This window comes from Notechis scutatus, chromosome Z (genome assembly GCF_049901735.1).
Source record: "Notechis scutatus isolate UNSWTSFEM ecotype Mainland chromosome Z, rNotScu1.2, whole genome shotgun sequence".
In the NCBI taxonomy this organism is placed as follows: Eukaryota; Metazoa; Chordata; class Lepidosauria; order Squamata; family Elapidae; genus Notechis; species Notechis scutatus.
This window is the reverse complement of record NC_142025.1, coordinates 77,910,449-78,184,993: the sequence shown is the minus strand read 5'-3', so window position 1 is coordinate 78,184,993 and position 274,545 is coordinate 77,910,449. Positions and strand designations below refer to the sequence as shown.

At 38.3% G+C, this 274,545-nt stretch overlaps 2 protein-coding genes and 1 long non-coding RNA gene across 6 annotated transcripts; 2 read left to right on the top strand and 1 right to left on the bottom strand.

Moving 5' to 3' along the window:
* Positions 1-55,065: 55,065 nt before the first annotated feature.
* GRB10 (growth factor receptor bound protein 10) lies at positions 55,066-173,350 on the top strand. Of its 3 annotated transcripts, XM_087946464.1 has the most exons (18): positions 55,066-55,177; positions 97,820-97,886; positions 99,919-100,015; positions 113,530-113,626; positions 124,465-124,669; positions 128,832-128,973; positions 136,824-136,980; positions 149,787-149,902; positions 151,055-151,129; positions 153,232-153,369; positions 154,675-154,785; positions 155,217-155,315; positions 157,468-157,545; positions 158,419-158,535; positions 160,628-160,694; positions 163,196-163,283; positions 163,766-163,859; positions 166,903-173,350. In XM_087946464.1, the coding sequence occupies exons 3-18, from the start codon at positions 99,965-99,967 to the stop codon at positions 167,047-167,049; spliced, it is 1,782 nt and encodes a 593-aa protein (XP_087802590.1). In that variant the 5' UTR covers positions 55,066-55,177; positions 97,820-97,886; positions 99,919-99,964; the 3' UTR covers positions 167,050-173,350. The 3 variants fall into 3 exon arrangements, with proteins under 3 accessions (XP_087802590.1, XP_026534134.1, XP_087802589.1); XM_026678349.2 differs by lacking the exon at positions 97,820-97,886; XM_087946463.1 differs by lacking the exon at positions 97,820-97,886 and having other exon boundaries at positions 55,066-55,565.
* On the bottom strand, positions 111,403-115,104 carry LOC148128938 (uncharacterized). The gene is made up of 3 exons (XR_015745819.1): positions 114,770-115,104; positions 113,378-113,578; positions 111,403-112,265 (listed from the first exon to the last, which is right to left on the bottom strand). It is a non-coding gene; the product is annotated as an uncharacterized LOC148128938 (long non-coding RNA).
* A 3,918-nt stretch (positions 173,351-177,268) lies between the features above and the next one.
* On the top strand, positions 177,269-270,337 carry DDC (dopa decarboxylase). Of its 2 annotated transcripts, none has more exons than XM_087946457.1 (14): positions 177,269-177,385; positions 218,497-218,715; positions 224,303-224,416; positions 225,942-226,061; positions 228,207-228,341; positions 234,362-234,505; positions 238,244-238,310; positions 240,536-240,630; positions 248,018-248,085; positions 248,983-249,059; positions 254,750-254,769; positions 255,125-255,223; positions 264,830-264,931; positions 268,629-270,337. In XM_087946457.1, exons 2-14 carry the CDS (start codon positions 218,515-218,517, stop codon positions 268,836-268,838), a joined length of 1,452 nt encoding a protein of 483 aa, XP_087802583.1. In that variant the 5' UTR covers positions 177,269-177,385; positions 218,497-218,514; the 3' UTR covers positions 268,839-270,337. The 2 variants fall into 2 exon arrangements, with proteins under 2 accessions (XP_087802583.1, XP_087802584.1); XM_087946458.1 differs by lacking the exon at positions 177,269-177,385 and adding an exon at positions 211,470-211,590.
* Positions 270,338-274,545: the final 4,208 nt, after the last annotated feature.

The following is a 274,545-nucleotide window of genomic DNA, read 5'->3' as shown; positions in this document are numbered from 1 at the left end:
TGCATTTCCCCAACATGCAGGGGTGGGATTCAAATTTTTAACCAACCTGTTCTGTGGGCGTGGCTTGGTGGTCATGTTATTGGCTGGGCGTGGCCAACTCAATATCACTCACATTGAGGCACACATCTTGCCTGGCCTCTCATGACTGTGGGGATGCTGTAACAGTTGTAAGTGTGAAAGATGATCATAAGTCATTTTTTTCAGTGCCATTTTAACTTTGAATGGTCACTCCTCACAAGCAAAGTACCAGCAAAGGAGGGGAAAAAACTCCAGTTCCAGAGACAGGAAGTCTAGTCCTGCCAAGAATGTAATAAGGGTTAATGGAGAGGCAGTTTCTGTAAGCAACACGAAAATGTTTTCTTCCTGCCTTCCTTACAGGATTAGACCAGTAATTTCTTCTGACAACCAGTTCTCCAAACTGCTTAGAATGTTAACAACCTGTTCTAGCAAATAGGTGCGAACTTGTAGAACCCCACCCCTGCCAACATGTAATTAGCTGCCAAGATATAATTAAAAATAGGAATGCTAAGTTGTCATTTCATTGATTTGGCATGCCTCTGGCAATTACAAATTATTGGAAGATGGTAAATTAATAATTTTATAGTATGTAAATTCCAGTGAAGTCTGATGGTTTCTGGTTGCAATAGCTATAGTGCAAAAATATGTGATTTACTGAAAACATCCCTTATTAAAAAGAACACTGTTCTCTGCTAATGCCAATTGAGGGGAAGGTGTCTTAAGAGTGCCAGAATGAATGACTTTTGGCGAGATACTACTGAAATTTGGAACAAATATTTAGAGAGTCTGATGGAAGAGGTTTTTGATAAATATCTAGATTATTCTGTTTTAAGAATAGAATAGAATAGAATTCTTTATCAGCCAAGTATGATTGGACACACAAGGAATTTGTCTTTGTGCAAATGATCTCAGTATACATAAAAGAAAATATATATTTGTCAAGAGTCAAGAATCATAAAGTACAACACTTAATGATAGTCATAAGGTACAACAAGTTATCATATCATACTGGGAAACAGTCAGTAAAAATTGTTAGGATACAAGCAACAATATTACAGTCATACAGTTACAAGTGGGATGGGTGATAAGGAGCGATGAGAAGATTAGTAGTAATAGTAACACAGACTTAGTAAATAGTTGGACAGTGTTGAGGGAATTATTTGAGTGATGGCGTTCAGGAAAAAACTGTCCTTGTGTCTAGTTGTTCTGGTGTGCAGTGATCTACAGCGTCATTTTAAGGGTAGGAGTTGAAACAGTTTATATCCAGGATATGAGGGGTCTGTAATATTTTCACAGCCCTCTTTTTGACTCGTGCAGTATACAGGTCCTCAATGGAAGGCAGATTGGTAGTAATTGTTTTTTCTACAGTCCTAATTATCCTCTGAAGTCTGTGTCTGTCTTGTTGGGTTGCAGAACCAAACCAGACAGTTATAGAGGTGCAGATGACAGACTCAATAATTCCTATGTAGAACTGTATCAGCAGCTCCTTCGGCAGTTTGAGCTTTCTGAGTTGGCGCAGAAAGAACATTCTTTGTTGTGCTTTTTTGATGACGTTTTTGATGTTAGGTGTCCATTTTAGGTCTTGTGATATGATAGAACCTAGAAATTTGAAGGTCTCTACTGTTGATATTGTGTTGTCTAGTATTATAAGAGATGGTAGTATGGGAGGGTTTCTAATAAATTCTACCACCATTTCTACGGTTTTGAGTGTGTTAAGTTCCAGATTGTTCCAGTTACACAATGAAGCAACTTGTATAACCTCCTATCTGTATGTGGATTCATCGTTGTCTTGAATGAGATCAATCACTGTTACATCATCTGCAAACTTCAGTATTTTAACAGATGGATTGTTTGAGATGCAGTCATTAATATATAGGGAGAAGAGAAGTGGAAAAAGCACACAGTCTTTGGGGAGGCCTGTGCTAATTGTACAGGTATCAGATGTGATTCTGCCTAGTTTCACCTGCTGCTTCCTGTCTGTTAGGAAACTTATGAACCACTTACAAGTGTGTTCAGGTTTAGCTGGTTTAGTTTAGTAAGAAGAATGTCTGGAATGATGGTATTGAATGCTGAACTGAAGTCCACAAAGAGGACCCTTGCGTAGGTATTTGGAGATTCAAGGTGTTGGAGGATATAGTGCAGAGCCATATTAACAACAACATCTGTTGATCTATTTGCTCGGTATGCAAACTGCATGGGATCTAATAGTGGATCTGTGATGATCTTTAGGTGGGACAGCACAAGCCTTTCAAATATTTTCATAACTACAGATGTTAGAGCAACTGGTCTGTAGTCATTCATTTTCTTGATGGAGGGCTTCTTTGGCACTGGGATGATAGTAGAGCATTTGAAGCAGGAAGGAACATAGCACATCTCTAGTGATCTACTGAAGATTCAGGTGAAGATGGGGGCCAATTGGTCAGCACAGACTTTTAAGCAAGGAGTTATCTTCTCTGGCCCTGGTGCTTTTCCTGGCTTTTGCCTGTGAAATAGATCTTGCACTTCTTTTTCTGTGATCACCAGAGGTTGTGAACCCAATGGGTGGGGTCAGTTGCAGGAGGCTTGGCTGTTGTTGGTGTGTTTGAGATGGGGGTTGTGGAGATAAGTGGCTGTAGTTTGCTTTCAAACCTGCAGTAAAACACATTCACGTCATCTGCTAGTTGTTGGTTTCCTTCTGCCTAGGAAGGAGGTTTGCTGTAGCCAGTGATGTTTTTAAGAGTTTTCCACGTTTGTTGGTTCATTTGTTGAGAACTGATTCCTTAACTTTTCAGAGTAGCTTCTTTTTGCTGCTCTGATTTCTCTTGTTAATATATTTCTGGCCTTATTGTATAGCATTCTGTCACCTTTTCTGTAGGCTTCCTTTTTGGAATAACATAGCTGCTTAAATTTGGCTGTGAACCAAGGTTTATTGTTACTATATATTTGAAAACTTTAACCTTAGACTGTCTACTATTGACCTCACCCCTTTCCTAAGAGGTCTGTAGGGGGCGTGCATAAGCGCACCAACGTGCCTACCGTCCCTGTCCTATTGTTTCTCTTATTCTTCTTTTATTTTTCTTATATGTACCCATTTCATGTATTCACAACTATGTATACACTTATACTTATTATCTTGTAAACAATTGGCAAATCAAATAAATAAATAAAATAAAAATAAATTTGCAGGTTCCTTGTTGGTACACATAAGTCTTTGCAGAAGCTGACATATGATGTTACAGTATCTGTGAGCTCATTTAGGTCTGCAGAGATATCTTCAAAAAAAAAAAAGATTTGTTTTTTCTGTTTAATATGTTATTTGTCAATCACATCTGGTTCTTTTATCATATTCTATTGTATTCCTTATAAATATGAATTAACTTAATGAAAGTATTTTATTATAATTTCATTTCTAGATACTAAATTCAGTCACTCCTTGACTTCATTCTTATACCACCAATAAGCAGGAAAAGGGATGATTTAGAGATGATTGGAGAGAAAGGTTTTCAGAAAGAGACCAGAGAGCCATTTGGCTAGAATGATATAGATCTCCTAGCCAAACTGGAGGTTGGATGTTTTCTAGTCCTTTCTATATTTATTACTCTATGTTCTGTGTTCTATAGAACAGGTTATATATGCACTATAGTTTATTTCTATGGCTATTATGACTGTTTTAAAGATAGCACTATTTTCTCAAAGTTGACTATTTGTTCTGATTCCAATTAGAATCAGAAATTTTAAAGTGTAATACAGAGCCCTGTTAATTTAACAGGCAGCAGTTATGGTGCCAGGCTAGTTTGCTAGTTAATTATATAAACCTACTATACCAGCTGTCCCACAAAAAGCTCTATAAATAAAATTTGAGTTAAATGAAACTTTGAAAAGAACATGTTTAATATGTTTATCTTCTATCGGTGGCTCTCTACTCCTTCTTACCATTTTTGATGCAGAAATTATGTAAAGCTATGTACATATAGAGACTAATAGAATTTATCTCTTAAATATATGATTTTTGATACAGACTGCCCACATTAAAATATTTTATTTGATTTATTAAGGCTATATAATAGTTATGCTATAACTATATTTTATACACCCTTTGTCAGAACTTTGACCTAGTTTATAGTTTCAGTTTAGCTCTAGACTGGCAAAGCCTATTGAAATGAAAAGCTTATAATCAATATTTGTATACACCATAAATTTAGATTCAGAGGACACACGTTAAACCATGCTTTTTGTTTATTTATTTATTTCAATATTTGCAATGTCACTTGGCCTTGATAATTTAAGGAACTGTTCTTCACAGATTTTTTTTAAACATGCATCTGTATACATATAGAAATAGCACTTAGATTTATATACCGCGTCACAGTGCTTTACAGCTTTCTTTAAATGGTTTACAAAGTCAGCATATTTCCTCCATCAACTTGGGCCTTCATTTTACTGACCTTGGAAGGATGGAAGGCTGAGTCAACTTGAGCCTGTGAGACTCAAACTGCTGAACTGCTGGCAATTGGCAGTCAGCCAGCAATACAGCAGAATTAGCCTGCAATACTGCATTCTAACCATTGCACCATCACAACTCTATGTTCTAATGCTAAATGTACCAAATGCTATTGAATCTTCACTTATATCTATTGCTTGTTCTGCCGTGGATTCTTTTGGTGCAAATATGTATAGTGCATAAAAACATACAACATATTTTCTTATTATGCCTTGCCTGTCTCCTAAATAGCCTTAATGAAGCAAACAAAACAAAATGGTAATTTTCTGTCAGTATCCCCATCTATGCATAGTAATGCATACACAGAGCACTGGGTTGCTTGCTTGATTTTTCTTTTGAAGTTCTTCTTTTCCCTCCTCCCTTATATGTAAATTGAGTGGGGGGGTTGGGGGCTGGGTGGCAGGATGTGTGGCAACTTGAGGAGATACAATCATTGTTTTACTCTGTTTTCTGCACTTAGCAGCAAAGTGATTTTCTAATTGCTTTTGATGAATTGGAAATAACCTTCATTAACACAGTCAAGATCACATGAAAAACCCATAATAACATATGAAAGACCCATAATAATGTAAGATCTCAATCTGAGTATAAATAATAGAAATGATATATGTAACACTGATTTTTTAAATCAGGTTTTTATTTTATTTTAATCTGACTATATACATCAATACATAAACAGTATGGCATCTATGCATCATACATTTTAGTGCAAACAAAAATAATTACTCATATCTCATGATACACATATTTGCATTTAATTATAATCCTTCATTGTTTAATCATTCAATATTTCAATACTTTCTTCTAGTGCCAATCACCATATCATTTAAACATGTATGATAATTTTATTATTCAATTTCTTCCTTTATTTTTTAAGTAAAAAAAAATCCTCTCTTTTGGCAAGCAGTGTGGTTCCAGGTTTTTACATCTCAATACAAACATGACCATAGTTTACCAATTCATCTTACTTATTCAATTCCATATCTCATTATTACTTATTGTTATTAAATTCATTAAGCTTAGTTTATCCAATTTCAGTTCATATCTTATTTCATTTTTCTTAGGATATTCTCATATCTTACTTTACAATATTATCTAAAGTTCTTGTTTCATTTCTATATTATTTACCCATATTAACTTTATGTCACATTTGCAATTTTATCAATCCTTATTCTATTAGTTCTAAAAATTGTCCCCTTTAGTTGTTAATTCGAGCTTACCACCTTCATTCTACTTTAATAAAAATATTTTCCTATCTATTACATATCAGATATACACATATTTTAAATCAGATTCTGAATAGTATTTTCTCAATCACCTTATAGATCAGATTGCAAAAATATTAGTCTAATCATTTAATTATAGAAATTGATATTAATCTTTCCATAATGATTCTCATAGTTTTGTACATAGCTTTATCAATTAATATATAATATTCTTATTGTAAATTCCCATTTCCATATTTATTTCATTAAATTCCATATCTAATACAGCGATAATCCTTAAAAAGAAGAAGAAAAGAAAGAGAGGGGGAAAAAACTATCAGTTCCAATCTTATCTATTTTCAATATTTATTCTTATATATCACAACACATTACTTTGTGGAATCTCTTTCTCTATCCTTTTTTACCCATTATCTCTCATTCTCTTAACAATGTAATTTCTTTTCATTCTTGTTTGCTTCCTGTTCCTCTTTATTTTCTGGTCCTTTCTCTTAATTCCCTTTTTTCTCATTATTATTTCCCTCTATTTCTCATTCCAATTATTTATTTTACCCCCACTCCCTCTCTCGATCTTTCTTCTGTACTTCCCTCTTCTGCCTTTTCCCTTTTCTTTGTTTCATTTTCCGAACCATTCACCCTTTCATTGTCACATCAAATCACAAATTTTTAATTTTAAGTCTTTTTTTGCCTTGCTTAAATGATTGCTGCTCCGCTTGGTCTTCAAAACAGGTTTCCTCTTTGTTTAACTCCTCCCTCTCTGGTTATCTTTGTCCTTCTTCAAGCTGAATCGCCATTTCTAATTTCTGTAATATATTGCTGCACATTTCCAGACTCACTTTCATCATTTCCTTCATATCTTATAAATCCAGTCTTATTTCAACAAATAATTCCCCCATTGTGACTGCTCCTTTCCCCCCTCTTCCTTAATAAATGTATCCAATCCAAACATCCAGTATGTTATTTCAATCAGCGTATTTTGTATTTATTTTCAACAATCAATGTCCATAAATCTTTGTTTCCAGGTCTTATGTTAAGTCCTTTTCCAACTTTTTCCCAAAGTCACCGGGTGGTTCCAAAAATAGTTTTTTTCAAATATCTTACACCTTGTAATATTCTGATATCACTTTTCAGGTTTTTTTTATGATGGAGTTTCTCTTATTTTCTTTTAAATTCCAAAATCCAATTTTTTAAAAAAGACTAAGCACTTTTCAAAAAGTCACTGAAATTTTTCCTGTACCATTAGGTGGCGCTCTTAGTTCTATTTCCACATTCCACTCTTTCTTTCACTTTCCTTTGTTATTATATAACTTTTATTAAGTTCGCTAATTTCAATTATTTAATTCCAGCATTTACTTATGCCTATTTAGTGCCAAAGTCCAACAATTACCCAATTTAATTTCCAAGCCTTTTGTGGTCAAATATTTTCCTCTGAATTTTCTTCTCCAAGTTAATTCATTGCAATAATTCAACCAATTTTATAAATTCCAATTTCCTTCCCAACTTTCAGGTTGCCACCTCTACACACTTTCCTCCAAAATAGTTCTTTGTTTCTTAATTCCGGGGTACCTTAAAGTCCATGTGTTTCACTTAGTTCACACTCCGCTTGCTTCTTTACTGCTCCAGCACCGTTTTAATTTCCCAGACTGCTTCCTGTCTTCGTGATAGCCGTTTTAGACCACCACTGCAACTTGTATTAGAGGTTTTTCTTGTCAGGGAGGGGAGATGTGGCTCCCCTCAACCCTCCAAGAGATTCCCCCTTTCTTCACCACCCCTCCAGAGTGGTTCTGGTCTCAATTGGGATCCTTCAACAAGTGATCTTGGAGTGAAAGTGTTGAGGTAATTCCCCGTTAGGAGAATGAGTGCACACAGGGAGACGTAGTGAGAGTGATGTTGAATAACACACGACCAGCACACAGATACACTGAACAGTAAAATGTAGGTTTTACTTCCAGTAAACGGTTAAGCAAAGTCCAACAAGCAGTCCAAGTCATACACAGTTAAAGCAGTCAGTATTCAGTCCAGGGAAAATCAAAGTCCAGTATCATAAACAGTTCAGTAAATAGATTCACATCAAATCCAAGAATAACGACGATCAGCAACAGTCAATAGGGAAATGCAGGAACCAAAAACAGGGAACATCAGAACATCGACCAACTAGCAACGAGCAACACTCTTTGGGAAATCAGGTTTATGGCTCCATCTTATGGCCGTTTGAGGAACCACACCCAATTACAATTTTCGCATTCCCTTAAAGAGACAGTGTTAAAATGTCTATAATGGTTTATATATTTCCAACCCAACTGTTAGGTGACTTACATTCCTAACATTCTCCCCTTTGGGTAGGACGATATATACAACCTTACATTCTAAGTCCATAATCCTCACAGCAAGCCCTATGCTTTACAAGCAAGCCTTGGGCTTTTGTAAAATGATCTGCAATGTTATTTTCTGACATGCAGTACTCCAGTTTAATCATTTTACTTTGCACACATTGTCTCACATTTAAATATCTTTGATCTGTGTGTTTTGATCTTGTCTTAACAGCAAGATTGTAAGCCATCTGTATTGCTGATTGGTTATCTTCATAAACAACAATAGAATCTGTTACATCAATTCCCATGTCAATCAATAGTTGCTTATAACAAACTAAATCTGTACACAATAGAGACAAACATGAGAATTCAGCCTCCATTGTTCATAAATGTAAATGTTTCTGTCAAATAGAGCTCCATCCAATCAACACCTTTCCTAATAATACTACAGTACCTGATGTAGATTTATGTGCATTTACGTCTGTAGCAAAACTTGCATCAGCATATGCAGTTAAACTAAGTTCATCCTTAGGCTCCAAATATAATGCATAATGCATTGTTTGTTTCAGATATCTTAACACATGTTTAGCAGCTTGCCAGTGCCTTTCAGTTGGCTCAGCATTAAACCTAGCTAATTGGTTAACAGTCTATGCGATATCTGGCCTTGGCCAATTACTGAGATAAGATAAGCTACCAATCAAGGACTGATAAATATCTTTATCAAAAACAGGTCTTTGAACATCACTGTTTCTAAACTCCTGGCTCATTGGTGATTTAGCCGGTTTACAAAGTTCCATTTTAAAAGTCTTTAGTAACTGGTTAATTTTGTCTGCCTGTGAGATTTTGTATCCTCCCCTAGTTTTATCTATCTTTAAACCAAGATATTGTTTAATTTCACCTAACTGCTTTATCTTAAATTTCTTTTCTAACAGTGAAATTATTTCAGTAGCTTCTTGCTCAGTTTTGGTGATAAATGCTATGTCATCAGTAAACAATAGCAACAATGACACTATACCATTACTTTCCTTTTTAAATAAACATGGATCAGCCATGCCAGCTACAAAACCTATCTTAGTTAATTCCTTAACTATACACTGGTTTCACTCGTATCCTGATTGCTTCAAGCCATAAAGACTCTTTTTCAATCTCCAGCAATCAGCTATATTATCATTTTTGATACCTAAAGGTTTTTTTAAATAGTGTGTTGCAACGGTGCATGCAGATATGCCATTTCTACATCCAAATGATTTATAATGTATTTCTCCTTAGCTGCCCACATTAAGGCTGCTCGTAATGTAGCAGCCTTCAGACTAGGTGCAAACACCTCATCGTAGTCATTTGCTGTCTGATTGAACCCTTGTGCTACTAACCTGGCTTTATGGATAACAGTCCCATCCACACCTGTGTTCAGTTTATAAATCCATTTATATCCTATGGCATGTTTACCTGGTGGTAACCTGACATTTTCGTATATCCAACCTTTGTTAGGATTTCAGTTCCTTATCCATTGCTTCCTGCCAAGCAGCCTGATCCTTAGCAGGATACAGTTTCAGTTCAATTTAGCACTAGCGCTGCAGTAAATATTAGTTGTGCCTGGATCCCAAAATCTAAACGATCTATTGTTGGCCTCATAACTTACGAGAAATAATTTCCTAGCTCTATGCTGCCCTTTCAGTCTTACTTGTGAGGGAATATGCACCCATGCTGGAGCTCCAATGTGTGTAGATAACTTAAATTTGGTTTTCTGCCATGCCACCGAGTGAATGGCAATTCACCAGTTGTTGTGTTAACCACATTGTTTAACACATGGTTGCTACGCATTATGGCCTCACCCCACAGTGTTTCAGGCAAACCTGAATCAGATAACATAGTGCGAGCCATGGCTTGTAATGTTTGTCCTCTTCGTTCTACAAATGAGTTATGTTGTGGCCTGTAAGGTGCAGAACATTTATGCTCGACACCAGCCAATTTTAACATAGTTTGGAATCTATTGTTAATAAACTCAGTCTCATTATCAGTAACCAAAGTAATTACTCTACATCTCATTTTTTTTCTGCAAACCTTAGCCAATTAAAGAAATGTTGGAATGTTTCTGTTTTGTTTTTCATGAGACAGCAGAAACTGTACCGTGAGTAATGATCCATTATACTCAAAACAGGCACCTCCCAAACTGGGTTTCTTAGGACCAATTATGTCAGCAAACACAACCTCTAAAGGTTCTTTAGTCTTAAACCCATTAAGTCTGTTTGCTGGAGTAAACTTGCTTTTCTCCTGGTTACAAGCATTACAGTTTAAATATTTGCTACAGGGTTTTAATTTTACTCCCTCTGACAATTTAACAGTTTGTTTGAACATTTTGAAATTAATGTGCCCTAGATGTCTATGCACTAAATGTATACATTCATCATGTGGCTTTACATTGTTATAAACTGAGTTAGCCATCTTCAACTGGTCATCATGTATCACATATAAATCATTCTCTAAATTAGCAGTAACACTTTTACCCTCTTTCTCTATAATACAGTTATCTCCCCTAAAGGTTACTACATAACCAAGATTAACTAAAGCCCTTACTGACAACAAATTAAATTTCAGTTTAGGTACATATAACATAGTTAAATGCTCATTTACACAAGAACAATATGCAGTACCTTCACCAGATGCTTTCATCTTCCATCCGTTTGCCAATGATACATGTTGCTTACTCATGGATAGAAATAGAAACCTCTATTTCTAGTAATGCACTGCGATGCTCCACTATCAACAACCCACAAATCATGGTTTACAGTTGAATTGCTAGACATAGCTAAATTAACATTCTTCTTAGCCTTCTGGAGATTATAGTATTCTGTCATTTTCCTTTCTTACAGAATCTAGCTATATGTCCCCTAGCCCAGGGGTGGGCAAACTACGGCCCGCAGGCCACATCTGGCCTGTTGGTCTTTTTAATCCGGCCCGCCGAAGATTGGTACAGAATTAAGGTTTGATGTGAATGATTGAATGATTGCATTCATTTGATTTTGACTTGTAATGACAGGCATTTCGACACCAGGTGGCGGCCCGTCTGTCAAATTTTAAAAGTCAATGAGGCCCCCGAACCAAAAAGTTTGCCCACCCCTGCCCTAGCCCCACAAGAAAACATTTCCTAACAGTGTAGGTAGTTGACGACAAATTCTCTTCTTGTGTTTGTTTCTTACTCAGTTGGTCCCTTTCTAACCGTCTTCTCGCCTCTTCTAACAATCTTCCGGTTATGTCAGTTAATGTCAGTTTATCTCTGGTTAGGACTTCCAGTGAAGATACATAATCATCGTAAGTTTCATCCAGTGAGGAAAGAATGATGTAAACCTGATGCAGCTCTGAAAATATCAGTACCTTTTCATGTAGCTCTTGAAAAGTTCTTTTCATAAAGTTCAAATGAGCTAACATATCTCCATCTTTCAGAAGACGTGCTCTAAACAGGCTACGTGTAAGATGTGTGTGCCTACACTGTCACAAACATAAATCCTCTTCAAATTCTCCCAACACCTAGCAGCAGACTCTTCTCCACGAATATAGACTAGCTGCTGGTCACTCAGTGTTACTCCAATTATAAAAAGAGCTCATTCGTTGTTCCGTTTAAAGTCAGCAAGCTTCTTGGCATCGTCCTCATCATCTGGATCCCAAGCATTTACATCTGGTGGATCTTGAACTGCATTCCATAACCCTTCTCTACGCAAAAGTAGACTGCACTTCATAGACCAGGAAACATAGTTTGTTCCATCCAACTGGGTTATCAGTGATAGACTTGTTGAAGGGTCTTGTGCCATCTTTACCAGGACAGTAGCCCACAATTAAACAGTAAACAGCTGTCTGTATATGGTACTGTGTATTTACACTAACTCTCAGTTATCTGAGCCTGGTATGACCTGGGCCCATAACCAGTGTTGAGGTAATTCCCCGTTAGGAGAATGAGCAAACACAGGGAGACGTAGTGAGAGTGGTGAAGAATAACACACAACCAGCACACAGATACACTGTATAATAAAATGTAGGTTTTTACTTCCAGTAAACGGTTAAGCAAAGTCCAACAAACAGTCCAAGTCATACACGGTTATAGCAGTTTTCAGTCCAGGGATAATCCAATAACAAAGTCTAGTATCAAAAACTGTTCAGTAATAGACTCACATCAATCCAAGAATAACGATGATCAGCAACAGTCAACAAGGAAATGCAGGAACCAAAAACAGCAAACATCAGAACATTGACCAACTAGCAACTAACAACAGTCTCTGGGAAACCAGGTTTCTGGCTCCATCTTATGGCCATTTGAGGAACCACACCCAATTACAATTTTAGCATTCCCTTAAAGAGACAGTATTAAAATGTCTATCCTGGTTTATATATTTCCAACCCAACTGGTAGGTGACTACCATTTCCTAACAAATTCTTTTCATGAAGTTCAAATGAACTAACATATCTCCACCTTTCAGAAGACATGCTCTAAACAGTTTATGTGTAAGATGTATGTGTGCACCTACACTGTCACGAACATAAATCCTCTTCAAATTCTTCCAACACCTAGCAGCAGACTCTTCTCCACGAATATGGACTAGCTGCTGGTCACTCAGTGTTAGTCCAATTATACAAAGAGCTCATTCATTGATGTGTTTAAAGTCAGCAAGCTTCTTCGCATCGTCCTCATCATCTGGATTCCAAGCATTTACATCTGGTGGATTCTGAATTGCATTCTATAACCCTGACTTACGCAGAAGTAGATTGCACTTCATAGACCAGGAAACATAGTTTGTTCCATCTAACCGAGTTATCAGTAATGAGTCTTGTGCCATCTTTACCAGAACAGTAACCCACAATTAAACAGTAAACAGCTGTCTGTATATGGTACTGTGTATTCACACTAACCCTCAGTTATCTGAGCCTGGTATGGCCTGGGCCCATAACCAGTGTTGAGGTAATTCCCTGTTAGGAGAATGAGTGCACACAGGGAGACGTAGTGAGAGTGATGTTGAATAACACACGAACAGCACACAGATACACTGAATAGTAAAATGTAGGTTTTACTTCCAGTAAACAGTTAAGCAAAGTCCAACAAGTAGTCCAAGTCATACACAGTTAAAGCAGTCAGTATTCAGTCCAGGGATAATCCAAAATCAAAGTCCACTATCACAAACAGTTCAGTAGATAGACTCACATCAAATCCAAGAATAACGACGATCAGCAAGTCAATAGGGAAATGCAGGAAGCAAAAACAGCGAACATCAGAACATCGACCAACTAGCAACTCTCTGGGAAACCAGGTTTTTGGCTCCATCACCACACCCAATTACAATTTTACCATTCTCTTAAAGAGACAGTATTAAAATGTCTATCCTGGTTTATATACTGCATTTCCAACCCAACTGTTAGGTGACTTACATTCCTAACAGAAACCGCGCACGATTGCAGATTCTGCTCTGACAATGAGCAACTGGAAGTTCCTGTAACACTGATTCTGAATGAACTAAAATTAGCAAAGGATCCCCCAAAATCTTTTATTTTTTAGATGGCCAGAGTAAAAGAAAGCAAGAGAAAAGATACAATATGCTAATTCTTTGCTGAAAATATCAGAATGATGGCCTTGAAAAATAAAAATAGAACAATTTATTTCCTATTTTACTTTAATCTATAAGATGATAGATGAGCCAGTGGGTAATGGTGATGGCCAGGAGGAAGACAGTAGATTCTATCTTCAGAGTAAAATAGATTAAGAAATATCTGTTTACCTAAAATAAATTCATATCTTTAGAAATACATGAAATATATATATACATCTTAGGATCTGGAAGGTATTTGCTGATAAGCTGTTTTTCTGCATTTGATAAATCCTGCCAGATGACCAAAATAACAGGGTTTTTTTAAATTTTATTTTTGTATTATTTTTAAAAGAATGATAAGAAATTAAAAAGCAAAGATAAGAACACATGCATTATCAAAGAAAAAAAACCTTAAAAGAATGTTTTAAAGAAGTGAAGTAAGTTTAACAGTAAATAGTTGTAGTTGTAAATGCAGTTATCTATTGCAATTTTGATTCAATAAATATAAATTTTGAATATATTTATGTAACTGTCATGTTTTTAATCTAAGATGGTTTATATAAATGAGTTTCATATTTCATTATATGTATCCATATTATACATACAAACATACATGCATACATGCACACACATATACACACACATGCACATGCACATGCACATACACACACACACCCAAAGAAAGAAAGAAAAATATATAGAGAAGAATTAGACATAGCAGACCACTACATATATCTTGGCCAATGGAGCCATATAGAAGGTGATACAATAAAGGAAATCAAATGGCGTGTTAAATATGGCTGACAGGCATTCAGCTAAGCTTAATTTTCTAGAACTCCCTTATGCCTGAAGAGAAAGATTTTTGATCAGTGTGTGTTGCCCACTCTAACCTATGTCAATGTAACATGGACATAATGGACTAATCTCATAATTGATACAAAAGCTACAAATGGCACATAGAAAGATCATATAGAAAGACCTCCAAGGTCCATTCCAACTCTCTTATTCTGCTATTCCGTTATTCTGTTATGGCAGCACATCCCCAGAAGGCCTTTTATCACCAAGCTGGAGAATTGGGATTCTCAAGGTAGAAAATGCTACCTTTTCCTGAATGATAGGAGGGAAGATTTTGATCAACACCAACACCACCATCATCCCTGCTGATCTCCTAATAATAAGAGTAGGTCAAACCATTTATCCAAGGAAGAAATGAACTCCTTTTTTGCTGGATGTGTGCAAGCATCTGTTGGGAATGCTTTAATTTGGGTTTTGCACCGAGCAGGGGAAAGGGGTTTGCTGGTCTAAATGGTTTTTCCCAGCTCCTGACTATGAAGATACTCACATTGTGTTTTATACCAGGTGCCTCAAATTGGGTCACAACAAAGTTCTTTTCCTCCCAACTTTTTATCCACAGCTAATTTATTTATTTTATTTTATTTATTTGATTTGTCAATTGCTTGCAAGATAATAGATGTAAGTATAAATATGAATAAGAATACAGGAAATAGGTATGAATAAATGGGGACAATAGGACAGGGATGGAATTTCCTCAAGCAAGACTAGTTTTTCCTGGGAAAGTAGACAAAGCCTTTCTTACATGGAGTTTTTTTATCAGTTCTCACTATAGGAGGCACTCAGCAAAACATTCCTTATCTTCCGAGGCCTGAAAAAAGTCCTAAGCATTAAAATATTCTGACAACAGGATATCTAACTAGAGTTGTTGTAGAGTGGCGGAATAACCTGAGGCGAACACAGAGCAAACTTCAGCTTTACTTTATTGTAACAATAAAGGGTTGCCGCGGCTGCCGCGCTAACAAGGCAGCCAGCTGGCGGACAACAGCTGATGCAGTTTGACAGCTCCCTTTTATAGCCGGCTGTCAAACGGCATCAGCCAATAGGAACGGTGCGTGTTCCTGCTGGAAACACGGACCGGAGTGAAGACTTCAGCTCAGTCTCTTCTGAACGCCACACTCCTTTCCCCCAGAACGGAGCATGCGTAGTCCTTCAGATAACTCAGGCACTTGCGCAGGCAGCCATATCTTCTAGGTTCTGATGAAGCTGCTGCTGGAAGGAACTTTTCTGCTTGTTGGGCAACCTCTGGTGCCGACGAAACTGGTGTCTCAGCTTCAGGTGTCTCTGGGCGAGGGACAGATGGCTGCTCAGGTAGGCTTGCGTTCCTGTCAGATTTGCGGGAAGTTTCTTCGGGCGCCGGTGGTTTCTCTGTTGCAGGAACGTCTTGAGGGCCATCTGCAGACGAACTCCAACGCCTTCTAAGTCGATAGATATGGTGGCACCAGATGCACCTGTCTTGCAGTTGGACCCTGTAAGACTTAGGACCGGTTACCGCCACAATCTGCCCAGGCATCCACAAAGGGTGTCCCGCATAATTCCAGGCATAGACCTGGCCATTTTCAGCAAATTCCCTTGCCTGGCTATTTGATCCTAGGGGCGTGACTGGGGCATAATATGGATGGAGTCTGTCTAAAGTAGTCCTCAGACGTCTACCCATGAGAAGTTCAGCCAGGGACCTATTAGTGGTGGCACAGGGAGTCGTGTGCTGGTTTAGAAGATACTTAGCAAGCCTAGAGTGCCAATCTATGGGCCCAAGCCTTTCCAGGACCTCCTTAGCAGATCTGATTGCTCTTTCAGCCAGGCCATTACTGGCAGGATGGAAAGGAGCTGTAAGTGCATGCCTGATTCCCAGGTTAGCTAGGAAGACCTCACAGGAAGTAAACTGGGGGCCGTTATCAGACACAATAGTGTCAGGGAGGCCATGGGTAATGAATATCCTTGATACAGCCTGACGGCTTCTGAAGTTGTGGTGGTCATCAAGGTCAGCTCTACTCATTTAGAAAAAGAATCAACCATCACCAGGAATGTACGCCCGTGAAAGGGGCCAGCCAGATCAATATGCACCCGGGACCAAGGGGTCCCAGAATCTTCCCATCTGCCTGGAGTGGATGTGGGTGGAGCAGGTCTGGTAACTTGGCATGGCTGACAAGCATTCACCCAACTTGTAATCTGAGCATCCATGCCCGGCCACCATACATAACTGTGAGCTAGGGCTTTCATTCTGACAATGCTGGGATGCCCTTCATGTAGGACCTTTAAAACTGAGGCTTGCAACTTGGAAGGGATAACTACCCTAGTTTCCCAAAGTAAACAGCCTTGCAAAGAAGACAGTTCTTGCTGGCGAGTTTTGAAAGGCATGAATTCAGGGGCATAAGGAATTGCAGGCCACCCCTTTCCCACCCAGTCAAGGACTTGGGCGATTACCTTGTCCCAAGCAGAGTGGGCAGCGATATCAAGGGCAGTGATGGAAAGTTTGAGATCGTTGATCAGGAACACAGCATTAGTTGGTGCAGGATCCTTCACAGGAACAGGCAGGGGCAGCGACTAAGAGCATCAGCATGGCAGAGACTCTTGCCAGCTCGATGAACCAGTGTATAGGAATAGGCAGCCAGAAATAAAGTCCACCTGGTCATCCTTGGAGACAAAATCTGAGGAGTTTGTCTATCGCCTGACAGAAGGCCTAACAGAGGCTTGTGATCCGTAACCAACTCGAAATAGTGTCATGGAATTTTTTGACAGAAGCAACTGAAGCCAAAGCCTCCTTGTCAATTTGGCTGTAGTTGCGCTAAGCTGGGGAAAAAGTTCTGGAGAAAAAGGCAATGGGTGCCTTAGAACCACTAGGCAGTCTATGACTTAAAACGGCACCTATGCCAAAAGGAGAAGCATCTGCTACTAAAACTAAAGGTAAATGCTCATTAAATTGGATCAGAACAGCATCGGATGTGAGCAATGATTTGACTGCACGGAAAGCATGGGCTTCCTTAGGTCCCCAGTGCCAGGGAGATTGCTTATCCAAGAGTCTGTGCAACGGAAGCTTTATGTGGCAAAAATGAAGCGTAAAAGTTAAGAAGTCCTAAAAAGGCCTGGAGCTCAGTTTTGTTAGTTGGTGTGGGTGCCTCGTGAATAGCCCTTACTTTGGATTCGATTGGGTGAATACCAGAGGTGTCAATTCTGTATCCCAAAAATTCTACCTGTGGGGTGGCAATAGTGCACTTCTCTTTTTTTAGCTTAAGACCATGCTTCCTGAAACGATCGAGGACTCCTCTGACTCTCTGCAGTAATTGAGACTTGTCAGGGGCAGATATTAAAATGTCATCAAAATACGGAATTACACCTGGTAATCCTTGAAGAAGTCTTTCCATTAATGATTGGAAAATCCCTGGGGCCACACTTACGCCAAATTGGAGGCGCTTACATTTAAAAGTGCCCCTGTGCGTTACAATAGTTTGTAGTTCAGCGGCTGTGTCATCAACAGGGAACTGTTGATAGGCCTGTGACATGTCTAATTTTGTGAAAATGGTTCCTGGCTCAAAAGAATGTAGTAGGTGCTGGATAACAGGGACTGGATAAGCACTGATTTGTAAATGTTTATTCAGTGACATCTTGTAATCTGCGCAGATTCTTACGCTACCATCTTTCTTCAGGGGTGTCACTATTGGGGTTTCCCATTTTGCGAAGTCCACAGGCTCTAATACAACCTGTTTAATTAATTTGTCAAACTCCATGTCTAATTTGGGGCGGATTGCAAAAGGTACCCTTCGAGGCTTTAAACGGATTGGTACTGCCTGAGGGTCCAAGTTGAAAGATATTGGGGTTCCTGAATAACAGCCCAGCCCCTCGCTGAACACATCAGCATAGTCATTAAACAAGGTGTCCACTTCAGCATTTGTAATAGAGTGGATTCCGCTTATATGGAGGCCAAGGGCAGGGAACCAGTCTAACCCCAACAGGCTAGGGAGGGCACCATCCACTACCACTAAAGGCAAGTGACCTTTAAAATTTTGAAATTGAACAAAAAACTTGCCTTTTCCGATAACTGGGATGGTTCTGCCTTGGTAGTCACGTAGGGTTAACTGGCAGCCGTGAAGCTTTTTCTTAGCCATTCTGGGAAGTAGTTGTTTCAAGGTGCTCCATGAGATGATGGACAGTGCTGAGCCTGTGTCAACCTCCATCCTGCAAGGTTTCCCTTCTATAGAAAAAAAACCACTCATTTTGTTAGAGCCTTTGTTAGTCAGCTTGGCTTGATAGCAGGTAAAACAGTCTTCAACTTGTTTTTGGAAATGTTGGGTTGTCTGAGGCTTTTGGGCAAAAGTCTTTCCTGCTTGACAGATCCTGGCTAAATGATCCTTCCTCTGGCATTTTAGACAAATGGCATTCCTGAACTTGCAGGATGCCCTGAGGTGGTTTCCCCCACAGCTTAGACAAATGGGCTGAGGCCATGGAGGTAGATTGGGGTTTGGCCTGTTCTCCCTTTGACTGTTTTTTTTTTGCTGCCTGAGGTAATTTACATCATTAGCCTCTTCATAGCCTTCTTCTGTGGAGGCTTCATCGTAATGGATGGCTGAGCTGCTCTGGCTAACTGGATTTCCCTGAATTTCTGCTGCTGAAAGTGCTGATAGTTCAGCAGCTTGAGACTCTTCAATTTCTAATTTAAGGGTTAAATCCCCTTTAGCCAATAGACGCCTTTGTAGCCTTAAATCCCTGACTCCACAAACTAGTTGGTCTAATAACATGTCTTCCAGATAGTCTCTAAACCCACAATGCAAGGCAGCTGTTCGTAGGGTAGCCATGTACTCACTAATAGTCTCTCCCTCAGCCTGAATCCGTCTCCTAAAAGCATGACGCCTGGCAATTCGGGATGGCTTAGGGGAATAGTGGTTGGAAAGAATTTCCTGCAATTCTTCCCATGGAACAGTCTTAATTGAACGCAGAGCCAATAATGCCGTAGCAGTGTCAAACACTGTGGCTCCTTAAAAACTTTAAAAGTAGGACTTTTTCCTATGGTCGGAAATGTCAGTGGGGTCTATGGCATCTAGGAAACAGTCAAATCGGTTTCTGTAGGATTCCCATGTTTCTGCTGTCAGTCTGAAAGGCGGGAATGCAGGGTTCGAAGTCATCTCGAGTCAGCGGTGCCGGATCTTCCAAGGAAAGTTGAAATTCACGCTCACGAGTAGTGACAGTAAGCTCTTAAAGTGACATTCAGCTCGGTAGTGACTTCGGCTCTTTTTTATAGTGACTTCGCTTAGCGATTCTTTGCCCGGTTGCCTCTTATATGTATCCTGCCCTCATTACCAGTGTTGTAGAGCGGCGGAATAACCTGAGGTGAACATGGAGTGAACTTCAGCTTTACTTTATTGTAACAATAAAGGGTTGCCGCAGCTGCCGCGCTAACAAGGCAGCCAGCTGGCAGACAACACCTGATGCCGTTTGACAGCTCCCTTTTATAGCCGGCTGTCAAATGGCATCAGCCAATAGGAATAGTCCGTGTTCCTGCTGGAAACATGGACCAGAGTGAAGACTTCAGCTCAGTCTTTTCCGAATGCCACAAGAGTGACTGTGAGAGGGCAGTGGAGGCAATTCATTCTTTTCATCCAGCAAGATAACAAGCCTACTGTTCCCAATCATTTCACCCTTCCAACGTTTTTCTTCTTTTGGTTCAAAGCCAGACTTTCCAAGTAAAATTAGAGTAACTAGCAGGTTTAATCTTTCCTTTTCTACAGGATCAAATATGATAGAAAAACCAAATATTTTTAAGTTCTGTCTATTTTACAGCCTGGGAACCTAACCTAAAACTGGCCAGGGGTTGCCAGCTGCTGAGATAGTAGGAGTCTTTAGTACACTAAAATTCTAAAATCTCGAAACACATTTTTTATGCATTTTAATGTTGTACAAGAAAAGTGGCGAAAAATAAGACATGTAAAACTACATCTCTGTCTCTACTTGTTTGTTAGAAACATTTTAGAGCTATTATTAGAAATTGCTCCATCCTGCTGAGGTAGTAGCTCCTTCCTAGCAATTTTTGAAGTCTCTTTGGAAGAAATGTTGCAGGGTATACTCACTGTGCCACAGTACTAAATGCAGAAGTACATGTTTTCCACTTTCTTGAAAGTAATTTCACATGCCTTTCTTTATCTTTCCAAAGTAGATGCAGGCAGTTTATTGATGCTAAGAATAACTTTTCAAGTGGACAGCATGTTTACCTCTTTCAAAACCTACTTCCAAATTTAAATTATGATTAAGCTTCCTGGAAATGTAATTCTGAGCAATATCTAATTACTCAATGAGTCTGGCTAGGTCCCATTGGACAGCTGAGGCAGATCTTATAATCTGCACCATCATCATGGATATTAATGAATTCTACCATTTTTTCTTTGTCAGGATTTCAGGAATCAAAATATTCTGAGAATATTTCTTAGGTAATAAGTATTGAAGAATTCATGGGAACCATAGGAACCTTTCTATGGGCCAACTACAAATATAGTGGATCATACTAAAATGTTTTCTCATCTTCGGTAATGATAGAAACATTATAATGTTTTCATTTGGAATGCTGATATGAGAGAAAAACCCAGTTCAATGTATTTATAGCATTTATAGTTCATATCTTTAGTAATAATTGGCTACAGCTTGTTATTTGTTTAAATAATATTTGTTTATATACAATGAACGGTTGCAGGAAGTGGGCTTGGCTAGTCTAGTAAAGAGAAGGACCAGGGGAGGCATGATAGAGGTCTTCCAATATTTGAGGGGCTGCCACAGGGAGGGAGGGGTCAAGCTATTTTCTGAAGCGCCTGTAGGCCAGACAAGGAATAATGGATGGAAACTGAACAAGGAGAGATTTAACCTGGAAATAAGGAGAAACTTTCTGACAGTGAGAACAATCAACCCATGGAACAGCTTGCCCTCGGAAGTTGTGGGAGTGCCATCACTTGAGACTTTCAAGAAGAGATTGGACTGCCATTTGTCAGAAATGGTGTAGGGTCTCCCGCTTGGGCAGGGGGTTGGACTAGATGACCTACAAGGTCCCTTCCAACTCTGATTATCTGTTATCTGTTATCTGTTTATGTTGTATAGATATGCAAAATCTGTCTTTATAGTTAACAATGTCAGTAACAAATTCATTTTGCATGAATTTTTTGAAAATTGAAACAATAAATCTTTATCTTAGTAATTTATCTAATCCAAGTTACCTTGTGTTATCCAGATCTAAAATTTACTTTGACTGGTACAAAATTTATTTTCTTATGCTTTCAAAATAATAATAAAAAACAATATATTTACTCTTACCATTCATAGAACAGACAAATTTACAACCAGAACGAAAACAGAAAATAGAAACAAACTAGAAAAATACAAGAATCACCTTGTGGCGAGATGGGCAGCCAAACAAATCAATAATAATAATCAACCCATCAATAGCCATTATTTCTAGAAAATCAAAGCAATTATTTGAAAATATGCTAATTTTAATAACATTTAATTATTGGTTATTTCAATTAATGGCCAACATAAACTTTTGCTTCTATCATTTTAGACATTAAATTGTTTCTTAATTCATTTTAAGGACCATAGGAAACAATATTTTTTTAAAAAAATGGCTTTTGCTCAAATTAATGTTGTTAAAGAAGAGAACATTTACATGTTTAGTTTTACAGAAATGTAATTTTTTAAGAAAACTTTTTCCACTCTTCAAAAATATTCAACATTTTGAAAAACATGCAAGAAAATGTTGTTTTGTTATAAAAGTCTTACATTCTACATTTCATTCTGCATTTCTGAAATTTCATCACAAACTTCAGTTGTTTTCATCCCCACTTGGTAGATTCAGTTGCTTCTCTTTTGTGATGCCTGCTTTTTTCATCAAGCTTTTCAATATTTCTTTCATCCTGTATAAGATTGATCTTTTGCATTTCAGGCAGCCTTTTTTATCTTATTGAATAAGCAGTTGAAAAAGCACACAGATTACTTCTATTCGACAATTGGGGAAAAATCATGAAAGACATCATACTTAGACAGAAATAGATAAGGAAAAGGTTCAGAAGATCCTGAGTCAGTCTTCCTTCCTTCCATCCTCCCTCCCTCCCTCCGCCCTCTCTTTCCTGGCCTATTGTTAGTTAAATGAATATCCGGGTTTCAGAGATTATGGAATTTCCTGTCTCCTCTCTTCAAAATGTAATTTAGACAGAAATGAGTCTTTTCTATAATTTTTACCATATCTATTTTTACTTCATATATAATTAATTGTCTGTTAACATGGATAGAAATGTGGTCTAAGTCTATGCTCCATGCTAAGAAAACTGTATTATGAATTTTTGAAAGCAACCTGTGGTTACTTTGCATTCTTTTAGTATTATGCATATACTCATCCTTGAACAAAGGTTCTTACAAATCTCAAAAACATCATGAAACAGCATCAGATGAATGTAGCATCAGGCTTCAGATCAAAACTTTTTGCAAAATCTTTTTAAGAACCTTTAGTTTCTGAAGCACTGGTACATAATCAGAACTCTGCCTCTCCCCCAGAATTGTGAAATAAAAAAAGTTGTGATGTCAGATCGGCCCACCTGATCCTTTATGGAAGGAAAACTCTTGGTTCCATTTGGTTGAAATGAAAAGTACTTTTACTAAGAGATGCTGGTTGCAGTAAAGCCAGACAGAATCTAAGGTTCCTGTGCAACAATACAGAACTATGCCCCTTGGTTCCCCATTCCCCACCCCCATGACTAGTCCGTCTTTAGTCAATCTGACAACACCAAGATGTTGGGGAAATGCTAAGATGTTGAGTATGGTGAAATTCCACTCTCAGGGCAAATGGCCTTGAAGACGCCTGGCACAAACCGGATTCCAAAATGCTCTGCTCTTCTTCAACTGTTCCTCCCTCCCAAATTTCCACCATAGGCAGCTACAGATTTATTGCCCATGTGTTCCCCCTCCCTTTCCCAGTGCTTTGATGGTAGGACAGCAGTGAGGCACCAAGTCGAAGATAGTGGACCTGACATCTGATTAGTTTTTTACTATGCATTAAATAGGACTAATGATAGAGTGAAAATAATGCATGGCAAGATGAAATAAAAATGTTTTTACAGTTCAAAGTTAGACATAATGAAAGACCCATATAGAGTTAAAGAAAATTGTAAAAATTGCGAGAAAATTATAAAACTTTAAGAGCTAATAGTTAATAGCACTGAAGTAGAACAAGACAGTTTCTTGAACTCCGGTTTGAACTTCTTTGGCGACAGACCGAAATCTGCGATTATGCGCAGCTTCGATCTGTGCTCGCCGCTGGAGCATCCCGAGCCGGCTGGTTTCAGGGCTAAGCCACCCCATAGAGGTGGTGAAGAGGGGGGAGACCGCCAGCAGGGTCGAGGAGAGCCGCATCTCTCCTCCCCAGCTGGCCATTACTCCCTTTCCCAAAGGCAGTTGCAGCGGTGGTCAGAAATGGCCACCTCAAAGAAGAACTTGATCAGAAAAGATTGTTCAGGAGGAAGATAAGAAGAGAAAGTTTTTGGCTGATTGGGTCGAACTGGAAAAACAATACAAGGTGCCCTGGAATTTGAATTATAAAGAACAACATTGTTTCCAAAGAAGACTTTGAAGCTGCGAATGAGAGAGGGAAGGGAAAGGATTTGGTTTTTTTCTTTTCTTCCCTATATTGACAACTAAGAGATTTAAGCAAGAAATTGGCAAAATCCACTTTGACATTAACAGGTATTTAAGATGAAAATAAAATAAAAGGGAGAATAAAGATTTCTGGATTCTCAAAAACTTTTAAAAGAAGGAAAAAAACAAAAGGGTGGGATCTGGAAAAAGGGAGGAGACCACCTGGAAGTGAAAGGAATTAACAGTGAAACTTTAACAAGATTCCTAAAAGATATATTTTAATTGAAACTTTGTAACAAGAGAACCCCAGGAAGAGGAAGTAGAAAAAAAGAAGCAAGAAGAAACAGCTTTGGATTATTTGGATTACTTGGTGATTTTTGGATTTTTGGCTATTGGATCTAAAGGACTAAAATTAATCGGGTGGTTGTTTAAAAGTTTTTAAAATGGTATCATTCTTGGAAGAATTGAGAATGGAACTTAAAAAACAGAAAGAAGATGCACAAGAAGGAAGAGGTTCTTTTGGCTTTGTATTTCAATTTTTAGAAATGGAGATCCTGAATTATGAGAAACAGCAAGAAATGCCTGTAGGACAAGAAGGGCGGGACAAAGAAGAAGCCACCTTCAATGACTAAGTATTTCTATGTGGGGAAAAGAAAGGAAAGGGGGGAAAGAGAGTGAAAAATTTAAGATTTGAAAAAACAACCCCCCAAAAGAGTAGTTTGAAAAGTAATTACAACATTAGGAAGAAACAGAAGAGAGGATTACAGAAGAGAGAGTCAGAATTAGAGAGAGAAGGGGTCAAAAAGGGAAGGGAGAAGAAGAGGGGAAGAGGGAAAGGAAAAGAAATTATAAAGGACAGAAACAGGACATAGAGAAACAGGGAAAATGTACAAGGATTAAGGGTATAAGCCTATTTAGAAGAACACAGAGATAATGGGCGAAAAATTAATTGAAAGGGGGATTCTGCAAGGGTACATAAGATAGTATTGTTATACTAGAAATAGAAATGAACTTTGAAAATATGAAACAAGTGTGATTAAAATGATAGATAAAATACTCATTGTAATGGAATGGAATGTTTAATAAATAAATGAAATAAAGAGAATGAGAGAATGAAATTAGGAAAGGAGGGGAACATTTTAATTGTTATAAATGTGTTATAAAAATTTAAGTGAAGAGGAATATGAAAGAAACATGAAAAAAATTATGGAAATATTATAACTGTTCCTAGAAGCATGATATCCTATTGAAAAGGAATGTTAAAGATGTTAAAGATTATAACTAACATTAATGATAGAGCTGAATTGGAATAGAATAAGTATTTTATTTATTATTGTTATATGTATATTTTCTCTTTAAGAACTTAGTGCGTATTTTAAGAATGTACCAAGTAGAATTCGACTGGAAGTTATGTGTTATATTGAATGTTATAATTGTAAAGGCATAAATTGAAGTTTAAATAAGAGTTGAATGGATAAAAATTAAAAGATACAAAGGTGTCATACTCCAATTAGTAACTACAGGGGAAAATTTTGTTTAATGAGAAAAGAAAATATGAAATTGAAACAGGACAGACAAAAGTATAAATATGATGACTAGAAAGGTATTGAAACGTAGAAAAAGATATATATATATATATAATTGAATTTAGAAAGGAATGAGATAATTAAAAGTAAGATTAAGAAAACTAAGGGAAGGGAAAAAATATTGAGAAAATGTTAAAATAGTAATAAGATATGGAATAGAACACAAAGATGAATATGAAATTGAATTTGTGTCTGTATGGAGAAGTGATAACCCTGGACCATGCTATTCTCAAATAAAGAAATTTTACTTGTATTATGTTTTGTGAAAACCCAAATAATTTTTTTTTATATATATAAAAGACAGTTTCTGACAGCTGTAGCTATTGATAAAGAATTTGTTATTTTCTTAAGAGATTTCAGAAGACGGGTTACCCAGGAGAAAAATAACAGCTTCCTGGCCACAATAGCCATTGGAATGATTAACAATTAAAAGTATTAAATTTTATTGCCATTGAGTATACAACTGGCATTTTAACAACCCAGCTGAGACAGATTCTACCTCCAAGTCTGAACAAACAAGATCAGTTTTCATATAGGAAGTTTATATATCTACCAGTTATTGCTCTGATAGATAGTACCAATTCATGCCAAAGTAATTAGTTTTATATGTGGAGCATATATTGTTCAGAATTTTGCAGCATAAATTCAGCGCCAGAAAAATAAACACAGATGGCTGATGCTTCATTTAACATCTTTTTAAACATATTAAGTAAATTTTACAATACCAGTTGTAGATTTCTCCAACATGGAGGAAACTCAAACAGAAGCAGACATATTACAAGCAACTCAACTTCAGCAGACAAGCAAGCAAGTTAGTTTCTCTTTCATTTTAGAGCTGAACACAGAACAGAGATAAACCACGCCCAGATTCTCTCTTTAAGTTTCAACCCCCAACTCAGCTCTCATTGGCTGACCTTGTTACTAAGCTCTATTCCAGTTCAAGAATATACTCTGACATATATTATAGGAATATCTAGAATTAAGATCAGAAGGAGGAATAGTAGTATTATAGAGACGCTGGCAGTCTGTGGCTCTTATTTATATGTACTGTAGGCCCCAACTCCTCTCCTTTACTTCAGCTGGAGTTTTATCAAGTCCTAAAGTGGGTAGTGCAGATAAAATAAGACTTCAATAAGACAAATCCTCATTGAATCGCTTTCTTAGGTTGGAAGAGAACCTACCCAATAAGATGGTGAGACTTTATCATCTTAGATTCTGGCTGAGGCAAGTCTAATCAGTAATTTCCTTAATCCAACTCACTAGAGAAGCAAGTATTTTACTTTTTAAATGTAATTCCATTCTGATTAAAGCATTTATCTACTTTTTCCGGAAAATATTGTGTAAAAACTATTGCTGATATTTACAGTATTTGCTCTAAGTAGACAATTTATATTGTAACAAGGCCTATAAAACAATTTCTTCCATGATGGCATATCTTGATTTTAATAAGCTATCTGATTATTGTTGAGGGGATGGGTCTCTTCTGTCAGATTGCCCCACCTCCTCAAAATTATGCTTTATTTCCTGAACATTTCCTTGACCATATGAATAGATAGAGACTACTTTTAAGAATTAAATACTGCTGTTGCTTTCTTAAATGTATCTTTAGCTAACTTCTCTACCTTTTGCAGCTTATTCTGATGAATTATCATGGCCTAAAGCAGTCTGAAGCTTATGGCACCAAGCAAACAGTCATGGTGTCTACCTATGAAAAAAAATATTTTTTAAAAAAATTGTTTTCATTCATTTTTCTTTTTTACATATCTCAATCAATAATAAACAGTACTGTGACACATTTTTATACAACTACATTCCATATCAATATTATCTATACATTCTATTTCTATACTTTTTACAACTATATAATACATTTTCTTTTCTTATTTCTTTCCTTTATCCAGTCATACCATTTTCCCATATTGCATAGAATTCAGAATCTTCTTTTCCTTTTAATTCTATAGTCATCCTATCCATTTCCGCACACTCAATTTTTTTTTTTATTACTAGGCCTTCAGATGGTGTGTTCTTTCTTCCAACATTGAGCAAAGGCTATTCTGGCTGCTGTTGTTATATGTAGCATTAAATATTTTATCCTTTTATTATATTTACCTTTAAGGAGGAATAATTCTGGGGTAAATTCTATCTGATTTCCAATTAAATCCTGTATCCATTTTTGTATTTTCTTCCAGTATTTTTTCGCTTCAGGGTATAACCACCATGTGTGATAGGAGGTACCTTGTTTTTGTCCACATTTCTAACGTTTTGGATCTAACTTAGAGTAAATCTTAGCCAATCTTGTGGGTACCAAGTGCCAGCAATAAAACATTTTATATTGATTTTCTTTATAGGCCACCAATTTCGTTATCTTATAATTTATATTCCATATTTTTCCCACTCCTCTAGCTCAATGTTATGCCCAAAATTTTTGGCCCATGCTATTATCGACCCCTTAACTATCTCCTTTGCTCTGTCGAATTCTAGTAAGTGATTATATATTTTGGATAATAATTTCTCACCTGGGCCAGTTAACAGTTTGTCTAATTTTTGTGGCTCAATGTCAATTCCGTATTCCTCGCCATCTTTTTTATATCTCTTATATCTTGGCTGTAAGATCCTTTTCTTATCTTTTTGAAATTTTAGATAATACACTGGAGAATTCTATGTTGTTGTCCTTTCTTTTTGTACTTTTCTAGCTTATGGCAGAACAGTATTAGGACATGTAGACACACATTTTTTTTATAACAAGAAAAGAGAAGTGGTGACTACCCTGGTTTTTGTAAGTGTGTGTGTGTGTGTATCTCTCTCTGTGTGTGTATTACAAAATCTTCCTGTCTGCTTATCTTCCTTTTTTTGCTGAATGTTTTATGGAATTAACTTCTCTTGCACAAGCTTTTCCCAACTCCTTCACCTTCACAGTACCTTCATCTCCTGCTGACCTTGCAAATAAAATGTCCTAATTGCTACTCATTTAAAAAAGGCTAATTATATCAGTGGTTAAATATAGATCACTGCATTCTTATATAGGAAACCTTAGTATTATATGTTAACAGTTTACACCACAGGGAGGTTGTTCTCTTCATATAATGATTTTAGGATTTTCAGCAGCTACTAGTATATTTTGTTCTTCTGTGCCCATCTATATCTTTGCAGGCTAAGCATTTCTCTTTTTTTCTAGTGAAACCTTCTAAAATTCCATGGACATTGACTTATATTAATAGTAATTTTAACATGAGGGGAAACCTAGCACCTGCATTTTATGTGAAGCAGCAACATGGGCATTCCAAAAATTGAACATTTTTATGTTTTACCTCAAAATAAAAGTTAGTGAAAAAAAACAACTCTCAAAGTACCATAGCAATTAAGTTAAGGAACAAAATAAAAAGTGGATTTGCTGAGATTAACATCATAAAATAAGAGAGAAATAATTTATCTCCTTCTTTCATACACATACAAAAATAGCAAAACTGAGGGTTTGAAATTATTGGTTTTATGTGTTTGACTATAAATGGATAGTTGTCATTGTTGTGCTTACTACAAAAGCATAAAAGTACAAAGTACAAAAACAGTACAAAGTACAAAAATACCAAAAAATACCACATCTTGTCTCTGGTTTAAACTTCCATTTTCTGCTTCTCATCATATTACACTTAAAGAGCTAAAGAAAATATTACAAGAAGTTATTTTTAAAAAATCAAAGTTGCAAGTCTATTAACTTTTCATTTCAGCTATAATTCTTTTATTTATTTATTCCATTCAAGATCTTTGACTCGCTCACCCCACCCGCCTGATCCTAGCCCACCCAGTCACTCCTTAAGGTATTTCTTTTTTCCCCCTCCCGTCAATCAGCTGTTCCTACGATCAGCTGTGCCAGGATTCCCCTCGCTTACTTACTGCTTCACCCAAGCTAAAATAAGAATTTTAATAAGAAAAAGCTACTCAACAGTGGAAATAACCGTCTTAGGAGGTTGTAGTGTTTTCACTCACTGAAAATATTTAATATCAGACATCTGATTTTTGGGAATGTTGCAGCTGCATCCCACATTTTAGATTTTGCATTAAGTAGCATATTGGACTGGACAACTTCAAAGATCCCACTGATATCTATGATCCGACACATGGAATTAATAATTACATACTTAAATTAAATGTGACTTTCCATTCAATATCTACCTTCCATTGAAATACAATTTGATAGCATATCTTGGTAAGTTCGGTTTAAATATTTGGAACATTAAGAAAGCCCTAAGCATATATCAATAATTAGTACATTAAATTAAGCATGGAAATTAATAGGTAAACAAGGCAATTAACAGACTTTTTCTTATAAAGAGTGTAAGTTAAATGAAATCTGTTTTTTGTGTACCAATGTGATTATGCAAATGGAACAAATTTTATCATTTGCATCATTTGGATAAAAGCATCACAAATGGATGAAAATGATTAAAGTTTTGGACTAGTTCAGAAACAATAGACTTAATATATTAACTGAAAGTGCTATATGAAAAAATGATACAATGATCCACTGTATCAGAAGTCCACTAAACTCAGATCAATCATATAAATGGTTTAACCATGGAGTTCCACCTGAAGAAAGATTGTATCTTTGACTTTTGTTGCAAATCTTTTTTCATTCTGAGTTTTGCTTTCCTTTAATCTTTGAAGATTAGGGCAATCTGCTGATATTCTGCCTTAGTTATGTATCTTTTCCATTTTTTGTACTTATCCTTTTTATCTTTCAGTTTATCAGAGAGATCTTTGTGCAACCATGCTGGTTTCTTTTTGAATGTTTCTTTTTCAGTGTTATTGTGTTGGACTGGGCTTTTATGATCATATTGTTCAAAGTTTCCAATGCTTCTTGAGTTATTTTCCCCTTTAGGATTTTTAACCATGGAATTTTTCTTAGGTTGTCTCTGAGTTTGTTAAAATCAGCTTTTTAAAAGATTAAGACCTGGTTGGTATTGCTTGTGTTTGCATTATATTGAATTCCAATATGACATAGTCATTCTCGCCCAAGGTTCCAGCAATTTCCTCTATCATTTTTTCTCTATCAGTAAGAATTACCCCAGTAGAGCTTTTCCTCTAGTTCCCTCCCCTACCATTTGGATGACAAAGTTGTCATGTAGGTTGATTAGGATCTGTTCGATCTCACACTTTTGTGGAACTGTTTTTGTGAAACAGTCTGCACGTTCTGAAAGTCTTCAGCGTCTGATCTTGAAGTTGCAAGATTTTATCAGACTGCAAATGGTTCACATAAATTCCTTTTCTCCCTCCCTTCTCCAACACATTCCAATAATATCCATCCCCTCCTCCCATAGCTTCTTTGTCAAGTTGCAAGCAGAAAGAAATGCCTTGCAAATGAAGCTTAACACTCCCATTAGTACTGTGGTATGTTTCAGTGGTGGGATTCAAATTTTTTTAAATACCAGTTCTGTGGGCATGGCTTGGTGGGTGTGGCAGGGGAAGGATACCGTACCATTTCCAGTCAGAGGTGCTATTTGCCAGTTGTCTGAAATACTCAAAATTTCTGCTACTGATTCTCTGGAACTGGTTAGAACCTGCTGAATACCTCTGGTATGTTTCCTACATACATTTGTTAATTGATTAGCAAAGAGCTTGTTTATTTCTTCTGCTTGGTTGGGTAGCCTGTAGTATATGCCTATAGCAATGTCATTTACCCCCTTTTATATTGACCCATATGGAATCTAAGAGGTTTCCATCCTTGTTTTTTGTATTTCTGTAGAGATATAGTGATCTCTTATATATAATGCTGCAGCAATGTAATGGTCTTTTGTATATAACCTCTTCTTTTGGTATGTCTGGTTCTTTTGAACAGAATTGCCCTTTTGAAAATATGGATACTTTAAAAAATACTATTTATCATAAATAGTATCAGTAATGTTAATGTCTACTGATAAATAGTATTTTTAAAGTATAACTGTTTTCTAATATGCATATTTTCTTTTTAAAGACAACATATAGGCTGTTTGATAGTGATTCATATTATAAAAAACTTCAACAATACAACAATATTTAAATTATATCTAAAATGAGAGGAATATATACATCCATAAGTAAGGAAAATAATAAAAGGAGAGCCACATGAAATAAGAGCAGTAATTCAGATAATAATAATTACTTGTCTACAATATAGTTGTTTGCATTACTGAGATCTATAACATATCTATTCTAACACAAATGCATTACGTCTATTTATTCTATAGGAAATAGATCTCCAAATAAAATTTTGGTCCATTTCAGTGACATACTGCATTAGGAAATAGAAATACTCTATTTCTAGTGATCAGTCTGATTTGATTGGTCTGTATCCTCCCCTCTTCTTTTTTATGTCTGTCTGTCTAATCTAATCTAATGTGCTGTAAAATAAAATATACAAGAAAAATATTATTAATGCAGGTTTGTATTCTGATTGATGCAGGTTATATGGTCATATTGTCCATTGGCTGACACATGAATAATTTGAATGGCTACTTGCCTGTGAGTAAGTAACACTGAAATTAGTGGAATGAATGAACCCATGTTGAGTTATACTGAATATACTGTAGGCTACTGGCACATGTTGACAATTAAATCCATCTTTTTAAATCCATCTTTTAGAACTCCAAGGCAGCAAAACTTGCTCCAAGCGATCAAGTTTTCCTGAAGGACCAGCCATAAATCCAGAAGAGTTCATTCACCTCTAAGTATCCCACAGGAAACAGGCTTCTTTAGTCTTTGTTGTTGTTACTAGATATAACAAGGCAAAAATAGAAATTGCCTGAGATAAGCATTAAAGGAAAAAGAAACAAGCTTGATAACTGACAACGTTGCAAGCAAATAATACGATATTTCTGAAAACATCAGAATATATTACCATTTCTGTTTGTGCTGGGGTGAGATTTTAAAAATTATTTATTTGCAGTTTTTGTGGGTTATAATCTAAATTGTTTTCAGGCCCTGATTTGGTTTATAGCAGATTTTTGTGCAGATTTGTTTTCTTGTACCCTATTAGAACTGTATAAAATATATGTAGTATATTTATCATATACTGTGGCATAGTTTAATATAAAGGAAAAGAAGTGCTTCTGATTTTGATGAGAAAAAGAAGGCAGTAGCTTTTGTCTTAGCTGTTCAGAGGGACACAAGGTAGGCAGGAGGGAGAAAGGATGAAATATGTGCTGTGATATAAGTACAAAGGAACTTACAAATCTATCCACCTTCAATTCAGCATGTTTATTTGATGCTATAAAATTGATTGCGGTAACTGATGGCTGTGTGGACAAATGCTTGTCATTGTGATCATCTCTCAGGAGAGCTTGTAGTATATCCTCTTTACCAGGGGTGGGATTCTACAGGTTCGCACCTATTCGGTTGTTAACATTCTAAGCAGTTCGGAGAAATTACTGGCCTAATCCTGTAAGGAAGGCAGGCAGGAAACATTCTGGTGTTGCTTACAGAAACTGCCTCTCTGTTAACCCTTTATTACATTCTTGGCAGGACTAAACTTCCTGTCTCAGGAACTTCTCTGGAGTTTTTTTCCCTTCCTTTGCTGGTATTTTGCTTGTGTGGAGTGACCATTCAAAGTTACAATGGCACTGAAAAAAGTGACTTATGACAATTTTTCACACTTACGACTGTTGTCATGAGAGGCCAGGCGAGAAGATGCGTGCCTCGATGTGAGTGATATTGAGTTGGCCACACCCAGCCAATAACATGACCACCAAGCCATGTCCACCCAGTCACATGACCACCAAGCCACACCCACCACCTAAGCCATGCCCACAGAACCGGTTGTTAAAAATTTGAATCCCACCCCTGCCCTTTACCCACCTTAGACTTTTCTCACCTGCATCTAATGGCACTACAAACATATCTGGTAACATCTCTTCTCTAGCATGTCCCTATGATGTTGCTTTCATTTTATGCCTACCCTTTGTATGCATCGTTTTTTGTATGATGATGACCAGAACTAGATATAGTATTCAAAGTGTGGCTTTACTAGTCCAGTATGAAATGGTATTATTACTTTTTGTAATCTTGATGCTATCTCTCTATTGATGCAGACATGATTGCATTGGCTTTTCTTTATTTTTTTTCCTTTGGACAGTTGCAGCACATGGCTATCTCATGCATAAGTTATTGTCCACCAGGATACTTGGATCTCTCTCAATATTTTATCCTGATTCACCAGTGCAGAGTAAGAGAACGTGATATTTATAGTCCACCTTCACTGAACAGAAAGTCTATAGTGCAGTAAATGGTTTTTTTTCTGACCTGTAGCATCCCACAACACCTTTTCTGAGAAGAAGGAGAAGGGATCACTTTTTTGCCCACAACTAGTACCCATGTTATACTGATTAAAATCAAAGAAAAAAAACCTCACTACCGCTTTGTAGCGATGGAGAAAATACCAGATTGTTTGTGATAGGCCACAAGATACTTCCAGTACAGTAGCAGCAATAGTCCACTCAAGAAGCATAATTCCTAAATGATCAAGAAGTCTGCTCCCCTAGGAAAGAAAGACCCTTAACTCTGTTTGATTGAAATGATAGATTCTTTTGCTAAAAGATGCTGGCTGAAGTAAAATCAGGGTACAACTGAAAGTCAGGTGACCTATTCCTTGAAAGAGGGAGTTGATGAGGTGGTCTGGTGCAATTCAGGAATAGATACAAAGTCCTGCCCTGTGGATAATTTAAAAGGGGTGAAACCAGTTCTACTGCACTGAGTTGTAGGCAACTTCAGCGAAGGAAGTCTGGCCAATTGTCTTGCTGATAATTAATGTAACACCAAATGAGGACCCATTTATACATTCACAGGCATCATTCATTTCCAGATGATGCAAAGAGTTAAGCCCTTGAATGGTTTAAAAACTCTTGCCAAAACTGCAACTGAATTAAGTGTGATCTGTGATTATTCTCTCTGGGGATCCATGCAGCTGCACAAACAACTTGGCTAAAGTGTGAACAGAAGGATTTTTTTGGCAGGGTACAAGGTGCATTTGTTTTGAAAACAAATCAATTATTACCCAAATCACTGTATTGCCTGAGCTTTGGGGCAGTTCCACTGTGAAGTCCATTGAAATCTTCTTTGAGGGGGCGTTAAGCTCTGCCACCAGTTGCCCTGGGGGTTTTCCTTGTTGTCTTTTGACTGAAGCACAGAGTGGGCAGCTAGCTACATGGCTTTCTATGTTCTTCTTTAGCAACGGCCACCACAATTGCTGCTTAACTAAGTGCAGAGTTTTGATAAAGTCAAAGTGTCCCACCACTTTAGCATCATGGCTTTTTTGTAAAACTGTTAGGAATCTGTCTATCAATTAGTTGGGTTGGCCTGTATAAACCAACAATGTATGTTTGTAGCTTTAAGACAAAATCACTGTATTGATTTATACTATATTCCGATTGGTTGATTATATTGCAAATTACCATAAGAGGAAGCTAGAGATCATAGTTTGCTCTCTCTGACATTCTGGCTCTCTGACATTCTGTTCCTATCTAAGGTTCTCTGTTGTGTTTATACTGTGCTTATACTTTGATATCTTTATTAACTGTAAATGACAAAGGCAACCGGTAAGATGACTTTGTAATTGGATATTCTTTGGACTGTTAAGCGTATATAACCTGGACTGTTTATTGGACTGTGCTATTTCTTAAAGTAAACTTTAACTCAATTTAGTGTATCTGTGTGTGGCTGACTAATTATTCATAACTACTCTCATAAATATTTCCATGTGCAATCCTTGTTACTCAAGGGTTATTCTGTACATATCATAACAAAAACCATTAGCCATTGGCTTTCCAAGATGTACAATTTTGCTCCCACCCAAGCTAGACCATCCTGTATTCATCCTTATAAGCTTGGAACCACTTGTCCTCCTCCAATACTTCTTTCAGGGCTCAAGTCCTGGGCTATTGGGTTTTCAGTTTGGCTTGTGCCCTAGTGGTGCTAGGACTGCTAGCTGCTTGGAGAGGATCACTGATCTTATTATTTCCAGCTTTGAACTGTTGTATTGTAGCAGCTGGGACAAAGCATCAGCTGGGAAGTTTTTTCCTCTCTGGGAGATATTGCAGTATGAAGTTTAAATGGTTAAAGTTCTGAGCCCAACAAATTTGTTTGGGCAATAATCTCCAGGGGTTTTTCAGAGCCTCCAGGTTTTTATGGACAGTCCACACTTGGAAAGGGGTTTTACCCTCTTCTAAGAAATGTCTCCATGTTAGGAATGTGCAGTGAACCACATAGGCTTCCTTTTTCTAAACTGCCTAACTACACTTGGTAAGCTTTTTGGAAGTATAGGCACATGATTGCAGGGTCCCCTATTCATTTTTCAGTAGGAGCAGGGTTGTTTGCATTGCTACATCATTGGCATCTGCTTGAATGACAAAGTGGCCATTGGGGTCTGAGTGTTTCAGCATTGGCTCTTCCGTGAACAGGTGCTTAAGTTTCTTAAATGCCGCTTGACATGCGACTGTCCATTTCAGTGGCTGTCTGGGCTTGGTCTTCCCCTCCCCTTTCATCTTTAGCAGGATGGTAATGGGAGGCCTATTTGGGCAAATAATGGTAAAAGTTTATGAACCCAGGAAGCATTGCTGTTGCTTCCGAGTGCAGGGAGGAGCCCACTCTAGTATTGCCTGCAACTTTTCAGGGTCCATCTCTACCCCTTTGTGGGAAATGTGGTAGCCCAGATAGTCAGTTTTACAGCCCAATTTGGTATATAGTTGGGCTGCTTGATTTTTCTGAGCACAGCTCTGACCAGTTTTACATGTTCTGCTATAATCAGTATAGATTACAATGTCATCTAGATAAATTAATACTCCCTTACAGAGGTGCTCATGTTGCACTTCATTTATCAATTGCACAAACACATTGGGAGCCCTTGGAATTAAAAGTTGTTTTCCACTCATCACCTTCCTTGATCGTAACCCATAGTAAACCTCCTGCAAATCTAATTTGGTGAAAATTCTCATGTTGGCTAAATGGGCTAGCAGGTCCTTCATCAAGGGGAGGGGGTAGACATTCTCCATGCAGACAACATTAAACCCCCAATAGTACATGTATAGACAAAGGAACACACCCTTCTTTTCCCTGAACAGTACCAGAGCAGCTTCCCTAGGTCTGGCAGGCTGGATGAAGCCACATTTCAAGTTTTTGTCTATAAAAGTCCATCATTCCTCCAATTCCCTAGGGATCATGGAATACAACTTAGGTTTGGCTAGTTTGGTTCCCAGTAGGATTTATATGGAACAGTCAGTTGGCTGATGGGGTCTGACCTCTTTTCTCTAAAACGTCCCATAAGTCCCAATATTATTTGGGAATCTGATGATTGCCTTGGAGCCAATCTTTGGTAGCTGCTCCCACCTCCCTTCTTGGCTTCACCCATGGCAGCTTAGTGGTAGCTTCTTACAGTCCTTCTCACATCCCCTTTCACGGCTATCCCATTGGATCTTTAGCAATCTACTCCTCTAGTACAACTATGGGTTCCATTTCAAAAACCAACACATTCCTAACACCAATGGTCTCTCTATGACAGAACCCACAATAAAGCTCAGAGTCTCTGTTGCCATGGGACCCCCTGCTGCTGCAGTCACAGCTGCAGAGGTTGCCTCATTGCTCACAATAGCTGGAGTTGGCTAGTCAGTAGGCTGTGCCACCTGATTTAGGGCTTCTTGTGCTTTGAGTTTGCCAAAAGCCCCCTTCAGGAATGTTATGGCTTGGTCCAACATCCAGTCTTCTCAATCTATCTGCAATCAGTTCTTCCTCCAGCTCCTCCAGTTCCACTTGCATCTCCTGTCAGCAGCTGCTGCAGCTCCAATGAGTGAATATCATTCCCATGGCTTCTTCTCCCACTCTTTCTTTTTCCCAACCCTGAAGGACCATTGGGGTCTTGGTGGGTTATCTTCTCCCAGCCATTCAGATAGATCCACCCCTCCAGGGGATTTCGAGGACTCTTTCCCCCAGGCTTTGATCTCCTCCTGGTCCCTCCCTTGAGCCAACATTGTTTGCATGGTCCTCACGGTAGAGGTGACTTCCTCTCTGGGTTGATCACAACTGCAATTCTAGCCTAATGTCAGTCTCAGTCTAATCATTTAGGAAAGAAAGAATCTCGACTCCATTTGGTTGAAGTGATAGGTTCTTTTACTAAAAAATGCTGGCTACAGCAAAGTCAGGTTAGAACTAAATTTCCCACTACCAAAAGATACAGAAAGTTCCCCTCAAATCCCAACCCTCCCCCCATAACCAATCCTTCATCAGACAATAAGAAGAAGTTGTCTAGTTGTTTTGAGAACACTGAACTGTTTAGGGTGCATAGCCTTTGGTGCTGACACAAACTGGTTCTGATCTCTCCTATTCATTAAGCTGATATCTCCCCTCCCCGCTTTCCCATCATGTGTGCAAGTAGGTTGATTGCCTATTTGTCATCCCCCCATGTCCCCCTTCTCCTTCCTAGCCTTTAATGGCAGGATGCTAGTAAGGTGCCAAGCCGAAGATGGCAGGCCTGACACATTCGCTCAGTTGAACAATTTGATTTCTCTCTTTGTAGCAACAGCCCATCCACTGGGCATGTACTGCTTAAGTACTAGCTGTTTTGCTCAGTACTCTTCCTTCTAGTTCTCCCATTATAAAATAAGTAAACTGCAGAAGTGGCATTGTCAATGTTTACTGATCAGTGTTTACTTCTATAGAACTCTTGTAAAAGATAATTACTACAATTACCACTACTATAAGCCAGACCTTGCACAAACAATGGCCCCACAAACATCATGGAACACTCAAACAATGCTGTTTGAAGCAGCTGAGTTTTGTCCTTCAGGCAAAAGAGAACAACATGTTCAGTGCTTCACTGAAAGCAAAATTCCTGGAACATTTACTTCATGTCACACTTAGAATACGTACTCAAATCAAAATGGGCTTCATGAGCGCAAACAGGCTGACATATTGTGTATACTCATAGTCATTATGGGAAGAAGGAATACGGTGTTGCCTATGGCTTTATCAAGCAGGGGTTTCTTAGGTGACCTTCCATTTCTTACTGCTGCTCTGTCCACATTCCCAGGAGCAGCTGATTACTCCATACCACTACCCATTCATTTACAGATAAATTCCTCAGTGTACATTGAAAAAAACGTACACTGATATTGATTTTACCACTATTGCTGCCTCTTTTCAATAGCTGGTAAAATGGCCAAGTTGTGTTTGGGCCTAAATACCCTTTCAGAACAAAACTGATATCAGAAAAAAATGCAAGTTGTTCTTATTATTCAGTTGAGGGTTACAGATCATGAGAGAACCTTGCAGGCTTTAACTTTTAGCTAAACTTTGAGTTGGATTCATACCTAAACTCCCCTGGTGCCACTCTGTAAGTTGGGGTTTTGGGGTAGGAGGCAGGAGAGCCAAAAGAATAAAAACAAAATGGAGTTTGTTTCTTTTTAAAAGACCACCTTTCCAGAGAGAGAAATCATCCTGTTGATGACGATTTCCTAAAAGTTGTTTCCCAGGTTTTATTACTCTCTGTCTCCTTGTCAAATTGACAGGTTTATTTTGGATTGATCAGTTCTGTAGTATGATTTAACCTTTTGGAATTTGGATTTTTCCTTCTTTCTTATACCAGATAAGCGTATTCTGCCATTCTCAAGGAGTAAGAGAAATTATGGTCCCCAAAGTTCTCATCTCTTACATAAAAAAACATTAATCTCTTTGATGGCCTCACATTAATACAAAAGCTAAATAAAAATGTAAGGAAAAGGTTTCAGGAAATATATGTACTTCTCAAAATCCTTTAATTAATTTGACATATTGATATTTTTTATTATATCAGTCCAAGAGATAAGGTACAGCTTCCAAACCATTTGTAGGTTTATATATAGCAATATATTACCATTTATTTTAAGGTTTATACACTGGCTGGATTCTCATATTCAATTAAGAAAACTACAGGTTTAGGGTGACATGTAAACTCAGTCAACATTTTTAGGTTCAGGTCACATTCAACTGGATTGAAAGACTTATGACAATTTCTGTGAAAAGTACAGGCAAGATCAACAGCAATAGTTTTTAAACTCAGCATTTTCCATTGTCTGATTGACTTAATCATGTTCATTGAGTAAATGAGAGAGGATGCTCCAGCCAATGCCTTTACCACATCTAGACCTCCTGTTCAAAGACACTGTCTATTAGAAAACATTAAGTAGCTACAAGACAAACTTCAGTATCATGGAATTGGAGATTACTAGTATTTGTCTCTGTATGAAATCCAGTTTTTACTGCAACTGTGACTATTGGAAGTGTAAATAAAATTGAATTACAGCATCTGATCTGAAATATGTAGAACATGGTTGGCACCTCTAATATTTATCTGCTGGAGGAAAGGATTCAAGTATTTTGCAAATATCTAGCAAAGGATAAACTAGATTGAAAGTGTTAAGTCATATAGAGAGAGATCATTCTCATCAACCAAACATTTTTGGCCTGATCTGGTTTCAGCATTCATGATATCAGGACTTAAAATCATTAATGAAAGATGGAGATAGGTAAAGTGCAAAAGAGAATAACTGCAACTCTTTTCACCCTTGTTTGCATTTTATAGATTAGGACCCATCATTTATAAAGATGTAGAAGAGTACTAGTCTTAAGGATCTTGGTCCCCTACAACACAGTTTCACTTGTCTGCCCTACTCAGTGGCTCTGTGGTTGCGACTTCCACCACCAGTCCCCCTACCCTCCAGTCCTGGTGACAGATCTGCAAGGCCCTGAGCAGCAAGGTGCTTTTGTATTTTTTAAAGAAATATTTCATCGCACGCTGCCTGCCCACTTCACCTGCAATTGCCCATTGCCAATCAGACACTGCTTCTGTAGCACCATTGCTTCTGCCTGCCATCCAACTGGCTGGTGGCTATTTGTCTCATGTAGCCAAAGCCCAGGTCAAACAGTGTCTGGGCAAATGGGCAGGGACAAAGGGCTGGGGCAGAGGGCCAGGGGCCCATTGGCCATGGAAAATAACCGGGGCCAGCAGAGGAAGAAAGCTGGCTGTAAATGGGCTGAGGCAGACGACTAGGGGCAAAGGAGGCCAAAGGTCTGTGCAGAAACATCCTAGACCAGGTCCACAGCATTGGCTGGTCCACAAATTTAGTCACTGTGTCAAAGAATGCAGTAAGATTTGTTTGGCATGATCTGTTTTTGACAAATATTACTTCTAGTAATAGATTTGCTTATTTCCACATATTTACAGACCCATTGCTTTATTATATTTTCCAGGATGCTTCCAGGTATTAATGTCAGGCTAATTGGTCAAGATCTTTGAAAGATATGGTTCAGTGTTTTCAAAATCATGTCGGCCAGCTCCTTCAAAACTCTGGGATGTAGGCCTTCTGATCATTCAGGGTGGACAGGTATTGTCTTACCATTTTCTTATCTGCTTTAATTTATATTTCTAATCTGTCTTTTACAGTCCTACTTTTGGGAGATTGGACTATTTTATCCTTTTGCATGAAGATAGATTCAAAAAAATGAATTTTCTGCATTCTCCTTGGTGCCCTTCACTTCCTTACCAATGTTCTCTCATCAGTGGACCAACCAGTTTCTTGAACTTTTTTCTTGTCATGTTGAATGAAACTTTTTAAATTATTTGTTGCAAGTTATACTTTATTCTGAGCCTTAGTTTTCCTGACTTCTTTTTTGCAGAATCGAGCTGTATGCTGATATTCTGACTTAGTTAGGTGTCCATCTTTCCATTTTTTTATATTTGTCCCTGTTTTGTTTTTTAGTTTATCAGAAAGTTCTTTAGGGAACCATGCTGATTTCTTCTTTGATTTCTTCCCCCGCCCTTTTTCAGTGATTTTAAAATAACATGTTTTAGAGTTTCCAAAGCTTCTTGAGTTGTTTTTCCCTTTAAGATTTTCATCCATGGCATCCTTCTCAAACTCACTCTGTTGAAACCAGCTCTCTTAAAGTTAGGACACTAATTTGATTTTGTTCACTTACTTATCTGCATTATATTGAATTCCAACATGACATTGGTCAGTTTCTCCCAAAGTTTCCACAATTTTAACCCCCACTTTCATTTCATCTCTAACTTTTTTAGGGACAAAGTTATCAGCTAGGCCTGTCAGGAACCTGTTTGGTGCAGATTTTATCTCTCAACTGATGTCAGGATATTTAAAGTCACCCATTACCACTGTAATGTATTTCTTGCATACATTAGTTAACTAGTTAGCAACAACGTCACCTATTTCTTCTAGTGGTCTATAGCAATAGCACTTAGACTTATATATCATTTCATAGTGCTTTACAGCCACTTCTAAGCAGAGTCAACATACTCTCCACAACAATCTGGTTCCTCATTTAACTGGAAGATGAAAGGCTGATTAAAAATTGGTCAGTCAGGATTGAACTGCTGACAATCAGAGGATTAGCTTGCAATATTGCCTTCTAACCACTGCACCACCATAGCTCTTAATATAGTTACACCTATGGATTTATTTTTCTTTTTAAATTAATCCATATAAGCTAAGATGATAAAATGAGATGATGAGATGATATGGTACGAGATGAGATGAGATGATATAAAAGATAACCTTCATTATCATTTTTTTTTTCTGTGAATACACTGGCACACATTAAAAAAAATGAAATTCTGATACCCGCTCTCAAAAGAAAGAGCATCAGTACATACCCATACCCATACATGCACATACATATAAATGTGCTCTATGCACACACACGCACACACACACACACACACACACACACCACAACCCATTTTGAATACATAGCAGAAAAAGGAATCTTGAGAGTTAACAAGGTTGATACTATATGGTACAAAGCTATTACAGAATCTAATAGTTCTGCTTCAGATACTGTGAAACCTACTCTCAGAAGGCAATGAAGAAAACCAGTCATGGAGATGATATGTAGCATCCTTGACAATGATACCCTGGTCAAGCATCACTTATATGCTATGTCCTAGACAGAAGGAAGGGAACTTCCAATAATCTTTTCTGCTGTCCTCACCACTTCCTGTCCAAAATAGTAATACTTCCAAATTACACAATAATATAACACAACTGTCCCTCTATAGAAAGCTGGGGGATGGGGGGAAGGAAGATTTGCCCTTCTCATATGATTTCAAGGAGATTTTCATCCTTGGTTTTATGCATTTCTGTAGAAATTTAGTGATTTCTTATATTAATGCAACTCCACTTCCTCTTTTGTTAAGTATGTTTCTTTTGAATAGTTTATATCCTCCCAGCAGTATATTCCATTCATGAGTTTCATTCTAGCAAGTTTTGGTAAAGGCAACTATATCATACTTGCCCTTATATACTAGTACTTCAGGTTTGTTCCCCAAACTTTGAGCATTAGTATATAGGTATCTGAGACCTTTATAGTGGATTCTGGATTTGCTTCCCAAATTTCCTTATATCTTGGTTTTATATCTTGGTTTTTCATCCTTCTTATTAAATCCCTGTCTGCTTGTTTGATTGTTGCCTTGGGTAGGTCCTAAAGATGTTAAAGCTGGTTACCACCCCCACCCCAATTTTAGTTTAAAGTTCATCAGATATGCTTTGGCCAGGGGTGTCAAACTCAAGGCCCACGGGCCAGATCCGGCACACAAGGTACTTAGATCTGTCCCCGGGAGCCACCCTGGAAACAGAGAGTTGTACAGAATGTTTACAGTTATTTTACCCACAATATCAAACTCCAAAAATCAGTCTCCCTATATATGATATCTTAGGTCGAAACTAAGCCAGAGGCATATTATGCAACAAGATGTTCAATATGCCATGAGACCAGGAGTGGGATTTAAATTTTGTAACAACCGGTTCTGGGGGTGTGGCTAGGTGGGCATGGCCATGTGACTGGGTGGGTGTGGCTTTTTTCATCCCCCTCTGGTTTTTTAAATCTCCTGGGCCTCAGGAAAGCCTCCTGGGGGAAATTTTTGCTCTGAGGAAGCTTTCCTGGGGTCCAAGAAGGCAAAAAATGGAGCATGGGGGTGGGCAGCACCCCTTTGTGCCTCCTGGGCCTCAGGGAAGCCTCCTGGGTGAAGCAGTAAGACAGCGAGGGGGATCCTGGCAACAGCTGATCACTGGAATAGCTGATCTTCAGGAGGGAAAAAATACCTTAAGGAGTGGCTGGGTGGGGGAGAATACAGTCAGTGATGTCGGGCATGCACGCAATGTTGGGCATGCATGATAAGGACTGACTGGGTGGGGAAGGGAGTGGCGGGTGGAGAGGGCCAGGGCCAGCCAGGGGCATCATTTGCCAGTTCTCTGAAGTGCGCAGAATCTTAACAACCGGTTCTATAGAACCAGTCTGAATTGGTAGAATCTCCCACACCACTTGTTTCCATCTCATAAAGTGCTGGCTGAAGTCATTCTCTTGGGAAAGACAGAAGATAACAGAAATTAGAGTTTTGAAGTCCCAAATGAAGACATTGCAGTCTTGTAAAGGGCCACTCACAAAAATTTTGGATCATATCAACTACATTGCAGAAATTTTGTAGTCACCACAAACTGACTCTTGCAGGGCTTCCCCAGACTTCTCTCATTAATTTGAAAGATTTAAAGATTCAAAATCAGTAAGACATCACACTGAGTTTTGGAGATGATATAGGGAAGTTTACTGTGATCTCAACTGGGATTGTTAGTGACCAGGAGGATTTGTGGGTGATGTCCAGGGTGGTGTCTTTGCATGAATATCCTGGCAATAAGGCTACCCAGTGATCTTATGGCAGAGCTGACCTGTTTCTTTTTTTTTTTTAAACAAGTTTTATTGATTTTCAAAACACACAAGTCATCATTATCCATTACATGTTTAAACCTTTTTCCATTATAAATTTAACAAATCAGATAAACTATAATTCTGTTTTAAACCATTTCCATATAAACATACCAAAAACCTCTTATCCAATTTCCCTTTATTTCTCTTTACTCTTATTCAATTTTATTATTATTATTTCATCTACTTCTTTCTGACTTAGTTACCATTGTTCTCATTCTATATTTCTACAAGGTTTTATTAATTTCCCCCAAAAAAAAACAACATAATCACACAACACACAAAACATAAAAAAATCTTTTTGGAAAGTAACTTGGACCCAGGTATCTCTCTTTTCATGGACTTCAATTATATTCAGCTCATCTTACATATCATTACTTATTTTATTTACCATTCTAAGTCTTCTATATTAACTTCTCCACATATTTCACTCTTCTTAATTCTATCTTAATTAATCATCTTAATTTGAGTCATTATATTTATATCTTTTGTCCATTCTCTATTATACCTTTGTCTCATTCCTTTTAAAAAGAAAGAAATTTCTCCTGAAATCACTAATCAGAGTATGATGCCTTTCTATCTCCCCACTAAATTAATCAAATTAATCTTTAAAATACCCAATCCGATTTTGCTTGGTACATTCTAACTGAATAATACATCTAAAACAATTAAATACATAGTTAAGCAATAGATTTAAATATTAAAAACAAAATACTATAATGAAAGTTTTATAATAACATCAATACCATAATCTTAATAAACTCTTTAATTAAAGTTTAATATTCTAAATCTCCCTCATATTATATTTTCAAACCAATCATTATTAACATTCCAACATTTTAATCTTTTATCAACTCTCAAGCCATTTAAATTTTCTATTTCTGATACAATACTACAATATCATCTTATGTACCTTGCAAAATCTCTTTGAAGAAATTATACTTATCCTTTATCCCTAAAAAAAATTTCTTTTTTCTCATTTAATTTCAAAACTTTGTAGCTTTTCTCCACCTTTTCCCTTTCTTTCTTCCGCCAACAAACCTTTCTAGCCCCCCTTCTTCTAGCCTCTGCCTTACTGGCTTCCCTTCTCTGTCGCATTTCTCTTCCCTTTTGTTTACCATCCTTATATTGATTTTGCACCTTGTTTTTCCCTTTAAATGTTTTTTTAAATCTTAAGTCCTTTATTTCTCTTCTTTTTCCTCTTCCTTCCCTCTTGGTCGAGTTCTGAGATTTATTAAAGATGGCTTCCTCCCTTTGTTCTTCTTCTGCTGTCTTCATCTGTTGCAATGTTTGTTGATAATTAATAAGCGCCATTTCTAAAAAAAGGAAGGCTTCTTTCACACCAGCTTTACCATTTTGTTTTGCTTGCTCATAATCTTTTCTCAGTTCCTCGATAGAAGAAGCCATTATAAATCTTTTCTTTTCTTTTCTCTTACAACAGCCAGAATATTCCAAAGGAAAAATAAGACAATCCCAAAGTTCTCAGTCAGTCCAAACCAAGACAGAGTTCCCACTCTCTCCTCCTGGGGTAGTATCAATTAGAGAAAAAGAAAGTCCAAATCTGTTTCTTAAAGTCTTATTGCAATATATTTTAGTCTTTCAATCCTTAAGGCATCTCCTCCAACAAGGTCTTAGCATACAAATATTTTTTTAAGTCCTCTCTTTTCCCACTCACCGCTTAGAGCCAGTTTTCACCTAACAAAAATAAGTTTCTTAATGTTCACTTTTTATTCCGTGAAAAAGAGGGTAAGCTATCCTTTCAGCACCATTAAACTGCCGCTTTTTTTCCTCTTCTCGAAGGTATCATTCAGAAAGTCATACTTTTCAGGAATTTTATTAAATATGTCTTAGAGTCCTAGGAACCAAGAAAAACTTTCTCCTCTCAAGCACTTTCTCCACTTCCTCCTGCGCATTCTTACCCGGCTGCCAGCTTCTTTGTGGCGGCCATTACGGACCGCTGCTGCACCGTCCTGGGAAAAGGGGGTTCTGCCGGCCGGGAAGGGGGTCTGCAACACCCCCAAACCCTTCTCCGGATCCCCCCTACCTTCAACTGCCCCTACAGGGCAGCCTAGCTCCGTACCCGTCTGGGTCGGAGCCCCAAACAGCTAGCGGCAGGGATCGCGCAGCTCCGCAAATCCCTGCCGCTCGCGAAGCCGACAAACCGGAAACCCCAGAGCTGACCTGTTTCTTGTGCTGCTGCTTGATTGGTCACATGGAGAATTTGCCATTTTGGTGATCTCCATTGTCTTCTTTGCAGGACTCAGTACTTGGATGGTTTGTATTGTACATGGCAATTAGGACATTGAGGCAGACCTGGATATTTCTATTACATATTTGTGCAATGGAGCCTCTTGTAGATGACCTTGTCAGAAGAAGCTGTTTTGGGATTTGGGGCTTGGGAGAGCTTGGCTGGCCTGTTGCTTTTGGCTTACAGGTGGAATGGAGGGGTGACTCCTGCTTATCAAGCCTGGTGAACAAGGGCTTTTCCCCTGAAACCTGAATGGGATAGATTCAGTGTGTGACATTGAAGACATTGGAGAGAGAATAGTTACTGACATAGCCCAGGCAGTAATGCCAGGGATTTGGGTTTAGTATATCTTCCTGCATCGGGTAGCTAAGTATTTGAAACCTTGGAGCCTCTGGTCTCTGGCTATTATTACTGAAAGCTTACCTTATCAATTAGATCTAGATGAGAGAGCTGAGCTGATCTGTATCTCTGAAACTTTCTTGCGCACAGGAAGAGCCTCTGCTGGAAATATTCCCTGATTTTTTAATGTAGTACCAGCTGTGACTCCGAGGCAGGAATGGGGCTGTTGTTATTTGGAAGTCTGTAGTGATATTTAAGGCTGCTCTTAGCCCTAGAATTCTTTGTAGTTGCCCCCACTGCCTGGTCCAAATGACTGATGGATCCAGTAGCATTTCAGAGACATTTAGGGTTATTCCACTGATTATCTATCTTGAAATCATTCTTTCCACCCCCTTTTTTAGTGGGCTGGCTTCTCTCTCCATGCCAAACCTGGTCCTACTCTATCTAATTTTTAGAAACTTATCTTGCTGATGAATATGAAAACAAAATTTCAAGCTCTTTTATCCAATTTATTTTCAACACTGCTAGGGTGGGAAGAATGGCAAATGTGTTTCATGATTTGGCTGGCTGAACCATGGAAAATACCAGAGGGTCCAGCAATGAAGGGTCAAGCATAATGTATTTGTACGCTGACAGGAGAAATGGGAAGAGTCAGGCAAGTAATTTGGTATACGCCTGAATAGATTCACCAGCAGAAAGAGCAAGGAACAAAATGAGGACTGAAGAGTGAGGTTTGTGTGCTTGAGTTCTTCTGAAACTGTAAGAGAAAACATGAAGCACAGTCAGGAATTGGAATTTGAAGAGGGCAGTCTTCTTAATACTTGGAATTAAGCCAAAATAGCAGTCTGGAGCAAGCTGAGGTCAAGGAATGGAACAGAAACTGAACCCAGGAATACACAAGACAGCTGAATGCCAAAATTCCTTGTAGCAATTGCAGAATGACAGTTGGTTTTAAATGCTTTTCTGACTAGGGTAATATAACTGTGAAGCCTTTTCTTCAGCTATTGCTGTAAGTAAGGCTATGAATTGTGTCAAGTCCTTAAAATACTTAGCATGTACTCAGTTGGCCATATTGGCTTAATGTGGAATCTCTCAAGTATGGTTATATGACCAAATAATACCTTTCCCAGACCTGGAGAAAAAGTGGATACAATAATGTTCTGTGCGCCCAATCTGCTGGTGCCTCCTCCTGCCAAGATATAAAATATATTCGTTATATAAAATAAAAGGAATATTATATTATTATATTATATAATATATTCCTTATATTATTCCATTTATATCAAATTTTGCTGTTATCAAAGAAAAATTCACTAGACCTTCTGCTCAAAAGAAAAGGCCAAACAGCCACTATTACTTAATGGACACACTTGAATTCTTATATTCTTTACCTACCTACCAGTTTAAACTTTTTAAACTTGCTAGTTGATTCAGTAACATTTTATTCCCTCTACAATGGAGATCAATTTAGTTTAACTTCCTAGATTCAGACCATGGCATTTAAACAATCATTTAATTAATGCCTGGTTCTTGTATAAAGAAATCTACTTTAGATCTAGAAAGATAACTAGATTAATCTGCTATACTACCAAGGGACTTGGACTGTAAGGTTCACCTGTTGGCAAATCCTTCTTTCTCCTGACAGTATAGAGTAGAAGGACACAGTACACAATATACACTATATATGGAGAGTTTTTTAAAAACCCAGGTTGCCCCAAAGAGCAACAAAAATAGCTCTTTCCCCCCCAGCTCTACCTCTTTGTTCCACTGGGTGAGATGGGAAATGAGAAGATTAGAGATTAGAGAATAATGGAGTTCCTGATTAACATGTCCTTAAAAGGGGAGATATGAAAGAAATGGAGTTAGAACCATCTAGTAATAGCAGATCTGATGCTGGAGGCTTCTGCAGTGCTGGAGCCATCAACCCCATTTTAGTATGTAGAGAACCAGCAAACTGTCAGAATTCCTTGTCTCCAGCCATCTAGAGACTTTGGATTCTAGGAAAAAGTCAAAATTCAGAAGCAGAGTGCCGAATTTCATAGATCTGTGATATAGCTAAAAGGCCTGGAAGTACTAACTGGAAAAAATAGTCTGCAGGCCCATGAGTAATGTATTGCTCTCTCTCTCTCTGGGAAGAGAGCTAAGAACAACTACTCAAAACTCAGTTCCGACTTGCATGCTTTCTGCTTTGCTGTATCTTGAATCCTGAATTTTCTGCACCTTGTATCTTACCTTTCCTTTAGATTCACTCCTGGATTAAATTTTTTGAAGAACAATGAAGATTATAAAGGCTCCAGAGGCTAAATTGTATATGAAAAGTCGAGGAAGCTAGGTATAGCTAGCCTATCAAAGAGAGGGGGAGGGGCATGTTAACTTAACTTGAAGGGCAGTCACAAAAAAGAGACAATTTATTATCTAAGGCACCAGAGGACAGAACAAGAAATAATGGGTGCATTATAATTATACAAAGATCCAACCTAAAACTAAGGATAAATTTTCTGACAGCGTGCTACTAATCAATGGAATAGTTACTGTTAGGGATAACATTGTTTACCCTAACTGTTTTGGGTAAAGATAATAAAATGATGAATCATGGTTTGTCAGATAAAGTGTATGTGACTTTAAGCTAAAGGAATGTAATTAAGGGTGCAGCTGTAAAAGTACTATATAAGCAGCAAGGCACTCTCTGGCTCTTACTGGCTGACTTATTGGAGACTGCGTTCTTGCTGGATCGGGGAGGAGAAGAAGTGTTGGATTACTTTGAAGATATTTCTCAACGGAGAGAAGATAAGTTTTGGACAGATTTATTATATGTGTACTGACACTGGCTATTCGACACGGACTTTGCAATTAGAGTATCCTCGACAAGACTTGACTGAATTTGGTATTTGACTAATGGACTGTTTATAATGACTATGCTATAATTCTTAAATGGAATAAATTATAATTTTGATAGCACAAGCGTATCTGTATTTTTACTGCGTGTTAACGAGAAGGCTTATCTCACACATTTACCTGTCTTCCTATCTGACTTCGCTGCACGTTCTGTTTAGTTTGTTTTCCTTAACACCTGTTGGGGAATCCAGGCTTAACAGTTACTTCCTGGGTTGTGGTGCTCCATCATGGGAGATTTTCAAAAATAGACTGGACAACTATTTGACTGGGGTTGTATAAGGCTTCTGCCTTGAGCAGAGTTTTAGACTAAACCTCCTATGATTCTATGTTTATTTGTTTAATTGATCTGTCCCTGATCTTAAGCCCAGTTTAGCCTCGAGATTCTCTTTCATAAGGCTGCTTATTCTCTATTAACTGAGAACTGCCTGAGCAAACTTATATTTTACTGTGTCAGATTTATAACCTGCTAACTTGATTATAAATTTGAAGCCAACTGAGCCAGACAAAAAAAGTAGAGGCTAGGCATATCAGTGATTATCAGTTAAGGATTCTGAAAAGATAGCTAACTTCTCTGGTGTGAGCAATTCTGAGAGTAACATTACTCTAAGTAGAACATAAAAGGTTGGAAGGGTCCTTGAAGGACTTCTAGTCCAACCTCCTATCCATGGCAGGAGAGCCTATACCCGTGATGGCGAACCTATGGCACACGTGCCACAGGTGGCACGCAGAGCTATTTGTGCGGGCATGCGAGTCCCAGCCAAACTTACCTGCACTGCGCATGCATGCACTTCCCAGCTGATTTTTGGCCCATTCAAGGGAAGCCTCTACAGCCTTCGGAGGCCAAAAAACAGGCCCATTTTGGCACTTCTGGTATTTCCAGATTACCGGAAGTGACGAAACCGGCCCATTTTTTGGCCTCCAAAGGCTGCAGAGGCTTCCCTCGAGCCTCTGGGAGGCTGAAAATCAGCTGGGAGGCATGCACATGCACAGTGCAGGTAAGGAGACAGTGGAGGGGGAGAAATCATGCATTGCCTTCTGGGTGCTGGCACGCGAGTGCACATGCGAGAACAATTTTCAGCACAGGAGCCCAAAAAGGTTAGCCACCACTCTCATACCAGGCTTCTTTGGGTTTGATGGGATGGATACATATGATCATAGAAAGAATAACATAAAAGAATAATAGAGTTGGAAGAGACACCAGAAGTTCTCAATTTCAATCTTCTATTCAAGCTGGAGACCCTTATCATTTCAGAAAAATGGCTGTCCAATCTCTTCTTAAAAACCTCATGATGGAGCATCAACAACTTTTGGAGATAACCCGTTCCACTGGTTAATTGTTCTCAGTCGGAAGTTTCTCCTTAGTTCTAGGTATTTTTAAAAAACTATTAAACTACTAAATGTATTTTTAAAGGTTAATTAGCTGGCTGAATGCTGATTCATTTCAACCCCAGCTGGATTCTTTCTTTTTTCTTTTTTGCTTTCTTTATTTATCTGCTCTTATCAATTCTGTCTGCTCTTATCAATTTCTATCTTCCATCTGGAAACATGGCATGTGACTCTGGATTTGTCTTTTATTAACATACAAAAGCTTTTTTGATCAAAATAGTTAGAAATAATCTTCTCTGTCTACTTGCTCCTTGCTTTGAACAACAATCAGATTACAGAGAGGAGATGGCTGACATTCAAGGAGGAAAACGAGTCTGGCTAGCAACACGCATCTTTAGCTAACATTTTTTTTCTAAAAGGTTTAATGAACTTATAAAGATCATGGAAAACATTTTGAAAAAAATAGACACTAAATACTTAAAACCCACAATAAAATTTTGTTTTCAAAGTAGCAGATTTGTTGGGGAAAAATATAAACATAAAAACAACATAGATTGTGGAAAATATTGAGAAGAAATCTAAGTTTGTTGAAATCAGTTCTTTTAAAGTCTAGGGCAGTGGTCGCCAACCGGTGGTCCGTGGCACACTGGTGGTCCATGAGAAAATTTTGGTGGTCCGCAGAGAAATGTCACCCCCAGAGCACCCCCCCTCCAAAGCAATTAATCCAGGCTGCGTGGCAACACAAGGCTGCACCGTCGCCCACATGGCCTGCAGGAACTCTCCCTGCCCACTCACTCCTTACCTGGCAAACTTGCCTGCTAAGTTGCTATTTTTCCTCCCCCCAACCACCAGCTGTTCTGCTGTGCTGGGAGATTTAGATTAGCTAGAAAACAGGAAATCATTGGATTTCTTGCTTTCTAGCTAATCTTTAGATCTTTGGCTCTGCTTTAGTTCTTTTCTCTACTTTTGGATGACAAAGTTGTTAGCTAGCCTGATATAGAGTTTGTTTCCAAGTTGATGTAAGGGTGTTAAAGCCCTCCTTTACTACTTTGGTGTATTTCCTACGTACATGAGGTAACTGATTAGCAATAGCAATAGGACTTAGACTTGTATACCATTTCACAGTGCTTTAAAGCACTCTCTAAGTGATTTATAGAGTCAGCATATTGTCCTTAACAATTTGGGTCCTCATTTTATTGACTTAGGAAGGATGGAAAGCTGAGTCAACCTTGAGCTAGTGAGACTCGAACTGTCAAATTGCTGGCAGTCGGCAGTCAGCAGAAGTAGCCTAACCACTGCACTACCACAATTAGCAAAAAGTTCATCTATTTCTTCTGCTTGGTTGGGTGGCCTATAGTGTAGTATGCACCTATGGCAATGTCATTCTTTTTTCCTTTTATATTAGCTCATAAGCATTCAAGAAAGCTTTTATCTTTGACTTTATACATTTCTGTAGAGATAAAATGATGATTTTAAAAAAATATAATGCAACTCTACCTCCTCTTTTGGTGAGTCTGTTTATATCCTCCCATCAGTGCATTCCAGTTGTGAGTTTTATCCCACCAACTTTCAGCAATGGCAACAATACCTTCCCTGTTCACCCTAATTCACCTTCTTCGTTCACCATCTGAGCGCTTTATGGCTGATCCTGGGTATGCTTCCTACATCTCCTGCTTTACATTTGAGGGCTTTTTTCCCCCTTCCCAGCACTACCTCGTTTTATTGTCTTGGGATTTATGCTTTGGGTTAGATCCCAGTCACCCCCTCCCCACCTCAGTTTTAATGTAAAGCTCTTTGGATAAACTATGCTAGCCATTTTCTAAATATTTTCTTCTTGGTTCTTATGAGGTGCAGCCCATCCCTTGTCAGAAGTCCTTCATGTAGTGTAATGCAGATTGTGATCTAGGAATCTGAAGTAGTCTTGGTGGCATCATCCTTTAAGCAGTGGTTTATTTCTAAAACCCTTTGTTCTCTCATTGGATGCTGACTTTCATTGGAAGTACAGATGAAAACGCCACCTTTGCTCCTAACTCTTTAACTTTCTTGCCTAATTTCTCATAATCTCTTGATATTGACTATTTATTGGTATTATATATTGGCTATTTACTGGTCTGTCCCTGATGTCTGACAGCCTCTGATGAGTTCCAGAGTGAATTGGGGGATATCCCAGAGGTGTTGCTGCACAGTCCTGTTGAAGCTGTGGAGGCAGACTGCAATTTAAGGGTGGCCATGCTTTAGACAGGATTTCACCCATGCGGCCTCTCTTGACTCATCTTTTCCAACTGTGCCCATGCTTTACTGAGGAGAGCTGGCCAAGAATTCTGGGAGTGAAGTTTATAAGTCTTAAAGTTGCCAAGTTTGGGGACCCCTGCTCTAGAGTCTAGACAATGAAAACACTCTTTAAATGAATTTTGATTTATAGACTTATTTCAGTCTGGTTTATGCAAATTTTGTGAGAAAAACCATGAGGTGATCAAAGTACTTTCTAAGGTTTTGAACAGAGATAGAGGTCCATAGCCGCCTGAGATTTCATGTATGCCAGAAGCTTTTCAATACTACCAACTACTCTATCCTTCTAAATTGGATTTCGTAGTTGGCTTTGGTCATGAAACCAGTTCTGTTTCTATACAAATTGTTTCAAATAACTTCTCCTGACTGCAACTGCTTGAACATGCACAGGTCTTCTTCACTGCATTTTTGTTTTTTTTTCCTGAACTGAGCAGCTGCCTACAAAGGGGATTGTAGGATTTTTTTTTTTCAGTTGGGGAGTATGAATTATGAATGTGCTCTCTGGGAAGCCATGCCCAATATTTTATATGGTTGTCCTTTCTAACATAAGGATTAGACTTCCTTTTCTCAATGATTTGGTTTAGCTTGAATTTTCAGATTAGATGTAATAGATTCAGCAGGCAACATTAACCCCAAAAACTTTAACCTTAGACTGTCTACTGTGACCTCACCCCTTTCCTAAGAGGTCTGTAGGGGGCGTGCATAAGCGCACCAACGTGCCCACCGTCCCTGTCCTATTGTTTCTTTTATTTTTCTTATATGTACCCATTTCATGTATTCATAACTATGTATATACTTATATCTATTATCTCATAAGTGATTGACAAATCAAAATAAATAAAAAATAAATATTTTTTTATTCCTCCATGTTATCTGTTTCTGCTTTTGGGAGCACTTCTTAGCCCATCTAAAGATGCCAAAAGATAGAGAATGAATCCAGGCCCTGCGTTAAGTACCTTCCTTTATATATATGCCAACAACAAATGTGTGGGGGAAAGTATATATTGTATATATTGTATGTTGCAGGCTTTAGCTGTTCTGCTGCATCAAAAATTTGTTCAACGGAAAAATAATGCGACTTACAGTTAACTACTAGTTAAGTGTGATTAAACAAAAGACTTTTATATTTTGTTCCTACTAGAGTATTTGCTAGTAGCTAATCCACATACGCTTATTGGAAAACGATTTCCGCTTCGCACAAGGAGGTTTCACTCCCAGATTTGCCTGCAAAACATTCCAAATTTAACGAAATGAAGCTAAGCTCATATTCCACACCAAACCCAACCATTTTAAGGAAGCCTGTAATATCCTGCGTGCTCGGCTACACTTTCAGTCCCCAGGCGTGCGCGCGCGTCAGCACGCGCTCCTTGGCTACGTGGGGAAACGGCAATAGCTCTTCAGTCTCAGAAAAAGTTAAGAGGCTCTTAGAGTCCGCTGTGAGAACTCCCGAAGCATACATGGCCGAGGAACTATCGCTTGCGACTGCGTAAAGCAGACAGCGGGAGGTGCGGTGATGGGAGGGCTTAAGGCCCAGTTAAGGGGAGAGGGAGGGGAACGTCTGTGAGTTGGAAAGAGTCAGCTGAGCAACCAAGTAAGTGTTAGCGGGCGGCGGCGGCGGCTCGGGCAAAGAATCCTGAATCCAAGGACCCTGAGGAGGAAAGCCAATAAACAACGGTAAATATACGTCGAAAAAGAACAAGAAGACTATACTCTCAGACTCTTACTTCTCTTGTTACTCCTACCGGACTTGCTAGGTTATTTGTACGTGGGTTTTTGTGTACGTGTGGACGTCAGAAGTTTCTTTTTTTGTCTCCCCTCGCTTCCAAGAAAGTTCCGAGTGCTGATGCAAGAGGATCTCCTCCTTGCTTGCCCCGGTTCTTTTTCTTTTTGCAAGCCGTTCTTAGTCCGCCCTAAACTTGATCCGATCTGCACGGTCAAAAGAGTGTGTGGAAGGAGAGGGGGCGGGGGCGCCCAGCTCGCTCGAGTTCTCCGTCGCCCAGGAGGAAAGGGAGGCAACAGAATAAAAAGAGGGGCCATTGGAGGAGAGCTCGAAACCTGGCAGGTAAGTTTTGCCTGTAAAAGTGAGGAGTTGGGTCCTGCCTCGCTTTCCGTTTCTTTGCTGTGGTTGAGGCTAACAACTGAGTACAAGGCGCCTTCTCGAGCGGGGATTCTGTGAGAAAGGCGGGGGTCTTTTTGCAGTAATTCCCTTACAGCGGGAACGGGGAGGCCTTCGCTTGCGATTGGGTAGCTGGGCTGCTTGAGCTGTCTTTTGGGAAGTAAATTCCCTTGCGTTTAATAAGCACGCCTTCTCCTTTCTTCCTCTCTTTTTGGCACGCGCACCGCTGGTTTAGTGGGGAGGGATTAAAAGTTTATAGAACCCATTGGAAATACCCAAAACGTGCTGTGTTTCTTAACGGGTGACACAAATCTTCGCTCATTTCACTAAAAAAAAGAAGAAAAAAAAGAAAAAAAGCCGACAAGCTTTGGGGCTAGAAACGTTGTTTCTCAGGACTGGATCTCTGTCTTTTTCACATTGCATCATAAAATAAGGGTGGAGTTCATATTTCCCTTCCTATTCTCCTCCCCACCTAAGTAACTAGATTTGAGGGGCTTGTCCGGTTATGCCAATCACTTGTGGTTGGTAGTGCGGTCTATTGTTTGCCCCGCCCACTTTGGGGAGTCGGTCAATCCAGAGATTGGATCGGGGTGGGGGGTGGGGCTGGGAAGAGGGGATGCATCTGAAGATTTAAGAGGGAGGTGAAAGAATTGTGGAGCTAATCCAGCAACAACCTGCTAAAACAACGTCTTTGAACTGTAATTCAGAAAGATATAAATATGGGCCTTGCAGATGCCTTATTCTCTCTGTGATATAATTTTGATTTGCTAACTATTTACTTGTTCAAAATTGCAGAAGAGTGTTACACTTTCTAATTCTCTTTTCCCTAAATAAGAATCATAGCACCTGAACTAAAGGAATAGTTAATTCCTTTAGAACCACAGAAGGGGGGAGGGAATGGCAGAGAACATGTCTATTTAAATCCAGAGTTTTCTCAAGAATGAAGGCAAATATACCTGTCCCAGGATAATGTTGCAGGATCCAATCTGGGTCTGTTACTGGTACCAGAGGTTTTGTCTTCCAACCTTTTGGACTGATGCAGAACCTCGGGAAACTTCTCTGAAGTTGAACACGCCCTTCCCCCAAGCATTAGCAAAATGTTTGCAACACTGTATTGTGTTCTTTTCTGGTTTAGGGTGTCCTTAAAGTGTACCAGATACCACATAAAATTAATGCTACTTATTTATGAGTCATGAGATTTTATAAAAATAGTTATGCATAGCAATAGTTAAGGCATTCTTGGAATACATTCTTGTCACTTGCTGACTGCTTATTATTAGGTAAAGGAAAACTCTGGTTCCCTTTTCTTTTTGTAGTAAAGCTAAAGGGGTAACAAATTATTTTCATATAATAAGAGTTATCATTTCAGCAATATATTTTGTAATAGATGCAAGCCCTCCTTTATTTGATTCGTAAGCTTATTTGGAATTTTAGTCTAAATTCTACAATTTAAGATCTTGCAGATTCAACTATTAGACCACTGTTGTATGCATTTGGAATAGTTGGTCATTAATTATCTTGGCTGGAAAAAGTATGTGGTTGCCAAAAATGAATTAAAGCTAGTAGCATTCTTTCTAATATCAACTTGATAATGGCTTGGTAAGATCACACTTGAAATATTGTATCATGTTTTGGTTGCCACAATATAAAAAAGATATTGAGAACTCTGGAAAGAATGAAGAGAAAAGCAAAAAAAGATCATTAGGGGCTTGGAAGCCAAGACTTATGAAGAACGGTCGCAGGAACTGCTCTGGTGAAAATAAGGATTGGGGTGACATGATAGCAGTGAAGAGATGCCAAAAAAGATGTCAACCTATTCTCCAAGGCAACCGAAAGCAGGACAAGAAACGATGGAAGATAATCAAGGAGAGAAGCAACTTAGAACCATGGAGAAACTTCCTGACCCTGAGAACAATTAACCAGTGGTATGGCTTGTATCCATACACACATACACACACACACACACACACTCATATATACATACACATATCGTGTTTTTCATAAAATAAGGCCGGGGTGACATGATAGCAGTGAAGAGATGCCAAAAAAGATGTCAACCTATTCTCCAAGGCAACTGAAAGCAGGACAAGAAACGATGGAAGATAATCAAGGAGAGAAGCAACTTAGAACCATGGAGAAACTTCCTGACCCTGAGAACAATTAACTAGTGGTATGGCTTGTATCCAGAAGTTGTGGGTGTTTCATCACTGGAGGTTTTGAAGAAGACATTGGACAGCCGTTTGGCTGAAATGATATGGGATCCCCGGCTTGAATAGAGGATTGAAATGGAGGACCTCTGGCGTCCCTTCCAACTTTATTATTCTGTTTGGTTGTTCTGTTATTCTTTCTATGATTATGTGTATCTATCCCATCAAGCTAAAAGAAAGTCCAGAATGGTATAGTATCTCCTGCCATGGGTAGGGGGTTAGACTAGAAAACCTCCAAGGTAAACTAAGAGGTTTCATGTATATGAGAATTGGTCATAAGTAACTTTTTTCAAAATCATATATATGTAGTCGTCGACTTACAACAATTCATTTAATGGCCATTCAGGTTACAACACCAATGAAAAAAGTGATTTATGATCATTTTTCACACTTATGACTATTGCGGAATCCCAATGGTCGGTCACATGATCAAAAATTCGGATGCTTGGCAACTGATTCATATCTATGATGGTTGCAGTGTCCTGCAGTCATATGATAATCTTTTGTTCTGACAAAGTCAATGAGGAAGCCAGATTTACTTAACAGCCATGTTACTAATTTAGTAACTGCAGTGATTCACTTTACAAATGGGACAAGAAAAGTCATAAAAAAGGGCAAAACTCACTTAACAAATTTTTCACTTAGCAACATAAATTCAGGGCTCAATTGTGGTCGTTAATAGAGGACTACCAGTATATACATATACATGTATGTGCGTGTGAGCGTGTGTGTGTGTATATGTATATGTACATGTGTGTGTGTGTGTATGTATATATATATATATATATATATACATACACACACACATACACACACATACACACACATATATATATACACACTCATATACATACACATATCGTGTTTCTCATAAAATAAGGCTGGGTCTTTTTTTTTTTTTTTTTTGAGCCCTGAAAAAACGGCTAGGACGTCTTTTCGGGGGTGACTTAATTTCCTCCCCCACATGCACCCCAACCTAGAGTGCCCCATGTACACCCACCTCTACACAAGGCTGCTTCTATCGGCCGATGGGAGCTCCCCTAAGGCAGAGTCACCAGCTGCTTCTATCGGCCGGTAAAAGTGGTGTCGTGAAGAGGTGAGTGCGCATGGGGCGCTCTAGGTGGGGGTGTGCGTGGGGAAGGAAATCTATTGGCCGGTAGAAGTGCCCTCACGGAGAGCACCCACATGCACTCCCCTCTCCACGAAGCCATTTCTATCGGCCGATGGAAGCTCCTCAAAGGCAGAATCACCAGCCGCTTCTATCGGCTAGTAGAAGCGGCCTCAGGGCGAGCACCCATGCGCAGTCCCCTTGCCACGAAGCTGTTTCTATCAGCCGATGGAAGCTCCCTGAAGGCAGAGTCACCAGCCGCTTCAGGGCGAGGCATTGCTGCCCGCGGAGTGTTCCTGACAGGAGCTCCCCATGTGCACTCCCCTCACCATGAAGCTGTTTCTATTGGCTGATAGCTCCCCAAAGGCAGAGTCACCAGCTGCTTCTATCGGCTGGTAGAAGCAGCCTCAGGGCGAGCGCCCCTTGCACAGTCCCCTCGCTACGAAGCCACTTCTACTGGCCGATAGAAGCGGCTGGTGACTCTGCCTTTGGGGAGCTTCCATCGGCCGATAGAAACAGCTTCATGGCAAAGGGAGTGTGCTTGGGTGTTCACCCTGAGGCCGCTTCTAAAACTGATAGAAGCAGCTGGTGACTCTGCCTTTGGGGAGCTTCCATCGGCCGGTAGAAACAGCTTCATGGCAAGGGAGTGCGCTTGGGTGTTCACCCTGAGGCCGTTTCTAAAACTGATAGAAGCAGCTGGTGACTCTGCCTTTGGGAGCTTCCATCGGCCGATAGAAACAGCTTCATGGCAAAGGGAGTGCGCTTGGGTGTTCACCCTGAGGCCGCTTCTAAATCTGATAGAAGCAGCTGGTGACTCTGCCTTTGGGGAGCTTCCATCGGCCGATAGAAACAGCTTCATGGCAAGGGAGTGCGCTTGGGTGTTCACCCTGAGGCCGTTTCTAAAACTGATAGAAGCAGCTGGTGACTCTGCCTTTGGGAGCTTCCATCGGCCGATAGAAACAGCTTCATGGCAAGGGGAGTGCGCTTGGGTGTTCACCCTGAGGCTGTTTCTAAAACTGATAGAAGCAGCTGGTGACTCTGCCTTTGGGGAGCTTCCATCGGCCGATAGAAACAGCTTCATGGCAAAGGGAGTGCGCTTGGGTGTTCACCCTGAGGCCGCTTCTAAAACTGATAGAAGCAGCTGGTGACTCTGCCTTTGGGGAGCTTCCATCGGCCGATAGAAACAGCTTCATGGCAAGGGGAGTGCGCTTGGGTGTTCACCCTGAGGCCGCTTCTAAAACTGATAGAAGCAGCTGGTGACTCTGCCTTTGGGGAGCTTCCATCGGCCGATAGAAACAGCTTCATGGCAAGGGGTGCGCTTGGGTGTTCACCCTGAGGCCGCTTCTAAAACTGATAGAAGCAGCTGGTGACTCTGCCTTTGGGAGCTTCCATCGGCCGATAGAAACAGCTTCATGGCAAGGGGAGTGTGTGTGGGGCGCTCCTGTCAGGAGCACTCCGTGGGCAGCCACGCCTCGCGCCGAAGTGGCTTGTGACACTGTCTTTGGGGAGCTTCCATCGACCGATAGAAATGGCTTCGTGGTGAGGGGAGTGTGTGTGGGTGCTCACCCCGAGGCCGCTTTTACTGGCTGGTAGAAGTGGCTGGTGACTCTGCCTTCAGGGAGCGTCTATCAGCCGATGTTCTATTGGTAGTAGATTGGGGTATTCTAGCCTAGGCTACCTGCAGGGCGCTCCTAAAGGCAAGTTTTCTCCCTCCCCTTCCCCCCCATATCTCTTCACCTCATGTAGTTTTAACGACTGATGTGAGAAATGGCGGGGAAACGCATGGATTAAATAGGAATAAATTTGGGGGGCGGGGCTTAATTTCACCTCATGCCTAGAAATCATGCTGGGCCTTCCTATTGGTGGAGGCCGTATTGTTGGAGAAACATGGTATATACACACACACATATATATACAGACACATATACACACACATACACACATGCATACAGCTAGGTTTCCCTGAAAATAAGACTGGGCCTTATTTTCTTTTGGAGCCCACAATAAGCATTAAGGCTTATTTTTAGGGAGTGTCTTATTTTTTTTCCAGGTATGAGAGGCCCGCTTCTGCTTCCCGTGGCAGGGCAGAAAGCCACGTGATGAGCCAGCGCTGTCGCTGCGAGGTGGGGGATTGGAGTTGCCCCACGCACCCCACACCACAGTCATATCACCCATGCACTGACACCTCCGTCACCTGGTACAGTGCCTCTGGCAGCCCCATCCAGTAGAACCCGCTGTGGCTGCCAGCCCACTTCTTTTGCTTGCTCATGATGGTAATGGATCAGGAGACTGAGTGACGCACTGGTGCTGCAGCCATGAGGCAGGGGTGGTGCACCAACTTACCTCAGAACTGCTGCAGGCAGGCCATCCCATGCCCAACACCTGCCTCACCTTGTGGATGTGGCACCAGGATGCTGCTTAGCCTTCTGCTCCATTGCGGCTATGAGCAAGCAGAAGTAGGCTGGTGGCTAGTGGGCTATTGCTACACATGGCTGATTGTGGTGCCGCTGTGAGGCAGGTGTTGGGGCACACATGGTCTGGCTGCGGGGACCCTCAGGTAAGCTGGTGCAGGGTGCATGGGTCAGCTCCATCCCACCTTGCCTCATGGCTCCGACACCACAAGGAACCAGATGGAATGCCAGGTACAGGTTCTTAAGTAGGGTTTATTTTTTGGGGGGGAGGAATTATATTAGGGACACGTGTAAAAACATGCTAGGGCTTATTTTTGGGATAGGTCTTATTTTCAGGGAAACAGTATATATCGTCTGTCTCTCTGTCTGTCTGTCTGTCTGTCTCTCTCTCTCTCTCTCCATCTATAATATCTTTTAAAAAGTAACTTTGTAACTCCCAACTCCCAACAGTGGGTTACAGCAAAAATATGTGTACTGTACAGGTAATCTCGACTTAACAATTACTCATTTAGCAACCATTAGATATTACAATAGCATTGAAAAAAGTGATTTATGACCAGTTCTCACATGATTGTGACAGCATACCCATGTCACATGATCAAAATTCAGGTGCTTGACACCTGGCATATCTCTGATGGTTGTCATGTCCTGGGGGTCATGTGATTGCCATTTTCAGACTTCCCAGCTGGCATCCAACAAGCAAAGTCAACAGGGGAAACCAGGTTCACTTACAACTGAAACATTGTAAAATGAGGCACAACTCAATAACTGTCTTGCTTAGCAATTGAAATTTTGGACACAATTGTGGTCATAAGTCAAGGGCTACCTATATGAGAAGCACTTCCTCTGTTCCATTATTGTAAACCTGTAAAAAGTCTAGGTTAGATGCATGGATTCATTGTTATGAAAATTGTCTTTTTCATGCATTGCGTACTATCATTTAAGTTATTACATAAACTGAAGGGTTTCTGATATTCTCCTGGGCTACTTAATTGAAATTTTAAACGTATTAAGAATTACACCAAGGCTAATCTCAAGATTAGGGGAGGGATTAGCCAATGTGGTTGCAGTTAAGGAAGCAGAGATTTTGTGAATGAAAAGAGTGCAACGGCAACAAGCTACCATTAATAATTTGAACTATTTATTACTACTAAGCAAAGAATAATAGAAAAGTAAACTCCCAAAAGATATTAAGGAACATTCAGAGCTTTCACTTGAGGCACAAGTGGCTCAAATTATCCTACTTTCGATACATTCTGCAAAAGGTAACTTCCTGGAGAAAGCATTAGTGCTGGGAAAGGTGAAAGGAAGAGTAGAAGAGTAGCAAGGTGGGGGCATATTCAGTTACAGTGGCAATTAATCCACCATTGGAAGACCCCAAAGACCAAGTTAGGGATGGATCATGGTAGACTAACAAAATAACATGATGATGCATGATAAATCAATATAAGGCTAAGTTAGTGTCCCATAATAATTGTCAGGCTTCCTTATGAAGAGTTCATAAGAAAGATGGCAAAGGAAGTTATTTTAAAAAGTTTTTTAAAAATTAAAAATGGGAGTAAAGTAATCATGATTCTCTTTTTGCGGTTGTAATATAATACGAGAGAAGGTTGCAGATATTTTAATTAAGTTCCTTAAAATGACTTTATGAAGGAATAAAAAAGTGGTTGACTTTGTTATTTTCATGGCACACCTGTGTAATTAGGAAGTGAACTGCACAAGTGGCAGGTGATGGATGAGCATGTGAAACTGCATTTGTGCAAGCAGTGGATGTGAAACCAGTGCCTCTCCTGCTGCCATTGCTGGTCTACAGACCTGGAAAAATTGGGGGCCATTGCTCTGGAGGGTTATAGATTGTTTGCATAGAACAGAAAAAATGAAGTTATGGTTTATAGTTTTGATCATTAGATAGGGTGGGTTATAACAAGAAGAGAATCATGAAGAGATTATTCTTTCAGAGAAAGAATAAATTTATAATTGTACTTAAAACTATTGTAAAGAAAATTGAAAATTACTTTTTGTATTTTTTCTTCCCTAATTTTCTTTCTTGCATTTTAAACTCTCTTTGATTTTTTTTTCTTTTTTTACTCTATAATATATTTGTATTGTTATCCTCGTTTTTAAAACTTTTAATAAAACTATATGAAAGGTTGTTCCATATTATTCCTATTTTTTCAGGTAATAAAAGAAGCTTATTCAAGACATCATAATGTGGACAAAGTATTTAATTTCAGTTATTAGGTGGACACTGAATGTTTTTTCTCTGTTCTTCTCCCTCTCTCCCCCCCCCCTCTCTCTCTCACACACACACACAGAGACTTTTCATAGTATAGTCTATTAGGATAACATATACTATCTTCTAAGCATTTTATAAAATAGATTATGTTTGCATTTAACATTGAACCGAGATTTATTTTTATCATAGTTTGTTGAACAAGACTGAAATAATTTTAGAGATAGGGAAAAAAGTTCCCCTATTTCATACTTTTTGGTTATCCTTCCTCCATAGTAAATAACGAAGTTCTGGCAGCTATCCCAAATGCTGAAAGAATATTAAAGATTGCTGCCTACTTTCCTTAACTTCTTTTCCTTCACATCTTCTTTATTGCATACATGAAAAGGATTTTTGGCTCCTGAGCAGGTTAATATTTTGACATAACCAGAAAGTAAGTGTTTGAGATTCTGAGGTGCTCTTTAATTTTTGCTGGTCATTGAAAATGCTTTATGACACTTAAAACTATACTGTATTAGAAAGTCATGTACTTGCACCCTCATTCTTGATTGCAATTACTAACTCCTAGCTCTGAGCCCCAGAAACAATATTGGAGATTTTTAACCATTTGTTTCTGATGTACTTGATAACTGTAAGGCAGGGGTGTCAAACTCAAGGCCTAGACACTGGATCCGGCCCATGAGGCTGCCCTGGAAATAGCAAAGGACCAGTCCATGGTGCCCCTGCCAGTAAAAAGGGAGCTCATGAGGGCTGCACACGGCCCTCCCGAGCTCCCTTTTTGCTGGCAGAGGATTGCAGGAGGCTGTTGCAGCCAAAAACGGAGCTCGGGAGCCCATTTTTCCTGGCCGAGCAGTGAGGCCACCACAGGTGCCACCCAACACAAGTGATGTCATGCTGGCCTCCCTTGCCCTCCCAAAGTCAAACACAACCCTGATGTGGCCCTCAATGAAATTGAGTTTCATACCCCTGCTCTAAGGTGTATCATTTCTATTAAATTCCCTATCTGTGTGAAGTACATATTGTTAGCCTATCATAGGAAAAAAAGTGTATTATACACCTGAAAACTATTGAAATCAAAGCAGTGACAGGTACTTTGTGATGACCATTAAATTTCAAGGGAGATGGGGGCAGGGAAGCCATAAATTCTTTACTAAAGATAGGAATGTTTGACTTGTGTTTTGCTATTGTGTTATTCACTGATTGTTTCTGCCACCAGTTTTTTCCTCTTCGGGTTGGCAGTGACTAAGAAAGATGTTTTGTTTGTCCTTATGGAGATATGGGAAATATAAAAGATACTTAAACTACTTTTTGTAGTTTAACAAATCAGATTATAGTTTCAACCTTCCCTGTCAGCTTTCCCATTGACTTACTGAGGAGATTGTAAATGGCAATCAAATGGTGGAGTGCTCGACAACTAATTTAAGTGTGAACAAGTTGACAAGAACTCAGATTGCAATCACCTGATTAAATGGGGTGGGGTGGGGTTGTAAGATTTTGTGGTGACCAAAACATTAACTATTTGTAAAGCACCTTTTCCAAAGCTGTTGTCATTCCAGACTGCTGCTAAATCAGAGGTGGTATTCAGCAGGTTCTGACCAGTTCTGGAGAACCGGTAGCGGAAAATTTGAGTAGTTTGGAGAACCGGCAAATACCACCTCTGACCGGAGATTTTACAGTATCCTTCCTCTGTCACCAAGCCATGCCCACAGAACCAGTAGTAAAAAAAAATTGAATCCCACCACTGTGCTAAATGAATAGTTGTAAATCAAGCTTTACATCTACTGTGAAAATTTGAAGTTAACTGACACAGGAAGTCAGATATTTTGGAATTCTTGAATAGGAAATAAAAATTGCACATTATGTTTTCTGCATATTGCTGTGCCTTTAGGAATCTGAGAACATAGAAGGGCGAATGAAATTCATCCTTTCTTTGAATCCCAGACATCTTAAATGAACAACCACAATTGGGAATCTCAATTGGTGAGTGAAGTGAGAAGCCCATGTGACTACAATGGCTACAATTGCAACGCTTCTAGTTGCAGTGGTTAAGTGATCTCCCAGGTTGCTAAATGGATGGAAGGGTACTGTTCCAGAAGGCTGAAGTAACGGTGCTAGTATCGTTGGGATCTGTTCTGCTTTTCAGCAGCCATTTAGAGCAGGGTCCCCAACCACCGGTCCGCGGACTGGTACCGGTCCAGCGGAACAATTCCTACCGGGCCGCAGCTTGCTGGGCGCCGCCATCTTTTTCATGAAAAAGTGCTTCCGGTGAGCTTTTCCGGGTAGAAAGCTCACCGGAAGCGCGTTTCATCAAAAAAGATGGCGTATAACGCTCGTGAGCTTTTCTGGGTAGAAAGCCATTTCTACCGGAAAAGCTCACGAGCGCTAGCGCCATCTTTTTGATGAAAGCGCGTGCTTCGGTGAGGTCACCGGAAGCACTTTTTCATCAAAAAGATGGCGGTGCCCAGATGATGCCGTACCGGGCATGCGCCCAGCTGATGCTGGTACCGGGCCGCGGCGTCAAAAAGGTTGGGGATCACTGATTTAGAGTTCTTTTCCCCTTTGTTAATTGGGAGGAACTTTGTTGAAGGAGTGCAGAAATGCAACTCAGATCTTCAGGATCTGATCTTCATTTCTGCAGCCCACCAAAGAATGTCCAAATCTGGAAAAAAAAAATCCACTGCTTTAAGTTGGTTATGAAATTTCTTTGCAGGACTAAATATTCTTCATGTTTTGACACCGGGTGCATTTCCAATTTCCAATTGTCATTTTAAAAAAAGTTTTTTAAGTTGATATTTGCTTGTTTGATATAGTGTCCTTGGAGTTATAATAAGCAAACTTTATTTTTCTGAGGGACTGTGGCTTGATTCGTTGTTTTTCAATCATTCTATCCTATCAATTTCCTATTTTCCATATCTCGCATTATGGTAGAAACTATTAATTTTCAAGTTGTCAGTTTGTAGGATTTTTCATCTTTTTTCTTGTTGGTGTTTGCAGTATTAATAATAATTATATTAATACTATAACAAGAAGAAAAATATAATTATAACCAATTAATGAATGCATATAAGCCTACTCCATTTATTCCAAGCCTGCCTACTGCAGATTTCAATTTACTATAAGTATTTCTTGTGGCAATTTGCAGTAGCATGAAACAAGGGTTTGTAATCTTTTAAGCAGAATTATTATATGCATATTTTTAAAGGAACACAATTGCAATTTCATAGAAAATTTATATATTTGTTAAAAAGACACATTTGTTACAGAAAACATGGAGTGTCAGAACCACTCGTAACAGCGTGGCGCTTTGCTGGCATTCTATCATCAAAGGGAGAGGGAGGGGAAAAGAAACGGACAATTTGCTGGATACCTTTATGGCGGAAAGGTAGGTGGAGGGGATTGACAGTTGAAGAAGAACAGAGGTGGTTGGAATCCAGTTTGCACTGGCCCTGGCATCTTCAAAGCTGTTTGCCCTGAGTGTGGAATTTCACCCCCCAATACTACATAATTTTTCATAATATCTTGGCTAGATTGGCAACACATGGACGGATTTGGGGAAAGTGGACTTCATTCTGAAATGAACGTAAGTGTTCAGGAAATTTAGAAAGTTTTCAAAGTTCATGTTTGAAGCAAAAGTTAAATGAGATAATAATTGCTGTTTGATTGCAAGATTGGTGTTATAATTACTGAATCTATATAATTCAGAATAAGTACATAATTGTTTTCAAATCGGTATACTAAGAATAGATAATAGTTGGAGGGAATCTGAATCAAACCTTATACTGACAATGTGTACTATGTTTCTGAATTTGCAGCTGTTTCATCGTTACATGCACTGATGAATTTAATGAATATTTAGAAATATATTGATTATTCTGAAGAAGGAAGGAGGAACATATCTTCCTTTCTGTAATACATAAAAATATATTTTCTGTTGAACAGGTAGAATCAGAGATGGTATGACCCGGGACTTGGTTTCATCCCAAACTACTGTATGGTGGGGGTATTACAAATATTTATTTGATGTAATGCCAGTTCATATGCAGTTTATAAAAGGAGCAAAAAAGATTTAAAGTTGAATCCTTTGATGCAAAGTTTATGCAGAAGAAGAAACTGTATTGCTTTTGAGAAGTATAGATCTCTTCTAAAAATGAATGAATCATCATCTTTTTGTAACAATTTAATATAAGGCCCCAAAGTATTGGCAAAGGGGGAAAAATTCTGTCACTGGCTTTTATATTTAAATAATTTTAGCAATGTGGTACTATTTGATTTATATATAAAAATATAGATTCTAACTATATTAATGTATGCATTTTGAAAATTTGTGTTCTAAGCTGTAGTTTTGATTTCTTATTAACAGATGTGATCATGATTTCTTTCTTTAATTGTAACTGCAGTTAATCTAACGAAATTAGGGAAAGTTCTACCTATATGATTTTCTAGCTCACTGATTTTCTAGCTCACATAATAATGGTGTTCTTCTTTCTTTGTACTAGAAATTAATGATGAAACTATTTCAACTAAATTCCAACTGTCCCTGTCTGTACTCTTTAGCTTCATTGAGACAAATTGGTCAGGAATTCTGTGTGTTCCAATTATAGACCTACTTCCTTAATAAATGCGGATGCCAAGAATGTAAATTTCTTGGGCCTGCAGGTTACATTTTGTTCTTCCGACTATTGTGCATGCAATTTGGGCTGAATTTATACAAGACTGTCAAGGATCTGATGGTATCAGGTTTCCGATTGATGTACTTGCTTTAACTCAATACATAAAAAAACCGAACAGCCAAAGTTTTTAGATGCTGACGAAGCCGTTTGTATGTTCTTTAGGAAGTTTCTGAAAGGTTGTAGTTGATTTCAATTTTCTCCAAAAATTTTTTTAGAGTGAGCTATTTTCTTCAGCTTTTAATTATGATTTAGTTGTGCAATTACTAAAGTTGTTTGTTTTTCTTATTACAATCTATTTTCTTATTACAATCTAAAGCTTTCTTTCTCACTCTCTTTTTATCATTAAAATTTGTATTGAATATTTTACTAGTAACTAGAAAATATCAACCAAATTATGGCAGGTGGGCTAGATATAATGCTGCTCTGTTTCATTGTTCAGTTAAAATGCTCAATTTCTTGTCTTATTTTTAATACTTGAATTTGACATATTGTAGGTCTAAGAAAAGCTTCAAATGAGAGCTTCACTTTTAAAATAATTATATTGAAGTTTATTAAGTTGCTTAAAGATTACAAATACAAAGATAAAATACTAATGCAAACTAATAAAGATACAAAAAGCAAATAAATGAAATGTGCAAAAAAAAAAAACATATAAAAGATATATCACCCCACCTTCTTCTAGACAAGTATAAACAACTTCAGTAATATAACATCTTCTCTGGTATTTCAATAAAAAAGATATCACATCGCTTTTGAATAATCAAATTGTAAAAATACATAATTTATCCTTATCAGCAAAAATCTATTAAGAGCTATCTTTAATCCCAACAAATAATGTCCCACTAGTTGATTTATTATCATTTTCTCTTTGTCTCCAAAGGAACAATTTCAAGTTTAATACATCCCTTTTATAAAGCTAGGTTAAGCAGGATTTCCAGATCTTCTTTTTTTGACTTTTTATTTGTTCCCTTTAGTTGTTAAGACCTCAGCAATGTTCTCATGGAAATCCATTACTTTATCTTTTTCCATATCACATTTGTAATCTGGCATTTTAAAATCCATTTTCAGATTCATACCATTTTCCACATTTCTCTTATAATCTAGCTTCTTTTAAAAAACAAACATTTTCAAATCCACATTCAAATCAGCTTCAACCTATATGTTTTATTCAGTAAAATCTGTTCCTTTTTTGAAAACTCTAATAGGTCCATTTTTATAGTGTCAGCCAATCTTGAAAGTGATTTTTGAGTGCATTGTTCCTAAACTGCCTTATTCTCCTTTCTGTGGTTACGAGAGTCCAGTGAGTGGGGATGACTCCTGCCCTCGCTGATTGACTGTCTAAGCTGATTAAGCTTCGCCCTCTGTTGCTGGCCATGCCCCAGCTTTCAACTCAGTCTCAGCCAGGACGGACATGTGTTTCTGAGTCAGTTTTGCTGGGAATGGAGTTTTTTCTGTGTTCTATTGCGATTTCTGAGTTCTCAGCTAAAGGAGGTCAGGGCCACAGGCCATAGTTCTGTGGGGAATGGTCCAAGTGGCTTGGAAGAAAGGGTTTTTAACACCCTAGCCAAGCTCAGCAGAGCGCTGGGACTTCAGCCCTAGCCCGCTGGCTGTGATCGCGTGGTAGCAGTTTGCGCGATCAGCGAGCAGGATTGGCCTATGAAACAGTTGATTGTCACTAAATCAGCCACTAGTACCCGCACTGGGAGGAAAGACCCACCGCTGAGGCTGGAGATTGTGTGGCATGCCTGGGAGACCTCCTGTGGATCCAAGCCTCTTCCATTGAGTTTACTGAGGCTTCTTTGGGTGTGAAGTGGTAACACAAGCCCACCCAAAGCCTGAAAGAAGGGAACTGGCAGGGTGTGGTTGCAGCACAGCGTTAGGCCTTGCTAGGCCTGCTTCAAGCTGGCAGAGAGGTAAGAGAGATCTCCTGCAGGCGGGACTGCTGAGAAAGGGGGGGCATTAATAGCTACCCTTCCCCCCAACCCATTCTCTCCCTCTGGTGGCACAGATATCCCTATCTTTCAGGTCACAATGGCGGATGTGCAGGCTGCAGGCAAGCCTCAAAAGGAGGGTGGTCCAGTCCCTCCAGTTCCATAGGAATGTCCAGGAGCAGACAAGCAAAAAATGTCCCTGCGTCCAAAAAAGCCTCAAAGGCAGAGGAACAAGATGCCATGAGGCGACAAAAAGTTCCAGAGAAGCAGCTCGAAAAAAACCAAAGAGCTTCGGGTGCGCGGAGTCAAAGATATCCTCCCCAGGATGACTCAGCTTCAATCCACCAGGCCAGTGATCTGCAAGTAAAGCCTGGGCCTGCTACTGGATGTAGGCCTTGTGTTCAGGCCTGGTCCCCAGATGAGACCTTGGAACCTACAGAACCGCAGTTAATGGCAGTAGGCAGGGATTATGAGAGAGCTCCACAGGTAGCCTTTCAGGAAGAACCATGGGAGCAACCCCCAAAGAGGCCCAGGCCCGGTGTAGAGGCCACATTTATTCCTACAGCAGCAGGCATTTGTCATTCAGAATTATCTGAATCTGAAGTTCTTGCTCATGTGGAGGCCATCATATCCAAGGCTATTAGAAGAGGTATAGTTGAAAGTCTCTACTTGCTAAGGGGGGCTGAATCTGTGGCATCTGAACATTCCATTATTTCAGGGCCTGACCCATCTATTTACCACAGGAGCAGACAGATCTTACAGGATCCGGGTTCTCCTGGTCCATCAGTGCACAATCAGTCTTCTCTGGCAGCAGAAGAGGATTGGAGAGAGTCAGATCTCTCTGAGGATGAAGGATTAATTCCTGGTAAACCGGTCTTAACTGGTCTGTTCTGGCCTACCTTATTTTGATCTTTGTTATTTAAAGCAAAGAATACAGCTCAATTAGGGCCTGAGGCAGATGTTGGGGAACCAGTGGAAGATATTCCAGCTCCCCCAGACCAGCTTTTCTCTGAGCCAACTTTGCGCACAGAGGTAGTTCCATCTCCACGACTGTTCCTGAATGTAGTCACCAAGTAATTAGACTCCCCTGCGTTAGCATCCATGTTATCATCATATGAATGCCATTATTTTAACATGGGCCCTGAGCTTACCAGGACGCTTTAGGTAGATAGCCCTGTGGTGGCCTTGGTGTCTTCATCCTCAAACCCGATGGACCCGGAGGAGGTCCTAAAAGTGGAAGACAAGAGGGTTGAACAATCTCTTCAGAGAACCCATCAGGCAGCTGTGTGGATGGTCAAAGCCTCAACTGTAGCATCCTTTTTTACAAGAGCCTCCTTGCATTGGCTCAGGCAGCTGCAAGATAGAATTCCAATCACAGATGTCCAGGCCCACCAGGACATCAATAAATTGGTGGTGGCAGCAGAGTTCATGGTGGATGCCACTCTGATTCACCCCAAAACCCATAGCATCATCAATGGCTGCCTGCAGAATGTTCTGGCTAAAGAATTGGCAGGCAGATGGCCGGTGCAAGTGGACAGTAGTGTCTGCTCTGGTCCGTGGTGAGAAGTTATTTGGGGAATCCTTGGATCCTCATTTAGTGGAAACCAAGGAGAAGAGGAAGTTCCTCCCTTCCATGTCCAGATGTTCTGATTATTGCACTTCACCATATTTCCAGAGACCTTCTTTCAGGCCGGAATCCAGTCCAGGGCCACAAAGGTCACAGAGGCAAGCGTTCGCTTACCAAGAGCAACCAAAGGACTGGGCAAGCAGGGGCAGGATCCAGTATTCAGGCAAGCGGCCTTTTTGTGGAGGAGGAAGTCGCCCTTTCCAGTGTTCTCGTTAATTGCAATGCTAGTCCTCCCATTGGAGGCAAGTTATCCTTCTTTGCTGATCAATGGGAGGCGACCACATCTGACACTTGGGTGCTTAGTACAGTAAGATTTTTCTTGATTTTAGATCCTAACTCCCAGGTTTCTTGTGCCTTGTCCCATATCTAGGGAGGCATCACAGAGGAAACTTATGGAGACAGCTATCCAGCATTTGCTGGATATCAAAGCTATTCAGGAGATTCCTCAGAGTCAACAGGGAATGGGATTTTATTTCTGGCTTTTTGTTATTCCCAAAACTTCGGGATGGTGGTGGCATGTGATATTGGATCTAAATAAATAATAAACCCCTTTTGTACAAGTGTTTTAAAATGCAATCACTTCAGACAATCTTAGAGAGCATTTGGGAGGGTGACTTCCTCACATCAATTGATTTGACTGAAGCTTATCTTCATATTCGGATATGTCAGCCATATAGATGTTTCCTGCATTTCTGTATTCTGGGAGACATTATCAATACAGGGCCATGCCATTTGGGCTATCCTCTGTACCTAGGATTTTACTAAGGTGTAGCAGCCTAGCAGCACATTTATGTGCTATTCCAGTAAGGGTGCAATGTCACCTGGATGATATTTTAATTCAATCATCTTCGGAGCGACTTACAAGACCTTCAGATGACAGTCTCGCTATTACAGGCCCATGGCTTCTTCATCAATACTAAGAAAAGTCACTTCATCCCTACTATGTGTTTATTGCATTTGGGGGCTAATACTGATACTATCTCTTGCAAAGTTTTTCTCTCCCAGGATCGATGGCACAGTTTACAGACCCTGGCAGGCAGGATTCAGAGGGAAGAGACCGTTCCTCTGGTCCTTCTGTCTCAGCTTCTGGGGAAGATGGTGTCATGCATTTCCATCGTGCCTTGGGCACGTTTGCATTCAAGGACACTGCAGTGGTTCCTCTTGCCTTATCAAAAAAGTGGGCAGGAGTCACTCCTTGTTTAAAGTCAGGATCCCCAGATCGGTGATACAGTCATTCCAGTGGTGGCAATCCCAAATTATTTACAAAGGGCACCTTTACGGCTCATCATTAGAACCGATGCCACTCTCCTAGGATGGGGAGTGCATCTTCAATCCCAGCTGGCGCAAGGCCAATGGTCAGGGCCAGAACAGGGACGGAATATCAACTGGTTAGAGTTGAGAGCGGTCCACTTGGCTCTCAGAAGCTTCAGACTTTTAGTACAAAAGTCTCACATCCTGATTATGATGGACAATGTGGCCACCAAGGCCCACATAAACAAGCAAGGTGGGATACGGCCCAGGTCTCTGATGTTGGAAGCAGAATGCCTGGACTGCTGGGCAGAGAGGAATCTCTTGTCCATTTGGTCAGAGCACATTTCAGGTATAGACAGTGTGCAAGCAGACTGTCTCAGCAGAGCTAGGATAGATCATTCAGAGTGGAGCCTTCACCCCCTTTTATTTCAGGAGCTGATGAGCCAACCAGTACCCTGCCAGCCAAAATGGGGCATGGGGGGCCTTGCATGTCCCCCATTTTTGACCTGGATGGCCTGCAGGACCCTGCCCACCAAAATGTGGCATGGGGAGCCCTCTTGTGTGCTGGATTTATGAATTAAGTGATGATATGTCGCCCCTCCGAAAGGAAGATTCCCCTTAGTATGGTATTCGCGTATTCACAAGCTCCATTTGTTTGCATTCTCCCAGAGCTAGGACTCTGGGAGGAGACTAATAGATTGAGGAATTCACACCAAAACTTTGAAGTGAATTGTACCCCCTGATCTGTTATTATATGCTTAGGAGCACAATGCATCAGTGACCGGGTGGAGGGATCTTGGGAGAAGCAATAAAGTGGGCTTTTTTGGAGAAAAGGTCCATAACATTACAAATCAGAGTATTCACAGAATCTCCGACAATTCCACAATAATATCCATTGATATTTCTTTTAAGGGGCTTGAGGGGCTGGCCACAGTCTGTAGCAGCCCTGGTGGTCTTCTAGGTAGCATTTTTGCCAATGCACATATTGGGCAGCTGGCTACATAGGTCTCTATGTTTTTTCTTTTATGTGGCCACCAAAACTCATTTACTAGGTGGAAAGTTTTCACAAATGCAAAGTATCTCTTCACTTTCGTATCATGGTTGTGCTGTAATAGCAGGGTCCACTGGCTTGCTGGAGTATATAATTTGGCCCCCATCCATACCAACCCATCTTTCATCAGAGTTTGTCCCTATGTTGCTGGAGCCACTCATCTTCCACTAAAGCCTGTCTTAGAATTTGTGCTAGATCTTCAACTTCTGGTGTTAGTGAAGCTCGCTGCTGTCTCATGAGGGTTGGCATGGCTACTTGCTTAGAGGGGATGATGGAGTTGACAACTCCTCTGGCACTGTTGTACTGTGGCATCCTGGAGAGGGTGCCTGCGAGGAAGTTCTTCCCCTGGGTAGATAGTGAAGTGTGTAGTCAAATCAATTGAAATACCAAGCCCATCAAACTTGCTTGGCAGATAGCTTTTGGTGGGTTTTAGAGCTTCCAAATTGTGGAAAGCCCAGTGGACTGCATAGGCTTCCTTCTCCCAGGCAGTCTATTGCCTCACCATCTCAGAGAGTTTATGAGAAGTGTAGGAGCAAGGCTATATTTCCCCCTTTGCACCCTTCTACAAAACACTGCTCCAGCAGCCACGTTGCTGATATTCACTTGAATTATGAGCGGTTTGCCTGGATTGGGGTGCTTTAAAATTGGCTCATCAGTGAAGAGGCGTTTTAACTTCTTGAACACTGCTTGGTACTCCAGTGATCACTTTAAGGGTTGACTGGGTCTGGACTTGGTTAGCCATTTTATCCTTAGTAAGTTCATGATGGGCAAGGCAATCTGGGCAGTGAACTTCTGGTAAAAGTTGGCAAAGCCAAGGAAACTGCAGTTGCTTCCTCATCCAAGGAGTCCCTCACTATAAGATTGCCTGCATTTTCTCGAGGTCCATTTATACACTCTCTTGTGAAATCCAATATCTCAGGTAATCCAATCTGGTCCTTTGGAAACTTCGCTTCTTGAGCACCGCCCTGACCATTTTTATATGCTCCTCCATCATTTTGGTATAGATCAATATGTCGTCTAAGAATACAGAGGACTTCGTTATACAGATGTTCATGCAGAACCTCATTTATCAGTTGCATGAAGATGGCCGAGTCCCCATGCAGCCCAGACAGCATCATTCGGAACTGGTAACACCCATGGGCAGTTGAATACCCTCTTCCATTCATCACTCTTCCTGATCCTCACTTTTGATCCTCTCTCAATTTTGTAAATATCCTCTCCTTTGCAACGTGTCCCAACATGTCCTTTATCAAGGAGAGGGGCACACATTCTCTATGCAAATATTGTTTAGCGCCCTTGATGATCTATGCAAAATCATTCTTTTCTTTGAAGAATATTAGGACCATCATTTGTGACTTCACTGGTTGAATAAAGCCCTGGCTCAGGTTCTTATCCACAAATGCTCAGAGTTCCTCCATTTCCCTGGGCATCATTGAATACAACTTTGGCTGTGGCAGTTTGGTCCTGGGTACAATTTCAATAGCACAGTCTGTGGAGCAATGGGGCCTTGACCCTAGCAGTGATGGGGATGATGGGACTACTTGTCATTGGGTTCTCTTCTCCCTAACTGTTGCTCTTGTGCATGACAAGGCCTATCTTGGTAGGAGTTGGATTTCCCTTCTTGCTGGATGGAGGGGTGAACCCTACAACTTGTCCCATGCAGGTACACTCTTTTGCCTTTGGGAGATTCTTAGGCCTCTTTGGTTGTCTACAAGGCTGGGGGCAGACATTGGGCATGGCACAAGACACTCGGCTGCCTGGTGGCCCTTCTTGCCACAGTGCTAACATCCAGTAGAGCTTGGATGTGGCTTTCTCATTTTGATAGAGGACCCTTCCCCTCTCTGAGTTCCTTGCCTCTCAGCTGGGCAATGGCTGTGACTCTCCTGTCCTGTGTACTTGTTAAACTCCATTAAGTTGAGCTCCATCTCTGCCCCACAATATGATGCCTGCAGGGTTCATGCACCTCTTGGGACAGGTGGGTGTGGTATTAACTCTTTATTCAGTCCCTCTCTGAAGTGGGTGACCAATAGGTACTGAGGCCAGCCCTGAGGCAAGTCGACAGAAGTCTTAAATGTACTTTGTCACAAGTCGATCTCTTCTGCTAGAGGACTTCTGTGCAGCTATTAGTGAAGTATTGCATACATTTATTTAGTTTTTATTTGACTGGGTTGCACTTAAATGCAGGTGAACCTCCTGAAATTAGATGTTTCCTTCTAAATAATGAAAGGGAGGAATTTGTAAAATAAGTTTTATCTACAAAATATTCTGTAATTTCTAAACGTATATTCTCTGCTGAAAGAAAAAGCAATTTTGCTTTGTGAGTTAGCCTATTGTGTAATATGTAATGCACGGTCCCCTATCTTATGGGTGCCTGAAACCAGTTCCGTGGAGGACAGTTTTTCCACAGTGGGTGTGTTTTTGCATGTTGCCTGGGTCCTAAGCATGCGTGGATGGGGCTTCACTCACTTGTATGGCCCTGACAGGCTGTGGACCATTTATTCACGTGCCATTTCAAAAACAGGCTTAAAATGTTTCAGATGGGAAACTCTTCTTCTTTTAGACATCTGCATGAATCTTCTTAGATTGGAAGGAAGATTTTTGGCATTGGTGCTAAGTCAGTTATATACTCCATAACAATTATATTTCTCTTTTAATTTGTTTATACGTTGTTTCATTGTGATTCATTGATAATAAAGTCCAGTAGAGCTGGAATAATATATTTTTATTGAGATAATATAAGGTTAATATAAATATAAACTTTAGCAGTGGTCTTCCACAATCTACAATTCTCTTACAGTTTCATAAATTAATACGAGGCAATTTGGTGTGTTCAAAACTGCCCTGTAGGCTTATTCTGAAAGATCTTCAGTTAGGGGGTCAAATGAAGTGCCTAACCTGAAATCAAATTTGTGGACAAATACTGTTTTTTGTGCTAGCAGCTGCACTCCTGTAATTTGAGCACAGTTTGTTCACAGTCTTGCAGCATGAGATCTTGAACAGGAAATGCCAGGGATTGAACATGGGAATTGAGCCATAATCTTTCTCCTAACTATACAGAATTGATGGCTTTAATTTTTCTGCATTTTCTTTTTTCTCAGTTGAACATACTGGTTGCTTTTTCAAGAAATTTTACATTGCACTAACTGGAGATATATGTAGCTATTTTAATAATGTGTCCTCTTGCTTGGATCTGAGTCTCCAATAGCAGTAATCCTAATGTTAGTCTTCATTTAGTTGTCTTAATAAAAATGGAAACTTTTCAAGATTACATAATTTTGAAATTTGACAAAGTGTTTTATTAGAAAAAAAATTGACTATTATTGTACTTGTAAAGTTTACAAGTTTATTGTACTTGTAAACTTGTGAAGCCTTTAGCTTCAGCACTTCCATGACGACCATTTAAGACAAGTGATTTGGGGCTATTGGGTGGAGTCTTTAGTGTCAACTGTCCAATTGGTAAACACAGCAAAAGAAACTCCTGGGACATTATTTTACCAAGAGCATAGCTTTATTGGTAATTCCACATAGGCACATAAGTAGCAAAGCCAGTTCTAAAGTTGTCATGCGAAAAGCAGCATGGGTAACATTCACTCTTTCCCCTGGACTTCCCCCTGGTTCATTGTCCACTAATCAATTACATTCATTTTGTTTGGGAACATTCTGCCCAGCTCAGAGTTTTCCCAGCATTTGATCTTGGAATGTTTGGACTGTCCTGGGCTGTGTCAGCTCACTTGATTTCCTCAATTCCCTCCCAAGCCTCTATTTCATTCCAATACTTTCTCTCCCCGCTCCCTGTTTCTGTTGATTGGTTGCGAGCAGGGGTGAATGGCAAGTCAGCTGTGACATGTCGACTTTCAAGAAGAAAGACGATGCTTCAATGAAACAAATGTGGACAATGTTACATTACAACAACAAAAAATGTTTTTCTTTTTTTCTCCTATCGAGGCCGGTTTGGATACTTAACATGGAACCTGTGGATGAGTCTAGGTGCCCAAACATCCGCTACCAATGTCTACCAGAAGGAATCCCTTCCATAACACTAAAACTACAATTTTTTTTATAGTATCGGGAGTCAAGGATTTTCTTGATCTTGAAATGTTATTCTTCTACAATGAGAGGGGGAGGAAGTGGTTTAATAGCCAGAAAAGTGAAACACTGTGTGGATGCACCTGAGGTTTTTTTAGCTGTTCTAACTCCACTGTCACCAGATTCACAATTTGGATAATGGGGAAAGGAATGTATACTTAGGGCTCAACTTTCTGCAGGGGTGCCTCAGATTCAGGAAGTTAATGGATAGATACACATTGGCTCCTACTCTAAATTCTTTTTTGGGCCTTCTCTTCTTATCTGTTTATCTCTTTTGCACTTCCCTGCTTTCTCTAATGTCTTGTTCACTATGACCCAGGTAGGTTTCAAAATATCTACCTACTCAGCCAATGAGGATAATAAGGGGGTCTCTTGAGGGTGTTCTAGCATAGGCATAAATTCTACCCCAGTAGTCACCCAAAAGGGGGTAAACCTGTGCTACTATGTACAGAATTATAATATGCCACTTCAGCGAAAAGTAACGGTTCAGTCCTAGGGCAGTACCTTCAATGTTACACGATAGTTCCTGTAACATGGAATACCTGCTCTAGGACTGAATTTGTATATTCATAGAATCCATTTGGTTGAGGATTATGGTAGGAGCTAAGTTCCTGGGCAAAGCCTATCAGGCTCAGGAATTCACACCAAAACTTTGATGAGAATTGCACTCTCTGATCTGAAATGATGCACTTTGGGACACCATGGAGCCCGTATATATGCTGAATGAATAATTAGCTAGGGTTCAGTCCAAAGGAAACGTAGGGCATGCTACCAAGGGGGCTTGTTTGGAGAACAAGTCTGTGATAGTCCAGATCAGGGGTCACCAACCTTTTTGGACCTCAGGGACCACCAACCTCATAATTTTAAATCCCGCAGACCACTAATATGAATTTTGACTGACGGTTGCTTGCTGACATTGGTGGGAAAGTCGGTCCCATATTCCAGAGCTGCAGTAGTCACAGGACTGGCTGCTTGTCCACCCAGGTGCCGTGGAGTGGAGGAGTTGCTTCGGGATGACAAAAGGGCCAGTCTTGTGACTACTGCAGCTCTGGAATATGGGACTGGCCCATGGTGGGGTTGGAAATCTCTGCCATAGGGGGTGGCACGTATAATGTGCAAATTTATGGGTGGTGCAGTATGCAAAAAACAGTGCAGCCCTTACCGGCCAGTATGAGGTAATGGTGCTGTTGTGGCAAGAGGGAGTCGGCACAGGCAGGCTGAAGCGGTGTTGGAGATGGCTGGAAGGTGCGGGAGCGCCGTGCTACTTGCATTTGCATGGCATCAGCATTCCGCCTTCACTCGAGGATCCCAGCTGTAGTTTCCTGTGCCACTCGCACTTCAGCGCTTTGACTCCCAGGGACAGGAGTTCGGCCAAGCTATCTGCAAAACTGTCTCTCTCTCTCTCTCTCTCGAGAAGTGCTCATAGAAGCAGTGTGGGAAACTTGGCCGGGCTCTTGAGAGACGAGGGTGACTCCGGCTCCTTCTCTCCGCAAGCGATTTTGCAGGTAGACTGGCCGAACTCCTGTCCCTGGGAGTCAAAGTGCTGAAGTGCGAGTGGCACAGGAAACTACGGCTAGGCTCTCAAGACACAAGAGTGACTCCGGCTGCTTCTCTCTGCTAACAGGCTATCTGCAAAATTGTCTCGCAGAACAGTTTGTGACAATGTGTCTGGTCTCTGACTGTAGCCATATGCACTGGTATTGCTGGTCACAGAAGGAGAGGAGAAGGGGTAGCCAGTGGTTTCACACCTCCTGACCTTGTTACTGTGGCCGTAGTTCCCGTGTTGCAGTTGCATGAATCTCCATTCCCCTGAACTTCTCCCTCAATTGCTCTTATGAATTGGCTGTGGGCAGTGATCAGGAACTTCCACTCAGAAGGGTTGTTCCACTCAATACCTTGCTTTCCACTTCCATCTCCAGAGGGGTTCTTCCACCTCTGCTGCCTTGCCCACATTTATAGCCTAGCAGGTCTTTGGTCCCTGGTGGAATGTCTTTTGCCCCCTCTTTTGTGGCTACACATTGTTGGTTAGACCTCTCAGCCTTTAGTTTCATGCTCCAGTTTGGGGTGGCACCAAAGCTTCCTGGACTAGGACCTTTTCCCTGCTTCTTCTCCTCTGAATCTTTGTCTGCTGTCAACTTCTCAGGGTTGGGATCCAGGCAGTTTACTATTATGAGAACTGTCTTAATGTCAACTGTCCCTTTGATAAATGAAGCAAAAGAAACTCCTGGGACATTATTTTACCATTACCTTACAGATAATTAGACATAGAAGTATCAGAACCAATTCTAAAGTTTTTGTGTGAAAATCAGTGTAAGTAAAATTCCCTTTTTACCCTGGACCTCCACACAGTTCATTGTCCACCAAATCAGTTGTATTCATTTTGTTTTGGGAACATTCTGAGCAGCTTGGAGTTTTCCCAGCTTTTGATCTTGGGGTGTTTGGACTGTCCCAGACTGTGTTGGCTCACTTGAATTCTTCAACTCCCTCCCAAGTCTGTCTTGCATTACAATACTTTCCTTCCCCCATCCCTGTTTCTGTTGTCTGGTTGGAGTAGGGGTGCGTCAGCCATGACACCTCAGTGTATGACTTATTGCTGCTTTTGAGAAAGACCATGGGCCTTTCCCTCAGAGCCAAATGATCTTCACAGTAATCAAAGCATGTGCTTGAAAGTCATGAAATAATGGAATAAAGCTTTGGAATGGAGATGCCCTTCTTCCTCTCAGTTAACGGAGTTACAGGCAGAACATTTGAGTTTAGGGGAAGGAATTGCACAATTGAATAGACTTCTTTCTTCCTGCATCTTTTTCAGCCTGAACATATATTTGCCTGTAGTTTGATTTCCTGAGGTAGCCTGTGTAAGTAAGTAAAATAATATTTATCAAGAAACATTTATACAAGTACTTTTCTCTTTCCATTCTTAAAACTGTTTTCCTCAGATGGCCTACCATAATTGGATATGTAGGGAAAATGTCATGATGCAAATTAGATACACAATTATACTCCAGTCCCAGGAAATGGAAACGAAAATGTCATGCCTTGATGCATTATTAAAATTGCTAAGACTGTTGTCTCCTATTATCATCAGACTGGCAGAAGCTGCTTATTCCCTCTTCCTGAACCTCAAAAGATTAATGACACATGATGAAGCTAAACAGAACCCTGCTGTAAATGTTGAGTACATGTTTCAGATTCTCAAAGCCAGAAATAGTTCAATTTCCATTGACTGAAAAAGTTGGGATCAAAAAGTCTAGATTTAAAACCTGGAGCAGAATTTATACAGAATAACAGTGTTGGAAGAGACCTTGGAGGTCTTCTAGTACAGGGGTCCCCCAACCCTGGGCTATGGCCCACTGCTGAGCATGGTCCATTTGGAATCGGGCTGTGTCAGTGGCAGGTGAGTACATGTGTAGCTCCATTCAAGCGGAGGATATAGACTCTCGCAGCCCCACTTGCATGAACAGCGGGTGCTGGTATTCGCAGTGAACAGTGGGCCCTGGTGTCACTCATGTGAGCAGTGTGCACACCTGCTGCTCACATGAATAAAACTGCTCACACACCTGCCTGTTCCTTGCACAAAACCATCCTCTCTCCTGCTTGCACCAGGCTGGAAAGGCTGGGCAATGCTGTTCTAATCCAACCCTCTGTTCAAACAGGAGACCCTATGCCATTCCAAACAAGTGGCTGCCCAGTCTGTTCTTAAAAGCCTCCGGTGATGAAGCACCCACAACTTCTGGAGGCAAGCCAGTTCACTGTTTCTCTCTGTCAGGGTTGATCAAACATCTGGTAGAACCCAAATCCAAGAGGTCAACTAGATTTCCCTTATGCCCAGAAGAATGTACTATCATTTCTAAGTGGATGGTCACAGGGATTACAGGGCAACTTACCAAGAGGACATCATCCATGTCTGTTTTGGTCCCCAGTGGTTCTTGGATTAGAGTGGTCAGAGTTCTTGCACCATCATTGGGGGATTGAGTGAGCTTGGTGATTGCATTTCCTCCAGGACTGTTTCTCTAGTTCATGGTTTCTTAGTGGGTCCTGAGGTGAAATCTTGGATCAGGCATGCAGTTTGGTAGTCAGTGGGTTGGAGACCTTCCTTCCTGGACTTGAAACAGTCAGTGGAGTGTCTTTGTGGGCTAATTTCTTTTCTGAGCGGAACCTCTGCCATTCATGGGTTGGTTATAGGATTGGGTTAGATCGATCTCAACCTCACACAAGGCACTTCTGGAGATGCAGGTGTTGTAGACATCATTGTTCAGCCCATCCTAGAAGCACATGATCAGCATATTTTGTGGCCAGTCAGTTAGCCTAAAAGCCAGGTCTTGGAACTCTTGGATGTAAGCAGCCACAGGTCAAGACCCTGGTTTATGGTCGTGGTCCTTGTCCTGGCTTAGCCAAAGGGTTTTCAATTCATGAGCACTGTCATGAAGCAGTCAAAATTTGCAGCTCTGGGGAATCGTTGTTGAGAGTGATCATCCCTCTACGGCAGTTCCCTCCAACATCATGGGTATACATCACACTTTGACCAGTGGTGGGATTCAATTTTTTTTACTACCGGTTCTGTGGGCGTGGCTTGGTGGGCATGGTAGGGGAAGGATACTGTAAAATCTCCAGTCAGAGGTGGGATTTGCCGGTTCTCTGAAGTACTCAAAATTTCTGCTACTGGTTCTCCAGAACTGGTCAGAACCTGCTGAATACCACCTCTGACTTTGACCCTTCATAAGTAGGTTCAGACTTGGGCCAGTTGTTTAGTCACGATTTCTTCTCAATGCCATAGCCTAGACTGTGGTGCTGGTTGGATTGCTAGGGTATGTACTGGTTGTGGTGCTGGGGCCAGTGCTGTTGGCAAGGGAGCAGGCATGGCCATGGCAGTAGGCATGGCCAAGTCATTGCCAGCTGGAACCAGTGTTGATGGATAGCTGGCAGCACCATTCGAGCCAGGGCCTTGCCTGCCTTGAGGTTATCAAAGGCTCCTCTCAGGTACTCTATGGCTTGCTCCAATATCACGTTTTCACGATCCGCTTCCCTCAGAGTCACTTCCTTCTCAATTTCTACATGCAGTTTCCTCTTGGCTTCCATGTATGAAAGTCACCCTGGAGGGCTGCTCATCCCAATCTTCTTTCTTCCAGACCCCCAGGATCTTCACACCTCTGGCTTCCACCAAGCCTGACTCCCCCCTTTTTAGGTCATCTCTAACTTCTATATGCCAATTGCCTACCCCCCAACCCCCAATGATTGGTAACAGGATGCCAGCAAGGCATCAAACTGAAGATGGCAGATCTGACAGAAGGTGATGGTGGGAATTATTCCTTCATTGAGAACATTTCACATGTAATTTAGTAAGGTGTACTTAAGCTTTACTAAATAGTCCTTTTTATTCAAAACATGCCATACAAACAATATTGACTTCCTCTTACTTCTATAAATCATGAAATCATCATCCATGTGTGCAGTCTTTAATGGGGAACATAGCATTGTACATGTGAAAGATTCTGTCTTGTAGAAGTCACATTGTATTTTAATGACAAACAAGGTAACAATGTAAAATTGCTCATAATTGCTTACGTGGCCAGTTTCCTATGCAAATTTATTGCCCGAACTAGACATTAATAGTGGTAGAAATAACGTGCAATCATACTCTAGCCTTATCTCCTTCATTTGTTGTCATTCTCTATAAGAAAACACAAACCACAATTGTCATATATGAGCAACTCTTCACATATAGAATGCTTTTCCAGATGATAGAACATATATGCAGCTAGCCTCAGTTAGTGACAATGTGTGTGTGGAATGTGAGTGGCCTCACTTGGGTTTCAAACAATGGGTATCCTATATGAAAGTAACACGTGAAAAGGAGCTTTTGTGTACATTTCTATTTTTATCCTCTCCTAATTAAGAACATCTTCAGGCATGAATAGGAGAGAATCTAGGGATAAGAATTTAACTAGAAAAACATTTCCTTTGATCTGAATAAATCTTCTCTAAAACTTCAAATGGACCAAAGTCATAAAAGCTCAAGGGTAGGATCTACTACATAATTGAACTTCATGCTTCAGTTCTCTTTCATCTATTCATCCCATCCCTTGCCCCTTAACAGGAAGAATGAATTTAGCTGAAAACGTCCACTTCTAAATGCATTTCTGGAAGTGTGTTTCCTTGTACCATATAGCTGGATATTCGGAATAGTTTAAAGTCTCTGCTGACATATTGCATACTATTCTCTCAACTCAGCATTCAGATATTATTTTTGATTAAGGAAATAAAGCAAGTGGGACAGTGTCTGTAATTAGTGGAAGAAAAGATGTGCTCAATCCAATTAAAAGTTCTTGAAAAGCTTATTAGTGAAGCTTGAGGTCTTTTTCATGTTTCTACTAAATAAAGTTAGGACAAAGACTGCAAGGGAGAAGCTTTTCCCCCCCCAATTGCAAGGTCCTATGCAACAAAATATGCCTTCCTTTGGGACACACCTATAACATTATTTTACTTTTTTGGATCCATCCTGGACATTTATTCTTCTATCTTGGGCAAGGGTCTTCTGCCTTGGGCAGAGGAGATTAGGAGATCTTCAAAATCCCTTGCAGGCCTATGATTGTATAAGTTTTCTCCCAGGAATATCAGACTTATAATTTGTTGCTGTTTTATAAACAAGCAAGCAGCATTAAGGGAATTATCTAGCCTGTGGTCAAATCATCAAAAGCCTTCTAAATTATCGTTGCGTAAGCAAAACTAGGATTGCAGCAACCTTCTCGTAGCACTTCATAACAAAAATGAACTATCAAAACGACAGCTTTGTATTATAAAAGTTCTGTCCTACAATCTATACCTCCAATTTTATAATCTCTTTGTAAAAAAGAGACAAATGATGGATATCAGAGGGGAACTGTTTTGTGAATTGTTCACTGTGTGCCTGAAATAAGGTTCCTAATCATATCTATTCAGTGCCACTGAGTTCCAGGTAAACCACACTACAGTGGCATCATCCATCTCCTAATCTTGCATGACAAGAGTTGTCCAGTTTAGTTAGCGCTTTAGCTTTGTATTTAGGAGGAATATCTTTCTTGGTTAACATTCCACACTGGAACATTCTGAACATTTTTTATATACCACAAGTTTCCTGCTGCTTTCTCTATGTGGAGGGTCACAGTTTTAAGAAGTATGCTACAATCAAGGATTGGGCTTTCCTGTCTGCTAAATTTGAGCTAACTATATGTATTGACGCCCTCTTTACTCCAGAGATCTAGAAGAGTACAATATTTTTGTCTAGTTCTGCTTTTGGGCAGAGGGATGGGTTCCAGGAGGCAGGGAGGATTTTTAAAAATAACAGTAATATCCTTTGAGTGGCACAGAGAACACTGATGACTGCACAGATGACAATTAGAGGACTGCAGACTAAAGGATATGAAGAAGGGTTGCAGGAATTGGTTATGTCTAGTCTAATGAAAAGAAGGATTAGGGGTGGTATAAAAAGAGTCTTCCAATATTTCAGGGGCAGCCACAAAGAAGAGGGGGTTAGCATATTCTGCAAAGCGCCCTGACGACAGAACAAGAAGCAGTGGATAGAAACTAATCTAGGAGAAAATTAAACTACAAGTAGGGAAAAATTTCCTGACAGAACAACTAATCAGTTGAAGGGCTTCCCTCAAAAGTTGTGGGTGCTCCATAACTAGTAGTTGTTAAGAAGAGATTGGACAACCATTTTCTGAAATAGTATAGAGTCTCCTGTTGGAGTAAGGGGTTGGACTAGAAGACTCCAAGATCTTTTCCAACTCTGTTATTCTGTTAAGACAGCAGGGTTTAATAGAGAGCTTTACATGAACAGAACAGTGCTTAGAACTTTCTGTGGTTTGAATAATAATGACTCTTCGTTTAAGGCAAATCATTGTAGAGTCAAATTTAACAAATTGTATATATTTGTATTTTTGACATTAAAGTATTTTATATTGGCATATAAGATGCCTGCATCAGGCAGTGGTTTTAGTGGAATGAAGAAAGCCGTAAAACCTGTAAAAGTGGTTGGGATGAGTATGAGGCTATGGAGAAGTTTGAGTATATGTTATTCAGATATTCCAGTAAAACAAAGGAGCAAATATTTATATCTTTTTTAAAATAAACTTTTCAGAATTCATCAAAACTCCTTTTTGTTTGTGTAAGAAAGCTACCTGGAAGTAGCCATAACTGTTTTGATTTTTACATTTGAGGCTGAATGAAGACTATCAAGGCAATGTTTGGAAATTAAACTTATGGATATGATCAAAGCTATCATGAGTATAAAGCGTAGATAAATAGTTCAGTTGAAAAGTAATATTTGTTCTGAGTGACAGTTTGTGATGTAAACTCAGTGCTGGTGCAATATTGATGTAAAAAATTGCACTATACATCTTTTGATGTGCCCTTTAATTTATTTTTATCTTTTATCCACAAGCTCAACATTCTGATTTGCTTAATATCAACCCATCAACTTAGAGAAGGGATTCAACTGAGAAAGACCTTACCCCTGGCCAGACAGGAAACTTCATTCACAAATAAGGGTTATGAGCAATGTGTTGTCATATAATTGCTGAGTATCATCAGCATATACAGCTGAATATCATCAGCATATTGGTAATACCTCAGTCCATGGTGAAGGATGATCTCATCCCAGCAGCTTCATATAAATGTTGAACAGGAGCAGAGAGAGTACAGAGCCCTGCAGAACCCCGTAAAGCAGTGAGCGAGGGCTGGATCTCTCCCCTCCTATCAACACTGACTGAGAGAAGCTGCAGAGGAAGGAAGTGAACCAAGCCAGCACAAGGCCTCCCACTCCCATCCCCTGAAGCCACCCCAGGAGAATCCCATGGTCAAATTACTTACCTCTGCAAGTAAACTTTTTCATCTAAACTTGACTATTGCTGAACATATTAGAAACCTGCTACAGACTGCATCAAAGTGCTTGTTGTTGTGAAATAAATATTGAACAATACAACACATATTTTTGTCCAATAAAGATTTTGCTCTTAAGTTGATTATAGTTTTAACCTCATTAAGCTCTCTGCTGCATATAGTACTAATCAAGTTTTCAAGATGGCTGTGCATATGGATACTGCGGCTGGCCGTTCGTTCTTTCAGTGTATGGTGTGTGTGATTCTGTGTGTGTTTTGGATTCTTTCCTTGATTGAATCCTGTGGGGCAAGGGGCATCTACAGTCGGCAAGCCTTGTTACAAATTGGACTGAAGTGTGAAAAGGCTATTATGGACGATTTTATACATTCTCATAACATACCAAAGGAGGCAGCTAGGACCCTGGGGGAGCCACGGATCACTATTCCTGCAGGAAGGAGGAAGAGGTGGAGAAAGAGGAACAGGAAGAGGAAGAAAGGATGCCATGCTGGGGTTTTCTTTAGGCTGAGTAAGTTTCCATACAAGCCTTCAATTCCAAGTATATTTTTTTACCAGTGCAAGAACTCTGACTAACAAAATGGATGAATTAAGGGTACAGATTGCAAAGACTAAATTCATCAAGAACTGCTATGTTTTGCTAATCACAGAAACTTGGCTTCATTCACTCATTCCAGATGCAGCTGTTGAGCTAGAAGGCTACATAGCTCACCGGCAGGACAGGAGTAGAGATTCTGGCAAGAACAAAGGGGGAGGTTTAAGCCTTTATGTGAACAAAAGCTGGTGTATCAATACAAAGACTAGACAGCCTCTGCTCCCTGACTTTTAAATGTAGACCCATATATCTTCCACAGGAATTCAGCATGGTTTTGATTACTGCAGTCTATATCCCACCTGATGCCAACACTACCATAGCTTTGGGATTCTTGTATAATATTGTTTGTAATCAGCAGAATAAGTATCCTGATGTTGTGCATATCATAGTGCGGGACTTTAATCAAGCTGATTTAAACGCAGTGCTCCCTAAATTCTATCAGCATGTTAAATGTGCAAACAAATAGGAGCAAACATATTGGACAAAGTATATACCAACATCAAACATGGCTATAATGTCATACAATTATCACATTTGGGACAATCAGACTATTTCTCACTGCTTTTAGCACCAGCATACATCCCCCTTACGAGACGTGCTCTGCCTGTAATAAAGACAGTGAAATCTTGGCCAGAAGATGCTTCCCAACAACTTCAGGATTGTTTTGAGAACACAAATTGGGACAAGTTTTACCCTGACCTAGAGGAGCACACTGCAACTACTCTGTTCTATGTCAAACACTGTGCAGATACTATCACTGTGGATAAACCTATTAGGATCTATCCCAATCAGAAACCCTGGATGACCAAGGAAGTCCAGCGCCTCTTGAATGACAAGACCGAGGCCTTTAAGTCCGATGATGGGGCAAGATACAGTGTTGCTAGAGCTAATCTGAAGAAAGATATTCAGAAGGCCAAGACTGATTATAAGAGGAAGATTAAGGATAATTTTTATAGCAATAACATGAGGCAGGTATGGCAAGGTATTCAACAAATTACTAACCATCAACCAACCAACCAATGTCATCCCTGCTGAGGGGGATGCTTCATTGGCAGAGGAACTAAGTCATTTCTTTGCTCACTTTTAAGTGGAGACATCAGAGACAGCTAAATGCAACCACCAGCCAATTGTAGCCCCCACCTCATTGTGAATGAACAGGAGGTGAGGAGCATTCTGAGGACCCTAGAAAGGCTGCTGGTCCTAGCGGTATCTCTGGCCAAGTGCTTAAAGACTGTGCTGATCAGTTGGCTGGAGTCTTTACCAGGATCTTCAATCAGTCTTTATTCCAGTCCACTATTCTATCTTGTTTGAAGGCTTCCACCATTGTGCCACTGCCAAAGAAGTTCCCTATCAATAACCTCAACGATTACAGACCAGTGGCACTCACTCCTATCATCATGAAATGCTTTGAGAAATTGGTCTGCCGGCACATCATTTCTAGTCTGCTGCACACATTTGATAAACACCAGTTTGCATACAGGAGAAATAGATCTACAGAGGACGCTATAGCCATCACTCTTCACACTGCTCTGACTCATCTAGAACAGTGGGAGGGCTATGTGAGGATGCTTTTTGTGGATTTTAGTTCTGCGTTTAACACAATTCTTCCACACAGACTAGTGTCTAAACTTCTGGACTTTGGGCTTTCTAATTCAATATGCCTTTGGATTATGGATTTCCTGTCTGGCCACTCACAGAGAGTCAGATTAGGTAATCATACCTCTTCAGCCCTTATTCTTAACACTGGTACACCACAGGGTTGCATATTGAGTCCCTTACTCTATACTCTTTATGTGCATGACTGCACACCCACTCTTGCTAGTAATACTATTACTAAATTTGCAGATGATACAACAATGGTGGGACTCATCTTCGGGAAGAGGATGAGTCTGCCTACCGAGATGAGGTGGACTGGTTGCTTTTGTGGTGTGGAGACAATAACTTGGTCCTCAACACCATTAAGACCAAGGAGCTTATAGTGGAGTATAGAAGGAACAGATCAGACATCCAGCCCTTGCTTATCAGTGGAAACCAAGTGGAGCAAGTGGCCAGTTTTAAGTTTCTGGGTGTTAACATAAAAGAGGACTTGACCTGGGGTGCTCACATTGCAGCCCTGGTCAAAAGGGCCCAGCAGAGATTATACTACCTGAGACTTCTTAGAAAATAACAACTGAATGAAAAACTGCTGGTGACTTTCTACTGCTGCACCATAGAGAGTATCTTAACTTACTGCACCTCTGTATGGTTTGCCTATTGCACAGTGGCAGATAGGAAAGCACTCCAGGGGGTTAACATCATTGCCCAGAAGATCATTGGTTGCCCTCTCCCTTCTTTGGAAGAGCTTTATAGCTCCTGCTGCCTTAAGAAAGTTCAAAACATTCTCAAAGATCCATCTCATCCTGGGCACCCCTTTTTTGAACTATTACCATCTGGCCGACGGTACAGAATAATAAAAACAAGGACAAATAGGCTGAAAACAGCTTCTATCCCAGGGCAGTAGCTCTTTTGAATTCTGCTGTATAGTGCAGTGTTGGTGCTGTGTCGGGGGTTTTCAATTCAATGTGTGGAGTGTGAAGGATGTGTGTTTGTGTTTATTTTCATGGTCATGATATGCACTGAAGATGATGTTTGATTTCGTTGTATGAGGTGCAATGACAGTAAACTAAACTAAAGTAATCACTATAGAACCAGAAAAGGCAATAAAAGGGTAGATGAAAATAGTTAATAGTTTTGGAGAATTCTCTGAATATAAAATCAATCTTGAAAAAACAAAAATAATTCAATATATTTGACACAAGGAGAAATTAATCTTTGGGAGGAGTAATTTGCAGCCCAGATAACTCACTTTTTGAAATACTTTGATTTTCAGCTGACAGGCAACAGTCAAAAATATATTTAATAAATGTAAAATATTGTAAGGGCTCAAAAGGGACCTTCAAAGGGAAGGAATCTAGGACCAATTGTAGTTATCCAATGAATGTGTTGTCCAAACTATTCCACATGTGCCAATCAGAATTTCAGAGAGAACTTTACAGAAATGAAAAGAAACTATAACTGTATATTTATATAACCAGAATGGGAAAAGACCCGTAGTTAAATTAGAATATTTTAAACAAATTAAAAGAGCACTTCTATTGCCCTTCCCAACTTTACATTGCATCACAAAACAAGTTGCTTGTCTTGCATATGACTGAATAATTGAATGGCAATTCTGTAAAGAGCCAGCTCATAGATATTTAAGATGTTGAAATGTAAAAGTGGATAAAAATTTAAAAGTACATATTATTAGCCAAAGTTTGATAAACAAAGAGAATAATAAACTCAACAATTTCATCTCTAGCTTTTCCACAAATACTTTACATGTTGGAGGTTATTATAATTAGAAAAATATAGTTGCATATCCAGACATGGTTAATTCAGATTCTATCAATAGATCAATAGATCAATAACTACACAATGAAGGTTTTGTAGTATTTTGAGAAAATCTAGCTGGTCGTGGAAATATAGATTCTGCTTTGTCTTAATTCTGCTTGTTTCAATTCATTCATTAATGTGTTAATTTGTTTTAATATGGTTTTCTTTGTGGTTGATGCTAAATAAAGTCATCTTAAATATTTTGAATTCCATATTGCAAATAAAGGAAAATCAGGAATTAGATTGTTTAGAGGATAACCTACAATATTGCAGTAATAATAAACCATTAACCTCAATTTGAAGATTCTTTTGAGATGCAATTTTAACATATATAAATTTAATTAACATGCATCTGGAAATATAACATATATGGGGATTTCCGGTTTGTCGGCTTTGCGAGCGGTAGGGATTCGCGAAGCTGCGCGATCCCTGCCGCGCTAGCCGCTTTTGGGGCTCCGATCCAAAGGGTGCGGAGCAAGGCTGCCCTGCAGGGGCAGCTGAAGGTAGGGGGGATCCGGAAAAGGGTTTGGGGGTGCTGCAGACCCCCTCCCTGGCCGGCAGAACCCCCTTTTACCAAGACGGTGCAGCGGCGGTCCGTAATGGCCGCCACAAAGAAGCCGGCAGCTGGGCAAGTATGCGCAGGAGGAAGAGGAGAAAGTTTTTAAAAGTGAAAGTCTTCTTGGTCGATCCAGGACTCTAAGATATATTTAATTTAATTCCTGAAAATGATGGCTTTTTGCATGATTCTTTCCACAAGAGAAAATAAGCGGCAATTCTGAGGTGCTGAAAGGAAAGTTTACTCTCCCTCCCGACGGAATTAATAAATGGATATTGAGAAACCTGTTTTTTTTTTCAGGTAAAACTAGCTTTTTGGGATAAGTCGGAAGGGAGAGGACAAAAAATATATTTATCTGGTTGGATTTTGTTGGAGGAGATGCCTTAAGGATTTGAAAACAGAAATAAAATCTTAATAAGGCTTCAAAACACAGATTTGAATTTTCTTTTTTCCTTTGTCTGATACTACCCTGGAAGAGAAAGGGGAGTTTTGGCTTGGCTTGGATTGATTGAGGATTGTGGATTTTGGGATTGTCTTATTTTTCTTTTGGAATATTTTGGTTGGTGTGAGAAGAAAGAGGGAAAAAAGAAAAGAAAAGATCTATAATGGCTTTTTCCTTTGAGGAACTGAGGGATGAATATGAGCAAACAAAAGCAGCCTGTAAAGATGGTATGGAAAAAGCTTTTCTATTTTTAGAAATGGCGTTGGTTAACTATGAACAGACAATACAGATGGAAGTAGAAGAACAAGAAGAAGAAGATGAAGACGCCATCTTTAATGAATCCCAAGATTCATCTAAGAAAGAAGGAAGGAAGAAAGCGAGGAAAATGAAGGACTTAAGATCTAAAAAAACATTTAAGAAAGAGAAAAATATGATGCAAAATAAATACAATGATAGTAAACAAGAGAAAAAGGAATACAACAGAGAAGGGATGCCAGCAAGACAGAGGTTAGAAGAAGGGGGGTAGGAAGATTTGGTGGGGGGGAAGAAAAGAAAGGGGAAAGGCGGAGAAAAGCCACAAAGTTTTAAAATTAGATGGGAAAAGAGGAATCTTTTTTAGGGATAATGGGTAAAGCATAAATTTTCTTAAAAAAGATTTTGCAAGGTACATAAGATGGTATTGTAACATTTGTATTAAAAATAGAAAATTAGAATGGCTTAAGAGTTAATAAGAAATTAAAATGTTGAAATGTTTAATAATGATTGATTTTTAAAATGTAATAAAATATTGAAGGGAAAGGCAATGAGAATGCTATAAGATTTATTATTTAGATTTATTATTTAACTACGTATTTAGGAGGATACTATGTATTTAAACATTTTTGATTTTTTTACTCTGTTTTTATTGTTACTAAAAGTAAAAATTAGTAGATAGAATGTACCAAGCAGAATCAAATTGGGTATTAGGTGTTATTTTAAATGTTAATCTAATTACTTTAGGGAGAGGATAGAAAGGCATCATACTCTGATTAGTGATTTCAGGAGAAATTCTTTTTTTTTTTTCTTATAAGAAATGAGATAGAGGGATAATAAAGGATGGGCAAAAGATACAAATATAATGATTTAAATTAAGATGGATTGAATAAGATAGAATTATGAAGAATGAAATGTGTGGAGAAGTTTATATAGAAGATACAGAATGGTAAACAAAATAGGTAATGATCTGTAAGATGAGCATGAATATAATTAAAGCCCATATAAAGAGAGGTACCTGGGGCCAAGTTACTTTACTAAAAGATTTTTTATATGTATGTTTGTGTTTGTTTATGTCTTTGAGAGTATTGGTGAAACCTTGTAGAAACATAGAAAGAAAGTGCGATAATCAAGTCAGAAAGAAATAGATGAAATAATATAGAAATGTATTGTATAAGATAAGGTTTTATCTGACTTGTTAAATTTATAATGGAAAAAGGTTCAAATATGTAATGGTTGATGATGATTTGTTTGTTTTTGAAATTAATAAAACTTGCTTAAAAAAAAAAAGAAATATAACATATATGATAGATATCATTGAGCAAGTTTCATGAGTAGAAGGTTAATAAGAAGCTTTTTTCTTGTAAATTTATTTTTATTCAAAAAGTTTAAATATAAACTCCAAAATAGGAAAAGAAATTTTACAAAAACAGAACAAAACTAGACAAAAACATGGTTAAAATGTGGATTAAAAAGACAAACAACAAAAATACATATACTGTCCCCTTCATTTCTACTAATAGCTGTGTATGTTCCTCCATAAGCCAATTGCGAACTCTTGCTGATCAAATTTAAAGAAAGAGCTCCCAAAATATTTCCAGCATGTAAATTGTCTCACCAGAGCCAAAAATACTTTAGACTAATGCTACACAACAATAAAAGATGCTTATCGGTCTTTACCATGAGCAGCTGTGGGGCACTCTGACCACTGCCTGATTCACCTTGTACCTGCCAACAGACTAAGACTTAAAACCATGAAACCAAGAATTAAATCAGTGAGGACTTAGTCTGATGAGGCAAAGCTGAAGCTCCAGGCTTGCCTTGATTGCACAGATTGGAATGTTTTTGAAGATATCTCTGCAGACCTAGATGAGCTTACAGATACTGTAACATCATATGTCAGCTTCTGTGAAGACTTATATGTACCAACTAGGAACCTGCAAATATATAGTAACAGTAAACCTTGGTTCACAGCCAAACTTAAGCAGCTATGTTGTTCCAAAAAGGAAGCCTACAGAAAAGGTGACAGAATGCTATACAATCAGTCCAGAAATATATTAACAAGAGAGATCAGAGCAGCAAAAAGAAGCTACTCTGAAAAGTTAAGGAATCAGTTCTCAACAAATGAACCAGCAAACATGTGGGAAATTCTTAAAAACATCACTGGCTACAGCAAACTTCCTTCCCAGGCAGAAGGAAATCAACAACTAGCAAATGACCTGAATGTGTTTTACTGCAGGTTTGAAAGGAAAGTACAGCCATCTATCTCCACAATCACCATCTCAAACACACCAACAACAGTCAAGCCTCCTACAACTGGCCCCAACCCATTGGATTCACAACCTCTGGTGATCACAGAAAAAGAAGTGCAAGATCTATTTCACAGACAAAAGCCAGGAAAAGCATCAGGGCCAGACAACATAACTCTTTCTTGCTTAAAAGTCTGTTCTGACCAATTGGCCCCCATCTTCACCTGAATCTTCAGTAGATCACTAGAGATGTGCTATGTTCCTTCCTGCTTCAAATGCTCTACTATCATCCCAGTGCCAAAGAAGCCCTCCAAGAAAATGAATGACTACAGACCAGTTGCTCTAACATCTGTAGTTATGAAAATATTTGAAAGGCTTGTGCTGTCCCACCTAAAGATCATCACAGATCCACTATTAGATCCCATGCAGTTTGCATACCGAGCAAATAGATCAACAGATGCTGCTGTTAATATGGCTCTGCATTATATCCTACAACACCTTGAATCCCCAAATACCTACGCAAGGGTCCTCTTTGTAGACTTCAGTTCAGCATTCAATACCATCATTTCAGACATTTTTCTAACTAAACTAAACCAGATAAACCTGAACACACTTGTAAATGGATTATAAGCTTCCTAACAGACAGGAAGCAACAGGCGAAGCTAGGCAGAATCACATCTGATACCTATACAATTAGCGTAAGGGCCCCCCAAGGCTGTGTACTTTCTCCACTTCTCCCAGTATACCAATGACTGCATCTCAAATAATCCATCTGTTAAAATACTGAAGTTTGCTGATGACACAACTGTGATTGGTCTCATTCGAGACGACGAATCCGTATACAGACAGGAGGTTATACAACTTGCCTCGTGGTGTAACCGGAACACACTCAAACCATAGAAATGGTGGTAGACTTTAGAAGAAATCCTCCCTTGCTACCACCTCTTACAGTACTAAACAATACAGTATCAACAGTAGAGACCTTCACATTTCTAGGTTTTACTATATTACATGACCTAAAATGGACACCTAATATCAAAAATGTCATCAAAAAAGCACAACAAAGAATGTTCTTTCTGCGCCAACTCAGAAAGCTCAAACTGCCCAAGGAGCCGCTGATACAGTTCTACAGAGGAAGTATTTTTTTAAAAAAACAATTTTATTGGTTTTTAAAGACAAACAAAATAAACAAAACATAAAAACATCCAGCTTTCTTTCATAAATATACAAACAGTGTGTCGGTTGGTTTACCAATTTTTTGTGCATCCATTTCATAGTCTCAATTATAGTTACATTACATAATAACTCATATTATCAATCAGAAATTAAATACCCTAGTATCACTATTAAGCAATCATTTGAGTATAATTTTATTCATACATACTTTGCGAGATAACTATAATTTACTTAGTTTATTTTATAACAAATCATATAATCATACCAAATCCATCCTAAAAACATTTTATAGATATATATATATATAAAAAAAGAAATATATCTTTATATATTCATTATTTTCTAGAATTCTAGATATTCCATTATTGTATTTTATTATCTAACCATTGGTAGAGAAGGTCCCAAATTTTATAAAATTGTTTATCCTCTTGTTCTCTAATTTCAAATGTCAATCTACTCATTTCAGCACATTCCAATATTTTCTTAATGATTTCTTCCTGCGATGGTTATTTTCTCATTTTTCCAGTTTTTAGCAAATACAATCCTAGCCGCTGTTAATACATTTACAATCAGGTATTTCAAATCTTTACTATATGTATCAGGTAAAATTCCCAATAAAAAGATCTCTGGTTTCAAGTCTATGTGTTTCTTTGTCATTTTTCCAACCACATGCGAATTTTAGTCCAATATTTTCTAGCGTCCTCACAAGTCCACCACATATGGTAATATGAGCCAGGTATCTGATGACATTTCCAGCATTTTTCAGATTTATTCTTGAACATTCTTGCTATTCTTGTCGGGGGAAAGTGCCACCTGTAAAACATCTTATACAAATTTTCTTTATATGCTGTTGACATTGTCATTTTGTAATTTTGAGACCACAATTTTTGCCATTTCTCTAAATCAATCCCATATCCAAAATTCTTCCCCCAAGCAATCATAGTTTCTTTAACTTGTTCTTCCTCTAATTTAATTTCCAATAAATAACCATATAATTTTTTAATCACCTTTTCATCAGTACCTGTCAAAATCTTATCTAAGTCAGTCAATTTATGATAGAATCCTTCTGTTTTAAAATCTTCATCATACCTTGAATGTATTTGCGCATATGAAAACCAATTCATCTTTATACCTTGTTCCTCTAAATTTTGCATCGATTTAAGTTCTACAGAGGAAGTATTGAATCTATCATCTGCACCTCTATAACTGTCTGGTTTGGTTCTGCAACCCAGCAAGACAGCCACAGACTTCAGAGGATAATTAGGACTGCAGAAAAAACAATTACTACCAACCTGCCTTCAACCGAGGACCTGTATATTGCACGAGTCAAAAAAATGGCTGTGAAAATATTTACAGACCTCTCACATCCCAGACATAAACTGTTTCGACTCCTTCCCTCAAAACGACTCTATAGAGCACTGCACACCAAAACAACTAGACACAAGAACAGTTTCCCCCCCAAAGCCATCACTAGTTGAACAGTGTTGAAGGAAATAATTCCCTCAACACTGTTCAACTATTACAAAGTCTGCACTACTATTACTGTTAATCTTCTCATCACTCCTTATCACCCATCCCATTTGTGGCTATATGACTGTAACTTTGTCACTTGTATCCTTATGATTTATATTGACTGTTTCCTAGTATGATTTGATTGCTTGTTGTACCCTATGACTATAATTAAATGTTGTACCTTATGATTCTTGACTCTTGACAAATTTATCTTTTCTTTTATGTATGCTGAGAGTATTTGCATCAAGACAAATTCCTTGTGTGTCCAATAACACTTGGCCAATGAAGAATTCTATTCAATTGAATACATTATCAACAATGATAACTTTCTCCCCTTGTGAATCAGGCCCAATATTTATAAACTTATGAGGTTTTGTTTATAAGGTTTATGAAAAATTATAAATATCTATTTGAAACCAGTTTGACTTGCTACACACACACACACACACACACACACACACACACACACACACACACACACACACAAGAAAGTTCAGTCCACCACTCATCAATTTCATTATCTTTGAATTTCTTGTATTCATGCCCTTTTTGACCCAGCGGGAAACCATTTGATTTGCAGTCCATCAGCCTGCAATCAAGTCCAACTGTTATCTACTGCCTTTGAGTAAGTTCTGGGATTGATTCATAATCGTTGCCGACCAAATAAAATGTTTTATTAAAATTTTCAAATAAGGCTTGTAAATTCGAGGGCATTTCTTTTTAAAGATTTCCCAGAATGCTTTATTTCTTTTTATAGACATTTTAAAGACAAATATTTCTTTCTTTCAAGGACAATAGAATGTTTTAGAGCGAAAATGTCTAGAGCGAAAAGTTAAGATAAAATTTCCTAGGATGAAAAGTAATTATAAGAAAAGGAATTTTCCCATCAACAGTTTTAAAAAAGAATAAGACCTGAACTTTTGAAAAATGAACAAAAACAAAGTCCTTATAGTAGAATCAAGTACAGGTAGTCCTCAGATTATGACCACAACTGAGCCCGGAATTTCTGATGTTAAGTAAGGCATTTGTTAAGTGAGTTTTGCCCCATTTTACGACCTTTCTTGCCACAGTTTTTAAGTGAATCACCACAGTTGATAAATTAGTATCATGGTTGTTAAGTTAATCTGGCTTCTCCATTGATTTTGCTTGTCAAAAGGTTGCAAAAGGTGATCACATGACCTTGAAAGGAATGACAATGGTCATAAGTATGAACCAGTTGCCAAGCATCTGAATTTAGATCACATGATCATGGGGATGCTACAAAGGTCATAAGTGTGAAAAACGATCATAAGTCAATCCAGCAAGGGATTTTTAGGATACACTTGCCTTAAAGCAGTTGGTTCAAATGTAGATCAGAAATTAAGAAAAGCTTTATAAAGAATTGAATTAAAATCTAGTTGTGCTTAAAAAAACGAACAGCTGAAGGGAAGAGATAATTAACAAGCATCTGGAAATCTAACATATATCATTGAGCAAGTTTCATGAACAAAAGATTAATAAATTACTTTTTAAAAAGAGTTTCTATCTCTATGTGTCTGAGAGGGAGGGTAATGATTGTTCTATCCAGAACATATTTGGAAGTTTACTATAAATTCTTTTGGATAATCCAAATTTTAAATTTCTAGGTTCTATCATATCACAAGACCTAAAATGGACATCTAATATCAAAAATGTCACCAAAAAAGCACAACAAAGGATGTTCTCTCTGCACCAACTCAGAAAGCTTAAACTGCCCAAGGAGCTGCTGATAAAGTTCTACAGAGGAATTATTGAGTCTGTCATCTGCACTTCTATAACTGTTTGATAACAGAAATTAAACAGGGCAGCTATAGACTCCAACAGTTAGTTAAGACTGCAATAAAAACAATTACTACCAACCTGCCTTCCATTGAGGACCTGTATACCGCACGAGTCAAAAAGAGGGCTCTGAAAATATTTACAGATCCCTCACATCCTGGACATAAACTGTTTCAACTACCCTCAAAATGACGCTATAGAGCACTGCACACCAGAACATTAGACACAAGGACAGTTTTTCCCCGAATGCCATCACTCTACTAAACAAATAATTCCCTCAACACTGTCCAACTATGTACAAAGTACCTTATGATTCTTGATGAATGTATCTTTTCTTTTATGTACACTGAGAGCATTTGCACCAAGACAATTTCCTTGTGTATCCAATAACATTTGGCCAATAAAGAATTCTATTCTATTCTATCTACATTTGGGGAAATCCCTACTCATACCTCCCAAAGTTTGATATTTTATATTCATTTCAAGAAGTGGGCTTCATTAAAATATTTTTATTACATCTGGAACATAAATTGAAGCAATTGATTTCCCTTATTCAGTCTGAAATCTCTGAAATCTTAGGAAATGTTTTCCAAAGTCCAAAATAAATTTCTGACATTTTTCAATTGACAAATTATTCATGTAGTTGCCACGCTGAGTGATAAACAGTTTTTAATTTATTCTTGTAAATTAAGATATTTAGTATGCAGATGTTGTGATAATATGAATACCATTTCCAATTTTTATTAAATTAGCCCAATGTTCTGGATTAACACAAAATTCTGAATTACTAGCTTTAAAAATAAATAGGTAATAAATACCTCTAGGATGATTTTCTCATAGTCTTGTTTTTTTTATTGCAGGTACTGAGAAACAGTAGATGTAATTTTGAAGAGCACTGTCGGTAAAATGGCTTTAGCTGGCTGCCCAGATTCCTTTTTGCATCATCCTTATCGGATAGTAAGTTATAGCTTAATTAAATTCTGTATATTTCAATTGAATGTTCTCTTAGCAGACTGCTTTGTTTAGGGCAGTGTTTCTCAGTAAGGGCTAGTTTAAAATGTTTCAGCTTCAACTCCCAGAATATATACAAGAAGAAATTAAAATTAGCAATAATAAAATATAATAATAATATAAAATTTAAAATTGCAGTGTGAAATTCAAATACTGTACACATAAATATATATGTACATGTGCGCGCACACACATATGCATACATACACGTACAAAGGTTGTCTTTGATTTACAACCACAACTTAATCAAAATTTATGTTGTTAAGCGAGGCATTTTATTAAGTGAATTTTGCCCCATTTCGCGACCAAATACATGACAGTTGCCAAGCATCCAAATTTTGATCATAGTGATCATGGGGATATTGCAACAATGTTAATGTGAAAAATGGTCATGTTAATTTTTCCAGTGCTGTTGTAGTTGAATGGACACTGAACAAATGTAAGTCAAGGGAGGACTACCTATAGATGGCTTTCCGTACTAAGGTTCAATTACTCTTCCTCTCTTGCCTGATGCATTCCATCATAACAAACCTGGTAACCTTGTATGTTATTTCGGGGTTGCTATCACAAAGTAGGAATTTCGTCTGTCGTTTATTGTATCTTGTTTCCTAATGAAGTGTAAGATAGAGCTTTTCATTTTCTGTATAAAAATGGTAATACCAAAGAATATGTTTTATATTTTCTACCTGTCCTGAGTTGTAAGGACATGCTCATAGTGAGTATAGTTTATTTTTGTATCTTCCAGCTAGATGTGCTAAAGGGAGAGCATTGTATTGGGTTTAGGTAAAAGTCATTCTCTGATTTGGGAAGTTAAGTTGTATACACAGCTGGTGTATCTTCCGCTATCTGCTGAAGAAACCTGAGTTGTATCACCAACATCCAAGTGTCAGTCTGTGTCAAATAGACATTACTTAAATGTGACTCTTTTTGCTCATAATCCAAAAATAATAGGTGGGGGAAAATCCTAGTGAGAGAGCTTGTCGTAAAGTGCTTGTTTATATACACCCTGAAATATGTATTATAATATCAGTGGAGCTAAACATATACGGAAGTGTCAGCTTCAACCAGTAGTGTAACATAGCCTGCCATATTCTAGTGTCTACTCTCACACTTCCAGTTCCATGCATAGTGAAGCATTAGAAACACAGTCCTTGGTTTATATTTGTGATGAGGTTTAGAAGTAATTCTTTAAATATTTTTATTATCTTCATTTTTGTTTCTTTTTTCCTTCTTTCTCTTACATTTTCTATTCTGTCTTGCTTTATTCTTTTCCTTTCTGAGATTATTTTTCAGTCTTTTATTGTTTTATCATGAAAATGATAAATACATCACAAAAAACAAATAAAAGAATAAATGATAAACTGTTAGAGGAGAACAGCATTTTTGAGTTAATCTGTCAAACTGCTTTGCTTTATTGCAAAATTTGAAAGAGATGAATATTATAGACCAAAATGAACAAATAGTCAAAAACATCCTTGAATCTGCTACATGTATAGTATAGCCAGAAAAACACTTGGTACAGTCAAAAATCTTTTATGATAGTACTGATTTAATTAAAAAAGCAAAACAATGGACAATGAAAAATACCGGAAATTTTACTGATAAATTTGAGTAATGTTGAACTTTGCAAGACCATAAGAAAACATATCCAAGAAGAAATGTGTCAGTTTAATGTGAAGCTTGTGTAAAAAGCAATTGAAGAAAACAAAGGGATTGATAGAGCAAAATGCAAGCTTATAAATACAAAAAAGGTTTCTTCATTATTAAGATGGCTCTGTTTGTAGAACAAAACAGAAAATGTTAGAAATAATTGGAAAATTTTATTCAGAGCTATACAAAGATCAAGATCACTCAAAAGTAACAACACCGGGACTTCCAGTTTGAAGGGCTTCGGCGACAGACAGAAATCCGCGATCGTGCGCGGTTTCTGCCTGGGCTCGCCACTGGAGCGCCCCAAGCCGGCTGGTTTCAGGGCTAAGCTACCCCGTAGAGGTGGCGAAGACGGGGGAGACCGCCAACAGGGTCGAGGAGAGCCGCATCTCTCCTCCTCAGCTGGCCAAACTCCCTTTCCCGAAAGCGATTGCAGCGGTGATCAGAAATGGCCACCTCAAAGAAGAACTCAACCGGAAAAGAACATGCAGGAGGAAGATAAGAAGTGAAAGTTTTGGCTGACTGGGTTAAGTTGAAAAAGCAATAACTAAGGTACCCTGGAACTTAAATTTTACAAAAGATAACATTGCTCCCAGAGAAGAGTCGGAAGCAGCGAAAGAAAGTGAAAAGGGAAAGGTTTGGCTTTTTCTTCTTCTCTCTCCTTCCTTACACTGACTGCTAAGAGACCTAAATAAGAAATCGGAAAAATCCGCTTTGGCATCAATAGGCAATTAAGCTGAAAACACAATTAAATGCCAAAGGGACAATAAAGATTTCTGGACATTAAAACCTTTTTCTTCTATAAGCAGGAGGGGAGAGAAAAAGAATAAGGGCAGGATCTGGAAGAGGGAGGAGACTGCCTGGACTTCAAAAGAATCTAAAGTAAAATTTCAATAAGACTTCTAAAAGATACATTTTAACTGAAACTTTGCAACTAAATACTAACCCCAGGAAGAGAAAGTGAAAAAAAAAGAAAGTGTAAAAAGAAACAGCTTGTGTGTATTTGGATTGCTTGGTGACTTTTGGATTTTTGGTTATTATAGTTGAATGACTAAAACTAATTGGGTGGTTTAAATTTTTTACAATGGCATCACTTTTGGATGAATTGAAAATGGAACTTAAAAAATACAAAGAAGATGCACAAGAAGGGAAGGGCTCTTTTGGTTTCGTTTTCCAATTCTTAGAAATGGAGATCTGGAACTATGAGAAACAACAAGAAAAGACTGCAAAACAAGAAGACTGGGACAAAGAAGAAGCCATCTTTAATAAACAAGTAACTCTATGTGAGGAAGAAAAAGGAAAGGGGGGGAAGAGAATGGAGAACTTAAGACTTAAAAAAACAACCAAAGAAAAGAAAAATAATTTGAAAAATAAATATAATGTTGGAAAGCAACAGAAAAGGGGAATGCAGAAGAGGGAAATAGAGGTAGAGAGACAAAGGGGTAAAAAGGGGAGAGAGAAGAAGAGAGGGAAGAAGGTAAGGAAAAGAAGTTACAAAGGTCCGGAGCAAGATATAAAGAAACAGGACCTATTTAGAGATAATGGGTGAAAATTACGTAAAGGTACATAAGATTGTATTGTTATATTTGTAATAGAAATAACTTTAGAAAATTGGAAACAACATGATTAAAAAGAGGGATAAAATAGTTAGTGTAATTTAGTGAAATGTTTGTGAATAAAATAAATGAAATAAAATAAATGAGAAAATTGAATTAGGAAGGAACGTGAACATTTTAATCAGTCAATGTTTTATAAAATATAAGTGAAGAGTGGGGGGGAATTAACTATGGAAAGTTCATAATTGTTCCCATAGAAGTATGAGATCTATTTGTAAAGTAACGTGCAAAATGTTAAGATTTTAATGAATATTAATATTAATGATAGAATTGAATTGGAATGGATTGTTGTTTTAATTATATTATACATTTATATTTTTTTCTTTTTTCAAGAATACAGTGTGTAGTTTAAGAGTGTACCAAGCAGAATCCGAATGGAAGTTATGTATTATATTGAGTGTTATAATTTTAGGGGAAAGATATAAAGGCGTCATACTCCAATCAGTAACTACAGGAGAAATTTTGTTTAATGAGAAAAGATAATAGACAATTGAAACAGGACAGACAAAAAATATAAATATAATGATTTGAATTGAGATGGAATAAATAAAATAAAATTAAGAAAATTAAAAGAGGGGAGAAGCTATGTAGAAAATGTAAAATAGTAATAAGATATGGAATAGAATATAAATATGAGCATGAACCTGAATTTGCGTCTGCACGAAGAAATGTAACCCGGGATTATGCTGCTTTCAAAAAAGATGTTTTACTTGTATTTCTTTTCTTTTTGTGCAAACTCAAATAAAACTTATAAAAAAAAAAGTAACAACACCGACAAAAGAGGAAATGCCAGAGATCCTAGTGGAGGAAGTATCAAGTGCCATAAAATAAATGAAAAATGGAAATGACTGTGTTATGGTTGAAATGCTGAACGCTGGTAGTCACAGTTTATACAAGATAGTAGCAAAACTATACTCGAGATGCCTCAGAGAAGAAAAAATACCCAATGCATGGAAAAATCCTGAAGTGATTCTTATATACAAGAAAAGGACACAAGATGATTTAAAGGACTATTGCCCAGTAAGCCTTCTTTCAGTCATCTACAAGGTTTCACCAAGTAATAGCAAGAAAAATATGGAGAACATTAAATGATGCACAGCCAGAGGAGCATGCAGGGTTTAGAAGTAGCTACAGCACAATGGATCACACCCAAGTTGTTCAGCAAGTCATTGAAAGGCACAATGAGTACATCATGCCTCTGTGCATGCCTTTCATTGTCTGCAAAAAGAAATTGTGACTCAGTATTCCAGCAAGCAATAATTAATGCATTGCTCAACCAAGGCTTAAAAAAAACTTACTACAATCAATATATGAAAAAAACAGTGGTGACAATTTGCCTTAATAACAAAGAGCTTCAAAGCAAGGGAATCATTTGGATTAAAATAAACTAGAAAAAGAGATGAGTTAAATTTAATAAAGAAAGAAAATTATGTTTTTGAGAAAAACTAGACATAGCAGACCGCTATCTGTAGGCCACTATATATTGGCCAATAGATCTCAGTCGAAGATAATACAATAAAGGAAATTGAATGGCATGTTAAATGTGGCTGGCAGGCATTCAGCAAACTAAGTGTAATTTTCAAGAACAATCTCCCCCATGCCTAAAGAGAAAGGTCTTCAATCAGTGTGTGCTACCTGCTCTAACATATGCCGGTGAAACATGGACCTTAACCTCACAATTGATACAAAAGTTATGAGTGGTGCAAAGAGCCATGGAAAGATACATGCTTGGCATTACAGGACAAAATAGAAAGATCCACACATGGATTAGAGAACAAACAAAAATATACAATATCATCAAAAGAGTAAAAGAATTAAAATGGAAATAGGCTGGTCACATGGGAAGAAGAACTGATGGCAGGGGAACCAAAGATGTCATAGAATGGATCCCATTTAATAAAAAGTGTCCATGAAAGAGATCTAAAACAAGGTGGATCGACATTGATGACATCAGCAAGTATTGTGAACCCAACTGGCAAAAGAAAGATCTGGACCATGTTGGTTGAAGCATGCAGAAGGGATGTCATCCTGTAGTGGTTAAACAATGGCTAAAATAATGATGATGATTGTTGTTTTTAACATTTTTCAATAAAAATTATTAAGAAAAGAAAGTGTGACAATTCCTTAATATATAAGGATATATATGTGTGTGTGTACACACACACACACACACACACATATATATATATACATATCTCATTTGAATGTGTTCCACTCTGATATGATATTATCATATATATTGTATATAGTTGTGGAATAAGTGTTTGGATGAAGCAAAGATTTAATATTGATTTTAAATCATAGGGAAATATGTGTTAATCTACATATTAGAAATATTAATCTATATATTAGAACACATATAGAAGTTGCAGTACACTAGTGCTAGGTCTGAATGTTAATTCTTTCTCTTCATCAGGCTAAAACACACTTTTAGCAAAAGTCATGTATGTGGCACCTGTAAAAAAGATGGAATTGGATTTAGATGGCACTTAAGTTGTGACCGAATTCCCCCTCCCCCAAATTCCCTCCTTTTTGTAGAAAAACTAGGCCAGTAATATTTTATTTTTTGCTTCCTTAATGCATTTTCAGATTCCCTGTGGGAAATCATCCTAGAAATAATTTAATATCTTTTAAAAGGGGAGCATTATTTTAAGCTTGATAACAATACCCATGTAGTAAAATACAAAATTAAAAAAACCAAGTTTTTCATTTATTGTTGAATTGATTTGTGGAGGTGATCAAGACAAAGCAACTGATCCTCTGGGGTAATCTGGGATCCTCTGGATATCTGCAATAGCAGTCACTACTGGCACGATTGCAAAATTAACTCTTATGTTCATACAATACACATTAAACAAGGTTTTGGTTGTCCACTTTTTTGAAGCCAGCAATTGCCACTGTGGTCGTCCCTACTTTGGACAGTGATATGGTCAAATTGTTTTAGATTTCATGAAGCTCAATTTCATTTTGTGCTATATTTCAGGATCAAGAAAATGAAAAGATATTGCTAAAGAATATTTGCTTGTAAAATGTTTCTATATTTTTGTCACTTATGCTTCTCTATCCATTGCTCATTCCACATTCTGTAACTGTGGTATCAATTGAATACAACATAAGAGCTCTTAAATTAACTATAGATGTGTATATTGTGTATGCCATATTCTTTCCTTCAGGTGAAGGAATGCATTATCTCCTTTGTCCTGGAGCAAATCAGCAATGTCTATGCCTAGAAACATGGAATCATGCAGCTTGAAGGGACCTTGGGGTCTTCTAGTCCAGTCTCCAAGGCAGGACTTCTTATCCCATCCCAGACAAATGGTTATCCAATCTTTTCTTGAAAAACAACGATAAAGCATCCACAAGTGTGGGAGATAAGCTGTTCCATTGGTTAATTGTTCTCACTGTCAAGAAATTTCTCCTTAGTTCCTGGAAATCTCTCTGACTACCTCCCACCCATTGTTTGGAGAATAAATCAACCTCCCTGCCCTGTGATAGCTCTTCAAGTATTGGAAGAAGACTATCATGTCACCCCTAAATATAAGCTAAACATATCTTGTTTCCTTAGCCATGCATTATGTGATTTATCTCCAGTCCCCTTATCATCTTTGATGCTCTTCTCTGGATTCTTTCTAGGACTTCAGCATCTTTGTATTGTGGGGATGGATGCAGTATTCCAAGTATGGGCTTACTAGTGCAGTAGAGCAGTACTGTCACTTTTTGTGTTTTTGATGCTATCCCTCTCGATCAGGGGCGTCAAACTCAGTTTCTTTGAAGGCCACATCAGGGTTGTATTTGACCTTGGGTGCAGTGGTGTGTGCGTGGCCAGGGTGGTGTGGCCAGCATGAAGTCTGTTGTGTCCGGGGACGCCTGTGGTGGTCCGACTGCTCTGACAGTGAAAATGGGTTCCTGAACTCCATTTTTGGCTGTGACCCCCCCCCCCTGCAACTCTCTGTCAGTGGGGGGGCATGCACACCCTTCGCGAGCTCTTTTTCGGCTGGGATGGCCTTCTGTAACCCTCTGCCAGGGAAAACAGACCTCAGGAGGGCCACTTGTGGCCCTTCCAAGTTCTGTTTTCACTGGCAGAGGCACTGCGGGCTGGTCCTTCACTATTTCCAGGGTGGCCCCTAGGGCCAGATCTAAGAATCCTGTGGGAGCCTGGACCAGCCTCCAGGCCTCGAGTTTGACACCTCTGCTCTAGATTGCATTGGCTTCTTTTTGGCAGTTGCAGTAGACTGTTGGTTCATGCTTAAGCTGTGGTCCACTAGGACACCCAGATTCCTCTCACAGGTAACAATATCTGTTGAGCCAGATATTGTCTGTCCTTTACATGTGTATTTAGTTTTTCTTACCTAAGGGCCTTACTTTTCTCACTTTTGAATTGCATTTTGTTGGAGAGGGCCTAAATCAGCCTATCTAATTTAATATCTGCTGGTTGGATTCTAACTCTTAAATGATTGCCTAGTCCCTTTCATGTGTTGGTTCTTTGCATTCTTATAAGAAAGGATAAGATATAAGTGATAAACTGAAATGACTTGGAGTCTGGTTGTCTAGAATTGTATTTGAACTCGGTGTTTCTTTAGAGATACTCACAATCCCATAGTTCTCACTTTGCTATGTGTACTTTCATTGTAACTACTCTTGTAATAAACTTATGGGATAGATTATTCTGAGATAGAGAATGGCCCTGCGGATGTGCCTCTTTGAACTGATTGTTCATGGGCATTGTTCATGGCAGATTTCTGTATATCTTATATGATACCGTGTTTCTCATATAATAAGGCCGGGTCTTATTTTTTTTTGAGCCCCGAAAAAATGGCTAGGCCGTCTTTTTGGGGGTGACTTAATTCCCCTCCCCCTTGCATCTTCGGGTGGGCAGTGACGGCTTGGATGTTGACCTCAGCGTTGGTGGGGCACTTTGTATCGGGGTCAACGCAGGCAACACCATATCCGGGTGTGCAAGCCCCCCACCATTCCCCCCATTTCGCATGTTTTAATATAGGCCTTAATTTGGGGGGAGGGGCTTAATTTCATTTCATGCCTATAAAACATGCTGGGACTTCCTATTGGGGGAGGCCGTATTGTTGGAGAAACGGGGTATTATACCACAATCTTTGCATTATCCTAGTTCTCACACATTTTGGAAACTAGCAAAGTTGCCATTTCCAGTACTTGACTTAATTATCCTATTTCTATTATTTTGGTAATCAAAGGCTTCTTTCATTAGTTCTGATTTGTGCATATCTTTCTGCAGTTAAATTCTGTTTTTAATCTTCAGCATATCATGTAGATGTCAAAAGGTTGGTCCAATTTCTGCTTATTTTTTTGGGTTCACTGCCTAAATTTAAGGCCTATCCCATATCTGTATGAAATTTTTATTTTTTCATATTGAAGAATTATATCGTTCCCCAGAAAGCTTTAATTTCTTTGTCATTCTGTTTTACATTTAGTGTTAGAATTTTTTTTAACTTAGTTGGAACTTAGTTGGAATTTTAAATGTTGATGTTGAAAGAAGTAATAATATTTTAATGTCTCTAACATTCAAGTGCATCCCTTGGAAACTATCCCTAATCTTGTGATGCTAAAAGAGCCTTATACTACCAATGTTTCCAGGAAACTATTCTAAACTTCTGTTTTTCTCTGTTGTTTTTTTTTAAAAAAACACAACAGTGAGAATTGGCAGTGCTTACCTTATGTTCCTGGAAGTTCAGATTGTAGTTCCAAAATTTCTCAGAAAAATAGGATGACTAACTGCGTGCATTTCTATTCTTATGCAATAAGGAGTCACGGCAGTAATCAAGCACAGTCACTTGAACACTTTATTCTCTAGTGATATAGTCACTGATTTTTATTCCAATAGAACAATTAATCATGAAGAAACTGATAGAAACCTATATTAATAGTCCACTTGAATTGATCAAAATCGATTTTCTGCTGTCATTCTAATTATATAAATAACAAAATAAATGCACTAGATTCTCTCTTTTCTTAATGTTATAAAGAATACATATACTTGTGAACAATTAAAATATCTTGTGTAGATGGGAAATGCTTACAAAAACTAAACATGTGATATTAAAAAATTACTGCTTTTAAGACAAAAAAACCCAACCCTTTGCAAATGTTTACATCCCCATTCTATAACATATGTTGCAGAAATTGTACACTTTATGTACATACACTGTAATGACCATTTGGCAAGCTTCAATATTTATCAGGCGAACCCATTACCTACATTGTATCACTCTGCAACTACACAATCGGTAGTCCTTGAGATACAACAGACCTTTCAATGACTGTTCAAAGTTATATCCCCCCATCACTCAAAGCTACATATGAAACAGTTTCAAAGTTATGATGCTGCAGTGCCCCCATGGTCATTTGCCCTGACAACCAACCACAGAGAGTCTGCAACACACCCACCCACATTCCACCCACCTTCTTTCCCTGTCAGGTCCCCAGAGGCACTGGGCTTACTTTGCCATCCTAACAGCTTCTACACACTCTTCTCCACCCCCACCCCATCACGATTTGCTCACTTATCCTTTGAAGTATCCAGATAGTAATGCTCACTGATCAGCAATTAAGCTAACTAACATAAAACAAGGTGCTTTATCACCAATGGCTGATAGCTTTGGAAAGCTGAACAGTTCAATTGAGGCTCCCATTTACAGACTTTCAGAGAAGGTCTTAATTCTCTTTAACTTTCTTTTCCATGAGCAATGTCTGCTAAGTTGGTTTAGTATCAGCACTTATTCATACACTGTATGTAATATAGTGGTGTTGTGTTTTCTATTTGTTGAAAGCCACCAGAATTAATTTCATTTTTGTCATCAGAACATGTAGCTTTTAAATAATATTTTAATGGACAATTTCATTGTGCAATTATATAGAAAACAGGGCATCACAGGGTTCATCTTTATGAAGTATTGCTTTTGAATTTGTTTATAAATGGTCTGGTGTCAGTAATGAGGAAAGTTTGCTGCTGATATCATTGCATTTTATTATCCCAATGACAATAAACTGGCACTGGAAGGAGCTCCAGAACAATCTCCTTAAACTGTGTGAACAGGTCTTAGTAATCTCAGTGATGCACCTTCAAGCAAATATTCAAACTTCTCTTAGATGTGAATAGAGTTGTGCATAGAATAACAGTGTGGTTAGAATTATTCTGCCTTTCTCAAAATATAAAAGCGTTCATTTGCTCATTGAAACTAAACTCAAGATATTTAGGATAAAAGGAAATATTCACTGTCATCACATATGGTAGCTATTGATTTACATTTTTAAATCGAAGTAGACAAATTCATGGAAGACCAAGCTATTAATGGTTTAAGTATCTCATTCATTCTCTAAAGTGAACCTGAAAATACCGTATATGCCGGCGTATAAGGCGACCCGGCGTATAAGGCGATCCCCCAACATTTCCACTCAAAATATAGTTTGTTATATACTCGCCCCCTCTTCCGCACGCCTTCCACTTTTGCACTTTTTTTTTTTGAGGCACTTTTGTGCACCGTGGAAAGCAGATCCCGTGAAGCCGAAAGGAGCAGCCAGCCTTCTCCCAGCTCCCAGGAACAGGCTCGCCGCTGAGCTCCGCTGAGGTATCCGGCTGGGGCTGTCAGGAGACAGCCGCTGGCGCAGCTCCCGCTGCTCCAGTCCTGCGTTGCCTTGGGAAGGGAAAGGCAAAAAGGAAGAGCCGCGGCGCTTTGCAATGGCAGCAGCGGCTCCTGGTTTTGCCTTTCCTTCCCGAGGCAATGCGGGACTGGAGCTGCGCGGAGCCGCGCCAGCTGTAACAACTCCTGACAGCCCCAGCCGGATACCTCAGCGGAGCTCGGGCGGTGCGAGCCTCGCTTTCCTTGGGAGCTGGGAGAAGGCTGGCTGTCTTCGGCTTCACGGGATTCGCTTCCACGGTGCGCAAAAGTGCCTCAGCCGCGGGCAGCCGCAGTGCTTCCCAATTACTATTTGCCGGCGTATAAGATGACCCGGCGTATAAGGCACTCACCCCAATTGGAGGCATGTTTTTCAGGGCAAAAAAGTCGTCTTATACGCCGGCAAATACGGTATTAAAGGATTTATAGTAGACAGTGTTAGCAGATTATTATATTCCATGTATACACCACAAATTTCTATTGATGTTATATTTTGAATGTAAGATGTTTAGTTATTTCCTAAATTATGATAAATCAGGCTTGGTACCATTAGATCTGAATTATAATTTTATGTATTTATATCTTGAAATTTTAATTTATATCATTATTTTATTCTATTCATAGAACACAGTCTTAATTGATGAATTTATTTCCAATTTTGATAAATATCTTTTGAATTAATGTACTTTCTAATTGATCTCTGTTAATTAAACTTTAGAGTTTCACAATTTGGCTATTGTGTTGGTTCAGTTTCAAGAGTTATTATTTGATCCTGCTGAAATCCTGCTAAGTTTTAGGATCCTTATTTGTTTTAGAGATTTGACTACCTGAAGTATAGTAATAATAATTGAAACATAATATTAAATCTTATTTTGGATAATGAGCTAATTGGTCCTCTTGTCTAATATCACTTTTAACAATTTAGGTTTACAAAAATTAAAATTAAGCTTGATTCATATACAAATGTTTCCCTTCCAAACTTATTATAAACAAATACAATCAACCAAAATAGATATACCAAAATACTAAAAGAAGAAATATGCAATAAACAAACCAACATCCATTATCATAAAAAAGAAAATATATAACATTCTAAGACTACATAAAATTAATAACTATCCAATTAATATTATCAAACTGCTTATACATGAATACTGATCGGACTATTCCATAAATTATCATTGTCATTTATACTCAGCTTTGATTAGTGGCATGGCAGCCTGGAAATCTCCTCCCACTGGAAGGTTGAGAGTTCAAATCTAGGCAGAAGCAGATGTTTCTCTATAAGAGTGCAAGGAGAAAATATATGGTGCGAATTCTACATAGACATTAGGAAGACCCTCTGGCCAGTAAACACTCAACTCCATTCATTCTCCCAGACTCTACCCTGAATAAAGAGATTAAAGAGTCATTTTAAAAAAATTCTCAACTTTGCTATTAAAAGAAGTGTTTTTGACCATCTGTCTATGTGTAATAATATGTCTAACCTATCTTAAGTTTTTAAGTTTTTTATAGATGTACTGTACTTTTATGGGAAACACATTCTCTTTAAGAAATGCTTTAAGGTTAACTTCTCTAATTCAGTCAGAAATAAATTGCATAGTCAATATTTTATTATATATATTGTTGTCTTCCAATAATAGATCTTCCAATAACAAGCTCCCAAACATTCTTTAAACTCAGTAAATTCCTAGTTCCTGAATTTATGGATCACCTTTCACATGTTCTTACATTGTACCATACTTTATCCAGAATGGATAATCTATGTTTATTTCTGTTTTGATTCCGGGAATAGAAAAAAACTCTGTCTGATTCAACATTTAATTCAAGCTGCTGCAATATTGTTTAGGGATATTTGGTACTCTTCATGTAAACATTCTTCATATTAGAATGAATATTGCTATAGTTTTAGATACTTTACTATTTGTGCTACACTATAGTAATAAATAGTACAATAGAGAAGGGTATTTCCATAAGCCAGCTTGGTTTTGAATATGATTTATTCTGAGTCATTTTCATTCATGTTTTTCTGATATTGTTTATATTAAGTTTCTTTGAACTTTGAAAGGAGATAAATTGAAATATTTATATGTGCCATATATATTTATGACAGCAGATTAAATGTATCAATTATCTAGGCCAACAGAAAATGTTTTAGAAAATGTAAGCATCTTAACAACTTATATTAGAGGGAAAATTTATATTTGTTACACTTTTTAACAACTAGATTGTGAGTTATTTTGAGAGTCTATACTTGTGCAACAATTAATTAGGTTGAAGGGAGATGAAGCCTGTTGCATATTGGCTTTGCTTGGCTGGAATTTAGTTGCCAGGTTTCATAAGATAGCTTTTCTCTACTGAAAATGAATAAAAGGAAATTGAATTGTAGTTACCTTATCAAGGGTTAAACTTGTGACCTTGTTCCCCCCACCTTCAAAATAGAGGAATCTTAAATAAGAATTCACTTTCAACTTTTGAATACTGTGATAACCATGAATGGCAGTGATCAATAATATTTTTCTTCTTTTTTGATGTTTATTTCTAGGACTCTGTTGATCAGACATCGGCACATACAGGTCGAGATCTAGTGGAACCTGGATACCAAAAACAATCAAGTCGCACTTCATTAAATCACCAAGGAGGTAAGGGAAATAGGATACAGGCATCTTTATTAAGCATATAAGGAAAAGAAAAAACCAGTAACATAACAACAGCATACAATTTAAAACATCATAACATTTTCCAGTTGGCAAAGCATTGAGGAAAGTGGTAAACTAGAAGGGTTCAAAATATTTTGTAGTTGAAATGTCCTGTTATTCTAGTTCAGAACAGTTACTCTGTTTTTATTCAAAAGGTTTGCAGTTGGACATCCAGGTTTAAGCTTGAAACTTTTTTGGCCATGTTCAGAACAAATTAGTATCAAGCCTGAATTTGAAACATTTCATTCTGTATCCTTCCAGGATTGACTTTGGGTTTAACTCTTTCTTAGGCTATATGTTAAAAGGAAATTAATATGCACGAAGAGATGTAAGGATTTTTAAAGCTCACACAGTGCTGTATGGTTCAAATAAATGAAATAGAATTGAAGTAGTTTCATGAAATACAACAGAATATATTGACACATAGTGATAGCTGACTATGCCAATGGCACAATGTGATAATTATAGTATTTTTATTCTCCTTATTAAAATTTTGATTACTATTAGCAGAGAATAATTATCTTCCCAATATGTCAAATCAATTATTAGTTCTCTAATAATTTCTATACCTCTTTCACAATCCATTTAGAAAGCTTCAGTATTTGAAGCCTCCCTGAATCACTGATTATTATCATCATCACAGCAGTCATCATTTCCTTCCTTTGGCTGATGTTTTTAGATTCCAATTGGGAATAGCCATTTGTTGTAAAGCAACAAGATTTTTCTGACCAAGGCTTCCAAGATCATAATTAAGCACATACTTAGTTAAAACAACTCTTATTTTATTTCAACACTGGGAATTATTTTCATTCCCAGCCTGTAATAAGTCCCAAATAGTCCCTCAAGATACATACCCACCTTTCTCTTCTTTGAATTGCTACCAACAACAAAAGTGCCAAATGAACTATAAAAATCAAACCGAAGTACAAAGTACACACAGAGCTTCAGGGATTAATCTGAACAGAACGAATGACTTTGCTTCCTACCAAGGTTTCTTCACCTTTGCCTGTCCTTTATACTTTTGGGAGTGGCAATCACTTCCAAACCTTACTCCCGAGTCACCTCTTTTGTCTCAGCTGCTCTTACCTTCTAGCAGCTCTGCGCACACTTGCACTGGGAACAGGCTTCCCTTGTTCCTCTGCCTTGCTGCTGCCAGGCTCTGGAGGCTCTGGAGTCAGCACCCCACGCCCAGATGGTTCTGGCCCCATCTCTGAACCGGACGTAGGACCCTTGTCCGAATCCTCTCCAGACTTGAGGACTGGTCCCCGTTCTTCCCCACTGTCTGATTCCACTGCTGTCTGCACAGGCTGCCGGCGAACCACAACAAAAATAATAGCAGAATAGCATCAAAAGGAAAGGCAGGTCTCATGATTCCCAAAGTTAAGGGTCTACACTATTTGTCCCAGTTTGCCACATATAGATTACCTAGTCAGAAAAGAAAAAAATTAAAAAAACTTCTGAATTGCTTTTTGGTTAAAGTTTCTCTTCAACCTTTGACAAGGGCTAGTAGAAATGTAACTAGCTTTCAAAGTTTTAGAATCTGTTCTATAAATCAATATATGTGAGCATTAAAATGGCAGTTGAGATGCTGTTCCTTAGGTATGGGGTTACAGTAGCTGGCTATCTGGGTTGGTTTCTATTCCTCTTTCTTTTGCATCTTGTAGCACTTTATATTTACATCTTGTAGCACCTTAATTTAACTTGTGATTCCCCCCCCCTGCACATAAACTTAGATAAATGCTTCTGCTATTGTTTAAATGGTCGTCAAAACAGGTAAACAACATTTTGATTCCTAAAACTTTAAATTTTATCACAGTAATTCTCCTCACAATGGCAATTGTAATTTCTCCCATCTTAAAATATCTTTTAAAAAGTATCTTTTTAAATTTAATTCCTTATCTTATAACCTAATTATTATGAAATAACATACTATACATATCCATCAGTGATACCCAACTACTATACCTTCTTCTTAGTTTTAAAGCCTGTTTCATTCATCAGTTCTGTTAGATCTATTTTCATTTTTGGATAAGCATCTGTATCTTCTTGTTTATTAATCAATAACTGCAAATGGAACAAATTGTTTTAATTTTTCCATTAATATTCTAATTCCTTTAAAAGATCTTCTAGAATCAACAAGTCATCTGCAAAAGTCCTTGACTTCTAAATTTCTTTTTTTATTTTTAATCCCAAATCTTGTGTTATAACTCTAATTCAGTATTTTCAGAACCAAAATAAACAAAGAGAGTGGATAGTGGACATTCCTTAATTTTTGTATCTCACAGTTTTAAAGATCTCCCTTAACAATTATGTATGCTTTTTGTAAAGCAGATTGATCTTATTCATTTTATGATTTCTCCCCCCCCACCCACCAAATGTTATATTTTCCAGATCCTGAAATAAGAAAACCAAACATCAAAGGCATCTTCTATATCTATGAAGATCTCATTTCCTTTATATAAGGAAATATATAGTCTTTTACTGAATATTGCCCAGAGTCCGTATGTGAGGGAGATGGACAGTTTAAAATATGATAAATAAATAAATGAAATAAAGATTTAGAAATTGGTATTATTCATATTACTGAAGCAGAAAGGCCCTAGGGAGGAATCCAATAATTTTTGCATATCTTAAGAGCATTCTTTCCTAAAACTCAGTTGTTTATGTGTACTCAGTCATCTAATTAATATACAGCATATGATCCTTATATGAAAACATAATAAGAATCATGGGCTGTATGTTTAGTTTTTTATATTATTAATTTCTTTTTTTAAAAAAGACACTGATATTACATATTAGTTGCTTGTGTCTGCATAGAAAAGAAAATAGTATAAAACACTATCAGGGAGATGGGCATATGAATTTAATAAATAAATTAAAATACACAAATACTTTGCAGAATATTTTATTTCAGTTTTTTAAAAATGCATAATGTATTTGTGTACTTTGTTCTTTTTCTTCATTTATTTTCACCAGTGTTTTAAAAACAATAAAAGAATAGATTAAAAACAATATTTGTATACACCCACATATATATATGTAAGTTTATTGTAAATTTTATAAATAATAAAAATTTACAGTACTTTTTTATTGCAAAATTCCACATACAACATGATTTAATTATGCATCAAATATGTAATTATGTATTTGTATATTTATAATACACAAATATTTAAATATTTATTTAATTGCATTTGACTTCGCCACAATTATGTTCACAATCCTTTGGCACACAAACCTCAATATATAGTATAGTACTTTGTGAATGATTCAACATGTGCTGATTTCAACATTAATTCTCGTTAAACAGCCTCATAATCGCTAAACAGAATTCTCAAAAACTGGCCATCAAACAAAGGCCACTGAACTAAGGTTTCACTGATAAAAACATAGCTTTCAAGAATTATTTTAAAATTACTTCCTACCTGCAAACAGTGATTCTTAACTGTAGAAAAGAGAAGCAGACTAACCTGAAGTGAGCCTGGCATATGTAAAGTCACAGAGGGGGCAGAAGAGTTAATAATCAATCAACAATGAAAGCCTTGCCTATTATCAAGAAGACTGTTCTCTTCTTTTTTTGAGCTACATTGTCAACATAACTGGCCCATGTGATGTTGTCTGTTCTTCTCTGCATGTGCACATTTCCTCTTATTTCTTCCTTCCCCATTTCACATTCTATTTGAACTGGACAAGCCTTGAAGGAAGATGGTTGAGATGTAAATTTCAATGGTTGTATGTAGTATTAAGTTTGAATAGTCTGCTTTTAACAACTGGTTTGCAACATTGCTGAAAATTTAAAAATTGCTTCTTGTGAATCAAAAAGAGCTGACTCCAGGACATCAGTACTTTCTGATATTCTCTTCCCAAATACTCTCCACCATATAAGACCTTGCTCTGAACAGATTTAGATTAATTACACATCAGATGTTTTAATGGCACGTCTAAGGACAGAATTATTTATAATGGATTTTTGTATGGTATGATATCAGTCTACATTTAAACTGAAGAACCTAGAAACCCTTTTTGTGTAGTTTGTAGGAAATTTAGATGAGTGACAATCAGTTGACAGTACTTGAATTTCTTTTGCAGGCTATTTCTTCTAATGGTTACATTGGGTACATTTGAGTTAGCCATGCATTAATAATACAGGTAAAATAAAGGCAAAACATCCTAAAGATCACTTTTATAAATTTGTCAAAAATGCTCAGGTGCTTTATTTTTTTACTTACAGTATATAACTTTAGTTATCTTGCACAACTTAGGTTTGGTTAGTAAATTTTACTATATTGTCAGAGTTTCAATAATTTAGTTTCTCTTAATTTTTGGTAAATGCAAGGCAGATTAAGTAATGTTCAGTATAAATCAATTTGTAGTATTTATTGAAGATGAGTTTCAACATAACCTTAGCTAATTATGAAAAGTTAACTTAAAAATGCTTGGTTTTTTTTATTATAGATAGTATGGGGAGGGGCGTAGTCTTTGTTTTAAAGGAACCAGTGCCACCTGGTGGTTTTATGTTATGATCTAGCCAAATAGAGTCATGATAAAGATTAATTATTACAACATATATTTTAGTGTTGGATGAAATATACAGAATTGCAACTTTATATATCAATAATTTGAAAATTACAAGTGATGAGATCAGTGCAAAGGGAAAGTGCATATATTTATATTTACTTTACGTAAAGAAAAGGAGGTGAACCTATTTTCCAAAGCAAGGCAAGAAACTATGGAAGAAAACTGTGGGGCAGAATTGGTTTCTGTCTTCAGTCTAGTTCTTGTGTTTGTATCTAGTTGCTACTGAGTATCTGTTCTGGGTTTGAGGACCTATCTATTCCCCAGATCTTATTCAGGATGGGCTTTAAATTTTTGTAATTGGTAACGGAAAGCATCAAGGTTGGAGTGTGGAGTTTTCTAGACAATGGACAAAGGCAATTGAAACAACTAACAATGGTACGTGATTCCATATCCTGTAGATCAGCTATATATTAAAACTTTTGGCTTTCAGTTTGCCTACAGTTGAATCACAGTGTCCTTTGGCCAGCAGGAGTACTAAAAAAAATCCACTGTGGATGCTCTGATTGAAAAAAAGTATTAATAGTTAACTTTTTGCCCATTCTCTTTTCATCACAGTATTCTATTATGAGTTGATGGAATTCAAACAAAGAAGTCTGCTTGAGAAGAGCATTGAATTAAAGAAATAAATAAATCAAGTGGGAAAACTAGAGTTAATACTGAGAAAGCGAAAAGAACCTAAATGTCACTAGTGAGAAGTGACTGTCCCTGAAAAGGAAACAGATGTAGAGATCTGATTACAGAGCGTATCAGACATGACTGAAATAGCAACTCTTTCTTGGGATTTTTGTGGTTTTGAAGGGAATTCCTTTGTTTAAAAGTAATATTGATATTACTTATAAATTATGATATAGATTTTAAAACATTTTGGGATCTGCCACAATATACCTGTGAAGTTTGAACTAGTAAATGTCTATGTCAACCAGGAGTGTTAGGTTTTGTTTTTTTTAAACTGGAGTCTGTCCTGTAGCAGATTATTTTTAGATAGGTATCTAGTTCTGTTGACTTGAGTTTTCACTTGTTGATGGGCATTGTAGATTGAGAAATACCTCATATAAAATCTTTAAAATTGCTTATCATTGTCCTGATATGTGTTTTATACATATAGACATTATCATCACACAGCAGACAGTTTTATCCACCTATCTAGTCTTTTCCAAGAACCTGGGATAGGCAGATGTTGTTTGATGGTGTTTAAAGATGTTATTTGATTTTTCTGTTGTAGGCAGCCTATTTATGTTCTGGTTAGGCTAGAAGAGGATTTGCATATAAGGTAGTTTTTTTTCATATCCATTCCATATTTTTAAGAACGTACAGACAGCAAACTTGTTTCATGGATTCATCTAGCTGTAGTGATCACTGACCTGCAAGTTAATAAAAGGATATTTTTTATTTTATTTCTATTTGTGAATCCAGATTACAATAATGTTTTAAGAATCTCACATCAAGAACAGATACTAGAAAACATAAGTGTATTATATTAAAACAGCCATGACATTTATCGTAATATAAAGCAGACTTTGTGATAATAATACCCATGACAGTGTCATTGATTTGAAAATCCGTGTCTCCATTAATTACTTCTATTACAAGTTAAAGTTGTACTTTTATTACAGGTTAAAGTTCGGTAGATCAGTGTAGCATCATCATGGATAATATTCCTTTTTTCCATTTCTTTTTGTGGTTTCACGTTTCACATTTTTATTAATTTATCAAAATATATTTCTATAATATATCTAATTAGCAAAAAGAAAATAAACCAAATAAATGTTTCATTTTTTTTCATTGCAAGCACAAAATCCGGAAGCAATTTAATAGAAACAAGGTTAAATATGTTCTCTTCTCTGGATAAAAGAATCAATTTTAACATCTCTGCTTCTCCTTGCTATGGGGAATAATATATGCTTTTGTTTATTCATTAATATTTACCATAATTTATATGAAGAGAATCCCCTACATTATTTCAATTTTTTTAACCCTAAAGTGAGAAAACACTTTTTCTAGTTTTGATATTTTACTAACTTTAAAAAAATACTAAAATATTATATATAAAGGAAAAAAAACTTCATTTTAAATGCAGAACCAAAACTACATTAGAGCTTTCGAAAATTCAGTTATACATATCATACCAATATAAGTCCAATTAACTCCAATTAGCTCATTGGATTCAAATCTCTCCACCAAGTTTATCCTCATGGAGTAAATCATTTTCTTTTTTTTATTTTCAGATTTGATCAATAGTATTTTACAAACTTAATGATTTATTTAGTGTTACATAAAAGCACAGAAAAGGCCACAAAATGGCCACTGCTAATAATGTGGTTTATCACTGTCTTATCACTGCACACCAGAACAACTAGACACAAAGACAGTTTTTTTCCTGAATGCCATCACTCTCCTAAACAAATAATTCCCTCAATTATTATCCAACTATTTACTAAATCGGCATTACTATTAATCTTCTCATCACTCCTTATCATCCATCCCCTCCCACTTGTATGACTGTAACTTTGTTGCTTGTATTGTTACGATTTATATTGATTGTTTCCTAGTATGATTTGATTGCTTATTGTACCCTATGACTATTATTAAGTGTTGTACCTTATGATTCTTGACTCTTGACGAATGTATCTTTTCTTTTATGTACACTGAGAGCATATGCATCAAGTCAAATTCCTTGTGTGTCTAATCGCACTTGGCCAATAAAGTATTCTATTCTATTTTATTCTAAAATGGTAAATTATACATGGAAAAATGGAAATTATACACTGGTATTTCATTCTCTGTACATGCTCTTACAACTTGTCATCTTAAACTTGTATCTCTACCCATCCTGTTATATATGGCAGGAGGGGAATCTTCAGTTTTAAATTGAAGAATGTCATCTTGTAGGACCCAAGTAGTATGCTTTTATGGTAGCAGTAGCAAGATTAGATTGAGCCTAACTGGACTGGCTTTCTGAAAGCACTGAAGAATTAGTTGTTTGACTGGGAATGGGTCAGAAAGTGATCAGTGGTGAGTGATTAGACATTATTTTCTGTTCTTTGTATTCTTGGCTATTGTCATTTTTAGATTGCATGTTCTAAGTGTTTTATATATATGGTAGTTTTTATTTTTATACTTTATACAACGAGAGGCCAACACGGGTTTGTCAAAAACAGATCATGCCAGAAAAATCTTATTGCAATCTTTGACAATGTGACAAAATTAGCAGCGAAATGCTGTGGATATAATTTACTTGAACTTCAGTAAAGTATTTGATAAAGTAGACCACAACCTATTACTTAATAAGATAGAAAATGTGGGTTAGAGAGCATCACCACAAGATGGATTCATAACTGGCTGACCAATGACACTCAGTGTATGCTCATTAATGGAACTGCATCTACATTGTGGGAAGTATGCAGTGGCTCTGGCTCTGTTTTAGGTTCACTATCAGTATATTCATAAATAAGATAAACGAGACGATAGAAAGGGAATTCATCAAATTGTAGATGACACCAAGTTGGAAGCCAACACTCCAGAAGATAGGCTCAAGATCCAGATGGATCTCAAAAGACTTGAGCACTGGGTCTTATCTAACAAAAGCAAATCAGTGTTAAGAAAAATAAGATTCAACATTTAGATAAGAAAAACCAAATGCATGGTTATAGAATAGGTGGTTCCAGGTCCAATAGTACCGTGTTTCTCCAACAATACTTTGCATCTAGCCATTTTTTCAGGGGTCAAAAAAAATTAAGGCCCAGCCTTGTTTTATGAGAAACACAGTAGTAACTGTGAGAGGGATCTTGGAGTCCAGCAGTGTGCTGCAGCTATTAAAAAAGCCAACATAGTCCTAGACTGCATTAACAGAGGGATAGAATCAAGATCACATGAATATTAGTACTGCTTTATAATGCTAAGAGTGTGCTAAGAGCACACTTGGAATACTGCCTTTAGTTTTGGTTGCCATAATGTAAAACAGATGTTGAGACTCTAGAATAGGGGGGTCAAACTCAAGGCCTGGAAATTGCAAATGACTGGCCTGCAGTGACTCTAAGAGCCAAAATGTGCCACGGGGGGCATCGCATTGATTCGGCTGCCAGGGTAGTAGAGGAGGCCATTGATGTCCAAAATGGGGCATAGGCAGTGGTGGAATTCAAATGGTTTTACTACCTGTTCTGTGGGCCTGGCTTGGTGGGCATGGTTATGTGGTCATGTGACTGGGTGGGTTTGGCTATGTGGTTAAAAAACAAACAAAATAACTAAGATGATATAAGGTCTCCTGCTAGAGCAGGGGATTAGACTAGATAACCACTGACGTCCCTTCCAGCCCTGGATTGTTGTGCTGTTTCAAAGCATCCTCTGAAGCTGTGTCTAGTGCCAGTTTGTGGTCCTTCCTTCTCCTTTTTCTCTCCCTCCCTCCATATCTCATTCATTTTCCCTTCCCTTCCCTGTTTATCCCTTCCCTCCTTTTCTTTCTCCCTTTCTTTCTTTCTCTTTCTTTCGCCCTTCCCTCCCTCCCTCCCTCCAGTTTCTTTCTTCCCTTCCTTCCTCTTTCTTTCTTTCTTTCTTTCTTTCTTTCTTTCTTTCTTTCTTTCTTTCTTTCTTTCTTTCTTTCTTTCTTTCTTTCTTTCTTTCTTTCTTTCTTTCTTTCTTTCACTGCCCCTCTGTGCCACATTTTGGACCTAGAAGATCTCCCTGCAGCCCCAAGAAAGTCAAAACGGGGCACCGGGGGGCCGCGCCATACCCCTGACCCCACTTTGGGTCTAGGAGACCTCCCTGCACTTACCTGGGAGCCACAATATGGTGCATGAGGGGTCCTGGAAGGGGCAGGGCGGGGCAGGGCCAGCTGGTCATCGGAACTACCAGTTTGCCGAATTGGATATAAAATTAACATCCGGTTCACCAAACTGGCTGAATCCCACCCTGGGCATGGGGTGTGTGTGTGTGTGTGTTGCACAGTCCCCTGTCCCATTTTGGTTGCAAGGGTGGTGAGAGTGGACTGTCCACATCCAAAATTGGGCACTGGGGCATCATGCCCCACCGGTGCCCTGTTTTGGTTGCCAGGGTGGTGAGGAGGCTGTCCAGGCCCAAAATGGGGCACAGGGGTCATTGCCCCCACCCTATTTTGGCTGCCAGGGTGGTGGAAAAGAAATCCATGCCTGAAATGGTGCACGTGGGGAGGGGTGTCGCACAGCTCATTTCATACTGCCAGGGAGGACGTCCAGGCCCAAATGGGGCTACCTGTCTGAAATGATACAGAGTTCCTGCTTGAGCAGGGAGTTGGACTAGGACAGGGGTCGCCAATCTTGTTGATCTTAGAGACCACCAAAGTAGGAAAATGGGGTGGGGAATTTTCCTGTAGACTTTTTTGGGATTTTTCCAGGGTCTCTGCAGACAGAGACCTTGGGAAATCCCCCAAAAGTGTGCAGGAAAATCCCCTACCCTGTTTCCTACCGATTTATCATTCTTTATTTGGGATCGCAGGATACTGTCTCCAGCTCCGTTGGGGGGTGGGGGAGAGACTTTTGGCTTCAAAGAAAGCAGCAAAAGCAGCAGAAGTCTTTCTTTTTCTCCCCCTAACTCCACCAGAAATGAGTCTTTGCTGGCTCAGCCTCTTGAAGCAAAATGCCCTGCAGGGTCCCAAAGACTCATTTCTTGCGGAGTTTGGAGGAGAGAAAGAAAGACTTGCTGCTTTCCTTGTGTGGAGCCAAAAGCAGAAGAAGAAAGAAGCAGCCTGGTGCCCAGGCAAGGCGCATGGGGTGAATGGGGAAAGTTCCCCTCTCCCTTCACTACCTCGTGTTGTTCACAATGCAAGTGACGCAAGCCTTATGTTCCTTTGGGCCATGTGGACGGCACAGCCTTATGTTCCCACGCAGCCTGGAATAATTGCTTTGGGGGGGTGCATTTCTCTGCGGACCACCAAAATTTCTCACAGTCCACCAGTGGTCCACTGGACTAGGAGATCTCCAAGGTCCTTTTCAATTTTGTTATTCAGTTATTCTATTACTCATTATACTGATAAACCTCAAGTTTTTTTTTTAAGCAAGAAGGGAAGCTGCATTAATATAAACAAATAAATATTTTTATATCTCTGAACAAACTTGGGGAAATTAATGCCAAATGGTAGATAATTGTTATATTAGAACTGTCCAAATATGTGTGGCTCTTTAATGTATATTTTGCTTCTGATCTTCAGTGTTCATCTCTTTCTATTCTTTCAGATGATGATGTGGATTTGGAAGCTTTAGTTAACAATATGAACTCCTCATTTGAAAGTCTATGCTCCACCTTCTGCATGCATTCAGAAAGTACACCACTCCTTCAGAATGGCAGCCAGCTGTTAGCTTCAGGAACTAGTTCGCTGCATCCAGTGTCTCCACGACAGAAAATACAGAGGTCTCAACCAGTTCGCATTATGGCAGTCAGGTATATAACCAGTGCAACAAAGATCCAATTCAGAATGCAATTGTAACCATAAAATTTGGAGTCTGATTCACAGCAAGAACTTGGCAGGATGCATTATCTCTCAGCTTGAGAGACGCTTCTATAAATTGAAGGTGGTATCTCAGTGGTACTATTTGAATTATTCAGGGTGCTAGAATTCATCATATATAAACACATTTGTTTAATACAGCAGTTTCTTGAGTCTGTTGGTTACAGTATGCATTTTTTCCTGAAAACTTTTTAATGGTTTTTTTAATGTTGAGTTATTTTTAAAAAATGTTTAGCATTGACAACTTTAAAGGCATTCTTTTTTTTTTCCATATGAGTCAGTATTCTGAATGTGCTTTCTCTTTAAGACTGTGTTTATTTAGAATAAAGTACAACATTCTTTTACACTGACAAATAAGTTTTGGAAGTTCTGGAAGGAAAGAAGAAAGAAGACTGGGAATCTACTGAATAGCTCATGCATGTCCCTTCCTGAAACTCTGTACTGAGAGTTGAATGTCTCAAGCAAAGGCTGGAGAGGGTTATCTGCTCAAAGTGAAAGTTGAATGCAAAGCTAGGTCAACAAGCAGTTTCCTGTTTGCCTGTTTAATTAATTTATAGATCTTCTTAGTTGCCAGAACAACTCTAGGCTATATATAACAGCACTTTTCTTAAAACAACTATTTGCCCCAGCATTCTATTTAGACATGATTAAGTATAATTGGTAAGAAATAAATTTCATGGAACTCAGGCAGCCTTGTTCCGAAATAAATGTTAATATTGCCAGTGCTTCAGTATTTTAAAAAATTAATATCCACTGTATCCAATTAGAAATAGATTTGAGTCTAAGTAAATTAAATTCAAGGGCAAAACATAGGTAATTGAACAATAAAAGAATATTATAGTGTAAAATACCTTCATTATGAGCAAAGTCAAAGTAATAAGTAGAATATGAAAGGGAAAAAATAGCTGCTGAAGAAGTTTTTAAAGCAGAAATTTAGCTTTATTCTGTGAGAGACTAAACCAGTATTTGTAAATTTCTAGAAGTGCTATTTTTCCTACATGGATAAATGCTTAGAAATCATGAATTTTTAAAAATATTTTTCAACATTTCTTCCAAAATTGTATTTCATAAGCTTAAATACAGTTATTGAATCAGCTATCATTATGATGCTGCTAAACAGAATTAGCAAGATATTAGAAAATATGGTAGGCCTAATTAGATATTTAAAAATAAGAGTTAAGATATGTGATTTCTGTTATTTCTAGGTCACAGATAAATTCCTTTTGCTTTGGTAAACTTTACCATGTTTTTTGAATAATTTTTATTTTATTCAGAAAGTTAAGATAAAATACAGAGAAATTTTATAAGAACAAAAGAATATTAGATAAAACATAACCAATGGTAAAAAATATGTATTAAAAAGGATAAAAGACAGAAACACATATACAGTACATATATTACCTCTCTTGTTGAATACTGGTAAATATATTGCAACAATATTAGTCCCCACATCCGCCGTTGAGTAGTATAAATATAGTAGTATAAATAAGTATAAACTTCTACATCTATTTGCAACCAAATAGATTGACCTTTCATCTATCTACTATACATAAAAACAAAGTAGTTAACAAATGAATCAACAGCAAAGTTAAACTTCAAAGCCCTCTGCTAATAATCTATTATTGTATTTAACTCATAGAAAAATACCACAGCTGCTTATCTATCACAAATGATCACAAACATTATCTCTGATGTGTGCAGGATCAAATATCCTCCTTTACTTCTTAATAAACTTTTCTTTAAAATTTTAATTGAAAACTTTCCCAACAATTGTACCTGATTCCCCAGAATCATAAACCTGTGTGGTAAATCCATCTTCCCCAAAAAAGCCATTTGAAATTGTTTTCGAGATAGATATAGTAAGTCCATTCCCCGATTGCCATCGATCTTCTTAAGAAAATACATTTCATCACTCATCAATTCTGTTAATCTGTAGACTCCATCTCCCTTTCAGCCTTGTCAAGGACATTCACAACCAGACATAAATAGTTCCTTTCAAGAACAGGGGAGTTAGATAAAATTGCCACAGTTAATGTTGTGATAATATTTCTCAATATAGACAACAATAAAGAAGGATGAAAAAAAGAAAAAGAAAAAAAGAAAGAAAATCCATCAAAAATTACCACTCAGGATCTTAAGGAACAAGGAATATCCATAGATTGGTGGCCATATCTCCAACTGCAAAATAGATATAAAAAAGACATAGAAGAATATGGAATCTATACAGAACTGCAACATTTAGATAAAATTTGAACAGGCCCTGATGAGAAAAATATTGCAAAAATTTATAAATACTTATTAGAAGTTGATTTAGAAGAAGAAATTATAAAAGGCTGTATGATAGCATGGGTCAAAAATATAGGACACTATAAATCTAGCAGAATGGGAAAAAATTTGGAATTGGAATTATAAATTAACAAGATCATTGGCATACAAAGAAAATATATACAAGATGTTCTATCAATGGCACCTACCTCCAATGAGATTAGCCAAAATGTACCCAACATGAATCCGGCATGCTGGAAGAACACAAGAGCAAACAATAGATACAAACTTCAAGGTTAATTGCACCAAACTTGATTGCAGGAAATATGACTTCAGCAACAGAGTGGTCAATGTCTGGAATACTCTACCTGATTCTGTGGTTTTTTCCCCAAACCCCAAAAACTTTAACCTTAGACTGTCTACTATTGACCTCACCACTTTCCTAAGAGGTCTGTAGGGGGCGTACATAAGCGCACCAACGTGCCTACCGTCCCTGTCCTATTGTTTCTTTTATTTTTCTTATATGTATCCATGTATCATAACTATATTTTTACTTATACCTATTTTCTTGTAAGCAATTGACAAATAAAAAATAAAATAAAAAGTGTAGAAAGATACAAGCTACTTTCTACCACATGTAGTGGTCCTGCCCAAAAGCTCAAAGATATTGGACCAAAATAAGGCGATGGTTACAAGAAATTGTTAAAGAACAAATAGAATTTGAACCGGAGTTATTTATGCTAGGAATATTTAAAAAGAAACATAAGAAAAAGGTTAAATATATTGTATTACACATATTAATGGCAGCTAGAATATGGTACGCACAATGTTGGAAGCATAATAACATCCCTCCTGACGAATTGGTAATTCAAAAAATATTGGATTGTGCTGAAATGGACAAATTGATCCTAAAACTAAAAGAAGAGTCTGAATATCATAAAATTTGGGATATATGGTATAATTGTCTGGAAACTAGGTAAATAGAAAATAAAGATAAGCAAACTATAGACAAATGTATATAATCGTATAACTATGTTTATAAATGTAAATATGCATAAGAGATAAATATGTATAATACTGATGCTACAGTACTGTTAATGTTATGATTAATTTCTCTTTTTCAAAATGTAAAAGAACAATAAAGTTTATTAAAAAAATTACCATTCAGCATAGCATCTTGGGAAATGGCCCCAGAACCATGGTTTTTATTTTGTCCCACTTAAACTTATGCTAACTAGCCTAATCAGAGTACCATTTGAAAATATCTATATTTTCTATAAAACAGTTTAAATTCCTTTTACACTTTTATTTTATATGTACTTTTTATTTTGCATTTTTTAGCTTTTTATCATTACACTGATGTACAGTTAGTCCCCGATGACAACTGAACCCAAAATTTCTGTTGCTAAGGGAGACAGTTTTTAAGTGAATTTTGCCCCAATGTGCAACCTTTCTTGCCACTGCTGTTAAGTGAAGCACCACAGTTGTTAAGTTAATGACACATGTTATGTGTATTTTGACTTTGCTATCAAAAGGTCACAAAAGGTAATTTCATGACCCTGGGACACTGCAACTGTCATAAATATGAGTCAGTTGCCAAGCATCTGAATGTTGATCATGTGACTATGGGGATACTGCAGTGGTTGTAAGTGTGAGAAATGTTTTTTTCACACTTACAAGTTTTTTTTCAGGGCTGTTGTAACTTTGAATAGTTACTAAATCAACTTGTAAATCGAAGACTACCTGTATTTTTACTGCTTTTTAAATTGACTGTATTCCAATCTCCTTATGTTGGACTTTGATCATAATATGGGTTTGATTTGACTATAGACGTCTTCAGGAGGAAGAACAACAATTCAGAACATCCTCTTTGCCTGCTATTCCAAATCCTTTCCCTGAACTTTGCAGCCCCACAAATTCACCTGTATTGGCACCAGGATCTCTACCTCAGAGTCAACCTATGAATAAGCAAGTGAGTGAGACTTTCTTTGTGTTTTGGAAAACAACTGGTTTTAACATGGATATTTTTATTAAATTTCCTTACGATCACTGATCACAAGGAGGAATCATAATATGCTGTAGTTGATGAAAGGGCATCTTATTTTTAGCATAAGTATACCCACATGCAATAAAATTGCTATTGCTCAGGATTATGAAGTGAAGAAGTTTTTGCTTCTGAATTGGTTTATTCAGGAGTTTTGCAGCATTAATTCAGCACAGAAAAATAAACACAGATGGATGATGCTTCATTTAACATCTTTATAAACATAATAAGTAGATTTTAGAAACCAGTTGTAGATTTCTCCAACATGGAGCAAACTCAAACAGCAGCAAACATGTTACAAATTCAGAGCTTTAGCTGCAACGTCAGCAGCTCAGAAACAAACATTAGTTTCACTTTAGTTCAGCAGGCAAGCATTATCCACAGCAGAGGAGAGAAGCATTTTCATTTTCAATAGACAGACTCAGAACTCAACATAGCTGCAGAGCTTAACATGGCTGCCACGCCTTAGCTATTTTAGTTTCAGTTTCCAGCCTAGGCTACTTCTAGTTTCAGTTACCAAACTGTCCTCATTGGCTGATTTAGTTGCTATGCTTATTCATTGGCTGACCTTGTTACCAAGCTCTATTCCAGTTCATGAATATACTCTGACAGGTTTGTATCCCTAATGAACTGCCAAAATCAGAGTGCAACCAGAACTGGACTTTTCAGTCCAATGCTTTCAATTCTAAAGGGCAGTAGCATTTAAATGCCTAACAAAGAACTATCTTTTCAAAAATATGATTATTTTATGGAAATTATTCTTGTAAGTAAGTAGTATTAACATAGGAGTCATGCAAGCTTTTGCTTCCCCCAAATCCCTGTCTCCTATTAGATTAGCACCAGTGGAAGGAGTGGGCAGAGATTTTATTAAAAATGCTTTTCTTTCCTGCTGCAAGAATTGAAGAGCTATATATTTAGGCTAGCACTTGAAAGGGGCATGAATATTTGTCTTGCTTTTAGCATATGACAGTGGGATATTTGCGACCCAATTCCTTCTGAGAATTCTCCATCTATTGATAGGAAAAAATGTTTTGATAGCCTTAAAAATGCACCCTGGGAATGTTTCATATCATCCTGATTTTCTACTGGATTGGATAAATGCTTTCTAAAAATATAGCACAACTATAGAGAATTATCTTAAATTTCTTAAAGTTCCCAGGATTAAGAAAGATTGCCCTAAAATGTATACATTTCTAAGGAACAGATTTTTGCTGTCTTCTACTTTACCGCGGCCCATTTATTGTCTGCTGGCCCTCTGCTGGTGTTTTTCGCTGACACTGGTAGCTCATCATACTCTAATCCAGGCTAATTTTCAGAGAGACACTTGTCCCTGGCAAATAGGTGCAGGGCAAATAGCCACATATCTGCACCCTGTGGCATCTGCCACTGCCGCCTGTTGAGTTCCTACTTGGCTCTGCTCTGCACCCAGATTTGAGATGCTCCAGTATTGCAAGGAGGGCTGGGTGCAGACCGGGTCCAGGCAAGACACAACAGGGGTAGTGGCTGCTGCCTTCTGAAAAACATGGGCCATCCTTAGCTCCTCCAACCTGCACAGATTATTTTAAGGGGTCGGGGCAGCTGGCATCACAGCCAGCTTCCAGTCTGGCCAGCTTCAAGATTTTGACCTCACTTACTGAGCTAGAGCCCAATTTGTCAAACTGATGGGCTCGGTAGCCCCTGTACCAATGCTTCTGGGCCTGATACTTTTCTGACCTTGGATTTATGAAATAAACACTGAACATCTTCTTCATCTCCACCAGAGATGTGGGGGCCAAAGGGATGTAGGAGGTTTAGCTATCATTGGTGTACAGTAGAACCTCTGGTCATCAGTGCTTCTGACCACAACCAAATCGGGTTCCGACCAAAAAACTAACAATTTTTGTGTGTGGCCAATTTCTCCTTCCACACCATTTTTTTTGTAAGTGCCAACTTTCAAAAATTAGGTTCAAGTCACGACCAAATCGGGTTGTGACCAAATTTATGGAACGAATTATGGTCATGACCAGAGGTTGTACTGTATCTGAAATGGGGAGAGGTAGCGATACTTGACAAAGATCTCTCAAACCTACAGTAGAACACATTCATCTGCCAATTTCTGATAATTGATAAACCAAACCATTTGAAAAACGGTTATAAGATCTGGATATGTTTAGCTTACAGCAACACAATTGAAGAGACTTATTTGAAGAGTCTTTAAATATCTAAATATTTGTCATACAGACAGACTTACTTCTTATTACCCATCATCAGAACTTAAACATTAAAATTACAAGAAAGGAAGGGAAGGCTAGCTGTCACAAAGAACATCCCACCTGTATGAGCTGTCACACAGTGTAACAAGTGGTCATATGAACTTGTAAGTTCTCCTTTATTTCAGATCTTCAAATATAGGCTAGATATTTGATGACTTCTGTATTAAGTTGGACTAGATTATCCAGTTTCTTCCAATGTTATGATTATATGAAAACTAATAAGTACCCACTGAAATGCAGAAATATTTAAATTTATTAAGTTAAATTCCTGTCTGTAAAATTGTAAGATTATAATATAAACATAAGGATTATTGTAATTAAAAAAAGGATTTAATGTTTGGTTCAGGTCCAATTTATTTATTATGTGATATAATATAAACTCTCTCTCTGTCTCTCCCCCCCCCATGTGGATAAAATAGTATTTCTTTAAAAAACACAAACTATAAAATTAATTTATTTTTAAAGACTGATCTCCTGATATAGCTGAAAGTATTAAGAATAGCCACATTAATTGGACATTTCTTAATCAGCTTTGAAGATTACCAACTAAATTAGTACTATATTTGGAGTATGGTATTTTGGAGTATGGAGTTGTCAATTATATGTAAACATCCTTAACCAGCTTTTCTGCTAAAGCTTTTGATAGAACTCTTGCTTTCTATTAAAAAGAAAAAATAATTTTAGACCATACTTTCTTAACATAAACAGTATTTGTGTTAGCTTAATAGGAAATTTAATCCCTCGTAATTTTACTTTATTAAGATTATTACAATAGAGTGCAATAAGATGTATTGCACTCTATTAATAGATGTAAGATAGAAAATCAGATACCAAAAGATCCCATAAATCAACAACAAAAAAGCCAATTAAAATTAAATATAAATGGGAGGGAGAAAAGTCTGTATTTTCAGTAGTAAAATTTAATGCACACTATCCCTGTATTCTCAAATAACATTAATTTCTGCTTAATTCAGGTAAAAAAATTGAAAGAAGAAAAAGATGAATTGATATATCTGCTGTCACCAAGTAATTTGTAGTTTCAAGAATAATTTCAAGATGCAAATAATTATACACTCACAGAATTTGCCAGAGTGGAACTAAAACAAGCAAATAGAGTTAATCTGAGATTTCAATAGTTGAATTTAGGAAAGCAATGCACAAAAACAAAAGTTTATCTTTGCCTTCATTTAAAGAAAAATGTGACTAAAAATAATACAAATAAAATATGGAAAAATTTTACTCCCTGACCAGCTTGACTATACAGAAGCGTTTTATATTTCTGTCACTTTTATTTTTAGTATGCTTTGAAACTAATCTGATTTGAAAATGATCTTCATTCTATTTAATCACATCTTTATTTAATCACATCTTTATGTGCCACATTAGCTTTCCTTATCTTCCATTTATAGTGAATGGCTGAGGGCTTTTCATAGGATTGTTTTTAATGTGAATTCATCTTATAGTGGATAAAAATATCTCAGCATAATCTGTGCAGCCCTGATGTTCCAATTGCTTTAGTAAGAAGAGTTGTGAGTGGTACTGTCCTTATAATGTTATGGTGGACAATTTAAGGGTAATGATTGGTAGATTCTCCTGGTTTTTCCCCCCCTTCTGCCAAGCACACTTACTGATAGGAAAAGTTATCACCAAACATTCTTCCTGAAGTAGGATGGGGTAGACTTGGGTGAATTTGAGCAGGCGCCTGGAATAGAGACTTTAATTACCTTTCAAGTTGTCTGAGTACAGAATGCTTCAGTAGAAGTTTTGCACTGGTAATCTGTCATTTGAACTATTTCCAAAGGCTGACCTGAAGACTAACCTCTGTCCCCAAATAACCCAGATGCCAATTTGAGGAGGGAGGAGCAGAATGGGGTGAAGCAGGAGGCAGCTCATATGGTGCATTGAGAGAGCTCCTTACTTCATCCTGGTCCAGTGGTCTATCCTCTATTCCACTGATCCTTCTGATTTGAGATTCTAGAAGACTTACTGGCCTTCCTGTCACTTGGACCAGAAGACGAAACTGGCAGAACCCTTGTCAATTATATCCCACCTTCCAAATATCTCAGTAAGCACTCCATCATGACTATAATTTGCAGCCTCCAGAGCTATCTTGTGGATTATGCAAAATGGCATTGCCTATTTTCCAAAGAAATAAAATATTAGAAAACATGGCCATGATTTGTTAATGAGAGTCTCAGAAAACTACCCTCAGTGCACAGGACAGAATCCTGTGTGATTAATACATTCCTAGTTTAAAATGATCAGGAGCCTTAAAAAAAAAAAGACCTTTCAATGCAGAGAGATTGGCATACTAAAAGTGAGATTGTAGTCATTAATTAACTAACAAGAGCCCTGGTGGTGCAATGGTTAGAATGCAGTAGTGCAGGCTAATGAAAATATGCTCTGATGAGTTGTGGGTTTTCTGCTTCCATCCTGTATACCTGCAATATCCTGTATACCTGCAATAAAATAAACTGCAATTACTTGTGAAACAGATTGTATCTTTGTTTAAATGAATCTGGAATTAATAACCTATATGTTGCAAGAAACTCCAGGATTTTTTGAAATAAAATCTGGATGCTTTGCATTTCTTTCTTTTCCTCCAATAACCCAAGCTTTCCTATATTGAGAATTATGAATAGTCTGTTCACTTGTAAGTTACTAACACATAATACCTGCATTATATAAATAACAATGACATACAGCTATCTATCTTATATGAGAGGTGAAGAATGTTTTTAAGCCTCTGGAACCTATCTATTTGTTTTTATCCTGCCTTTATTATTTTTACAGATATGATTTTACAGGTAACTCAAAACAGTGATCATATCGAACACACCTTTCTCCAATTTTTCCCACAACAGCCAACCAATAGGGACTGACTTTCATGGTTAAGGCGAGATTTGAACTCATGGTTCCCTGCTTTGTAGCTTGGTGCTTTAACCACTATACTGAACTTCCACAAAATTGGGGGGTAAATGCCAAAGATGGGTACATCATATAAACAAAAAGAAGAAAAGTCAAGGCTACCCCCCCCCATTTTTTATGCATTTGTTTCTGCCACATATTCATATATAATCCCATAATGCTCACATTTACTCACATATACTTTATATCTGAACCTCATTCCTGTATAATAATTAGGAACTGGCAAGGAGGGAGGCTTTTACATTGCTTGGTGGGATGACAAATGGCATTGGAGGTTAACCTCTATTCCTGGTCCTCTCTGCCTTGTTATGATATAGTTTAGGATTGTGAACTCTTCATTGATGCTATTAAGCCTGAATGTGAGTTTCATGTACTGCCTACTTCCTGTGCAACAGATGAAGCAAAACCTGCAACCTGGGACAGAAGGGGACTTAAAAGGAGGCTACTGATCTTTGTTGTTGTTGCTGCTGCTGCTAATGAACAGATTTTTTTTCAGGAAACACATTTGTTCTTTAGCTGCCCACAGAAATGACATAATGCATGTATTTCATTGAAGCAGTTGAACCTGTATTACTGGGGTTGTAACCAGTTGAGTATGAAATATACTACCTTTAGACTGTGGAAAATAAAGTCCCCAAGATCCTGGTTTTAAAAAGAGGCTAAACCATAAAACTTTGAGGTCCACCTTTATTTGTAAGCTAAGAGGGGTGGGTGTTTTTTTTTTTTTTGGATATGTAGGAATTTTATGAAGCTAGATCACTTTTTACAGTTTCATTAATAAGGATTCCCTTTCCCCCCTTCTTCAGAAAGAAATGGCTCATCCTGCTTGTCAAAAGATGCTGTTTCCTGAATGCACAAGCTTTGAGTCTTGTTTTTTTCCTTCATATTTAAATTTTAACTCATCCTTAATCATGCCTTTCCATGCTCTGTGCTGCTGATTCCAAAGTGAATGGAGAATTGGTATTACAGTAATACGACACCGTGGAGTCCCTTTCTTAAATATTCAGCATAACACAAGAATGGACAGATGAAGCTTTTGAATTTATGATAGATCCTCAGCTCTCTTTAAAAGCCTTTCTTAAGCTTCAGAGAAGCAGAGAGGGAGGGAACGATCCTGCCTGGTGTGTGTGTGTGTGAGGAGGAGGGGGGAAGTGGTGGCATTAAACGCTTTGGAGAAGTTCAAGGGCTTAACTTGCAAACAGATGACATCAGGTGCTTCCACAAGGTGGAGAATGGAGAGGAATTTGGCAAACAGACCAGCAGTTGAAGGAGCCAGTCGGGTTTGGGCTGCAGAGTTTGGCTATTTAAAACTTTGGTGATCCTGGTGAATGATTTCTGGGCTGTGTGCTGTTCTTTTTTTAAATGCATGTGGGTGGCCATAAAGGAAGAAAATTCTTCCTGGGGTCATAATTTGGATGTCTGCGAGTTCTGTGGAAATGATTACATCAGTCACCAAAAGGGCTATGATTGGTCTGTACAGTGTGGTTTGATTCACTACCTAAAAGATTGTGTGTAACCCTTTGAGGGAAGTTCTGCTTCCTCCAGAAAATGGTGCACACACCACCAGGACTTACTGACACTGAAATAACCATTGAAATAACCTGAATTGCTTGAGCTTAGAATTTCAAAGGGCTGGAAGGGGCAGAGAACAATCTTTCTGAACAAGAAATCTATATTTTAAAATGCCATCTTGTTCTCCTGACTGCTGCTTTGTGCATACTGGTGAGGTAAAATGCTTTCTTTTCCTCTTCCCCAAATCAGAATATAAAGTTAACATAGGGTTAAATCTGTTCTAAATCTTAATGTAAGATTAAAGTTGTGAATGGGATACTTTTTGCAGGGTTAATGCTATTTGTTATTATTGATTAAAACGATATTAATTAGTAATGGAAATTACCTATTTTAATGAAGATTCACAGGTTGCCAGTAGACTACAGTCTCGTCTTAATTAATGATTAAATATAATACATTTATTTATTTTCTATTTTTATTCTTGTCATTATTAGTATATTTAGTTGCAAGAAAGGATGGGATTTTGTGATACGAGCATGGAAGAAGTGTAACTGGTGCTTGCAACTGTCTTAAATTCCATTCTAAATTAGACAAACTTAATACTAATCAAGAGAGATGTGTTTTAATTGATTTTTTAATTTCATGTTTTTGAGTGTTAAAACACTCCAGGGCAAAAAATCTTGAAGTGCAGAATATGTTATTAATCTTGCCCCCTCCCTACCTCTGCCAGTTGTTTGAATCCTCAGTATTAGGGATTCATATTAACATAGTTGTAGAACTCATTTTTCTGAGACGCCTAGCTTGTTGGTCTTCTAGAAAAGATGCAAAGATATATTGTATGTAATGTGTGTTGTTTATAGTTTTCTTTCCTATGACCCCAAAATTAGATAAATTATTCAAATAACTTAATCTGAACAGTGCCTAAGAGGCAGCTTTTTAGGGTACATATAGCTTCATTATCATAACCCCACATTGTGCCCAATATCAATTATGTATAGTATTTGGGGTTTTTTCTTCTTCTTTTAATGTTTTTTGGAATATAGTGCTGCTATCAATAAAGTGTGTCATTTTTTTTTTGTATTGCAGGATATAAAAGTTTTTAGTGAAGATGGGACTTGCAAGGTAGTTGAGATCTTAGCAGATACAACAGCCCGGGACCTCTGCCAGTTGCTCGTTTACAAAAGTCATTGTGTGGATGACAACAGCTGGGCCTTAGTGGAGCATCACCCTCTCATAGGATTAGGTATGAAGGAATACAGAAAGGAAATTATATTAAAAACCTGAATTTCCAATAATAATGAAATAGGTTAGCTTTGTTGGGGTAATCTGCTTATTTTATGAATTATCGTAATATGTATAATATCATTATACATGTTTATATTATATTATGCTTGTATATTATGATCATAAGACAGGAATTCCTACAGTAAAAATATAATAAACATATAAACATTTAACAGGCATTTAAGTAACTTAGGAGATGTGTGTTTCATAAATAACAAAACTGCTACAATATAATCATATTGATACATGCATGACAGTTCTAGTAGACATATTTTATGAACATATATATGCAGTTAAATATTTGGATTTGTGTGCTGCCAATCTTTTAAGTGGAAATAAGTATTGTATATCCAACTTCTTCCACGACATTAATGGAAATTTGATCATATATATATATATATACACACTTCTGCTTGATAACTTCTTTTTTTTTTTGGAGGGGGGCTTATTGCAGCAGTAGTGGACTTCTATTTCAATAGATAGCAGAGTCAGATTTCCATGTAAACCAATAACTAGTGGAAATAACTTGCTTGTTTGAACATCATTAAAGTCCACAAGATTAGTCTGACATTAGCTAGGATTTATTTTATGGAAGTGGAAATGGCAGTAGATTTCATGTTGCATTATATGGGAATCTTGCATAGATTTGAAATCTGCTTTTAAGCAGCTGTTCTTGCACGTAGTGAAATTAAGGTACCATGGTTACAGGAAAAAAAACAACATTTAAGAAGAATAATTTTAATGCCTTATACTTGGAAAATACCATGATCTCTTTCTCTTCCTTTTTTTGCATTCTTTCAAATACAGCAGTAGACTAGTATTATCCAACCAGCTTCTTAAATTGTACTTGATAAAAATGCTTAGTAAGACTTTTAGAAAAATCGTGTAAAATGGATGTACCCTGCACCAGATCCTGATAAAATGAACATGAGGATAATAGTTGCACTGATAGTATTTTTTTCTCTCATTATCTCTCAAATTAAAAATTAAAAATTCAAGATTTCTTTTACAAGTCTTTTGCTCATTCAAAATTACCAAGGCATTATTCACACTGAAGCTTTGATCCTTTGTATTCAATATTTTTCCACATTCATCCAGTGATGCCCTAATTCAATTTCTGTGACATCACAATAGTCTCCATGGTGATTAATAGTATCAGATTCTATTTGTGTGATATTTTGAATGAATCCTAGAAGAAGTTGATTAGAAAATCAAAAGCTTTTGTTTATTCAACAATAAGTTTGTATTTAGCAATGATTGATGTTTAAGTCACTGTCAACTGCATCCTCGATTTTTGTTGAAGTCTCTGATCATAGCAAAGCTGTACAAATTCAAGTTCCATTTTCTATTTAATCATAGTTTGGCATGATATTCAAACTGAATTATCATGGATTATTGAGTCAGGCTTCATAATCTCTGGTTTGAAATTGGATGCTTCAATAAACCATACTCTTGGTTTTTCAAAATTTGTGCATGCTACTAATTTTTAGTTAGCTAAACAATGTTCGTGAAAGCTTCTGATCTGCTGGGTCTCACTAAGAAAAGTAAAAGGTCAATTTGACAGCATGTTTGGTTGTAATGACAAACACCAATTTAGTACTGTATAAGTTAACATCCAAGCTGTTTGTTTTGAGTTGCCCTAAGACCATTTTGATAAGATTTGCATACATATATGTAAATAATTTAACATATTCAAAGAACATTATCTGGTAAAATCCTATAATATAACTGAACATTACTATTTTTGTGTTACAGATAGGAAGTCTAAGGCTAAAATACAGTTATTTGCTTGGGTCCATTTAATGAATTTACTAGGGTCAACTTTTGAAGTGGGGATTTCCTTAAATGCTATTCTGCATACCTTTAAAAAAGATATATAATTTGTGTTCCAGTGTAAAGGAATAAAACTCAAATTGTCCTTATTCTGGTATAAGAACCCAACAGTTCAAATTCCAGAGATGTCCAGGCAGCATGGCTATTTCTGTGAATTCTGGCAAACTTGATTCACTTCCCTAAGGGAAGCTGTGTGACATATTTAATCCACTTTCTTTTCCCACAACTAATTTATTTTGTTTTTAGACCCCACTTTACCAACCTGAGTTGTCCTCAGCTTCATATTATTGTAAATCTCATATTAGTTTTATTCAGCCTCTGGGAAGGAATGGGTTTAAAAAGTAGTTTTCAACCCCAAAGATACAGAAATTACTGCTCTCCTTTGAGTACTAACCTCACATATCTTTCATAATATGGCTGGAACTCTTCCATATGATATAGATAGAATATTTTGTGCAGTTCTGTTTGATGCAATTAAAAAAAACAGTGCTTGTTGAACAATCACTTGTTCAGTGGCTGTTCAAAGTTGTAATGATGCTGAATGATGGGCAACTAATGACCATTTAACAGATAATCAGAGTTGGAAGGGACCTTGTAGGTCATTTAGTCCAACCCCCCCCTGCCCAAGCGTGAGACTCTACACTAAGGGTCTTCAAACTTGGCAAGGTTAAGACTTGTGGACTTCAACTCCCAGAATTCCTGAGCAAACATGACTGGAGGAGGAATTCTGGGAGTTGAAGTCCACAAGTCTTAAAGTTGTCAAGTTTGAAGACCCCTGCTCTACACCATTTCTGACAAATAGCTGTCCAATCTCCTCTTGAAAGTCTCAAGTGATGACACTCCCACAAGCTGTTCCATTGGTTGATTGTTCTCACTGTCAGAAAGTTTCTCCTTATTTCCAGGTTAAATCTCTCCTTGTTCAGTTTCCATCCATTATTTCTTGTCTGGCCTTCGGGTACATAAATAGTCTGGCCTTCGGGTGCATAAACCTTTCTCTCTGCATGACCCCTTCCTCTCTGTGGCAGCCCTTCAGATATTGGAAGACTGCTATCATGTCTCCCCTGGTTCTTCTCTTCAGTAGACTAGCCAGGCCCAGTTCTTGTAACCGTTCTTCATATGTTTTAGTCTCCAGTCCCCTAATCATCCTGGTTGCTCTTCTCTGTACTTTTTCTAGAGTCTCAACATCTTTTTTTATAATGTGGTGACCAAAACTGGATGCAGTACTCTAGGTGTGGTCTTACTAAGGCTTTATAGAGTGGTGTTAGTACCTCACTTGATCTCAATTGTATCCCTCTGTTAATGCAACTTAGGATTGCATTAGCTTTTTTGGCTGCTGCTGCACACTGCTGGCTCATATTTAGCTGGTTGTCCACTAAGACTCCAAGATCCCTGTCACAGTTACTGCTATTGAGCCTGGTTTCACCCAGTCTATATGTGTACTTTTGGTTTTTCTTGCCTAAGTGTAGGACTTTACTTTTCTCTACATTGAATTTCATTTTGTTAGATATGACCCAGTGTTGTAGTCTGTCAAGATCCATCTGGATCTTGAGCCTATCTTCTTGGGTGTTAGCTATTCCTGCCAGCTTAGTATCATCGGCAAATTTGGTAAGTTCCCCTTCTATTCACTCATCTAAGTCATTAATGAAGATATTGAAGAGTACTGGGCCTAAGACAGAACCTTGTGGCACCTCACTCCTTACTTCCCTCCATGTAGACTTAGACCCATTAAGGACTACTCATTGAGTACTGTTTGTCAGCCAGTTGTGAGTCCCTCTAGTGATGGTGCTATCTATTCCACATTTTTCTAACTTGCCAAGAAGTAGGTTATGGTCTACTTTGTCGAACGCCTTGCTGAAATCTAAATATATTATGTCCACAGTATTTCACTGGTCTACTAATTTAGTCACTATGTTGAAGAATGAAATAAGATTGGTTTGGCATGATCTGTTTTTAACAAACCTGTGCCGACTGCTAGTTCTTACTTTACTTGTTTCTAGATGTTGGCAGATCTGTTTTTTATTATCTTTTCTAGTATCTTCCTGGGTATTGATATTAGGCTATACATCAGCTCTTTTCCAGTCCTCTGGTAGTTCCCCGGTGCTCCAGGATTTTTGAAAGATATGGTGCAGTGGTACTGAGATGACCTCTGCCAGCTCCTTTAAAACTCTGGGATGTAATCCATCAGGCCCCGGTGATTTGTTTTCATCAAGATCAGACAGGTGTTCTCTTACTATTTTTTTTTTTGCTTATTTTAACTTTTATTTCTGGTCTGTCTTTTACAGTTATGTTTTTGGTGGGTTGAGCTATAGTTTCTTTTTGCGTGAAGACAGAGGCAAAGAATGAATTAAGCAGTTCTGCTTTCTCTCTGTTGCCTGTTACTTCCTTGCCGTCTTCTCTCTTTAGTGGACAGACCCACAGTTGTAGTTGTTGAATCTTCTCTGCAGTGACATGTCTGCCATTTAGGAGTTTCGAAACCTGTTTTTAATTACATCATTCGCAAAATCCCACTGTCATTGGTTGTCATTTACAACCTTCACTGCCAGCTTCTGAAAAGCAAAGTCAATGGGAAAACTTGCAGGTTACAAATGGGGATCATATGACCATAGGATGTTGCAACTGTGCAAGATTCAAATAACATGGCCATTGTAAGTCAGTGTAGTCTCATGATATTATATTTTATGACCATACAACAGTTGCTGTTCCCAATTATCATCATTAATTATCATCATTATCATCACCTTACTCAAGATTACCCAACAACTTTAATTTCAGAGATACATTGCAATGTTTTTTTTGTTTTGGTGTTTAGACACAAATGGATTAACATAGGTTAGTATAATAGAAGTTTTGAGTCTATTTTTTGAATATTTTTTAAAATATGTAAGCCACATAGTAAGCTGCAGTCACATAATTATGATATTCAATGTTCTCTGCTAATTTTGAACATAGACCATAGCATAATAGTGTTGGAAGAGATCCTGGAGATCTTCTAGTCCAACTCACTGCTCAAGCAGGAGACCTGGTATTGTTTCAGACAAATAGTCGTCTAATCTCTTTCTGAAAGCCTCCAGTGATGGAGCACACACAACTTCTGGAGACAAGCTATTCCATTGGTTGATTACTTGGAAGATACATTGCTGGTGCGAGAGAAATGTTAAGTTGTATAAAATAGATAGCTAATGTATCTTATGCTGTCTGCCATAGAAACTTGAGTTGTATTACCAGCATCCAAGTGTCAGTCTGTGTCAAATAGACGTTGCTTAAGTGTGAGTCTTTTTGCTCATAATCCAAAAATAATAAGTGGGGGGAAATCCTAGTGGGAGAGCTTGTTGTAAAAAGCTTGTTTATATCCACTTTGAAATCTACCTTCTAATATCAATGAAGCTAAACTTATAGGAAGTGTTAGCTTCAACTAGTAGGGTAACATAGCCTGCAATATTTTAGTGTCTACTCTCACATTTCCATCATCCATGCAACCTGAAGCATTAGAAACACAGTTTGGAAGTAACTCTTTACTTTTTTTTTTTTTTGTTTATTTTTATTTTTTCTTGTTTCTAAAGGATTTCTGTTCCAAAGATTATGGTCCATGGAATGAACAAAGAGGAGCTCTTTTAATTTATGCATGCACTGAAACATGATTACTCTGGAGGAATTAGTTCAAAGAGGGAGGAAAGAAGAGAAGGAAAAAAGCAAGGATCTTGGCTTGACTGAATGTTGAGAGAGAAAGGGAAGGGCAAGTTTGGTATACATGACCTTTGTCTCAGTAAGATACATCTAACCATGCCTCCACTTTTCTTTTTTTTCTTACTGGGAATTGATTGTGGGAAAGGACCTGAAATAAAAAGGAATTATTAACAAACAACATTATACCAATTTTGGTATAATGGAGAAAAATACCCTATTCATCCAGGTTCAGAGGATGTGGTGATTTCTGCTAGTGGCAGCCATTTGTACATTAATGGTATGTGTTTATTGTAAACTTTTTGACATGACTGTTTTTTAACCTATTTGCATTTAGTTTGCTCTTCTATACATGTTGCTTAGATACCTGGTAAGGCATAATACTAGTTTAAATAAACGTAGGAATGTTAAATAGAATTCATTAAACCCTAGTCTTAGTTTTTTATTTACCACTATTCCTCAGACATCTCAATATTGCTGGATAATTATATGCTGCTGATTATTATATATATATATCTCACTGACAATATACAGGTAGTCTTCAAGTTACAAATGTAATGGAGCGTGCCAATTACATTTGTAACCTGAGGATTCATAGGAGTGAATCACATAACTTGACTGCGATTACTCCCTTCTTTCGCCCACGCATTCACTAATTGAATGTGCGGGTCGTTAAGTATATATGAGGTATCTCCAGGTGGGGAAGGTCATGGGGGGGAATTAGTGATGGAAGGGGTCACCTGCTTAAGACTACTTAAGGCCTTCCCTGACCCACTGAGATACCCCATGCTCTCCATAATTGCTTCCCCTCCACATCCTGCCACATTGGATCTCCATAGGCAGGCCTGTGGAGATTCATCTTTAGAAGATCTAGCAAGCTGTCTCCTCTCCAGCCTATCACTGCTGTTGCAGAGAATGGGTGGCTGAAGTCCCGCAAGATCAAACTCAGAAGCTTCCAATCTGCATGTGAAAATCGTTTGCACGCCAATGAGAGGCCTGAAGCAATACGATTTCGCTGCCCAAAATCTCCCATCAGCATGCAAATGCTTTTCTGTGCCGAGATTGGAAGCCTTTGGAGGAGACTCACCGAGGCTGCCAGCCACTCCAGAAGAGGTAGGCAACCTCACTGAGTCAGAGAAGCTGAGGAGGGCACACTGGTCCTACCCTCACTCTGCTCTTAATCGTTGGCCGCAGCAGGCAAAGAAACAGAGGGTGGAGCTTGCTAGATCTTCGAAAGGCAAGTGAGTCTCCACTGGCCTGCCTGTGGAGACCTGATGGGCTGGGTGGAAGGGAGGGAATAGGCAAGGTGAATGTTGCGGTCGTTTGTAAACGTGAACAACTGCCGTGGTGCTGCAACATTTGTAACCTTGGGACCATGTCTTAGGTACTTGGGGAGGAGTTACATTGTAACTTTGAATGGTCGCTAAGTGAACTGTTGTAACTCAGGGATCACTGTAATTGTCTTTAGCCAACCACACTGATTGGGCAAATTAATGTATTTAGTAGTCCTTGACTTATCACCACAATTGAACCCAAATTTTCTATTGCTAAATGAGTCATTTGGTAAGTGAGTTTTATCCCATCTCTTGTGGCAGTTGCTAAGTTAATAACATGGTTGTTAAGTGAATCTGGTTTCCCCATTGATCTTGCTTGTTAGAAGGTTGCAAAAGGTGATCACTTGACCTTGGAACACTGCAGCTATCATAAATATGAGCCAATTGCCAAGCATTTGAGTTTTGATCATGTGACCATGGGTTGCTGCTGGTTGTAAGTGTGAAAAATGTAAGTGTGAAAGTGTGTTGCTTGTTAGAAGGTCACAAAAGGTGATAAGTCGCTTTTTAATGCCATTGTAACTTTGAATGGTCACTAAATGAATGGTTGTAAATCGAGACTGCCTGTATAAACTTAGAGCAAACCTCACTGTCTTCTAGTGCTTCTAGCTCCAAGGACTCTACAATTCAACTTGAGCTTGTAAGTTTTGGAATATAAAGTCAGTTTGGTGCAGTATTAAGACACTTGGCTGGAAACTAGGAGACCATGAGTTCTGGTCCCAACTTAGGCACAAAGCCAACTAGGTGATCTTGGGCCAGTCATGTTTTCTGAGCCCTATGAAGAAGGTAATGGCAAACCATTTTTGAAGTCAAGAAAACTGCAGGGCCTAGTCTAGGCAGTAATCAGGACTTGAATGATACACACACATACTTGGAATATGTTATATGAGTGTTCTATCATATGAGTGAAGATGGTGGTAATGGAACCAGCACTCCATCACAGCAGATAAAAACAGCAGCCCACCATGGGAGAAAGAGGTGGAGAAGGAATAGAGTTAAAGTTCAAGCAAAGTTAAGTAAAATTTAAAAAGTAAATGAGGGAGAAGGAAGGAAAAGAAGTGGAGCTGGAAAAATGTTGCACAGTGGAAGAAAGCAGTGGCATAGTACAGTTCTTCAGAAGAGGAGAAGGAGAATAAGTAGAAGTAAACTTTAAAAAAATTAAAGAAGTAAAAGAAAGAGAAAAAAAAGAAGGAAGAGGGGAGAAGGAAAGGAAAAGGAAGATGGGTGCAAAGATGGCAGTAAGTGCAATCAGTAGTATCAGTGTTGGGCACAATCAGTGGCCACAGTTGGCAACAGTGGCAGCAGGCTCAACCAGTAATAGTATTGGCAACAACAGCCAACAGTGGCAGCAGCTGACCGGTAGCAGCAGTGCCAGTGCAGTGGTGCTATTCTACCAGTCGGCCCAGTTCTGGCTACTGGTAGCCCCGAAGATCAGCAAAGACCAGTTCTCTCTTACGAGCTGCTGTTGGGCTCGCCTGCCTGGACTCCCATACTGACCTTTATTCCCTGCTTTTGAAGCGTAAAGTGTGTGCGTGTGCGCAAAGCCACACCCACTGAACCGATGGTAAACTACTTTGAAACCCACCACTGTGCCAGTGGATGCAACAAAGCCCTTTAGAGTAGAGAAGAAGGTGAAGAAAGAGGAGGAAAAGTAGAATTAAAGTTAAAAAAGCAAAGGAAGAAGAAGGAATGGCATCAAGGATGGCAGTGGGATGTGAAACGCTATGGCTGAAAATGGCAGCAACCACATTGGTACGGTAAAAAGCACCATAATATAAACCCACAATGCGAAAGCTAAAATAAATTAGTGAAACAATTGAGAGAAGAAATTGAAAAGGAGGTTGGCAATGCAGGAAGGAGAATAGAAGGACAATTTATTATTTTTTTACGCTCTTACAGTAACTTTTTTCTTTGCATTTTTTTCTTTTGTGGCTTACAGGTTGTTTTATTTTAAGACTAGCCACAAGAGGGAGCAGAGGATTAATTTTTTTAAAAGTATTATTACATATTAGTCTCAAGAGAGAGCAAAAGATCAATTTCCAAAGGATGGAAGGAATTCAAATATTGTTAAAAATAAAACCCTTCATAAACCCAATTTTATAAATAAATAAATTTTAAATTACATTTCATTTTTTTAAAATAAGTTCTTTAATTTTTAGAATTATTAAACCTTTAAAAGACAAGAATCCAAAGACTAAAAAAATATTTAAAAATTTATTTTTTAAAAAAAATCTAAATCTTTCAGGTTTTTAAAATCTTTTTAAAAAGAAGCGATCCAAATCTAAATTAGACAATATTAAAAAATACTATTAAAACTAGATTCTGCTTTGGCACTTCTCAAAACAATCGAGAACTTACTATTTGTATATATCCTTTTACTATAACTATGAGCTGAGAGACTTTTTTTTCTTCAATTTCTTTTTAAAAAATTTCTAAATCTTTTTAAAATTTTAAAAGAAAGAAGGCACATAAAGACCACTAAATTAGAATTAGAAATACTGTTAAAAACAAGAAACTGCTTTGCAACGGCTCAAAGCAATTGAGAATGTACTTTTTTTTTAAATAGTTCCAGGAAAATACAATCAGTCTGATATCAATATCTGGGAAAATCCTGGAAAAGATAGCCAAGCAGTAGCTTTTCAGCTAGAAATAATCAAATTGATTACTTGAAGTAACATGGGTTTGTTAAAAACAGACCATGCCAAACAAACTTATTGCCCTCTTTGACAAAGTGACTAAAGCAGTGGATCAGGGAATGTGATCAGGGGGCGTGCATAAGCGCAAGGGGGCGTGCATAAGCGCACCAACGTGCCTACCGTCCCTGTCCTATTGTTTCTCTTATTCTTTTATTTTTCTTATATGTAACCATTTCATGTATTCACAACTATGTATACATTTATACTTATTATCTTGTAAACAATTGGCAAATCAAATAAATAAATAAATAAATAACAAACTTATTGCCCTCTTTGACAAAGTGACTAAAGCAGTGGATCAGGGAAATGCTGTAGGCATAATTTACTTAGACTCCAATAAGATGTTTAACAAAGTAGACCACAATATGGGATAGATAGCATTACCACAGATGGATTCAACTTGCTGATCAAGAGTTCAGACATCCAGCCTTGCTTATCAATGGAAACTGAGTGGAGCAAATGGCCAGTTTTAAGTTTCTGGGTGTTACCATAAAAGAAGATCTGACCTGGGTGCTCACACTGCAGCACTGGTCAAAAGGGCCCAGCAGAGATTATGCTACCTGAGACTTCTCAGAAAACAACTGAATGAAAAACTGCTGTTGACCTTCTACCGCTGCACCATAGAGAGTATCTTAACTTACTGTACCTCTGTATGGTTTGCCAGTTGCACAGTAGCAGATAGGATAGCACTCCAGTGGTTTAACATCATTGCCCAGAAGATCATTGGTTGCCCTCTCCCCTCTTTGGAATCGCTTTATAACTCCTGCTGCCTTAAGAAAGTTCAAAACATTCTCAAAGATCCAGCTCATCCTGGGCACCCTTTTTTTTGAACTACTACCATCTGGCAGATGGTACAGGATAATAAAAGCAATGACAAATAGGCTGAAAAACAGCTTCTATCCCAGGGCAGTAACTCTGTTGAATTCTACTGTATAGTGCAATATTAATGCAATATCAGGGATTTTCAATTCAATGGGTGGAGTATGGGGGATGTGTGTTTATGTTTATTTTCATAGTCATAAATTGTACACTGAAGATGGTATTTAATTTCGTTGTACGAAGTGCAATGACAAGAAAGTAAAGTAACTGTACTCAAGATGTAATTCTTCAATGGAACCACCTCTAAATGAAGGGAAGAATGCAACATGGTACCCCAGGGCTCTGTCTTAGGCCTAGTACTCTTTGACATCTTCATAAAAGATGTGAATGGAAGAAAGGGGATGGGTGGAAAATATATCAGATTTCCTGGCAACACGAAGCTGGGAGAGTTGCTAATGATGGATAGATAGATAGATAGATAGATAGATAGATAGATAGATAGATAGATAGATAGATAGATAGATAGATAGATAGATAGATAGATAGATAGATAGATAGACACACAGACAGACAGATAGGCAGACAGGCAGGCATAGATAGATAGATGGATGGATAGATAGATAGATAGATAGATAGATAGATAGATAGATAGATAGATAGATAGATAGATAGATAGATAGATAGGGAGATAGACTCAAGATACAAAAGGGTCTTGGTAGACTGGTACTCTGGGCCCTATCCAACAAAAATAAATCTGGTTCTTAGAAAAGTTGTTAGATTAAGGCAAGAAAAACCAAATGCAGTAGTATAGAATAGGTGGTACAGGACTCAGCAGAAATGACTGAGAAACTAGGTGTCCTAGCGGGGACTTATCCTTAAATATGAGCCAGCAGTGTGCTGCAGCTGTCAAAAAACCAATGCAGTTCTTAGCTGCATCGACAGAGGGATAGTGTCAAGATCATATGAAGTATTAATGCCACTTTATACTGTACTGGTGAAATCACACTTGGAATACTATGTCCAGTTCTGGTCAACACAATATGAAAAATTGCTGAGATTCTAGAAAGAGTACAGAGAACAGCAACAAAGCTGATAAGGGTCTAGAGTAGGGTTGCTGTAGGCTGGATGTATCACACACTGGCCACTCCCATGTCCAGTTTAGCAAAGGGGAAAAAAATCCCGATATGTCACGTGATACTGCTGTGACAACATGAGTTTGACACTCCTGGTTTAGAGGATAAACCATACAATGAATGGTTGTAGTATGGAGGTATGTCTGGTCTAACAAAGAGAAGGACTGGGGTAACTTGATAGTCTTCTAATATTTGGAAGCTGTCACAGAGAAAAGGGATCTATTCTCCAAAGCACCTGAGGGTAGGACAAGAAGTAACAGGTGGAAGATCATTAACAAGTGATCCAACCTAGAACTAAGGATAAATTTATTGACAATGAGAACAATTAATCAGTGGGATGGTTTACCTCTAGAAGTTCTGGATGCTTCATCATTGGAGGCTTAGAAAAAGAGATTGGATAACCATTTGTCCAGAATAGGAAAGGGTCTTTGTTTCAGTAGGAGGTTAGATTAGAAGACCTCCAAGGCCCTTTCTAACCCTGTTATCCTATATTCTATGTATTTATATATTCCAATATATATGGAATATATATTGCTGTATTTTTCAGACTATAAGACGCTCTGAACTATAAGGCTTTTAGGAAGGAAAACAAGAAAAAAAATCTGCCTCTGCCTCCCAGCAATTTGCCTTCTTGCACCAAACAGCAAACAGCCTGGTCAGCTTCAGCACAGCCTGATTTAACACTAGCAGCTGATTGGCGGTTGTATCTGCCTCTGTGCATATCAACAACCAGCTGTTCCAGACTGCAGGGATCACCATTGCCTATCGCCGCCTCCACGCACCCCATTTTCAGCCTCCACACATCCTGTTTTTAGCCCATTCCAGGTGGTGGGGATTGCTGGCACCGCCTAGCCCCACCGCCTGGAATAGGCTGAAAATGAGGAGTGTGGAGACCGAAAACAGGGCACGTGGAGGCTGAAAATGGGGTGTGTGGAGGCGGCAATAGTGATGGTGATCCCTGCAGCCTGGAACAACTGATCGTATTCTGGTAGGCCGATCCAACCACCAATCAGCTGCTCGTGCTAAATTAGGCAGTGCTGAAACTGACCAGGCTGTTTGTAGGAGGTAAATTGCTGGGAAACAGAGTTCGAAATCTGAGTGACGGTGGGTGAGTGGGGCTTCAGCAACATTAGCCCTATAAGATGCACAGACTTTCACCCACTTTTTTTCGGGGGCGGGGGAAGTGCATCTTATACACCAAAAAATATGGTATATCTGGAAAGGAATCTGTAGAAGATAATGAAAAATATCTGTTTTATCTTCTGTCTATAGAGAGATGTCTGGAAGATCATGAATCGATTGTTCAAGTTGAGTCTACCATGGGAAATGAAAGTAAATTTTTATTCAGGAAGAACTATGCAAAATATGAATTCTTTAAGAATCCTGTGGTAAGCATTCTATAATTTCCCTTTATGTAGTCGCAATTTGTTAACCTAAAAAAAGATTTGCTTTCCTTTTGTAAACTATGCAGTATCAACTCTTATAAATATCATGGCACTAATATGAAATAATCTTACTATTGGAATAATTCGCAGTAGACAACAATATAACAATTCTTTTTTACTGTATGGAAAGATAATTACTTCCCATTTTTTGCAGAAACCCTTTGCCTTCAGTTGATATATTAACTATAAGCCAGTCTTACCAACAAGTATCCATTTGGAGAAGAGATCATTACTATTTTATAGAGCTGTATACTCTTAGATTGTACATCTGGAAGTTTCTATTTGAGTTTAGTTAATAATGGCTAGGAACATTTAAAGAACCTTAGCAATTAGAATATACTGTATGAGACAGCTATGCAAGAAATTTAAATAGTTGCACCAGACATCTAAGAATATATGATTCACAGTGAATGAAGTGTCTGTTAAAAGATGCAATAAAATTTCCCTTAATAAAATGAAAAGAAATAGTATCTCATCCTTAAAAATTACCCAGTAACTTATTACTGTACTTCAAAAGTGGAAAGCAAATTGACTTAATCTGTATCTAAATCATCCCATTTGCATATGATTACAGTGTCTGTTGTAGATTCTCTCGTATTAAATGTGTACATCATGACTCAACCTATGTTATTGCTCTGGTGATGCGTTTCAAAACCATTTTCGTGATACCCAAGATATGGCTTGTTCAGTTTAGTTTCAACTAGACAGCTTATTTTTAGAAAGATATGTATTGCACTCTATATCAATAAATAGTTTTTCAAATGTGTTTGATGGAAAAGATGTAGTTGGAGGATCTAAAGCTAAGGCGGCAACCAGGAAGGTTTAACATATTTATTATTATCCCCAAAATAAATATGTGACTTGATACAATTAAAAATAAAAGTAAAAAGAAAGATATGTACAAATAGACCATGTTACTATGATTGAAAAGATACATCTGTATTAGCTGTTTCGAGTGCTTATTAGAACACAATGGCAAAGTATATATCAAACAATAAAAATAACTCAGAAAAAGTTAATATCTAGAATTATGTGCTAAATGTATGTTAACAGCAAATTATTGCCAACAGATATTTCTGTTTCTCTCCGCTCCAGAATTTTTTTCCAGAACAGATGATTGCTTGGTGTCAGCAATCAAATGGTTCTATTCCACAATCACAACTTTTACAGGTAAGCCTTTAAGGGAATGCACTTGTCTTCCAAGTGAGCAAAGGAGATAACAAATACATTAATAAGTACATGACAGAATAGATTGGATAAAAGGAGTATATTAAGACTATAGGCAAGCACTGAACTAGCATAGTGTTGAGTTTAAATTATTATAGCACAAGCTTTGAAATACCTTTCTGAATTTTGATTTAAAATACTTTGTGGCTTTTCAATGTACAATTTGTGGCCAAATATTATTTTTCTTATAGAAGATACAAAGAAAAACACTTTAATTTGACTGTACCAGTGGAAGAATTTGCCACTGGTAGTATTTCCAGTGTTAACTGCAGTATGGCTGACTACTGAAGGTTTCATTTTAATTGTACTTTTCAAGGAGACTCTTTTCATGTACCCAGTTAGGAACATATGACACTATATAGGTGTCAACTAGTTAGTATTATGTATCTGCATTTTTTTGTACCAGCTATAAATTCTAAATTGTCTTCAAGAGTAGCCTTGCATAAAACAAATTGCATTAATCTAGCTATGAAGTAATATGTGCAGGATTAATGGTTGGCTAGAAATGAAGGCAATTTGGTACACCAATAAATCAGGGTGAAACCTTTTCCTGGCAATGAAGCTTCTTCTTCAGAAACAGTGCCATCTCATTCAAAGTAAAGTTGTTAAAGCAGGACATATCCATTGGAAAAAAGAGTAAAAGGAAAATGTTGTTGAAAGCTACTTTTAATTGTGAGATGTTACTCTTTTCTCTAAGTCTAAGACTTTGCAAAGAAGAATAAACTACATGTCAGCTAATAAAATTTCAGTTAAAAAGATACAATTATCATATCTTTAATTCATTCCCAGAATGAATTCTAAAAGAAGGAGTTCTATAAGAAGAAATTATATAAATTATGTAAAATAATGTTTTCCTTGGGGAAAAATTGGTAAAAATATAAATAAAATGGGTATGTATGTATATATGAATGTATATGTACTTTTTTAAACAATTTACAAAATAATTAAATATTTGCTATATTATATATGTTTAATATTCTGTCCTCTGTATTTTTGGTGCCTCCTGGCATCCACTTTTAGTTCTAGTTTCAGAAGTGGTTTGCTATTGCCTCCCTTCCAAGGCTGTGAGAGAGAGTAAGTGGCACAAGGTTACCAGCTTATTTGGTGCCTAAGGCAGGATTAGAACTCACAGTTTCCCAATTTCTAGCCTCATGTCTTAAAAGTGGCTCACGTGTATGTGTGCATGCGCACATGTGCGCTCAATGGTGTCCAGTTTTCGGAGGTGGAGGGTTTTTTTCCAGGTCTGTTGGAAGTGATTTGCCATTTGAGAAAAGTAACTGGTCCAAGGTCACCCACTGTGGGTGCCCAAAGTGGGATTAGAACTCACGATATTTCAGATTCTAGTCAGATGCCTGATCACTACATCAAACTGGTTCTCAGTAACCCTGTGGAAATGTTAATATGAGACTGTTCAAAGTCTCATATACATGGTTTTTTTGTGAACCCTAGCAAAGTTTAGCTTTTTCAAGTCTGGTTCTGCCAAGGTATAGAACTCTCAGAATTTCTAGACAGTTTTATTTGTGTACTAGATATTTTGGAGATTAAATGTTAGTAATACTTGTAGACATAAGGCTGGGGAAGCTAATGATGTATGAACAGTACATGCCTTGTCAACATGTTTGTTGCTTTAAAAAAAGAAAATGAGGAAGAAATGGGATTAACATAGATTATATAGATTTGCTCATTATAGAATAACAACTTGCTACTATTGTTTCCATTCTAGGGAGTTATGTCATTGGCCATCTCTGGAATGGTATTATGCCCCTATACTTACAACCCAAGTAGCTTCTGATTATAATATGGTGATTTTATTATCAGTAGATTTTAGAATTATTTATTATATGATAGTATTTTGCTGGGGAAATAAATTGAAAAACCTCTTCTCTGTTGAAGTATCTGGTAGTCATGTTAAGTGGCATAATTTTTAAAAACATTTCAGCATGAATATTTGCACTCGTACAATAACCAATTAGTAAGTAATAGCTCTTGCATGTACCTATTTCTTTGTAATTGTAGAATTCAACATTTCCATTTATCTTCAACAGAAATTTTTAAATTCAAATAGTTGTCCAGAAATTCAGGGGTTTTTACATGTGAAAGAATTGGGAAGAAAATCATGGAAGAAGCTGTATGGTTGTCTGAGGAAATCTGGACTTTATTGCTCTACAAAAGGGTCTTCAAAGGTACTTGTTAGTTAGACTAGTTTAATAAAGATAACCAATAGACTTTGAAGGCACTGATATCATTGTCAGTAATATGTTAGAGTATAAATTTCAATTACTCTGTGCTCTGGATTTCATTGTAAGCTTAGTTTTGGAGCATAATTTAATGCCAGTAAAGGGGTTCTTGAGGTTTAGATTAGATCCTTCTAATGAGTTGTGATCTTTATAATTACAGTGTTGAGTACCATTATTGAGTTATAACTTCACATGAAAAATCCTGTGGCTGATCATCTGTATTGTCTTTCCCTTTGCACAAGAAAATAGCAGTGTCTCTTTGAGCATTCTCAGTTGCAAATTAAAAAAAAATACCTTCACAAAATGACCAATTCCAAATATTTAAAAACTTCATGTATGTTATACGATTCCAATCAGATAGCGTATGCTGGGCAATATGCAGCATATTTGTCTTTCATGTATAGGAGGTGTAGGTGAGATAATTCAGTCAATAATTGGTCTCTTCTCTAAGGTTTTTTTTTTTTTTTTTTTTCCTTCCCTACGGTGCAAACAAATTTGCTATGTCAGAAAGACTAGTTTAAAAGACAGTTAAGGTAGAATAAAGGTCAACATCAATTTGATTTCTGGAATTGAGGGTGCTCCATTATTGGAGGTCTTCAAGAAAAGATTGAACAGGCATTTGTCAGGATAGAATAAGAATTCCTGCTTTAGGATTAGAAGTCCTCCAGAGTCCTTTTCAACCATATGATTCTATGATTCAAAATAGGCTTGGAAGTTATTTAAAGAAATAGGTTTATAAGAGCAAAACAGCATGGAAATACAAAGTATCTGCAGAAATATGACAGAGCAAACCCATAAGAAAATCTGAAATATAATTAAACTGATTTTGCCATTGTCTTTTTATTAAAAGATGAGCATTTTGTAATGAAGCTTACCTTCCTCCCATTTGCCATCAGTTTGAAGTCATCCCTGAAACCTTGAACATGTAGAGGAGCATGATTGAATGTTCTAAAAAGTTAATCAGAAAAAAAGTGTTCCCAAATATAAATTGAAATTGTGTGGGATTAGTCAATTTTTAAAAGTATTTGATAGGAATTTTAACATTTGATATAGAAGAAATACTATGTCTTTAAGCACATACTAGGATTTTGAATATATGGAAGATAGTATTACTGACCAAATTTATTACTGCTAGAGGTAATAGTTAAGAAATTTTAGTGTGCTTTTATTGCCCTTTAGTGGTTCTTCCTTTTATTTTTAGATAATATAAAATAATGGTTTTGTTTAATTATTACAACTCTATTTCCCCAGGAACCAAGACACCTGCAATTGCTAGCTGATCTTGAAGACAGCAATATCTTTTCATTAATAGCATGCAAAAAAATGTACAGTGCACCGACTGACTATGGCTTTTGTATAAAGGTAACAGCTTTAAATCTTACAAGATTTGTGGTTTATGATATTAAATTTTACAGATTTTTATATCATATTTAAAATATTTGATTTTAATTTTATGCTAAATTCTATTACAGATAGAGAAAAACAATTCAAAATTGACTCCTGTCAAATGGGTGTGGCAGGCAGTTATTAGCTATTAAATTGACATAATTTTACATTTTTACCAAAGCAGTAAATTCATTAGACTACCTGTTGTTCTTTCAGATTTTGCCTGGATTTTTTTTAAAAAAAGGAGAGAATGCCTATATATGCCTATTCAGAAATTTTCAATTTATATGAGCAATCTGAAATGTTCTACAATATAACAAATGCTTAGGATTTGTATATCGCACTTAAACTATAAATTAATTTCTTGGATGAAAGACAGAATTAATATTTTGTTGTTTCTTCTTTAGCCCAACAGAATAAGGAATGAAATTAAAGAATTAAGATTGCTGTGTGCTGAGGATGAACAAAGCAGAACATGTTGGATGACTGCCTTTAGACTGCTCAAGGTACTGAATAACGATGAGGCTAGTTCATATTTATGGTAGCCTGTGTGTGAATTAAGGTTCTTTTTAAGAAACCATTTTATTTATTTATTTAGATTTAATAAATTATTATCTTTGCAATAAAGGGCCGGCAGGTAGGAAAAATCCAGGGGTTGGATCAAATGAAGTTCCCTTATTCTAAAATAAGGATGACAGAAGTGAAACTGGTATAATTATAAATAGTAGTTACAAAACAACTGGAACAAGAACGAACAATTTCCAGGATGCGTGCAGCAGTCTAGCCAAAGCTGTATATCATTGAAGAACCATCCTTGCTGTAGATCAAGCAGAGGGAGTTTATTCAATTAATTTAGGGGATGCAAGATGCTTCAGTGTAGAATGGCTTCAAAAGGTTAGTGTGGGTTCTAAAGATCTAGAGATAGTTCAGAGCAGATGCTCTATTATGCGTATTCCCATTTTGGTCAAAATATTTATGAAAGTAGTGGACAGCAAGTTTTGTGCATTGAAGCTTATTCTCCAGAACTGTTTCAATCAAATTTCAGAGTTTTAGCACTGAAATTGTCCTTGTTAATTGACAAATGGTCTGCTCAGGGGAAAAATTTAAAAATTTAAATTTAAATAATACATTAAAAGGCCTAACAGAGTGAAAAGAAAAATATTTGTCACAAAATGTCTGTGGAGATTCTCAGTTATCTAGGTCAGAGTTGTCTCAGATGTACTTTTTCAAAAAGCAATTGGACTGTATTTCCTTGATGAAGAAAAAGAAAATGTTTCTCTTTTCATCCAAGAAGTGTCTCGGGGCGGAGAGCAGGTTCCGTGTTGCCCCAAGCAACCGAAGTATGTCCAGTACTAACAAGGGCCGGAAGAAGCAAGAGTGAGGTGCTGGAGAATCAGCCCCGGCCACTTCTCCATCCCCCGCCATCGCCCTTACCTTGTGAGGCCAGGCGAGGGAGGGGAGTGTGAGGGGTGGGGCCAGCCATTTATGGGCCAGGGAGCCGTAGCAGAGGGCCCAAAGAGCTGCATGTGGCTCCGGAGCTGCGGGTTGCCGACACTTGCCCTATACCAATCCAGACAAATGGCTCTCCAGTCTCTTCTTAAAAGCCTCTGCTGACAGAGCGTCTATAACTTCTCATGGCAAGTCATTCAACTGATTGATTTAATTTTGGAACTGCAAATCTTTTAAACAAAAGACAAGAGCTAGAAACAAAATGTTAGAGTTTGCAGCAATCCAATCAGCACACATGTAACTAATTCAGCACGATTCATTTATATAAGAAACTTCTTTATATACAATACCACACAGCAGAAGCCAGAACCAGAACTCAGAACCCAGAAGTACAGAATCAATAATCACAGAAGCAATATAAACACAGAAGCAATATCATACAGAGGAGCAAAGATCCAAGGACAAACTAACTCTTATATACAGACCAGTAACCCTAAGCCACGCCCAATCTCCAAGCCGTTTGGCTCACAACAGGTGCTGTTTCTTAGTCACCAAACAGTTCCCATTGGCTGACCTGTTACCATGTCTATTCCAATTTATGAACTTTATACACTGACACAAAAGAGAATAATTGAGAATACTCAAGCATTTGGTTCTAACTGAATGGAGTCCTCTTTTGGTTGTTATTATGTTTGGTAGCCATGTTGTATTTTAGATAGTGGGTATTTTTAAAAAACTATATACTTGTTTTTGTTTGTTTGTAGTTATTTATTTTGTTATATGCCTCACTGTTTAAGTTCTATAAATCTAATAAATATAGTAGGGTGTTTTTTCTATGCTAGAATGATTTTCTATGTATTCAGTGTAAAATACTGCAGATTTCAGCATGAATGCTCTACTCTGCTACCTCTGTAGAAATAGAGGGGTTATTCTTTTACTGCAGTTGCCTTCCTCAGAAGAAAATGAAAGTGGAACAGAATTCTTAAGCCAAAGTCTGTTATTTAAGCCAACCCAACCCAAGATAATAATAATAATAATAATAATAATAATAATAATAATAATAATAATAATAATAATGATGATAATGATAATGATAATGATAATAATAATAATAATAATAATAATAATGATAGTAATGATAGTAATGATAGTAATGATAGTAATGATAATAATAATACAATTTGAATTTTTCTCTCTTCAACTTTTCAGTATGGGATGTTGCTGTACCAAAATTACAGAATTCCACAACAGAGGAACAATCTGCTTCCTCACTTTGCCACTCCTGCGGTAAGTTTATTCGTCTAATATATAACCAGGAGTTCAAGTAGCTCTAATATATAACCAGAAGTTGAAATAGCTCATTGAATGATAGAAACTAGCTTTTAACTACCCAGTCCCTACACCATTTTTTTCCTCAACCGTGGCAATATTAGGATGTGTGGATTTCAGAATGTCTGGATTTCAATTCCCAGTGTTCCCCAGCCAGCATGAAATTGAAATTCACTCATCATAACATTGCCAAGGTTGAGAAACATTCTCTTCATTCTTATAGAGTCAGAATGAAAATTGCACTCTCAGTAATTTTAATCATAAGGAAACCAAAAAAGTAAAAAAAGAATATCGCTAATTAGTTAAATGAAATAATATGCAAAATTCACTAAAGGATGGGGTTGTAATGTAAATCCTAACTACTACTCAGTTATATACCAATAAATGAGATCGCTAGAAGTTCTACTCTGCTATTTATTTCAGAATTTTATTGTGTCTTGTCAGAGAGTGATTAGGACAGGGTTTCATTTCAGTGTATTTGGCTAGAGAATTTTGAGAGTTAAAAGTCCATATAACTAAATTCTGAGATTGAGAAGCACTGTTCTATTTGTTGTCCTTTGAAATTTATTTTAAATTAAGTTGGACTCAATTCTGTTCTGAATTCAGGGACCCAACATACCTCACCATGACATGGTGTTGGGGCCATTGGAAACCATAGTTTCCATACCCATGGTTTAATATCTGCTTGAATTATTTCATCAAATTTTCCTTTAATTGAGTGATAGCAGCCATATCAGCAGTTATTTTATGTATTCTGCCCAGGTGTTATTTTTCTAGGATTTCAGTTTTGATTTTATTTTTAGTTTAATAATCCTTTCAAACATCTTTCAGAGAAGTGTTTCTGAAAATTCATTAGTAGCAATGGATTTTTCTGGACAAATAGGAAGAGTGATTGAAAATCCAGAAGAAGCACAGTGTGCAGCTTTGGAAGAAGGCCATGCATGGAGGGTAAGAGATTGCATTCTGCTTTGCCAATTGCCAAACCTTTCTCTGTAACCACAGGTTAGATGAGCACTTCATTGTTGTTTTTAATCTCTTATAACATCTCTTATATCTCAGATTATAAGCAGTCCCAAGTCATGGCACTGCAAAATAAGTGGAGAACAAATTTAATTTAAAAATGTAGTTATCGGCTATGGGACAGGTGCTGCTGTCATGTTTTTAAAGGAATTTGAAATTTGATTGAAAAAGACATTATTTGCTATGTCATTGTTAATGACAAATGTTCTTCAAATGTCCATTAGTAATGGGATGGTAATGACATTTCAGGATGTGATTCGTCTGATGTGGGAATGTTTATTAGGAAAATCATCACAGTCATTTGAGTGGCATTTTATACATGCCTTTCATTCAAAGTTTTCATGTTAAGAAGATATATGTAGGCTGAATCTGCTATCTAAGGAAGAGATGACATGCATTGAATGAAGGGGCAATAGATACAGATAGGTACAGATATTTTTATTCTGTTCTACGTTCATTGATTATATTATTGAGAGGCTTTTCTTTCAACGTACTTACCATATCTCCATTCTTAGTTAGTGAATGTCTAATGCTCTGCTCCTTGGTTTCTTAGTGAAACAATAGACAGTTTTTGGGTATGGGAGAAAATTATTGTATTGTCCTGACTTTTTATATATTTATTTTTGATCAACTCAATGCAGAAATATACCTTATACTCCTTTCTCCCATTTTCTCTACATCAATCATGTGAGTTGGGTTGAGAAAGTTTGCCTCAGGCAGGCCTAGAACAGGTTTCTGGGACAGCACTTTTATCATTAAACCAAATTGACTCTTAAATTATTAATTAATTAATGTATAATATAATCTTATATATCAACATACTTATATGTTATATACGAAATCCCTTGCACTGCCTGCCCCACCACATACATTGGACAAACTAACAGGAGAATAAGTGCACGCGTTGAAGAACATAAGAACTCAATCAAAAAAGAAGAACCGACCTCTTCCCTGGTCCAACACCTCAAAGCCACAGGACATGAGATTGACTTTAAAAATACCAGAACTATCGCCAAAACCGAACACTTCAACAACAGAATAATCAGAGAAGCCATAGAGATAGAAAACGCCACACAGCATGAATAAAAGAGATGACACCTCCCGCTTACCAGCCATTTGGAAACCCGCCCTCATGAACAGACGAGTACCTAACATGATGAATGACACCAGACCCACACCCACGAGGGCCACACAAGATGCCACCACCACACTTCCACGTAAAAAGCAGACTCACACCCACACAGAAGATGAGACACGACCACAGACCAGAAGCCGCACTGCAGCTGCATCACTACCCACTTCAAACCCCCCTGAGCCACACATGAAGCGAACTGACCCCCACCATGAAGATGCAGCACGACCACGAACTCGAAGCCAAACAGCAAGATCACAGCTCACCAGCTCAAATCCCCCAGTAACTAAGACCAACCTGAACACAACCAATCCCCACCTGAACAGAACACACCTCCAGCCAATCAGAACATGGCCAACCCCCAACCAATCAGAACACAGCCAAACCCCCAACCAATGAGAACACACCCCACCCAATCAGAACACAGCCAAGCCCCACCCAATCAAGTCACACCCCACTAGCAGTAAAAGGAAGAAGCAGCTGCAAGCTCACATCACTCTGAGAAGCACAGAGCTGAAGACAGAAGCCTGAAGATATGATGAATGAGACTTCATCGAAACGTTGCCTAGATACTTCCAATCTTACGCGGGAGAAAACCCGAATAACCAAAGATCCACATACAAATACCCGTATATATATATATATATATCAGATTGCCTCATACACTCACCATTTTCACAATTCATACAATGGATATTCAAAATAATATTATTGGTTTTATCCTGCCAGAGACCTCAAGATGATGTTTGTGGTCCACATCCCACTTCAGTGAGCTTCATAGGTTTGCACCTGGGTTTCTTTTTCCACTCAAGGGAACCAGGTCAGACTTTGTGCTTTTGTGCTCCGTACAGCTGCTAATACTTAATAATTGTATGCTTTGTTCTGCAGAAACGTAGCACAAGAATGAACATTTTGGGGAATCAAAGCCCACTTCATCCTTCCTTGCTGAGCACAAGTAAGAAGAATGGCAACTACTAAGTTTAAACTTTTTATTTTGATGTGAAAGTTGAGTCCCTGCATTTTGATTTCACATTTAACTTGACTCAAACCAATAATTGTGCTGTTAAAGTCAAATAGTTCATCTTTATTATTTGCCTCCCCCTCCCATTCAAAAAGAGGTAATTCCTAGCAGGCAATGTTTGAGCTTTAAGTTCTTTACATTGTAGACCTAATATTCACTTTTTAAAAATAGGGTATACCCACCAAAATCAACTGACTTTTAAGTAATTTAATGTAAATTACACTGCATGCACAATTATTAGGCAAGTTATATATTGGAGGATTAATTTTATTATTGAACAACTACAATGCTCTCGGTCAATCAAAAATGTTAATAAACCTCAAACCTGGATATTAAAGAAAGTAAAAGTGAAGTTTTGGCTTTCTTAGGAGAATATCTATGTGTGCTATCTATCTATCTATGTATTATTGGGCAATTATTAATGTGCAGAATTATGCAACTAAATGAAAAATGAAAATTTGCCTATCACACTCATCTGTTAAAGTGAGAATAATAAACAATTCAAAATTTACAAATAAACATTTCTGATATTTCAAAAAATGGTGACCAATATAGCCACCGTTCTTGTCAATAATAGTCATAAGCTTTCCATTCATAGAGTCTGTCAATTTCTTGATCTGTTGATGATCAACTTTTTGTGATAATATGATCCATATTCCTGAGTACATTTCCAGCAGTTGGGTGATATATTTTGATACATTTTGGCCAATTTTGCTGGCAGAGGTACATTTTATATAGGTTTTCCTTATACAATGTGGCCAATGTTATTTTTTTTATTTCTCTCCCATAAAGTTTGTCATTTATCCAGATTAACACCATGCCCAAAATTTTTAGCCCACACCAACATCGTTTCTTTTACCTATTCCTCATCCAATTTGTAGTCCAATAAAAATCTGTAATTTTTTCTTATCAATTTATCCTCTTATCCAAGTAATATTTCATCCAGTGTCATTGCCTGTCTACTGATCCCCCATTTTTTTCATGTCTTTTCCATATCTTGATTGGACTTGTAGATAGGTCCACCATTCCAGTTCCACCCCTTGTTCTTTTAGATCTTGTATTGATTTCAGTTCTCCTTTTAATGGTTCTTAAAATGCTAAGGTTATGGACAGAAAAAACACACGGAGTAATTCATCATGTTGGCTTATGGTTATGTACTAAGAAGAAAAATGTTACTTCTTTTTAAAAAATTATATAGAAACATTTATTTATAAGAGCCAGTTGCATTTGATATCCATAATTTACATAGTTATTTGTTCTGCTGAAACTTATACTTTCTGGCTTATGATTTTTACCTTGGTCAGATTCAACAGATCCAAATACAGAAACCTTCCTTATGTGGAAGTATTTCTGAATTATTTCATGTCATTTTAGAAAAAAATCTGTTATATTCCATCTTTATTACAGTGGTGAGACCAGCAGATTGACTAGATAAATAAATAAAACAAATAAATGAAGATGTGCAAAACTCCATTTATATTAAAGAAAATTAATGTAAATTAAAACAAAAATCAATTCAAAAATCAATTGAAATTGTTTGTTTTATTTTGTTTTTAGTCTGTGGCATGCCACCTGTATTTGCAAAGTTTGAATTGGTCAGTCATTTAAATTCCTTAAATACATACATTTTTGACAGTTAAAAAAAGATACATAGTACTTCTAAAAGTATAAAACAGGGTAGGCCAGAAGAACATAACAAGAACAGTGGTTAAGTGGGAGATAGGATTAAATATGTTATGTGATTCTCATACCTGTTCTATTTGTGTATCTATCTGTCAAATTTATATAATCACCATCTCACTGAAAGTAACTCTGCAAAGCTCATGTTAGCTAAAAATGTGTTATATAATAAAAAAATATAATCATTGTAATTAGGCCAAAGAAAAGGAGGACAACGTATGAGCACATTTAATATAAAGAAGAATTAAGGATATGTCATAATTATATATATATGCAAGTTAGAGATACATTTCAATGCAATTCATTCTAAATTACATTTTCACAAGTCATTTGTGGCTTGGCAGGCAAGGTAACTAGAGGACTACTTTTCCTATACAAAAAAGTTCCAAGAACTTATTGTCCACCATCATCGGCTAATGACATCTGAGCCAATGATGCCAGAGGTTCTAAAGTTCAAAAGGTTTGTTTCTGAGTTACAGTGCCTCACATTTGAGAATACTCTCCCTCTAAAGTTAAATGAACAGCTTCACTGTTCAGAAGCAATTTGGAACCTTGTATTACTGCATTGTGATATTTTTTAATTTTATTTTATTAATACTATGTTTTTGTCTTGTTCTGTTTTTGTAATATATACCATCAGAAATCATAGTTTGAATCTTGCAGTTAGGAACATAATAAATGAAGATAAAACCTATACTGGTTTTATGCACACATATTTTAATACATTAGCTGTAACCATTCATTTTTTTCATCAGTTATTCATAGGACACAACACTGGTTTCATGGCAGGATCTCAAGAGAAGAATCACACAGGATTATTAAGCAACAAGGTCTTGTGGATGGGTATGTATTTTTTAATCATGTACTATTTATTCTATGGCCTATAAATCCTGGTAGAAGCCCTGAAATGAGTGCGCTAATAAATTTATATAATGCTCATCTTGAGATGCCTATAGGATAGGTACTTGGAAAAACAAATAGTAATAACTGTCCTTTGCCAATTCAGATCTTTTATACCACAGCTTTCAAGACTGAAACTAAGCCCTTTGCATGAACCATGTGCTTGATTATTCAGTTGCAATACTCAAAAATCACTTTAATGCTCAGATCCCAAGAAATCAAATAGTTAATATTGTAACATTGACATACATAGAATATCAGCATCTTACATATAGTTATTCTTTATATTATTATTATCATCAATGAAATATTAGATTATTTATGTATAAACATGAAGTATGTTATGATATCATAAAACAGTAGAATTGTTTGTTTATCAGAAATATATAATCAATCTGGTAGTAACATACGATGTTATTTTATAGATTATTTCTTCTTCGGGACAGTCAGAGTAATCCAAAGGCATTTGTACTTACATTGTGTCATCATCAAAAAATTAAACATTTTCAGATTTTACCAGTAAGTATAATATTCCACCCAGGCAGTACTGGGTGGTGATATCTTTCAGAATGTGCATTTATTTCTGTTCCCTTAATTTTTCTAAAGTATTAAGTTGAAAATTGCCTACTTAAGTGTGGGATTGACAGTCTCAGATATATGATTTATTCTGTACAAAACATATATGAATATGTTTTAATTTTTTAACTTTGCTTTTTAATATCCACTGTATCAGGAATCTCCAACCTTGGCAACTTTAAGACTTGTGGACTTCAATTCCCAGCAAAGCTGGCTGAGGAATTCTGGGAATTGAAATCCACAAGTCTTAAAGTTGCTAAGGTTGGAGACCCCTGCACTGTATATGTGTCAGATCCGTGTATCTGTCATTTCTTCAGTGCAAGAAGAAAATGGGGGGGGAAGGCTGAAAAAGAAATCCTTTCTTGATGTAACCTGAATATATTTAATCTTATATCTAATTTGTATAACCCACACATGATACGATGGAGGGAGAAAAGCCAGATGGCCAGAACTATCACCTCTGAAAGGCACAACCAGGAGATGAGAAGGTCATAAAAATTCCACAGTGAGATTGTACTTTGGGAATCTCTTGAATAGTTCGTTCTAAAAAGGGGGTGGGGGGGAAATTAGGTATGTCCTGGGAAACTGAAAAGATCGTTCCTTACAAGAGGGGTGGGGAGGAATTAACATACTGGCTTTTGTTTCACTAAATACACATCGAGATAAGGGGAGGGGTTCTAAACTCCCTTATCTATCCCTGAATGCCTGAGAGACCTCAGACGCTGCTTTGAACTCCTACAGGAATTGTCTCATCTCCATAAAGGATTCCTTTGTGATACGTTTGGATATGTTTTCAGAAGTTCATTTTAGTTGAGTGAATGGGGAAAGTTCTGTAGCCTGACAATATGCTGATATAAGAAATTGTATAGCGGACAGGGACACACACACACACACACACACACACACACACGTGTGTGTGTATGCATATGTGTGTGTTCATATTTATGTGTGTGTGTGTATATATATATACATACACGTGTGTGTGTTTATGCTGTACAATTTCTTATATCAGTGTATACAATGGATATTGTAAAGCAAAGTTAAATGTTTAGTGAGGGATAAAACAAACTAGAATAATGTGGCTGCATAAGTGTTTCTACTCTCTTCTTATAAGTGGGGATGTGGTTGTGTTTAGAATTAACCAATCACATTCAAATGTATGGTGAATAGTAGTCTGTACATACTCGTCATTAATTAAATTGACTCTGATCAAGCCCACATGAAGTTCAGGTAGGATTTTTCTGGTTATTTACTTAGTTGCCTTTTACAACAAGAGCCATGGTCTGCAGAGAGCTTTCAGAGCATCAAAGGGATATCACTCTTGAAAAGTATCAGTCAGGAAAAGGATACAAAGCAATTTCCAAGCCATGGAACAAACTCATAAACAAGTGGAGAAAATATGTCACATACAGGTTGTGTACTATGTGTGACAATAATCTCCTGTATTGATCATATGTCAGGGCTATGACCAACACACACACCTCTAATTGAATACTGATTAATACATTACTGTGATATTAGTTCTCCCTCTCCCATGCGAAACACGCCCTCCCAAATTTTTTAAACTATAAATCTATTTGTAAATTATTGACCTGTCTTCAATATATTATACCCCATCCTGGCTTCATTTTGCAAAAATGTACATTAAATCTGACAAAGGCATGTGGGTAAATGTGGTCTGATGAGACTGAGCTTGAGCTTTTTCAACATAATTCCAAAAAGTATGTTTTGTGCAAAAACAATACTATGAACCCACTGTGAAGCATGTTGATGGCAGCATTATGCTTTAGGGCTGCATTTCTTCAGCTGGAAATGGAGCTTTAATTAAGCTGGAGCAAATTGTGATCACTTCCAAATATCAGTTAACTTTGGCCCAAAACCTTCAAGCCTCTGCTAAAGTGCTGAAGACAAAGAGGAATTTCACCTTTCAACACAACTTCACCAGACGATCAAAGTTCCAGAATGGCCCAGCAAGAGTCCAGGTCTCAGTCCAATGGAAAATCTGTGGGCTGACCTGAAGAAATCTGAGCACAGAAGGTGCCTTTGCAATCTGACAGTTTTGAAGCGCTTTTGCAAGGAAGCATGGGCTAAAATTCCTAAGGCAAGCTGTGCCATGCTGTGATAGGCTCCTTCTCACAAAGGCTGAATGTGTCATAAAATGAAAAGGTGCTTCAGCAAAGTATTAATGTAAGGGTATACACACTTATGCAACCTCATTATTGTAAGTTTTTATTGTTAATTTTTCCTTTCAGATCTTTCAGTTTGTTTTTCAAATGAATTGCACAGTTTATTTGGTATACTAAAGGTGGAAAGAATTCTGAAGTGATTTACCTTAATCTTTCTTACAGTTCAAAAACCTGGCATTTTATCAGGGGATGTCTTTTATTTCTTAACTTTAAATGCTACATTGATGGCCCTTTACTAGAACTTTTTAATCTTAAATTGCTTAATCTGTTAATACTTTGGAAATATATCATTTTAATTGATTTTGTGCCATCAACTTACTGTCAACTCTCAGTGTCCACACAGATGGATTTTCTCCATGATGATCTTTTCTTAAGTGTTCCAAGAAGGCACCCACTGTTGCTGTAACTGAATCCTTCTACCTGGCTGCTGTTCATCCTCTACTTCTCTTTCCTTCCACCTTTCCCAGCATAAGAGTCTTCTCTAGACAATTGTGCCGTGGGCTGATGAGATTGAGGTTGAACTTTTTCATCATAATTTTAAAAAAAAGGATTTGAAATTTCATAGATCTTTGCATAACGTGTTCAAAGTAGGTCAGTTTGAGTCTGGTCAATTGTGCCTTGATTGAGAACTCTGAGAATTGTGGAATTCATGTGCGTCAGGGCCTGCACTATGCAGGAGGTAAAGGTAATGAAATGAATAGGGGGATACACATACTGGATGAGATATTTTAACACTCCTTTTTGAATAATTTGTTTTCTGTCTTTAGTATTTTATTTTTGTTTCATTTTCATTTTTCAAGTGTGAAGATGACGGACAGATATTTTTCAGTCTAGATGATGGCAGCACCAAATTCACTGACCTAATACAACTTGTTGAATTCTATCAATTAAACAAGGGAGTTTTGCCTTGTAAACTCAAACATCACTGCATCCGGGTTGCCTTGTGACCTCTGTACCAGTCCATGCAGATGACTGGTTTGTTCCAAGACTGGAGATGGAAGAGAAATTTTGTTGAAGAAAGTTGACCCTGGGACATTAAGCCAACTTGTAGTTGTTTTTGAGGAACAAAATGTATCATTAAAATTAGGGGACTTGGAAAGGGATGCTTGAGCTGGTGCCAACAGTCCAAGATTTGGCTCTTTTGTCTAAATCCTATGCCTGATTCTGCTGAGTGTCCCAGCAACTGCCCCTCCCCAAAAACTGGGAAAAATTATGTAAAAACACTAAACAAAACTGGAAATTGTCCCTTGGCTTGCCATGTAACAGAGTCGGGTTTGTGAAGCAAAATTATTGAAATGAACTCTTGCCCTGGATAAATCTTGACAATTTAAAACTGAATATTTTCTTTTTTTATTGTTTGCTTTCTTTATATTTCTCTCTCTCCCTCCCTCCTCCCCCCTCTTTTTTTGCACTCGTTTTGAACATTATATTTATCCTATACTAGATGATATGGTTTTTAAATTGATACCTGATTTGGATGTTCTAAATCATATATTGAGTAATTTACTTCAGTCTTATTATAATCTAAAATCAAAAAATAGCTTCTCCCTTTTGAAATTAAGTGGTCCACCATTTGTTTTGAAGAAACAACATGGAGAACAATTCTGGGAAGGAAAAATATCCCACTAGTGTATGCTTTTTAATGTAATAACTGTGTGTCTGAAAGAGGATTCTCCTTCTATGCACAGATGGTTTGAATTGTTTTGATTATCCCTCTCCTTCCCAATCTGCTGGAGGTCCTCTTTCTGCACAGATGCCAGGGGAAAATCCACTGTCATTAGCCAGTTTTGCAATCGAATGATAATATATGTATTTGGAATCATCTGGCTTTTCTTCTTATTATGTTTTAATTGGGAGTGAATAGATTGTCATTTATGTAGTATATTTGGTATAAAACAAATCAGTGTTTGCTATTTTTAGCATTATTTCCTTCACTCTTCAGAATGTATGTTATAGCTCCATTGCACATATAACACTGCCTAGTCTTCTAACCATTAAGAGTGCTCTGTAAGTCTGCATTTTCCTTCCAATTTTTTTTTCTGGATGTGTATTTTCTAATAACCGAAGCACAATTCTGATTTTATGTTTCTTCGCTTAATGAAAATACTATTGTTGGGCTTACACAAATTATAAATAGAAAGAATCAAAAGTGAAAACAAAGAGAAGTGTTTGTGTAGCATTCTCGATCTTCTAATAACAGCTAGATATTGAGGAGTCCTTCAGCAGCATGAATAGACTTTTCCTAAATGATGACATGATAAATAAGATTTTCAGTAAAGTAAATGTGAGAAATGCAGTCTGATTACATGCTGCTGGTCTATGAACTTGGTCAAAACTGTGGAAATCGTCCCGAAGCATTGCTTCACATTCTCTCCATCTATTTCAGTCTAGCTGTAAAAGATAGCAATATATATGCAGCAGTGTAATAACTGGATAAATCATTTTTATTTGGAAATTATATGCTCAGCTGTCTCTGCCACCGAAAGACATGCCATTGACAGTTCAGACAATTGATTTAGTTGGGATTTGTGCACTAAAATTTGCATGCCAGTATCTGTAACAATTAGAGAAACCTTGCTTCAAGTCCTAGTTCATCATCGTACTATGAGTCCTGGTTTAGGCTTCCTAAAAGCAAAGACATAGAATGTTAATTTGTACATAGCTATGCAGAACAAATAATGTTTTATTTCTCTTGAAAGGCACAGCTTTCTAGCTGTCAATGTGGCAAATAAAATTATATGTCACAAAAGTGAGATATCTGTCAATGTAATGATACTGACTCATGTTTTCTAATTCTGCATAACTGTGTGCATGGAGATATACCATGTGGACAACTTAATAATAGTGGAATCAAGGCAATGCTTGTTAATATTTCAGCTTTTCATGTTTCCATAGCAACGTTTCTTTCATTGATAGCTTGCACTTAAATAAGGTCAATGATTAAGATTATCGAGTTTTGGGGATGATGGTTAAGTGCATATAGGAAGTGCTTTTTGCTTTATGTATCAAGAAGTATGTTCCAGCCTATGAATGTTCAGAATTACTTGCAAGTGAAATATTTTCTCACTCGCTCCGGGAATCTTGAACCTTTATATTGATACTAATTAATATTAATTATTGCATGTGACTAATAGCAATCTGAACAGTTGAAATTGAGTACAGTTATTTATTCACAAGGTAATCATATACTGTTGAGAATAGCTTAAATCAATATAACCAGCTTGAGTATCTATAGCAGATAAAAACACTGTATTTTAGTTTACAGAACAAATCTAATAGGGGTTTTTCCATGAAATTTCTATATATACAATGAAGAAACTTGATTTTTGTTAGACATATTTTGATTATTACATTTTACATATTTTGTAAACATCTATAGGTAAAGTAATATGAGTTTGCTTAGTATTGCATTTTCCTAAAATGGATTTAAACAGATTTCCCCGCCAAAATACTGATTTTCAAATTTAAGTGAAGTTGTTTGAGTTTATTAGAAATTAAGCTATTTTTCAGTATCTTGGCTCCAATCATTCAGTTTCTTAGTAATAGTTTCATGTTATAAAAATGCATTTAATTGAATTTGACAATATAAGTTCTTATTATAAATTTGAATGAAGAGGGCAGACTGTTTTGTACTATCTTCAGAATTACTTGAGCACATATTGCATTTCTTCCCTTTGTTAGAAATGTACAATCTAATCCATCTTAAAAGTACTAACAGATACAGCTATCTGACAATTTAGGAAATAAGGGTTGAAGGAAATTTGATTAAAAAAATATTTAAATGACATGAATGTAAAGAGGGATGCTCAGGGTTGTTTCTGGAGCCTGTTGATTTTATTTTATTTTTGCCTGTGATTGTTTTGTAAATAAAATATGTCATATAGCATCTTGTAATATGTTAAGAAGGAAAATGCCAAACCATTTGGTAATTTTTTAAAAAAAAAATAGATACATTATATTATTTGTGTTTTTTAAAAGTACAGCTTTTTATTTGTTGTATTAATCTTGAAGAAAAATGTGCCTCTATTTTTAGATTGTTTTGTCTTAACTTTTCTGCACTAAGTACCTGACTATTTTGACCAATCAATGCACCTTTCCAGTGGCAAGACTTGCTTAGCATAAACTATATTATCATACCACAAGACTTTATTGTGTCTGTAAAATGAAATAAAACTTATCAGGGAATGCAAAAATTATTAACTTAAGGGACACAACCTCTTATTCAATATGCATTGCTTCATATTGTAAATAGTTTTGTTTTGTTTTTTTTGACTAGTGAACTTAATTGTTATCTTTCAGGTATTTTTGTACAAAATGGGACTGGTTATATTTCTTATACATAAATGTTTAGAAATAAACATTCAAACAATGGTATTCATTTTATACTGTTGGTCAAGTTTCATTTTATTTTCTCAAAGGGGCAAATCTACCCAATACCAGAGTTGTAGGCAATTGTGCTGCCTGTGGACTATTTTTCCATTAACTGAAGCAAATTAGCAATTTACCTGAACATTATATACATGTATTCATTTTATTTATTTTTAATTAAAAGGGTTAAGCTACTTTCAGAGCAACTGCCACTAAAATATGTAGAATGTATAAGAAAACCATCAATTTAATATGCATATTACACAACTTTAAATGAACAATGCATTTTGATCAAGATGTAATAAACAAATGCTCATGCATTTCATGGAAATGCTTCATTATTAAGGCCTGCAGAGCCAAAGACAAATGTTTTATCATATGTGGAGAAATAAATAGGGAGTCTTCATTACAAGAAGAGAATCGGTATACTCTTGAGTATTCTTGCTATCATATTTGGATTGTTTGAAATTTAGAACAGAATAACAGAGTTGGAATAGACCTTGGAGGTCTTCTATTCCAATCCCTATACCATTTCAAATAATTGTCAAATGGTTGTCCAGTCTCTTCTTAAAAGCTTCCAGTGCTGGAGCATTCACAACTTCTGGAGGCAAGTTTGTTCTAACTACTAGGGAATTTCTTCTTAGTTCTACGTTGCTTCTCTCTTTGATTAGTTTCCATCCATTGCTTTTTGTCCTGCCCTCAGGTACTTTGGAGAATAGTTTAACTCCCTCTTCTTTGTGGCAAACCCTGAGATATTGTAACACTGCTATCATGTCACCTCCTAATCCTTATTTTCATTAAATTAGACATACCCAATTCCAGCAAATGTTCTTTATATGTTTTAGCCTCCAGTCCCCTAATTATCTTAAGGCAGTTTCATATTGAGTGTTTATAGCAATCTAGTTCAGATATAATCACTAGGTATATTTTTGTAATCCCAGTTACTGGTAGTTCTTCACTTACAACCATTTGTTTAGAGATCAACAAAATGATTGATGACCATTTTTCGCATGACCATTGCAGCATCCCTATAGTCACATGATCAAAATTTGGATACTTGGCAACTGGCATGTATTTATAACAGTTGCAGTGTTTCGATGTCATATGATAACCTCTTGTGACCTTCTGACAAAGTCAACGGTGGAGCCAGATTCACTTAACAATGTTACTAACTTAACAATTACAATGATTTACTTAAATAATTGTTGCAAGAAAGGTTGTAAAATGGGGCAGAATTCATTTAACAACTGTCTTGTGTAACACTGGAAATTTTGGACTCAGTTATGATTGTAAGTTGAAGAATACCTATATATAATCTTAAAAGTTATTGCTTTTTATATTTGTGATAGCACCTAGAATTTTAATTTTATTAATTCCTGTAATATGTAGATTAGATCATTGGCAAAAAGAATGATTTTAATTTTAACCTTGAATGTAACTTTGTTGGTAAGTGACCAAAAAAAAAAAAAGATGATGATGATGATGATATAGCTACCGAAGCAAGATGTGTTCTCCAGAGAAGATGAAAACTAGTGAGTCAATTAAAGATGGAAAAATGTATTCTTGGTCATCAATGATGCCTGCATTGTGGCCCAGGAAAACCCCTAACTCCTTTGTGAAAGATTAAGAAATGAATGTATTATTTGTCTCCATTGGGTTGAAGTTTTATCTTGTTAGCATTCACCAATTTCCAATAACCAGCCCAAAATTTATTCAGTAATATTAGCTAAAAGATAAGGGAACAACATCCTTTGCATACTGATACCTTGCAGTGTAAACTATCTGATAAAGTTTGCTAAATGTCAAAAGCAAAGTCATCTCCAGTATCATCTTCTGGAATTGTTACCACTTTCCTCTGAAAATAACAAAATAGCAATTTGGAGTAATAAAGCTAGATATTTTACAAGAAACAATTTAGATGCACACCATGATTAATCAATAAAAGAACTAGAAAAAAACAAATGAAACATTTTACCTTTTCTAAACTTCTATCTTGGCAGAATTTACAAGTTGGGAAACAGAAAAAGTTTGAAAATTTGTAGCAGTAGATTTCAGTGTGCCAAACATTTTGTCAGTCTTTTCAGATTTTAGAAGCTGAAAGTCCAATGTAATACTGGACGATACTATAGTGTTGTCTACCAGGGCTATGGAAGTCTTTGAAACGATATTTTGCTTCAACAAAAGTTTCATGCAAAGGGCTCCCTCCCTCATAGTTGCTTTGTTAGGCAACATGGCCATTCTGAAAGGCTGGTAATACTTTGCATGGTGGAGGGCATACTATTCACCAAAAATGAGTAGCTGAAAGCTGTAAAGGTGTTTGCTGTTTGCTTGTTGTGACAAGGCTCATCAAAATGTGACTCTGCTTTCTCCAGCATGCCCTTAAAAAAAAATCTGAAGAGAGTCCTACTGAATCAGAGACACTGCATAATAGCCTCATCTGACTTTTGACCAAAAACTGGAAGACCAGGAGAAGCTTCAAGGCAACGTAAAAGGTTTCTTCAAATATATTGTAGGGCCTATTTGGTTTTTATAAATTGCCATGCAAATTATATTCCCATCTTTCCCTAATATTACCAAATTATATGTTCAGGATAACACACACAAGAATGCTACTCCAAAACTCAAAAAAGTACTTTCTTCAGTGGGTCTCTCAATTTTTTCCATTTGTTAAAAAGAACATCTTGGCTACTCATGCTTTCCAGTATCTATGTATTGAACTGTGTCTTTATATGCACATTGAAGAAAATTTAGTTTCATGCCAATGTAATTGCACTGAGCAACTCTTGAGCTGTACCCAGAATTTCTCTATTTGCATTGAGGAGCTCATGTATGTATATTGATATGTGTAATATGAATAAATTTTCTTCAATATTCCTATAATCTATATTGGACTTTCTGTTTTAGCTGAAGTATTGTAAAATAAGTGAAACAATTTATTGGCATTATTCTTAACATGTTTTGAAATGGAAGAAATATAACTGTTTTCTCAATATTTATTTTAGGGCAGGAGGTTACATATGAAACATCCAAACTCTGAATAACTTCATTATAGTGTTCCCAAGGGAAGAGTCTATGTGAAATGATGTTGTAATCTTTCAATTTATTGCTATCAGAAGTGCCATAATTTAGCAGTGGAGATTACATTGTTCTACATGTGCATGTTGGAGAAAATCTGACCTGAATGGCTTGCACATACATGGGGGCGCGTGCGTGCACACACACACACACACACACACACACACACACACACACACACACCTACCTCTCCCTAGCACTGCTGAGGAATGAGTAAAGAATGTCTGTTAGGAGTGTATGCCAAGAATATAGGATCATTCAAGGATGAAATCATTATAGTTGTCCAGTTAAAACAAACAGACACCTAAGAAAATATATTTTGAGGAAAGACAAAACTTTGCATGCCTGGAAAAGGCAGAGGAAAGTGATCTTAGAATAGCACCCTCTTAATGAGCAGACAGAATGACAAATAGAAGCAGCAGAGGAATTCTTAATTTTACCTGTACCATTTTTTTGCAGTCTATAGATTATGAGGTGATGAAGGCTGTGTTTGGCCCATTTCCAATTATTCTGGAATTTAGCATCTTTCCCCCTCTCAATAATTGGATAGATGCTGACTTCTATGCAAATGCTTAATCCTAAATAACACACTCTTTTTAATAACTTTTTATTGACATTTGTTATAACATAAAATACAATAAAATGAAATAAACATTAAGAAGGGGGAGTGCAGGATTGAAAAAGGAACAAAAGCTGTTTATTTCCAAATCATATCTGTAAGTACACATTATTCAATATTTAACTAAATTCTACATTTCATTTCTTTATTTCTAGCATAAAAACGAGAAGCAATTTTCCAATAGAAACAAGACCAAATCTTTGTTTAAAACAAAGAAATATAAATAAAAAAGGAATAATAGGTTAAACAGGCTAAGAGAGCTCTTTCAGTTTAGTACAGATAACAAATATGGTATTTTAAGAAATGGAAGACCTGATTTAATGTCTGTTTGGAGGTGGGGGAGAAAACAAAATGGCTGCTTTTTCAACTGGAAAGTGGCTGTATCCCTGCCTCTCAATTGGATGCTTGAGGTTAATTTAGAGTTGCCTACCATTGCAGGTAGGCATTACCTGCCCTGTGAAGGGGTTGAAAGGTAAATGTAGTTTACAGACAGATGAGCATACCTCCCAAATTCCAACAGCAGATTGAAGGGAGGTATGTGTCGTGTATGGTGATTGGTTGATCTGATTTCCTGCTCTGCGTGTTGCTGTTCAAATGCCCCCTATGTTAACATTTGCAGAAATATAAATGGAACATCTATCTGTCCTTGAATAACAAGGTGCTTATGTTCCCTGACATGTGAGGCCAGAAAAGTCTGCTTAACCCATCACCCAGCAATATCAGGGAACTATTCCAGAGTCACCTTGTGAACTGCCACTGTCTGGAGGATCTTGTGGGGTGATTTCTATGATTCTAACCTAGGAGAGTCATACACACTTAGGTAATCTGTTTCCTGTTCACAAATTGGAAATGCTTCTAGCTGGAAGAAACATCTTGGACTGATCAGTTGGTCATATTCTGTTGGAAGCCCCCTAAATAACACTAAAAGTCATAATCTAGCATACTACATCCACCAACATTGGATTAAATAGCAATAGACTTACATAGTGCTTTACAGCCCTTTCCATTTTAGTTTAGTTTAGTTTTGTTACTTTATTGTCATTGCACCTCGTACAATGGAATTAAATGCCATATTCAGTGTGCATTATAAAAATAAAATATACATCCTTCACATTCTATACAATTGAATTGAAAACTTAAATGATTTGATATGGGACAAGTGTAAACCTCTAAGTCAACATATTGCCCCCAACAATTTGGGTCCTCATTTTACCCACTTTGGAAGGATGGAAGGCTCAGTCAATCTTGAGCTTGGTGAGATTTGAACTGCCAAATTACAGGCAGTCAGCAGTACTGCATTCCAATCACTGCGCCATTGTGGCTCAATAAATTTTCCTTATATGTTTTAAATATATTTTATTTGTAATTGTACCCATTTGTAAATGTAAACCTAAGAGTAGATCAGCTTCTTAAGCGCAGACCAGCAACAGATTCATAAAAATATTTTACATTGGGGCAAAATCCCTTTAAGAGCAAGTTAAACATTTTAAGATTAACAAAGAGTGCAAGATAAGAGTTCAGTGAGCTTTCACTTTTAGGAGGATGGTTGTGATCAATATTAGAAATTATTGTTGAAAGAGGATGCAAATCTGCATAGACTAGACTGAAAAAGGTCTGGGTATGCTGCTTATAGGATGGAGAATTGAAAGTTATTAAGAAAGGAGGGAAATCCTGAAATGTTCCTGAGAATCAATACTAGCCCTAAATTTTGTAGGCTGTTCCATGGGTGGGGAGAAGGGAATGGATGTTCTTATATTACTTTCTAGCCTTACAAGCAAATCACACTGATAAGTAGAGTAAAATAAATTTTGGAAATTTTTCACAAAATTGACAACAAATGCAGCTTTTTTGCTTTTTCTGTTCCTGTTAAGTAAATAAATCTGCTTTCAATAGGTTTCCCAGGTTAGTTCTAAGATAGACTCCTTATGTTTCCAAGCATGCCATTAATTTCCATCTCTAGACCCAGCAATGACATAAGCAGCTTCAGTACCTTTTTGTTGGTTGCCCTTCCCTTAGAGCAAGGGTGTCAAACTTGATTTCAATGAGGGCCGCATCAGGGTTGAGTTTGATTTCAGGGGGCAGGGTTGGGCAGGGTGGGCATGGACAGCTTGACGTCACTCACGTGGCCTGAGCGCTCTGCCAGTGAAAATGGGCTCCTGAGCTCCATTTTCAGCTGTGACAGCTTCCTGCAACCCTCTGCCAGTGAAAACACAGCTTGAGAGGGCCACCCGCAGCCCTCCCGAGCTCTGCTTTTGGTTGTGACGGTGTCCTGCAACTCTCTGTTAGCAAAAATGGAGCTTGGGAGCTCCATTTTTGCTGGCAGAGGCACTATGGGCTGGTCCTTTGCTGTTTCCAGGGTGATCCCATAGGCCAGATCTAAGCACCCCATGGGCCAGATCTGGCCCCTGGGCCATGAGTTTGACACCCCTGCCTTAGAGCATAAATACACTTCTGTTTGACTTGCTTAATTTTCATCTCTAGACTCAGCAATGACACAAGCAGCTTCAGTACCTTTTAATTTGCTTAAAAGTTGCTTAATTATGCAACTTTTAACATCTATATAATGTTCTCAAGCAAAGGAGGACACTATAAATTAAGCTGAGTTGAATAACAACACAAATATTTACAAATTGAGAATAACATCCCATGTCCCATATCAAATCATTTTGCATATTGTGATTGAAAGGCAGGATAAAAAAGAGAAATTGGTTGGTAGGATAGCAAAACTGAAGTAGGGTTCAAGTTAACTGGATGATTAGAATTTTGAAGGTGACATTTATGGACATTAATTCTGCATCTTCATCATCTTATTAATTGTAAATTGCTATAACTATTTTTCTAATATTTTATTGCCTTTCAATGTTAGCTGACCTCCAGGCAGGATGGTCGGCAAACAAGTCTAAAAAATAAATAAAATCAATCAATCCTGCAATGGAAGCTTATTTTTAAACTTATTTTTATTTAATTCCATTGTAGTTTGCACAAGAGAACTGATATTCAGTTATCCAAAGCTGACAATTCCGGATAATTTTAAAAAATGCATACAAAAAAAAACAGTTACAGAAAGTTAATGATTATTACGTTCAAATATGATTAGATGTTATAAAACAGAGTGGCCTTCCTCCTGATTGGACCTCTTGGAGTCTTCAAGTTTGTTATTGAAAAAAAATTATTTAGTTCCATCCACTTGAGCAAGAACACTTGAACATTATAGGAAAACAGTAAGTAAAAATTAAGTTTATTGCTGTACTGAGATCTGAGTGTTATCAATTAACCTTTGTAGTATTTTTTCTGAAAGTGTTAATACTATATTGAAATAGATATTGAATGTTGTACTCTGTTTTCAAAACTCTCATGGATGAAGTTTTATTATTTTTTCTTCACCATATGTTGTTTTTAAAATTGTAACTTTGCTTTATAATAATTACGAGTACCCATATTAATCGGTATTGCAGCTGCAACTATTATATAAAAACAGATTGTGTTTTACACAAGAGGGAGACATTCCAAATACCTTTGTTTCTGGAAGAGCATTTTACATTACTTTCATGCATTTTTTATATATTTTATTTATTTATTAGATTTTTGCACTGCCTATTTCACCTAAGAGATTCTGGGCAGTTTATAATAAAAATATAAAAAGAGGTATAAAAGCATAAATACAACAAAGATAATACAGTTAAGAACAAAATTAAAATTGAGAAATTGCAAGTTAAAACAGGCAAAGGGAGCACCCTTGCATCACCGTTTGCCTAGCACTCACCTAATACACTTCTACCTATGCCAATTGGTAAAGTCAGGTTTTAACACTCTTTCAGAAAGCTAGAAAAGTGTGGTTTCACCTCGTCTCTAGGAATAAGATGTTCTGAAGAGCAAGAGAGGTGGCAGAAAAGGATATATATATATCCTGTATAGGAAGCCTGATGATGGCAGATGAGATTCTGCTGAAACGTTGCTACAACTTTAAAAGCACAACTACAATGACGTGGGAAAATACCCGAACAAAGCTGAATGCCATACATACATACATACATACATACATACATACATACATACATATATTTACATTAATAAAATATAAGAAAAATAAAAAATATATAGTACATATTGTAATTATATATAAAGATATATATAGAGAAGTAGAATATAGGTTAAGTCTTTCTTTTTTATTATTATTCAGAACTCTGCATATTAGCCAAGGGAGCAAAATACTGGATTCATGTTTGAAATCTTCCAGGGCAATGTACGATGTTTGCTTATCTGCAAATGAATAACCAAGAATTAACATGGGCAGCAGAGAGAAGTAGCACTGATACTGCCTCAAGAAATGTGCAGAAACACATTTTTAAAAAAGTGTTGATAGTAGGGGGGAGAAAATGCGGAAAAAGGCTGACCAACCTGTTATCTAAGAAAGATGCTGCACTGTCAGATTGTAGATGATGAAAATTGAAGATACAAGGACCTGCTTCAGTATTTGACTTTCTGAATGACAATTTTTATTTTTCCAATCTAATGGAATGTTGGGAAGAAATTATGCAAGGGACTTGGAACTCTGTCCCTCTGTTTATCAGCAGGACAACACTACAAAAGTAGCGCAGCACAGTACGAAATGTGATATGGCAGAAAAGCTTGTAATATAAAGTTTGAGTTCTAAAAAGGAACTGGGAGTGGTATATGATTCACATACACTCACATACACCCACAGAAAGACAAACACAAGGAGGGGGAGCAATTGCCCATAAATCCCTATGTGTGAAGCAGTTAGCAGTTGGAATGCTGGCAACTCTTGAATTCTTAAGTCCCACCTCTCTTCTGTCACAGGACCCACCAGAGCTGAACTGCTATTATGAAGTTGGAATGAATTCTAGAACTGCATGCTTCTCTATATTCTTGTGGCACCAGAACCAATATTCTAAGTTACCAAGGCATTATAAAGTGTTACTAAAATGTCATGTGATCTGACCCTATGTTAATGCAGTCTAGGATTGCATTGGGTTTTTTGGTGGCTGCTGGCTCATATTTAACTGATTGTCCCAAAATCCCTCTTTACTTTATTTGTTCTCAGATTTTCATCCAATCTTTCCCGAGCTCTCTTTTAAGTTAGTTGAAATCCACTTTTTTAAAGTTTAGGCTGTCAACCACCTCCATGTATTTTTCTTGTAGTCCTATAGCCAAATCATCATTGTATCCAATTTTGCATTCTCTTGTTGTTGGCTGATATCTAATATGTATAAGTTGAATATTGTAGGTGCCATTACAGAGCCTTGTGAGAAGCCATTGTTTAATCGCCTAACCTTACTTACGTTGTTCCTCCATTATTATCTGAAAGGACCTATCACTCAGCACATTATTAATTTTAGTTGATAGACATTTTTGCAGGGGATAATATGGCACAATTTGTATAACAACTCTTCTTTCCAAACTTTGTCATATGCCAAAGTTAGGTCTACCAACATGGCTGTGATTTTGAGGTATTGTTGGAAACCTACTTGGCCTACACCACAGGTATCAAACTTGCAGTGTAACATTGCCATCATGTGATGTATCACAATGTTTTTTTCTTTTTGCCAAGCTGGGGTGGGCGTAGTCTCTATGTAATGCATTTGGCCTACGGGCCACCAGTTTAATATAGTTCTGGTCTTGCAGGAAGCCTGCTTGTTCCAATAGATGTTCATCTATTGTCCTGTTCTTAATCTTTCCAATAATTCATAGCAGAAGCTCAAAATTGGGTGATAGCTTTCATCTCTGTCTTATGGTTTGCAAGATTTTAGAAGTGATATTATTTTAGTTTTTTTGAATTCTGGCAGGAGGCAGCTGTTGGAAACTACATCTAAGAGGTATTTACCAATCCAATTCCATGCCACCTCCCAGAGTTTATCAGGAATTCTGAATGAATGCCAGTGCTTTAACACATTTCAGACAATGTGAATTTCCTTTATAGAGAAGAATTTGGCCTGATAGCCAAAAAGCTGAAAAGGCTTTCTTAAAGAGAGTTGAGTGTCTTTTTGTACTTGGAGCTTCGGAGACAGATACAACTTGAGAGGTTATTTGGTCAGGATAACCTGGGTATTTGTCGGGCGGGTTGTCTAGGTCCACCCAGTTTCCTTCAGAGGTTCCAAACTTTCCTGCTGGATTTGCTGAAATTTAGTGATTCTGTATATTGTTCCCACTTTTTTCATCAAGCTGAGTAAGAGATTGTCAGTGATTTCTGGATCACCACTCTGTGGGAAAGTTTGGTAGAGTCCTTCAAGCTCTTCATTCCATTCTGGTATGTATTCTCTGCTAAATCCTTGAGGTATATGTTTTTTAGCTGCAGAAATTATTGCTTTATGAATCTATGATAATGCTGGCTACTTGGTGGAACCATTCCATAGTTTTATGAATATAGTCAGAAAAGTTGGGTTTTTGAAAGTTTCATCAGGGTAGAGCAAATTAGGAGAATTTGGATTCCAATTTCTAGCAAAATAGAACAGTATTGGCTATGCAGGTATATATCATGATGTATTTGTGATGGCTATTGAAGTCACCTTTGTGGATTGTTGGGTGCAGTTTGCTGTTTGGGATATGTTGTGGGGCCATGCTGTCAGAGGTGGTTCACTCTGTTAGATTGCCTAGTATGGAAACTACTTCATGTATATTGTTTGTAGATGCAGACAATAAGGATACATTCTCTACATTCTTTCTAATCTATGTAGCTCAGACATGTCAAACTCAAGGCCCATGGAGATGGTGAGGGACTAGCCCAGAGGTGGTATTCAGCAGATTCTCACCAGTTCTGGAGAACTGGTAGCGGATATTTTGAGTAGTTTGGAGAACCAGCAAATACCATCTCTGACTGGAGATTTTACAATATCCTTCCTCTGCTGCACCCACCAACCCACGCCCACAGAACTGGTAGTAAAAATATTTGAATCCCACCACTGGACCAGCCCTTCTCACTTGGCCTTCCCCACCCCAGATTGGCACTCCCTTTCGGTGTGTGCAAAGGAAGTGATGAGTGTGTGGGGGCTGGCAGTGCCCAGCAGTAGCTGCAGCTCTTTGGCTCCTCAGCCCAGTGTGCAGTTGTCCTCCTCCACAAGGTGGCTGTCATGGTGCCTGGCACCTTACTATTCCAGGCCACAACTCTGCATCTGGCATGAGTGCCACATTTCCCTCTCTGACTGCCACACAATGGAGAGGGTGACCAGGAGACAGGCCCCACTGATGCTTGGCTCGTGGGGGTTGAAAATGCTTTGTTGGAAAAGCCTAGTTCAGGAGTCTGCAACCTTAGACACCCAAAGACCCATTTGGACCCATTTCCCATGAAAAAGAAAACACCAGGAGCCACAAAACCTGGGTGGATGTGGCTAACTTGACATCACTCACTCCCACCCAATCACATGACCCCTTAGCTACATTGGTCATTAAGTCAGAGAACCAGTTGTTAAAAAAACACCAGGAACCACAAAACCCTTTTGACGTCTCTCTCTCTCCCCCCTCTCTCTCCCCCTGTGTATGTATTTCTCTTTCTGTGTCTCTTTATGCCCCCCCCACCCCCTTCTCTATCTCTCCCCCTTCTCTCTGTGTCTCTCTCTCCCTCTCTATCTCCCCCTTTCTGTGTATCTCTGTCCATCTGTGTCTCTCTATGTTCTCTCTCTCTCTCTCTGTGTGTGTGTCTGTAGCTCTCTCGCCAACCTTTTCTTTCTTCTTGGCAACTTTTCGGAAATCTGGGCTGTCTGAGGAATGAGCACAAGCCGTGGCGCAGGCTTCCCCAAAGACAACCCTACTCCTCCCCCTCCTTCCCCTCTCTTGACCCCTTGATTGGCTCTAATGGGGCTGGGAGGGTGCACATGAGTCCGGAGACCCTCAAGTAAAATGGCTTGGCTTGGCCAAAGTGCAGCAAAGGTGCATGAGGCTGATAGGCAGGTTGACCGGCTGATGAGTGAGCATCTTTGGTGAGGGCGCTCCAGCTTTCTCTGAGCCTGACTCTCAAGGTGGCCAGGTGAGGTTTGGCATGGCCAGTCCCCTTTTCCCATGCTGTGAGCTTCTTACTTCTCCAGCAGAGCAGTGCTGCTGCTGGCTTTGATTGAAAAGCATCCTCCAGGTGGCAAAAGTCCTACATGCAAGATTTAAAACTGTAGCTGGGCACTGCAGGCCATCCCACTTTCTGTCATCCCATCCTCCCGGATCCCATTCCCAACCCGCCAGCCCTCGTGTTAGCGAGATCGCAGCTGGGTGGGCCAGAATAAATTACCTTTGCAATAAACAATATTTTGCACTAGATATTATAAGCACTACTGTGCTGACTATATTAAATGTAAGAACATTGGCTCATGTCCTAATATTCATGCTTCTGTTCACCAATGTTAGGTATGCATGCCCCCCATTTCCCTAAGGTCCACTTCTACAGATTTAATGTGTAAATTATGTAATACAAGAAGCCTTGCAAACAAAATGCCTGAATTCCTCTTGCTTTTGAATATGCCGCCTTTTGACCTTATTTGGTTGAATGTATCCTTCCTAGACACTTCTGTTACCACAAGTGATTATCATTTTTCGGCCCGGCCATGAAAATTGCAGAGGTGGTGGTGTTGCAGTTTTTTAGAAAAAGTCCCTAGGATTGAAAAAGATTACTGTAACTTCTGAGCTCGCTTTCTCAGAGTCCATTGTTTGTGATCTGACTTTAAATACTATAGTAATTTTTTGTTATGCTACAGAGCCCCCGATTGTGATTTTGGCCACATGAATAAGTTAATTGAACTATTAACTTGGATCAGAACACCATTACACCATTACCTTATGTTGTCAAATTAAAGATGAATGCATTAATTAATTTGGCAAATAGGAGGAAAAGCTGTTAAATTCTAACTCAACATGAGCCTTTTACAATTTTATTAACTCAAAGACTCACAAGAGATTCCACCCTTAAAAGGGCAAAACAGGGTTGACTATAATGATAACGTTGGGCAATCTTTTCAATACATTTTAATTCAGTTTTTGTTGACAGCAATGATTGCAGTCCTTCATTTGCAAGTTGTACCACAAATAATTGTAGCAAATTGCTAATATTACATTTACAGTAGATAATGTTGAACTAGCATATAATCTAAAGCCATCATTATCCACAGGCCCAGATGGTTTATGTGGGGTTTTTTTCTTTAAAATCCTATCTGAATCTTTGTGTACAATTGTTGAAGTATCAATTTGAATTAGTTCTCTGCCTGATTTGTGATTATTAGCTAGTTATACCAATTTTTAAAAAGGATGATCCTAGTTCAGTTAAAAATTATAGACCAATTTCTTTGTGTTATGTTACATGCAAAGTAATGGAATCAATCATAAACCAACCCATCATTTACTACTTAGAGACAAATAGCTTGTTATATGATAAACAGTTTGGTTTAGGAAAAACTCATCCTGTAACTTACAGCTTTTGCACTATAAAAGTATTTGTATTACATGTCTCAATCAAGGTAAAGCTGTAAGTGCAATTTACATAGAATTCTTGTAAGGCTTTTGACACAGTAGTACATGATAAACTGCTGTTGAAATTAAATTTTTGTAGCATTTCTGGTCTTTTGCACAAGTGGATTGCTGCTTTCTTGTCTAATAGACTGCATACAGTTAAAATAGGGAATTTGCTGTCTAATTCTGCATCAGTTAACAGTAGAGTTCCACAAGGCAGCGTTTTAGGACCCACACTATTCTTGCTCTATATCAATGATCTATGTGATCAGCTTAAAAGTAATTGTGTCCTTTTTCCCGAAGATGTAAAATTATTTAATACTACATGTAATTCTATTGTTTTGCAAAGGGATCTCGACTATGTGTCTAAATCGTCATCCACTTGGCAACTTCAAATTTTGTTTAATAAATGCTCTGTCTTAACTATTGGTAAATGTAATCAAAATATCAAGTATGTTAATTGTATTAATTTTATCAAAATATAAAATACAAACAAAAATGCAAACAGACAATAAGAGTGGTAAAAGCAAAAAAAAAAGAAGTGTAAAGAAGGGAAGCATTGACATTCTACTTTTTTCATCACAGTGGAATAAAATACTACAGCCTTAACTTTTTTTACTTTTACATATTTAATATACACTAGCCATTTCTATAACAAAAAGCGTATATAATTAACAAATCCCAAAGTCAGAGTTTCATTTTTTACTATCTCAAGCACAAAATCCAGAAGAGATTTTCAAATAGAAACAAAGTTAGATGTATTCTTTTCTTTGATTAAAGCAGTTAATTTACCCATATCTGCTAGTTCTATCTGTTTTTCCAGCAATTTTTCCATTATGGGAATCAAAGTACCTTTCCAGTTTTATGCATAAAGCATTTTTGCTGCCACCAACATATATAACAACAGGATTTTATTTCAAGTTCTTTCTCCATTAAGCCTAAAAGAAAAGTCTCTGCCTGCTTTGATTTTTAGATTCACTTTGAGAATCTTAGGTATTAAACTATGAATCTTACACCAGCAATTTCTTTATCACAAGTCCACCAAAGGTGGTAAAAAGTTCCTTCTTTATATTTACATTTCCAACATAAATCTGAAATCCCTCTGCATAATTTTGACAATTATCAGGTGTTAAATACCAAAGGTAAATCATTTTGTAAAAAATGTCTTTTAAATTACAATTTAATGTAAATTTTAAGCCCTTCTAATATAAAAATACCATTTCCCATCTGTCATCTTTTTGATACATTAGAATTGACCAAGATCATTATGATAGAATTATTTTAACACTGAACAAACAAACAAAAAGTTCATTATCCTTTAATATGAAGAATATTGTGATTATTGAACTATGAACACACAGTAGCTATAGAAACTATTCTTAAACCACAAAAACTGTTACAATGTTTGGAATTTTGTTTAGCACTCCAGTCATAAAACATAGAATAGTAGGATTGGAAGGAACCTTGGAGGTCTTCTAGTCAAAACTCTCGGCCCATGTCCTATACCAGGGGTGTCAAACTCATGACAATACATCATCACATGATGTATCACAACTTTTTCTACTTCACTAAATGGAGGGTGGGTGGGCTTCGCCAATGCATGATGCACCCGGGCTGTGGGCTGCAAGTTTGACACCCTGTCCTTTACCATTCCAGACAAATGGGTCTTCTTGAAAATCTCCAGTATTAGAGCACCTAAAATTTCTAGAGGTAAGCTGTTCCACTGATTAGCTTACCACTGCCAGGAAATTTCTCCATAGTTCTAAGCTGAATTTCTGTTTAATGAGATTTACCCATTATTTTTAAGTCCTGCCCTCAGGTGCTTTAGAGAATAAGTTGACTTCCTCTTTTATTTGACAGCCCCTCAAGTACTGGAATAGAACTATTACCAGTAGTGGGATTCAGTCAGTTTGCATAGGTTCGGCAGATCCAATACCTAATTTTTTGTTGAGTTTGGTGAACCAGTTATGATAAATCTGTGTGAAGGATGTGGATCAAAGAAATATTATTTTGAATTCTTTTAAATAATTTATATTATGTATAACAAGGGGGTTGGATTGGATGACCAGAAGAGTTCCTTCTTTGCTAAAATGCTTGCTCATAACAGTTATGTTTAAATACTTGTTTAAGCTGAAAAATATGTAACCACAAATATTTCCTACCCGGCTGCTTGCTGTAAGGTTTCCTGTTTCGATAGAATACTTGAGTTCAAAAGTTCAAAAGGACATTCACTATAAATTGTATTGAAAAAGGAAGTGCCTTTCTCTTCTGACTCCAACTCACCAAAGAGGGATTCAGAATTGCCTGCTTTTGCAAAAGTATAATAAAATTCTTGTTTGTTGACTTTATCTCGTTGTCCCGAAAATTTGTTAAGAATTTGGGGTCACCTAAATCTGACAAACTTGGGGCTCGAGAGTTCCCTTTTCCAGCTTTTCCTGGAACGGGAAGCACGCCAGCCACCTCATTGTTGACTACCTGTTCTGTTAAGTTGTGATTAGGTGGACTCCGACCCTTAAGGGACATGAGTGAACTCACAAACAGGAAGATTTTTTTTTGTATATGTGTGTGTCAAGAACTGCCAATCAAAGAGGAAGGCGCCAGCCACATAAGCCAATGCATTGATCCAGGTGAGTAAGTCGGGGACTTACAGAATCACTTGGATGGTCAGGGATTTGGTCAACCGGGTGGGGCCCTTTAGCCTGAGAAATGGTGTGTGAATGTGAGAGGCTGTGGTCAGGGACCACTAGTAAGCCTCAAGCGAGTGAGGAATTGACGACTGCGGTTCCTCTTTCTCAAGAGAGGTGAGGCCAGTCTGAAAGGAAGTGCAAAGAGATATAAGTGACCTTTAAACAGACAAAGAGGAGGGGCAGTTACACAGGTTGGGGAATCTTGACAAGAATGGGGAATTCTTGTAGTTGTTGCAGCCAACTTTCTTGCTGCAGGAGGTAGAGCAAACCCTTAGGGGTGACTCTAACATGTAAGGGCATGAAAATACCCTTTAGAGCAGTTATTGAGCCAGTGGAGTGAGGAAAACCTATTCCCCTGGACTAAAAGTTTAAGTAAGAACAGAATGATAAATTTGTGCATTGAAAAATGGCAAAATACATAATTGAGGAACTACTATACAGGTGGGATCATCTGGGGGAAACAAGCAAATGTTGGTTGGGTAAACAATACTTAATCAAGAGACCTACCTTAAAAATTGAAATAACGTATCTTAAACCCTGGTATTTCATAAATTGGGAAAAACCTGAGCCCCCAGCAGATAGTAAAATGCTTTTGGCTAAAGAAGAAGAAACATGAAACTCCTTAAGGACTGGGAAATAGATAAAGTTGGTGCTATATTTGCAAACAGGCATAGGAGTGTCTATCTGGAACTGGTAAGATTAGGGCCATGTTCTCCATGGAGCCCACGGGGACACGTTAAACAGTAAAAGTTGTCTTTAAAAAGAAAAGTGGAGTTCAAACTTGCCAGGTGCAAATGAGGTATGAAAGAAAGGTCTTTATAGATCTTGATCTTTAAAAATAAGCCAGCGCTGGTTGCGAGATCCAAACTAGAAAGATAAGGGACAGAACACCCAGGGCAGAGACAGGTAGTAAAAATCTAGTGCTTAACAATGAGTGTAACTTCAAGTAAAAGTGGCAAGTTCACTAAAGCAATAAGAAAGCAAGCCCAATTAGTGAAACCCCAAGTTAAATACTTAGGTTATACTATAAGTCAAGGCCACAGAGCTATAGGACATGAGAAAAAGGAAGCTGTGTGCCGAGTTGCAGAACCAACTGACAGGAGTTTTTTTAAGCAGCAGGCTATTGTAGAAATTTTGCCCTGCTAGCCAAACCACTCTTATGAGTCCACAAAGGGGGGGAGAAAGGTAACCCTTTGTTTGAACATGTAAACAAAAACAGGCTTGAGATTTTTTTTTTAAAAAATAGCATCTCAAGCTGCTGTTATGGGACCTCCCAATCTTGAGAAATCTTTCAATTTGTATGTGGACTCAAAGAATAATATGGCTCTTGGAGTCCTGACTCAAGAAAAAGGAAAGTGGCAACAACCCATTGCTAAAGAAAGAAAAAGTGGAGATTTAAAGGGACAAAACCTCCCCTGGTCTGGAAATGTGTGTGTGAATGTGTCTGTGTATAATCATTTCCAAACTCCAATCATTGGAGTTCATTGGCTTGTGAGAAAAAGCTCTCAGAAAAGAATGATTGATTTGCTTGGAGAAAGAATGAAAGAATGAAATGAAATTTTTGTGTGAGAAATTGGTTATGCAAGCAGTCTGTGTAGCGTTCGCAATGGACTAACCCGCAGACTTCACTCCGGTCCGTGTTTCTAGTGGGAACATGGACCGTTCCTATTGGCTGTTGCCGTTTGACAGCTGGCTATAAAAGGAGCTGTCAAACGGCATCAGCTGTTGCCGCCAGCTGACTGCCTTGTTAGCACGGCAGCCGCGGCAACCCTTTATTGTGGCAATAAAGTTACAGTTGAAGTTTGCTCTGAGTTTTGCCTCAGGTTATTACCGCCGCTCTACAACACTGGCGACGAGGGCGGGATACCAATAAGAGGCAGCCGGGCAAAGAATCGCTGAGTGAAGTCACTACAAAAAGAGCTGAAGTAACTATGAGCGGATTGTCATTTAAAGAGCTACTGTCGCTATTCACGAGCACGAAATTCAACTTTCCTGCGGAAAAGACGGCACCGCCAAAGCGAGATGACTTCAAACCCTGCATTCCCGCCTTTCAGACTGACAGCTGAGACATGGGAGTCCTACAGAAACCGATTTGACTGTTTTCTAGACACCATAGACCTTGCTGACACTACCGACCATAGGAAAAAGGCCTACTTTTTAAGTTTTTGCGGAGCCACAGTGTTTGACACTGCTACGGCATTATTGGCTCCACGTTCAGTCAAGATTGTTCCTTGGGAAGAATTGCAGGAAATTCTTTCCAACCACTATTCCCCTAAGCCATCCCAAATTGCCAGAAGACATGCTTTTAGGAGACGGATTCAAGCTGAGGGAGAAACTATTAGTGAATACATGGCTGCCCTAAGGACAGCCGCTTTGCATTGTGGGTTTAGAGACTATCTAGAGGACATGCTATTAGACCAAATAGTTTGTGGAGTCAGGGATTTAAGGCTACAAAGGCGTCTATTGGCTAAACGAGATTTAACCCTAAAAATAGCTATTGAAGAGTCTCAAGCTGCTGAACTATCTGCACTTTCAGCAGCGGAAATTTAGGGAAATCCAATTAGCCAGAGTAGCTCAGCCATCCATTACGACAAGGCATCCTTAGAAGAAGGCTCTGATGGGGCTAACTATGTAAATTGCCTCAGGCAGCAAAAAAACAGTCAAGGGGAAATCAGGCCAAACCCCATTCTACCTCCCAGCATCAGCCCATTTGTCTAAGCTGTGGGGGAAACCACCTCAGGGCATCCTGCAAGTTCAGGAATGCCATTTGTCTTAAATGCCAAAGGAAGGGTCACCCTGGGTCTGTCAAGCAGGAAAGACTTTTGCCCAAAAGCCTCAGACAACCCAGTATTTGCAAAGACAAGTTGAAGACTGTTTTACCTGCTATCACGCCAAGCAGACGAACAAAGGCTCTAACAAAATTAGTGTTTTTGTTTCCATAGAAGGTAAACCTTGCAGGATGGAAGTTGACACAGGCTCAGCACTGTCCATCATCTCCTGGGGCACCCTAAAAAAGCTACTTCCCAGAATGACCAAGAAGAAGCTTCTCGACTGCCAATTGACCCTACGCGACTACCAAGGCAGAACCATCCCAGTCCTCAGAAAAGGCAAGTTTTTTATACAATTCAAACATTTTAAAGGTCACTTGCCTTTAGTGGTAGTGGATGGTGCCCTCCCTACCCTGTTGGGATTAGACTGGTTCCCTGCCCTTGGCCTCCACGTAACCGGAATCCACTCTATTTCAAATGCTGAAGTGGATACCTTGTTTAAGGACTATGCTGATGTGTTCAGCGAGGGACTGGGTTATTATTCAGGAACCCCAATTTCATTCAACTTGAACCCTCAGGCAGTACCAATCCATTTAAAGCCTCGAAGGGTACAATTTGCAATCCACCCCAAATTAGACATTGAGCTGGACAAATTAATCAAACAAGGTGTATTGGAGCCTGTGGACTTCGCAAAATGGGAGACCCCAATAGTTACACCCCTAAAGAAAGACAGTAGTGTGAGAATCTGCACTGATTACAAGACATCATTGAACAGATATTTACAAATCAGCACCTATCCAGTCCCTGTTATCCAGCACCTCCTACATTTTTTTGAGCCAGGAACCATTTTTGCTAAATTAGACATGTCACAGGCCTATCAACAGTTCCCTGTTGATGATACAGCCGCTGAACTGCAGACTATAGTAACGCACAGGGGTGCTTTCAAATGCAGGCGCCTCCAATTTGGCGTAAGTGTAGCCCCTGGGATTTTCCAATCCTTAATGGAAAGACTTCTCCAAGGACTACCAGGCGTAGTTCCCTACTTCGATGACATTTTAATATCTGCCATTGACAAGCCTCAGTTACTGCAAAGAGTCAGAGCAGTCCTCAATCGTTTCAGACAGCATGGCCTTAAGTTAAAAAAAGACAAGTGCACTATTGCCACCACACAGGTAGAATTTTTGGGATACAGAATTGACGCCTCTGGTATACACCCAATTGAGTCCAAAGTGAGGGCTATCCACGAGGCACCCACGCCTACTAACAAGACTGAGCTCCAGGCCTTCTTAGGACTTCTTAAGTTTTATGCTTCATTCTTGCCTCACAAAGCTTCCGTTGCAGAGCCTCTGCACAGACTTTTGGACAAGCAATCCCCCTGGCACTGGGACCTAGGGAAGCCCATGCCTTCCACGCTGTCAAATCATTACTTACATCCAATGCTGTCCTGATACAATTTAATGAACAATTGCCTTTAGTTCTAGCTGCAGACGCTTCTCCTTTTGGCATAGGGGCTGTTTTAAGTCATAGACTGCCTAACGGTTCTGAGGCACCCATTGCCTTTTTCTCCAGGACCTTTTCCTCAGCCAAGCGCAATTACAGCCAAATTGACAAGGAGGCTTTGGCTGCAGTTGCTTCTGTCAAAAAATTCCATGAGTTTCTATATGGACACCATTTCGAGTTGGTTACGGATCACAAGCCTCTGTTAGGCCTCTTGTCTGGCGAAAAACAAACCCCCCAGATTTTGTCTCCAAGAATGACCAGGTGGACTTTATTTCTGGCTGCCTATTCCTATATGCTGGTTCATCATCCTGGCAAGAGTCTATGCCACGCTGATACTCTTAGTCGCTGCCCCCTGCCTGTTCCTGTGGAAGATCCTGCACCAACTAATGCTGTTTTCCAGATCAACGATCTCAAACTCCCCATCACTGCCCTTGACGTCGCTGCCCACTCTTCTAGGGACAAGGTAATCACCCAAGTTCTGGACTGGGTGGGAAGGGGGTGGCCAGCAATTTCTTATGCCCCCAAATTCCTGCCTTTCAAAATCCGCCAGCAAGAACTATCTTCTTTGCAAGGCTGTTTACTTTGGGGAACTAGGGTAGTTATCCCTTCCAAGTTGCAAGACTCAGTTTTAGAGGTCCTGCATGAAGGCCATTGGCATTGTCAGAATGAAGGCTCTGGCTCGCAGTTATGTATGGTGGCCAGGCATGGATGCTCAAATTACAAGTTGGGTGAACGCTTGTCAGCCATGCCAGGCTACCAGACCTGTTCCACCCACATCTACTCCAGGCAAGTAGGAAGATTCTGGGGCCCCTTGGTCCCGGTTGCATATTGATCTGGCTCGCCCCGTTCATGGGCGTACATTCCTGGTAATGGTGGATTCCTTTTCAAAATGGATAGACCTGGCCTTAATGACCACCACAATTTCACAAGCTGTCACTAAGGCTCTAACAAGGACATTCGCTACCCATGGCCTCCCTGACACCATTGTATCTGATAACGGCCCCCAGTTTACTTCCTGTGAGTTTGAGGTTTTCCTAGCCAACCTAGGGATAAGGCATGCCCTTACAGCTCCTTTTCATCCTGCCAGTAATGGCCTGGCTGAAAGGGCAGTCAGGTCAGTTAAGGAGGCCCTGGAAAGGTTTGGCCCTATAGAGTGGCACTCTAAGCTTGCTAGGTACCTCTTGACCCAACACACAACCCCCTGTGCCACCACTAATAAGTCTCCAGCTGAGCTCCTCATGGGCAGACGTCTGAGAACCACCCTATACAGGCTCCATCCTCATTATGCCCCAGTCACCCCCCTAGGGTCAGAAAGCCAGACAAGGGAGTTCACTCAACATGACCGGGTCTATGCCCGGAACTACGCGGGTCACCCCTTGTGGATGCCAGGGCGAATTGTGGCAGTAACTGGTCCTAAGTCTTACAGGGTCCTGCTGCAAGATGGACGTATCTGGCGCCGGCACATCGACCAACTTAGAAGACGTTGGAGTGTGGTTACAGATGGCCCTCGTTAGGTCCCGATAGAAAAAGAACTGCCCTGAGACCCGACAAGCACGCAAGCCTACTGGAATTGCCATCGGCCTCTCACCCAGAGTCGCCTGGGTCCGAGATACCAGTTTCTTCGGCTCCAGAAGTTGCCCAGCAAGCGGAGGACTTCCTTCCCGCAGCAGCTTTACCAGAACTGAGACAATCCAGCCGCCCATGCAAGCGCCCGGCCTACCTTAAAGACTACGCATGTTCCGTTCTGGGGGAAAGGAGTGTAGCATTCTCAATGGAGTAACCCGCAGTCTTCACTCTGGTCCATGTTTCTAGCGGGAACACGGACCGTTCCTATTGGCTGTTGCCATTTGGCAGCCAGCTATAAAAGGAGCTGTCAAACGGCATCAGCTGTTGCCACCAGCTGACTGCCTTGTTAGCACGGCAGCCGCGGCAACCCTTTATTGTGGCAATAAAGTTACAGTTGAAGTTTGCTCTGAATTTTGCCTCAGGTTATTACCGCCGCTCTACAACAGTCTGATTACAGTATAAATGTGTGAGTAGGTTGATGATGAAGAAAAAAAAACACATTGGTGTAAATGTCTGTGTGTTGACCCCCATCCCAGATTAAAAGGAGAGTACTTTCATATAAAGAAATTGCATGTACGAGGAAATGAGAATGCTCTCATGGAGAAATGTGTGTGATTTACTAAAGCTAGAGAGAGGGAAAAACAAAAAAAATTAGATGATAGAAGAATAGGGATGTCAGGAGTCATTGCATCTGAGGTTCCACCAAGAACACTGGATAAAATTGCAAGTGAGACCAAGAAATTGCGAATTTAAATTTTTAGTGGCTACTGGGGCATCCTGGACATCTTGAAGCACAATCCCTCTGGGATGCCACATTAGCCAGAATTCGAATTTCAAAATCAAGAAATAAAAATCAACCCATGCCACATCAAATTTAAAATTATAGTATGTAGAGAGAGAGATCAAATATCTTGGACACTTGATTAGTGAAGGGAGTAGGAAAAAAAACTCCTGCTAGAATTGAGGAACTAAGACAGACTTGAGAAAGTTTTAGGGACTGTTAGGCAATTGTCGAAAAATTGAAAACAGCACTTAAAACAGCTCCAGTTCTCTCACTACCTGATAGGGGGGAAAAAACCTTTCCACTTATTTGTAACAGTCTATGATGGAGTTACAAAAAGGGTTCTTAGCTCAAAAAATATGGGGAAGTCTCTTAAAACTAGTAGCCTTCCTATCCAAATTAATGGACCCTGTAATACTGGGGTGGCCAGTAGGTACTCAAACTATTGCTGCCACAGCTCTCAGTACCAGAAAAAAAGAGAAACCTCACATTTAGGGAGGGGGCTTTGGTGATTACATCAGATCAGGAACATCCTGCCTCAATGAGCTCAGAGATGGTTAACCAATTCTCGTATCCTAAAGTATGAGGGAAGACCTTAATTTGGTACTCACCATAAGCAATCATGTGAACCTTGCTCAATTCTTGATGAGAGAGGGTCTAAGTGAAGGAGACCAACATGATTGTGTAGTACTACTGTACAGACAGAAGTGCCAAAGTAGTGGAAGGAGAGATGAGATGTTGGGGATCCCATACTGTGGGAAGGAGGGTTTGCCTAGAACTGAGTTAACAGACAAAATTGTGAGAAAATATATTCTTGAATTGTCCCAATCTCTCTTTAAAGACAGAAAGGGGTCCTTGCACAAACACCACCTTGGACTTTGTTGTGCATAAATTTAAGGCAGGACAGTGGGTTTTGATAAAATCCTGGAAGGAAGAAACTGTACATTCCTTTTCTATTTAGGACTGAGTGGTTGCCGATGTTATTTCCCCAACATAAAATAACAACCACAGAACAAATCCCACTGCTATATTTACCTGATGTGCTGATCTTATAATTGTCTTGAGACTGGTGTAAATACTGAATGTTTGGATGGTGGGAGTTGGGAAATTACATTGAGTGAGGACTTTCAATAGAAAGGAAGGAGAGAAACTTCGTATCGAACTTTTATGGGACCAAAGTGGCCTAAGAACATGTGAACAATTTAGGAACCTTAAAAAAGCAACACGACCAAAACCAAGACCAACTGTGTGATTGCAACTAGCCCCTAATAAATGGGAAAAGCTAACTCCAGCATCAGTAGCCAGAGTTGGGAGATGAATATTAATTTGTAAAGCAAAAGATAAGAATTTAGGAAAAATGCTGAGCTTAAAATATAACTAGTAGAAATATAAGCTCTCTATGCAACTTATTACAGGAAATAGCATTTTTTGCAGATAGATATATATATGTGTGTGTGTGCTTAAGTTTTCGCGAGTATTTATATGTATGGTAGTCAGCTAAAAGTTTGGGTATTTTCCCACATTATTATAGCTGTGCTTTTAAAGTTGTAGTGACGTTTCAGCAGAATCTCATCTGCCATCATCCACAAGCCACTCGCCATCTTCAGGCTGGTGCTTTCGGCTTCGTGCTTGTGCAAGCAAAGCGTGATCTGAGCTGCCATCTCTCTTAAATACTAGTGGGGAGGTTGGCTGTGTTGTCATTTCTTGATTGGTTGATGGAGTTGATGTTTGCAGATTGGCTGGCTTTTTCGTAAGAACATGTGTGGGTCTATCAGCCTCCTGTGTTGTAATGACCTGGGTCATGGGCTGTGTGATGACCTTCTGAGTTCTATTGTTGTGACATTCTGGGTCTTGTGCTGTAATCTCCTGGGTTGTTGGCTGTATTGTAACAACCTGAGGTTTTGTAGTGTAATCTCCTGAGTTTCATGATGTGATATACTGAGCAGGTGGCTGTGATGTGAGTTCCGGGTTTTGGTTTGGCTCCGAGTTTGAGGCCTGGCTATGTGTTCATGGCATGTGACCGTTTGCTTGGTTTGGGGGTTGGGGTGTGTGGCAGCTGGTGATGCAGCCGTGGTCTGATTTCTGGATGGTGGTTGCCTTTCGTCTATAGGGTGGGTTTGGGTTTCATCTTTGGGGTGAAAACTGACATGTGTTTTCCTGGAACATGTCAATTTTTCTTCAACTTCCTTCCAGGTGGAGGAAAAAAACCCTTCCTGGTCAGAATTGGAATGCCACTTTGTTTAAGTGCCAGTAGATACTGCCTTTCTCTCCAGCTATCCTGAGCAGCTGCTGGAGAGAGACAAGCCCATTTCAGCACCTGGTGGCCAGATGACTTTGCTTCATCCAAGCATTTTTTTTTCCTAACCTGATTTCCAACTCCGTCGTGTTTCTCCATCACATTTCTTGCCATCATGTGCAGGGAAACAAAATTTTGTGGGACAAAAAAAAGTTCAATCAACCAATTCTTTTTCCCCCCCAAGAAGTTGGAATTGATTGATTGAACTTTTTGTTTTTGTTGGGCCCACAAACTCACAAACTTCTGTTTCCTGTGAGAAACCTATGGTGAGAAACACAATGGGAAAATGCAACAGAGCTGAAAATCAGGTTAGCAAAGAAATGCTTGTGGGAAGCAAGGACATCTGGGTGGTGGTGGGTGGAGCAAGCTCCGCAAAGTGGCACCACGGTGCAATGGAGGAACAGGAAATTGAGTGGCTGGCATGAGGGAAGGAGGAGGAGCAGGGAGAAGAAAGAGGGAAAGCGGCCTTCTTCCTTCACACAGGCCATTCCGTTTCCCATTTCTCCATTGCGGTGCAGCACTCGAGCTGAAAGTCGAGGTTTTCTCTTTGAATGAGAGGAATCCTTTTTAATCAGAGCTTCCTGAATACATTGTAATAAAATGACCTTCTTGTCTCAGCCTATTTAATTGGAAAATATGTATGGGGAGGCATGAGCCTAGGAAGCCATATTTTGGGCCTCAGCTACCAACCTATTCTATATCTGCATTTGTGTCTTCTTGCCTATGTATAAGACCTTTCTTTTCTCACCACTGAATTGCAATTTGTTGGAGAGGGCCCAGTGTCAAAAGTTCATTAGAATGGTGAAAACACATCATCTCAATATTTAGATCTGATGAACTGCATCGAGTTTTTCTCTTTGTAATATTGCACTGTAAGGGTGAGTGCCCTGAGAGAAATAAGGAAGAGGAGGGTGTTTTCAGAGGGCCCCCCGAAGACTCCTGGGAGGAAGTCGGGGAGGACAAGGCTACAGGAAAGGCCTTGGGAGAACCCCTCTAATAGGCCTGGCTGAGGTGGAGGAATGGGACTGAGGCCGACCGATTGCCTCCCAGAACCTATGGTCCGGCTAAATGTAGGATGTAAACCTGTTACCTTTCTGGTGGACACTGGAGCCACATGGTCGGTCTTAACCCAGCCCCTAGCCCAGGCCTCCCCCCACACCATTAGTATCCAAGGAGCAACAGGAAGTGTATTACAGCACCTCTTTTTAGAGCAGGGGTGGGCAAACTTTTTGGCTCGGGGGCCGCATTGACTTTTAAAATTTGACAGACGGGCCGGGTCAGCACAAGATTTTTTGGGAATCGCCCCCCACCCTTCCCCCTTCTCCTCCTTCCCTCCCCTCGGAGGCCCCCTGAGTCAGGAGTTGCTACCGCCGGCGCGGCTCCACGTGGCTCCAGTCCCGCGTTGCCTCGGGAAGGGAAAGGCAAAAAGGAAGAGCCGTGGCGGTGCTTTGCAACGGGAGCAGCAGCACCGGAGGCTCAGGCTCAGCGGCTCCTGGTTTTGCCTTTTTCTTCCCAAGGCAACGCGGGACTGAGCCGCACGAGCTGCGCCGGCGGTAGCAACTCCTGACAGCCCCAGCCGGACACCTGAGCGGAGCCGGGCGAAACTGCCTGTTGCTGCTGCCGGAGCACTGCCGGGTCGCCTCCTCCAAGCAGCCCGCCCACCCGCCGGGCTTCCCCGCCGCGCTCGGGGCCTGGCGCGGCGCCCGCGAGTTAAAAGGAAGCCGAAAGTTGCTGGGAAGTTGCTCGGGTGCTGGGAGCAGGCTTTTAAAGTGCCGCCCAAGCAAAGTTTAAGCAGCCCACCCGCCCGCTGGGCGGAACCCTTCCTGCTCCTCAGCAGGAAGATGCTCCAGCCTGCAAACTTTGCCTTTGCAAAGTTTAAGCCTGGAAGCCCCGGAAACCCAAGCAACTTCCCAGCAACTTTCGGCTTTCTTTTAACTTGCAGGCGCTCGTGCCTGGTGGAGGGAAGCCCGGAGCCTCCTCCAAGCAGTCCGCCCACCCGTCCACCAGGCTTCCCCTCCGCCGCGGCTTGGGGCCAGGCGCAGCGCCCGCGAGTTAAAGGAAGCCGAAAGTTGCTGGGAAGTTGCTCAGGTTTCGGGGCTTCCAGGGCTTCAAAGTTTGCAGGCGGGAGCGTCTTCCCGCCGAGGAGTGGGAAGGTTCCGCCCGGCGGGCGGGTGGGCTACTGGAGCGGGCTGCCGTGTGGCTCGGGCGGCGCAGCGCCCGCGAGTTAAAAGTTGCTGGGAAGTTGCTCGGGTGCTGGGAGCAGGCTTTTAAAGTGCCGCCCGAGCAAAGTTTAAGCCTGGAAGCCCGGAATCCGAGCAACTTCCCAGCAACTTTCGGCCGTTTTAACTCACGGGCGCCGTGCTCGCCCGAGCCGCACGGCAGCCCGCTCCAAGCAGCCCGCCCGCCCGCGGGTGGAACCCTTCCCGCTCCTCGGCGGGAAGACGCTCCAGCCTGCAAACTTTGCCTTTGCAAAGCCCTGGAAGCCCTGGAAAACCGAGCAACTTCCCAGCAACTTTCGGCCGTTTTAACTCGCTGGCGCTGCGCCTCGTCCCGAGCTGCATGGGGAGGGGAAGCCCGGAGCGCCGCCGGGTCGCCTCCTCCAAGCAGCCCGCCTGTCCGCCCCCTGCCGGGCTTCCCTCTGCCGCGCAGCTCGGGGCCAGGCGCGGCGCCCGCGAGTTAAAACGAAGCGGAAAGTTGCTGGGAAGTTGCTCGGGTGCTGGGAGCAGGCTTTTAAAGTGCCGCCCGAGCAGGACCGCCGAGCCGGGAAACGGGCACCAAGGCAGGGCAAGGCTCCACCAGCAGCGGCCTAGCTTTAGGTGGCTCCAAGCAGCCCGCCCGCCCACCGGGTGGAACCCTTCCCGCTCCTTGGCGGGAAGATGCTCCAGCCTGCAAGCTTTGCCTTTGCAAAGTTTAAGCCTGGAAGCGCCGGAAAAAAAAGGGGGATCGGCGGGAATCACCTTCGGAGAGGTCGCACTCGAAGGTGATTTCGAACTCCCAGCCGAGGCCTTTGCAAATTTCTTTTCTTTTCTACCCCTAGATCGCTCCGCACTGTTTTGCAGCTTTGGGGGCCACGCGGCACAGGGCAATACGCCACGCCCAGCGACTTTTTTTCAGGGGCGGGCCGGATTGGACAGACCAATGGCAGCGATTTTTTTGCAGGGGCGGGCCGCATTGGACAGACCAACGGGCCGGATGTGGCCCCCGGGCCGTAGTTTGCCCACCCCTGTTTTAGAGCCTCTCCTATGCACGGCAAAAGGACACACTATAACACATCAATTTGTATACGTGCCAGACTGCCCTATCCCACTATTGGGGAGAGATCTACTGTGCAAACTTTGAGTACACATCTCATTTGAGGAGGATGGCAAGATGACATTGGGGTATGGAAAAGTAAATTTGACAGTACCCCGAGAAGAGGAATGGAGGCTTATGGTGGCCAGGGATATGGAATAGGGGAATGAGGATAAGTGGAAACAGTTCAATGTTCCCCAGTTGTGGGCCAAAGATAACCCCCCAGGTTTTCCTAGCCACCACCCTCCTATCATAGTGGAAGAATTACCAATGAAGGTGCCCGTGAGAATTTGACAACGGGCTTACCCCGGACACATTATACAGGTCATCCAGGAAATCATTGATATATATTTGAAACACCATATTTTGGTGCCCACCGAATCACAATGGAATACCCCAATATTACCCAAAGGGGGAAGGCCAGTTTAGGCCAGTGCAAGACCTGAGGGTCGTCAATTTGGCCACTGTGACCATCCATCCGGTGGTCCCAAATCTGTATGTCATTCTAGGCCTAATCCCCCAAGCTGCCAAATGGTTCTCGGTTATAGACTTAAAGGATGCCTTCTTTATAATACCGATACATGAGAATAGTCAACACCTGTTTGCTTTCAAGTGGGAGAGCCCTCTCACTGGCCGAAAGCAACAATATACCTGGACCAGACTGGGGTTCAAGAATTCACCCACTCTCTTTGGGGCTGCCCTAGCTAAGGACTTAGAAGCATTGATTATACCACCCCCTGATGTGGTATTACAGTATGTGGATGACCTCTTGGTCACAGGACACACAGAGGAGTCTTGTTGGAACAACACACACGAGTTGTTGTTTCTCTTACAGGATTTGGGATATAAGGCTTCTAGGAAAAAGGAACAGTTAGTCAAGGAAAAGGTCTGATACTTGGGTTATGATATAGAGCAAGGAAAACGTACTCTGGGCCATGAGCGCAAAGAAGCCATATGCCAGCTTCCAACACCTAACAACAGGAGAGATTTGAGAGGGTTTTTGAGGGCTGCTGGTTTTTGTCGAATATGGATCCCTAACTTTAGCCTTATAGCAAAAGCCCTTTATGAAGCTACTAAAGGACATGATAAGGAGCCATTACAGTGGGGAAAACAGGAAGCAACTAGTTTCCGATTGCTCAAGCAGGCATTGTTGCAAGCCCCCAGTTTAGGCCTCCCGGATTTGGATAAGCCGTTTCAATTATTTGTAGATACTAAACAGAATGTGGCAATGGGTGTCCTCACCCAGACCATGGGGAAGTGGCATCGCCCAGTGGCATATCTAAACAGCTTGATAATGTTGCAAAGGGATGGCCTGCTTGCCTCAAGGCGGTGGCAGGGACGGCCATCTTAACACAGGAAGCAAGTAAGCTGACTTTTGGACAACAGTTGGACATTTATACACCTCATGCCCTTAAAGCAGTTTTGGAGACAAAAGGTCACCTATGGTTAACTAATCCCCGAATGTTGAAGTATCAAGGCCTGATCACTCATAACCCTATGATTAATATTATACAATCCACTGCATTGAACCCTGCTACGCTATTACCCGAACCCAACTCAGAAGCCATTCATGATTGTATCCAAACAATAGAAGAAACATATGCTAGCCGCCCTGACATGACTGATGTACCCCTCCCTTCCCCAGATTACACCCTATTTACAGACGGCACAAGCTTTATACAAGAAGGCATTAGAAGGGCAGGTTATGCAGTAGTAACTTTGGAGGATGTTTGGGAAGCAAAGCCTGGCATGGCAAATTCTGAAGCCCCAGCTCTTCCTGAGGCGTCACTTTTATACCTTGCATGACCTCAGCCTAGCCCGGGGCGTTACTTATATTAAGTTATACCATAAAAGGAGAATAACATATATAAAAATAAAAGAAGTACATTTTGATTACTCAGTTATCTTACACCATCTGTATTTTTCCATGCCCATCCTTGTTTACAGTAACATAGCTAGTTCCTTAGTTCAGCAACATTATTATGTTAAGCAAAACTTAGGGGAATTGGGGTCTCTTACTAAATATAAAAGTGCTTTATGTGTATATTTTCAACTGCTTCAATATAAAAAAGATGTTGAGACTTTGGAAAGAGTCAGAAAAGAGCAAAAAGGATGATTAGAGGGCTGGAGACTAGGACATATGAAGAACGGTTGCAGAAATTAGGTATGACTAGTATTAGGAGATATATGATAGTGGTGTTCCAATGTTTGAGAAGCTGTCACAAAGATGAGGGGGCAAAGTATTTTCCAAAGCACCAGAAGGCAAGACAAGAACCAATGGATGGAAACTAATCAAGGAGAGAAGCAATCTAGAATTAAGGAGAAATTTCTTATCAGTGAGAACAATCAACCAGCTTTGCCTTCAGAAGTTGTGGGTGCCCCATCACTGGAGGAGTTTGCCTGAAATGGTATAAACCAGGGGTGGGCAAACTACGGCCCGGGGGCCACATCCGGCCCGTTGGTCTGTCCAATGCGGCCCACCCCTGAAAAAAAATCACTGCCATTGGTCTGTCCAATCCGGCCCGCCCCTGAAAAAAATCGCTGGGTGTGGCGTATTGCCCTGTGCCGCGTGGCCCCCAAAGCTGCAAAACAGTGCGGAGCGCTCTTGGGGTAGGAAAGAAAAGAACTTTGCAAAGGCCTTGACTGGGAGTTCGAAATCACCTTCGAGTGCGACCTCTCCGAAGGTGAGTCCCCGCTGATCCCCCTTTTTTTTCCGGGGCTTCCAGGCTTAAACTTTGCAAAGGCAAAGCTTGCAGGCTGGAGCGTCTTCCCGCCGAGGAGCAGGAAAGGTTCCACCCGGCGGGCGGGGCGGGCTGCTTGGAGCCACCTAAAGCTAGGCCGCTGCTGGTGGAGCCTTGCCCTGCCTTGGTGCCCCGTTTCCCGGCTCGGCGGTCCTGCTCGGGCGGCACTTTAAAAGCCTGCTCCCAGCACCCGAGCAACTTCCCAGCAACTTTCGCTTCGTTTTAACTCGCGGGCGGCAGGCATGATATTCCGCTCTGAAAAAAATCGGGCCGGCCAAAAGAGACCCCCGCTGCGCGCCCGGGAGTGCCCGCTGCTTTCCCTCGCTGGGGCCGGGCGGTGGCGTGTTGCACGGAGGCTGGTCTGTGGCTGGCCCAGCTCCCTTTTCCTGCCACTCAGCGGCCTCCGCTCGCACCGCCCGGCTCCGCTCAGGTATCCGGCTGGGGCTGTCAGGAGTTGCTACCGCCGGCGCAGCTCCACGCGGCTCCAGTCCGCGTTGCCTCGGGAAGGAAAGGCAAAACCAGGAGCCGCTGCTGCCGTTGCAAAGCACCGCCGCGGCTCTTCCTTTTGCCTTCCCTTCCTGAGGCAACGCGGGACTGGAGCCGCGCGGAGCCGCGCCAGCAACTCCTGACTCGGGGCCTCCGAGGGAGGGGAAGGAGGAGAAGAAGGGGTGGGGGGAAAGGAGGGGGCGATTCCCAAAAAATCGAATTCGATTTTAATCGGAAGAATATCATGCCTGGGGCGCTGCGCCTGGCCCCGAGCCGTGCGGCGGAGGGGAAGCCCGGCGGGCAGGCGGGCAGGCGGGCTGCTTGGAGGAGGCGACCAGCGGCGCTCCGGGCTTCCCCTCTGCCGCGCGGCTCAGGGCGAGGCGCGAGCGCCCGAGTTAAAACGAAGCCGAAAGTTGCTGGGAAGTTGCTTGGATTTCCGGGCTTCCAGGCTTAAACTTTGCTCGGGCAGCACTTTAAAAGCCTGCTCCCAGCACCGAGCAACTTCCCAGCAACTTTCGGCTTCCTTTTAACTCGCTGGCGCGCCTGGCCCCGAGCCACGCGGCAGAGGCGAAGCCCGGCGGGCGGGCGGGCTGCTTGGAGGAGGCGACCGGCGGTGCTCCGGCAGCAGCAACAGGCAGTTTCGCCCGGGCTCCGCTCAGGTGTCTGGCTGGGGCTGTGAGGAGTTGCTACCGCCGGCGCAGCTCGTGCGGCTCCAGTCCCGCGTTGCCTTGGGAAGGAAAAGGCAAAACCAGGAGCCGCTGAGCCTGAGCCTCCCGGTGCCGCTGCTCCTGTTGCAAAGCACCGCCGCGGCTCTTCCTTTTTGCCTTTCCCTTCCCGAGGCAACGCGGGACTGGAGCTACGCGAGCTGCGCCGGCGGTAGCAACTCCTGACTCAGGGGCCTCCGAGGGGAGGGGAAGGAGGAAAAGGGGGGAAGGGTGGGGGGCGATTCCCAAAAATCTTGTGCTGACCCGGCCCGTCTGTCAAATTTTAAAAGTCAATGCGGCCCCCGAGCCAAAATGTTTGCCCACCCCTGGTATAAACTCTCCTGCTTGTGCAGGGAATTGGACTAGATGACTGCTAAGGTCCCTTCCAGTTGTGTTCTAGAAGAGCATTAACAGGAGCATGGTAAACATATGGGATGATATATGTTACACGGGAAACCAGTGGGCAGGTATAAAAATGTCGTTGATGTGTTAAATTATTGTAATGAATGAATAAACTTATTTTCTCAAGTAAAAACATAAAAATCCTGATGCCTGAAAGCAGAAAATTGCTCCTTTGTGCTGCAATTTATTTTTACTTGTAGCATATAAATAAAGAACCATTTTTAATGTCACCTTTCTGACTCAGTCTATTTGGGTGAATGCACACTGAGTGCAACAAACCACCAGCTCTTCTGGTTAACAAAATGTAATGCTTGATTTCAAAATAGTTCATTATTTTGACTTTGAAGGCTTATCATTTGAAAAGGTCACATTAATTAACTTACAAAGTAGATTTTATTGTTGCTTAAAGAATTTAAGCCGTCCTAATCTGATTTCTAAAGAAATGTTAAAATGTTATTTCTGGTTTAAAAAAAGAAAGGGTAAAAAATCTTGATCAAATGTATGTTTTTATAATGCAAAATACTTCCCATATGCTGTGGCTCAGAAATGTAGTTTATGCAATGTTTGCAGTTAACAGAATGGCCTACAGGAGGAGCAGCTGTTCTGCCATATCAAGGTAGTATAAGTCATAAACATTTTCAAGGGCTTGAGTGTTTATCAACTCTCTGATTTCTTCTCATAGCCATGTAAATAGTGCTATATTGCTTGTTTATTTTATTTTTAAAACAAAACTGTTGATATAATGGCAGAAAGCACAGTAGCAACATAGATAATGATTATGAGATTGTTTTAATCCAAATATAATGGCTCAATGAATATTGGGACATAATTAGATAGTAGAATGACTAGCTAGCCTTTTAAGTTTTTAGTCCTTTAAAACCTATGATGTTTAATTGTAAATCATAAAGCAAATGCCAATAGGTTGCAGATCAACAAAAGTTTAGTAGAAGTTTATTCTAGGTCTCTATTTTTCCCTAAAGGAAGTAACAGAAAGAAAGCAGAACTACTTAACTCATTCTTTGTACTGGTCTTTGTGCAAAAAGAAACTATAGCTCAACCTACCAAAAACATAACTGTAAAAGACAGACTAAAAATAAAATTTAAAATAAACAAGAAAATGGTAAGAGAACAACTGATCTTGAAGAATATAAATCACTGGGACCTGACAGATTACATCCCAGAGTTCTGAAGGAGCTGGCAGATATTATCCCAGTACCATTGTACCATATCTTTAATAAATCCCAGAGTACTGGGGAACTACCAGAGGATTGGAAATGAGCTGATTTTGTTCCCATCTTTTTATTAAAAAAAGGTGGTGGTGGTGGAACAGACCCTGGAAACTACAGAACAACCAGCCTAACATCAATACCTGTAAAGATACTGAAAAACAATCACATCTGTGAACAGCTAGAAATGAATAAAGTTATGACTGGAAATCAGCATATTATTTAACAGGTCATATTACAATTACACAAAACAATTTCTTTTGGCCAAATTCTTAAAATTGGGTTCAGTTCTGCTGTAAAAGATTCTGAGAGAGAACTAGCTGGAAAATAATCAGGTTGTTTAAAAGAGCATATCTGAAACATATTTAATCATCAGTTAAAATGAGACATGGTCACTCTCAACCAAGGTTTCTGTAATTTCAACTCCCTCTATTGTTTCTTCTCTGTTAGTAAGAATTAAGTCCAGTATGGCCATCCCACTAGTTCCCTCTTCTACCTTTTGGACAACAAAGTTGTCAGCTAAGTTGGTTAGGAACCTGTTCAAACTCTGACTTGATGTGGAATTAGTCTGTTAGGGTAATAAATAAAGGAAAGAAGAGAGTAGAGAGTTACTCTATAGGCATGTCTTATCTTGATATTAGGCAGTTGTTTTCCTATGTATATAGAAGTATTTATCTCTGTAGGCATTTCTTATCTTGCTGTTGTGGAAAATATTTCTTTAACCTTTGTGTTGTAAAACTAGCCTGCAATTAGTTACTTCTCTTTCATATGAAGATGCATGATTATCCCATCTAAATCAATCTGAATGGAATGTACTCCCTGGGAACGTAACTCCCTACATCAGGAGAAATATACACCTTTTGAAGTATGCTGTTAATAGCCCTCTTAAATGGTCAATTGTGATCGATTAACAGACAATAGGAGAAAGGATACTGAAAGATAAACAAGTGCCAGGAGGACATTTGTCTTTTTTCAGGAAAGATGTAAATCTAACTTAGACTGTTTTACAATGCAATTACTCTACTTCTAAAAGAATCTTAAGGTATAAGAAGAGTTACTTTCGCCTATATGCTTTGTAACTTTCCCCACATATCTATGTGTATGCAAGGAGAGGTTTTACCCTTTTATTGATCAATAAAAGTTAGATTTTGTTCTTCAAAGCCTCTGCTTAAGTTTATTTTTGGCACAGCATGATCTTAAGTAATAGCTGAACTTTACAGTCTTAATTATTAAGAATTAGCTAATGTTCCCATATTCAAAAAAAAAAAAGGGGGGGGGAACAGGCTCAGGAAACTACAGATCAATCAGCCCAACATGTTCACAGATTTGTATAACTATAAACAAATAAAGTTATAACTAGAAGCCAGCACAGGTTTGTTAAAAACAGACCATGCCAAACCAATCTTATTTCATTCTTTGATAAAGTGACTAAATTAGTATACCAGCGAAATGCTGTGGACATAGTATATTTAGATTTCAGCAAGGCATTTGACAAAGTAGAACAGAATCTACTTCTTGGCAAGCTAGAAAAATGTGGGATAGAGGGGCTTCCGGTTTGGGCTTCTTCAGCAATGGACCGAAATTGCGATCGTTCGCAGTTTTGATCCGTGCTCGCCGCTGGAGTGCCTCGAGCCACCCAGATTCAGGGCTGAAGCCACCCCATAAAGGTGGTGAAGAAGGGGGAGCCATCAGCGGGTTGAGGAGAGCCGCATCTCTCTTCCTCGGCTGGCCATTACTCCCTTTCCCAAAGGCGGTTGCAGCGGTGGTCAGAAATGACCACCTCAAAGAAGAACCCGACCGGACAAGATTGTGCAGGAGTAAGTTTAAAGGAGAAAGTTTGACTGACTGGGTTGAATGGAGAACATCTATTTAAGATACCTGGAATCTGAATTTTAAAGACTAATACTATTCCTAAAAAAGATTTTAAGCTGCGAAAGAGAAAGGGAAAGGAAATGGAATTGGGATTTTTTTTCCTCTAACATTGACAGTTTTAACTGACTTGGAACATTAAGAAGAGATTCAAATAAGAAATTGATACTAATCCACTTTGACATTAATAGGCTATTTCTAGCTGAAAATAAAGTGTCAAAGGGATAAAGATTCTTGGATAATTTAAAAACTTTCTTTAAAAAAAAGAAAGAAAGCAGCAGAGGGAAAAAGGAAAAAAAGAGGGTGGAATCTGGAAAATGGAGGAGACCACATGGAACTTAAAAAAAATTGATAGTGGAATTTTAACAAGGCTTGCAAAAGATACATTGTAGCTGAAACTTTGTTATAAGATAACAAAGCCCCTGGAAAGAGAAAATGAGAAAAGAAGCAAGAAACAGTTTTGGATTATTGGATGATTCCTGGAACTTTGGATGGAGGATCCTAATGAAATAAAGTCAATTGGGGGTTGTTTAAATTTTTTTAAAATGGCACCACTCCTTGAAGAGTTAAAAATGAGACTTAAAGAACAAAAAGAAGAAGCACAAGATGGAAGAGGATCTTTTGGCTTCGTAGTTCAATTTTTAGAGATAAAGATCTTGAACTGTGAAAAACAACAAGAAACGCTGGCAGAACAAGAAGGGCGGGACAATGAAGAAGTCATCTTTAATGACCAAGCAATTTTAAGCAGGGTAAAAAAGGGAAAGGGGGGAAAGGGAGTTAAAAACTTAAGCACTGAAGCAACAACCAAAAAAAAAAGAGTAATTTGAAAAGTAATCATAATATCAGGAAGAAGCAGAAGGGAGGATCACAGAAGGGAGAATCAGATAGAAAAGGGAATTAAAAAGGGGAGGGAGAAGAAGAAAGTGAAGAGAGAAAGGAAAAGAAGCTACAAAAGACAGAAACAAGCTATAGAGATACAGGAAAATAAGTAAAATATGAAATATAGATGATTAAAGTGAAAGACAACTGATTACTAGGTAATGTTTATTAAAATAAATAGAAATATAAAAGATTGTTATTAATATTAATGGCAGAGCTGTACTTGAATAGAATAATTATTCCATTTACTATTGTTATATACACAGATATATATACATATATACTTTTTTCTTTTAAGAATTTAGTGTGTATTTTAAGGGAATGTACCAAGCAGAATTCGATTGAAAATAGATATGTGTTATAAAATAGAGGTTAGAAAATGAATGTTATAACTGTAAAGATGTACCGTATATACTCGAGTATAAGCCGAGTTTTTCAGACCATTTTTTGTGCTGAAAAAATCCCCCTCGGCTTATACTCGAGTCAGATTCCCTCTGAAAAAAATGGGCTCAGAAAACAACGCGAGCTGAGGTCGCGCTGCCCGCTTCGGCTTCTCCAACATCCGGCACTGCCCTGTTCTATGTGCCGGGCCCGGCAAGTCCGAGCAGCCAGCGCGTGGAGCAGGACGGTGCCGGAGATCGTTGGCTGCCTCTTTCGCAGCACGGGAGGCCTCCCCCGGCTGGCCAGCTGCTCTCCTCCTTCTTTGCCTGTTTGTTCTGTGTGACCGAGGAGGAGGAGACCGGCCGGCTGGTTGGGGGAGGCTTTCTGCGCTGAGGGAGGCGGCTGCTGGTGTCCGGCTTTGCTCCGCTTCTCTGATGGTCCGGCGCGGCCCTGTTCTTTACTTGGGCAGCCGGGCGCTCGCAATGGCGCCCACGGCGGCAACAGGCAGTTCCGCCCGGGCTCCGCTCAGGTGTCTGGCTGGGGCTGTTGGGAGTTGCTGCCGCCGGTGCGGCCCCAGTCCCGCATCGCCTCGGGAACGGAAAGAGGAGCAGCCGCTGCTACGGGAACAGTTTACTGCCATCGCCCTCAAAAGGGGGCAACCGGACAGGGAATCCGAGGGCAGCGCTGCGTTGCGTGCCGGAGGCGACAAGCCCGCTCGGGTGGACGTGTTTGCCCAGAGACCCCGGACAAAGCAGCGGCAAAGCTCCGCTGACATCCGCGGGCAGACAGGCGAATGCGGACCTTCTCCTCCAAGGGCGCCCGGCGCCTTTCTACCCACCCCGGCCCGTCTCTTTCAAGCGGCGGTGACTGTGGGGCGGGGTCATCCTGCGGGGACACCGGTGGGCGCGGAAAGAGGGGCGGGCGGGAGAAGCTCTCTCCCTGCCCCGCCCGGGGTGTCTTCCCTTCTCCCGGTACAGGAGCTCCGCGGTGCTGGGCGGGCGCCAAAGATGACGCTCGGGGCTTGGTCGGAACCGTCCGGCGCGTCCGATCCGATGGTAGCGCAGCGGCTGCACGCAGCTTCGCTCCAGCGGCAGCCTTCAAGCCATGGCCTTTCCCTTCCCGAGGCGACGCGGGACTGGGGCCGCACCGGCGGCAGCAACTCCCAACAGCCCCAGCCGAGAAGGGAAAGGCAAAAAGCGCTTTGCCTTTCCGTTCCCGAGGTGACGCGGGACTGGGGCCGCACCGGCGGCAGCAACTCCCAACAGCCCCAGCCGGGAAGGGAAAGGCAAAAGCGCTTTGCCTTTCCATTCCCGAGGCGACGCGGGACTGGGGCCGCACCGGCGGCAGCAACTCCCAACAGCCCCAGCCGGGAAGGGAAAGGCAAAAGCGCTTTGCCTTTCCGTTCCCGAGGCGACGGGACTGGGGCTGCACCGGCGGCAGCAACTGCCAACAGCCCCAGCCGGGAAGGGAAAGGCAAAAGCGCTTTGCCTTTCCGTTCCCGAGGCGACGGGACTGGGGCCGCACCGGCGGCAGCAACTCCCAACAGCCCCAGCCGAGAAGGGAAAGGCAAAAAGCGCTTTGCCTTTCCGTTCCCGAGGTGATGCGGGACTGGGGCCGCACCGGCGGCAGCAACTCCCAACAGCCCCAGCCGGGAAGGGAAAGGCAAAAGCGCTTTGCCTTTCCGCTCCCGAGGCGACGCGGGACTGGGGCCGCACCGGCGGCAGCAACTCCCAACAGCCCCTGCCGGGAAGGGAAAGGCAAAAGCGCTTTGCCTTTCCGTTCCCGAGGCGACGTGGGACTGGGGCTGCACCGGCGGCAGCAACTGCCAACAGCCCCAGCCGGGAAGGGAAAGGCAAAAAGCGCTTTGCCTTTCCGTTCCCGAGGCGACGCGGGACTGGGGCCGCACCGGCGGCAGCAACTCCCAACAGCCCCAGCCGGGAAGGGAAAGGCAAAAAGCGCTTTGCCTTTCCCACCCTCGGCTTATACTCGAGTCAATAAGTTTTCCCAGTTTTTTTGTGTAAAATTAGGTGCCTCGGCTTATATTCGGGTCGACTTATACTCGAGTATATAGGGTAACTTAAATTTTTAAACAAGATTTGAAAAAAGATACAAAGGTGTTACACTCCAGTCTAGTAATTACAGGGGAAAATTTGTTTTATGTGAAAAGATAATATGAATTTGTAAACAGGACAGACAAAAGTTTAAAAACATTGATTAGAAAGATTTTAAAAATTAGAAAAAGATATGTAATTGAATTAAGAAAGGAATGAGATAATTTAAAATAAGGCTATAGGAAGTAAAGAAAGGGAAAAGCTATTGAAAAAATTGCGAAAATAGTTATAACATATTACTTAGAATGTATAAGATAAATATGTATTAAGTTTATGTTTGCATGGAGAAGTGATAACCCGGGGCCACGCTGTTCTCAAAAAAAGATATTTTATTTGTATTTGTATGTTTTGTGAAAACTTAAATAAAACTTTTATTTTAAAAAAATGTGGGATAGACAGCATCACTACTAGGAGGATTTGTAACTGGAGGGAAGTAAGAAGTGCAGTACCACAAGTTTCTGTCTTAGGCACAGTAGTCTTCAATATTTTCATAAATGACTTAGATGAAGGAATAGAAGGGGAACTCATCAAATTCGCAGATGACACTAAGCTGGCAGAAATAGGCAACACTGAAGACAAGCTCAGGATCCAAAAAGATCTTGACAGACTTGAACAATGAGCCCTGTCCAACAAAATTAAATTTAATGTGGAGAAAAGCAAGGTTGGCCTCTCCTCTCCTCTGAGTTTAGTATTTGGTGTGTTATTTGAAGCCAGCCAGTATGTGATTTTTTTTTTTAGGATTGCCCTAAGATCAGAAAGGAAGCATTTGGTTCAGCAAACACATACAGTATATAGAGTAAAGTAGAGCAAAGAAGACAACAGACAAAATTGAGCTTTCTACAGTAAAATACAGTATATTTTAAAGAAATACCTACATATTGGATGAAGCTCCCTGGTCTTTATAATAATACAGTGCGGGAAGAAAAAATAGTCTATTAATCTATCAGTTTCAATAAGGCCTTTGGATGATAGCAGATCCCAGAATAAAAGAAACATGAACCAAAGTTTTAGATAGGATGATTTCAAAATGTACCAGAACTATTTGTAATCCTGCTGAGCTGTTTTTGTGGAATATGATTTTGCAAAGTACATAATTTTGAAAACCATGAGAAACAGGGAACAGAAAGTAGCCGATAGATAGAAGTTTGAGATGTACACAGGTATATGTGGAGACTGTCTATCAGTAAAAATGAACAGAGAAGTAAGTTGTGAAATTCATGCAGAAAAGTATAAAAATAATGTCTTGGGATGTGTTCAAGGCCACTGGTCATGGCTACTCCTTGCCGGACTTCGCCATGTCGGTGGACCTCATTGCAATGAGTTATTGATATAAAATTGTGTTATGATGGCTGTTCATGTTCCAAATTGCTCATGAAATAAACCTCTGATCTCAAAGTAGGATTTATTGCTTGTGGTTTTTCTGTGTTCCTCTTTTAGTGAATTATTTTTACAACAGTAAACTACATAGTCTGGCTAATGGATTATTTCCAAATTAGTTTGCTTAATGTCATTATTATTTTCACTGAAATAGTGATCTAAGTGAAAATACATCAATAGTGATGAATGAAAACTCATAAGCCTCCTTAAACAATCCATATGATTTTTCTTCTAAGACTGTTTCTCAGAGATAACTGGAATGTAAAATCACATAATAAGAAAAAATAATAATTTGCAATGCACATCTGCAATGTTTGAAGAAAAATTGCATGATCTAACATCTGTTTTGGGTTTGATTCTGTTTTGCTTCCTTTTCATTTACAGTTTTTCCATGTGTGTTTGATAGATTTATAAATGAAAAACAGTTTTCGGAAAAGCTTTCAATAGAGTCTATATTAATCCTGTGTCTACAGATAGGCCTTTGATTGATGTGTGCCCAGCATGATGCTTAGAAAGCTATTCTCCACACGCTCAAATATAACAGTGTGGGACACTAATTGTGCTCATATATTTTCTCAAATGAATGTCTGTGTGCCCATTTAAAACATTACATTTAGAACCTTCTGCAATAATGAAAGACAATTGATCAACCATAAATGAATACTGTGTTGAATTTCCCAGCAAATATGAAGGTATATTTGTTTGCTTTGGGTTTGGCATAGTGTTTGTGTTGAGTACAAATGAATGGACGAAGAACAGGAGAGAAAGTGTGATGCTCAGAATATTAAACTGCAAAGCACTCTCTGATTGGTTCATGGAAACTACTTACTCTCAATATAAATGGACAAGAGCATCTTCTTTTTATAACTCACAAAGAAAGCAGCTGGGGAAACAGAGAAAACAAAATCTCTCAAACAGTAAGTAAAAGTCGTTACCATTTAAACTTAGTTATTGATATCATCTTAATGTAATCATCCCTGGCTTGGATCTTGATAAAAAAAATATCTCCCTGCTAGTAGTATTCCAGTGAGGATTTAGTTAGTCAGTATATGAATGTTAGCATTTATTGTTCTGCTTGGGCTTTATGATATCTTGTAAGATATTTGTATTTGAGGAAGAAATATGTTAGTATTTCAAAATATACTGCTTTTCTGTATATTACAGAAAAATGGTGTAGTAACTGTATAGTACATAAAAAAATAAGCTTTACTATAGTAAAATACATATAGCGCACCAACTTTACACATAGTAATAACAAATATACTTTTAATCATGCTTTAGCTATACTGGAAATTTATATAAAGGTAAAATAACTGCTTAATTATTTGCTTTATGCTCACAATAATTAAAGCAGATCTTAAGCTTAACCTAAATATTTCAACCTAAAGGAACATAAGCAGAAAACATTCTCAGATAAATTTAAAACTTTAAAATGAAAGAAAAAAAATTAAAATTTACTAGTATTAGTAGCACTACTAGCATTATTTAAGGCACACACAAACGTGCAAATTGTTTTCTTAAATGAATGTAAATTATTACAAAAATGAGAGTAATATTCATTATTTTGACATTTCTATTAAAATCAGTTTTAATATGTTTTTTCTCTTGTTCTATCCTAATATATCAGTTGAATCTGTTTTATTCCTGTTGAGGCTGGTTTAATTACTGAACTATTAAATGTGGTTATGCTGTAGATTTCCAATTTTTTTAAAAACCTTTCTTCCCCTTCCTTCTTCTGCAAGTAAGGAGCTTATTAGTGTTTTAAGTACTACAGTAGTAGTAATAATAGTAATATTGGAAAGCCATATTATCTCATCCTTTTAATTATTTTTATAAGACATTTTCCAAAATATCTTATAAAAATAATTAAAAGGATGAGGTAATATGGCTTTCCAATATTACTATTGTTGTAAATATCTAATGCATATTTAGATGCATATGAAAAATGTGTTAGATATTTATAAGATTGGAAACATATCAGAAAGTGGTTGATGAGGTCCCCCAACAGGGGCTGTACTGTTGTATTCACTGTAGAATAATGAAACAATGAAATTGAAATTTGTTTAATATGAACATCAATCAGATTACTAGTCATAATTTCATTAGCATCTGCTCTTTCAAAACATTTAATTTATAAGAGTTGATTGCTTTAATCAATTAGAATGCTAGTCTATTTACTTCAGTTATGCCTATGGATAATCCTCTCTCTATCTAATTTCAGTAGAAATGCTATTTTTCTAAGAAGAACTTTCAGTCTGTAAGTCAAGTTAGTTACTTTTTCTTTCTCTCCTATTAACTCATTAATTCAGTGATTTGTATAGTTCTTAAAATAATGAAAATAAATCAACAAATAATGCTACACAGAAAAAACTATTTTAGACATCTTCACAAAAAGTGAGGAAGATATCAATAATTATAATATTTTTTGGATAGTTAGCCTATCCGTATCTATGAAACCTGCATATCTTGGGTATGTGTGCATGTCGGGTGGTGGTGGTGGTGGTGGTAGTGAGATGTAACAAAACTTCTGGCCATTTCAGTGCACTATTGACTTCATTACTTGTTGACTGAGTCTTATGTCCGTAATCAAAATAAATGATTTTACATATTATATAATAAGAAAAAGTCTTGGCTTGAGTTTTAGCCTAAATAACAATTGTCCATGTAATTTTCTTGGTAACAGTGTAGAAGTAGTTTGTCTGTTTCTAAGATGGCTTTTTTTTGTATCCTATTTTAATCTACAGCAGGGACTTTTTGTGTTATAGTCCTTTCATCCATGATAATCCATTACAGAATAGAGAAATTTTTAATTTCAGAGTTCTGCATTGTTATTACAGGTGCCGAGGACCATGGTGGCTCACGTGGTAAGACACTAGGCATGTGCACCTTTGAAACACCTTTGACAAAATCATACATTGCAATGTCCTACCTGTCAATAAATACTTCAGCTTCAACCATCTCCAATACAAGAGCACACAATAGATACAAACTCATGGTTAACCACACCAAACTTGATTGCAAGAAATACGACTTCAGCAACAGAGTGGTCAATGTCTGGAATACTCTACTTCAGTGATCCCCAACCTTTTTTATGCCGCGGGCCGGTATCCCCAACCTTTTTTATGGCGCGGCCCGGTACCGGTATCAGCTGGGCACCGCCATCTTGTTTTGATGAAAAAGTGCTTCCGGTGAGGTTTCTACCCGGAAAAGCTCACCGGAAGCACTTTTTCATCAAAACAAGATGGCGGCGCCCAGCAAACCAGCGGCCCGGTAGGACTTGTTCCACGGACCGGTCCCGGTCCACGGACCGGTGGTTGGGGACCCCTGCTCTACTTGACTCTGTGGTTTCTTCCCCAAACCCCAAAAACTTTAACCTTAGACTGTCTACTATTGACCTCACCCCTTTCCTAAGTGGTCTGTAGGGGGCGTGCATAAGCACACCAACATGCCTACCGTCCCTGTCCTATTGTTTCTTTTTATTTTTCTCATATGTATCCATTTCATATATTCATAACCAGGGGTAGGATTCTACCAGTTTGGACCAGTTCTATAGAACCGGTTGTTATGATTCTGGACAGTTCGGAGAACCGGCAAATCGCACCACTGGGCTGAGCAGAGCTGAACTTTCCTTAGGACTGAAGCTTCTATTTTTCAGTGCAGACTCAGGTAGCAGATGGCAGAAAGATAGATCTCTAAGTGAATCTGTGATTCTGTGAGCAACTCAATCTGCCTGCCTGCTTTGCCTCATTTGGGGTAAAAGTTGCTCTTTTTTAAATAAAAAATTCAATATTTACATACAAACCATGCCCACCCAGTCACATGCCCACCAAGCCACACCCACAAATTAGGGCATGCCCACAGAATCGGTTGTCAAGAAATTTGAATCCCACCCAAGTTCATAACTATGTTTACACTTGTACCTATTATCTTGTAAGCGATTGACAAATCAAATAAATAAATAAAATAAAATAAAAGTTGGCAGCTTAGTGGCTCAATTCCCGTGAGTGAATAAGCCGCATAGGGACAAGAAAGGAGCCTCCCCTGATTGCCTTCCAACATTCAAAAGTCCTGCAGGTAAAAATAACACTGCCTGAAAAAATTCCTTTCACAGAGCCACCTTGGTGACCCCTGGTTAGCATGTGTCATACGCTAAGTAAATAAATAAATTACATGTGCCTTATGAGTGTATTTATATACATATACATTAGAAGCTCTGATCACGAATGCTTCTGACCATGATCAAATCAGGTTCCAACCAAAAAATTCACATTTTTTTTTCTGCAGCCAGTTTCCCATTCTGTGCCATTCTTTTTGTAAGAGCCAAATTTCCAAAATTAGGTTTGGGTTACGACCAAATTGGATTTCAACCAAAGTTATGGAACGAAGTATGGTTGTGACCAGAGATTCTACTGTACATATACGTACAATACACCTACACATACACACATACATACATGTGTGTGTGTGTTTGTATGTGTGTGTGTGTGTGTACACACACACACACACACACACACACACACACACACAAATAGCACCACATAATGGAGTGAGCTCCCATTACTTGTCCCAGCCAACCTAGCAGTTTGAAAGCATGTAAAAATGCAAGTAGAAAAATAGGGAGGTAGCAGTGTTCCGTGCACCTTTAGTCATACCAGCACATGACCACATTTAGTCATACCAGCGCATGACCACAGAGACGTCTTCAGACAGTGCTGGCTCTTTGGCTTTGTAATGGAGATGAGCACCACCCCTTAGAAACGGAAACAACAAGCATGTATGTGTGAGGGGAACCTTTACTTTCTATAAATATAGATATTCATATAGCTCTGAATACAGATCATTTGTTAATTGCAGTTATTTTGGTTTTTTAAAAAAAGCCTGGTTCACTATATTTGTGAGGAATTAATTCACTGGAAAAAACTAAGGTTCACAAGCCGGTGTGTGTCTTAAGGAACTGAAGGAACCCAACTATACCCCAGGCCTATATTGTGTCACACTTTACAGTAAATACATTGTTTCTAGAGGTGCTTATCTTGTAGGAAAATAAGAATGGCAAGAAATAGATATATAGCAACACCAGAATTATTTAAAGGCAAATATCTATCTTTTTCATTTACACAACATCTATATTACACTACTTGAACTGCTACAATGTCTCCCCGAAATATCTCAGAATTTGTAGAAAGCTATGGTGCTGATGATTTTTATCCTTATTTTAAGAGAAATATCTGTATCAGGAACAATTATACACTAAATGACAATTATGATAGTATTCTAAATAATACCTCCAGCTCTTGTTAACACTGCTGTTTTCTGTAGTCATTACATATTTAGTGCAGTGAACATGCAGTGCTTGAAGAGAGAAAAATAAAAATAAATGCAATTTGCATTATCATGATCCTAACTTATATGGAAGTCTAATAATGTACACTTTATTGTGTGCATTTAGGTTTCCAAATTTGCTAAATGCCTCCAGGAGGGCATTGTCACCTGAGTGACATTAAGAGTCAACATGTAATCTGCATTTTTGCTATACTGTAATTACTTTTAATTTTTTCAACTATTGCATTTTATTTTAAGGAACTTTTCATCCATCATAGTTAAAAAGTATAGATAAATAAAGCTTATATGGCTATTGTAGGAGATGACCAGGCTGAGTTCAAAGATAGGGTCAAATCAGAGGTAGTATTCAGTAAGTTCTGACCAGTTCTGGAGAACAGGTAGTGGAAATTTTGAGTAGTTTGGAGAACTGGCAAATACCACCTCTGACTGGCCCTGCCCACATCTATTATCTGCCTCCCGAGTCCCAGCTGATTGGCTGGGTCTTTTTTTGTTGCCTTCACAGGAGAACAGAGTTGGGGTGGGAAAAGAATGGGGATTTTGCATTAACCTTCTCCCAGGAGTGGAGTGGGAATGGAGATTTTATAGTATCCTTCCCTTGGAGTGGGGTGGGAATGGAAATTTTACAGTATCCTTCTCCTGAAATGCCCACCAAGCCATGCTCACCAAGCCATGCCCACAGAACCAGTAGTAAAAATTTTTGAATCTCACCATGGGGTCAAATGCATCTTCAGTTTGCAGTCATTTACTCCCACAAGAGACCTAAATCCAGATCCCCTATGAATTCCATCGACTCTTATCTAGCACCAATTTCCCTTGACCGTTAAGCAAACCAGATTTTGTGTATAGGTAGCATGTAATAAACTTTTGGTGCTTTGAACTGAACTCCAGTTCCTGGTTGGTTGTGCCTAATATTTATATTGCATTAAATGTCCTTAATTTCCTCCTCTTTGTTTCCCATTGTTTTCTATTATGTAGTGGTGGGATTTCTATATTGGCGAGAAAGAGATTTGTATTGCTATGGCTCTTTCCATAGATTAATAAAATTCTATATTTTCATATAATATTTGGAAAAAGAAATATATTTGACTGTTTAGCAGACTCAATCAATTGACTTGTCTAGCCCTTAATATGAATCACTTGGGTAGGTAGGTATGTCCCTTCCATCTTTGGCTAGAGCCACCTGGGATAAACTCCTTGTTCTTTGCCTGGCCTTGTCTTAGGGTAGATAAGCAAAGCCTATTAAGGTTAAGATATGATGAACTTCTTGCTCTTTGCAAGAGCAAGCAGATATATAGAGGTCAGAGGTAGTATTCAGCAGGTTCTGACCACTTCTGGAGAACTGGTAGCAGAAACGTTGAGTAGTTTGGAGAACTAGCAAATAGCACCTCTAATTGGCCCAGCCCCCATCTATTCTTTGTCTCCCAAGTCCCAGCTGATTAGCTGCGTCTTCTTTTGTTGCCCTGCACAGGAGAACGGAGCTGGAAAGCAGGTTGGTGGGATGGGGAGGGAATGGGATTTTGCAGTAACCTTCCCCCAGGAATGGGGAGGGAATGGAGATTTTACAGTATCTTTCCTCTGCCATACCCACCAAGCCATGCCCAGGCCATGCCCACCAAGCCACACCCACAGAACTGGTAGTAAATTTTTTGAATCCTACCGGTGTGCATATTTTTTGAATCCTACAGGTGTGCATATTGTACATGATCAGGATGAGTCAGCAACTCTGGTAGAATAAACCTCAATGCAGCCCTAACCTGGGAAGTGCTATATGTTGCTGGCTTAGGAAAAAGATCTGCTTGTTAACATGTTCAGATTTCCTGAGCAAAAAGTTTATTTGATATTATAAGAGTTGCAAAGGCACAGTGATTAGAATGTAGTACTGCAGGCTACTTCTGCTGATCACTGGCTGCCAGCAGTTGGGATCTCACCTGCTCAAGGTTGACTCAGCCTTCCATCCTTCTGAGGTTGGTAAAATGAGGGCCCAGATTATTGGGGGGCAATATGCTGACTCTATCTGACTCTATGCTTAGAGAGGGCTGTAAAGCACTGTGAAGCAGTATATAAATCTAAGTGCTATTTCTATTTCTATACTGTCTATAAACTGTATTGTGCAGTTTTCCTTGCTTCTCATGGCTAGAGATTTTTGGAGTTCAATGTCTATAACAAATCTAAATAATAACAATAACAATAACAACTTATAACCTACATATTTAAAAGTACTTGTAGCCCAAACAGCACATGCTATCATATATCTGGCTCTCCATTTTTAATGATCATTACTTGTCTGCTTTTGTTTTATTTTATTTTTTTAAGAGATGGAAAACATTGGATACCATCCTGTAAATTTCAATCTTTGGGATAATGTAAAAGAGATAATCCTATCTGAACATTGGCTTTGGTTTGCAATTAGTTTTATATATAAAGAAGATAAGACAGATATACATGTTCATTTTTCCAAATTGTCCATGTGCTTCTTTTAGGTTGCTTGAAATACTGAAATGGATGCCACAGAATTTCGGAAAAGAGGAAAAGAGATGGTGGATTACATTGCAGATTACATCGAGAAGATAGAGGAGCGACAGGTCTATCCTGATGTAGAGCCAGGTTATTTAAGAGCCCTTATTCCAGAGTTTCCTCCTGAAACACCTGAGAGATTTGAAGACATCCTTAAAGATGTTGAAAGGATAATTATGCCTGGGGTAAAATTAATTAAGCAGTTTTTTTTAAATATAATAATTCCATCTTCAATTGAACAGTGTGTTGTCTGGGTACAAATATGTTAAACAATAATCAAAATTGCAACATCATTCATTACATTAATATTAATTCTACGATATTTAAAATAGTAATATTCCGCATATTAATTCTACAATATTAAAATAATAATATTCAACATACTAGTCATAATATTTACTTATCCCTTTAACATATCTTCTTTATTTTGTTTCTAATTTCCATTTTTATTATTTAACCATTGATAAAATAAATCCCAAACCATATAGTATTCAGTTTCCTTTTTCTCCTTAATTGCTAACATTAACATATTCATTTCTGCACATTCTAATATTTTCCTAATCACATTCTCACCTGTAAGTATCTCTTTACTCTTCCAATTTTGTACAAATATGATTCTAGCAGCAGTTAATATATGAATAATTAAATATGTATTTTCCTTACTGTATTTTTCAGATAGAATCCCCAATAGAAATATTTCTGGTTTTAAATCAATATGCTGTATGAATTTTTGTATGTATGTATGTATTTTTGTCCAGTATTTTTTTGCTTTTGGGCAAGTCCACCACATATGATAATATGACCGGGTATTTGGTGATACTTCCAGCATTTAGCCGATTTGTCTTTAAACATCCTTGCAAACCACACTGGTGTAAAATGCCATCTATAAAACATCTTATACAAGTTTTCGTTATATGCAGTTGACATTGTTAATTTATAGTTCCTGTCCCCAATTTTTGCCATTTATCTAATTCAATTGTATAATCAATTTTTTTGCCCATGCTATCATTGTTTCCTTTACTTGTTTATCCTCCAATTTAATGTATAGTAAGTAACTATATTTTTAAATCAATTTTTCTTCTGCCCCTGTTAATATCTTGTCTAATTCTGTTGGTTCCTTATAAAAACCATATAGTTTTGCATTTTTCTGGTATCTGCACTTGTGAATACTGTGTCATATCAATCCCTTGATCACTCAATTCTTGTTTATTTTTGAGTTCCTCCTTCTCATTCAAAATATCTTTATATCTAACAATATTTTCTATATTAGAAATATTTGGATGAACAAGTGCTTCCATTGTCGAAAGCCAAACTGGTATCCTCAAATAGGCTGTTCTCTGACTTTCTCCCATACTAGCAATAATGCATTCCTAATATAATGCCTTTGAAAGTAACTATGTATTTTATTTTTTCTATACCACATGAAGGCGTGCCAGCCCAATTGCAAATTATGTCCCTCCAAAGTCAATAACCTTTTGTTCCTCAATACAACCCATTCTTTCACCCAAGTGAGTACTGCGGTCTGGTAATATAATTCCCAATTTGGTAACCGAAAGCCTCCTCTATTTCTCAAATCTTATAATATTTTTAGACTTATTCTTGTTTTTTTCCCTTGCCAAATAAATCTTAATATTACTTTATTGAGTTCCTCAAAGTATTTTTTTCCAGTTTTATTGGAATTGTTTGAAAGAGATATAATAATCTTGGCAATATATTCATTTTTATAGTAGCTATCCTACCTATCAGTGATAATTGCAGGTTTTTCCATTTCTCTAGATCTATTTTAATTTGTTGCATCAATTTATAGTAATTATCTTCCTTAATAGTTACACATCTTGCAGTTAAATTAATCCCTAAGTATTTTACTTTCTTTGTAATCTGAATACCTATTTTCTTCATTAACTTTTTTTTCCTGCATTTCTATGAGATTTTTAACTATCTTAGTTTTCTCTTTATTTATTTTAAATCCTGCCATTTCACCATATTCCTCTTTTTTTAAAATTAATTTAGGCCCTGTTTTTTGTGGCTCTTCCAAAATAAAAACTAAATCATCCGCAAATGGCTGTAATTGATACTTTTCTTTTTTATTTCCATACATTTTATCTCTATATTTTGTCTAATATTTAATACTTCCAATGTCAATATGAATAATATGGGGGACAAGGAACATCCTTGTCTTGTACCTATTTTAATAACAACCTTCTCTGTCATATCTTCATTTACCATCACTTTTACTGTTCGCTTATAATATATTACCTTAATCATATTAATAAATCTCTCCCCAAAATCTGTATCTTTCAACTGTCCTAACATAATTTGCCAATTCAAATTATCAGATACTTTCTGTGCGTCTAGGAAGATCAATGCCATTTTCTTCCCTGGATGTGCTTCGTAGTACTCCAACGTATTTACAATTATTCTCATATTATCTTTAATTTGTCTCTTAGGTAGGAATCCATTTTGGTCTGATTTACAAATTGATTAAAAAACCTTTTAAGTCTTTCTGCAATTATTGAGGTGTATATTTTGTAATCCGCCTAACGATAATTTTTTATCCATGTAAGTCTGAATCCTCTTTTGGTATGAGTGTAATATATGCCCATGAGTTTGGTACTTTTGCATCTAACAGTACTTCATTGAACACTTCCAGCATTGGTATACTTAATGTCAGCTTTCCAACTAATAAACTTCAAACCAATAAACTCCAAGGCAAGCATTTTCTCAAAGTTCCATTTTATTAGAATTGTCATATTGGCACATCTGGGAAAAGCTGAATCTGAGAATTCCAGGTTTTCCCTTCCCAATATAAATTCAAAGATTCATCCCCTGCACCTAACAGTCCATCACATGGTCCAATCAAACATTGTCCCAACTAGAGACCTTCCTCCAAATATTCCTCTCCAGGTAAAGCATAACATATCCTTGACTTTCTAAGAAAGAATGTTGTTGAGCCTAATCTTCCATCTCTCTATGAAATCCCACCTCCCAAATTCCCAGGCACTAAATGTGGCAGCCCTGAAGGTTCTAAGTGAAATATGGCTTCCAAGGCTGACACTTAGGATATTTTGCAAAGTTCCTCTGGTAGACTATCTGGGCCCAGTGTTTTTCCATTTCTTTGTCTCTTAATTGCTTCTATTAGTTCCATCATTATGATATGTTCATCTAACATGGCTTTTATTATTTCAGGTATTTTAGGTAATTCTGCTTTTTAAAAATATTGTTTTATTTTGTCTTCTGATATTGTCTCCTGGTCATATAGTTTTCCATAATAATTTTGAATTACTTTCTTTTTGTCCTCATTTTGATGATAAAGATTTCCTTCCTCATCCATTAATTAATGTATCAGTTTTTTTTTCTTTCTCTTTTTTCAATTTTTGCCATTTTCCTGGTTTGTTTGCATTTTCAAATAAATTTTGTTTAGCATTTTTAATTTTTTGAGCTAATTCTTCTTTATCTGTTATATTTAACTTGTGTTTTATTAATTCCATTTCACTTTTTAGATTAGTTTCTAGACTCTTATATACTTCTTCTAATATCTTTTGGTTTTGTTTCTTCTTCTTGTTTTTCTTTCCCATATAAGTTATAACTAAACTTCTAACATATGCTTTGGCTGTATCCCATACATTTTGTAGTGAGGTCTCTTCTTTTCTATTTTCTTTGAAGAAAAAGATCTAATTCTTTTTCCATGAATTGAATAAATTCCTTATCTTTTAATATTTATTGATTCAACATCCATCTTAGTTTCTTTGTTTATCCTTTCCATATAACTTTTATATTTATATATATAATTGGGTTATGGTCTGCCCAATTACTTGTTTCTGTATTCAGTTCTTGTACATTAGATTTCAGTTCAGCTGACATCAATATCATATCTATTCTTGACCAAGACATTTGCCTATTTGAATAAAACGAGTATTGATTTTCCTTAGGATATGTCTCTTGCCATACATCTTGGAAACTTATTCTTCAACCATTTTAAAAAAAAGCCTTTGGAAGTGTTTTCCTCACTTTTGTGCTCACTTTCCTGGTTTTATAGTCTAGTTCCTCATCTACAATTGCATTGAAATCTCCCACTAGACAAATATTTTCGTGCTCCAATTCTACTATTTTCTTATGAAGTTTACTACGTATAAAAGTCCTCATTTATTATTTGGTGCATAAATTTCTACCAGGAGTATCTGTTTCCAATTCTTTGTTATCTCCACCATCAAAATCCTCCCTTCTTCATCCATAAATATTTGCTTAGCATTTATTGTTTCTTTTATATAAAGAACTACTACTTTCTTCTTATGTTGTGATAAGAAGATATATAGTTTCCAATTTTGGGGTATTCCAATAATTTATTGTGTTGGTTTTTTTTACTGTAATATGAATCTCTTGTAAACAACTTAAAGTCCAACTTTAAGTTTTCTAATTTACTATAAAACCTTTTCCTTTTTATATCCGAATTCAGTCTAGTTATATTAATTGACAACAATTTTATTTCTTCTTCCATAATTTTACTTATAAATAGTTTTTGTTATTCCAGTCACTCTTATCTCTCTCTGTTCCTTTGCCCTTGCCCATTCTCTCTTTGCTATTTCCTCTGATTCTCTTTTATCTCTCCTCCCCCCCATATATCTCTCTCTCCTGTAGCTTCCTCTTGTTGTCTATTCTCTTTCCCCCCACTTATTACCATTCCCTCTTGTGGTCCAAAACAGTGATTGTAAAATTATTCTGCTTTTTCTATGGAGTCTAATCTATGTCTTTGCTCCATCAAGTCACCAATATTCCCTCCGGTATCAGCCATCTGAAGTTTACTCCATTCTGAATAAGCTGTTTAGTAAAACAAAAAACTGATATTCCCTTCTTATCTCTCTTACTCTTCTAGGAATCTGTTTTATAACTACTATTTTTTTCTCTTTATATTTTATGGGTTCATCCCTTGCTCTTTGTAATATCTGTTTTTATTGCTTTTTTGGTGAATCTCACATGTACCTATCTGGGAAGTCTATTTCTTGTCACATATCTAGTATGAACTCTAAATATTTCATCCATTTTGGCAAACACCTTTTCTTTGGCTATCTCTAAAGCATTTGCTAGCAGCTCTGCTATTATCCCTGCCAAATTTTCTCCCTTTTCTTCTTCAGTGTTCTGAAAATGTAAGTAATAATTGGTCCTCTCTATCTCTAATAATATTATTGTTCTCTCTTGATTTTTATCTGCCAATATAAGATTGTGATCGACCTCTTCCACTCTTTTCTTTGTTCAGCTTTCTCTTCCATTTTCTGGATGAGTTGTTCATTTTTAGCCATTGTTTGTTGAAAGTCTTCTGTTTTGTCCTATACTTTCCCTATCCTTTCCTTGAGGTCTTCATGCATAACTCGAAGGAGAACTTTCATCTCTGTCTGCATTGTGTTCATCTTTACTTGCTGCAACATCACATCCAACAATCTTTGACTTGCTGAACTAGATGTTGCTGCTGCTGAGGATGGCACAGAAGTAGTTCTTCATTTTGTGGTGCATTAATTGTAATTGTGGTTTAGTTGTAATCCCAGAGACATGTGATTATAAGCCACAAAGACAAGGTGATGAAACTATTATTTATTATCCAAGGGGAAGATGAAAGTGAAAGTAAAATTGTAATTCAAGAGTTATTAAATTGGGCAATATCAACACTTTTGTTTTACATGCTTGTTAAAGCAAGGCCTTGTGTAACACATGACCTTTTGATGCTTTCATAATCAAAAGGCTTTCATTTTGATAAATCTTTGTTTGTATTCTTTTTCACAGGTGACTCATTGGCACAGTCCTTACTTCTTTGCCTATTTTCCTACTGCCAACTCTTTCCCAGCTCTTTTGGGTGATATGTTATCTGGGGGCATAGGGTGCATTGGATTTTCATGGGTAAGTTACATGTAGGCATGAAAGAACTAATTCCTAGCAGGTACAATTACTACATGTGCCTTTATATTTCAAAAGTATTAGATATTATGGATTTTTGAAGATATTTTCTTCACCCAGAAGCCACATAGCAGCTACATGGCTTTCAACAGTTTAGTTTTCACTGAAATTATTAGATTATGAGAAAGCTCTACAACTTCAATACAGCACTTCAATTTATGAACACAACTGAGCCCAACATTTATACTGCTAAGTAAAATATTTGTTAGCTGAGTTTTGCTCCATTTTATGACTTTTCTTCCCCATTTGTCACTGTAATTCTTAAATTAGTAGTACAGTTGATAAATGAATCTAGTTTCTCCAATGACTTTGCTTGTCAGAAGGTTGCAAAAAATGATCACATGATCCTGGGACACTGCAACCTTTATAAATGTGAGTCAGTTATCAAACATACAAATGTAAGTCATGTGACCATGGGGATGCAGCAATCATCATAAGTGTGAAAAATGGTCATAAGTCACTTTTTTCAGTGCCATTGTAACTCTGAACAATCACTAAATGAACTGTTGCAAATTGATGATTACCTGTATAAAGATAGGGTTTAACATAAAGATATAAAGATTACCAGTAGAGAAGTTGTGGCATACTCAGAAGCAGGGGTGGGATTCTACCAGTTCGCACCTATTCGCTAGAACCAGTTGTTAACATTCTAAGCAGTTCAGAGAACTGGTTGTTAGAAGAAATTACTGGACTAATCCTATAAGGAAGGCAGGAAGGAAACATTCTGGTCTTGCTTATAGAAACTGCCTCTCCGCTAACCCTTATTACATTCTTGGCAGGACTAGACTTCCTGACTCAGGAACTTCTCTGGAGTTTTCCCCCCTCCTTTGCTGGTACTTTGCTTGTGTGAAGTGAACATTCAAAGTTACAATGGCACTGAAAAAAGTGACTTGTGACCATTTTTCATAGTTATGCCTGTTGCAGCATCCCCACAGTCATGAGAGGCCAGGCGAGGAGATTTGTGCCTTGATGTGAGTGATATTGAGTTGGCCACACCCAGCCAATAATATGACCACCAAGCTATGTCCACCCAGTCACATGACCACCAAGCCACGCCCACCACCTAAGCCACAGCCACAGAACCAGTTGTTAAAAAATTTGAATCCTACCCCTGCTCAGAAGGACATATTTCCCTCTCTCCACCCACCCGCCCTTTCTCTCTGTGTGTGTGTTTGTGTGAACATATACATAGGTACTAAGGCGTGATTTCAAATTTTGGCCCGCTTTTATCTACAGTTTAAAATTTTATGAGGAGAATGAGTTAATATACCTGTTATACATAGTAGTTACTCAAATGGATCATTAATTATCTCTTTTTTCACTCACAAATTATGCAACATTCTGAATTACACTTGCAGCTCCCATGCTATATTGCTTTTCTATTCTGTGCACTCTTCTGAAATGTGTAAATATCTAAAGAAACCACTAGAGACTTTTCTTTCCTTTTTACCATGTTTTCCCATTCTAGGCATCAAGCCCAGCTTGCACCGAATTGGAAACAGTCATGCTGGATTGGCTAGGAAAGATGATCAATTTGCCTCCACAATTTCTGGCTGAGAAGGATGGAGAAGGAGGAGGGGTAATCCAGGTAATTTAGAATATTTGCTACTGAATTTGATCTGTATTGTATCTAAAGTGGATAAAATACTACGGTATATTGTATACATTGTCATATTATTTCTTTTTGAAGATAATAGTGTCATTTTTTTTTCTATTTCTAATTCAATTACCCGAATATTTCAGAATTCTGTCCAAAACAAAATGATTACACAAAGTGAAGAAAAAAAAAGATCTAAAGATATTTGGGGTAAATCCAAATTTTGCAGTGATGGAGAAAAAATTATCCAGAAAAAATATATTAAAGGGAATGCCAGAAGTCCAGTGGCTATTTGGGAGGAAATGAAATCCAAGTCAGATAGAAAATGGAATAAAGTATGTAGAAAAGGAAAATAAAAGACATATCTGGGAGCACAAATAGGAATATTTTAAGGATAAGTCTACATCAACATTATTTCAGATATCAACTTTATTTCATATAGTTCTCTGGATTGCAGGTATACCTGAGTGTGTGTAAATTAGGAATGGGGAAACAATGGCTGAGCCATGGTTTTTAAGTTCCCTCATCAGTTGTTATTCTGGCTTGATTGACAAGAGGTGTAATTTGTCAACATATGGAGGGCCTTAAGTTCTATACTACTAACTCAGTGTTAAATGCACTTCGGTTTATTGAAATCAGTGGGATAAAATTCTGTGTTAGATTATGACTTAAATTCTTAAATCCTTCTAAATTTAGCAATTCAGTTCAACAGTCTGCTAACTTATCATGAAGGAAGTAGATTGGTATCCACTGTTTAAAATGAATTTGTGGAAGTTTGCATTATGATTTTTTCTTCTTCTGTTTAATCCTGTCTGGTTATTGGAGTTTGCCTGGAGGAGTTGCAATCTTGGCAATATTTTTCAAAAATGGTTTGTCATTGCTTCCTTCCTAGTGCCCAATAGAAAAATAGCAACCTCACACTGGAGCCTCTTATAGATTCCTACATTGTGAATCTGATAAATAAGTGTGTGCTTCTTTATATTTTTTTCATGCCAACTGAAGTTTTAGAATGTTGTATTTTAAAAAAGTTATAAATGAGCCTTACCAGACCTTGAATCTTCTACCCAAATATTCACGAATATTTCCTTTAGCTTTACATTATAGTGCCATGTATTCATACGTTATATTTATAAAATCTTGCAAAAGTGTGTTTTGTGCTGATGACATGGGACATTTATATCTGTTTATTAACTCATTTTTAGTGACAACACATGATTGCCAGTGATTGTGGATGCTGTTTTCATTGATTATCTTTAGGACAGAAGGAAAATTGTTTAAGGCCTCTCCTGCTATTACCAGGAAGGAAGCAATTTGTGCAGATGGTTTTCTTTTTGCACAGTGATAATAACAGTGATAGAAACAGGAAAGGACATGTGAAACATAGGTTTTATATTAAAACTGCCAATCTTTCCTATATTTAAAACCAAATGATTATTTGCAGTATCTGCTTATGAAAATTGGTGCTTAATTACAGCTGAAAGGACAAATCAATATGAAATCATTGTATGCTACTTCAAATGCGCCTCTTGAAACAATTAAAGATGAAAGAAAATGTCTTATTCGGCAATATATATATGTCGGCTCTTGAGTCTGTTCACCATAGTAACCTCTGTTTGTACAGAAAAATGAAATCAACTGTGCTGTTAGCATTTATGTCATTTTAAAAAGCAGTTTCTCATCAGAGCCTTCAACTGATTTATTTTTGTTCTGTCATTTTATTAGGGGTACATCCATCCATATTTAGAATGCAAACCCTGTTAATTTTAGTTAGAATGATTTAGAAAGGTGAAATCAGATGGATTCTGCCATTAATTTAAACAAGATTACTCTAAAATATTGCTTCTGCCTCTTTGCTGTTGTTTTTTTCTGGACTGTCTAGGAGCACTTTCACATAAATGCATTTACAGCCTGTTGAAATCTAAAGCAAGCATGGATGACGCAATGTATTGTATACATTTGTGTAAGAAAGAAGGAATTCTTACCCTGATTAGACCAGCAAGATTGTCTGGCATTGTGTCATTCTCAGTACCATCAATTGTATTGTATAAGCAATATCAATGCAGTGGATGCTCCTTATTAATTTAGGACAATTGTTACTGGATTCTCTTGTCCAACATGTCCAATTTTCCATCACAGGGAACTGCCAGTGAAGCTACCTTGGTTGCCATGCTGGCAGCTCGAACCAAAGCGATTCGTCGTATTCAGTTAGACAATGAAAATTTGACTCAAGGAGAAATCATTAGTCGACTGGTAGCTTATACTTCTGATCAAGTGAGTACATTATTCCCTGCATTACTGTAGGTATGGAAATAAAATTATATGTAGTACTCATGCAGCATAGATTAATATTTCATAAAGATGTTATGTCTTTTATTTTCAGGTTGATTTTTGATCCTTCTCAATAATGCAGATAGCTGACAGACTAGCAATAAATGTTGACAAGCAATAAATTTTGATAAAAATACATTTTGATAAATACACATTTTGATAAAAAAAAAAAAAAGAAGCAGCAGCACCACAAACTGAATCATGTCCTGAATCAATACTGGAGAACTGTGGCATGTACAGTTGACCCTTGGTGAGCTTTGGAGGCAAAAAGCAGCAAGAAACAAACATCTTTCTGCTTTGAAAACACTTATTTGGTCTGATTTGGATTCTGGAGCTGTTTCTGTCTTTTCCATCCCACAAATACTAATTTTCTTTAATGCCACAGACTATCTGTGTCATACCATCTATGACATTTTTATAAGATGACTAACTTGCTTAAATAATCCTCCTGCTCCTGCTCTTCCTCCTCCTGAACTTGAACTTGAGAGTATAGATATATATTTTGCATTTAACTGTAATTTTGGATTTGACATAATAAATTGACATTGCAGAAGTAGTATTCATGCAATTATTTTTCTTCGTGACAGTTCTAACACCTGGTGAGTACAACAATAAATCCACACTAGATCTAATTCTTAGCCAAATATAGCTTTCTTCCACCCGAGACACTGCAATTATCAGAATACCTCAGCTATCAGGTCTCAGTTAAGCAATCTTATTTATCTTCTGACATTTTATTGGGACTGATTCATCTATATAGGTGCTAGGACTTGTGAACTCCAATAAGAATAGTTTCAGTAAGTGAAATCAATGTAAATGATGTAAACTAAAGTTCACTTTAGTTGAATTGTGTCTTCAATTCTTTAAAAGATTTATGGACTGAAATGGCATCAATTCCTCTGGGGATGACCACTGAGACCTGAATTAAGGAAATGTCTTGGGCATTATCAACCATGATATGCTGAGTAGCTTGCAATTGTGGACAGAGAAAGCACCATTTTACTTTCTGTTACTTCCTGATAGGGAACTTTCAATAACTAGTTATGGGTAGCAATCAAACTTATGTCCAGAATTACATGGGGTACTTTAAAGTTCACTTTTCTGCCCCATATTATTTACTATGTTCATAAAAGATTATGTTTGAGTTCATGGGAAAGTAGCATATGTTTATGTTAACCATCTGTGCATACAATAAAGATGCGTTGAATATCTTCACTCGGGGTCTCAGAGCTGTTAAAGAGTTGATGGGATGGAACAAGTTCAGACTGAATCTCAGCAGGACAAACGTACCCACTCATTCAGAAATTATTTGGTTCATTGCTTGCTCTAATATGTGCTCTAGACAAGGTCACCTTCTCTTTGAGGAACAGATTCACTTATGATCTGGGGCTTCATTTGCTTATTCAACATATGGATTCAGTGACTATGGCAATCTTTCCCCATCTTTGGCTAATGCAGCCACAATGAATAGACAGCGCTGACCATGATTATTCTGCTTAATTCTAGATTGGATTATCATGATGTGCTGTACTTGGATGTGCCTTTGAAGATAATCTAATTCAGCATGACTATTGATGGGGAAAACTACGACTGCCCTCAATGATACCTGTGCTTTGAATGCTGGATTGGCTTGCCCTCAGAAGCTGTGGGTGCTCCATCATTGGAGGGTTTTAAAAAGAGACTGGACAGCCATTTGTCTGAAATGGTGTAGGATCTCCTGTTTGAGCAGGGAGTTGGGCTAGAAGGCCCCTTCCAACTCTATTATTATACTAAAATGCAAACAGATTATGTAAAATAAAATCTGAAATTTCAGAGGGAGAAAACATTTTGCGCACGCTTATTAAAATCCAGTAGTCACTAATAATAAAATATCAGTTGGAAGGGACCTTGGTGGTCTTCTAGTCCAACTGCCTGCTTGAGCAAGAGGCCCTCTATCATATGCCCATATTCAGGATATGTTGAAGATTCAACTTCAGATGAAAAGCATTTGAGTCTAGCTAATACTGTGGTATAGCTGGCACAATAATGGGATTTCAAATCTATAGAGTTGCTCTTTATCGAGAATACATGGCTGACCATATTTTAAATGAAGAAGGAATGCTTTACCCTCCTGCCTCTTGGAAGTTCGAGGAGAAAGCATGAGAAAGGCCTTTTCTAGGGCTGCCCTGTTCTAAAGAACAATGTGCCAGACAAGATTTTGGATTGCTTTTTTTCTACTTTGCTTATGGGAGTGGAACCATTTTCATCATTTTTCTTACTCTTTTCTTCCCTCTTTCCAGAGTGCCAACATCTTTTTTATATTGTGATGAGCAAAACTGGAGGCAGTATTCTATGTGTGGTCTTACCAAGGCCTTATAAACAGAGGTGGTATTCAACCGGTTCGCACCTATTCGGATGAACCGGTAGTGGTTATTTGGCGTGGGTCACCGAACCGGTGGCAATCCCTGGCTGGCCAGGCACCCAACCCAGTCGCCCGGTCAGTCACTTGCCCCAATTGCTCTCTTAGCTTTCTGTTCCCCATGTCCTCTTTCTCCCTGGGGGAGGGGAAGGAAGAAAGGCATGGATACTGCAAGTATTGCTTTCCCTGTGTGAGTTAAAGTGCCTGGAGTGAGAAGGAGTGTGATCTGACAGAGGGGGTGAATCGAGCCTTGGAGCACTTTTGCAACATAAAAGAAATGCATTTTGAAGCAGGTCCTTTAAAAACTTCTCCAAGGATTCCCCATGGACACTGCAAGTATCGCTTTCCCCTTGTGAGTTAAAGTGCCTGGAGTGAGAATGAGTGCGGTCTGACAGAGGGGCTGGGGGAATCCACTCCAGCCTTGGAGAAGGAGCTGCTTCAAAATGCATGTCTATTAAGCTACAAAAGTGCTCCGTGTGTGTGTGTGTGTGTGTGTGTGTGTGTGTGTGTGTGTGTGTAGGAGAGAGAGAGAGAGAGAAAGAAAGAGAAAGAGGAAGGGAGAGAAAGAAAGAAATAGGAAGAGAGAGAGAGATAAAACTCTGTGCTATTATTTTTAATTGTTCCATTATTTATCATGTGTTAATATTTTACACTGTCCCTACACCTAGAGTGATTTTTCTGCCTTTCTTTTGCCCAGGGCTACCACATATTTTTCAGGGTTTACATGCATTCAATGTCAATAGCCCAGAGCATAAAATACATGTGTGTTTAACAAGAATTGAAAGGGACTTTGGAGGTCTTCTAGTCCAACCCCCAGCTCAGGCAAGAAAACTGAGGATGCCAAACTCTGAGTAGAGATCCTGGGAAAGGGGTCAGAATAACAGAATAACACTTAGAAGGGACCTTGGGGTGAACCCTATACCATTTCAGAGAAATGGCTGACCAGTCTTTTCTTAAAAACTTCCAGTGATTGAGCACCCAGAACTTCTGGAGACAGGCAGTTCCACTGGTTAATTGTTCTGTCAGGAAGTTTCTCCTTAGTTTTAGGTTGCTTCTCTCTGTTCAGTTTCCATCGATTGCTTCTTGTTTGCATTCTGCTTCTTTGGAAAATACATTGTCCCCCTTTCTTTGTGGCAGCCCCTTAAAAGCCTGTTGCCTATCATACTCTTGAGTAAAGCATGTGATCCATTTCCTCCTTTCAGTGGTCCATGAAAGTACATCTATAGTATGCAGATAATAAAGTCAAAAAAGGTGTACAACATTTTTACAGAACTATAGATAAGTTGAGGCTGGGTGACAAGGAATGGCTGGGAGAAGAGGGGCCAGGTGAGACACCCCTTGGTGTAAGTGACATTGAGTTGGCCACGCCCACCGAGTCACATGACCACCAAGCACACTCACACAGTCACATGACCACCAAGCCATGCCCACCCAGTCACATGACCACCAAGCCACGCCCACAGAAGCGGTAGTAAAAAAAAATTGAATCCCACCACTGCTTATAAAGCAGTAATTACATTTACATGATCTTAATTCTATCCTTCTGTTAATGCAGCCTAGGATTTGATTGGCATTTTGGGTTGCTGCCAAAGACTCTTGGCTCATATTTCAGTGTTTATCCACTTGGACCCCAAGATCCCTTTCGCAGATTTTGCTGCAGAGCAGAATCTAATCTGTACATGTTCATGTGTTTTTCTTGCCTAAGTACAAAACTTTACTTTTCTTTACATTGAATTTCATTTTGTTAGATAGGGCCCAGGGTTCAAGTTAAATTAATTTTATTTTATTACAGTCCCTAAATTCAAATGAAGGTCACTTACAAAGTACTGAACATTAAAGATGAAGACATCTCAGAAATATTACAAAAATTATAGCCAAAAATTGAGTGAAATATCTTTATTTATATATTGCTGAAACTTTCACGTTGCTCTGTTTGCAACCTTCAGGTAGGTGAAATGGTGCACGATAGGACAATTTTTGCATCAACTTACCTCAAATGAGTTAATTTTAAAAATGCCCCCAAAATCGTGGGCATTTAATCCTGTAGTGTGAGCGACATGCTGCAAGGGTCAGGGAGGATGTGTGGGGATGAATGAATAATAGGTAAGTAAATATTTCTGAAAGTCATTATAATAAATAAAATAATTACTCTTTCTAATGTATATATTTTTGCATGAAAATCTCAACTATGAACTGATAGCTTAAAAAAAAAAAGCTCTAATGCTCAAAGTTACAAAAAAAGGTGTATTTATGCAAGCTTTTTTCTTATTTTTTTAGCATCCTTGAACTTTCCAAATATATAAAAAAAATAGTTTGCATTGTGTTTGCATTGTGAATTCAGTTTAATTAAAATTGTAATTTCTGAACATAAAAGAGAACTGCATCATAGTTATGCACTTACAGCTTTCTTCAAAAAAAACTAATGGGGAAAATCACCTGCAAAAGTGCATCTATTAGGAAAATATTTACTACGCAACTTGAATGTCAGGGTTTTGTTTTTTTTGTCTGCACAAGGATTTGCTGTAAGATGTCTTTGACCTTTTAAAGTAGTCTGTGAAGCAAGAATCAAACAAAGGGCAGGGTGGGAGGGTGAGTGAGAAGGTAACCTAAGGAGAAAAATGAGGTCTGACAAGGAAGCAGCTTCCTGGAACAAATGTCAAATAATTCAAGCATATATTTCATCCTCTTTCACTCCAAAGTTTTTTTTAGGACAACAACAACAATAATTTATTTTTTGGTAGGGTCGTTAAGAAATATAAATATCTAAGTTCACATACTTGTTTTTGAACTAATTGTATACATTATATTTCATTTACTTTAATGTTTTTATATATAGTGCTTTACTCTTGCATTTGGAATGCATTTTTTGGATCAAGATCATGCTACTATAATCCAGAGAAGATTTTAGTACTGAGGTTTATCCATCGGATTCTACTTTCCAATTCTTATTTTACAATAATGCCATGAGGAATTGAATTTTAAAACTATATTTTAAGTTAACCCTGAATTTCTTAACATTTTGTTTCCTTCTCATTAAGTGACATGTCTTCACATGAATTATGTTTAACTGAAGTAGTATATTTCTGTTCTAAAAAGAAATATACCTAGAAAAGAACATAGATTCAGTATTGTGTAGCAATAGATGAGTATTCTTGAAAAGATAACACATTACATTATTTGAAGAAATTATACTCAATAATTAAGAGTAACACTTTTTTTCTCATATAGAAACATTCTTACAAATTCTGATATTTGAAACATAGAGTATGATTTACTAGAACTTGTAGTTCATCAATTGTACTGTGCTTTATATTATTCAATTATTTATTGAATGGTATAATAGAGTAAATTTTATTTTATGTTACAATTGGTAAAGATTTGCATAAGTAACATTATAATCACCAAATAACAAAAGTATAGGACTGGGCATATTTGTTGCTGTTTATTACTTTGCATTTACATCAGCAAGATTTGATTATATTGTCTAGTAATTGTAAAATATTTTTGAGTACATAATTGATATGCAATTTAAATTTTAGAATAAACTATATTTTACTTCATGCAGGCTCATTCATCAGTTGAAAAGGATGTCTTGATTGCTGGAGTGAAAATTAAACAAATTACCACAGATGATTCATTTTCTGTCCGTGGATCAACTCTAAGAAAAGTTATAGATGAAGATAAAGCTGCCGGTCTTATCCCATTCTTTGTGAGTACTAATATCCCAATTTTTGTTATTACCTTTGGAGCAAGCATACAAAAAAGATTACCAGTTGTTAATTAATCTGCTGGTCTATGTTTTAAATTATAGTTACTATGTTCAGCCATAATATCTATAATAAACACTTTTTGGTAATTTCATGGACATGGATATTTTTGGCAATATGAAGTTAGTTTACTACTGCCTTCTTTTAGGATATTTTTCAACCTCCCAGTCTGCCCAAAACTTCTATATTTTTCAGATTTCTCATCCATTTAAGTGTGAAGCTATTTGCAATAATTGCTGGAGATAATTATTCCCAAAGGAAAAAGAAGGTAGCTAGTTCAAAACTGGCAGTCCAATATGTATTTATTTTTTTGTTAGTTGAGTTGATCTTTTAATGACAACTGATACAAAATGTGATGGGATGGCCAGTGATCAGAGATGGTATTCAGCAGGTTCTGACCAGTTCTGGAGAGTCGGTAGTGGAAATTTTGAGTAGTTCAGAGAACCGGCAAATACCTCTTCTGACTGGAGATTTTGCAGTATCCTTCCCCTGCCATGCCCACCAAGCCACACCCACAGAACCAGTAGTAAAAAAAATTGAATCCCACCACTGCCATATTTGAGTGAACATACTGCTTTGGAAGCTACATTGGTTACTTCCAGATACAATTCAAGGTGCTTGTTGCCTAATAGGGCTCCAGATCTAGTTAGTTTTGAGACTACTTTCTCCTATATTAATATATCTATCTCCCTCTAAATCCTGTCTAACTGAGGATGACAGCAGGAGCTAAGAAATGGTTGTTTCCCCAATGCTTCCATCTTGCTTTAGAACTTAGTCTAATCTATGGATATTTCCCTTTTGATGTCTTCCCTCCTGAATTTCAAAAGAGTACTGAAGACTTGACTTTTTCCGTCTAGCTTAAGCATTTCTTCTTAAGGAGAAAGAAACATGGTCTGGCAGTCTTCTAACTAGTAGTTTAGAAATAGGTAAACTGATAGTTGGTATTTTGACATCTTCATTATAACATATCAAATAAATTAAAGCTGGAACCCTATTTAGAATTATTTACAACATGCCTTGTTAACCACAGTGTCATCTTGTTAATCTACCATATATTCTGAGAAACAATTTTAATAGAACTTGCTTCTTCGGATAGGGTTAAAGGCTGCCCTAGGAAAGTGATTATGATTGCAAGGCTTCTAGACAGAGGTACCTTCAAGGTATGGTCAGAAAGCCAAGTTGGCTGCCATTTGATCATCAAACATAAAAATGATTGGAACTTTGATTTCACTGGCCACTATATTGACTTTTTTAAAACCTTGTCTGAAAATACCCTTGGCAAGCTTTCCCAAACTGCTAATATTTCTTAATGTTTTAATGGCTCGAAATTATTTTTCAAAGCACTGAACTAACCTTATTAACTCATTACTGGGTTTTGGGAGCCATAAAAGGGTTCAAGGGTGGCTATTGAATGTGATTACATGTCCCTGCCTTGGTGTATGAGCTTCCTAGCATTTTAAATATAAATAAATAATTGAACATTTTTATGATCTGTTTTCTTGCTTTCCTGCAATTGCCTGTTCACTTAATGGCCACAAAAATACGTGTCTGATAGGGCTTTGTTATATTAATCATCCTCATCTTTCCATTCTTTTTTCTTTATAGCAATTTAAGATGTTTCTCTGTGGTTTTTAGAGTTGTGATACTACAATGTTTCTTCTGAATATATCTGATCCTGTTCTTAGCTAAATACTAAACTTGCCTGATTGATTATGGTCATAGTGTTATACAAGTGACTGCTTTGTTTGCAAAATAAGAGCAACAGTGCTGTATTTAAAGATGGAAAGTCTGGAGTGGCCTGTAAGCTGTCTGAACAATTTTCAAGGGAGACAATATGTCCCTGCTCCAAATGTGATTATACTGTTGTAATGGAGATTTCAAATTGGGTTAAATGCAGTATTAGATCTCCTTCACAAACACACCAGCTGCTGTTACCATCTTTTGAGAATTGAAATAAGGAGATTTCAGATTGCTTATGAGAGGCATTCATAACAATGATACAGCAGAGTTATATCACAGGATGACATCTCCTTCTATAATAGCAAAACGCCTGAATGGATTACCGGGATTTATAAATCTCTGCGTGTAAATGATACTAGGACACAGAGAATGAGATGCTATATCTTTAATCTAACCATCAGTTCTACAATGAGTATTTGCTATGGCTTTTATTATCCAGAGATACATATCCTGGTAACAACTAATATGCTTAGTCATTATGCTGCCATGCAGAGATGGCAAAATATTCACAGTCTTAATTATGAAGCTTCTTATCTGTAAAGTTACTATGGGAGGAGAAAAGCAATAACTGAGGGCCATTGAAGTTAGTTAGTAAGCTGCTATTTATAGCTTTTATTACTTACATTGAATAAAAAATGCTATGAGAATAAGTCGTGATAAGTGAACCCTTTTTCTTTAACTGGGTTGACTTTGTAGCTTTATTTTAATAATTGGATCAGTTGTACATGCCTGAGGCAACCTAGGAAAATACATTTGAACTTGGGTCCTTTACAGAAACTGTAAAACTGTTTTCAACATTTCCAGAAGCCAAAATTAATGAAGCTGTTGAGCATTCTGCATTCTGTGCACTGTGCTTTTGGCTGGTGTGCATTCTGCATTCTGTGCATTGTGCTTTTATGATAAATATTTATCATAAAATTTTAAGTCCCACAGTCATTCCAAACTACTGCTTTTGGTAACTTTGCATCAAAAGGAGAGAACCATCCCAGAACTAAGGATAAATTTCCTGTCAGTGAGAACAATTAACCAGTGGAACAGCTTGCCTCAGGAAATTGTGGGTGCTCCATAACTGGAAATTTTTAAGAAAAGACTTTATAGCCATTTGTGCTAAAAAAATTGATACAGGGTCTCTTGTTTGAGCAGGGTGTTAGATTAGAAGACCTTCCAATTCTGTTATTCTGGTATGTTATTATTTACAAAGAGACTTCCTGAAGGACCTCATGTGTATGCAGATCTCCTTTACCATGAAAAAAATGGTAGAAAAAATATTATATAAAACTAAAAATACAAGTTGATATCAAGAAATAAAAGTACAAAGTTAAATTTATTATCTATAATCAAACTTACCATGTACTAGTCATCTAAAAATAAAGGTCTCTCCTATCCAGTCGTGTCTGACTCTCGTGGGTGATGCTCATCCTCTTTTCTTAGCCAAGGGAGCCAGCATTATCCAAATACATTTTTGTGGTCATGTGGCCAGCAGGACTATAGGCCAAAGGACAGAATACTGTAACCTTCTCACCAACATGGTACATATTTATCTACAACAAGGATCTTCAAACTTGGCAAGTTTAAGACTTGTGGACTTCAACTCCCAGAATTCCTGAGTTAATATGCTTGGAGGAGAAATTCTGGGAGTTAAAGTCCACAAGTCTTAAATCTGTCAAGTTTGAAGACCCCTGATCTACAAGCTTTTGCATGCTTTTGAACTTTTAGGTGGGCAGAAGGTACTATATTTAAACATTTTTGAAATTGTTTTGTGTCTTTGATAAAGTATGCCTGCATAATCATAGAACACTCTAAAAATGACTGCATGAAATTAGATTACCTACTTTGTGCCAATTGTGAATATACTGAAAGTTATGTTTGTGGGTTGTGTATTATCATCACGTTAAATGCTATTTTTAAAATGTCTATTTTTGGTTTTTTTGGATTTGCAGTTATGTGCAACTCTTGGAACAACAACATGCTGCTCCTTTGACAATCTGCTAGAACTGGGTCCTATTTGTAAGTTGACAAGTGATTGTTTTATCTGAACACTGAAAATCTGCTTTTAGTGTGTCTGTCATTTTGCATTAAGCCATTTAGTGGATTTTGAGTAAGAGACCTACTCAGCAGAAAAACCTGCACAATTTCATTAGACAAATACTTTTTGGTATCATTTCTAAAGTTAGTTGAATTTTTTAGCTAGGAAAAATGTAATTTACCCATTTATACACCACCTAATCTCAAATCAATTTCAATATTTTAGTACTTACATATAAACATTAAAAAGGAAAACAATATAAAATTAAAACATGAATACTGGTGATGCTCGACTTATGATCACAACTGAGCCTAAATTTTCTGTTGCTAAGCAAGACAGTTGTTAAGTGAATTTTGCCCCGTTTTATGTTCTTTCTTGACATAATTGTTAACTGAACCACTGCAGTTATTAAGTTAGTAACATAGCTGTTAAATAATCTGGTTTCCCCGTTGACTTTGCTTGTCAGAAAGCTGCAAAAGATGATCATGTGACTCTGGGACACTGTAATTATCTATAAATATGAGCCATTTTGCCAAGTATCCAAATTTTAATCACATGATCCTGGGAATGCAACAAAGGATCTTAAGCATGAAAAATGATCATAGGTTACTTTTTCAGTGCCGTTATAACTTTGAACAGTCACTAAATGAATAGTTGTAAGTTGAGAATAACAACAAAACACAAAATGCCTACTTTCTTCTTATTGGTTAAGGTTGTGATTATCTCCTGCCTGAGAAGGTTTTGGTTTAACTGTGCTTTAGAACTAAGTCTTCTAGAGTTGGATTCTTATCACTCTTCTTATACCATTTCTGCTCTTCCGGTTGCTCACTGTTTAGCACCAAGCTTCTATTTTTAAGATAGAAAATAAATTATTTCTCTTTCCTTCCCTCCCTCTTATAATGTGACATTGGGTCAATATAGGGGGACCCAAAAGGACCCTCAAAGGATAGGGCAAACTAATAAACATTACAATGGCTTTTTAGATAGTATTTATTTCATTTAACATATTTAAACAGAGGCAGGCATATATTGTGGAGTAATGTTCCACTCTGACCATTATCCAGAGTCCGAATCTTGGAATCCAAATGATGTTTCTTGCAACTGAAAAACAGAGATATATCTGTCTTTGGATTTAACTTCAAAGCTTTGATTTGATTCCAGAAAGTTGGTTCAATTTCTATGAGGAACCAAATATAGCATAGCACCTAGTATGTAAATGTGCATTTTGATATATGTTAAAACACACGCACATAGCAAAATCTATGGGATCCAAGTTAATAATGACTGATCAGAAAATGAATCTTGAAATCATACTTGAATGAAAGTGTTCATAGGGTGCACATATGTATTATAAATTGATAATTTTAAACAAAATTTCTAAATCACCTAATCTTTAAAATTATAAAACACCTCAAAATCCTGTATCACAGCACAGTACAATTAAATCTACAATTAATAGGATTATATTTCCTGAAAAATATTTTATCTGGAAATTAAAAGCTGGGAAACTTCCATAGGGATGGAGAATGGGTCCAGATAATCCATCTTTTTAAAAAACTTCAGACATTATACGGAACTGTTATTATTTGGCACTTTCCCAAAAAGGGACATTATTGAGTGGTCAATAGTTGTTAAGAATTAACAGTATAGAGTACATTTCAGGACAATTGACAAAACTTTCTTGATTTATTTATACTGCCTTTCTTAGACAGTTGTTTTTATAATTCATGGATATAATTCAGATTAAGTTGATTATAATTAACTTTCTTGAAATTAATGAGAAACAAATTAAATAAATGATATCTGATTGCCTCATGGAATTCAAAGGTTCACTTTATGGGTATTAGAGTTCTCCCTACTTTGTACCTATCCTTGTACCTATGCAGATGTTTCACTGGCAGAAAATTTACTTTTCCCCCTGTTCATCCTGATCATGCTCCTATAACCTTCAATCAGGCTTGCCACTGGGTGGTGGTGTCCTAATTTTGGATCTGATTTTGGATTTATATTCAGCAAGACCATGGATTAAACCCTCCCTCTTTGATTGTCACCATCCACCAGGGCACCATTTGCCAAATGCATTAAGAAATGGCTATTTCTGTGCCTCTGTTTTATTTGGGGCAACTGTTAACTGACCATTTCCTACACCTTTGCAATACTTTAATTAGGTAAAAATGTATTGCATCTAAGATATTTTTTTTCCTAGGTAATGAGGAGAATATTTGGATGCATATCGATGCAGCCTATGCTGGGAGTGCTTTCATCTGCCCTGAATTTCGTTACCTTCTCAATGGAGTAGAGGCAAGTCAGAGTCCTATGATTCAGAAAGTAATACAATGGGACTATTTAGCTGATGCTTTTACAGTCATGTAAGACATTGTTTGATATTAATATCAGTGTTCCTAACATACCACCAGTGATTCTTAGCAACCTGACTCACAAATGAAGTTAATTGTTCACAGAAAAACAACAGATTACTTTGACTTCCACGTACCAGAATGCTAGGAAAATAAATCCTACAGTACATGGTATAGGTGCTATACTGTCTCTTTGAAGCAGATAGAATAATGACAGAGAAGTGCTCTATCTAGGCTACTAATATATCATTCATCTATAACCAAGATTTAATATGATTTATCCCTAGTTCTTTTCCCATAAGCTCCAGCTATTGTCTTACCAATTAATTGCCTTTAGATTTCTGTTGAATCAGCAAACTGTTTGGGCTCTTGGGGCAAGAAAGAGGGTCAACTATACAGGTTATGCACTAATCAGAATTTTGAATTTAAGTCACTTTCAAATAAACAGCCTTAGTATAAATAGGTAATTTCCTAGAACAAGACCACTGGAATGGTCTCCACCAGTCCTTGTATTACTTTGGCTATTTTAAGAAGGGAATTAACAAGTACTAGGGTAGATGATATATCAATTGTCATCTTACACTGACCCAATCACTCAACCATAACAATATATATTCAATTCTAACAGACACTTGAATGGGCTATGTAATAAATGAGGTTGGATTTCTATAGCCCTGAATTCCAGATCCAATCTGCATTCCTTACTGCAGGGTAACATTTGTGAAGCATCCCTCCCCTCTTTTCTCTAACCTTTTTATAAGTGGCTTTTAAATCTAAAATAAAATCCTGGCTAAACCAATGGAGACTGTTACTGTATTAAGATTATTCAGGGTGTTCTTATCAATGGAGAGGAGTGCAATCTCTCACTTCTGAAATGGGGGGGGGGGGAGGCTTTTTTGTTCCAGCAGAGTGATCCTTTGTTTGTGTGTATGTGCATGTGTGTATGTGTGTTTAAGAGCACGGCTATGTGTATGTCTATATATCTGCCATCCTCCATATGCATTATTTTGGTTCATATATTTACATCAGCATAGCCTCTACCAATTACCTAGAATTGTAGCAGTTACAAGAATAATGGTTTTCAAATTTGGCAGGAATGGTATTTCTATTGGTTCTGCTCAAAGACCAGTTAACTGCACTCTATATCTTTTAGTGTTGAAACAAAGAGATTCAGGCTTCATGAGTATCTCTCACACCTGTTTCTTGATCAGGATATACAAGATCTGATAAAAGTGATACAGTGGTACTTTGGTACTCATGATTAATTGGTTCTGGGAGGTGCGATGAGTACCAAAAGTGATGAGTACCAAGCAAATTTTTGCCATAAGGAATAATGTAATGAATCACAAGGCAATTGAGACAGACAAGTTCCAGCTTCTGCGTTGAGTACCAAACTTAGTACTGGCACACATTTTTGTGCAAAATGTGTTGAGCACAAAATATGATTAATTTCAAAGCAGTTGAGTACCAAGGTACCACTGTATCTGGAGAATGAAAATGTGGTCTTCTTGTAAAAAAAAAAAAGACATACAACTGAAGTATGACTGATGGAGAACAGATAATGAGGGAAATGTGCTCCTTTTCCCTTGATTATTTTTTTGCTAGGACACTTCAACAATAAAGTATTTAACAATTGTTAGAGATTAGCATGCCTATTCCTCTCCAGTGTCCAGGCATTGGTTTCCTGGCAGTGGGAAAATCTTATCCTTTCACACTGTGCTCTCTCCCATACAGGCTAGATATGGCTAAGAGACCTCAGAACAACTGCTGGCTTGTGGAGCCAGGAGGAAGGAGGGTCAGGGGAATCTGTCTCAGTATTACATGTAAACCTTAATATGCATTATTAATATTTAGGTGCCAGGGAACCGGTAGGTTGTTGGGAGATTTATAAAGAAATGCTGAGAAATATGTTTCTCCAGGGGTTTATAATAAAATCCCTCAACTGATCTCTCAGCTAAAACAGGGAGCCAAGATTTAAAGTACTAGATCTTTGTTTGAAAGGAAGCCTGAAAAAGAGACACATGGGAGACAGCTTGCATATGGCGGAGAGAGAAAGAATGATCACACTGTACCCACACTGTACCTTCCTTGCTGTCAGCTAGGCTACTTTAAACATGGATTCAGTGCTTTTTTCAAAGAGCCCTACATCCATATTTTTAAACAGTGAAAATGATTCCCTGTCAGAAGAATGGTAAATATATGTTTAAAAGTAGCTCCTCGTATAGTATACTTTGGGGTTGACATGGTGAAATAGAATTTCTCCTGTTTTTACATGTTTTTCTAGAGCATCTGTTGGTTATTTCTTGGGCTGGTTAACAAGGACTACTCTCCAATTCTTTTGGGATGCTGCTCAATTCTGGCAAATTACTCTGGTAGGAGTAATTAATAAGAGGGCCTGGGGGGCGGGTGGACCTGCTCTTTGCCCATTACCCATCTTTCCACAAAACTCTCCTGCCAGATTGGAGAAGGGCCTCTCCTTCATTGTCTTGGTACTAGGCTGTCTCCGAATGCATGGGCATAGCTTTCTATTAAAACTTGCTGTTTCCCCTATCTCATGTTAGGGAAGAGATTGGTGATTGATATCCTTACTGGTGAGTAACCTTTCCCTTTCCCTACCTATTCCTCATCCTCTCCAGCTCCAGGGGGCAGCAGAAGAGTTGTTTGAAAAGTTATGTGTGTGCCTGACTGAAAGATTATCTAATGAGAGCTATGCTACATTGAAATGCCCTTTTTAGCTAATAGATAAAAGAATCCTTTGTGAGTAGCAGTACAGAACCCTTAAATGTTTCTGTCTTTTTTGCCAGCACTGTTGGACTAGCCCTGATCCTAAAGGAACCATAAATAATCAAGCACACCTTTGGGCCTTTTGCTTGAATAAAGTAAAATAGAAATGAAACCAACCAATAAAGTTCCTTTGATGTTCCATCTATTCAAAAGAAACTGCAAAAATGACTTCCAGTTTGGGTCTCTTCAGAGACAGATTGAAATCCGAGATCGTGCGTGGTTTCGATCTGTGCTTGCCACTGGAGCTCCCCGATCCTTTGGATTCGGGGCTGAAACCACCCCGTAGAGGTGGTGAAGAGGGGGGAGATTGCTAGCCGAGTGGGGAGGAGCCGCATCTCTCCTCCTTTGCTGGTCTAAACTCCCTTCCCCGAAGGCAGTTGGTGGCAGTGGTCAGAAATGGCCACCTCAAAGAAGAACCCGACTGGATAAGATTGTGCAGGAGGAAGACAAAGAGGAAAGCAGGACAGACCAGGCTAAACAACAGAGAACATCTAAGCAAGGTACCCTGAATCTAAAAGTACCTAGAGGGTTACTTCTAGGTACAATAAGATTTAAAGGTGTTGCACTTTGATTGGCAATCATAGGGGGAATTTTGCTTCTTAAGAATGTTGGAAGAAAACATATGAAATTGTAAACAAGACAGATGAAAGTATAAGTACAATGAATAAAAAGATATAGAAATTTAGCTAAAAGAAATACAATTGAATAAGAAGAAAATGAGATAACCATAAAAGAAAATTAAGATAAGTAAAGGAAGAAATAGTGAGAAGTTGGAAAAAGAGTAATAAGATATGAAGTTGAATACATAAGATGAATATGCATATGAAATTGTGTCTGTATGAAAATGTGGAACCATGTTTATTTGTTTTGTTAAAACTCAATAAAACTTTATTTTAAAAAAAGAAACAGCAAAAATGAAGCGATGAGCAAGGCTGGCTTTCCTTTTTGAATAGCCCTACAGCTGTAGATTGAACTGTCAATTTATTTAAAATAAATAATTCCATTTAATTATCACCTTTCCTACCTGCATTTATTTGAAAATCGAGGCAGAAAAGTTCTTGCTTTGTTTCTTCAGTTCACAACAGAGCAAGGATGGGAAGAATTTATTTAACAGTCTGTGTATAATATTTTTCTTTTATATTCTTTCCCCTTTTCAATGATGCCTAGCTACTTTCCCTGTGTTTCCTTAGATAAGGGCAATGCAATTTCCTGGGCCTCTCTTCAGCTGTCAGATAAATTCTATGTCAACAGAAGAAAAAACAATCTTTGGAGAAGGTCAGTGCCTACTGGCTATGGACTAATAAAAAAAAAGGAGGGGAAAGCTACACTGTAAAGCATCTCCTCTTTTCATTTTATCAGCAAACAAAGCCCACTTTAATTTCCTGGGTAGGTTTTATTGGTTTTGGAAGGAAATGAATCATCACTTGCAGGGTAATATAGCATTTTTCAGGGTAGCAACCATTCAATAAGTGTGAATAAATTTCCTTCTTCTACTAATTTGCTCAATGTTTCCATCAGATAAGTTAAAGCATTTGTTCTACATAAAAGAGCAGTAACCTGATGGAAAAACTGTTAAGATGCAGAGAAAGTCTAGTATTCCCAAACTTTTCTTTTCAATAGGAGATGCTGGGTCATTTCATGAGGTCTTTTGCCACTTCATTGGGATGAAATGAGGATAGTGTTTAGAATATGACAATTCACATATCATTGGCAGGTGTTTAAATTTGGACAATAAAATTAAGTAATTTTGTCAAATTAATCCAAGAATAATAATCTTTATTAATTGTGTGGAAAAAAGCCAATTAGGTATAGCAATTAGGGTACCCAGCTAACCAGGAGATCTAATCCTTCTTTGGGTATATGGGTGATCTTGGGCTTGTCATTCTCTCTCAGCCCTAGGAAGCAGGCACTGGCAAACCATTTCTGAAAATATTGCTAAGAAAAATGCAGGGAATCATTCAGGCAGCTGGTATCAACACTGACACAAAGACACCCCCCAAAAGAAGAAAAGGAAATAAACTATGATACTCTTAGCATCCCTTTACAAGCAGTGCTTGTTCAACATATATGAGGGTGGGGTAGAGGGACCTTGGAGATCTAATCCAACCCCCCGCTCAAACATGAGATCCCATAACACTTCAGACAAGTGGCTGTCCATTCTCTTCTTAAAAGTCTCCAGTGATGGACATCCACCACTTCTGAAGGCAAGTTGTTCCATTGGTTGATTGTTCTCAACGTTAGGAAATTTTCTTTAGTTCTAGGGATGCTTCTCTTCTTGATTATTTTTTGACATTTGTTACCAGTCTTACTTCATTCTGAACTGTAGCTTTTCTGATTTCATCTTTACATATTCAAGCTACTTGTTGGTATACTATGTTAATTATGTGCCTTTCCTTTTTTTATATACTTATACTTTTTGTCTTTTGGTTTGTCACAGAGTTCTTTGGGTAACTATGCTGGTTTCTTCTGGATTTCTTATTTTTCGTGGTTTAAGCTGGACTGGGCTTTTATAAAATTATACGTTTATAATTTTCAGAGTTTCCCAACAATTCCCTTTTTGAATTGTTTTCCCTTTTAAAAATTTCATCCATGGAATCCTTCCCAAACTCTAAGTTTGTTAAAATCAGATCTTTTAAAGTCTAAGATATTGGTTTTTATTATGTTTTATTGTTTGTACTTGCATTATATTAAATTTCAATATGACATGGTCATCTCTCCCAAAATTATGGCAAACTCCCCTCCTCCCCAATCACTTCTTCTCTGTTAGTAACAATTAAATCCAGTATATCTGGTCCTCTAGAACTTTTCTCCACCTTTTGGATGACAAAAGTGTCAGCTAGGTTGGTCGAGAACCTGTTAAAACTCCCATTTGATGCAGCTTTTGTCTCCCAGTTGATGTCAGGGTAGTTAAAGTCCTCCATTGTTACTATGGTGTGTTTCAGCCATATTTTTGTTCACTCATTAGAAAAAAGTTTATCTATTGTATTGCTTCTGCTTGACTGGGTTGCTTGTAGTATAAATGTATGGCCACATCATTCTTTTTTTTCTTTTATATTGAACCATGTACATTCTAGGAGACTTTGATATTAGTTTTTCTGCATTTCTGTAGAGATATAGTGCTTTTTTGCATATAATGTAACTCTACCTCCTCTTTTGTTAGGTCTGGGGTTTGTTTGTTTTTTGGAATAGTTTGTATCCTTCCATCAGTACATTTAAGTCATGAGTTTCAGTAATGGTAACTATATCATACTTGCCCATATTTACTAATACTTGATGTTCACCTTATTTGTTCCCCAAACTTTGACCATTTTGACTCCTTTAAAGCTGACTTGGGTATGTTTCCTATATCTCCTCCTTTTTATCTGAGTTTTTCTTCCTTCCCATCACTCCTTATCCCATTGTTTGATTGGTTGTCTTGAGGTTTATGTTTGGGAATCCCAAGGATTGGTTACCTTCCTCCCTCAGTTTTAGTTTAAACCCCTTCTAATAAGTTGAGTCAGCCATTTTAGTTTATTTTATTGTCATTGCACCTCATACAACAAAATCAAACACCATCTTCAGTGCACATTGAAAATAAAACACAAACACACATCCTTCACCCTCCACACATTGAACCAAAATCTCCTGACACTGCATCAACACTGCACTATACAGTAGAATTCAAAAGAGCTACTACCCTGGAATAGAAACTGTTTTTCAGCCTATTTGTCCTTGTTTTTATTATTCTGTACTGTCTGCCAGATGGTAATAGTTAAAAAAAAAAAAAGGGTGGCCAGGATGAGATGGATCTTTGAGAATGTTTTGAACTTTCTTAAGGCAGCGTGAGCTATACAGCTCTTCCAAAGAAGGGAGAGGGCAACTAATGATCTTCTGAGCAATGATGTTAACCCTCTGGAGTGCTTTCCTATCTGCCACTGTGCAATTGGCAAACCATACAGAGGTGCAGTAAGTTAAGATACTCTCTATGGTGCAGCAGTAGAAAGTCACCAGCAGTTTTTCATTCAGTTGTTATTTTCTAAGAAGTCTCAGGTAGTATAATCTCTGCTGGGCCCTTTTGACCAGTGCTGCAATGTGAGCACCCCAGATCAGGTCTTCTTTTATGATAACACCCAGAAACTTAAAACTGGCCACTTGCTCTTCTTGATAAGCAAGGGCTGGATGTCTGTTCTGTTCTTTCTATAGTCCACTATAAGCTCCTTGGTCCTATTGGTTTTGAGGACCAAGTTATTGTCTCAATACATTTTCTCTGATTCTTAAGAGGTGCAGCCTATCCCTTGCCTAAAGTCCTTCATGTAGTTAATGCACGTACCCTTATGTAGGTAATGCAGACCATTATTACAGTCTTCATTATTTTTATGCGTAACTCAAGATGGTGAACATATTTACTAATCCTTCCTTCACCTATTTTCCCCACAACAGTGGGTGATTTGAGTTGGAAATTCAAAGAGGTCTTTAAACATACCAATATTTGTCACATTTTAAAGAATGACATTCTGGAAATTATTTCAGAACATCTTATAATAGTTGGTCTGCTTTCTTTTTTGTAGTATGCAGATTCATTCAACTTCAACCCTCATAAGTGGCTCCTAGTCAACTTTGATTGTTCTACTATGTGGTAAGAAGGAAATATAAGAATTATTAACAGTGTTATCACATGACATTTCTCTATAAAGGAATATGGCAGGAGGCAGACTAAACTGGAGTATCTGTGTACCATTACTCTAGTTTACTCTACTGATCCTACCAATTGATTGCTCCTTCTTAGTTCCTTAAGTTAAAAGTGACTCAACAAACTTTAAAATAATCTGAATATCATTCAATGTAGTCCAAGATCCCTTAGCTGCCTCTTCTTAAGAAGGAATTGCATGAATTCAAATTCTTTCTTCCTAGAAAAGCAAGCCAGATTATTATGATGGGGAAAAAAACCCACAGAAAGAATTTCCACAATTTGTTGATATCTTCCTTTGACATAAGGAATCAAGCAAACATGAGATGGCATGCATTCCATTCTGGCTCATTCATGATAAACAATGCCTTGTGCAGAAAGAATTACAATTTTTGGCAGAAATCCCCCACTCACTGTGTTAAACCAGATTTTATATGATCTTACTCTATCCCCAGAATGTACTAGAAATTTGAAAGGAAAACATGCAAAATTTATGTTACAGAGTATTTATTAGTGGCTAGGATGTAATGTCATATTTAGATTTGTTAAATTAAATATTTATCAGAGAAGGAGTTTGTACACTTACTTGACTTCAACACTGATTAATTCATTAATCTTTGTAGTCAATTCTTTTTATTTTATAGAATTGTAGACTTGGAAAGGATCCTAGAAATTACCTAATGCAACCCTAATTAATTAAAGAGAGATTAAACTTTAATTTCCAGTTAACACTTCTCCATTTATTAATCTGAATTGATTTAAATTTATATCTCTATTTCTAGCTTCCATAGAAATAGATAAACTTTTAAGTAAAGCAGTGACTGTCTATATTCAATATCTGTGCAGGGTGAAGAAGAGATCGGATTTAACATGTGCCTTTAAAATAGATCCTGTTTACTTGAAGCATGATCATGATGAATCTGGTAAACTGCCATTAAATAATAATAATTTATTTTTTCTTAATGCAAATAATCTTGTCCAGTTTCTGCATGATGAAGTTAAGTAAGAGAATAAGAGTTAACAAGATTCACAATATCTCCCTATTCTTTGTTTGATTTCTCTCACTTGAACATCATTTTTGAGAGAGGTACTGAATTGCACTGTCACTGAATTTTGAAGTTTGCACTCAATTTCCTTTTTGAATAATCAAAGGAATGGGCATATTGTGGAATGTAGCATATTATCAAGATATTTGAAAAGCATGCTAGACTATGGTGGAAACACAAAATGGTGTTTTAGGCTCAGCTTATCTGCAGTTATAATAAAAACAAGATTAAAATCTGAACAAAAAACTGAGCTAAAGAGCCATACAAATATTTGTTCAGATTTTTCTAATGTAGTTAGTAAAGGTTATTTTCTAAGCTTTGAACTTTCTGAAGGATGTTTATTCAGAAAAATAACAGAGTTGGAAGGGATTTTTGGAGTCTTCTAGTTCAACCCGGCTCAAGCAGGAAACTCTATACTATGTCAGACAAATCGCTGTTAAAAACTTCCAGTGATGCAGCTTCTGAAGTCAAGCCATTCCATTCCAAGGAGAACTTCCTGACACTGAGAACAATTAATCAATGGATTAATGGACCAATGGATTAATTGTTCCCACTGTCAGGAAGTTTCTCCTTAATTCTAGGTTGAATTTCTCTTTGATAAGTTTCCACCCATTGTCTCTTGTCCTGCTTTCAGGTGTTTTGGAGAATAAGCTAGCACCCTCTTCTTTGTGGCAGCCCCTCAAATATTGGAACACTGCTATTACGTTACCTCTAATCCTTCTTTTCATTAAATAAGACATACTCATATACTGAATTCCAATATGATATTTCCTAAATTTCCTGCAACTTCAGCCCCCTCTATCATTTCCTCTCTATTTGTAAGAATTAAATCCAGTACAGTTGACCTTCTGATTTCCTCCTCTACCTTTTGGACAACAAACTTATTTGTCAGGAATTTGTTTAATATCCCTAAGGTCTTTCATGCGCACCTTAGCTAACTGATTAGCAAAAAGTTCATCTATTTCCTCTACTTGGTTGAATAGCTTATAGCATATACCTGTGACAATGTCAATCCTTTTTCCTTTTATCTTAACTCAAGTGCATTCAAGATTTTTATCCTTTGTTGTTGTTGTTTTGCATTTCTAGAAGTGTAGTTATTTCTTAAATATAATGCAACTCACCCTCCTCTTTTGTTAGATGTTTCTTTTGAACAATTTAAATTCTTCTAACAGTAGGTTCTAGTCGTCGGTTGCATCCCACCAAATCTCAGTAATAACTACTGTCATGTACTAGGACTTCAAGTTTCCTCTGTTTGTTCCTCATACTTTTAGCATTAGTGTATAGGAATCCGAACCTTTTTGACTCACCTTGTGTATGCTTTCTACATTTTCTTCTTATATTTCTGTTTCTTTTCTTCCCCAGCACTCTTTATCTCATTCTTTACAATATCTTGAGGTTTACACTTGAGTCCTAAAAATTGGTTTTCCTTCTTTTCCAATTTTAATTTAAAGTGCTTCAAATAAGCCAAGCTAGTTATTTTCCAAGCACATTTTTCCTGATCCGTGTGAGGTGTACCTTATATTCTGCCAGAAGCCTTTATAGGTAATGCAGACCATGGTCTAGGGATCCAAAGTTCTCTCAGTGGCACCACCCATTAAGGCAGAGGTTTACTTCTAAAATTCTCCATTCCCTTATTGGATGTTGACCTTCCATTTGAAGAACAGATGAACATTTGTGCTCCTTACTCTTTGGATTTCATGCCTAGCTGCTCATAATAGATTGATATTGTTTTCAGGCTCTTTGTTGTATCTTTCATCCCCACATAAAAGACGAAGAAGGAATAATAATTGTGGGATTAATTATTTTAGTAAACCACTCATCACATCTTTAATCTTTGCTTCATTGTCCGATTTACAAGTTGCTGATTCCATTCCTCAGAGAAGTGAGTCTTCTATCAGCTACATGTGCCTATTTTTCTTGGGGAAGTCTGGTCTCTACTTTTCTTCTTATCATCAGTACACTTGATGATGTCCCTTCTCCAGATGTTTGCACCAGAGGTAGTATTCAGCAGGTTCTAACCAGTTCTGGAGAACCAGTAGCGGAAATTTTGAGTAGTTTTAGTTTACTTTATTGTCATTGCACCTCGTACAATGAAATCAAACACCATCTTCAGTGCACATCATGACCACGACCATAAAAATAAACACAAACACACATCCTTCACACTTCACACATTGAACCGGAAACCCCTGACACCACACCAACACTGCATTATACAGCAGATTTAAAAAGAGCTACTGCCCTGGGATAGAAACTGTTTTTCAGCCTATTTGTCCTTGTTTTTATTATTCTGTACTGTCTGCCAGATGGTAATAGTTCAAAAAAGGGGTGCCCAGGATGAGATGGATCTTTAAGAATGTTTTGAACTTTCTTAAGGCAGCGTGAGCTATACAGCTCTTCCAAAGAGGGGAGAGGGCAACCAATAATCTTCTGGGCAATGACATTAACCCTCTGGAGTGCTTTCCTATCTGCCACTGTGCAATTGGCAAACCATACAGAGGTGCAGTATGTTAAAATGCTCTCTATGGTGCAGTGGTAGAAAGTCACCAGCAGTTTTTCATTCAGTTAGAGTAGTTCAGAGAACCGGCAAATACCACCTCTGACTGGAGATTTTACAGTATCCTTCCTCTGCCACATCCACCAAGCCATGCCCATGGAACTAGTAGTAAATTTTTTTGAATCCCACCACTGGTCTGCACACTTTCTTCCAGGGAGAGGATAGGAAATCAATTGCTCAACTCCAGTGGGATTGGATTGGACTGGACTGAGCAGATCTTGTTTTCAGCTTTTCCATCCCCTACGTGTGATATGTTAACCATTGGTCTATCTCTAAAAGTTCATTTTTTTTCTGGTATGCATTTGTTCTTAACTGTGTTGAGTTTGGATACGATCTTCTTCCTTTAGTTTCTCACTTTGTTGTTTGAGTTTCAGATTTGCCTCTTATCTTTCACTTTTACTTTGACCATTAACATGCAGAATATAGTGAGTGTTTGAAAGGCAATCTGTTCATACTATGTAGTTTCACAATGGCCAAGCAATTAATTGTGTTCCAGAAGCAGAAAAAATACTCCTTATTTTATGTTAATTGATATTCTAACATTCAAGTTTTTATTTACTACCTAGTCATTACCATATGGCTTTTAGCATCGAAAAGATACTCTTTTATATCCTATATACAGCATGTGCAACTTTAATTAAGTTCATATGGACTAAAGAGAAATAAGACTGAAGTTTATAATTATAGTGACTAAGAGTAGACTACATTATGCTGATCAGCTTCTTTTCAAGAGGTTACTAGTGTATCATTAGCCACATGGTGTGTTACAAAACATGCAATTAGTTATCCATGAGCAATTGCCTCCAGCTTTGCTCTTGCCCGGCAACTATTAAATCAATACTTAGTGAGATATACTAGTAAGCTTTTCAGCTGCTTATCTGGTGTTGTGGTTCAATTCTTTCTGAAATCTACTTGGTTCATTGAGATGAAATATGTACTCTCAATTCTGTATATATGATGATATTCTGAGGAAATTGGTGTTTTATAAATACATTAATAGGAATATTAACCGCACACTATTTGAATCTTGATATTAATTTGTAAAAATGTATTCCAATCACACATTTGCTATATTAATGGGAACAAAAAGGCTGGAACATATGGTAAATAAATAGGACAGACAGAATTTCCCGCTAGCATACTCTTCCCTGCTGTAGCCCCCAAACTCAGTTTTATCCAAGGGTCTTCAAACTTGGCAAGTTTAAGACTTGTGAACTTCAACTCCCAGAATTCCTGAACTAACACGACTGGAGGAGGACTTCTGGGAGTTAAAGTCCATAAGTCTTAAAGCTGCAACGTTTGAAGACTCCTGGTTTAATAGGTCAATGCCTAGTATTATTAGGAACAATATTATCTTTCCTACATTGGACTGGAAAACTGTTTTTAGAAAGCTATTGGGAACTATAAGTAAAGTATAGTATTATTGGCAGCTTTTAAAAACACAAAAATATTTTGGATTGTTATGTACTAGAAATGATATAGATTCACTGGGAATAAATTTATTTTCGGAAATGTTATGTAGTTTGGCTTGTGTCAAATCAAAACTAGTAGAAGAAAATATATTTGAAAAGGTTGGATGAAATTGAGTGTACCATTTCCATCCCTCTGAAATTTTAGAATTTTATACTGACTTTATTTACTAACCACTAATTTGGCACTTAGAGTACTCGCTGGAAATCAGTTTGAGACAGCTTTAAAAAAGTGAAGAGAGTCATTCTCATAAATACATTAGTTCATTGGATTACTAGAAATTAATTCATTGGATTATATCTAGCTCTACAATATCCATCTACCATAGAATGGCATCCAATAACAGTTTTTTTTCCTGTCTTTCCCTCATATCCCCATATACAGTTTGAAGAGGTGAAAGTCAGACACAAGGGACTATGAAGAAAGAGGTGGTGGTGGGAAATTGTATAGGTGTAAAAACAAAGATCCATTCATCCTACATTTAGTGTAATCCATTGTATATATTTCTACCTTTACAATGCACCTTGAAAGGAATTAATTCCCAAGTGGCTGCTCTGTAAAGTAAGAGATTTCTGTTAGAATGATGTTGCTGTCTGTACACCTGAGAAACACACCATAACTTACTTGCTCCCGTGTTTTGAGTCTAAAGGATTCAATATTTGCAGAATTATCTTCCAATATCTATCAGAGAAGAAGGGGTTGACTTACACTCCAAAACATCTGAAGGCAGGACAAGAAGTAATGGATGGAAGATTATGAAAGAGGGATGCAACCTAGAATTAAGGAAACACTTCCCAACAGTGAGAATAATAGATCAGTGGAATGGCTTGCCTCCAGATGTCATGGGTGCTACATTGCTGGAAGATTTCAATAAGAGATTTTTGAAAACTTTTGATATAGGCTCTCCTACTCAAGCAGTGGGTTGGACTAGAAGACCCTCAAGGTCCCTTCCAACTCTATTATTCTGTATTCTAAATATATTGCATGTGATTGCAATAGGCCAATAGGCCTACTAATAGAGCTGACGTTCTACTGAGTGAGGGATTATACAAATTGTCTAGAGAAATATAATGCTGGAATTATATTGAATATCAAATAAAATAAAGTATATAACTGGATAATTCCTCAATTTTCTTGTTGAAGTATTTTAAATACTTAAAATATTTAAGTATTTTAAACTTTGGATAGCTCTGTTCAGTTGTAGTAGAAGGAAATTTTCTGAAATATTCACAATAGCTTCAATTATGCAGAAAATTTGGCATGGCAGCTCATTTATTTGTGTGTAGTATTTGTGGATTTTCTATGCATGTATACATTTCTACGCATGCATACAGTCTGATTTGCACTTTGTACCAAATATATACTCAGTCAAATTACAACAGTATTATACAGGTGCATTTTTCATTGAAGCTCAGGTATATTTGCCATATTTTGGAATATATAGATTAGGCTACCTGAGGTATCGTAAGGCAAAATTATGAATTTTTACTTACAATAATATTGAATTCTTTTTCTTTCACCCATCCCCAACTCTTTACAGGATGCATTACAGATTACAGGGTAAGTACTCTTTTCCCTGTAAGAATAATATTCTATATTCTACAATTGCCAAGATAAAAGGAAATGGCTGGATACAATCAAAACTTTGCTCTTCAGGTATTGAAAAGACTAGAGAAAAGATGCCTGAGACAAGAACACAGTTGTGGAAGGATACATTTTGCCTGGGTTCTCTATATCCTGCCTGTTGTTTTGTGTCCTACACAATTTCAGCTTGACAGAGCATCTGCTTTTTCAGATTCTTCATTCTTCCTTATTATTCTAATTTTATTTATTAAGAAGTCTGACAATGTTTAATCTATAGCTCTTTATGACAATTCTATTCTGAATAAGAAATCATTTGTGTTTTATTCTCCAGCACTGGCAGATTCCTTTAGGTAGAAGATTCCGTTCTTTGAAAATGTGGTTTGTGTTCCGAATGTATGGTGTGAGTGGATTACAAGAATACATCCGCAAGGTGAAGATATTTTGTTTTACTAATAAAAGAAATGGGGCAGGAAGAAAATTGTATTTAGTTTACAGATTATCTAAAATTAATTTAATACAGACTCCAAATGTAATATGTTCATCAAAACCAGTTATATGTTGATATTTATAATTTCTGAATTTTGAGATGCAGTTTTAAGATGCATACGAAGATGCGATTTTTGTGGAAAAATACAGATAGTTTTCAACTTACAATCAGTTGCCTGAAAGTTATGACAGACTCTGGAAAGCTATTTATGACTTGGTCCTAAAGTTACAGCTGCTACAGTGTACCCATGTTCATTTGTCCTTATGACTGAAAACAGGGATGCTGCACACCCCCACCCCCACCTATCTTCCCCACTACATTGTATTCTTGCAAGCAGTGGTAGGCTCCTCTCGGTTCACACTGGTTTGCCTGAACCATATGTTAATTTTTTTGACAAGTTTGGAGAACCGGTTGTTGGAAGAAATATTTTCCCACTTTACAGGACTAATCCTGCAAGGAACACAGGAAGGAAAGATTCTAGTGTGGTTGTATTTCTAGCTTAATCCTTATCTTAATTGCTGCTCCTGCTGTTTTAAGTGTGCCTCTGGGTTAAGCTTTGTTATATTGTAACAGCCTTAATAGTTCTTGGCAGTAAGCCCAGACTTTCTGTTTGTAGCTGACCTTTTCCAGAGCTTCTCTGGAGTCTTCTCCCCTGGAGTTTTTTGTGGTACTTTTATTCCTAGGGCTTGAACAGCTATTTACAGAAGAGTTGGCATAACCATAGAAGAAATGGCTGAGAGGCAGGATGCAAGCTTGGCATTCTCTCTGATTTTTTTACTGCCTTTCTGAGGGCATGTGATTTTTCCTTGAATCTGGATGATTACCTTAGGATATCCTGTGAGGTGAGTGAGACTAGCTGGTATCTTTAAGTGGTGCAAATGGCTCTAATGATGCTCCTTGGTGCTTTCTCAGTTCACTGAGCACAGGAGTCTCTTGTCTATGGGGATTCTTCAGTCAACCAGGTCATGGTTGTCCCAAAGGTGCTTTTTTCAAGAGGCAACTGGACTTTCTTGGTTTCCAGAAAGTCTAGTTGCCTCTTGAAAAAGCACCTTTGGGACAGGAGTCTCTTGCATTGCTTCAGAGTGGGCAAGGCACATAATTGCTCACTGATAATAAATGGATCCTCCTTCCAATTTTTTATAGTTTGCTCTCATATGGCATTTTAACATAGCACCAATTGTAGAAAGTTAGCACCCATCCCTCTCCTAGAAGAATGAAATATTTTGAGAAATATTAAAAAGGAAGAATATATTTCCCTGGATGAGAAATAGAGAATCATGTTTTCTTAGAGGGAGAAAGCAGCCCCCACATTCCTTAATTAGAGAAAAGAGCCTTAATTAAAAAGAGCCTCAGTGGCACAGTGGTTAGAGTGCAGTACTGCAAGCTAGTCCTTTTGCAGTTTGGCAGATCGAATCCCACCAGGCTCAAGGTTGACTCAGCCTTCCTTCCTTCCAAGGTGGGTAAAATCTGGACCCAAATTGTTGGGGGCAATATGCTGACTCTGTAAACTGCTTTGAGAGGGCTGTAAAGCACTATAAAGTGATATATAAATCTAAGTGCTATTGCTATTGCTATTAATAGCCCACAGCAGATGTCAGCACTTAAGAGATAAAAAGATAGATAGCTATATTCATGGGCAAAAATTCCCTGCAGCAAGGTCTGAACAAAGACAGAATGGGATTAGTCCTCACTCAAGATGTTAATTTGTTAATTTTCTCTTTAGCTTGGCAATTTGTATGCCCACCCACTTTCTGGAGAGCTTAAATGACCTCTCTGCTAAAGGGTTTCATTTTATGAGCAAGAGTTGGCTGTATTTTAACTGTATTAATTCCTCCATGTGCTCTGGCACCCTGCCTGATTTATAACTCTAGGGTTCAGGTATTGCTGAGAAAAAGGAAGGTATTCAGACAGAATGGTTTAGCTTTCCATGACAGCTATGACTCATTGATCTTCAGCGTGTTTCCCCCCATTTCTAAACTAATTATTGGTATTTAGGGCAAGTTTTTGCAAGCAAAGAAGTTTTTTACATTTTTGTACAGGTAAAATGTTGACTTACAACATTTCATTTAGTGACCATTCAAAGTTACAATGGCACTGAAAAATGTGACTTATGCCTGTTTTTCACACTTATGACTGTTGCAACATCCCCATGGTCAAGAGAGGCTGGGTGAGGCTCAGCGCCCCTCGACCTGAGTGACATCAAGTTGGCCATACTCACTCAGTCACATGACCACCCAGCCACGTCCACTCGGCCAGTCATTAGGGCAGAGAACTGGTTGTTAAAAAAGTTGAAACCCATCACTGCTTGCAAGCATTCCACCTCCCCTGCCAACAGTTCCACACTGTTTTTAGGACTGATATCCACCACCCAAGCTGCACATGCTCCTCTTCATTTAACTTTTGAAAAGTTTTGAAGCCTTCCATAGTGCTGGAATGGGCCACTTTGTTGTTTAGTGCATGGTACAATTCTGCAATCACATTGTATGGTCCAGGGACAAACCTGGGACCTGGACATTTCCAAAAGGCTGTGCAGACCATGTTAGCGAAACAGAAAGGATTGCTTTGTCCCTTGACTACATGATGCAATTCTTGAATCAGTCGCCATGTTACCAGTGGCTGAGTTGCTTTTTGGTAGTTATAAATATTGCTGCCTCTTCCAGAATCATGTCATATAGCTACAGGACAAAGCAGTCCATTCCAGCACTCTGGAAGGTTTTGGAGCTTTTTAGAAAGTAAGGCGGGCATTTAGTTTTGTGGAATGAAAATCTGGCCTAAGGCTTAGGGATATCTCCTTAGAGGAGGCCTATGGAGATCCAAGGGGCAGGAAGTGGAGGGTTATGAGGAGTGGGTGAGGCCTAGGGAAGGTCAGGAGAGAGTTAGGGTTAGATTTGGTTGACCTAACCCTAACTGTCCCCCATCCCTGAGGCATACTGTGCTTCACTTAATGATGTGCATGTTCATTTAACATTGGAGAAAGCAGGGATAGTAGAATCATTAAGTGAGATGCTTATTGACTATCATGACCTTAATGGGCAGACTCCATTGTGGTTGTACCTCTAGGATACTAATATGTACTGTATTCATGAATACAATATACAAATGTGTTGAAATATATTTCATATATATAAAATACATATACAATTATTTATAAAGGTATGGTCATCTTTAGTAAAATTGCTATATCCAGGTTTTATCCAAATGATTTCCCAAGCCCAGATCAAGGTTCTAAGTTTCCAAAGAGATAAAGCCCAATTATAGACTAGAAGAACTGCCATGGAAGTTATTCCAGGAATATACTATAGTCAGGTGAAATTTTAAATGCTGGAAGTCATGTTAGTATGTGCCAGTTTGGAATACAGAAAGGGACTATAAAAGGAGTACGATGTACTTCCATGTAGCAATAACAATAGCAATAGCATTTAGACATATACCGCTTCATAGTGCTTTACAGCCCTCTCTGAATGCTTTAGAATCAGCATATTGCCCCCAACAATCTGGGTCTTCATTTTATGGACCTTGGAAGGGTGGAAGGCTGAATCAACCTTGAGTTGATCAGGATCGAATTGCTGGAATTTAGTAGAATTAATCTGTAATACTGCATTCTAGCCACTATGCCACCACAGCTCATGTAGCCAGATTGCTCCAAGGAATCACCATGCAGTTATCATCCAAAACTCTTTGTCCAGTAGTTTTCCAACTCCTAGAGACAGGATTCATGCAGACTGGGCAGTCAAGGCAGCAGCTGAGAATTAGGAGAAGTGGGGTCAGTTTCTCCTTGTCAGATCTGTTTGCTGTTTCTTCTGGTTTCCCTTCTGCCTCATTGATTGATGATTTATACGCCAAAAACAGAACAGCATGGTTGAAGTATTGTTTATTCCCATAAGAATTATATAACTATTGCTTACACTTTTAATGAAACGTGTTTGTACTCTGTAACAAGTCGAGCTATGATACAGCCACCAAACCTCAGCCACAGAAATAAATCTTCCTGTTCTATGTAATACTTTAGTCCTAGATATAATAGCCCCAAATATATAGTATATAAAATGTTGGGCTTCGTTGTTTTAAGGTAGGAAAAGTAAATATGCCCTTCTGTAACTCACTGACACCATGCCTGTTGTCCATGATTTTTTGAAAAACTAGGAAGGGACGTTTAAAGTCTTGTTTTGGAAAGTTAAATGCATTTAAAAGTTACCTTGATTTGCTACTCCTTCCTTTTGTCAATTGTTCTGAACTGTTTTAACAATTCCCTTTTGGAGAAAAGATGAAGAAAAATTAGAACTGAAACACTCTGTTCTTTCCCTGTCTTCTTCTTCTTGCATCATTTCCACTCCTTATTTTTTCTTTTGTTATTAGAATACTAATATACAACTCTTTTTGGTTTTTTAAATATTTTTCATGCAGATGTAACCGACTTTTGGCAGACTTCCTTAGAAATTCTTGTTCCATTTTCTACAGTTGTCATTTTAATCTTTTTGGTTAGTTAAAAAGTTCCTGGGCATTTTACAGGTTTCCTAAGCTGCCCCTTCTTTTTCTTTCTCAGTGGAGTGGTATGCAAATATACTTTCAGTATCATATTTTGCAGACATTCTTAACCCTTCTAAAGTTCATATCCACCCAATATTTATATAGTTTATTCATAATTATAAAACACTAGTTGTTTTAAATAGCAGTTATATGCATGCATTTATTTCTATATGACCTTTCTATATGCTGTATATGACTTTGAATCTTCCTATATCTGTATAGTATTATAGATCTTCAGTTCTTATCCTGCGTTGCAGTCTAAATCTTAAAGGCTTTGGCGCCCTCCTCTGACTCTATTAAATACTGCTCATTATAATTGATTATACTAGATTTTAAAAATTCAAATAAAGCAATTACATGGTTTGAAAGAGGGGTCAAAGAGGCCATCTGTGTCAAAATTGAACAGCCCTTTTTCAATGGAGGTGGAGGGAATACGACATCATTTATCTCCAGTCTATAACACAGTCCTTTCAACAGTTCCAACAGTTCCACACCCATTTGCACTACTCAGGTGACCCTGACAACACAGATAATACTGGGCTTAAGACGGAGCCTTGAAATACCCCACTGCATACTTCCTTCCATGTAGAAGTAGTGGATACAATACAATAAGATTTAATTAGCATGATCTATTTTTGATAAACCCATGCTGGCTTCCACCTATCACTTTGTTAATTGCTAAGTGCTAAAAAAAAAATCCCTGATAGATTATCATTTCCAGAATTGTTCCAGATATTGATGTCAGGATGATTGGTCTGCAGTTTCCTGGATCTCCACCACACACACACACACACACACACACTTTGAAGACTGGAACCACATCAGCTCTTTTTCCTAGAGCTCATTATTCCACCCTGAACCAAATTAGCTGATGGGTCTAACATCCCTCCAGAAGAACTGCTTCGCCTAGTAATTCCACCATAAGGAATAGAAGACTGGGTTACTAGGCATCAGTCAAAAAAACAGTGAAGGGTGACTTTTGCTAGTTTGGTATATGTCTTTTCTGACATGGGAAGGCTTATACCTAATATGGGAAGGCTGCTTCTCTTGTTGTGGAAGATGTGTGATGCTTTCTTGGTCCTTTTAGTCTGTTCAGCTTAGATTACTGATGGGGGAAAGATGCTAGTCAGAATATTCTATGGAAGGCAATGGGAGAGTGGGTGATTTTATTTATGATGGTTAGTGAAGGCTCACTGTGTCCTTTGAATAATATCAAAAGAAATAAGTGTTTAACATTTGAGGAATAGGAGATGTCAGAAAGCAAGTTTTAACTCATTAACACATTAAGAGCAACTGCATTCTCTTCGCTGCTGATGTAAAGCTGTTCAATACCACAGACAATACTGCTACCCTTCAAAAAGATCTTGACTATGTATCAGAATGGCCAAACAAATGGCAACTTCAAATCTCAACAAATAAATGCTCTGTCTTACATATTGGCAAAAAAAATCAGAAAATAAAATACAAGCTGAATAGTCAAGACTTTGTTGATGATCCAAGCTCTGTAAAGGACCTCGGAATACTCACCTCTAATGATCTAAGTGCTAGAGCCCACTGCAACTACATAGCCAAAAGGCATTAAGAGTTGTTAACCTAATCCTACGTAGCTTTTTCTCTGGCAATATCACACTACTAACCAGAGCATACAAAACATTTGCTAGACCAATACTCGAATACAGTTCATCAGTCTGGAACCCACATTACGTATCTGATATTAGCACAATTGAGAAAGTCCAGAAATATTTCACAAGAAGAGTTCTCCACTCCTCTACTCGTTGTAGAATACCTTATGCCACCAGACTTGAAATTCTAAAACTAGAAAACCTTGAATTACGCCGTCTTCGGTCTGATTTAAGCATGGTATATAAAATCATACATTGCAATGTCCTACCTGTCAATGAATACTTCAGCTTCAACCATAACAACACAAGAGCAAACAATAGATACAAATTCAAGGTTAATGGCACTAAACTTGATTGCAGGAAATACGACTTCAGCAACAGAGTGGTCAATGTCTGTAATACTCTATCTGACTCTGTGGTTTCTTCCCCAAACCCCAAAAACTTTAACTTTAAAATTCAAACTGGTGTAAAGCAGGAGTAAAATTCAGGTTCCCCCCATTCCTAGTGCCTGTATGTTAGCTACCAGACCAGAGTGTATAATGACAGAAGAACAGTAATGAGGAACGTTTCATTACAGCACAGATCACCTATGCCTGGGCTTCCACACATAACTTATGGATACATAAGAGAATCACCTTGTTTATTGGCATAGTGAGATGGAAACGTACTGGTATTTTGCCACTGTATTACCCCCAATGCACACCCCAACTAGGCTCTTACACAATCTTTGGCCAGATTCACCACTGAACTTCCTCCAATAGTACTCTAAGTGTCTGGTCTGTTGCTTCCTCTCTCCGAGTCTCTCAACAGGCAGTTATCTAAAAAGAATTTATAGTCTATTGGTTTCAGCAGCCAATTAAGTGTTGGATAGAATTGCCAGCCAGGGTAATTTGAATGTAGCCATTTATATAAAAAATATCAGCTAATCATTATTGACTGACAGATTTATTACTTATTAGTGTGGAGAAAAAAAATAGTTTAACTTACAAACAGTGTTGCCTCCAAAGTAGTTGAAAAAGTATGTGAGAAAAGTAAGAAAATACTATTTTCAAACTGGATAATTTGGGTCAGCTTCAGCTTGCTTATCCACAGAGTAGCAAAGCAACAGAAGCTTTGTTTCAGATGCAGGTTCCTCATAAATAGTGAGTCATCTTCAAGTTTCAGCAAGGTAGATCAGCCCTAAGAATTACATATGAACATAACCCAGTCAAATTATCTTATCAACGATACTGGCAGAACATAACCAAACTAATTCAAGAGTCAACATTTTGGAAAACACAAGATTTACAGGTAAAGCTTTACTATATTACTGCTTGTTTTCTTAGTGGTCAGGCAGGAAGCAGCAAGCGTGACATGAGGCTAAGGTAAGATAAGGTAAGGTAAAATAAGATAAGGTAAGGTAAGGTAAGCTGAAAACTTTCTCAGGGGTGCCTGGTCTTCGAACACTGGCACAAACAGGATCTGGGCCTCTGCCTCTGCCAAACCAGGCAGACCTGACATTCTGTCCCCCTTGACAGAGATGTTAGTCCTGCAAAGGAAAAATAGAAGAGGGGAGGGAGAGAAACATATAAAGTTTCTTAATTAGCAAACAGTTTAATGGGTTTATCTGGGTATCAGTCATGGAAATTTAAAGCTATTTGGAGGCCTTAATATGTTGGACCTTTCCCCATTAAAAGGATTTTTAACCCAGTGAGAACTGGGACTGTCAAAAACATTGTATTTCATTGAAACCTGAAATCCCTGCATCCTGAATTGCAACCATCCTCAGACCACATTACAATTGAGGGAGAACAGCACTTTGGAGTCACAGGCATTTTGGCCTCTCATATACACCAGGGAAAAACCCAGTATTTGATAGCTGAGAAAGACTTTCACCCCCTGAGAAACTGAATGGGTCCCAAAATATTAAGGCCTCCAAACTGTGTAAAAATTCCATGACCGATAGATACCCAGATAAACCCCAATGAACTGTTTGCTAACTAAGAAATTTTGTACGTCTCTGGCTGTATGATTGGGTATGGGGTCTTCAAAGAACTTACAAATTTCTGTCATGAAGTGGTCAAAGTTTCTCAGTACTGGGGCGTCACCATTGTGGAAGGTGTGGAAGGTGACTATCCATTCTGCTGTGATCCGCTCCAATGCCAAGGTCATGCACTGCACCTTAACATCTTTGGTGGCTATTTCTGATTCTATATCTTACATGTTATGTCCAAACCGGCTTCAGGAAGAAGCCCAAATGCTTGGGGGTCTCCACTGAATTTTACTCCCAGGGCTGCTGTCTTGCATCCTCTCTGCTATGCTGGTGCTGCCCTGTAGCTGGTGCAGGCTGGGCTGCGGACCAAGTGTTGGGGCATATGCTGCTGCTGGGAGGCTTGCGGCTGCAGCTATCGTGGCAGCAGAGGTGGTTGCTCCATCACTCACTGTGGCTGGAGTTGGCTGGTCAGCGGGATGTGTCACCTGGATTAGGGTCTCTATACCATGAGGTTTCCAAAAGTCCATTCAGGAACTTTATTGCTTGCTCCAGCATCCAGTCCTCACTCTCGAGTTAGCCTGTACTCAATTCTTCCTCCAATTCCTCCAGCTCCACTCGCATCTCTTGCTGGAGGCTACTGGCCCCCGCACATGGGTGAATGTCACTCCGATGGGTTTCTCTTCCCACTCTTCCATTTTTCCAATCTTGAGGGGCCATCAGAGCCACTCAGATCCAGCCCTTCAGGAGGGGCTTTTGAGGACGCCCCTCCCCAGGCTTCGATCTTTTCCTGGTTGCTTCCTTGAGCTGACATTGTTTTCATGGTCCCCATGGACCAGGGGTTGACCACAACTGCAGAGCTAACCTAATGTCATACCTGCCCAATCTGATCCCTTAGGAAAGAAAGATCCTCAACTACATTTGATTAAAGTAAAGGCTTCTTTTACTAAAGGTGTTGGCTGCAGTAAAGTCAAGCTCTGAGTTTTCCTGCACTCAAAAGATACAGAAAGGTTTGCCCATCCCTCTCCTGTGAGCGGTCTGTTTCCAGACAATCGGATCTCATCAAAATGCTTTGAGAACATCAAGATATTTTGGGGAATCTGCATATTTTCTCAGGGTACCTGGCTTTGGGATGCTGTCATTCCTCCTCCCTATTTCTCATTACATATACACACAGTTTTATTGCCCTTACATCTCCCCCACGCTTTTCTAGCCTTTGATTGCAGGATGGCTATGAGGCACCAGACTGAACCAGGCAGAACTGACAGGTTGATTGAGAACATACATACATACACACATATGTAAAACCTTTGGTGCATGGCAGATAAAAGAGTAGATGGGAAGGATGTTCTTTCCAATTCTGCAATTCGTGTTTATTTTTTGGATGAACACCAATTCCATAAGAGACATAACTTTTCTTTATTGTTTTAGCATGTTAGGATAGCACATGAATTTAAGGACTTGGTGCTACAAGATGATCGATTTGAAATTTGTGCTGATGTCATACTGGGATTGGTATGCTTCCGATTAAAGGTAAATGTGGAGAATTTTTCAGTTCCTACAACCCTTATTTTGTTTTAACACTTTGCTTATACAATAATTTATAGGAAATCAGAGTTCCTTACTGACAGCTAAAAATAAAGCAGATACTTTGATTGTCTGACTTATATTTTGATTTATAGGATAAATGTAATACAATTTAATTAATCAGTATTTATATTTAATCACTAATTGAATATTTGGCTTTCTCAGAACAGTGTAGAATGCTTCTTATCTTACATTTCTAAAAGCTTATTTTACTTCAAAGGCAAATGTATTAGCCTTTATGACACTCCTTTGCTTTTTCTTGAAATACCTTAAACATGCTTGGTGATCAGAGCTTTTCCAGATGGCTGATGCCAACTCTTAACTATGAAAAACTGCAGCATCTTCTTTAGATGAGTGAAATTGTTATCAGTCATTAGTGAGGCTTTTCTATATTTTCAGCACTGATTATGATAGTTTTTATAGAATGTTTCCAGTATTCTTAAAAAATATCATCAGCTCTCTCTTAATACCAATTTTGACAAGGAAGATCAAAAAAATATCCCTTAAACACAGTGACCCTTAACCACATTTTTTTTTTACATTTTGAGAGATAATAGTGTGTGATCATTAGCTTATCGCTTGAGTAGTGACACAATAAGATTTTATATGATTAAACAGGTGAATACAGTTTATAAAAAGCAAAGAAAATTAAGGAAATTAACCTTTCGACTGCCCTCATTATCAAGCAAAGCAGCTCCCCACCCCACCGGCTTGCTAGATGTCCTTCTTTTATGCAGTTTTCTATAAAATTCAAGACAATATACATATGCATGATGACATGTTGTAAAATAAAAAAATTAAAAAAAAACCCTCTATAAAAATATTTTGATGGTAAAGGTGAAATAAAACAATTAGATAGAAGAATGTGGAATAGATAGTATCACTACTAGAGAAATTTACAGTTGGCTAGCCAATAGTACTTAGTGGCTATTAGCCCTCAATGGAACTGTATTAATACCACAATCCTTTATTGAAAAGACATATATAAAAATGAAAAAAGAAATGCTAAATAAAATACAGGACTTTCTTACTGAAAAAAAAACAAAACCAAGAGAAAAAGACTAGCATTTACCTATTTGTTGCAACAAAGAATGCTAGAATGGCAGGACTATTTTATATTTTGCCTTTTGACATTGTCTAGAAATGTGTGAGATATTAAGCATTTCTTACTTTGATGTCCAATTTTTGGCATTCTATAAATTTTCTAGGCATTCTATAAAATGCCTAATTTCACACATTGACAATAACATCTATATAAAATCGAGTAAATATGTAATTCATTGAGCAATGACACTGCAATTGAAAAAAAAACCAAAGGCAATTGAAGCTAAAATTTAATATATATTACTATTTGTAGAATATAAAAGTAAGCATGTTGCAGTGGTTTTCATTGCTGATGTTATAATTTAGACTTACCTTTCACATTTCTACTAAGAACCAAGTATGGCTTATATACTATTCTTTCCACCAGTTTTTCACCAGGAGCAATCCTATGAAATGGGATGATATAAAAACAGTGCCTTGTCTGTTGGATCTGAGTCTTCTTATATCTTAGTTTATTCAGCATTATACCACAGAGTCTTTCTTATTTAGTAGCGGAGATTTAAATTTGTAATTATTGAATAAAACTATATTTATGTGTGCTTGAAAGAAGCAAGTTTCCCTGCAAAATTCAATGTCTGCTATTGTGTGTGTGTGTGTGTGTGTGTGTGTGTGTGTGTGTGTGTGTGTGTGTGTATGGTATTCAGCTTTGTTCTGGTATTTTCCCACGTCATTATAGTTGTGCTTTTAAAGTTGTAGCAATGTTTCGGCAGAATCTCATCTGCCATCATCAGGCTTCTGTATTGTGTTCGTCTGTGAGATATATATATATATATCATCATACGCTCTTTTAAAATGAATAGACTGAAATTGTGGCATGAATTTGGAGTGTACCAAATTATTTACAGGAGTAATCCACACAAACTATTTATAGCAGTTAAAATATATGAGTTAGCCAGATATATGGATGTAATTTGAGAATATTTCCTGAGGACAAGTTCAACCATAGTTTCAATTGGTTAATTGTGAGCATCCTAGACCAAGCTAAATAAAAAAAATAATCTACAGAATTCCTGGAAACTTGGCTTTCAGAGAAATCCGCTATCAACAGACATTTAAACTACATTTACATACCACTCAAAAGAGAATAAAACACCTAAGAAGGTATAAAAAGATCACATGACATCATCTCCAGCAGCCTACACCCAGATAAGCAGGGATTATCATTCATTGGCACCATAGACTTTAAATCCTTAACTGCCTCTCATGATGCCCCCTTGTGTCCAGCAATTATATAAATTATATAAATTATATAAATTTAAATTATAAAGAGTCAGTGCTCTTGAATTTAAACTTTCAACAATTTATTTGATGTGCTTATACATTTTATATTAAAGGATCATCAAATAGCTTGCAATCAAAACAGCAATGAAATTAAATCAGCATAAAATAACACTTAGAAAAACCTATTCATTAAAAAGTAGGATTGTAAAGAGGCAGAGTCTAGCAGTTGATATTTCTGGCCTTGAACTCCATTGATAACAATCAGTTTAGGATCATGTCAAATGATGTCCATGTTCTTTCTGAGTGATTATTACCTCTTCTGTGTAGAAGAGGTAAGTCTTTTAATATTGAACTCTGAAATTGTTCATTCAGAAAGTTTCCATCTTACTGGGATTCTGCTTTTGTGTATTTGCTTTCATTCACTCCATTACTCCATTTAAACACATCCTGCATTTAGGATGTGCTCAATTTCTCCTGATTCAATTCTTCAGAAAAGTAGAGCTGAGTGTCATATTTATATTGGAACATAGAACTTAGAAACATATCGGGGATGATAAATAGTACTGGCGATAGAACAGTGCCCTGGGGTACCCCACAGTATAATATTTATAAGATTATCCCTTCAACTAGGAGTAATCCATTATCCCCTCAACTAGGAATAAACCATTGTAACATGTTGCCCCAACCACTACCTCATAGAATATAATCTAGGAAATGTTATTGATCAAATGGGATCAAAATAATTACATTCCCTCAGTCTCCTTTTTTTCAAGATGTCAAGATGACCATGGCTAGTGCTGTTTCAAAATCAGGCAAGTCAAATAAAAAAAAAAAAAGAATAGTTAGTGCCTTTACAGATATTATCTTTTATCCAAAGAATGGGTATCTGTGCCTGGGTAATAATCAGAAAAAAATCTGGATTCTGGATTTTTTTCCCCAGAAGTGGGTAAATTTAAAGGCCCCCATTCCAAAGTGCAAAAATGCTTTCACCTCTCTCTGGATCAACCAGTCGTCCCATTGGTTCGCTCAAATGAACCCAAATGGTCAAGGGTCAAGAAACCATGTAGAAAGCTAGATGCTTACAAGTCTATATCCTTTTCTTTAGGCCTCATTGGCTGAAATGAGCTGAACCTAATAGTATTTTGAGTATCTCACTATATATTGTGTGAAAAGCAGTCAACATAATTATGAACAATGTTATCCTTGTCTTATAAATTGTAATGGGTCCACAAGAGCTCAAAAGTTTCTCTGACACAACTTCAAGAATGGCATGTATTAACATGAATAACTATTATTTCATATTTTATCATTACTCTAGGGCAGCAATGAACTTAATGAAGTGCTTCTTAAAAACATAAATGATGCTAGGAAGATTCATCTTGTTCCATGTCATCTGAGAGGAAAATTTGTGCTGCGTTTTGCAATTTGTGCCCGCACAGTTGAATCTTCTCATATCCAATTTGCCTGGAAGAACATCACAACAATGGCAAGTGTGCTTCTGAAAACACAAAAACAGAGTACTGACTAAAAGACAAAAGGTTGGATTCAGCTCCAAACGTAAAGAATAATATGAATTCTATCATGTCTGATACTTGTCTGATATTATCAGGAACATACAATGCTATAATTAGATTGAGTGGGTTTATAGATAAAAGCGTAATACTAATAATCTTCATTTAATGGCCACTTGTTCAGTTACCACTTGAATTTGTGATAGCATGCACTGAATGGTAGTTATGACTGATTCTTATTTTTATGCCTGTCCCAGTTTCTTATGCTCATGTGATTGCTATTTGCAATCTTATTTGCCTGCTTCTGACAATCAAAGTTCATCGAGAAACTGGCAGGAAGTTGCAAATAGTGACACGTGACATCCTGGCTTAACAATCTGTAGTTATTTTCATAACAACCAGAACACTAGAAACGCTATTGCTAAATGGTACAGTTATGTGATATCAAGCTTTATTACAATGCTGCTTAGTAACAAATTCTGGTTCCAATTATTGTTGTTAAGGGAGGATTACCAATAATGGTTATTAGTGTTCAGCGACCGAATTCCAAAAACCTTATCATTGTTCCAATATGTACAAACCTACTGTAAGCCCTGACAGTTATGATCTTCTCCTGTTTGGCCCCAACATTTTCTAGGTCATGGTTATTGGCAGAATATAAAAGTGAATCAAACTGCCTGCAATAATCTGTCTTTTTAGGCCAGTGATGATGCCTTGTGGCAGATGATACCAAATCATAAAGATCAGAACTATCGGATAAAAGTTTGCTCAGCTAGAAGACTCTTGTCACTTGTTGCAGTGCAGCAAATTAAAATATGACATTTGGAGGGATGGTAGACAGTGCTATAACTTCTTTTTTGATAACATTCATCTTATCTCTGATATTGCAATTTCCATGTCAGCCTTTTAATATTTTCATTTTCAGGTTTTTCCTTTCTAGCATTCCTTTTTTCTTTTTGATAAAGAAAAGAGGTTTTCTGAGAAAAAAACCTGGGTTTTATTGCTACCACTTTTTAACTTCAGTTATTTAAACAAATAGGCTTTTAATGAACTGAAATTATTTGAAGACCATTTATTTGATGAAGAACCTTTTTGTCCAACAAATGTGAATGACAATTGGGGTAAAATGATACAAATATTAATAGCTTGCTCAGTCGTCTCAAAGTGGCATATAAACATAAATTTAATACATAAATAAACTCAAGTCTAGCACCCTGATTCTAATTGAATAACAATATTATTGCAAGTTAATGTTGCTGTGTAATCTTATTGAAGTAATTGTGCCTTGCATTATACCCATTATGTGACAGATACTGATTTAAGATTTCTACTGTTATATAATCAAATGTACTAGAATGTATTTTTTCTGTAAAAATGCTTATTTATTTAAATTTGTTATCTTTGTGAATACTTGTTTAGTGCCTCTAGAATGTTTCCACTAAATGAGATCTTAGGGCTTGCTTGATTCTCTAGAGCAATGGTGTCAAACTCAAATAAATATTAAGTTTAAAAACCACATTTATCTATTTTTTTAATCAATATATCAACACATTGTAATCAAATAGGAATTAAATATAACTAATACATTAAAAAGAAAAACATTATTATGAATGTGACTGTTTTTTATATTTTTATATTTATGGCTATATATATTTCCTCATCACCTCACTCTGAGCTTCCTCCTATCACCAAATTATTGCGCAAATCATTTCCTCACCTCTTATTACCACTTATTACCTCATTGCCTCTATGAAGGCCTTCTGCCTTCATGGGCAGAAAAGATTATTTTGTGCAGCTTTCCCAACATATTTGCATACCACTATGCAAGAATATGAATATTATGTATGTGTGTGTATGTATGTGTATGTATGTGTATATATATATATATATATATATATATATATATATATGTATGTATGTATGTATGTATGTATGTATGTATGTATATGTATATGTATATGTGTGTGTGTGTGTGTGTATATATATATATATATATATATATATATATATATATATATATATATATATTTTCTACATGTAGGTTGCTCGTTGTTCGGTATTTCATCGCCATTGTAGTTCTTTGTTAGTGACAGCCAGCAGAATCTCATCTGCCATCATCAGGCTTCTGTGTCCAGACGGACACAATACAGAAGCCTGATGATGGCAGATGAGATTCTGCTGAAACGTTGCTACAACTTTAAAAGAACTACAATGACGTGGGAAAATACTCCCAACCAAGCCAACACCTTATTTTTTTTTGACCCCAAAAAACGGCTAGACATCTTTCGGGGTGACTTAATTCTCCCCTGCATCCTCGGGTGGGTGGGCGGGCGGCGACAGCTTGATATTCGGGAGACCTTCTGAGTCGGCCACCGTTGCTTTTCTTCTTCCCTTGCTGCCCTTCTCCCTTGCTGCTGCGGCGTTTGCGGCGTTTGGCGCCGGCCAGTCAGGGCTTCTCCCTGCAACTGGAGCCCTGAGGAGACACTTGGCTTCAGGCGCTCCCGTCTTCCCTTTGCTTTCGAAGGTAAAGTGAATTATTTTACTAAAGCCTCCCTGCCCGAGAGGGCAGCCAACCCCACGTGGGGCTACATCTCCCGGGGCCTCTTCCGTTCCTCCCGACCTCCCTACGCTGCGTGCCTCTGACGCGCCGCTCCCTTCAGCCCAGCGAGCTCTCCCACCGCAGCTGGCCAGGCTGCGGAGCAGCAGCAGCGGGTCTGAGCCGCTCGCAGCGGAAAGAGCCACCACCCAGCCCGACGCGGGGAGAACGAAGCCCGAGGTTAGCGCCAGCCTGGGCGAGATTTGGGAACGAGGGCAGGAGGAGGCACGCACACACCCGCGGCTCACTTTCCCAGCTTTGCCCAGCCCTTACGGCTCTGGCGCGCCCTGGCGGGCAGTGAGCGCCCTCGCCGGACCCTCCGCTCATCCTGCCAGGGCCGCGCCAGAGCCGTAAGGGCTGGGCAAAGCTGGGAAAGTGAGCCGCGCGGTGTGTGCGTGCCTCCTCCTGCCCCTCGCTCCCAAATCTCGCCTGGGCTGGCGGGCGCTAATCCTCGCTGTCCCCGGCCGCTGGCTACGGGTGGTGGCTCTTTTCCGCTGCGAGCGGCTCAGACTCCGCTGCTGCTGCCCGCAGCCGCCCGCCTGGCCTTTCTTTGAGGTGGAAGAGCTCGCTGGGCTGAAGGAGCGGCGCTGGCACAGAGCTGCCAGCAGCGTAGGGAGGTCGGGAGGAACGGAAGAGGCCCCGGGAAATTAGCCTCCCACGTGGGGCTGGGCTGCCCTCTCAGGCAGGGGAGGCTTTGTAAAATAATTCGCTTACCTTCAGCAAAGGGAAGACGGGAGCGCCTGAAGCCAGTGTCTCCTCAGGGCCCGGTTGCAGGGAGGAGCCCTGACTGGCTACACGTGGCTGCGCCAAACGCTGCGGCAGCAAAGGAGAAGGAGCAGCAAGGGAGAAGGGAGAAGCAACGGTGGAAGGTCTCCGATATGAAGTGCCCCACCAACGCAGGCAGCACCATATCCGGGCATGCAGCAAAAGTATTTACTAACGGCAAGCCCTCGCTCTCCCCCATTTCGCATGTTTAATATGGGGCTTAATTTGGGGAGGGGCTTAATTTGATTTTATGCCAATAAAACATGGTGGGGCTTCCTATTGGTGGAGGCCGTATTGTTGGAGAAACACGGTATATATATATATATATATATATATATATATATATATATATATATATATATATATATATATATATATATATATATATATATATATATATATATATGGATCTTGGTTATTCGGTTTTCTCCCGCAAACCTCAGAAAACAAATATATATATTTGTTTTCTTAAGTTTTCAGCTGGTACTTACATGTATGGTATCCAGCTTTTTTCGATATTTTCCCACGTCATTATAGTTGTGCTTTAAAGTTGTAGCAACGCTGTAGATCTCATCTGCCATCATCAGGCTTCTGTACTGTGTCTCGACTTAACAAAATACAGAAGCCTGATGATGGCAGATGAGATTCTTGCCAAACGCTGTTACAACTTTAAAAGCACAACTACAATGACGTGGGAAAATACCCGAACAAAGCTGAATACCATATATATATATATATATATATATATATATATATATATATATATATATATATATATATGGATCTTTGGTTATTCGGTTCTCTCCCCGCGTAAGATTCAAAGTATCTAGGCTACGCTTCAGGCGAGGTCCCACTCGCCATCTTCAGGCTGGTGCTTTGGCTTAGTGCCAGTGCAAGCAGTGTGTGACCGGAGCTGCCATCTCTCTATATACAAGTGGTGGGGATGGTGTGTTGGCTGGTTGGCTGTGCTGCAGCCTCTGATTGGTTGATGGAGTTGATGTTGGTATAATGGGCTGTGTAATGGCCTTTGTTGTAGAGATATCCTGGATCTTGTGCTGTCATCTCCTGGGTCGTTAGCCTCTTGTGTTTTAACGGCTTGGGTAATGGGTTGTGTGATGGGCTTGTGAGTTCTTTTGTTGTGGTATCCTGGGTCTTGCGTTGTAATCTCCTGGGTCGCTTTGTGTTTTGATCTCTTTTCGATTATGCCTCCTGTGTAGTAACAGCTTGGGTAATGGGTTGTGTGATGACCTTGTGAGATTTATTGCTGTGGTATCCTTGGTCTTGTGCTGTGATATCCTGGGTCATTTGCTGTGTTGTGACTTCTTGAGTTCTTGAGGTGTAGTTTCTTGAGTTTTCTGATGTGATGTCCTGAGCGGGTGGCTGTGATGTAGCATTTTGGGTTTTTAATATGGCTTTGAGTTTGGGGTCTGGGTCTGTGTCGCTTGGCTTCGAGTTCGTGGTCGTGCCACATCTTCATGGTGGGGGTCAGTTCGCTTCATGTATGGTTCAGAGGAGTTTGAAGTGGGTAGTGATGCAGCTGCAGTGCGGCTTCTGGTCTGTGGTCGTGTCTCATCTGTGTGGGTGTGAGTCTGATTTTTACGTGGAAGTGTGGTGGTGGCATCTTGTGTGGCCTCATGGGTGTGGGTCTGGTGTCATTTATCATGTTGGGTACTGCCTGTTCATGAGGGCGGGTTTCCAAATGGTTTGGTAAGCGGGAGGTGTCATCTCTTTTATTCATGCTGTGTGGGCGTTTTTCTATCTCTATGGCTTCTCTGATTATTCTGCTGCTGTGGTGTTCAGTTTTGGCGATAGTTCTGGTATTTTTAAGGTCAATCTCATGTCCTGTGGCTTTGAGGTGTTGGACCAGGGAAGAGGTTGGTTCTTCTTTTTGATTGAGTTCTTATGTTCTTCAACGCGTGCACTTATTCTTCTGTTAGTTTGTCCAATGTATGTGGTGAGGCAGGCAGTGCAGGGATTTCATATACTCCTTGGTTTTCTAACTCGATTTTGTCTTTAGGGTTTCTTAGGATGGTGGATATTTTTCTGTTTGTGCAGAATGCTGTTTTAATGTTGTGTTTTTGGAGGATCTTGCTGATTTTGTCTGTAGTGCCTTTATATATGGGAGGAGGGCTTTGCCGCTTCTCTTGTTCTCTGTCTTGGATTTTGGTTGGGGTTTCTTTTTGGATTAGGTGGGTGATCTTCTTTCTTTGAAATCCATTGGCTGTTAGTACGTTGGTGAGAGTGTTTAGTTCGGTTTTTAGGTGTTGTTCATCAGCTAAGCATTTTGTTCTGGAGATGAGTGTCTCAGCACGGAATTGATCTGTGCTGGGTGGTGGTGTGAGAGTGCGTGTAGATAGCGGTTT

Excerpts from the sequence above, each read along its gene's own strand:
- GRB10 (XM_026678349.2), top strand. The coding sequence starts at position 99,965 with ATGGCTTTAGCTGGCTGCCCAGATTCCTTTTTGCATCATCCTTATCGG. Across the intron at positions 160,695-163,195 it reads TCCTTCCTTGCTGAGCACAA|TTATTCATAGGACACAACAC; the intron begins GTAAGAAGAATG and ends TTTTTTCATCAG. Across the intron at positions 163,860-166,902 it reads AACATTTTCAGATTTTACCA|TGTGAAGATGACGGACAGAT; the intron begins GTAAGTATAATA and ends TCATTTTTCAAG.
- DDC (XM_087946457.1), top strand. The coding sequence starts at position 218,515 with ATGGATGCCACAGAATTTCGGAAAAGAGGAAAAGAGATGGTGGATTAC. Across the intron at positions 226,062-228,206 it reads AAGGAGGAGGGGTAATCCAG|GGAACTGCCAGTGAAGCTAC; the intron begins GTAATTTAGAAT and ends TTTCCATCACAG. Across the intron at positions 240,631-248,017 it reads ACCTTCTCAATGGAGTAGAG|TATGCAGATTCATTCAACTT; the intron begins GCAAGTCAGAGT and ends TCTTTTTTGTAG.